This window comes from Thamnophis sirtalis, unplaced genomic scaffold (assembly GCF_051295495.1).
Source record: "Thamnophis sirtalis isolate CommonGarterSnake01/CBP01778 unplaced genomic scaffold, rThaSir2_p1.2 scaffold_5, whole genome shotgun sequence".
Classification (NCBI taxonomy): Eukaryota; Metazoa; Chordata; class Lepidosauria; order Squamata; family Natricidae; genus Thamnophis; species Thamnophis sirtalis.
In genome coordinates this window covers 73,771,168-74,042,974 of record NW_028261385.1, presented here as the reverse complement: position 1 = coordinate 74,042,974, position 271,807 = coordinate 73,771,168, and the positions used below count along the sequence as shown (strand labels likewise).

The following is a 271,807-nucleotide window of genomic DNA, read 5'->3' as shown; positions in this document are numbered from 1 at the left end:
TAAATAGAAAAAAATAAAAACTATTACAAAATGTAAAAAATATAAGAATGAAAAAAGAAAAAATAGTAACCATCCTTCAACATTACAAGTATAAACAATTTTGGTGACCTCACCATTTCATAATATACAAGTACTCTCTTCACCCCATATCTCATCTCTTAACTAAAAACAAAATCCAAAGAACACATCAATTGTCCCTTCTTAGCAGAAGTCCAGGAAGGGTTGCCAGATATAACTAATTATCTATTTTAACCTTGATTTTTTTTAAAAAGCCAACCTTGTATTTCTTCCCTATACTTTTAACTGTCTTGATTTTTAACATCTTCAAATAAAGTCCCAGAGGTTGAATTCTTTTCAGCTTTTTTTTTGTCCCCTCTCAAGGAATCTTCCGAAACTTTAACAGAGTCGATTTGTACAGGATATACAGGAAGAAAATGTTATGCAAATTGCTTTTTCTGATTACTTGTATATCTCCTTTAAACAATGAAACAACTGGTTTTGTTTGTACATTCAATACATTTTCAATACTTGTCACATTTAAAACTACATTCACTGAATTAACTTTGAACTCATCCAGTATAGCTTGTTCTTCTTCTGTAACTTCATTCACAGACTAGATATCTATTATATCAAATGATTTCAAAGACCATTGTTCAAAAATATCCATCAAAAATTCAATTGTGGGTGTATTTTGCTCCATTTTTAACTTTTAATTAAACCATTTATTATCTTCTACCTCCCTCTGGTGTCCAACCTTCAAAAGTCCTATATTATATTTTCTTATAAAGAAACCCAAACAATCACCTATTTGCCATAGAAGGATGCTTGTAATTAATTTAACACTGTAATTCCAAGTCTATCTGAAGCCTTAACTCATTGCTACTTTCTGAAATCAATATTGTAAGACCCCTTTTGCTATTTAATCCAAAGTGTGATCTTTTTTCAAAAATTTAAAATCATATTTAAACATATTTCTCCAAGGCAACTCATCCACTGAATATAACTTTCCATTCTGAAGGGTCTTAATATTTCAAAGGTAATAAAATGTATCCAAAGTGATTAAGAAATGATGCTTGGTTGAGCTTTATGTCCTTAAAAAGAGCTACTGTGTGTTCATGCCTGGGAATAAAGATGGCTCCTTCCTAACTCCATCAGCTCAACACATAAGCCGGCTGCAAAACCCTTTCTGTGGCCTACTCATAAGGAGTAACTGTAAGGATTGCATGTGGGATATTAAAGGATCTCCTCTTTCTCAGGGAGATTTTGACTATAAATTTAGACTATAAAGTTCAAAATAGCATATTTTGTGAAAATAACTGTAAAAAACTGGAACTTTTGATTGTGCATTTCTGAGCAAGTAAAATAATTTGTTAAATAAAATATATAAATATACAGACTGCAAGTCCACTTTGTTACAATATCAGAATGAAGTTCTAAAACATTTAATTGCTTGTGACAATTAAGGCCAATTCCCTAGTTTATATCCTCTTGGATGTTATTCTGGGTGTCTTTTTTTCCCCACACTTTCCAAACATAATAATAAACTCATTTAATGTTGCCCATGGTGAGTTCTAAGTGACAATTTCAAGTTTACATTCTCTGCATTCCAGCTCTAGTTGTAATGTATCTCCAACACCAAGTCAAAAACCTTTTAAATACATTCCTTATACTTTTTTGCCTTAAAAAGAGCTAGTTATTTACCTGTACTTTGATCTGTGAACTCAAGACACATGGACTATTCTCCTGCACTAAGCTCTATTCACAATGTTCTATACATTAAGGCTATTTGTGAAAACCCTGAAAGAAACTCTTCGTTTCCTTCAGCCAGATTTGAAGGAACAATGATTTTATCCTAGACCAAGAGAATAAGAAGATTCTCTCTGTAAAATTACTGATGATCATTTGAAGAATTGTAATTACTAATAAGTAATCATTTCTTTATTATAATCTAATACACACATGTAAGTGTGTAACAAGCTTTTATCTGGAAGGAGATACCGTATGAATGGCTTTCAAAGATTACAGTTCTTGGGCACAGGAATCTGGTCTATAATACTAGATGAAAGTACAGGTAATCTTTGACTTATGACCACAATTGGGACCAGAATTTTCATTGCTAAGCAAGGCAGCTGTAAAGTGCATCGTGCCTGATCTTACAAGCTTTTTGCCACTTTTGTTAAGCAAATCACTGGAGTTAAATGGAGTTAAATCACACAGTCATTAAGCACATCTGGCTTTTCTCATTGACTTTACCTGTAGGAAGCCCACTTGGAAGGCCACAAATGATGATCACATGACCCCAGGAGGCTGCAGTATAAATGCATGTTGATTGCCAAGCGCCTGAATTTTTATCACATTACTGTGTGGCTGCGGCAACAATCATAAGTTCAAAGACCAGTCGTCAGTCACTTTTTTCAGTTCCACTGTAACTGTTGCTTAACAAATGGTTATAAGTCGAGGACTATCTATAGAGGACTAAGCCTTCAGAGGTAGCTCTGGTAGGGAAATAGGTCAGCTGAAGCTATTGATCCAGTCTCTGAGTATCATTGATCAGTGGCGTGGAGTCCCCACATTGTATTTTATTGCTAATATATGGTTTTCAGATTAATAGTGGTTCTATCTCTCTCTCTCTCTCTACTCTTTTAATTATAAATCACCCAGCACCATTAAGGAATTAGGCAGCCTCAAAATTGAATTTAGTAACTAAAAAAAATACCTGGAGAGTAAATACTGATTAAAAAAAGTGCATGGTTGTTTGACAGCTCATAGCCAAATAAAGAAATTGTCTGGAGAAATGCTGAGAAGAAATACTAAACTTTTTAGATAGAAATAGATAGCTAGAAATGTCTAGCTATGTATAGAAAGAAATCTATCGTGGACATGCAAAGAATGCATACAAATTTAATAAACAAAAATAAAAAATGAGACAAATAGATGCATGAATACAGAACTACTTTGTCCCTATGAAGAGTGAGGAAAGAAGAATTACCTTTCAAGGCACACAGTTTTTTCAGATTGACAATCATAGCAATAAAAAGTCATGTATCTTGTAGGCAATGAGGTGAAATTGTGGGATAGGTCATGGTTTCAAAAGATTTTAACATAATGACAACAAGAGAAAGGCTCTAAACATGAAGCTGAAACAGAGATTATGAAGTTATCAGCATGACAGAGAAAAGAAATTTAACTTCAGGGCAAAGGAAAAATGAAGAGATGGCCAAAAATATTTTTTTTTAATTGGATAGAAAGTCAAACTGCTGTTTCAAATGCAGGAGAAAGACTAAAATGTGATGGATATTGCAAGGTATTGTTTTTATTTATTTATTCATAGCCGCCCAACTCAGCCAAGTAACTCTGGACAGCTTACAACTCTGAAATTATAAAACAATTTTAAAAACATTAAACCAATAAAAACATCCACAAAATAAATAAGTACAAACAACAGCAATGATGATTAATCAACTAATAGTAAAGCCAAGTAAAGGAGCCTTTAACACTTTTTGAACTCCAAGGCCAGGTACACAACTAAATTTTTAAAGCTTTGTGAAAAGCCAACAGGATTGGAGCCATTTTAATCTCTGAGGGAAGAATATTCTATAAGTCAGGGGCTATAGCAGAAATAATATGGGACGTGGTACCTCAGTGTGTAAGACGCTGAGGTTGTTGATCAGAAAGGTCGGCAGTTCAGTGATTCGAATCCCTAGTGCTGTGTAACAGAGTGAGCTCCCATTACTTGTCCCAGCTTCTGCCAACCTAGCAGTTCGAAAGCATATAAAAAATGCAAGTAGAAAAATAGGGACCACCTTGGTGGGAAGGTAACAGTGTTCCATGCGCCTTTGGCGTTTAGTCATGCCAGCCACACAACCACAGAGATGTCTTCAGACAGCGCTGGCTTTTCTGCTTTGAAAGGGAGATGAGCACCTGCCCTAGAGTCGGGAACAACTAGCACATATGTGCGAGGGGAACCTTTACTTTTACCTTTATAGCAGAAATAGTCGAGCTTTTTGGCTGAGAGTCTGCAGCATGATCAGACTGGTTACTTGAGGACACATACACTGCCTTGCTTTTATTAAAATGTTATTACATTTTATTTTTATTTATACTTATATTGTTTTATTATGTTGTAAACACCTGGAGTCACTTAGGTAATATGGGTGATGTAGAAATTCAATAAAGAAATAAAATTCAGTTCTTGGAAATCGTTATAGAAGCCAACATAGGCTGCTGTATTTCAACCCAAAGGGCCATGGAATAGAATTATCCATACACAAAGAATAGGAACCAAAGGCTGGATAAAGGTCTTGTCCCTGCTGATTGGAAAGTTAGTTGAGTCAGCTCTTAAGGTAGAGATACTAACACCAAACAAGTCAGAATATGCATAGTTGTACAGCACCCTTGGTATGTCCAACCAAGCAAAGCTGTAAGCTCTACAGCAACGTGACGCCGCAAGTTTGACACCTAGAAGATTCTGAACAAACCTCTGTGCAGATGTTAAAAGTATGCCAATGAATCACTGTGATTTTTAAAAAAATCTAATTACTAAGTAATTTCATCCTCCAGCATATATTTAGTCAATTTCTCTGCAAAGATTATGTCACACACACACACACACACACACACACAACTCCAAGTAATGTTCTCCTCATCCCAACGGAGTAGTAAAGAATATCAGTATTGTATCATCAACAAACAGAAATACCAAAAGAAGCCCATCTGCTAATTTCAGAGGGCAAATGTTCATAAAAATAAAGCTTTTAATCGTGTTAAAATGTATGTTAAGCAAACATAAAGATAAAATATATTATCAAGAGATTTAAATATACTACAAAAATAATTACATAGTTGAAAACACTGATTCGTAAACCTGGAAAAACTCCCAGTTATTTCAATTATTCACCCATTCAAAATCACTTCATCTTGTCTACTTGCACAGGCATTTTGTCACAAATGAAGGCAAATATGAATGACCCAGATTGGATACTGCATTTTGTCTTTAAGCTGATACAATTGGAAAATCTGAATGCCAATGCCCACTGGAGAAGATCTAGTAACATGTTAAAACAAGGCCCACCGAAGCTTGTAGAAATAAAAAGACTTAAGTTTGCATTGGATTTGATTTTCTTTCATCTGAAAAGGACTTAAGTGAAAAAGATATAAACTATTAGTTCAATATCCTCTATCTCCTGGAACTTAGTCAGTGCATATTTACTTACCCAACTACAAGAGAACATCTATTTACAGCTGAACATGACAGATTGACATGTCTTTGAAGAGAGAGGTTAACAATGAGGCAGAGGACTATGACTGGGCAATAAGACCAGGTCAGGGGAATTTCTCTGAAGAGAGCCTGAAGAAAACAACTATGTGCACGTTGGAAGGCAGTTCCTCACAAGGAAACCCCAGGGCATGAATAAAAGGAAATGGAAAGAAATGCCTATAAGGAATCAAAAATAATCTACAGCAAAAAAAAAAACTTGCTAAAAGTTTAGTATTTGAACATTTAAAATGGATAAGGGGTTTAATTGAATTTGGATGCTCCTTATTTTAAAGCATTTTCAAATTGGTTAAACAAATCAAATAAATAAATAGCACATGCCTCTGTGGGAAAGAGGATTGTTTGAATTTTCAAAGAGAAATGATTAATGTATTTTTACAAACTAAAAGACAAGGAATTGTTATTAAAGTCCATAAATTGTCAAATATGTTGAATAGAATTAAAAGTTAAGAATACAGGAGGGAGGGGGGAGTATCATTTATTTCATAAAGAGTCAGACACAAATGAATGGATCATATCATTTTTTCTTTCTATCTACCTACCTAATTTATTTGCTGCAAATCTCATGGTTCTGAACAGTTTTTACTCTCCCAACTGGCTATTATCAGGAAACCAGCAAAAGGGGATTACTTGCACAGCTAATACCAGGAAAATATTTGTAGTTGTAAAAGGTACATCAGTAATGTTACATCTTACAAAAGATGTTGAGGAATTTTGGAACATTATATAAAATCAGTGAAAACTTCAGTAATTGAATTTATTAAGAAAAACCTGGCTGAATGGATTTGCAAATGTGGAAGAGAAAATGAATTTAAAAGTTTGAAGTGTCTGCAATATAAATGATTGGAGAAACTAAATCAATGGAAAAAATATAGATCCCAGATTATAAAATGAAAACAATAATCAGACCAATTAATGAAGACCTGGAAATGGCATCTACTGGATCCAAAAGAGGAAGAAATGTATCTAAGTCTGAGAGTAAATTTGGAAAACCTAATCAATCATGGGGCTATTGAACCATTAAAGAAATTATGGAAGAGGAAGATGTGGGTACAGAAGGAAGTATAATATACAGAAGCAACACAAAATATATAAGGATAAAAAATTTCAAGAGATGTATCTTTGGAGTCTGTCTAGAAGATTTTCATTTGGTTAATTATTTGTATCCTTTTTTTTTTTTTTTAGAAATTACTCAAGGTGGCAAACATATCCAATGCAATTTTCTCCCCCTATTTTCACAACAACTAAACTGTGATGTGGATTGTGCTTAGAGTGACAAGCCCAAAGAGATCAAACGACACAAAATACTTCAATACTCAATTAATTCTGCACAAAGCAGCAGATTAGATACTGCCTATGAGAAAAAAATATAAAGTAGATTTTTTTTTACCAGCAGTAAAATATATATATTTTTTCATAGAAAAGATCAAAAACCCTTTATGGAATTTTTGATTCCATAATAATAATTTTGATTCCACTACAAAATTTAAAATGACCAGGGTTTGGGAGCTTTTGTTAATTAAAAAGTTTGAATGTGGAAGTGGAGAAATATGTATGAAATTTTAAAGTGGGAGGAGGAAAAATGAGTTTCTAACTGCTGTGAAGAAGATAGGGACTTCTTTTTCCTAATATTTTTTTCTTTTTTCTTTCCTGCACTTATTTCTTTCTTCATCTATTGAATAAAATTCTTCACTATTTTATAGTTTTTCATGTTTTCATATTTTTCATGGTTTTTCATCTTACCATAGTATAAATTTCCTTCTACAAAAAATAAAGAGGGCCTTTGAAGGTCTTTGTGATCTTATCCCTCAAATCAACAGGAAACAGGGCCCACTTCAACGTGGTTATAAATCTTCTTAACCACATCTGATAAAGAAAAAAAGCTTTGAATGGCCAAGGTTAAACTAAATTGGTATGAGAGAGGTTAGGTCCAGTGCCCTGATTTGAAGGATTTCTCAGGGCACATTTTCCTCTCTACAATTTAATATCTACTTGAGTCCCATTTGTTTAATGTCATGTATCATCCATATGCTGATCATATTAGTATACATCTTGTCCTTCAGCTGGCAAGTGAAGTCATCTCCCAGTATCTGAAGGTTGTGAAGGCTGTAGGGAGAAATAAGTTCAAACCCAACCCTCACATGATTCAGTAACTATGATGTTCAAATCTCCTGGTGCTGGGAATTTTCCATCTCTGGTTTTGAATAGAGTTGAATAGAGTTGCACTTCCATGTTCAGGTCTAGGTACAATCTGACTGCCATCATTGACTCACAGTTCCTGCTGGAAGCTTATCCCAGGATGTCATTCTCCTTGTGTGTCAGTTATGCTCTTCCTGGACTGGGAGATTTGTTTCAATAATCATTCATACCTTGCCGTGGTTTATTGCAATGTATTCCACTGTTAAGGTATACATAGTTCTTCTGTCCCCCACCTTCACGTCTTGAGAACAAACGGCAAGGACAAACTTAAAAGGAACTTTTCTTTATCAATTCACAGTTCAAACTGGCTTCGAGCCCAAAAAATAACATAAATGCAAGTCTTTGACCAGATAACGTAATGAAAACAAATCTTCCTTACGGCAACTCAATTTGAAGAAAACAAAAGCAAAACACTTCTTCCCAAAGTCTCTACGAATCAGGGTTACAGACAGACAGAGCACTTATCCAAGTGAATCTTACATAAACCACGACTGATGATTAAACAATGTTGTACAAACCAAGGCACGCACGAAGGAACGACGTTGACTCCAGCAACTGGGGCGTGGCAGCATCCGTCTTTTTATCTCCAAACCTGCCTCCCACAAGCGCCAGCTGCATACTGAATTTTGTATCCTGAAAAGACTCTCAGCAGAACTGCTGAGTCACAACACTATCCCCCACCGCAGGGCCCTTTCCCCGGGGTCCGATGGTCTGGATGACGTGTCCCCAAGATGATCCGCACCCATTTCCCTTGGTGCCTTTTTCATGAATCCCAAACCTCTGGAGGCATAGCCCCCTTGAATCGGAACTCTTTAGGTATCCAGTGGCCACCATGTTTCCTTCCGCCCTTCCCAGCGTCGACACCCCGTCAAGGGTCATCCACCCTCCACAAGGCCAACCCACCAACACCCCTACCGTCGGAGGTTGATGGCAGCTCTATCGACTGTGGCCGAGCCTTCACTCCCTGTCTTGGGTCCTCCACCCTCTGCAAGGCCGACCCACCAACCCCCTTTCCGTCAGAGGTTGACGGCAGCTCTACCGACTTCAGCCGAGCCTTAACACCCTGTTCAGGGTCCTCCACCTTCTGCAAGGCCGACCCACCAACCCCCTTTCCGTCGGAGGTTGACGGCAGCTCTACTGACTTCGGCCGAACCTTAACATCCTGTCCAGGGTCCTCCACCCTCTGCAAGGCCGATCCACCAGCCACCACGCAATCCCCTCCCGCAGAGCCCTTCCCCCGGTTTCGATGATCAGGGTGTGGCCCAGAAGGGTTGGTGACGGCCTCCCCGGAACACAGTCCAAGACCCTGGCACCCCATTGGGAACCTAGAGACAAAGTCCAGTGTTGCGGGGACCGGAGTCGACAAAGTCTGGAATCTCGGCGGAGTTCTTGTAGACCTGGCCCAATGACACTGAGCACATGACTTCATGCACCTCCGTATGTCATTTTTCAGATGGGGCCACCAAAATTGACAGGAGGCCAGGCGCAATGTCCGAACAAACCCCCAATGTCTTGCTGCAGACGCGCAATGAATTTGCGCGAGCACCCATTGACGGATGTGCCCTGCGGGAACATAGAGCCAGCCCCGACACTTCAAAAGATCCCCTTCCAAAGTCCATGGGGACACCGGCCTCACTTCCGCCTTTTGTCGCTCCACCCAGTCGTCACCCCGCTGTGCATCCTGTACCAGAGACTGCATGCTCCTGGGATGACAAACGGCAGCGCAGGTTGCAACGGGTAGAACAGTCCGAGGTGGAAGCGAGTTTGCAGGGTCGGAGTTCTTTACTTTACTCAGCAGGGCATCCGCCCTGGGACTCCACACACCCCGAACGCATACTATCATGTGCGAACGGGGTATCACGGCCACACCAACGTGCTGATTGTCCGACTTGATCGTGCGTTGCTGAAAGATGGCTGCAGTCCACGCAACCCTTCTGTTCTTCTTGGGGCAGCTCCCTGCCAAGTGTCCAAGATCCCCACAATAAAAACACAATCCCTCCGCACGTCGTCTGTCCATCTCTGTCCGTGACACTCGAGGTCTGACAGCACCCTACTCCATGGGCTCCTCCCAGTCCACTGCAGTCTCTTGCTGAACCGGCATGCTGGTGGTCTCCTGGAATCCACAGCGAGGCCTTCGCCTCTGCAGCTGGGCATCTATCCAGAGGCACAAGTGGACCAAGACGTCCAACGTCAGTGGCCTGTCCACCCTCGCCAGTTCATCCTGCAAGGCCTCAGACAATGGAACTTGTCCATTAGAGCTGGTTCATTCCATGTGGAATCCTGGCTATGTAGCCTGAATTCAGACACATATTCCTGCAATGACCCAGTCCCCTGCTGCAGTGATTTCAAACTTCTGGCTGCTGTTTCCCCTTTGATCGGATCTTCAAACATCAGTCTGAAATATTGGCAGAAGCCCTGGAAGTCATCCAACAAAGGGCTCTTCTGAACTAACAAGGGGGTAGCCCACCGGGCTGCTGTGCCTGAGAGCAAACTAATCATGAATCCCACCTTCGTCCGGTCAGTGGGAAAGTCCTCCGCTCTCAGGCTAATAAACAGCTGGCATTGTCCCAAGAATGCTGCAAACATGGCCAAACGCCCATCATATTTATCTGGCATTGCTATTGGGCACTTCCTCCTTGGCTGGGGGGTCCTTGCAGCTCTCTGCAACTGTTGAATTTGGTCCGATAGGACAGCCATTTGCTGCGCGAGTTGCGTCTGTGCAGCATGTAATTGCTCCATAGTAAATGAAATGGAGGCTTATCGGGCTGGAGTCAATCTGTTCTGTCCCCCACTTCACAGCTTGAGAACAAACAGCAAGGACAAACTTAAAAGGAACTTTTCTTTATCAGTTCACAGTTCAAACTGGCTTCGAGCCAAAAAAATAACATAAATGGTCTGGTCTTTGACCAGATAACATAATGAAAACAAATCTTCCTTACGGCAACTCAATTTGAAGAAAACAAAAGCAAAACACTTCTTCTCAAAGTCTCTACGAATCAGGGTTACAGACAGACAGAGCACTTATCCAAGTGAATCTTACATAAACCACGACTGATGATCAAACAATGTTGTACAAACCAAGGCATGCACAAAGGAACGACGTTGACTCCAGCAACTGGAGCATGGCAGCATCCGTCCTTTTATCTCCAAACCTGCCTCCCACAAGCCCCAGCTGCATACTGAATTTTGTATCCCGAAAAGACTCTCAGCAGAACACATAGTATAGAGCCTAGTTAGTATAGGGAGTATCATATTTTTTTTACTGTCCATTTTTTGCAACAATGTGCTTCCTCAATGGGGACAATGATTTGATTCATACACATCAGGAAACACAGATTGTTTTCATTAAAACAGCAAAAGAGTGAGAAAATGGATGGTATCTGACTGCAATGTCAAAGCATCTATCAAATAATATTTTCTTATGCTGTAATTGATATATAGAGAAGAAATACTAAATTGGACATTTAGTATTTTAGCAGTTTCCTGAATATGAAGGTGGTATATAAATCAAATGAATAAATAACATTTAGTAGAAGACATTATTCTAAATACTTACATTAAGGTGAATCATGTCTGTTAAAAATGTTTGTATATATGTTGCATTGTTACAAAATTTATAAATTCAAGACATGGAACAATATAACACCATCATCTGCATTTGTCACATATATATACCCTAAGGAAATAAGTCGGGCAAGAGATAACTTAATTTTCACAGATTATCTCTCTAATTATCCTTTGCACTTGTTCTGCAACCTTTTTTAGGTTTGTGAAGTACTGGAAGTTTCAATTCAAAATAACCACCAAGCAATTTACTTCTTACATCCACAATACATTTGGCAACCAGGGAGAGCAATTTAGGCTAATATCTGTTGCTCTGTGGATGCACCATGCAGCTTCTATCTTAGGAGGATACTGCTGATCTTCAGCTCTGATACCTCCTAATACAACTGATGGTGTTTAATTTAAAAGGCCTCCCTTCTTAGTTCAGACTGGGTGCATTCTGAAAACATGGAATCCCTATCTGAATTTACAGAATCACCAAGCAGTTTGGACAAAACTTTAACAGACTTCATCTTTAAATACAGATCTGCCATAATCATACCCCATAACCTCACTTACTAGCAGTCCAGTCCTTTCCTTTCATTTGAGTTCCAGTAACAAAAGTGAGGCTGATTTCTGAAATGAAGGAATAACTAGTTGGTCAGCTTTCATTCTGGCTTCATCCAACACTCCCCTTCCCAAAGCCTGTTTGCCTTACTAGCCCAGAGTCCCGGTTTTCAGAAGGAAAAGAAAGGAAAATAAATTATTTGCCTCTGTTTTTCCAAAGTACAAATTACTTAAATATATTGTCAGTTTCCCCCCAATATTCCTGTGCTACTATTTCGTATCTATGCCTTCCATTTTGCAGGGAGTATTTAGGGATATCCATCCTGTTCCTGTTCTGCAATGCCCTTTTTTTCACTTCCTCAAAAGCTTAACTATTTCTATATTCCAGTGGTATGGAGTATCCATTCTACCTTGTGTTTTTCACTAGGCTTCCTCCCTTGTATGAATAACTTTATAAAGAGTTGCTTTCTATGTCAACATTTGTCACAGCACCCCCTTTGTTTGAAAAGTGAAAATAATCCTCTTCCACTGATTTTCAAGCCACTATGTACTTGTGAGAATTGGTGCTACATTAATTTACAAACTGTGATGTATTAACTTTTCTTTACCACTCTAGTAATTAGTTACAGGTAGTCCTCAACTTACAATCATTAATTTAGTGACTGTACAAAATTACAAAGGCACTAGAAAGGGTGACTTATATCAATTTTTCATTCTTATGACCGTTGCATCACCCCCGCAGTCATGTAATCAAAATTCAGATACTTGGCAACTGACTCATATTTATGACAGTTGCAGTGCCCCAGTGTCATTTAATCATTTTTTGTGACATTTTGATAAGCAAAGTCAATGGGGAATCCAGATTCACTTTACCATTGTATTACTAACTTAATAACTAGTTATTCATTTAACAACTCTGGCAAGAAAAGGCTCATCAACTGTCTCACTTACCAACAAAAATGTTGGGTTTGATTGTGGTCATAATTGAGGAGTATCTGTAGCTATGTTTTGTTAACTTGTACTTAATTGCAGTTTAACAATTCTTGGAAACTTACAAAATATACACTGTATATACAGAGTATATAGAGTATATACTATAACCACAATCAATTAGGTAGGATTAAAGGAAATAACTCTAAAACAGAACGAAAACAGAAAAACAATGAAGAACAAAAAAAAAATAAGCACATTGCTTAAAAGAGTCCTTCTTAGATAATTCACTTTTAGTAATTAAATAAAAGCCCCACCATGTCTTAAGAGGTCAGATGCTTTCCAACCTAAAAACTGTCTTGAAATTTAATTCAAATTTCATCTTGTTTTGTAAGCTTTTTAATCCTACCAAAATATATTTTAAATCAGGTATGCCCAACCTGCGGCCCACAGGCCACGTGACCCTGGATGGCTAGTAATGCAGTCCTACAAGATTATAAACTTTTAACATTGTGATTTATATACATTTATATACATTACATTAGAAATATATATTCTATATTTCTCTTCACACAGTGCAGCCCCCACAAGCCAAAAAATTGTACACCCGTGCTTTAAATCATTCTATTACTCCTTTTCAGAGTCATTTTCATCCTAAATTCAGTATTGATCTGTATGCAAAAGCATCAAGGTACATTTAATCTGTATGCACATACATACACATTGCTAATTTGTGATTAAGTTGGTACATGATATTTTATGTTATGTGCATCTTTTACAATTAATTCTTTCCCTGTTTCCCTACTGAATAGTTTGTCTTATGTATAGCAACTAGGCAGGTCAACAAACTACTTATACTGAAAGTTTGCTGTTTATTGTGGCCTTACATAGATCCACCATTTTGCCTTCCTGAAAGTATGGGGTTTTTTTCAGAAGTCGTGCTTGTTGACCACTGCCTGTTAGCCTAAAATAGGCCTTGTCACTACAGTAGCTTTACAGAAAAAGTTCTATAAATAAGCTGACTGCTCTTTTTAGTAAGATTTCTCAACCTTTTAAAAAATAGATAGAAAGCTTCATTCTAAGAGTTTAAGCTGTATATTCTACAAGAAAAGTACAGAGAGAATTCTTTTGATTTCAACTGCCAGAAGTATATAATTGTTAAATCCTCATTTTCTACTTTGTTCCTCTTGATACCTGATCACATTCTTGTTTTCCATAGTCCTAACTCTTTCCTAAATTCAGATTTGATTTTTCTTCCATGCTACTTGTAGTCCCAATCCTAAAAGTTAATGTACAAGGAGCAACAATACTTTATCTTTTAAAAAGACTTGGGAAGAGAAGCCACATAAACTTATTCAAACTTTTTTTCCCCAGTAATATCAATTTTACAGTCAGACAAAAATGTCACTTGTGGCTCTAAAGATGAAAAAATACTATTCTGTATACTGAATAAAATAAATGATTTTAAATAATTTCCAATAAAATATTATGGAAACATAATTATATCTTTGAAAATAACTGGATGAGTTCTTTCTCTGACAAATGGCACAATCCTATTCTGAGAAAGGTAATAGGGTTCAGCAAAGTTTAAGGATTGCAGATTATGAGTTCTTGTAATATGTCTTAATTTATATTTATTCATTGAGTTATAATGGCTAAAATGTTAAATATTTGCTATTTATTTAGATTTAATACACTACTTAAAGTTGCACGCAATGCTAAGGGGCAAATATTCCAGTACTATAAACTATTGTATTAAAACCACATAAGTTATAACCAAATTGTTTTTCTAAATCTCAGCCAACTTTTAGATTTGCATGACTAGTGTCAGTCTTGCTAGTTAGTTCAGATAAGCATGCCCAAATGAAATTATTATATTTTAAGGTCACATTAACTAAATCTTGAAATTATAAAAATACATTTCTCCCTGTCTCTCACTGACATTCCCACATACTAGTAGTCATATACACGCACCTGATTGTCATCTTGTTGATTGAAATACCTGTAATTTCTCCTTCAAGGAAACTGAAAACTGAGAGGTTATTGTATGGTAGACAAAATCTACACTGCAGGATTGTAGGAACTAGAAATATGAATGAAATAATTTAAATATTAAATGAAATGTTATTACTTTTATTTTTATAATGCCATAAGAAAAATGAACTCAGAAAAAAACCTATAATTTGAATACTGAATTTCAAATAAACACATACTAAAATTAGGAAGGGAGGAGGGAACCCCGCCATTTAAAAAACTGTGAACAGGTTTTTAAATCACAATCTTCTCCAATAAAAATCTTCTTGCAATTAAAAAACTGGGGTAATTTTTAAATTAATAGTTTCTCAAATTAAAAGACTATAGTCTGGAAATTGTAAGTACAGTAACCATTTTTCCACTGCACACACAAACTACATAGCTCTATGTCACATCACTTAGAAAGCAAGAGGGCCTTGAATCTTTAAGAAAAATTTTCCAGAAGCTAAAGATTCAAATAAGAAGAGTTCTGTGATGGGGACATGGCTCCGGATCTGGCTTATTTCATTTGCACTGCATTTAATACTGCTTGCAAAAAAAGTATCATTACAAAATGTTTAATTGAAATGAGATCTCACTGAAAAGGGAGCAACCCGGTGCACAGTTCATACATATCTTAATGAAGGAGGCAAACCGTGCGGTTTATACACATGCCCCAAATATGTTTTTTTCAAGAGGCAACTGGACTTACTTGTTTTTCTTTGAAGATGTTCACTTCTCATCCAAGAAGCTTCATCAGCTCTTACTGGATGGTAGACTTTCTTGTTTTTCTTTGAAAATGTTTCGCTTCTCATCCAAGAAGCTTCTTCAGCTCTGACTGGGTGGTAGGAAAGAAGCTTCTTGGTTGAGAAGTGAAACGTCTTCAAAGAAAAACAAGAAAGTCCAGTTGCCTCTTGAAAAAAGCACCTTTGAGACAACCATTACCTAGATGACTGAGAATCTCCACAGACATTTATGCATATGCCAATCTTTACCTTCTGGGAGCTGTGGATATGAAGTCTGAAGCTATGATTTCGCTTACTAGTGAGTAAGAGAACTGGTGGTGAGTAACTTTGGAATAAAAAATATATCAGTCTTTAAAATCTATATAAGAGACACTGTCACAGGATTGTTCTTCCAAATTCTTATAGAAGTCTGAGGGGTCCTTTGTGCTCTCTGAGCTTGCTTGTTTTCTTGCAGACATTTCATTACCCAAACTAGGTAACATCATCAATGCCTGAACCAAGGGAACACCAGAGCCAGAATGGGTGAGCAGCCACCCACTATACACTGCAGAACACAGGATCCTACAAAAAGGACTCAACTATAATACAGGTAATGCCAATGACCTAGAATTTTTTTTGCAGCTCTAGAAGGGTTATTTAAAACCACTAAACTCGCCACAAGTCCAAGAAAACATTAGACAAAGTGTCATTCCAGACCAGCAAAACATCTGCAAGTAAACAAGAAAGCTCAGAGAGCACCAAGGACTTCCTCACATCAACCTTGAGCTATAAAAATTCTCCTTTATTTGTCTTAGAAGTCTATCTGTACTGATACCTGTATTAGGGCCTCAGTTGTCAAAAATACCCACCAAATTTCAAAAAGTAAGGAAATTAAAATGTAGTTCACTGTTCTGTGATTTAGAACTTTCTTTTTCCAACATGTCCAAAAATAGTAAAAAGAAAAGTATATATTTAAAATTTTATTGAAAATTTCTTCAGCAGCATCTAGGATTCGATATTATTTTCTTTCTTTCTTTTTATGAAAGAAGACTGCAAATTGAAATAGTATCTTGAAATCCTATATTGTTATGTAGCTTGAATTTCAAGACACTATTTCAACTTTACTAACTAGGTGCACTTGCTTAATAATTTTTGTATCTCCGTGCATTTCAAACAATAGTAACTGTTCAATAGTCTTCTTCAGAAATATCTTCATTTAAAGCTGTTCAATAAATTTCCAACCAGAGTTTTTCCATCATACAGTTTATATGACTACATTTAATTTTTTTCTCAGATATTTTTAGTGACAACCTGGTTACGTATGGAATTGCTTTTTGGGAGGGGGTTGGGGGGAAGAGATTAGATTTTTTTTCTCTCCTACTAGTAATTCTATTACTAGCAACCTAAAATACATTCCAGGGCGCTACATTTTATCAATGTAATGGCAGGAATGAGAATCTATTTTATTCATTTCTCACTGCTTCTTTTTCTCATCAATACCTATTCTACTGCTGCTGCTTGTTAAACTGGAATGGCAGGAAGAGAGTCAGTCCTTTTCACATAACAATTAATGTGTACTTTCAATCTTCTGTATTTTTCATTAAACAAAATACAATTTTATAGTATATACTTTAATTTTCTTTTAATTGGTATATACTCTTCCATAGCCAGCATATGGACAAGGTACATACATACACACACACACACGCACACGCACATGCACACACACACACACACATATTTCCAAAACACAGTTTTTACAAGAGATAGGGGAAAATGTTAATTGAGAATAAAAAAAGATGTATAAAAATACACAGTATAATCAATGGAAGTCAATTTTCAACAATGTTGTCAGTATGCCACAAAAATAATTTTAAAATCATCTTGACTTCTATCAAACACTATTAGCCCAGAGGAATTCACAGCAGCACTTTAACAGATGATCCTGCAGATGAATCTCTAATTCATATATGAATTTAATAAAATCTATTTTTCAAACAAATAAGTGGTAATAATGTTTTTTATTTATAGCATGATCATTTAAGCTAATCACTATGACTTGCTGAACTTGATAGACTTCTCCCACAGAAAATAATGTCATAAAGTTTCACTGTTCTATTAAGTGGCAGTAATGTTCACCTGAATGGTCATTTCATTGCCATCAGGTTTATATGTGATACTATCTGCTTATTTTATGCAATATCCTTATATTTTTAACACTGTATCCAATAGTAAACAAGTTGAGTAGCTACAAATACATGAGGTTACACTGCCCTCTGCTGATGAATAAGCAGAAACTAATAGTTTGCTTCAAATACCTCTCCAAATATTTCTTGGGGAAAATTCAGATATATATTGCTCTAATGTAACTTCACAGACAGCAAGCATTTACAAGGGATAATGACAAATGCAAAACTACAGAAAAGATTTGAAAAAAACCATGCAATTTTGGACTTCCCTATTAGTTAAAAATATATTAATAAAACTTAATTCTAAACTAACTTATATCTCTGCAGGAATCACTTTTAAACAGCAAAGCAGTGTTATTATAGCATGAATCTTTCTCCACAGGTACTGAAAATAACAGAACATGGTGTGAAAATATATTTCTTCAAAGGGAAGCTTGAAAAAAATACTAGGAAATTAAGACAAAAGATTTGGTTACTATATATTTGTTTAATTTCCAAGCCAAGTCATTTTTAAGAATTTCCAGCCTCTCTTCATTTGTACAACAGAATTGTACTAATGTTTAAATAAAACACAACCCTATTAATTTATATAAGGTCTTCTCAGTCACTTTGAATTTTGTGTTACAAATAAAAGTTTGATTCACATTTATAAGGCATCAACCACATATTTTGTTGTAAGGCAAAAAAAATATCATTATTGACCAAGATAAATTTTCTTCAACTTACACCAACTGTATACCAATTCATTATTTCACCAAGAGACACAGAATAGATACGGTAGCTAAAATACTTCCATTGTACATTTCCTTATTGAAAAGTTAGGTGAAGCTGAAATGTATGCCAACACATATCGGATATAGAATGCAATTCTGAAGAAATTATTATTCTCAAAGGGGGGGGGGGAACAAGCCCTAATACTTAACTGCTGGACCAAAGATTTTAATTGCTAAGGAATAAAATTGTAATACTTTTCAGAAATAGTGTGTGCCTAAAGAAAAAAAGCTGCACAGTAAGCACAATTGCATAATGGCTATCAATATAAATGAAGACTGACAATTATATTTTACATTAATATCATATTCTACAACTGTTAAGGCTTACTTGAGATTAAGTTCTTCAGATAATCAAGAAAAATATGTTTATATTACCTGGTATAGAATGATAAGTAAAAAAAATTTAAATGCATTTTCTCTATTTTGTTCCATATATTCTGATTATAATATTCTGATTATGCATATTCCTAAATATCTTATCTATGCAAATACTTTTCTTATATTTAGATTTTATTGCAATAAAAATAGCATTAAAATATTTCTCTTTTATGAACACTGTTCTGGCCAAATAAAACAATCAAAACTCCCATTAAGGATAAAATCCCATTAAAAAATTAACAATAAGTAACCCTTTTGAAAATGGTACAATTTACCATTTTCAAAAGGGTTACTTTTGAAAACTAATAGTAGAATACTACTATTATACATTTATATATAGATCTACTTGCGCAAGTGAAGAAAAAATTATAACTACAATTTTAAAGTTCATAGCATCACATTAATCCTCTTCTTGATTTAACAGTTTTCCATTATTACTTTGCTGGTATTAGCCACTATTCAAATCTATATATTTGGTTTCTATTTATGACATAAGCTACCATCAAAAAAATTAAGCCCAAAACTTGAATTTGGAATGAATAAAACAGCAACATAAATATGACTGCAATACTTCAAGATATAAACATCGTTATAAATTATTGCTAACATTTTGAATTGGAACTAGGAGCTATCAATAGTAACATAGCATAAGGCCATCTTTCTTATGATAAGTTTCAAAACTATAGCTAATTCAGTCCCATCTATATGTTACCAAAACTATCCTGTCTGCTTGTAAAGTTCAATTGGGTAAAACAGTGCATCATGAATACATGCAGACCTGGCATGTATTACTGAAACCTGGCTGGGCCCGGAGGGAGGAGTCCCCCTCGTAGAGATGGGTTTTCAGGTGCTTCATCAGCCGAGAGCCCAGGGAAGGGGTGGAGGTGTGGCTATTGTTATCCGAGAGTCTCTAGTACCTCGTAGGATCCCTGCTCCGGAGCTTGTCGGGTGTGAGTCCCTACTGGTGAAGTTGGACCTCAAGGGTCAAGTGGGTTTGCTGTTAACGTACCTGCCTCCCAACAGCGTTGCAGCAGCCCTCCCCTCACTCCTTGAGTCAGTAGCCGAGCTGGCAATTGAGTTCCCCAGGCTTATGGTTCTGGGGGATTTCAATTTGCCTTCGCTCAGTGAACACTCTGATGGAGCACAGGAGTTCATGGCTTCCATGACAGCCATGGGCTTGACCCAGGTAATTCGGGGCCCAACCCATTCAGCGGGTCACACGCTCGACCTCGTATTCCTCTCGGAGCAGTGGACTTGTGATCTTGGTCTGAGGGGTAATGAGATCATACCCCTGTCGTGGTCAGACCATTGCCTACTGAGGCTTGACTTTCGGAGGCCAAACCTCCGCTGTAGGGAGGAGGAACCGACCAGATGGTTCCGCCCCAGGCGACTTATGGATCCCTTGAGGTTCCAGACGGAGCTTGGGGCTATTCCTGATACTCTCGCCCACAGTCCGGTGGAGACCCTGGTTGCTGCCTGGAATTCGGCAGCGATGGGGTCCTTTGACCAGATTGCGCCACTACGGCCGCTCCGAGGCTGTGGATCCAGGAGGCCCCCTTGGTTTACTGAGGAGCTCCGGGAGAGGAAGCGCAGGAAGAGACGCCTAGAGCACTTGTGGAGATCCAACAAATCCGAATCGAGCTGAGCACTTTTAACATCGTGCACCAAGGATTACATCAGGGCAATTAGGACGGCAAAAAGATCTTATATTGCCACCTTGATTGCCTCCGCCGAGTCGTGCCCTGCCGCCCTGTTTAGGATAACCCGTTCCCTCCTAAATAGGAGGGATACGGGGGACCCCTTGCAGGGTAGGGCCGAAGAGTATGTCCAGTTCTTGGTGGACAAAGTTGCTCGGTTTCGGTCAGAGTTGGACTCCGATTCTGCAGATCCATCGCTGGGTTGAGTTTCAGGATGTTGCCCCTGGGGACGTGGACAAGGCCATGAGAGCTGTGAGTGCCTCCACATGTGTACTGGACCCGTGCCCCTCCTGGCTGGTTGTCAACAGCAGGGAGGTGACACGGGGCTGGATCCAGGCGGTTATTACCACCTCCCTTCGGGAGGGGGTCTTTCCCCCCGCACTTAAAGCGGCGGTGGTGAGACCCCTCCTGAAGAAACCATCTTTGGATCCAGCCGTTCTTAACAATTACCATCCAGTCTCCAACCTCCCCTTTGTGGGGAAGGTTGTTGAGAAGGTGGTGGCCTTTCAGCTCCAGCGGGCCTTGGAGGAAACCAGCTATCTTGACCCATTCCAGTCCGGCTTCAGACCTGGCTACAGCACAGAAACCGCTTTGGTCGCATTGACCGATGACCTCTGGAGAGCCAGGGATCGAGGCCATGCCTCCATCCTGGTTCTCCTTGACCTCTCAGCAGCTTTCGATACCATCGACCATGGTATCCTTCTGCGATGACTGCGAGAGGTGGGGGTGGGAGGCACTGTTTTACAGTGGTTCTCCTCTTACCTCTCGGACAGGTCGCAGTCAGTGTTAGTTGGGGGGCAGAGATCGAACCCTAGGCCCCTAACATATGGGGTGCCGCAGGGTTCGGTCCTGTCTCCCCTACTTTTCAACATCTACATGAAACCGCTGGGCGAGATCATTCGGCGGCACGGGATAAAATACCACCAGTATGCAGACGATACCCAGCTGTATCTGTCCGCCCCGTGCCAACTCAATGAAGCGGTGGATGTGATGAACCAGGGACTTGAAGCCGTTAGGGACTGGATGAGGGTTAACAAACTCGTGCTCAACCCGGATAAGACCGAGTGGCTGTTGTGTTTCCCTCCCACCAATTTGGCAAATATTCCATCTCTCAGGCTGGGGGGTCAAACATTATACCCCTCAGACAGGGTCCGCAACTTGGGAGTCCTCCTGGACCCACAGCTGACTTTCGAACACCATTTGTCAGCTGTGACCAGGGGGGCATTTGCCCAGGTTCGCCTGGTGCACCAGTTGCGCCCCTACCTGAACCGGGAGGCTCTCACAACAGTCACTCGTGCCCTTGTGACCTCTAGGCTGGAGTACTGCAATGTGCTCTACATGGGGCTGCCCTTGAGGAGTATTCGGCGACTTCAGCTAGTCCAGAATGCAGCTGCGCGAGCAATTGTAGGTGTACCTCGCTTCACCCACGTAACACCTATCCTCCGCGAGCTGCGCTGGCTACCTGTCGATCTCCGGATACGCTTCAAGGTGCTACTTGCCACCTATAAAGCCCTTCATGGTAGTGGATCTGGGTACTTGAGAGACCGCCTACTGCCGATCCCCTCCACACGACCCATTAGATCTCATCGTTTAGGCCTTCTCCGAGTTCCATCCCCTGGCCAATGCCGACTGGCCACCACGCGGAGGAGAGCCTTCTCGGTGGTTGCTCCGACCCAATGGAACGATCTCCCCGTGGAGCTTCGTACCCTCACCACCCTCCAGACCTTCCGCACAGCCCTTAGAATCTGGCTATCCCGTCAGGCCTGGGGCTAAAGATTGTAACCCGCCCGAATGGTATGAATGTTGTGCTTTAATCATGTACTGTCTATATGTAAAAGTCTGTTTCCCCCCTTCCTTTTGATTGTGAGCCGCCCTGAGTCCCCCCAGGGAAAAGGGCGGCATACAAATAAACACAAATTCAAATTCAAATTCAAAATTTGAATGAAGATATATCAAATACTCTAACTTAAAGAATGTATCCAAAATTAATAACTCATGTGGGATTGACAATTCAAGGATCTTCAGACCAGAGGTGGGTTCCTTCCAGTCCTGTCAGTATGCCAGAAAAGGTAGTGAAAATCTGGTGGACCAGACCGGATGTAATGGTGGCTTGGCCATGCCCCTGAACCTCTGTCAGAAGCTCCTTTTTTAGCCCTTTTTCCCTGCCAGTTCAGGCAAGGGAAACAGGTTTTAAAAACTAAAAGAGAGGGGGGGGAGAGGGGGGGGGAGAGAGAGGGAGGGAGGGAGGGAGGGAGGAAGGGAGAAAGAAAAAGAAATAAAAAGAAAGAAGGAATCTTACTTTTTAACTGGGGTTCAGCAAAGCAGAAAAATGCTGTTGCTTTAAATCGAAACTGAGCATGTCTGGCTGTGGAATTCTGGGAGTTGAAGTCCACAAGTCTTAAAGTTGCAAACTTTAAATTGAAACCTGCTTTAAATTGAAAATCTGAATTTAAATTGAAAAGCTCAAAAGGAAGTTTGCAAAGTCACATTCAGCAATTTATTTCTGGGTCAATTGAACTTGATAAAAGATAGGATCCTTATATGGTTCTATGTTTTTTAAGTTTGGGGGGTTGTGCAATATGGCCTTCGTGTTTCTAAAAGGGTTTGGATCATTCCCTGCTTGTGAATGGAGCCAAACTTTCTATAGGCTCATTATCTCATTATCTATGGGGGGGAGGGGGGAAGACTGACCAGTTGTATTGGCAAAGTTGTGGCCCTTCATGCTAAAGCACCACCAAAGGCAGCCGCAATCATGTTATTGTGAAACACTATTCACTCAGACTATCTGGGTATCATATTATCTGACTCGGATATAGTTTGCTGGCTTCATCCGATTTATTGTCTCAGCCAAGTGCTGACTAAGCACTTCTACTCTTACATGAAAATGATGAAAAACAGGGAATCTCAGGGAAGCCCAGCAATGATGCAAAACAATCCAGGTCTTAAGTTCAGTTTTTTATTGCTTACATCTGTGATCCTCAACCTTTCCAACTTTGCATACCCACAGTGACGGCAGCCGGGGGGGAAAGAGGGATGGTTGTGCACATGTTTGCCTCTCACACGTGGAGCTGTGAGCGCTCATACACTCGCCCATTGCTTGTGCAGCCTGGTTCTGAATGCCCTGCAGCCTGGAATCGGGTCACAGCCGGGGGGGGGGGGACTCCTGGCTTACATCATATAGACAAAACCTATCTTAAGATAAAAGACATAGCCTGGAAGATTCTAGGGAGTGACTATCCACTTCCCATGATCCACCTCTGGATTATGCTATATCTTGTCGCTCACCACCTTCCTCCTTGGAATGTGTTCCCGCCTAGGAACCTGCTGCATTAATGTAATCCATCATAGGGACAAAGAAAGTTGTCTATTATCAACAATGCACTAAATATAAGATTGAGTTTAGTTAATAGTTTTACTTAGATATTAATAGCTGACAAATATAATAGAATCTTGCAGAAGTGTTCAGAATAAAAACTCTACAACGAGCCATCAATCTAACTGAGTATAATCCTTTTAGAAGAGACTCTGGTGTGATTTGGCTTTTATTTGCAAGAAACACATTGTTTGTACCAGTCATTAATTTGGCTTAAGGCCAACTAATTAAAAAGAAAAATAGAGTGTTCACACCCCAAGAAAAGTTTTTATTAAGCTAAAGGGAAAGCAAAAACTTCAAGTTCCAGCACAAGGCCAGAACTATTAGACCCCATATGTTGGAGCCTTTCCATAGTCAAGGAAATGAATATTTTCATTTGTTCCTTATTATTGATAAATCACTATTTGCTTACATATCTTGGTATTTTGAGATCCACTAAAAACATTGTGAATTATAAACTGGTGTTACTAATAAATAAAATAAGTCTCTGTTTGCATCTCTGTTGAAAGAAATATGGACTTAGATCATAATCATGCAGCTACGTCTCTGCATTTCACTGGTTTTTATTCTGCCTAAAGAAGTCTGGTTTTATTTTGTGAATAAATGCTATATTTTAAGTAATGTGATTTTCCTTCTTCACATACATTTTCAGAAAAAGTCAGAAAGTTAAACAAAATAATTAGAGAGTAAATAAGTATTAAAAGGCCTTTTCTTCCATACCAGTAACAATATAAATGAAATAAACTCAGATTTAACTAAAACGTTCACATTAGATTGCTTTCAAATCTCATGACTCAAAATATTTTGTGACAATTTTCCACATAATGCATCACTGAAATGTATTCCTGTATTGCTTTAAGTGAATAGTGATATCTCAATCATATTATACAGAGATATTTAATTCTGCTGTGAAGAAATACATCTAGAATTTTGCATCACATATCACTTGTCTAATAGTTTTATTTCAATGAAAAATTCTGTATAACTTTAGTATCATTACCAAGATTTAGAGAATGTGATTTCAAAGAAATTTCTTAGCGTTACTTTAACTTTTTGTATTTTCAGACCCTTGCTTTTTTACTTCTGTACTTATTTTGGCTTTTATGATTTTTAATTGCAGTTTTATTGCAAGTTCCTGCGCCCTATGAAATCTCGAATTGGTTTTAGGTATGAACGCAGGGTCGAGGTATAACATCACCTGATCCGGGTGGAAGATGCAGAGATCTTGTCCGATGGACAGGGCAGCGAAATCAGAAATACTCCTGGCCGATGTTATGGCCACCAGGAAAGTAGTTTTAAGAGAGAGGAGTTGCAAGGACGTTGAACGTAGAGGCTCAAATGGTGCATCAGTAAGTCCCATGTTGGATATCTTTGGGTAAGTCCCATGTTGGATACCTGTGGATAACAGGAGGATGAAGGTTCGATGCGCCTCGAAGGAACCATCGAACAAGTGGTGATCGGAGAGATGACTGGTGGAACAGCAGAAGAGGACTGATGACAATGCCGCCACTTGTCAGTGCAACGTGTTGGGAGACAAGCCTTGCTCCAAACCCCGCTGTAAAAAGTTCAGAACCTGGGAAATAAAAGCTCACATAGGCTCGATAGGAATGGATCAACACCAACACTGCAATGCCTACCAGGTGACATCATAGATGCGGTTCGTGGAAGCTCTGTGGGAGGCCTGGATAGTAGCTATAACATTGGTGGTGATGTTATCCACTGTCAGGGCTTGCAATTCAATTGCCATGCGGCTAGTTGCATCCACTGGGGGTCTGGATGCTGGATCGACCCATGGTGAAGTGATATTTGTGATGGAGGGATGTGCCATGGGGGCGAGACCGAGAGCGTCACAAGATCGGTGAACCAAGGACGACACAGCCAGTGCGGTGCTAGGAGTAGAAGTTCTGCCGCCTGTTCCAAAAGTTTGCGAACCACCCATTGAATGAGTAGGAGCAGTGGAAATGCATACAGGAGGCCGCAAGGCCACTGGCATCTGAGAGCGTCTACGGCCTCCACTGTTGGATCTGCAAACCTTAAGAAGTACTTGGGGACTTGATTGTTGATAGAGGTTGCAAATATATCAATGACTGGGAGACAGTAGCGGAGGATCAGACAGTGAAAGAGGTCTGGATGGATGCTCGACTCTGCCTGGTCTGAGAGCGGCTGAGCCAATCTGCTTGGACATTCAGGACCTCCGAGATGTGTTCTGCTTTGAGAGATGCTAGATGAGATTCCGCCCAGAGACATAACAGATTGGCCTCCCTCATGAGAGGCCAGCATCGGGTGTCCCCCCCCCATGGCAGTTGATAAGAGCCATGCTGGTAGTGTTGTCGGTCAGGACTAGTATGTGGGCATCCCTGACCGAGTCCTGAAACTGCAATAGGGCTAATCAGACCATCCGCAATTCGAGCCAGTTTATGATGTTTTGGCACTCATTTGCAGACCACTGGCCCTGGGCTATAAGGTTCTGTAAGTGTGCCCCCCATCCTACCAGGCTGGCATTGATCATCAGGGTGAGGCGTGTCAGTTCACTGAACAGTATCCCTTGCGACATGGCAGGGGGTGTCCACCACTCGAGAGATCTTTTCACTTCCTGGGGAACTAGGACCCAGCAAGGGGAGCAGCTCCTGTTGGATTTCTGATGGGGGAGCAGGAACCACTGTAGTGGCCTGCTGTGGAGCTTCGCCCAAGGAATTATGCTGAAGCAGGAAACCATTTTTCCCAACAACTGGGACAGTAAGAGAAGAGGGGCTTTATGAAGCATCCGTACCTTCCCAGCTATTTCCCGCAGGCTCAGCAAACATTCTGGGAAAAGATAGACCCTGCCTTCCCTGATGCCTTCAGCACTACAAACAGGCAAGAATAATATCCCTGTCCCCTCTGGTCTGGGGGTACTGGTTGGATTGCCTGGTGCTGGATTGCCTATTCCATCAGTAACCATCATCAGGATATGGGGCATTGCATGAAGTGCTCCAGAGGATTGGAGAGGAATTCTACAAGGAGGCCGAATTTTATAGTTTTGAGTACCCAAGCATCCATTGTGGACTCCTCCCATTGGTGAGAAAACAGGGCTGTAAAAGAGGGAGTGCTTATTCTCCTGTCCCTTGTAAATGGACAAGAGGACCTTTCTTTTGTCCTTGGAGTTGGTTAGTAGGGGTCCAAGGGACCCACAAACAGATCATTACCCATGAAGGGGGAAGCAGGCAGGCACCATTTGGTTCTAATGTCTGCTTGCCATGGTTTCAACCATAAAAGTCACCGGGCTGTAACTGACAACGCCATTGACAGCATTTAAAGATGCATCCGAAGCATATTCTATGGCTGCCCTGATCTTGTTGAGATCTTGGGGTGACCGGGTATCATCTGCAGGAGCCCACTCCTGGAGCTGTTGGATCCAAACCAGGGCTACCCTGGAGAAAAATAAGGTAGCCGTGGCGATGCGCACCATCCAGGCACCTGCCTGATATCCCTTGACTAAGATTTGTTCTGACCTCTCATCCTTGGGCTTGAGGACCTCCTCTGTGGCTCCAGCAACAACAATTGGGGAAGAGAGAGCCGCAACTAGGGCATCAATAGTAGGAGGCTCTAGAAGCTTGGAAAAATCAGGCCCTATATTATACAACTGCTTGTCCAAGTTGGTGGGTAGAGGCCATGCCCCGGGAAGCCCACTGATGCTAGACAACATCCATAAACAATTTAGGAGATGGAATGACTTCCTTCTCAACGGTTGGCTCAGTGAAGTAGGAATTACATGAATTCCCTGTGGCTGATTCCGATGCCTGAGCCTGTGGAGGCTGGCTAGGTTCACTGCCTTTTTGGCTTTGAATAGCAAGCTCTTAAACTGGTCAGGTTTGAAGAGGCCAGCAAAGGCCAGAGTGCCCAGAGTTATGCCCTCATCATCAGATAAATCAGAGTCTCTAAGAGTCTTTTGTTCTCCAAAGGAGGCCTGGCTAGCTGAGGAAGATGGAAGCATCCCCTGAGTAACACTGGACGATCTATGTCTACATCTGCTAGAGGACCTGGATGAAGACTTTTGCTGCAGACCTTCAGCAATGCCCTGCTTAATTGCCTCAGAGATTATAGAAGACATATCGGGGGGGGGTGTGTGTGATAATGAGGCCTGTGGTAAATTTTGCCATGAATGAGATGGAGGCCAGCCTGTGTGGCCAGGATCCCCTTGTTCACTGTTCCGATTTAAGGGAACATCAAAACAATTTCTGTCAGCAGGTGGTTGTATGGGAGAAGAGGAAGCTGAGTGATCCTTATTCGAATCAGGGGATAACTCATTAATAGAAGTGCAGGTTTCCACCAGATTTTGAGGTGGAAGAGGAGGATCAGGGCTGGCTTGATCCACAGCAGTAGGAGGGGAACAGGGCCAGCCTTTGAGTCTTCTGGAACTCTTTGTCCAACTCTCTCACCCGATTGCTGAGCTCCTTGTAGCCTTCGGCAATGGTGTGCGCTCAAAATGGCCCCCACCATGCTTTTGCACCCTTAGAAAATGGCGGGTGCATCTCCAGCTCGCAATCTGCTCGAACTGGCCACCTGCGCTGTTGCACACCTTTGGTTGATGTCTGGCAACTTCTTGCGGCGCCGAAAAACAAACCAGTGTTTTAAACATACACAGCAATGTGAGAGCCAGTGGGTGAAGAGGCAGCCCTGATTGATGCCTCTGAGCTTCGCTCATGAGCCAGGAGAGAGGCTGGAAAACACTGCGCTTCCCTGTAGCCTCCTAGCCAAAGGCCTGGTCTGGCTGAGTGGTCCAGTACCACTGGGAAGTCCCCTGCTTGATCTGATGTTGGAGGAGAGCAGTCAGACTAGATTCCTAACCAATTTAAAGGAAAAAATATTTTTGAAAAATTCCAATTAAGAAGAGTTTTGGAAATAATTGAGGAGAAATCAATTCTCATATCTAGTCCTAATTAGACTGAGTCAAAAACTGGAAGGAGCCACCAGTGCATGATGAAATCACAGATTGTAGACTCAGTCCAATTGGATACTAGACAGTGTAAACCCAGTCTGGCTGCTATTTCCATCAACTGGGAGAATTTCCAAATGTATAACACCAGTAGTAACATAAAATGGTTAAAGTTCTAAAATACTTAAAAGAAAAAGAAAATGCTTGTTTTATTAAAATATCATATATAAATCTAACTATTGAATGCTTCCAGTTAAAAATTGTGCACATCTAGTTATTTACTACAACCCATGGTGCAAGGTAGTTTAATGGTACCTTTCTTTACTGCAATGCAATGATTATAGGATATATTAATAGAAATAAGAAGAAAATACTTAGATTTCTTCCTTTTAACAATGTAGCCAGGAGGAAAGTCTCAATATAGTAAACCAGTTTTGTTCATTTTTTATTCTTATTACCTTTCTTTCTGGTATCATTAAAAATGTATGAATGTGAAGGATCGAAGGAAATATGGAATGAAATCCATCTGCCTTTTGGAATACAAACCTCACAAAAATATTTATTTCATATTTTATTAGAGTCATATTCTATCTGCCACTTTGCACATCAAACAATTAAAAGTAGAGAGACAAACATTAAAGAATTTGACTGCTTTGCAAACTATCCTAATCAACAGGAATACATGAATGCAGTTACTGCCAATGAAATACCCCATGCCTATACTCACCAATGTCCTTTCAACCTGAACAATCCTACCAATACTCCTAATGATTATTACAATCATGCAACATATTTAATTTTTATTAAACATAAGAGCGAAGTCTGAGGTGATAAACGATTAAACGCTGTTCTGTTCTGACTAACATGTGCCATACGCTAAATAAATAAATAAATAAATTCATGTTTATGATTAGAATGTGTTAAGGACTGTAGTCATTTGGCAAGATGCTGATAAAATTGAATGCTGCTATCTGGACTGTGTATCAGCTAATAATCTACTTTCTTGGAAACAGCAAACAATTCCAGCAGACTTAAAATGTTTATTTAGGGAAGAAAATACCATCAATAAAAAGTCCAGTGAAATATTCTTAGAATCCTACATTACTGACAAAGGTATGATTTAGTTCTGATTCTCATGAGAACTCAAGAAACATTCACCATCTTTAAATGATATTTCCAGCACTTCCTCAGAAAATGGTAGCAGAATAGTCTATTCATCAGACAAAGATAAATGAAGAGCAAATATGTTTTACAGGGGTACAAAGAAACAGAACAGATCAGTCCAACTTCCAGAATGACAATATATTGATAACATTCAATTAACATACAAAATTCTTTATTTCTATTTGCTGTAATTAAAAGTAGCTATAAATGTGGGTTGATGATCACATTTCTTAAGAGAAGATAAAAATATGGGTTGAGCTATTTTTCCATGATTTAAAATAAAAGTGATAAACAAAACAACTTCAAAGCCTAACCTCAGAGAAGTACTAAATAATTATCAGGCATTTAATTTATTTGTAATATATATTACACTATATATTATGGATTGTAGATTTTATTTTGGTCATCAAAATTCATTTTAATGAATAGCCACTTCCTCTCTAAACTACTAAAGGAAGAAAAATGGTTGAATACACCAGTTGGAAGAATAGCAATTGAAGCCAAGATAACTGCCAATTCAAATACTATTAGTATATGCAATGAAAACAACTCAATTTTATTCAAAAACTGTCATGAAGATATGTTGATTATTATAAACTATTCATGAACTTCAAGTTTTAGAAACTTAATTCTTAAGTTATAAGCTTCTTCTAAAAGGCATTCATGCAAGTTTGCTAGTCTGCAGAAAATCTGTCTGTTCAGTATGTTTCTTATCTTAAGAAATGAAATGTTACAGTACTTTAAATTCAAATATGCCTTATAAAAGTAGGCCACATAATTTCTATTCACACATACACACACACGCATCAACAAAATCCAGAAGAAGGAGAAGGAGGAGGAGGAGGAGGAGGACGAGGAGGAGGAGGAGGACGAGGACGAGGAGGACGAGGAGGAGGAGGAGGAGGAGGAGGAGGAGGAGGAGGAGGAGGAGGAGGAGGAGAAGAAGAAGAAGAAGAAGAAGAGCAGGAGGAGGAGGAGGAGGAGGAGGAGGAGGAGGAGGAGGAGGAGGAGGAGGCATAATTAACCCTAAGGGATATAAGAGTAATCAACTCTTTAAGTGGCTTCATCCTTTTTTGTCAAAAGTTGAGTATCTGGCAAGTTGCATTCTACGTTGTAATACAGATTCCTATCTAGTCATACCATGCTGGATATTTGACAAGCTTTTGTTGAGTTCACTCCAGGGAGCCTTACAATTTTCCAATATTAGCCAGCAATTCCATCAGCTGTACCTTCAGAAAGCTGCTTGATTATCATACCTCCTATTAACATTTGGGCTCCATTATTATATTGTCCTTTTTACCATAAAGATAACCAATTGATGTGAAGGGTAACAGCCAGAACACCCACAATATTTCAGATTTAATTCAATTTATTTGAACAATTCATAGGTTCTCTATTCATTTCTAGAACCAATTTAACATGTCGATTTTAGCGTTTTAGAAATTAAATGCTTTCAGATAACATTATATGAAGGACTATCTATAGCTTTATAAGCTCACCAAAACTTTAACATTAATATCTATTGTCCAACTTTTAGGTACTCCAAGGAGTACAGGGCCATGATGGTGAACCTATGGCATGTGTGCCAGACGTGGCACACAGAGCCCTCTCTGTGGGCACAAGAGCCATCATTAGCCGTTTTTCTGGATTCCAGCGTGCGCATGACTGCTGGCCAGCTGATCTTCGCTCATGACAGAGTGGCAGAAACCTGAAGATGGTGACCAGTGCGCATGCGTATGCTGGCTACCCAGTCTTTGTGTTTCCGGTGCTCTGACACGTGCAAAGACCAACTGCTGCCCTGGAAACCCAAAGATCAGGTGGCCAGTGCGTGCATGTGCACCAGCCACCTGATCTTTGGGTTTTTGGCAGTCCAGCGTGTGCACATGTGTGTTCCACTTTGGGCACTCGGTGCCGAAAAGGTTTGCCATCACTGGGATAAGGATAGGGATAGGCAAGGACTACAGACAGCTTTGTTATAATGACTCTTAGGTAGAGAATTACATTCTTCTCCATATGTAAGACCACATGTGGAATATTGCATCCAGTTTTGGTCTCCATGATATGAGGTCAAAAAATTGGGCACAACTTATTTAACAACTGTCTTTCTTAGCAACTGATATTTTGGGTTCATTATAAAGTTAGGTGACCGTATAAATTTAATAAAATACCAACAAAACCCATAAATAGAATTTCAAATTTATAATACCACTGGTAACATAAAATGGTATTATATTTGTAAAATATTGAAAATTATATACACAAATATAATTCTTGCTTTCTTGAAATATCAGTTCTATAAATTTAGTTATTGAAATAAAAAAGAGTGCAGAGAAAAGCAAGAAAGATGATTAGGGAACTGAAGTCTAAAACATATGAAACGGTTGCAGAAATTGGTTATATCTAGCTAAGTGAAAAAAAGGATTAGGGGTGGTTATATAATAGTAGTGTTCCAATATCTAAAAGGCTGACCCAAAGAGGACAGGGACAACCTGAAGACAGAACAAAAAGCCATAAATGGAAACTAATCAAAGAGAGAACCAACCTAGAACTAAGGAGAAATTTCATGACAGAACAATTAATCAACGGAACAACTTGCCTCTAGAAGTTGTAGGTACTCCAACACTGGAGGGTTTTAAGAAGAGATTTGACAACTATTTGTATGAAATGGTATAGGGATTCCTGTGTGAACAGAAGGTTGGATTAGAAGACCTCCAAGGTCCCTTCCAACATTATTATTTTGTTTAGAAACATGTATGATCCCTTTTTGCAGGCCTATAAAACAATTTACCATTAATTTAATTTAATATTTTAAAATTCTTAGTTGTGCTTTGTTTTCTAAATATGTTAACTCCCTTGAATGCTTACAGAAATGTACAATATAAATCAAATAAATAAATAATACACTTCAGTGGTATCCACAGGCTCTCACTATTTTCTTCAGAATTAGAAAACCAGTTTTTCCCTTTACCACCTTCCCAGAGAATCCATGGATTTTATTTTCTTCTTTTGTTATTAATTATGGTTATAACAAAAAATAAAATAAAAAATCTTGAACACTTATTTTATTTTTAAAATTATCTAATCTACCTTGTGAGAATTTTATCACAGTTATCATATTATATATCTAACAAGCAAATCTGCGTATACAACAAGCAGATTGCAATATGTATGTCAAACACTGGCCAGAAAAAAGATAATTACCATATTTTTTGTACTATAAGAGTATAAGATGCACCTAGATTTTGAAGAGGAAAACAAGAAAAAAAATAGGTTTTGGCCTCCGTGCATCCGATTTTAGCCCTTCCTGGCCCCCAGGACACTGCGCATCCCATTTTCACCAAAAATGGGTCCATTTTTGTCCATCCGAACCTCCTACACATCCCATTTTGCACTCCCCAGTCCCGAGGAGCACTCTGCAGGCCTCCCAAACCCTCTATGCAGCCCATTTTCACAAAAATGTGCCTGTTTTTGCAAAAAACAGAGAAGAAGGATTGATTGGTGCTTAGGGTTTTTTTAAGTGTAAATGCACAGAATGTCAAAGCTGGGAACCTGGGAAAGCATTGGCTGCAAGGAAGGAGATGCATCCCATTGCTGAAATAAAAGTTGACTTGTGTTTTTGTATACCAAATCTAATGTATTTCTGTAAATTATTTATTTTATTTAAAAAATACTGTTTGTTGACTGGATTTTTTTCCACTGAAAAAGAGATATGCCTATTCATTTGTTATTTCAAACATAAACTATGCTATTACAAATATTAACTTTATTAACTCATCTATTCTTTAGAAAATACAGGCTAAACCTGATTATCTGCAGGGCAAGAAATTCTTTTTTTAAGTCAATGAAATCAACATAGTAACTAACGATACTTGGCTTTAGAAATAGTCGTAAGTACTTGAGGTTGCATAGCACCAACATAAAATATCTTCACAAATGTCTCCAAACAGTCAAGCTGAAAATCTAAGCCAAAGTTTCATTTAACAGCCTGTCAATTTTTTGATGTGAAGCTAATGAATGCAGTGGCAAACAAATCCATCAAACCTAACATCAAAACAACTGCACTTCATCCCACCAAAGGGGGAAAAATGAAATACAACCTGCAGGCCAGCACTTTGATCTAACATACCCACACAACAAAGGTCTCTTAAGCAGCTACTGCTACAGAATATGGATGAGTAATTATGGGCTTACATCTCACAAACAAGCTAATCATTTTTAGCTGCCATGATTTCAGAGTGTAACACTGGCTCCTTTTGGGAACTAGTCAGTTTAATAGCAGATCATAGGAGATAATCTCAGTGAGAATTTTGAGCTGTCCTAAAAGCTTATTATGTTCTTTAACACAAATGTTATATATTTCCTCTTGTGATATATTAAAGTAAGGCAAGAGGTAGTATATAAATTTGATATTTTAAATTTAATTTATAATTATAGGCAAAAATATATTCAAGACCTTCATCTGTGTTCATTATAGATTATATAAATACATTGAATTTTTATGCCACTTTTTTCTTTTAAACTTTATTGTAATGATTCAAATGATAAAAATGGAGGTGATATACACCAGTTTCTTCATTATTTCCTTTGAAAAACATTTGATTCACTTCGCTCACTGCTTGGGATTATTATCACCAAATTTTTGATTAATGCAGATTTATGATCGAAAAATCACCTTACATTAAAAAAAGAAATCAAATGCAATGAAACCTTAATATCATATTACAGAACTAGTAGGGTAACAGCATTATGCAATAATAACTGTAAAACCCTTAGCTGCTATATTATAGTTATTGCTTTATGGTATTTTGAAAATAAAAAATAAAGTATATCTCAATGTAAAAAAAATATTCTTCTAATCTCCTCTAATGTCTTGCTATGATTTTTCATTATGGTGGAGATGGTGCTCCTAAGGGGAATTAGTGAAGAATACTGGGGTATACGGCAAGGATGTATATTCCCAACAGGATCACTCATAGCAATAAGATCATCCCAGCTCTCAACTAAAGCAAGTAAAGTATATTGGGCAGAACAGTAGAAGGAGATGCTGGAAACAGATAATCATTTTAGTGGCAAAGGAATTATTTTCTAGTGCATGATTGAAGGTAATGATCAGCTATTCCTTTATTTTACCAAAAACTTCCATGGCTAGACAAGATCAAATGATTAACGATTATACTGCTAGATAATGGCTTCTCAAATCGAATGATATTCAACATGCTTCCTAAAAAAAAACTAACATGCATTACTATTACCATTGATATTAACTTGATAATTTAACAGACTACTCAATTAACTGGAGCCTTTATTAATGGAAATTTGGAGGGGAAAAAGGAGTTTGATTTTTTTCTTGGTATTTGGATTTTTTAAAAATATCTTGGAATAATAATCCCTAGAAAAATGTCTTTGTCCTCCATGTAAATATATTGAACTTTTACTTCAGATTAATATTAACAAAAATAGATGCTAAAAATCCAATAAGTTTACAATGTTGGATGAAAAAATATTACTTCAAAGACTGATATAGGTAATACATGTAATACTGCATCAATGCCTCCTTGCTTAGTGACTATTTAAAATTACAACTGTTGAAAAAACAGCTTTGGGACTAATCCTCACATTTACGGCCATCGCAACATCTTATAATCACATGATTGTCAGTTGGGCACTTCGCAACCACTGCACATTTACAATACTTCCAGTGTCTTGTGGTCATGTGATTGCCATTTGCAAATTTCACAGTCAGCTTCCAACAAGCAGAATTAGTAAAGAACTTGGAACTGAAATCTCAAGTCATGGTCATATGATGCCTCATCTAACACAAACAGTTATTCATGAACAACAAAAGCAGAAGTGATATTGTAAGACTGGCTTAGTCATGCTATTTTTTTCCCTTAGCGAAAACTTTGCACTTAGCAACACAGTTGCCAGTGCCAATAAGTAATGGTAAGTAAGGACTATAGATAGTCTGCCACCTCACTTCCTAGTTCTTAATTCTACTGTTTTTTTTTCATTTTCTTTCCATCATTATTGCATAGCTCCTCCTGTCCCTACACTTGATCCATATCCCTATAGGTTTTTTCTTTACATTTTCTTTATACCCCTCCACATCTCTGTGTCATTAGGTAGACTAAGGCAGTCATAGCATGGATTCCACTTGATAAAAAGCATCCCCCAAAGAGACCTAAAACAAGATGGAGAGGTGACATCAGGAAGTATTATGGACCCAATTGGAAAAGAAAGCTCAAGACCATATTGATTTGAAACATGCAAAAAAAGGCCATCCTGCAGTGGATAGAAAATGGCTAGAATGATGATGATGATGATATCTCTGAGTACCGATGTCTATTATCCTGTGTAATGACACAGTATGCTCCAGGCACAGAACAATTTTTTATTACATTCAACTGAGGAAGAAGTGTTTAATCAATGGATTGGTTAATGATATACTATATAAACTAAGTTTCAAAATAAACAAGAATGAGAGATTATTTGTCTGGTTTAATGGTGTGCAAACTGCTAAGGAAGATCCGGTACTACTTGTTTGGATCAAAGTATTTTTTGAAATTAAATTACTTCTAGGGAAACTTCAGATTTTTAAAAACAGGAAAGATAATCACAAAGTTTGCAAACATATATATTCAGCAGTTTAGAAGTCTGCATATAGCTCCAACTTCAGCATAAATATTGCATGCTAAGCACAAATTAAAGAAGGCCCTAGCACAATACATGAACTAATTGTCACTTTATCATCTATTTCACTGACATTTACAAAATGCACTCAAGTAGAATAAGCCAAAATGTCCCTAGAAAAATACATATCTAACCAACTAACATGAAGATAGACTTAAAAAATTTAGAAAGGTCTGAGAAAACATCCTGTCTGCCTTTCTTTAAAATCTTAATATCAGACTTTCTCTATATCTTCATTAGATATATCGTGCAGAGGAGGGAGATGACATTAATGAAAGAGAACAAATTTTACAGTCTACATGTGTTGCAGACCTATGCAGGCTGTAATTGGCAAACATGTGATATTAATGTAGAACAACTTACAACTGTAGAGAATAAACAAAGCACACTGCCTTTTTATTGTCTAGCTTTCAGCCCATCTTTCCCTGACCTGATTTCTCAGCACATGAGGAAACTTATGAGGTTCCAATTCTTTGCTGTTGGAGACAGCAATCGGTTCCTTTCATCTGTACTGTCTGCTCTAACTCCTCTTCTGTGGATCTGCATTGGGTCTTTACTTTGTTTATTAACTTAGGAATGCAGGTGGGAGCATACCCAGCATTACACTGTAGCTATACATTCTAGGAAAGTTTTGTAAGGTATTTTTTCAGTGAAGCTTATCTAGTGTTACTGACTTAACTGATCAATACAGAGTTCCACAGAACACAGTATGAAAGCTATTGAATTGGAAAAATAGAGAATCTCTACTCATTTGCTTACTGGACAAATGACTTCTCTTACCAGCCATCCTTCTATGTCTGTATTCATACAGTTTTGTAAAACACTTTAATCATAAATGTGTGCTTATTGTTAGCTTTTTAGGCATTAGGCTGGATTCACAGTAAAGATAGGCAGGTCAGGAGGTCCTATGACCCTGGAATGAGGAGCTGTGGCAAGTTGCTAAAATTGAGGAAGTGGTTGAAGGTCTAGACCCTCCCGAATGATGAATGTTGCTTCTATTTTTTAATTACGTATTGTTTTATATGTCATTGTGTGTACTCCCTCCCCTATACGTTGTAAGCCGCCCTGAGTCCCCTTAGGGAAAAGGGCGGCCTATAAATAAATTTATCTAAATCTAAATCTAAATCTAGACAGAATTGAGAGTTAATCTCTCTCAACTAATGAGGACAGGTAAGATCACAATTCTTCAATATGGACCGCAAAGCCTTGGAGATTGCCAATTGCCTGGCTGATACTAGATTTTGCAGCAAATAAAGGGGCTGTTAGTATGTCGAATGTTGAATTTTGGTCCAAGTCCCATGTTGAACCAAATCCTTTAACTGTTAAAGTCAATATATTCCATCTTGTTGACAGCTCTCATCCTCTCTCAATGATTCATTTAATACTGCTAGGCAAAGACACTCAAGAAGTCTCATCAATATTCTTCTTGTAAAAATAAGAATCCTAAAAGCCACAACTTTCAGAGATTATTTCTTTGGGAATCATGGGTTCCAGATTTTGTATGCATTCTGTAAGGCGTTTTGATTCAAAAATTGCTGCCCTATGATGCACCATTTTGTCCAGTTAAAAATCATGACAAGAGTTTTAGTAGTATATAGATACTGTTCCTACACATATATAACATATATTATCAAATCACACTTGGCTGAATTTTTAAGAATTTTCCTAAATAAGTCATTAATTACATGGAAATGAGAAATTTTCAGAGTTAGAAATCACATTCTATATATTTTCTGAGAAAAAAAACCTCATTGAAATTATTTCTGAGGAAACTTAATAAAAATTCTACCTTAGCAAGATAACTATTACAGTTGAAATAACAAGTTGAAATATTTTCAAATTCTGAAAATAATTAAGATGAAATAAGTTGGAATTAATATAAATATAAATCCCTAAAGACTGATATTGTTTTAAAGGTCACAATAACTTTAACTAGCCAATTCTAACAAAATGTGCACTGCCTTAATAGCCATATCTATTGTAGGAAATCTCTGAACTATCTGGTAATTATTACTTGTAATGATTAATAACATTATACAAAATATTTATTCAGCATAAATTACTTATGTTGAAATTATCACAAGTTACAGATTTTTTTCTAAATTCATGAATCCTTTTTAAACCCAATATTTTGAATAACTTGGTTATTAGTAATATCATCTAACTTACCAATTTAGCTACTTTTCCATAATCAATCCATCTAATTGTTGCAAAGTTTGTTGATTCTGCACAGTTGAAACCATGATTATATCCTGCATGGTATCCATATGGGAAAGTGATCATAAATTCTCCAGCCTCCTGTGTGATCTAAAAAAGAACACAAGGACAATAAATGAGAATCTTTTGAATATGGCTGTAGATTCCTTGCTTTCCTAGATGTTACCTCCCAGTTGTCCTTTTCTAGTCTCAGTATTTCTATGTGGACTATACAACAGATAGTTCAAGTGGGACATTTCATATGAGGAACAAATACAGAATCTTTTAAACCATATTTGATTTCAGCTGGCTTTGTGAATTCCTTTAACATAATAATAATAATAGATAAATGATTTCCTTTTTTTTCTTGTCATGTTTGTTCAGGTGTCCACTCTGGCCTACCCTCCTGTGTTTCCCACCTAAATACTAATGGAGTAAAATTCCATTTAACTTTTAAAGATCACCCAAGGTCAAATATGTGCTATCAACTCTTAAGACATCAAGATAAAATCTCTTCTGCATATTAGAAAACAGGAATTAAAACATATAATTTTATATAGCCAGGTTGCTATCTCCAACAACTTCATAATCACCCAATGCTAAAATAGATAACAAGATGTCAAGGATCCATTGTAAAAACAAAATCAATAGGCAAGCTTCAATAAACGTTCTACCCATTATTTTCATATGCCACCAAATCACAGTGCTTAAGAATAGTTAATTATCACTTCTCCTGGGTTGGCAAAACAGCTAAAGCATATTTAACTAAAAACAGAGAGTAGCAAATTTTGAATCTTGTATGGGAAAGATATTTAGACTATGGAGAAACTCATGACAAAGGTAGACTTCATTATGCTCCATGTCATAATAATAGTCTTAAAATATACACTTTAGAAACACTACTTTTTCTCCTTTGGCTTAAAACAATCAATTGTTCTTGCTAGAATTTCAAAAATAATTTAATGACAATACAATGCTTGGAAATTAACATGCAGAAGAATGGAAAACAGGAGGGACTGAAAAAAAAGTTCTATGTAAAAATGTGCACACATTATTCATAAGCATATATGTATCTGCGTATGAATCTCATCACAACCTCAAAACAGAAAATTTATACTTGGCAAAAAAAAAAAAAGAATGACAATGACAATGACTATCCCATCTTCCTGCTTAGAGAACCCTCAAACAAAACATAATAAAACATTTCTAATTCAAATAGCAAAAGCTAAGCTGAAAAGGAAATCATTGATTCCTTTTCTAAAAGCACAGCTGCTAATACAGTGTACTCCATGACTTAGAAACAACAGCAGAGAGATTTCTTTCAAGCAAACTTTCGGGGGGAAAACATGTTTAAGAAGGCATCTCCTGTTGATCTAACTATTCAGGTAAAAATATTTTAAAAGTGGTCCCTTGGATATTTAGATCTTAAGGGTTTTTTAAAATATAATTTTCAAGATAAAATGCAACACTTTATATTGTGCCTGGAAAACAACTGACTAATAGTGCCAATTTTCATTTGGGTCTGTTTTCTAATTTTTATAATGGTCAACAACCAACCTGCCACATTTTGCACTGGATACATTTTAAGACAGCTTTATACAGAACACATGTTACGGTAGGATATATGAAAGGTAACTACTAATTCCAGGTCAGGAAGACAGTTGATCTCTTGGTACAGGGCGGGGCATAACCTTTTCCTAGGGGGTCACAGCAACACTTGTAATAACAACACAAATAATTCATACACCATTCGAAAGCCCATCAAAAACTGAGTTTATTGACACGATTTAATAGTCAGTATGACCACCATTAGCCCTTCGAACAGCATTCAAACGAGGTGGATAAGAACACAACAAATCTTCAAACAGTTCCGTTCGATTTTCCAGATTTTTCAACACAGTTTCCAAATTCATTCTCAAAGTTTCAACCGAATATCGATTTTGACCTTGCTCCTGAATCATCAGAGCTTCCACTTCATCCTTAATTATGGCCCCAATGTTCTCTGCCGGATTGAGATCTGGCGAATTTCCCGGCCAGACGTCATTGCCCCAAAATTCGACATTGTTTTCCTTTAACAATTGCTGAGTCGCATTTGCACGCATGCAAGGAGCTTTGTCATGAAGAAAGACAGCCTCACCAACCACCAAGACATTGTCTGGATCACTGAGAAATGGAATGACATTCTCCAATAAAATTTTCTCACGGAAATAACTGCCATCCCAGGATTCCCCTTTATCCTTCAAAACCCAATGCAGTTTCTTGGCTGTGAAAATGACGAAAATCCCGATGCAAGTCGGATTGCGAACGATTTGTCGATATCGTTCATGTTTGGCGATGTCGTCGACGTCTTTAGCCCAAATTCGATCGTTCTGGAAATTCGGTTTTCGAATGGCATAAACGAAGAATTCGTCAGATGGCGCCAAATGAAGAAAATCTTCCTCGGTCCATTCAGACAACCAATCGCACAACCAAAGCCAATCTTGAACGTGTGTTTGAGTTTTCAATGGTTTGCAAATGACGTGGAATGGCTTCAAACCTTCTCATTCTCGATATCGGCCGATTGTCCTTTGATCAACTCGTTTTCCACGAATTTGAAGGATTTCTTGGGCCACTTTTCGGTTTCCTTTTCGTTGTTTGCGACTGCCAGTTGCAATGATGGCTTTGCTTTCTTGGGACAGTTGCAGAGGACGCCCTTCTCCAAATTTTGTGAAACATTCTTGGGCTGTTTTGTTCCAATTATCAGTAACCCAATCCGGATGACGTTTCAATTTGTTTGCAATCCATTTTTGATTGATAAACGTCGCTCCAGCATCGCGAGCCTCTTGAAAGGCAATGCATTTTATTCTGTCAATGATCCTTTGTTCTTCCGAATCGAATTTTCCAGCCATTCTTAAAGCAAATTTAACATTTAATAGCTCATTCAATTCAGTTTTTTATGGGCTTTAAAATGAGGTGTCGCGGAAGTTGTAAACTGCTGTCGATCTTGTTGTGACCCCCTAGGAAAAGGTTATGCCCCGCCCTGTATATCTGTACAAATGTGTTCCTTGCTACTATGCCATTAGAAAGCTGAGGTGAAGAAGCATCTACAGACTACAAGTAGTCCTGCATTTGGACTACTTGTGGATGGAACAGTTTGTTTAGTGACCATTCAAAGTTACAACGGCATTGAAAAATGTGACTTATGACCGTTTTTCACATTTTCAACCTTTGCAGCATCCCCATGATCATGTGATCAAAATTCAGATGCTTGGCAACTGGTTCGTATTTATGACTGCTGTGTGCAAGGGTCACATGATCACCTTTTGCAACCTTCTGACAAGCAACGTCAATGGGGAAGCCAGGTTCACTTAACAACTGAGTTACTAACATCAACTGCAGTGATTCATTTAACAACTGTGGCAAGAAAAGTCATAAAATGGGGCAAAACTCAGAACAAATGTCTCATCTCACTTAACAAAAAGAAATTGTGGGCTCAACTGTGATTGTAAGTTAAGGACTGCCTGTATAGGTCTCCTTTTTCAGGGGGGATGTAATCTTAGCAAGAGCAAGCTGAACTTCAGTGGCTGAGAATATTTCCCTACTAACCAACATAATCTTTATCTTATCAGAATCATTCAATTTTATCAGCATCTTGCCAAATGACTACAGTCCTTAACACATTCTAATCATAAACATGAATTTATTTATTTATTTAGCGTATGGCACATGTTAGTCAGAACAGAACAGTGTTTAATCGTTTATCACCTCAGACTTCACTCTTATGTTTAATAATAAGTCCATTAAAATTAACTTAAGGGAGTCTGCCTTAAAGTTAAATGGCAGGAAGTAGAGCTCAGTAATATCATTATACTGATAGCACCTTAAAACCCACCATGAGATCAGAGAAAATGGGAACACTATTTTAATTTCCAAAATAGTTTAATTATCAAGATAATTAAATAGTATGACTTTATATTCTGTTGAAGAGCCTAATTCAAGGGTGTCAAACTCACGGCGTCATAGCATCGTCACAGCAGCGTTACGTGATGCATTGGGACTTTTTTCCCCTTCACTTAACCAGGCATGGGTGTGGCCATTGCATGACACATCCAGTCCGTGGGCTGGGAGTATGACAGCCCTGGCCTAACTGAAATGAGTCCAGATAAAATATCATCCAGGTATCTTCCAGTTAAAACTACAGTAATTAAGAATATACTGAAAAAAATAATTTGATTTAGAGCAATTCTACGGTGCTAAGTAGTGGAGAATGTTTCCTTCTCTTTCTGGATAGAGAATTGTTCATTACTGTGCTGGGGTTTGGGGGTGTTGGGTTTTTTTTTGGGGGGGGTTCATTATGCACCATTGCCTTCACCAGAAAGCTGGGGAAATGGAACAGAGCAATCTTCATAGATAAAGTTATTCAGATATATCTTGAATTGATTTTTAGTAATGGCAACTACTTGTCATATTATTTTGGATACTTTTGAATGTGTAAACCTTTGATGGACAGGCAAAGTGCCTATATGGTTGCTTGGCTTTTGCATCTTAATATAGCCCTGCAATTAAAAGTAATTAATGCTCCCTTACAGGAGATATGTATCACTCTCTGCCTACAGAAGTTAGTGATGAGGCCAATGTTAAAGAAAACTTCCCTTGACTTGAAAGAGCTTAAAAATCAGGTGGTGTTAAATATGCCATTTCTGGCTGAGGTAATTGAGAAACTGTAGCATTTCCCTGAGATTTCCTCCATTCACAACTCCTAGCCCTTCTATTTTATCACCTTCAATTCCCTAGTAAAATAGACTTGAGTCTTCAAAAGGGAAGAGTGTTGCAAATAAGAGACAGCAAAATTCCAAGTTCATTGAGGGGAAAAATCCATCAGGTACCTAGGGTAATACACTTTAATTAGATCACAAGTAACTAGAGAAAGATTGGTCTGGTGATAAATTACACTGATTATCTGCAGTCTCATGTTACTGGTTCTACACAAACAGAGCATCAGATCTAGAATATGCCTTATATGCTTGAGGCCCAATACTAATTGGACCGGTGTACTATTTCAAGATGAGAAAAATGTGATGGATCAATTTACAAATAATGTATTGACCAGTGGTAAGGCTGGCAGAGAGATGTGGATACATGTATTCAGGGGCGTGCAGTCAGGAGAGGCAGGGGAGGCAGAGCCTCACCACTGTCATCATGAAAAGAAAAAAAAATGTAAAAGGAAAAAGGCAAGAGCTGAGGTCAGGCTGAGCTAGTTGCTGCCAGAGTCACCATGGATGACTCTGCTTAGTGCTTAACTGTTTAAAAAAGTCTCTAAAAAAGTGCCCTCTACAGGAGGCGGCAGGAGAACGACATGCCTCATCTAGTCTGGCATTTTTTACTCAAGCAGAGTTAAGCAAGGGTTAAAAGCCGAAAAATTCCTGACGTAGATGAGGCACATCGTTCTCTTGCCTCCTCCTGTAGAGGGTGCTTTTTAGAGGCTTTTTTAAACAGTTAAACACTAAGCAGTCATGGTGACTCTGGCAGCAACTAGCTCAGCCTGACCTCAGCTCTTGCCTTTTTCCTTTTACATTTTTTTTTCTTTTCATGATGGCAGGCAAGAGCAGAGTTGAAATCCTCTCTGAAACAGCTGGAAAAGGTACGTGTGGGTCGGAGGGAAGGGGAGGAATTCAAACTTCATCCTCCTGGTGCAACTGTGTGTGTGTGTGTGTGTTTGAGAGGGGGGAGGGAGCATATTGAGACAGTTCTTTAGTTTATTCACTATGTAACACTCTAATACTATGCCTTTGCGTCTTCTGAAATTTTAATTATACAATCATAAGCAAAAACAATGTTTTCAGTAGAATGAACTTCCACTTCTGCCAGCCAAAATGCTGCTAGTGGTATTGCTAACATGGGCTGAGGAGGAAAACCTAAATTTTCTGAATCCTGGTGCAACTTTGTGTATGTGTGTGTGTGTGTGTTTGAGAGGGGGGAGGGAGGAAGAGAGGGAGGAAGGAGGGGAAGGGAGAAGAAAAAGAAAGAAGGAAACTTATTTAGCAAAGGAGAAAAACAAATGCTGTCGCTTTAAATCGGAACTGAAAATGCCTGGCTGTGGAATTCTGGGAGCTTAAGTCCACAAGTCTAAAAAAATTGTTGTCTCACCAGCCATAAACCTCACTGCACATCACTGCATGTATTCCCCCCAAAATATAGGGAAGCAAGATAGAGCTGGCTACATTACAGCAGTTTTGAGTTTGTTTAAAATAAAACCAGGAACAAACAGCACACACCTTCAGGGAAATACCCAGAGAACAGTCAGCCAATCTGAGTCAAAGAGCAAAGGGAAAGCAAAGACATAAGAATGCTGATCCAAAGTTAGTGCGTTGTTTCCAAAAGAGACATTTTCACTGGTAGCTGTTTTAAAATGAGCCAGATGTAGATATGGTTCAATTACAAGCGTTAGTTCTTCTCTGCTTAGCTCTCTGAAGCTGCTAATGCGTTAGGAGTTGGGTGCTCTGCAGGGATGTGGCCCCTCATCACCTGACTCTTCTGACACCAGGTCCTGCAGATATTTTTTTCTGAATTAGAGTCAGATTGCTTCAGATAGATGCTGAGTCTTGGCAATCTGATGAACCAGGCTCTTCACCCTCTGATGCAGAGGAGTCACACTAGCTCATGACAAACAGGTCCATGATCTTATTTCATATAGGAGATTTCTGTGATACATTCTAGGCTTTTTTATTTTTTACTTTACCAACATACCACATTAGGCTAGAAGCAGATGATTGACTTTCTCTATGAATTCCCTAATTACACTGAAACCTGAAAGGAAGTGTGTCAGTTAGCATTAGAGCTCCCCTTTCCCTGTAGCAGATAGGTTGAAGTTTTCCCCTTTTTCCTGGGTGAACAAATTAACTTCTTCCACCCTTGGTAGCAATAATCTCACTGTTTATATCCTAATTATTTCTTGTTTTCTCATCTCCCAAGCTCAATTTACCACATCAAGCCCCAATAAAATCAGTCATATATTCCTTTTCCCAGTGGTGGGATTCAAATAATTTAACAACAGGTTCTCTGTCCTAATGATTTCTTACAACAACCGGTTCACCAAATTGCTCAGAAAGTTAACAACTGGTTCTGAATCACACCATTGCCTTTGCCCAATGAAATATGATTGTATGATCTTCATACAATCACCATAGTGGTATCATCTTTTACTGGTAGCCATGTTAGTTTAGGGCTAGAATTTTGTAGGCCCTATGTGTACAATAATCCAAAGGAGGCCAGATAGAATTCTGATAGAAGCTGATAAGTCAATGTCTTTGTAATAGATCATCACCAGTTTAGCACCAGCTTAGCTTACCCCAAAACAAATGACTGTAAAACTGTTTTATATAAATTCTTGTTTCCTTACACCCCCATTAAATATAGCAATTGCACACTATATCTAAGCATAAGCAATATAGATGGGATTATGCACAACAGCCATATGTTCATGCTGAGATTGTGATTGGACTGTTTTATTTTTAAGAATACGAAGTGAGTGCACAGAAGTATAAACATTTTCTGTGCCAGTAATTCCCAAATTTATCTTGTCACTCACCTTCACTGGTGACAGTTTAGCAGGTGTGCTGTGGCAATAACCAGCAGTTCAGCTGTCACCTGGTAGGTGTAGGCTGGCTTATCAGTGTTCAGCATGTTTCCAGTTCTATCACTCTAAGCCACAAGAGATCATAGCCTGACTCCCCCTATTCACATTCTCACAGAGGTATATTAATTAGAACTCCAGTTTAGTATAGACTGCTCCCTAGTGATACAACGTTATATAACTATTCAAAATACTTAAATGAGAAACTAGGGAGAATGCTAGGGAGATTCAGGTATCTTAAATTAAATTAAATAAAATTAACATGAAATAAAATAACATAAAATAAAATCATGTAAAATGACAAATTTTGCATACTCAATACCCTACAGCTTATGAAAAACAAATTTGGAAACATTAAAAGGAATCTCTTCGCCAGTATCCTTGACATTTCTATTATTTTTGCAACATTTCTTTTATTTCAGCTTGCAGAATACAAACAAAATATAAAAGAAAAGCCAGTATATGACATATGGGGAGAGAAATGAATATGGTATGTGTTTATATATGTAATTCAATAAAGGCCATTGGATATGTATAAATAAATCTTTGGAGGAATCTCTATTGCTAGAAAAGGTAAAAAGAAATAGAAGAGCATGACCAGCAGCAAGGTGGATGGATTCAGCTACAATCACAATCAGTACACCACTAGAAATCCTGAAAGACTAAGTTAGGGAGATTGTCATAGAGAAAATCTATGTGGTCACTAAGAGTTGACCCCAATTTGATGGCACATCATCAAACAGTACAGAAATACTGTTTCTGCTTAATGTTTTAACATATACTTACAATGAACAAAATTTGTTCGGATGTAAATCTTTAATTATTGATTTCACATATCTAAATAGCACAGTGGTATCCTGCATAAAAAAAGCTGAAGACATTCTGAATAGATGCTAAACAACTCGCTCTATGTTTTTTTTACAAAACATAATACCCTTTAGACCATTTTCCTCAATTCAGCAATTAATCCTTCTTTATAAACTTAAATGCATACTCAGGAGCAACAGACTTAGTCTGTTTTACTGTAGATAAAAGAAGCCCTAATAACAACAGCCACTGCAGATTTGAACCATCAATCTTTCTGTTTATAGCGGGCTGCAGTTCTAAATGTTACATTTCTTTTTCCCACCAATACATGGTAACAAACCTCTTGCAGCTCATTTCTTGTTCCTACATATGGAAGAAACCCACACTGTGTTTTGATAACATTCTTGGCTGGTTTGGGATTCCGTTTCTGTGTTTTCTGGCATACAACTATTGTGAGAAAACTGCAGCTGTTCTACAATTAGACTTAGTCCTTTTTTAAATGTTTTCCTCTCCAAGACTACAAACTATAAGGCAGAGTATGAAACAGAAACAATTATGTTTTGCAATGGTTTTATATTATTTTCAAACCTAAGGAAAGATTTAAATTTTCTTATTTGTTTTCATTCCTTTACATAGAGATTCCTCTCTGTTTTTAGAGGCTGCTTGAGTTTGCATTCAGCGGGACACCAATCTTACTTCTATACTGTATATTTATACATCTATATTGCATTTTCAAAAAAATAGATCAAATGTTTTAATATTTCATCTTTATCCTAGCATTCCTATAACAATTGTAAATACCTAAGTCCCTAAGAGAGCCAAGTATAATGTCTCTCAAACACCTAGGACTACAACTTCCGCATCTCCAATTTAAAATGGTCATTCATATTGGAGAAGATTGGAATAATCTATTTTGTCTGCCATGCCATTGTTCAGTTACTTAAAACATTCCTATCCCACCTAAGAATGCAAATGGCTTACAATACAATAAATATAAAACCAGAAAACAGCAGACAGAAATTACACTGTGCACTAGAAGCAATTTGATAAAAACAAAAATACATTTATACATTGATGGCACTTTTAAAAAGAAAGATCCACTGATTTCTCAAAATTTATGGAAAAGGAAATGAGATGGGGGTTTTCTGGAAATTTAAATTTCATTTCAATTCCTAGTCACAATACTGGAAAATCATAATTACAGACTGCTTACAATATAGAAACATGATCCGACAATGCTACCCACAGAGCAACTATTTCATATGGAAGAATGTTATACTTCAAATATTCTATTTCCAAATTATTTGGATCTTAAAAAAACACAAGCAAGTATAGGCAGAAACAAACTTGAAGATATGAAACTGTTTCAACAAAATAGTTATGTATTTTCCATACACAATTCCTATTAAAAACAAACTGTAGCATTCTGAACTAATTTTTGTTTTTAAAAAAGTCTCCAAAGAGAGCTCTATATAAAAGTGCACTGAAATACATGATATATCTAAAATCACAGAACTGGAAGAATTGGAAGGATCTATTTAAGTAATATGCATGCTTATTGCAGGAATCCAGATTAAGCATCCCACAGAGATGGCTGTTTAGCCTCAGTCTGAAAATCACTTGAATGGGTCAAAGTGCCAGGTTTGCATTCTCCAACAATCGCTATAATTGTCCACCAATCTCAGTTGCACAAAGTAATGCTTAGTCACTTGACAATTGGAATTCCAGGTTCACAACTGGATCCAGAATAATCTCTAAAGTGAGTTTTCAAAGGAAATGTTAGTTCATTAGAAGGTAATTCCTAAATCAGATCTATAAATGAAAAATACATCTGTATGATTAGAATTCATCTTCCATTTGCTAATTCCTATAGAGTCCCTTCTTCAAGGTCCCAAGAATTTCTTTATAATGAGATGGGAAGGATAGAGTTGGCTATTATTCATATGCTTGTGATACAGTATGTGAATAATACCAAACCTCTAAATTTCAGATGATTTCTTATAGAAAGAGAATGGAAAATAATAAAATAAGATGCCCAGAGTAGTCCCATGGTGAGATAGGTGGAAAATAATTTTAATATTAAATCAAATTAAATAATTAAATATCTCAGCACAATCTTTGGAGCACAATCTAACAGAAAGAATTAAAGTCCCGGTAAAACTATTCCTTTAAATTCCATTCCTAAAGATTATCAAGAGGTTTGCCATGCTTGGTGGTAATGAAAATATGCTAAAAATCCAGCAGAATCACTACCATCCAAAATGCCAAAGTAGATGATTCAATGAATTGATCGCAAAATAAACCATCCAATGAATTGATCACAACAAAGGACCAAAGTTGAATCTAATCTAATTTGGGACATATGTTATCCAGATGATCTAAGTACACATGTAGCTATGCCTATATTGCCAAGAATTCTATCCATGTTTACAGACTGCATAATTTGAAACACATATATAAGTTTAAATGGGCATGGGGGTACTAAAGATGTATCTACAAATATTGATCCAACAAATATTCAAATGAGTATTCAAATAAAAATAGATATGAGTGATTTGTCTGCAAAAAGCTTTCAAACCGATCACAGTGAACCAGCAAACCCTGTTAGCTTGCATCTGTCTGCGCAGGTGAAAGGCTGTCATTAAAAGCAAAATCCATTATGCTCTCATCAACCAATATCTACTTCCACCCTAAAGCAGTTTAAGATTTGAAGATTTCTATAACATGATTCCCAATTTTAAGACAATTAAGTTACCCATAACTGTCTTTGAAATATTGTTCCCATACAATTATGTTGTCAGGTCTATTCCTCCTTAAAGAACAGAACTATATACATTGCTTTGAATTCTTTGAAGAAATGTAAGATACAACCTGTATTGTACAACTTGTATTGTAATGCGGTCAGTGGCTAAGACACTGAGGTTGTTGATCAGAAAGGTCAGCACTTCTGTGGTTCAAATCCCTAGTGCCACTAACGGAGTGAGCTCCCGTTACTTGCCCCAGCTTCTACCAACCTAGCAGCTCGAAACATTTAAAAATGCAGGTAGAAAAATAGGGACCACCTTGGTGGGAAGGTAACAGCGTTCCACGAGCCTTCGGCAGTTAGTCATGCGAGCCACATGACTAAACGTCTTTGTACAACACTGGCTTTTCAGCTTTGAAACGGAGATAAGCACCTTCCCCTAGAGTCGGGAACGACTAGCACATTTGTGCAAGGGGAACCTTTACCTTTAAGATACAACTTAGGTTGGCATTTTCATTAAAAGACTGCAAATCTTAGGTCACCAATCTGATTGATTTAGGAAAAACTTTGTAGGATATAAATCCAGAGAAAGGAAGGGAGGGAATATGTATCTAGCAGTGACATGCGGTGAGCTTTATGGCTGGTGAGGCAGCTTTTTAGACTTGTGGACTTCAACTCCCAGAATTCCACACCAGGCATGCTCAGTTCCGATTTAAAGCGACAGCATTTTTCCCCCTTGCAAAATAAGTTTTCCCATTCTTTTTCTTCTCCCTCCCCCTCCTTCCTCCCTCTCTCCCTCCCTCCCTCCTCTCTCAAACAGACACACACACAGAGAGAAGTTGGATCCCTCTCTCACTCACTCACTCTCAAACAAACACAAACACAGAAGTTGGATTGGATATATTTTCCAAAGGCTTGAAAGCAGCTCCTCTGCCATACCCCCCCCCAATTCCCCTGCTGCCTTCCGATCGGAGCCTTTGATTGCAGGTGAATCACGTTGCCTTTTCAGTGAAGCTGGGCTTATATACTTTTATCCAGCTGTGTGTGTGTGTGTTTGAAAAGGCAACGTGGTTCTGCATGCAATCAAACTTTTTGAATTCCTCCCCCCTCCCCACACACGCACCTTTTCCAGCTGTTTCAGAGATGATTTCAACTCTGCCCTCATGAAAGTCCAGAGTTCTGAGTCAGACTGAGCTAGTTGCTCCCAGAGAACTCTAAAAAGCCTCTAAAAATGCCCTCTATGGGAGGCGAGAGAACACGTGCCTCCTTTGCATATGAAATTTTTTGCTTTTTAACCCTTGCTTAACTCTTAAAAGGCGAAAAATTGCTTATGCACAGGAGGCTCCTAGTTCTCTGCCCTCCTCCTATAGTTAACACTAAGCACTCTTCCAAGTCACTGTGACTTGGAATCTGGCAGCAACTACCTTGGCTTTAATTGTTTTTTTTTTTTAATTAAAATTCTTTCCTTTTCCTCATGACTGGTGAGGCCACGCCTCCCCTGCCTCTAGTGACTGCACGTCCCTGGTATCTAGGTATTATGTGTTTTCAATAAATAAAGTTTTATTTCATGTCTTCCTCACCCTTACCAAGTATATGCACATCATAATTTGTTCATCAAGATATGTTTGTTTAAAATTGAATTTGTGTAAATATAAATGTGATTTCATAGGCATTATTTGATCTAATGGCTAAGGGCCAAACATAATAAATAACTCACTTTATTAAAAGGAATTCCATATTTTTTCAATATTGAGGGAGATATTAATGTCATCTTATGGCGTAGAAAAGCATCACATCCTTGAGAACTGCTTGGGAAAAATCCTAGTAAAACAAAAATAAATGAAGAACTGCATTAGACATAGTTAATAAACAGTGTACGGTGAATAGATTATTTGAATTTATCTATAATAAAACATAAATATAACAATAACTCCTCTCAAAAACAGCATTCTGCCTGAGAAAGAAAAGAGAACACATATAATCAACAATAATTGGTGCTTTTCAACTAAATCCTTCATTCAAAGAGTCCCCCCAGCAATTACATTAACATACATACCAATCTCACAGGAATTATTTTATGGTATCAATTACTGTTGCATAATTTATTATCATGGTTGTTGACATATAAAACTGATAGCTTTCCAGATAATTTGAGAATACTATAATTGCATTGTTGGGCAATTCAAATTCCTTTTCTACAGAACTGCAATTCTTATACCTAATTTTCAAGAAATCAAACTCATAGAATTTGTCACACAGATTGTGACATATGATGGCAACTCCTTCCACAAAAACAGTGGATTCTCTTAAATCTTTACTAAAAAGGAACTTACAAATTGTGTTGAACAATTTCATCTGTTGAAAGTAATAAAATGGGAATAACACAATTATTTAAACTCAAAAACATTGACAAGCCTCAATACATTACTGAAAAATGTATGCAACTAATAACACGTTAAATTGCCCAACTTATTTTAATGGGAACCTTCCTCAGGGAAATAAGACATTTGTGATATCGTTGCCTTACTAGAATAAGTGAAGAGTGGACATTTTACTTCTGAAAAAAAGCTTGCATTAAAACCCATGAAACAGTTTCTTACTTCACAAAAATTCCTATACTTTCCAAAAACATTTTTCTTGCCTTTTTCCATCAATTTTCTTTATAGAATTTTCAAGAACCAATAACCTCAGAATAACGACAAAACTGGATAATATTTTCCAAACAAAAAGGTAAGAAAAAGTGCTTAAACTCCTGATAAAGAATGTTGTGCTTTAGAGAACAGCATTTGTTCTACCTTCTTTGGTCTCCACATTTCCCAGAAGTTACAAAATACTTCAGCAAAGAATGTTACGGCAAATGTGGGTTTGCTAGCAAGAAGAGAATCTGTGACTCTATGCACTGCTAGGAACTTACTTCTATTTTACCAAACTCTATATTAGCAAGATTTGAGATTATATGGAACCTTTCAAATGTTCAACCACAAACACAAAAACCTCCCCACTGGAGACAGCTGCATTTTGTCCATAGATATTTCTATTTTACCTCATGCCACAATGTAATAAATCAAAAACTGAGGCTTTTTATAGATCCCCACATGATGTATTCTGATCCATGAGTGGGACTTATAATACTTATAGTTCTGATACACAAAAAGAGGTGGGATTTGTCAAAATATCAGTATTTAATAAAGCTAAGTAATAATTGTAAAAAATTCATAGGAAGTGCATCAAATCTTATTTCATTGCCTAGTAAATACCAATCTATATAGTGCAGTGTTTTAGGAAAGTTGGTATTGAAGACTGATAAATTTAAGAGCAGGGATAAGAAAACCTATCTGCTAGCCGTAAACTTGAAATGAACTCATCATCACACTTTTAAAATCTAGAGGTTTGTGCTGCATTAAATAAATTAAATTTTAAATTAAAATCAATGAAGAAAGAAGAGACTATTTAAATCACCTTCTTTATGGATTTGTAATCAGGGCCTGAACAAATGTGGTGACTGGTCATAAGTTAATTTAAATTGGAAAACCACTGGAGTAAGGTAATGCACAGTATATTAAGCCCAGCACATCAGTTTAGAATGTATATTTACAATGACCCTGGAAAATTATATCCTATATCATCCCAGCAAGAAGGGAAATACAATACAAGATACATGCTTTGAAAGCCAATCTTCTGTGAATATTTTAAATTGGTTACACTTGTAACACCAATATCATTTTTTTGCACAAATGCCATAATCTCCAACATAATACATATGAAAATACAATATGCTTGATATGTCTTAGTAGGTGGGCAGTATTTTATAGTTTTCATTCTGTGAACAACTATGATCAGAACTACTCACAGAAGACACAAGAGACAGAAATCATTTTTCTGTCTTTGGTCTCAGGAATACAGCCAATTAGAGACTATGCAAAATCTCAATTTTAGAGCCTACATTTTAGATCTTAAGATTCAAGGCTTGATTATAATAAGCGATCATGAATATAATTAGATCTTAGTATATGCATGGAATGTTATAACTAAATGTCAAGAAAATATACAAGAAAATTGAAGACTTTTTGCCATTCTTGCAATACTAATCATTAGCTGAGCAATATATGTAATTAGTTATATGAGGTGCAAATTATTTATTGCAATGCAAAGTACAATTAAATGAGGTGAAATTAGGCATATTTATAACTTGGATTTTTACTCCAAGTTCTCCATTAATGGATACTCTTTATTACAGTAGCTGACCAGCAAATTAAACTTCCTAAATGTCTTAAAAGAATAGAGCACAAGAAGTCATCGCATTGAAAGGGAAAACAATTATCTGGCGGGGAAGGGGGACAGCAAAACACCTAAAACCTAGAATGTTTCTAAAACATAGATAAAATTCATGTAACAATTTACCACAATAAAGTGAATACAGAAATAGAGCCCAAATAACAGAAACAAATAGTAGATTTTAGCAAGGCATTAGACAAAGTAGAGCACAACCTACTTCTTGGTAAATTAGGAAAGTGGGATATACGAATCACCACCAGATAGATTTGTAACTGGCTGACAAACTATACTCCTTAATGATACAACATCTACATGGATGGAATTAAGCAGTGGGGTTCTACAAGGTTCCATCTTAGGCCCAGTACTCTTCAATATTTTCATAAATGACTTAAATGGAGGACTAGAAGGGGAACTCATCAAATTTGCAGATTGCACTAAACTTGCAGGATTAGCCAACACCCTGGAAGACAAGCTCATGATCCAAAAAGATCTTGAAAGACTTGAACAATGGGCTTATCTAAGAAATTGAAATTCAATGTGGAGAAAAGCAAGGTTTTACATCTAGGCAGGAAAAACCAAAGGTATAAGTGCAGATTAGGTGACACCTGGCTCAATAGTAACTATGAGAGGGACCTTGGGGGTCCTAGTGGATGATCACTTAAACATGAGCCAGCAGTGTGTGACAGCAGCCAAAAAAGCTAACATAATCCTTGTATAAACAGAGGCACAGAATCAAAATCAAGTATTAGTACTGCTTTATAAAGCCTTAGTAAGACCACACTTGGAATACTGTATCCAGTTTTGGTCACAACATTAAAAAAAGATGTTGAGACTTTGGAAAAAATGCAAAGAAGAGCAACTAAGATAATTAGGGGCCTACGGACAAAAACATATGCAGAACTGTTACAGGAATTGGATGTGACAAGTCTAGAGCTGGGGTCAGCAACTCGCAGCTCTGGAGCCGCATGTGGCTCTTTCATCCCTCTGCTGCGTCTTAGTAGAGCCGAGATGGCGCAGTGGTTAGGGTGCAGTACTGCAGGCCACTTCAGCTGACTGTTATCTGCAGTTCAGCGGTTCTAATCTCACCGGCTCAAGGTTGACTCAGCCTTCCATCCTTCCGAGGTGGGTGAAATGAGGACCCAGACTGTGAGGGCGATATGCTGACTCTGTAAACCGCTTAGAGAGGGCTGAAAGCCCTATGAAGCGGTATATAAGTCTAACTGCTATTGCTATTGCTAGTAAAAATAGTACTAGTAAAATACTTTAAGCACAGGGTACTAACTATGAAATATTGAGCAATTGGGTAGCTATATTATTACATGCGTTACATGTGAATGTAAGTATATAGTTAAAATCAATCCTGGGTCAGTGACAAATAAAATATAATAGGAAACATAAACCCTAGATAAAAAAAGAGGCAAAATAACAAAATATACATTAGTACAGAAAATAGTGAGATTAGTGTCCTGCTAATAGTATTGTGTAGCATTTATTTTCTTTTGTTACTGAGTAGACATTTTTGCTATGCAGCTTATAATGTTATGGAAAGTCTTTTGGCATTTTTTATTTAAAAAACAATTGAGCAGTCTAATTGTCATCTTCTCCCTATTTTTTTTTCTTTTAGCAGCCCTCTAATCCCTTTCTTCAGGGTGGAGTCAGGACGACTGGATGGAGCTGAGCTTTTCTTAATGTAGTGACAAAACATATTAACTTTCAGGCTTCTTGGAAACAAAATATTAAATTACAAGATGCTAGGATGGATCTAGATTGATCCAAAAGTTTTCTCAGCTTTTCTGCAAAAATGGGACTTCAAAATGTTCAAACGAATGTGAAACTATTTATGACATGTTTCATGTCCAGGACCACCAAATCCTTGACTGATGTTTGCACCATCCACAAGGATGCAGAGACTTTTTCACATAGTGATCTGGATAGCTATATCCAGTTTAAGCAATATAATATGCGCAAACAAGAGCAAAAACAAACAAAACTAATTTTACGGCATTGTGATTTCAATGACACCCATAAATGAAAATAAAAGAATGGACATAAAGAGCTACCTGAGTAACTGGAAAATGAATTCATATTTTTGTTCCTTTTTTTAAGAGCACAACAAATTCTAGCCCAAATAATGTAACCTGGATTTAACTCTGAAAGTTTGCCTTAACATGATGTGCAAATCAATCCAATTTAGTTTATTCAACAAAATACAGATGACTATACCGTGGCATAGTACAATGTACAATCCAGCCATCATTTCTGTAATTTGTGCTATTGATTTATTTTACAGGATTATTTTTCGTAGTTTTGAGATACAGCAGTTTGTATATGGTCATGCAAATTTTTAAAAAGGCAAATTTTAACTAGAGACATTATCTCCTGTGCCAGTGCATCTATTAAAAAACCATTATTAAGAAAAATTACAGATGATACCTGAATATTTAAAACAAGCCACACACATGTTAAAACAAGCCCTTTAGGGTTCTGCATGCTATACAACTGGCTTGCGTGTAGCTTAGCATGCCATGTGAAAAAATATGTTTTAATATTGCATAATTGTAAGAATTCAATACAATATGTGCAGGATACATTGGTCACTATACAATGCTAAATATTATTTGATGTTTAATAAAATATTACTAGTTAAGTAGTATTAAATGCTTTGTGTTTATGCTTAAAAGAATTTGAGTAATACAAAGCTGTTCGTTCCGCATAAATGATTTGTAGTTAGATCGAGAAACGATAAATTAAGATTAAAAAAAGAGATGTCACAGCACAGTCAATGAAGTTTGATCCAATTCTCTGGTGTCTTTGAATGTTAATTACTATGTCAAATTTTATTAAAATTGAAGAATAATTAATTTTCATTTACTACCTCAATTTTTGGATCTTTTCCAATTTTTCTTTTATATTGCACCACTTTTTACAGATCCATTGATAAATAATTTAGATAAATAACCATAGACCTCAGAACATATACTTCATTTCTCCCAGTGTAATCATTTAAACATAATAAAAATCATATTATGATTTATCAGATTCCTATTTTCCTTACAACATACAATACCAAGAAATCTTTTACACTGAATAAAACACTGCTAAAAGAAGACAACAGAAGAGACAGAAATAAATTAGTGGTAGTAACAAACTGAAATCTCTTTAAGAAAAAAATCAAAACAAAAAAGGAAAATTAAGAAATTGAATAATAGATTTTAAAAAAACATTTCTAAAATGAGTTGGCTCCATATTTAGTCATATCCTTTAATAAAGTCAGAACATTTCAATGTACATATTCAATGTATATAATGGAAAGCAATGGGCAACACCTCTATATATTCTAAAGTATGGAAATTGCAGTGTGAAAATGTTGAAAAATTATTCTGACGATTCCTCAGGGAGTGAATCAAATAAAGAAATATATGGTTCTGTTCCAGAATAGCAAACAATAGTCCTACTAAAGCCTCATTTAAAAAAAAAATACCATAACAACCACAACAATCCAGTGCAGATTTAGGCACATTTATGGTCATTGATTTCAGTGGCCATAAATCTATGTTGCGGTAACTTGGCAACATAGCATATTATGTAGCCTCATTATTATTTAATACAATAAAACCTAGGTTTAGCCCCAAATTTTATATTATCAGTAGAGCAAAATAGGCTAGGAAAGTATACCAAATGAAACAGCTTCTAGCTATTGTGAAATCCTCAAAAGTAGCTCACAATACATACTTAGGTCTCAAAAAACATGCCAGATATAAATTAATAAGTATGTACAGTAAAATATTTCTCCTTTCTCAAGATATATTACAGATGTGCTAAACTTGCCTTATCAATGAAATTTCACATCATTGTAACAGTATTTTCTTTAAGAATTACCATATTTTTCAGAGTATAAGACGCACCCTTTTCCCTCAAAAAAGAGGCTGAAAATCTGAGTGCGTGTTATACACTGAATACAGCATTTTTTGCCTCCCAAAACTCTGCCCCTTCACCAAAATGGCCATGCATAGCCTTTAGGCTTTCAGAGTGCTCCTGGGGGCTGGGGAGGGCAGAAATGAGCAAAAAAGGGCCATCTTTTGCTCAATTTTGCCCCCTGCCCAGCCCCCAGGATCACTCTATAAGATTCCTAAAGGCTATCCATGCCTTTTTTTTAAAAAATGGGCCCGTTTTTGGGAGGTCTACAGAGTGCAAAAACTTTTTTTTTAATTTGCCTCTTCAAAATCTTGCTGTGTTTTATACTCAGGTGCGTCTTATACTCTGAAAAATACAAAATACTGTTCTTAAAACTAGGATAGGAGTTTTCAAAATCTGAAATTTCATCAGCGCCTGACATGATAAATAAGTTTATACATTTTCTGCCCTCCGAATGAATAAAGTAATGATTTCATTGACATTAGGGTTGGGGAAGAAATAGTAATATTTGCTTTTAATAATTCTTACTCTGTCTATCAAGTATAACCAACCATGCTAGAAACTGACATGACTATAAAATAAAATTGGTTATTATAGTTTTATTGTTCATTGACAATAATAAAAAAATAAAAATGCTATTTTAATTAGAACAATGAACTTATTTCTGCATTATAATCAAAATACAAAGTGTTCCTGCAGACACTACCATATTTTCATATTTTTAAAAAATATCACCACTGAAATACCTTTATTATTAAATATTGAGAGAGAAGTCACATAAAGGCAATGACTGACTCAGTGTTGATTTCTGAATAGAGTGGATGGCAAATCTGATTGATTTTATTATTTCCTCTCCTCTCATTCTCCTTTAGTGACGGCAATTACTTTTACTCATCAAATTTTAAAAAATAGGAATGGTTCTCTTAAACTATTAAAATGTTGCAGCTTGCAAAACATTGGCAAGCTGTGAATTGTCTGTCACACACACCCATATAGTATTTTCCTTGATACTGCTACCTGTAAATCTCTCCTTTACTGTCTTAGCCTTACAACTCCCTCCTCCTCCTTCCATTCCATAGTAATTTCCTCTGGAGAAGGAAAATCAAGTCAGGTGGTCGGAATATTTTAAATAAATAAATGTTTGCAAAAGAATCTTGTGTCATCAAAGGATAATTATTCCTTCTCTGAAAGACATGTTTAATATACAATATAATAGCCCCCCTCCACTGAAAAAAATATTTAGATGTCATAATCTACAACAGTCATAGTAAACCTTTTGGACTTGGCGTGTCAACAAATTAGAAAATGCCTAACTCTGCTGGTATATCACCTTCCCCTTGAACAAAAGAGAAACAATCCTTTATGTCTCCCCCTCCCACCCATCTAAATCACCCTGACAGGGGACTCTACACAGGGCCACATGATCTTGGACAATGGTGAAGCTGCTCCCCAGATCTTCCACATGACATTTATCTTCAGGTGGTGTTCTCTTTCGGTTGAGAGCTCCTGCAGCCTACCCAAAGCTGCTCTGGATCACATGAAGCCTTTTTCTTGTTGCAGCTTCAGAGAATGTTCTACCGCAGCCTCTTCAGCCTCCAAACATCATGTGAAAATACTCCCCATTCTCATGCAACTTCCAGATACTGTGCGAGGCCACACCCATTCTTGTGCAGCCTCTGCAGCTCCAAAAACCACAAGGGAATGAGGTGTGCTTTCAAAAATAGTTGTTCAGTATTGATGAACACTGCCATGTCACTCAAAATAAATGTGGTGTGTCACTTTTGACACACATAGCTTCAATGTCACTGGTCTAGAAACATCTCACAGTTTTGTGTTCTGCATAGTTTTATACCAAAAGGTAAGCCTGCTTCAGAGCTGATGTATTCAAGGCACTCCCTTATAACTTCCATTGTCTTATGTCCCCCTAAATATTGTGGCCCACTTTTGATCCATATTTTGACAAGATACTATCCTAAGCTACAATATTTACAATAATGTATAGGGAAATTGTGTGTATTTATTTTTATTTCCAATATATAGTTTGAATTCAAACAAAGAAACTTGTGAAAACTTAATTCAAAGACAAATGATCTGCATAAAGAACTATATTCAAATATATCTAAAAACAGTAAAGTTTGTCAACCATTTTCCCTGACCATACACAACATTATAGATTGTGTCTGTTAACATAAAAGAAAATTTTAAAACAGAAATGTCTTCTAAAATGCGCTTTGTGATATGGCTTCATAATATTTGTCATTGCCATTTAGAATTGTCATCAAAAATAGAATCTGTTCTATTTAATCTTGCATTTTACAACTATGCAAGCTACTGTCAATATCTTAAGTATTCAGCAGTATTACAAAGAAACGTCTAGTTTCAAAATTGCAGTAACAGCTCACTTGAGATTTTATTACATTTGTTGCTATACAAAAAAGAAAGAACTACATAAATGAAAAATAATCTAAAGAGCAAAATCAGGCTTCTGCATTTATTAGATGTAAGTCTAATGTCTTTCAGATAAAATATTTGTAGGTGCCATAGTCAATCAAGTATTCATGAATTCCAAAGATGAAAGCATTCATGCATAAAAGGCAATGTGATAATTATGATCGGCAGACAAGATAATGGGAAAAAAATCCCAGGCTTCCTTTAATTTTATGTATCAAGTACTGGCTTGACCTAGATAACCTGCAATGCTTCACCACATTTACTGCATTATTTTAGCATTTTAATTATTTAGGAAAATTCAATTAATTCAGCAGGCATCTGTTAAGCAGGTCCAACTTTGTTGCACCTCACAGCTTTTTTTCTAAGTTGCTGCAATTCTGGGCTACATTTTTAATATAAATATGTAATTAAGCTTAAAATCTATTCACTCTGCAAGTTTATTAACCTTTGCTGATTATGCAAATTGTAGCTGCGAGGCTGTTATGACATTTTCATAATTTTAGAAAGCTTGTTTTTAATTTTTTATTGTAATCTTTGTGGTTGGAGACCCAGGATGAAAATCATGTATGTATCTCTTTTGTAAATTCTATTAGTAACAAAATAGAATTATCAAAAGAATAAAAATGAAAGATAAAGAAGCAATATGAATTAAAAACTATAAACCTTCAATTGAAACAACAGCTTGCTAAAATCTTAACTTATTCAAAATGAGAACTATTCCAATATGTTGAACTAAAAATCCCATCCTCTACCCAAAAATTACACATGAATGTTTGTAGGGAAAGATGAAAAAACAGCAGTCACAAGGCCTTGCCTCGCCTTTTAAATACAGTATGAAATATTTATTTAAAACCAAACAGATCTACCTTGAGCAAGTCGTTCAAGTCGCTTTCCATGCTCTGGAGGAATAGCATACCTAAAATATATTTAAACAGAAAATGCAGATTAATTTAGAGATACACTTAACTTTTTAAAATTTTCTTAGAATACTCTACAGACTATATATGACAGGTAACACAAAAATATTTAGTTTAATATTTTTGTGACATTCCTCTTTCTAAAATAATTCAGATGCTAACTGCAAGAAAAAAAGTATTTATATTAGTTATAAAATAATGAAATAAAACCAAAAACTAATATAAAAGCAACTGCCAAGTAAATAAAATACACTTTATCAGCTTCCATCATAAAAATGCTAAAAATAGGTAATAATGCAGTGGCAGAACAAACATCAAGAAGTTTCCTAACCTAAGCACCATTTCCAAAAAGCCCTTGCTGTTCTTACTCTTCTAACACTGATAAAGAACTGCAACTGGTGTCCAGAATGGATATTCCTCAAATACCCAAACTGTTAGGAGCTCATATGTAAGCCAATAAAATGTACAGACAGAATATAATATATGTATGAGAGTAGTTTCCTTTAAATTAAAGTAATTGAACTATGTGTAATATTGGTTTATTATTATGAAGCTTTTAGAAAATCCTACAAACCGGATGCTAAATATTTTATGCAATTCTTACGTGAATTTTTTTTGGACCAAATACGTATGTGCTTGTAACCATGCTGCACTTTTGCAAATTTCCAATTTGTTTCTCATCTTGCATAAGATTATGCTATATCTGAGTGTGTATTTATAGACATTTTCATTTTTACTTTCAAAAAAGTATTTTTAATTAATTAAAAATGTGTATTCCTTCAGACGTAGAAATTAGTATAGATAGGTTACAGAATAAATGATAGGGGAAAACTCAAGTTAATATTTGATATTCATACTTTTTATTATTGAAAAATAGTTTAGCAATAAGTAAAAATTACATATATGTACAAGTGCACATGTACAAACACTTGCACCGATTTTTTTTAAAAAAACTGCATTGTATTATGTGTGTGCCTTCAAGTTAGTTTTGACTCCTGGCTACTGACATATTCATATTTGTTGACAGGATTTCTGAATTGTTTGCCACTTCCTAGGATTGAGAGTTTGTGACTGGCCTATGATTACCCAGTTGGTTTTATGCCTAAAGCAAAACTAGAATTCATAGTCTTCTGGTTTCTAGCCTGATGCCTTTAAGAGTTCTCCCTTGTATTCTATTTCATTTACTATCGAGATGATAAGGGGGTGAAATGCCATTGGTATGCTAACAATCTCTCTCTTTCATCCCCTATAAGAATCAGATAAAGATATACAGAAGCGGAATCAGGAATACCCTGAAGCAACAATTGTATGAGAGTTAATGAACTGAAGTTTAAGTCCAACAAAACAGAAATGCTATGAATGATTTCAGGGGGGGAAAACCAGAATGCTATTTCTAGCACTACTTCACTACTAGTTCACCTCCTAACAGTAATTCATGTTCTTATAACTTCCTAGTTGAAATATTGCAAGGCATTCCAAGGTCCTTGGAAATGCTGGGAAATTGCAGCTTATGTATAACTTAAACAAAAGAAATTGAATTAGTTGATTGTAAGAGACTAAATAATGTCTATTTATCTTTCAACCCAATTCTAGATGTTAATTAAAATGCTAAAAGGCTTATGACACACTTATCTAAAAGGAACTTCTCATCTTGGACTGTCATTTCCTGTTTTGAAGTTAGAAAACCCCTGTTGTTAAAGCTTGCTGGAAGTTAGACTGGCAGTAATATTATCTCTTCTGCCTTTTAAATCAATTAATGGTAAATATTTCTCCTGTCCAGTCATAGCTATCTCTAGGGGATGGTGTTCATCTCCATTTCTTAGCTGAGGAAGCCATGTTGTCTGAAGATATTTCCATGGTCATGTGGCCAGCATGACTATATGGCAGGGGACATGGAACGCTGTTACCTTCCAACCGAAGTGCTATCTATTTATCCACTCGCATTTGCATGTTTTCGAACTATTGGGTGAGCAGGACCTGGAGCAAGTAATGGGACCTCACTCTGTCACATGGTATCCGGGTCTCAAACCTGGACTGACAGCTTTTCAGCTGACAATCTCACGGTCTGTTTAAACAGTGGCCTATTTAAACCAATTATGGGACTATATATCCAGGAGAAAGACTTACAGGTAGTCCTCAAGTTACAATGTTTTATTCAGCAACCATTCAAGGTTATAATAGTGCTGAATGATGAGATTTACAGTGTTTTCAAAGTTCTGACGATTGTAGTAGTTCTACAGTCATGTAAACAAAATTTGAATGCTTGGCAACCAGCTTGCAGTTAGTACTGGTTGCAACCGCCTGTGATCACATAATTTGCAGTGTTTTGTGCTAGCTTCCTACAAGCAAAGTCAATAAAGGAGCAAGAGGGAAGGCTGCAAGTTGCCCAGGTAAGTCTGTCTCACACCTGGCCTATCATTGCTCACTTGCACCACACCCTCCTTTTCCCCTTCACTCACATAGACCCCATGCCCTCCTTCCTTGGCCTCTGTGCACTTGCATGCATCCCATACTCTCTTTCCATAGTCTTCCATTGTCCACACGCTTAGCAATGAAAATTCTGGCCCAAATTACAGTTATTATTCAAGAACTACCTGCACTATAAAACCGCAGTGCACCCAAGATGACATTGGGTATTATCAGATGACAAGCCTTTCCAGTGTTGTCCAGAGAAGAATAAAAGAACTCTGTTCCAATATTAGCAGCTCACTACTAATATTGCACTAGTCGTGGAGGAAGATGATTCTTTCTCTACCAGTCCTATAGTTTTGTACAGTGGATGCCCTTTTGGCATGGTAAGTGTGTTTACTAATATATATACATCAATATACTCTGATAAACAAATTAACCAAGATGAGACAGTATGGACTATCAAGACCAGTCCCACTTGCTCTAGACCTAGAAAAAACCCTGATAGAACTAAAGCAGAGAGTATGGGACTTAGACATTCAGGCCAACAGTGCCAAAGTTTCATACCTCTCCTAGAGAAAAACTGTTCTTTCCACCCGGACAATGCCAATTCTGAATGTTCCCCATAGAAGGGTTTACACTCTAACCTGAACAGATGTTCTTCCCAATAGGGTGACAACTGATCAACATGCTAATCTTCCACCTGAAGATAAACTACAGGTAGTCCTCGACTTATGACACAATTGAGCCCAGAATTTATGTGGCTAAGTGAGACATTTGTTAAGTGAGTTTTGCCCCATTTTACAACTTTTCTTGCCACATTTGCTAATTGAATCATTGCAGTTGTTAAATTAGTAATACAGTTATGTGAATCTGGCTTCCCCATTAAACTTTGCTTGTCAGAAGGTCTCAAAAGATGATCACATTACCCTGGGACACTGCAACTGTCATAAATAGGAACCAGTTGTCAATCATTTGAATGTTAATCATATGACTAAGGGGATGCTGCAAATGTGAAAAATGGTCATAAGTCACTTTTTTCAGTGCAATTGTAACTTTGAATGGTCACTAAATGAACTATTGTAAATCTGCTACTGTTTGGTCCCTTTAATGAAACATTAACTTTATTAGGTTTATTTATTTTATATATATGTATAAAATAAAATAAAACATTTATATCATATGACCAGGTCTGGGGGGGGGGGTGTCCCCTAAAACAAAGACTCAACTACATAGTTCCATTGTTGAGGGGCCTATTTCTTATCCTTCACTTTAATTGTATTTGGGTTTCTTTTAAGATATTTGTTACTAGGTATTACTACATATTATTGTTTTTGCTGTTTTTAGATATTTTTTATCTATTCTGTGCACCTTCCAGTCACCTTGATATGATGGCCAATTATACAAATGTGATTAATTAATAAACAAATGTACCATACATATTACTTATGCATTTTAATCATGTGCTGTATTTTTTAATTGGATTGTAATTAAATGAATAAATAGACATGACTGAAACCATAGAATATTCAGTAGATTGGTGCATCTTCTTTCTATGACTAAATCAGGAGCCTAACTGATTGGTACCACTTACCAGCTATCCTGAGTTCATATCTAATACATGATTTACTACATATACACTGTTTTTAAAAAAAATATGAAAGGAGGGAGATGGCAGTGACTGAATCGACATCACAAATTCATGATTCCAAGGATCAAAACAGTCCTGAAAGCATTTGGTAAACATCAAGGGGAAAACAAATAATAATGATGGTAGTATGGGTGTGCATTATAGACCATTAATCCACAGAGAAGACAGAGATGAAATCTTCACAAGATCAAAAGAGATGGAAGAAAAAGCTGAACAATTTCTATGAAAATACAAAATTGTAACTGGGTGGAAGCAGATAAACAAGAAGCTTTCAAAGTTAATCAAAATAAAAATGATAAAATAATTTGAGATGAAATTAGAGAGAGAGACAGTTTGGTTCATGGTTAAGGCACCAGTATAGAATCTGTGAATTCTTTTTTTTTAAGTATTTTTTTATTTTTTCATTTTCATAACATATAATCACATGTATACTATTACATAGCCAGCATCGTTTTGTATTATTAAATGTTTACATCAATTTAACTTAGCTCTTCTGCTCTTCATACACCATATCTGTCCTTACCCATCACTTTCTTCCACCTCTCTCCTCCCCCTCCCTACCTCCTTTCTTCCCTCTATTATCCTTCCCTATTCTACTTCCCCTTCCTCTCTCCTTTTCCTCTCCCCCTTTCCACTCCTCATTTCTCTCCTCCTCTTCCCCCCTCCTTGCCCTCTCTCCTATTTGCTCTCTTCTTCCCTTATCTCTCTCCTTTTCTTCCCACTCTTCATCTCATTTACTTGGTGTATTTCAGCTTCTGAGCAAGCTCCATTTTATGTTGATGGTATTTATACATATTTAATTTTAACATATATTCTGAGACTGTGAATTCTTGTCCCACTTTAGGTAAGAAAACCAGCTGGACTAAGCTTGTAGGTGTGATGGAAGCATTGATGATTTTGCAAAGACAGGATGGTGTAGATTGGTATTATGAATGATTTGTGTAATTAGATTTTGATATGATTTATCTTTTTTCATGCCTTGATACCTTTGACTTACTATTTCTTACTCCTTTTCTGCATTTTGCATAACATTACTTCACTTCTATTTTCCTTTCTCCATTTTTTCCCCATAAATCTTTGAAGCACTATAGAATAAAGATTTTCAAACAAATAATATGTCTTGGCTCTGAAAATAACATATTCCTTATATTGCAGCCTTCCAGCCTTCCAAGGTCGGTAAAACGAGGAGCCAGATTGTTGGGGGCAATATACTGACTCTGTAAACCACTTAGAGAGGGCTATAAAGCACTGTAAAGCGGTACATAAGTCTAAGTGCTATTGCTATTGCAACATTTTTCTTAGTATATTCAATAACTCTATTATGTATACTATGGTTATTATCTTTCTTAAAGATGCTAGAGACAACATTGGAAACTTTATTCATGCAGTATAAAAATTTTAAATGATATTTTAAAGTTAAGTATACTTCTTTGCTCACAAATCTGAGACTTCAGTTGAATTACAAATTGCTGACAAGATGTTTCCATATCTGCTTTTAGCCATATACTTAACATTGCAGCTCTTCATATTTTTTAATCTTTCAAAACTAAGAAACATTGTGCACTCTCCTTCTCTTTCCCCCCGCCCCACATACACCCACTCATAAAAGAATTAACTTACCAGGATTTTGGTTCTCCAAAATGGAGATAATTAATACTGTAGAGATCCATATCTTCAGTGTGCCATGCAAATGTTGTTTTCCACATTCCAAAATACAAATATGGAGTGTTGACTCCCTCAATTGAGATTCCACAATCTTCTTCTACAATATCCAATATGGTATTGAGATGAGCGATATTCCATTCCTTTACACCCTGAAAAGCAGATATGTACAATAAATAAAATATAAAACAAGCACAAAATAATCATATCCATGTACACTTTGGAGATCTACTCTCCCTTTGGAAAAAGGTAGCTGCATCTAAATTGTCCATTGATTTTCTTAGGATATAAACCTGAATGGTGATTTCTAGGCTAGGAGCAAAAGGTGAATTGAAATTAATTTTTAAAATAATATATCCCCTAAACAACTGTAATTATTATTTAAAGTATTAATAAGAATTATTTTATTAAAAGCAGAGTTCCTAGGCCACGTAAACTGTTCGCTCAAAATAGTTCATTGTTTTGACTAGGGCACTATGAAAAAGATATTGAAATATTAAAAGCATCGTAAACCAAGGAAGATTGGGAACATTTGCACTAAATCATTGCTCAATACATTAAATTCAGTTAAGAGGCCAAGTGAATCAAATGCCTATGGGAACAATTCAAAACATGGCAAAAATAGTTTTGTAAATAATGAATCTAATGACAATTATAAGAAAACCATGCCAGGTCACTAATATCCCAAACTATTTGATAACCATATATATATGGAAGAAATATTCCCAAACCACAATAATTCCAAGATTTGAAACAGTAAAATACCAATATTATTAAAAGGCATCAAAATGGATTCAAAATTAACAGGAAGTCATAATGTGTTTTATACTAAATCACAGTTCCTTATCATAGGGGATAAAACTTCCCCAAAAATATATCTCTGGTTAGCAAGGCCATTGATCTGATCAAATAGAGAAATGAAGACAAAAATCAAGGTTAAGCAGAAGAAATTGAATATTTCAAGTTAATCTGAAAACACTACATGGAAGGATTGGATAGAAATATATATTTGTCATTGCTGCCATCTAGTGGTGACCCAGAATTGTGTAGCCCATAGCTCGTAGCTCATTCTTTGAGCCATGTGAAGACATCCAAGCACATAAGATATAATGGCTGGACAACTTGTGCCTGACTTGAAAGTAATTACTAGCTTTTAGATAAAGATTTCATGGAACCTAATAGTTTCTGAGCAAATCCTCAGTAGTGAAAACAATTCTTGATGAGTTAATTAGTTGCTAAAGATAAATGTTGTATATAATGCCACTTGTCCTCTTCTGATTTGGATGGTTCTAGTCTTTTCCAATTAGAACACACAATAAACCAAAAATAATCTTTGAGCTAAATAATCTTTGGTCAATGATATAAAATGCACATTAATGGAAAACCAACATGTCACAGCGACTCCATAAAAAAAACATATAATTCTGATAACATAGTCAAGATTGGTTTTTTTTTACTTTTTTGCCCTAACAATATATTTCATAATACTTTACGTGTTTGTTTATCATTCATCAAAATACTCAAAGTGGTTTCCATACCAAAATTGGAAAGTTTATTTGCAGCAGAGGGGGAGCAAGAAAGCAAAATGTCATCCCTATTAAAAGACAAACAATTCTGTCTGAAATGTTTCCATTTCAGCTTTTCATTATAAGCATTTTCTTTGAATAATTAATATATTAATTATTTTTCTGACCTTTTTCTTTTCTGTGTTAAACTACTGACAGTGTAAACCAGCACATCGGAACGTATTACTATGTTAGTTTTCATATGTAAACCAATCAATAATTATTTTTGACTGAAGAGTGCATAAAAATGCTTTTAATAAAAACTGTGAAAATATATATAATTCCAAAGTGATATCACTTGTTACTTAAGAAAGGCCTCATTTAAACTGTATGATATACTAAGAGTAGCAATAGTTCTTATATAAATTATTGACACTCCTTTTATAGCCAAAATATTCATATTTTCTACAAGCAATTGCTAATCTATGACTACCTAGTAATGAGTACTGCACAAGATTAGTTATAGCATAATCAAGTGTAGTGGGCATTATATACTATTGCAATTATAGGAAAGTAAAAGGAAGATAAAATACATGTGTTTTATTCTTTGCATTTATGATTAGGTCTTATGCCATAAGCCTCTAATAAAATGCTACCCTTGCTTTAGAAATTGGAGGTCATTCAGGCTGTTTAATGTACTTTTTGAAGGGATCTCCTAAATACATACGTAACTGAAAAAACTAGGCAAGCATACCAGTGGTGGGTTCCTCTCCCCGCCACTGATACGCTGCTCACAGGGCTGGGCATCCTGTTCATGCGCACGCGCTGCATACACATGTGCACTCCACCACCCCTGCAACACCCAGCTGCTTGTCAGAGGTCGCACAGGCACTGCACGCTGTCCGTGCTTGCACAATTGGACGGTTGTTTTAAAAACAGGTATAGAACACTGGCAGGTGGGTGGGCCAAATGAACCACCGTATCGGTACGCTGTTAGCTGCTCCTGGTTCCTACAGGTATGGCCGTACCGGCCCGTACCAGCCAGAAACCACCACTGAAGCTCACAAGCCTTAAAACAAAAATGTTTGTATGGTGTCAATATCCATACAATTTTGTAAATGTTTATTGGAAATCAGGGGCAAAGAAAGAGCAGCAGAGATTAGTCACTTACACTGTCAATTTTTTCCCCCAATGAAAAAATATTTATATTAGACCCAGCTGGGTCTAAACATAAAGCTGAGTCTGCAGATATTAACAACATACCGCAGCAAGGAAAAAACAAACAAACCCTGGGGCATTAATGATGCCAAAACTAAAGCTTGGGGTTATTCCTGATACCCTCGCCCACAGTTCGGCGGAGACTCTGGCTGCTGCCTGGTACTCGGCGGCATCGGAGTCTCTCGACCGGATTGCGCCACTACGGCCCCTCCGGGTCAGCGGATCCCGGAGACCCCCTTGGTTCACCGAGGAACTCCGGGAGATGAAGCGCCGGAGGAGATGCCTAGAGCACCGATGGAGGTCCGATAAGTCCGAATCGAACCGAGCAATGGTAACCACCTGCACCAAGGAATACACCAGGGCACTTAGGGCAGCAAAAAGATCTCATATAGCCACCTTGGTTGCGTCCGCTGAGTCCCGCCCAGCCGCCCTGTTTAAGATAACCCGCTCCCTATTAAATAAAAGGGAAGCGGGGGAACCCTTGCAGGGCAGAGCTGAGGATTATGCCCAATTCTTAGCGGACAAAATTGCTCGGTTTCGGTCGGACTTGGACTCCATCCCCGCAGTTCCAGCCGAGGCACAAGAGGATCAGGTGGAACATCTCTGGGTTGAGTTTCAGGATGTTACCCCCGGGGATGTGGACAAGGCCATGAGGGCTGTAAGTGCCTCCACCTGCGTACTGGACCCGTGTCCCTCATGGCTGGTTACTAACAGTAGTGAGGTGACACGAGGCTGGATCCAGGCGGCTGTGACCGCCTCTCTTCGGGAGGGGAACTTCCCCGCCGCACTGAAAGCGGCGGTGGTGAGACCCCTCCTAAAGAAGCCATCTTTGGATCCAGCTGTTCTTAATAACTATCGCCCAGTCTCCAACCTTCCCTTCCTTGGGAAGGTTGTTGAGAAGGTGGTGGCCTTTCAGCTCCAACGGTCCTTGGATGAAGCAAACTATCTTGACCCCTTCCAGTCAGGCTTCAGACCCGGTTACAGCACAGAAACCGCTTTGGTCGCATTGACCGATGATCTCTGGAGAGCCAGAGATGGAGGACATTCCTCCATCCTGGTCCTCCTTGACCTCTCAGCGGCTTTCGATACCATCGACCATGGTATCCTTCTGCGACGACTGCGGGAGGTGGGAGTGGGAGGCACCGTGTTGCGGTGGTTCTCTTCCTACCTCTCGGACAGGTCGCAGTCGGTGTTAGTGGGGGGGCAGAGATCGTCCCCTAGGCCCCTAACATATGGGGTGCCTCAGGGCTCGGTCTTATCCCCCCTACTATTCAACATCTACATGAAACCGCTGGGAGAGATCATCCGTAGGCACGGGATCAGATACCATCAATATGCGGACGATACCCAGTTGTATCTGTCCGCCCCGTGCCAACTCAATGAAGCGGCAGACGTGATGAACCGAGGCCTTGAGGCCGTTATGGACTGGATGAGGGTTAACAAGCTTGTGCTCAACCCAGAAAAGACCGAGTGGCTGTTGTGTTTCCCTCCCAAAGATTCGACCAATATTCCATCACTCAGGCTGGGGGGTCAAATTTTATGCCCCTCAGAGAGGGTTCGCAACTTGGGAGTCCTCCTAGATCCACAGCTATCGTTTGACCACCACCTGACGGCTGTGACTAGGGGGGCATTCGCCCAGGTTCGCCTGGTGCGCCAGTTGCGACCCTACCTGAATCGGGAGGCACTCACAACAGTCACTCGGGCCCTTGTGACCTCTAGGCTGGAATACTGCAATGTGCTCTACATGGGGCTGCCCTTGAAGAGCATCCGGCGACTTCAGCTGGTACAGAACGCGGCCGCGCGAGTGATTGTGGGTGCACCGCGGTTCACCCACATAACACCTATCCTCCGCGAGCTGCGCTGGCTACCTGTCGATCTCCGGGTGCGCTTCAAGGTGCTATTAGTCACTCATAAAGCCCTGCATGGTAGTGGATCTGGATACTTGAGAGACCGCCTCCTGCCAATCACCTCCCTGCAACTAATTAGATCACACAGATTGGGCCTCCTCCGTATTCCATCGGCCAGCCAGTGCCGGCTGGCAACTACAAGGAGGAGGGCCTTCTCTGTAGTAGCCCCGACCCTTTGGAACGAACTCCCCGTGGAGATTCGTACCCTCACCACCGTCCAGGCCTTCCGCACAGCCCTCAAGAACTGGCTAGCCCGTCAGGCCTGGGGACGAGGATAGTTGCCCCTCCCGAATGATGAATGTATGTTGCTTATTACTTTTTATTATATGTGTCTATGTCACTGTCTGTACTTCCCCTCCCTGATTTTATGTGAGCCGCCCTGAGTCCCCTCAGGGAAAAGGGCGGCCTACAAATGTTAATAAAATCAAATCAAAATCAAGCTGTCAGGTTTACTAAAATATGCAGTAATTGAAAGCATAATTGGAAGCAAACAATATCAGTCCTGAATAAATACACATTTCTTCAATTATTTAGGAGCCATTTTGTAATCTCCCCTAATATGGAAGAACCAAATCAAAGATGTCCAATGATACAGTCCTATTTGCTAGATGCAGCAATAACTTCAGCAATAAAATTATTTAAACCCAAGTCTTATATGGCATACAGCCTTGTATGTAGGTGTGTCTTCAGAAGCAATCCAGAATAAATTTGTAAGAGCCATCTTTTATGTCTCCAGTTGTATATCAAATGCTCTCTTGTGTCTAGTAGGTGGTCTTTCTTTTATATGGACACATTTGAAAATCTGTCAGCTAACATACTGGTTACCATTAAACTGTGCGGAAGTCTCTCTTGAATCTGTTTTACTGGCAAGATTGTTTTATGTTAGAAGAAAAGCACAACCAAGTTGAAAAGATTATAAAGGTTCTCATGACAAATCAAACCACTGACTGATCTACTCAGTTCTACTGAACCCAATTAGAGATGTCATAGATTGAAATGATTTTTTTGCATAAAATGTATATGATAAATCTCTGAGCTACAGTCCTTTCCAATTTTTCAATGTCTATTGCACAAAAATGTAATTGTTTATGTTTAAATAACTTTTTGAACCATGACCATTTTAATTACCACGAGTTTATTAATTTCAGAGGTTTCCATTTGCCCTACATATTCAATGCCTTCTTCAAAACACTAAATGCCAAAATACATATATTGTAGCCTCATTTTTTAATTGAAGCTTCATAAAGTAACAGTGTTGATTTATTATAGAAAATAAGTAGCTTCCATTTAGATACCTGAATTACTTTTATTCTTAATAAAACAATTCACATATGGTTTCTTGTGAGTTGTAGGAACACCATGAACTGTTTTATTCCCTATTCTTTGCTTCCATTGCCTCATTTCTAAGCTTGTATTTCATCCATCATTGTTGAATATATGAAAATCCCTAATGTGAATAAATATGGGAGATCATGATTCTAAATTTAGAAGAGATTTCCGTTAACAGCAGATAATACTAATGATATCTATTCTTGTGCAAGGTTACCATCTGGTGGATGATAAAGAAATAACCAAAGTGCTTTTCAGATTAGAATATCTGGAAAGCCACAGGTGTCAGAACATACTTCATTACTCTGAGACAGAACTGGCTATTTATCCTTCAATCTGCTCTTTTTCAGTTTCCATGTGGCTACATTTACCTGAGAAGTGTCAAATTTCTGATGAGACATGTATAAAGACATGCTAATAACCTAGTATCTCCTACATGCTTTCCATTATTCTTTTTTTTATTACTTTCTTCTGTCAATCTTTTAACCCAATTTCCCATAATTATGCCATCTATCAAAATTGCAGGGAGTTGTCCATAAAGTCACCAGGAATCATGACTGACTTGAAGGCACAAGGAAAATATTTTACAGACATCTGCCACTTACACAATATGTAAATGATTATTGATATGACATCATAAGGATGTGATTATTAGCTTATTCCTTTCAAAGAAAACACAATAATGCATGACCCAATTAAAGACTTAATTTTTACTATAAATTTGTGCTTATCTATTTTATATTTAAAACATCCAAATGAATACAGGCTATAAGCTCATTTCATAAAATATACCTGCACTCAAAAGAAATGGACCATAGCTATATTCAATTTATGTTTCTTATTTGTAGTGAAAATAATATAATATTAGACAGCTTAGGAGGATACAAATAATGTGCTTACTTCGTTATATATGCTTCCATTAATATCTGCTCCATAGATTGGTGCCACAAAAGTTAAATTTTTCCAGTATTTACGTTCTAAGTCTTCAAAATCTAAATGTCTTGGAGTACAATATCTGTAAAAGAAAAAGTGAAAAAGACAATGGTTTCAAAGAATTAGTGTGTGTATATGTGTGTGTGTGTGTGTGTGTGTGTGTGTGTGTGTATGTATGTATGTGTATGTATATGTGTATATATATATATATATATATATATATATATATATATATATATGTTATATTTATGCTGATAAATAAATAAAGGGAGACTAGTATAGATCTATTTCAAGCTATTTAGCTCTCATCAGCTAGCCACACCCTTACTGGGAATCGAACCTGTGCTCTATTGCCTCTAAGGCAGATGTGTTAACCATTGAGCTACAGGGCTCGACTCCTTATCAGCGAGGCCAGGGTGAAAGGTATATATTTAAAGTCACAACCCCTAGTATGCCCAAATATACTTTATATATATATATAAAGTTTGTTTGGTTATACAAGGAACAAATATATATTTTTGTTCCTTGTATAACCAAACAAACTTTTAAATAAACCTTAGATTAACAAAGAATGCTGTGTTTATGTATTTTATCTACGTGCATACATATATGTGTCTGTCTATTAATCTTCTTGAAAAATTGAAACATTTTGTAATCTTATTGTACTGGTTACTATCAACTTTACACAAGTAGTAGTTCAATCGTCCAGCTAATAAAATTTATTTATTTTAATATTTCACATCTTGTTCTAAATGCATCTTATTATTGTTGCATATAAAATTAAAACAAAATCCTTTTTCAAAAATTGCATAAACTATTATAAATCATATTATAAGTCATGCCAGCCACATGACCACAGAGATGTCTTCGGACAGTGCTGGCTCTTCGGCTTTGAAATGGAGATGAGCACTGCCCCATAAAGTCAGGAACGACTAGCAAATATGTGTGAGGGGAACTTTTACCTTTACCTTTTAAAGAAAAAAATGAAATGAAAATCCAACACATGTGTGTAGCTTTTTCATTCTTAAGGACACTAATTGAAACATTAGGTGCTGCACCAGAATCCTAGATATCGTTGATGGAAGGAAATGAGTTTTTTCCCCTTTTGGTAATCTTTTTTTTCCCAGCAAAATTTACTTAGATCCCTTGAGAGGACAATAAATATTCACTGTTTTCTGCCAGTGAACTTGGTTCAGTTTCCTGAGTTCTAGCTGACAATTGGAAATGGATATTTAGCAATCTTTTCCCTAGGCTGCCAAAAGATCTACTACTATCATGAAGAGCTTTCCAGCGCAAGAATACTTCCCATAAAGCACCAATCAATGGAGCACTGAAACTGTGACAAAGGAAAGCCATATCTACTGCAAGTCACACAGACAATTTTAAAAGATCTCATGTGACTCATAGACTGGCACCTCAGTTTCCTATGTAAAACTGTTTTCAGGCAGATAATTCTTCATTCCCCATTGCTCTTTGTCTAATTGTCAACTACCACTCTCTTCATACCACTTTCCAAGTTCTCTTAGTGTGCTGTACCATCTTCCTTATACAGAAATATTTAGTTGATTACTTATTTTATTTAGGAGAATGCAAGTAAATTAACACTATTAAGAGACTTTATTAGGACTTATTTAGTGGCGATAAGGGCGGCAAAATGTGCATATTTTTCCGCTCTTATTGCGTCCGCAGAATCACACCCAGCCGCCCTGTTTAGGATAACCCATTCCCTCCTGAAAGGCGAGGACACAGGGGATGCCTTACAGGGACGGGCTGAGGAATTTGCTCAGTTTCTGTCAGACAAAATCACTCAGATTCGGACAGACCTTGACTCCATTTGGACAGAACCAGTGGAGATGCCAAGGGAGGGTCTTGCTCTGATTTCTTGGAATGAGTTCCAGCTTGTCACCCCTGAGGAAGTGGACAAAGCAATGGGAGCGATGAGTGCCTCCACCTGTTTACTGGATCCGTGTCCCTCCTGGCTGGTTTCGACCAGCAGGGAGGTAACACGAGGCTGGCTCCAGAGAATTACAAACGTGTCTTTGCGGGAGAGATCTTTTCCACAACCTCTGAAGGAGGCGGTGGTAAGACCCTCCTCAAGAAGCCTTCTCTGGACCCAGCTATTCTTAAAAACTATCGTCCAGTCTCCAACCTCCCTTTTTTAGGGAAGGTTGTTAAGAAGGTGGTGGCCCTTCAACTCCGACAGTCCTTGGATGAAGCAGATTACCTAGACCCTTTTCAGTCTGGTTTCAGACCTGGTTACTGCATGGAAACCGGTTTGGTCGCACTGATCGATGATCTCTGGCAGGCCAGGGATAGAGGACATTCCTCTATCCTAGTGCTCCTTGACCTCTCAGCGGCCTTCGATACCATCAACCATGGTATCCTTCTGCGATAGCTGGAGGAGGTGGGAGTGGGAGGCACCATTCTACGGTGGTTCTCCTCTTACCGCTCTGACAGGTCGTAGTCGGTGTTGGTTGGAAGGCAGAGGTCGACCCCTAGGCCCCTTAATTATGGGGTGCCGCAGGGGTCGGTCTTGTCCCCCCTCCTATTTAATATCTACATGAAGCCACTGGGTGAGATCATTTGCCGGCACGGGATTAAATACCACCAGTACGCGGACGACACTCAGTTGTATCTGTCCACCCCGTGCCAACTCAGCGTAGTGGTGGAAGTGATGTGCCAGTGCCTGGAAGCTGTTAGGGTCTGGATGGGAGTGAACAAACTCGCACTCAATCCTGACAAGACCGAGTGGCTGTGGATGTTCCCCCCTAAGGACAGCCCAACTAGTCTATCCCTAAGTCTGGGAGGAGAAAATTTACTCCCCTCAGAGAGGGTCCGCAACTTGGGGGTCCTCCTGGATCCACAGCTGACGTTAGAACATCACCTGTCAGCTGTGACCAGGGGGGCCTTTGCCCAGGTTCGCCTGGTGCACCAGTTGCAGCCCTATTTGGACCGGGGGGCACTGCAAACAGTCACTCACGCCATCGTCACAAGACTGGATTACTGTAATGCACTCTGCATGGGGCTGCCCCTGAAAAGTGTTCGGAGACTACAATTAGTCCAGAATGCAGCTGCACGAGCGATATTGGGTGTACACTACACCTATCCTCCGCAAGCTGCACTGGCTCCCTATTGGTCTCCGAGCACAATTCAAGGTGCTGGTTATTACCTTTAAAGCCCTACATGGCTCAGGAACCGGATATCTATGAGACCGTCTTCTGCCGCACACCTCCCTAAGACCGATAAGATCACACAGGGTGGGCCTTCTCCAGGTGCCATCAGCTAGACAATGCCGGCTGTCGGTGCCTCGGAGGAGGGCCTTCTCTGTTGCCGCTCCGGCCCTATGAAATGAACTACCCCCAGAGATTCGGACCCTACCCACTCTCATGGCCTTCCAAAAAGCTATTAAAACCTAGCTATTCCGGCAGGCCTGGGACTGTTGACCTCTTGACTGAGGTCCAGCCCAGCTTAGACTGGGTGCATGATGTGTGTGGTTTTTTTTTAATCAGTTCTCTTCTGTTTGTCTTTTTAACCTTTTTCTTAAAATTTTATTTCTGTAAGCCACCCGGAGTCCTTCGGGATTGGGCGGCCTATAAATTTAATAAATAGAATAGAATAGAATAGAATAGAATAGAACAGAACAGAACAGAACAGAACAGAACAGAACAGAATAGAACATCTATTATCACAGCTAGGTACATTTCTAACATACAATGCTACAAATGCCCACCCTCAGTTCCAATCAGTCTTGTTAGTTACAGATCAAGAGGGCAAAGAATTGGTTTATAGCTGAAAGAACCTTGTCCACATGCTCAGACTATCACAAATTTCCTGGAAATGCACATATGGTGCACTGGACATCAGTAAAGAGGAGGTTGATTTTAGCTTTAAAGTACTGTGACCAGAATTGTCATGGGCAACTGGGGATTTACATACGTCAATCATCAAATCACATAAACTCCACCTAAATATGTTCAGTTGCCATCATGCCAAATCCTCCAAATTTATTTTCTAGTCAGGATCCTGCCCATTTCACTACTAAAATTTCTTTAAATAAAGGAATATACTTACTCTTAATTATCTAATAGTAGTAACAATTATTTTCAAAGAATGAAATCATTGGTATTTCAGGCAACTGAAGTAGTTTTACTTCTCTTGAAAACTTATTATAGAACTTAGAGCTTCAAAATCATTAGAAAGCTGTCTAAAATTCTTACTGGTAGGGATTCTCAAACTGGGGATCATAACTTACTGGAGACGGGCAAATTTGAGAGTGAGTCAAACTCACTCCCATTTTGCTCGAATTTAGGTACTGTAACATTCAGCCAAGTAATACTACTGGACTGGTTAAGCATTGAATGCAAGTGCTATTGTTTTCCTTTGATGACATTTGTGCAAACATTTCAAACCATTCAGAGAGTCAGAGAGCCATCCAAAGTGACTTGTCCATGATCAAGATGTTCTTGTCTAGTCTCATATTCTATCTATTCAGAGATTAGCCACATACTTGGTATGTGGTATCCTTCTGCGACGACTGTGGGAGGTGGGAGTGGGAGGCACTGTCTTGCAGTGGTTCTCCTCCTACCTCTCGGACAGGTCGCAGTCGGTGTTGGTGGGGGGGCAGAGATCGTCCCCGAGGCCCCTAACTTATGGGGTGCCGCAGGGCTCGGTCTTATCCCCCCTACTATTCAACATATACATGAAACCGCTGGGTGAGATCATTCGGAGGCACGGGATAAAATACCATCAATATGCGGACGATACACAGTTGTATCTGTCCGCCCCGTGCCAACTCAATGAAGCGGTGGACGTGATGAACCAGGGTCTTGAGGCCGTTAAGGACTGGATGAGAGCTAACAAACTGGTACTCAACCCGGACAAGACCGAGTGGCTGTTGTGCTTCCCTCCTAACAATTTGGCCAATATTCCATCACTCAGGCTGGGGGGTCAAAATTTATACCCCTCAGACAGGGTCCGCAACTTGGGAGTCCTCCTGGACCCACAGCTGACTTTCGACCACCATTTGTCAGCTGTGACCAGGGGGGCATTTGCCCAGGTTCGCCTGGTACGCCAGTTGCGGCCCTACCTGAATCGGGAGGCCCTCACAACAGTCACTCGAGCCCTTGTGATCTCTAGGCTGGAATACTGCAATGTGCTCTACATGGGGCTGCCCTTGAAGAGCATCCGGCGACTTCAGCTAGTCCAGAATGCGGCCGCGCGAGTGATCGTGGGCGCACCACGGTTCGCCCACATAACACCGATCCTCCATGAGCTGCGCTGGCTACCTGTTGATCTCCGGGTGCGCTTCAAGGTGCTACTCACCATTCACAAAGCCCTCCATGGTAGTGGATCTGACTTTCTGAGAGACCGCCTTCTGCCAATTGCCTCCCTCCGTCCCATCAGATCGCATAGAGTAGGCCTCCTCCGAATTCCATCCACTAGTCAGTGCCGACTGGCGACTACGCGGAGGAGAGCCTTCTCAGTTGCAGCTCCGACGCTTTGGAACGATCTCCCCGTGGAGATTCGTACCCTCACCACTGTCCAGACCTTCCGCACAGCCCTCAAGATCTGGCTATCCCGTCAGGCCTGGGGATAAGATCCGAACCTTGCCCCACCCGAATGCTGAATGAATGTTGTGTTTTATCGGTTTAGTTTTTTTTATTATTCACATTTTTTTTCTTTTTTGTGTTGTCTTACACTCCCTTCCCATTGATTGTAAGCCGCCCTGAGTCCCCTCAGGGAAAAGGGCGGCCTATAAATGTCAAGAAACTATCAAACTATCAAACTATCAAACTTTTCTTGGAATAGGCTGAGCTAGGCTGTAACAGGCTAAACTGTACCAATAATGGACTCTCAATAGAGCATATGGAATGCTGGACCAGCAGACCTCCAGGTACGGAAACTTTCTACTTTAAAAAAGAAGATGGTTGCAAAAGTCTATCAGATTAGAACTTCTAGATAAGGCCCCTTCCTCAACAATTCATTGGAAAAAAGAGGCCACTTGTGGGCAAGTGGCCTCTCTTTTCCAATTTATTGCTTAAAGGAAAACAGACTTCCAAGAAATGGACAATGAACAGTGCAATCTTATTGCTAGGTTGACAGCAAACTCTCTCAAAAGGAAATCAATATAATCATTTGATACTTTATTAGAGTTAATAAAATTGTCCCTAGGATTCTGGCCTGAGTGAAGTGGGACACAAGTAAAGAAGCTTACTTCGGACTATGAAAGTTAAAAAATATAGACAAAATCAGAAAGAGTACTTCCAGCTGACAAGCCCAGTGCTGAGCCATCATGCCGGCCCAAGAACAAAATATCTTCTAAAATTAACATTTTGGAAATCAACAATACTGTCTTGAGAAAATAGCTTTAAGCTACAGGAATAAAATGCAAAAAGAAAAAATAGTGAAGTAATACAAGGGAATCTATTTATTAATATAAACTGGATGGAAAGATAAATGAATAAAACTATCTCACTTCCTTCTTATCACAGTGTCATTCCTAGTAAATGTTCTCTTACTGTGAATAAGTTACTTAGATATCTAAGCAGTAAACCTCTATTCATTTATTTTTCCTAATCAAGAAACTTACCAAAAATCATAAAGAATAATAAATAAATCATTTATTCTGAATTTCAAGGATAAAAAGTCTGAATGCACCAAAGAACAGTTATACAAGTCCCAAACAGAATATTTTTCCCAGTAAGTGCCCTATTATGACTTTATGGAGGGGTTGCCCACCATAAAATAAATTAGGCCAGGTATCAGAAAAATATCAACTGAATTTAAATATAATTAACAACAGATGCGGTTAATTAAATGTAATTTAAATTGAGCACCTTTATGAAACGAAGTATGGAATGAATATACCTACTTGTCACTATTAGCAAGTTGCCTAAATTCTTTCACAGTCATTGGCTTTTTTTGAATATTGTATTGAGTGAAGAGACCTGATTGACCAGTTACCATCTGCTGAATAGGAGCTGGAATCATCAGATCATCAATATCATCATAACTTTTTCTTGGCTTCCATTCCTTAGGAGGAATCACCTAGAAATTTAGAAGGACTGAAATTTAATTTTAAACAATGAAGAGAAAAACATTACATTGAGACAATATGTATAAGTAAACCTAGGAAGATCACTTCAAAGTTGTTAATATAGCAATATTTGTGAACAGTTTATTATGCACTAACTTAAAGGTGCATAATGTTTAGACACTTACTATTTCTTTTTTTGAGACTGTATTCTCTGTTGTTTAATTTTAAAATAAACAAATGTTGTCTGAAAGACTGCTTGTTGGTAAATCTAAATGGCTCCTTGGGAGTCAATTCAGGAGAATAATGCTGAATAAAAGTGGCATCCTTCCATTAAGTTCCCTATAGATATTAAAATATATAATGAATCCATTACATTATGCCACTGCATTATGCATGTATTTCCATAATTTGTAGCAGTACCACATTCTATGGACCAAGAGTAAAACTTGTATGTTACAAAGAATCAAGAATAAACTCAATATGAGAATATTGCTTCTTAAAAAAGCATCATTTATCTGTTTATAGGTATGTCTATGTATAACTGTAAGATTTGATTTGGGTTTAAATCTAGTGACTCAAAAAACAGCAAACAACAAATGTTTTTGATGATATTAACCAGGCAAATGCTAACATTGCCTAGAGGCTGTCATATATGAATGAATAAAAAGAGTTTTTAACTAAATCCCTCTGACAGGGAGCGGTTTTGGTTTGTGGCCTGAATTACTCCAAGGACTTTTCTTCTTTCACTTTGAAGAGAGTTGTATATGTTTGCACAATTTGGAAGCTTTTCAAAATTCACAGCTCCTCCTTGTGGAACAAGTGGCATCTGTGGCTAGAAAGGCTTTTGAACAGCTAGATTTTATTTGCTAATTGTGACTTTTCTTCAATCAAGATGCCCTGCTCATAGTCACTCATGATCCACTTGTCTCCTCTTTCAATGGTTAATATAATGTACATGTTCATCTGCCTGACCAATGGTTCAAATTCATGGCACTATGATCTGATGGGTGTTCTTAAATGACTGCCCCCACTAGAGAATGTTTGCTTAAATGTAGTGGCAGGCTTTGGTACATGAAACACCAATATCTCATAGGAGCTTGATATAGTGTCCCCTAAGCACTCTTACCTCATGTTGGAATACATACAAGCATCCAAAATGTTATGATTTGATGTTAATGTCTTATTTTACTGCAACAGAGTGTGTCGGAAGTTAATGCTTCTTTTTCTTTCTTTTTTTATCCTTCCTCACTTCTTTTTCCCCGTTTCCACCACACTGCTTTTCTATTTAGTTTTGTATTTTGTATTTTACAATATCTTATAACTCAATAAAATGTTAAACTGGAATACACATAGCATCATGATATGCTATGTAGCTGCAGGCATTGTAGCAAAAGAGAAGAAGGCATACTGTAGATCCAGGAGAAACTCAAGCATAATAGAGGCATCATCATTAAGACCTATGCTATAGTAATGATAGAATACAGCAGGATATGGACTACATCCAAGGAGCTTTTTAGGGTTGTTGGATACATTTAATAGTTCTAACAAAAGTCAGATTCCATTTGTACACTATCATGAGAAAATTTGAGTATTATTCAAATTATCTGGATTCATACTGATTTTGTGATTACCGTACTGTAACTAGCACTATGCTATGGGTGTCCACTATACCAGCATTCCCCAACCTTTCTGGGTTGGCAGCCCATTGGGGGGGGGGAGGGAATAAGTCTGTGTGAGGGGCAGGTGCTCAGGTGACTGGGGCTGCAGGCGCCAGCACCAATCACTCACACAAGTGGTGCTGCATGTCCATATGCGGGCCCATCACACACACAACGCAGTTGCAAATAGGCCACATCCCAGTAGTGGGCCGTGGCCCACAGGTTGGGGAACCCATGCACTACACTATCTAATAATACTTGTTTCACTCATTTTTATAGTCTGTCCCTTGAAGAAGCCAATAAGATTCTTACATAAGTTTATGCCATTACAAGTAAGACTCCATCTCCCAAATGTTGAGACAAATAATATTTCCATCTTGCAGGCTATTTCTCAACCCTAACCCTTAAATGAGGCATTGACGAGATCTTGATTTCAGAAATAAGCTTTGACCATGCTTACATATCTAACATTTCATTGGTCAAGCTGATGAAAGATGATAAGAAGCGCTTATATGAAATGGCTTGGCTTGTTCCTTTCCAGTCGGATTTAGATTAATATAGGATATGAAGACTGTCATGGTCACTCAGGTAGATTATATATATTTGGAGAGAAATGGGATAATGTAAATTTTTGACACTTTTGAATCTCATTGTATCTTGTTAGAGAGTTTGGAAAAGTTGGAAAAGTCTCCATTTTGGAATGATTCTATTCATACTACTCCAAGAAATAACAGAAAATAGTACCAAGAAATTTCTGGTTGATCCCGAGAGAATTATCTGAGTGTTCTGATCATTCTTATATCTCTATTCAGCTTCTAAGAAAAAGCTATCAGATACACTTCTTTCTTGTGATTTTGGGATTACATCGCAGCACAACCTATGAGTGTTTCCACACTGTATTTTGGTAATGGGTTATTGTGCTAAAATAATACTGCTAAGTAAGTATAGTATTATATAAACATTTAGTAGAAGCTTTTAAGATGTGAATATAGACAGTCCTCGATTTTCGACAATTGAGCCCAAAATTTCTGTTGCTAAAGAAGACAGTTGTTAAGTGAGTTTTGCTCCATTTTACAACCCTTCCTGTCACGGTTGTTAAGTGAATTGCTGCAGTTGTTAAGTTAGTAACATGGTGATTAAGTGAATATGGCTTCCTCATTGACTTTATTTGTCAGAAGGTTGCAAAAGATGATCACATGACTTTAGGACATTGCAACCATCATAGCAAGAGCATTTAGACATATACTGCTTCATAATGCTTTACAGCACTTTCTAAATTGTTTACAGAGTCAGCAAAATGGAAGACTAAGTCAACCTTGAGCTGGTCAGGATTAAACTCTTGGCAGTAGGCAGAGTTAGCCTGCAATACTGCATTCTAACCACTGTACCACCAGAGTCAAATGCCAAGCATCCAAATTTTTATCATATGACCATGGGGATGCTGCAATGGTCATAAGTGTGAAAAACAGTCATAAGTCACTTTTTTCAGTGCTGCTGTAATTTCAAGTGGTGACTAAACAAATTGTTACAAGTCAAGGACTATCTGTAATGTAGTAACATTCATTGTTCCTCCATCTAGAATTTTTTTTTAAAAAAAAAGTACCTTTGCTAAACCAGCACGGTGAGCACCTTTTGATTCCATATACGCCAAGTATTTGTTAAAATCCTTGAATTCATCCATTGTTGGTTGAAATGTCATAATTTTACAGCTTGGATTGGGAGGGGAGTCCAATGATTGAGCAGCCATGGCTGCTCAACGTTAAGACCTGCTGATAAGGAAATACATATTGATTATTATGAACTCTATTTGAACAACATATTATAAATGGGTTTTATCTAAATTTAAACTTGCATTCTTAAAGTTCTATTTTTACAATGATTTTATACAATACCTTCAAGATAATATGAAGAGGTCATTAAAACCAAAACAGACTGAAAGAAAATAGTAGTTAATACCCAGAAAGTCTAAAAACTTAATCACCATAACTTTACATCTAAGCCTTCAGTATAATTCTATTCTACATGCAATTATATTTATCTAGATTCAGTCTCTAAACACATTTCCAAAAATTCACAGGTCATTTCTGTGGGCCTTGGTACTTAATTCCTATGTGTGCAGTAATCACTTTGGGACATAAATACAGAGATTCAGTAAGACAGTCTAAAGAAGAAAGTTAGATCACTTCTAGGTTAACCCAGTCTTTGATGTAGAATTTTTACATTTCAGATACGGCAATTTAACTGAACCACACACAAGTTTTCTATTCTCTGTAATAGCTGAAAGATACTTTTTATGTTTGGAGGTTGGCAGATGATATGAAAAAATAATTTCTGAAAATTTTTTCACAATGGCCATTGCAGCTACAAATTTGCCTTTGAACCTATCTGAACGTATTATATATAGAATATTTTTAAAAGCTTTCACAAATGAAATGCCAGTCTTGCCATACTTTGAAAGGGATTAATAGACCCATGAAGTAAAAAAGCAAATACAAAATAATTTTTATAATTCCTATGGTTAAAAATTCAAAACTATTTTAAAAATCTATATACCTGGTGAGGAAGATGATAGAGGAGTTATAATTTTTACCTGCCAATTCTGTATTTTCGTCTATTTCAACTCAGTTTTCTTCTGCCTATGGATTAGAAAGAGATGAAAGAAAAAAGAGAAATAAAACATTTATATTACTGCATAAGTAATAAAACAATAGATTTTTCAATATATAAAATTTGTTTAATTTAAAATGAGTTCATAAAATTGTCCTAAAATTTTTTTAAAAAATCTAAAAGCACTCAGCAGGTGAAACAAGCACTCAGAAAAACCAGCTAACAGGAAAAAGTACAGTAAGAGACAATTGAAATTTTGTAATGTCAAAATCATTAACTGATTTGTCAGAAATAATGTATAGGTAGTCCTCAACTTACCACCATTAATTTAGTGACTGTTTGATATTACAACGGCACTGAAAAAAAGACTTATGATTGATTCTCAACTGTTGCACCACCTGCCAAGCTGGCTTCTGACCCACAAAGTTAAGGGCGGAAGCCAGATTTGCTACCTTGGCTGTGTGATTTACTTACCAATTGCAATGATTTGCTCAAAAACTATGACAAAGAAGATTACAAATCAGGCATGACTCACTTAACAACTGCCTTGCTTAGCAATAGAAACTCTGACTGTAAGATGAGGATTACCTAAAATTGATGCCCAACAAATTTATAAAATTATTCCAATATCTATCAGATTTGATTAATACACTTGCTAAAATGTTGACATCTTACACATATGTACCAAAGTTACTCAATTTTGATTTCTTCAATATTCTATCATAGCTGTGACAAAAAATCATGTATTTAAATGCCAAAGATGTTTTGATAAACTGCTAAGATATGAGAACTGAAAAAACAAGAATAGGTAGGTTTATTATAGATATCTCATATATTTGTATCTCCGCTTAAGCCAAGCAAAATTATTTCTTGGTATATTTCTATTTTCTAAGCACATTTATTTAACTTTAAAAGGTTATCAAACAAAAAGAAAAGAAAAATCTATTTAAAATATTATATCAAAAACTCTAAAGATATATGTCTTATTTAATCCTAGTAGTTTCGGTTCCCATTAACATGAAAGTCATAGTGATTCTCCCACAGACTCTCTTAAACAAGACATAACAGGCCCCAGATACTATACAGCTCCATACTGAGTAGTTTGATGCAGCACAAATCAACTCAAGCATAGAAACAGCAGTCTAGTTTCAAAACTATTGCCCACGAAAACCTCTTCCTTGCTTATGTGCTGATAAAATGACAGGAAAACCCAGACACTGTGCTCATTCTCAATTTCTTTTGATGGCCTCTGGTATCCCATTCATTTATTTACTTGTGGTTTCAATCAGCTAGAATGCTAGGCAATAGAGAGCATCCAAACATTGATAAATACAATGCAATATAACAATAAATGATAATATTATACAGTTTATTCTTCCACATAAAACTTGAGGTTTGGGGATGAAGGTTATTTCTATTCCTAACAGTTTGTTTACATAGTCCCTATGCTCTGTCACAGAAATAGCCTACTCACATATTTTAACACCAGAGCCTCCACTTTAGCCCAGGTTACTCCAAATATTTTCCTGTGGAAACCTTCCTCTGTGCCAAGATTCTGATTCACATGAACAAAAGGCTTGGGGAGATGAGTGACCTGCAGGGCTGCAACCTGCTTACTGCTAGACTGCTCCTCTCATCTGGCCTCATGTAGCTCCTTGGGCATTTCTTCTTTGGCTGTGAGAGAAGAGCAACATTTCTTCCTTATTAATACTGACTTCCACAGCCTCCATCTACCCTTTGCTCTATGCTTACTGTCAGAGGAGCTAGAAACAAGAAAGGGATTCTTTTCCCTCTTTGCTCTCTCTTCAATGCTCCCCACCCCATTGCAGATCCTTCGCCATCTACCACCATGGTGGATTCCTTCCCTTATCTCCAATCTTTCTGGAATTACTGCTATCATTCCCGATAATAGCAGCAGATGCTTTCCTGCTCTTAACTGAGGGCAGCACTTTTGCTAGTCTCATATTTGAGGCATGGCAAAAAGACAGCTGATAAAGCAATGTCCTCCCACTGTCCCTCCCTCATAACAAAGAATATAGGAAAGAACCCTAGAGTTCATTGGTGGGTTGTCAATTTTTTTACTATCAGTTCGGGCATGCGCATGAGAGTCCGGGGGGCGGAGTCTCCCACCGCCGCTAATATCGGTTCGCCCAATCTGGGCCAAACCGGGAGCAACCCCCCTCTGCTAGAGTTGCTGTTTTGTGGAAAAGATAAAGACTGTTTGTTCTTTTACTACAAACTAAATGTTACAATCCTTTTACAAAAATCCATACATGCTAACTTCAGCAACAGTTAAAACAAGAGATCATTTTGCTACATCTTTATTGAAACAATTGGGAGCATATCAGTCTTTTCAAAACCATCTAATGATTTGCCAATAGATCCAGTTCTTCTTTCTACCCTTCTGTGATCAATAGCATGGAATCAATTATACAAAGAGTCTTTTTCTAATTATCCATGTTTTGGTCAGTTCCAGATGATACAACAGCATTGTGTTTTTCAAGAGGGTGCTTTTTAAGATAGTAACTTCTATTTCAACTAGTATAGAATTCGGTCATACCTAGCTGTTGCAGACAGAAATACTGTATATCTCATAGGATATCAAGAACTCTATTTAGTTTATAATTCAACCGATGGAATTCTGGCTTAGGAATCCAGGTAGCTGAAAAATGTTTGTTTTCACTGAAAGTCGTATAATAGTAGTAATAGTTTACTTGTTTTAGGAGCTCTCTAAAAATACTGCCAACAGAAAACAGAAGAAAAATTGAAAAATGCAAAGCGAATAAAAAATATATTTACAAGCTGCCTAGTTTGATCTAATGGTAAAGGCACCAAGGTAAAAAGCAGGAGAGCTTGAGTTCAAATTCCGCCTTAGCCATGAAAGCCAGCTGTGTGGTTTTGAACCAATCATCAGCCCAATCTACTTCACAGGTTTGTTGTTGTGGAGAAAATAGGAGGAAGAAGTAGTTATTTGTAAAAATAATATAAAGTTGGGATAAACAAATAAAATTAGAATTTCACAGTTAGATCAGTACTATATAATAAAGTTTCTTCTATTAATCCAAAATTTCAAATCATTATTAAAAACAATTCAATACTGATTAACTAAAATGGCCAGTACAATCTGAATCATAAATCACAATGAACTAACAAATTTTCTGTCAAGTCTAAATATTCTATCCTTATTTAACAATTAAAGCAGAAGTTAATATATTAAAACCTCATGTTAAGACTTCCAAACTTTGGATATGATAAAGTCAATGCATAGAATTATAATCGCGAAATGGTTACCAACTTTGTTAAACTTTTTTTCAGATATGAAGTTATTTTTGACATGAATGCATGCTTTACTGAATACTTCTTCTAAAGACGAAATTATGGATTATTTCCAATAATAGATATAAAATATATATCATTGTCATATACAGAGCTAACCTGGTATACCTTATATGGATATAAAGTTTAGTAATACTTAACAGAAAAATAGCTAACAGGAAAGAGAATTTAACCTTTAAAATGTGTTTTATTCCAAAATAAATTATCTCTCAGAAGTATTAGTCTTTACACCATGGTCACCAAATATAAAAGAATAATCCTTCTGATTATTGCATTTCTGATAGATCTTAAAAATGAGGTTTCTATTTTAGTAATTAGCACTGGGGTAATACACCAACAGTAAAACATCTTGTATCATTCTTTTCTAAGTGCTTTTGTAAATCCATTTGAACTGCATTGTTTATTTAAAGATTCTTACCATTCCAAAAAACAAAAAAATCTCAAACATATTTTTAATTCTCTTAAAATATAAATAATTATCTCTTCACTAATATTTTTGTACATTCATCTTCATGAATTAATACATATTTAAGCAAGGAGCGGATAGACACAGAACAATAATGCTGCAATGCAATGCAATTGCAGATGCTTCTTCTGTGTTTATCCTATATTTTTAATATGCTACTTATTGAGTAATTTCATATGGGTTGTGCATTTCTATGTGTATCAAGTCAAATATATTTATGCAAACTTCTGGAAGCCTTGCTCCTTTAGCAGAAATAAGGAAATATAATTCAGTATGTGATCCACATTAGACCCCTCTCAGTATTCCTTGGTTCAGTCCATAGTTTCTAGAGATACTACAAATAAGTATTACACAAAATCTGCAGTAATGTTAATTGTTTGCTCCTAATTATCTACTTTGCATTGTCAATGAATTTATGAACATTTTTCAAGAAACATCATTTGTTGAGAATGCAGTAAGTGTATTAACTTTTTTTCTCATTCAACCCTAAAGAAAATGCTCTAATAAACACTAAAATGCTCTAATAAACACTAGAATCTCAAAATCTTCCCCCAAGGATCTAAAAAATTAGAAAAATATAATACCCACAACTGAGAAACTGATTGACCAATAATAATAATAATAATAATAATAATAATAATAATAATAATAATAATAATACCTGGGCAATACCAGTTATTATAATAATAATAATAATAATAATAATAATAATAATAATAATAATAATACCTGGGCAATACCAGTTATAATAATTCCAGTGGTAATTGGCACACTGGGTGCTATTCCAAAAGCACTGGAATTACATTTAAAACAGTTAAAAATTGACAAAATCACCATCAGTCAAATGCAAAAAGCCGCACTGCTTGGATCTGCACGCATATTACGAAAATACGTTACGACGTCCTAGGCCCCTGGGTGGGGCCCGACTAGTAACCAATGCCAAATCCGGCGAAACAACTGGCCGCTGTGATACAATTGAATAATAATAATAATAATAATAACAACAACAACAACAACAACAACAACTCCGCCGTTGCCGGTCCCAAGCCTGTGCCATAATGGCCTGTTACTACAACTCAGAGCCAGAAAAAAGAGGTTATTTAAAGCGAATGTATGAATTATGGAAACAACAATATCTAGATTCAAATGTTAGTGAACAACGACTAGCAGAACAAAGACGATTTATTATACGGAATAAAGTGTTTAGTGAAGTTGAGCTTGAGGAAATTCAGGCAAATTGCAAAACCAAAAAAGCAATATCACAAGCGGAAATAACTGATATTCAAGACACAACTAAAGACATTATAGTAGAACTCCCAGAAGATGCTCTCAGGCAGGAAATAACACCACCACCACTAGAACCAGCTATCACTGAACCAACTGATGAACTAACTCAAAAACAAAAAGAATTGAAGGATAAGATCATGGAGCATTTTCTGCTCAATGAGGAAAGGCAACGTTTACCATCACTAAAAACTGTGCCTAAGAAAATTTTGGCCCCTATCATGAAAATGGCTAATGCAGTGTTTTCCACAATTGAATTGAATCGGGATCCATCTTGGAAACGAACCAGTTAATGTACAGCGCAGCTGTAATAGTCACTAATGAACTAGGCATTAAAATCAAAGTACTTAGTCACACAACAGAAAAAGCATCAAAGCCAAAGTGGAAAATCCAATTAGAACAAAAAGTCAAAAAATTAAGGGCAGATGCTAGTAACTTAAAGAACATGCATGAGCAACGGCTTAAAAACAACAAAATCATAGATCGGCTAATCAGAAGATATAGATTGGATACAAGAAACATCAATGAAGCTGTAGAGATTGTAAAACATCAGATAACAGCAACAGCTAGAAAAATTATATGAGGCACGAATCATCCAATATAAACAAAATCAGCAATTTCGATCAGACCAACGGCATTTTTATCAAAGTCTTAATGTAAATGGTGACACCAAAAGTGAAAAACCAGAAAAGCAAGCCACAGTTGAATTCTGGAAAGAATTGTGGGAAAATGCAAAGGACTACAATAAGGAAGCAAAGTGGATACATGACTTTGAGAAAAGCATTGGCAACAAACAAATGCAAGTATTAGAAATAACAACTGAGATGGTCAAAAATCGAGTAAAAAAGGTAAAGAATTGGACATCACCTGGAAAGGACCAATTACATGGTTTCTGGCTCAAATATCTGACCAGTTTACATGCAATATTGGCCAGGCAACTGAATGAATTTTTACAAAAGGGCCAAATTGATGAATGGTTGACAACTGGAAAAACATACTTGATTCAGAAAGATGCAACTAAAGAAACAACACCTGAAAACTACAGACCAATAACATGCTTGCCAACAACCTTCAAATTACTCACAGGCATTATTGCAGATAACATGATGGATTATTTGGAAACAAACAACATCTTGCCAGTAGAGCAAAAAGGCAACAAAAGAAGGAGCACGGATGCTGGCCAGCTGAGTTCAACCTTTTTTAAAGACATTTTTCGCCCTCTCCAGGCTCCAGAGGCTTTATAGGAGCTGGGGGGTGAAAAGAGGTCCTCCAGAGGCTTCAGGAGCTTCCCTGAAGTCTCCAAAATGCAAAAAAATGGCCCTATGGGCAAACTGGAAGTTTGGGAATGGACTTCTGGTTTGCTCAGAGGGTCCTTTTTAGTCCTCTGGAGGCTCCGGGGAAGCCTCCTGAAGGTCCCTGAAGCCTCTGGAGGGATTAAACCGAGGCTACGAACAAACTGGAAGTGACTTCCACTTTGCTTGTATGGTCGTTTTTTACCCTTCGGAGACTTAAAGGAAGCCTTCTGAAGGTCCTTGAGCCTCCAGAGGGCCTCTTTGGTGGCAGGGGAGGCTGTTTTTGCCCCCCCCCCCGGCTCCTTTATAGCCCCTGAAGCCTGGGGAGGGCAAAAAAAGCATGGAAAAATGGGGGGAGCACCTTTCATGTGTGCATGTGCACTGGGGGTCACACATTGCATTATGGGTTGTGGCATACCTGCACACGAACCCCCTGTGCTCCCCCCTTATGGCACGTGAACCAAAAAAGGGTCGCCATCGCTGATCTAGACCAGTGTTTTTCAACCTTTTTTGTGCAAAAGCACACTTTTTTCATGAAAAAAATCATGAGGCACACCACCATTAGAAAATGTTAAAAAAATTTAACTCTGTGCCTATATTGACTATAGATAAAGTAATTTTCCCACGGCACACCTTACACTATGTCACGGCACACTAGTGTGGCGCGGCACCGTGGTTGAAAAACACTGATCTAGACTATCCAATATCTAGTCTACTTCAAACAGCTGACACTAGTTCTATGTTGGAAGAGAGGTTATTTCAGCATATCTCTTAAGCTGCTCCTCTACATGGGGCAGCCTTTGAAGAGTATTCGGAGACTTCAACTCGTCCAGAATGCAGCCGCGCGAGCGATTGTGGGTGCACCTCGGTACACCCACGTTACACCTATCCTCCGCGAGCTGCACTGGCTACCGATCGGTCTCCGGATACGCTTCAAAGTGCTAGTCGTAACTTATAATGCCCTTCATGGTATTGGACCTGGGTACTTGAGAGACCGCCTGCTGCCAATTACCTCCCAAAGACCCGTCAGATCTCACAGGGTCGGCCTCCTCTGGGTTCTGTCCACCAGCCAATGCCATCTGGCTACTACCCGGGGAAGGGCCTTCTCTGTGGCAGCTCTGGCCCTTTGGAATGAACTCCCCGTGGAGATCCGGACCCTCACCTCTCTCCAGGCCTTCCGGAAAGCCGTCAAAATCTGGCTGTGCCGGCAGGCCTGGGGTTGATGAGTTCGCCTCCCCTCTCGACTGGTATGGCTGTATGATTTTTGTGTATTTTAATTATGTGTACTGTTGTTTATGTTCCCTTTCCCCTTTGAGTTGTTCACCGCCCTGAGTCCCTCCTGGAGAAGGGCGGCATACAAATAAACCAAAACTAAACTAAACAAAAAGATGACATCGTCTCAGAGAAAGGACTCTGTCAGAGCAAGTGATGGGTGGGTACCATTGGCAAAAGGTAATAAGTAACCTGGTCCTATGCCATGAAGAGCTTTATAGGTAATAATCAGTTTGAATTTCACTTGGAAATCTACAAGAAACCAGTTCAGCTCACAGAATGAAGACTTCATTTAAGAAGTCTGAGAAACACTCACTATTATCCACACCAGGCCTGAGGAGAGAGTGATGTAGCCAGTACATTGTTCCAGGGCCCAAGGAGCTCCAAAGAGGATTTTTTTAAAAAATGTTTAAAAAACTAATTTTTTTAAAAAAAACAATATTGTCTATATACGTCATACTCTACTTTGTGTGTATACCAAAACTGCCTTGCAGCCTTGTTTGATATAACCTTTATAAATTTGAAACTCAGTGAACAGTTATTTATGCAATTTATTGAATTTTGTAGTTGTTGTAGTTGTAGTTGAGTTTATTTATAGGCCGCCCTTTTCCCTGAGGGGACTCAGGGCAGCTAACAACTTGTATGGGAGAGGGGAAACATACTATGACATATAAACACAATGTATAATTAAAATCGCGCAACATTCATTCAACATTCGGGTGGGGGCGGATTATACTCTTTACCCCCAGGCCTGACGGGATAGCCAGATCTTGAGGGCTGTGCGGAAGGTCTGAAGGGTGGTGAGGGTACGAATCTCCACGGGGAGATCGTTCCAGAGGGTCGGAGCTGCTACTGAAATTTTAATTACTTATTTAAGTTAAGTTTAGTTTCATTTCATTTATGAATGTATTTTATATTTCATTTCAGTTTATGAATGGTTATGAAATGTCATCTCAAAAATCTGGAGCTCAAAAACACAAGAAAAAACAGAAACATGATGAGATTAATAAAAAGGGGTGACAAATGATTTTTGAATTTTGCATTAAATGCAAAACAAGCGAAACTAACCAAAGTGTCTTCTTTTTAATATATTTGCAAGTATGTTTGAATGTAATTAATACATGTGCAATTATCACATTATTGATTTATGTGTCCACGTGTAGCAGGGGTGGTATTCACTTACCTTTCCTACCGTTTTGCAAATGTAAGTGTGTGCACATGTACTTTGGATAAGCAGGTGGGCAGGGCCACCCACAATTTCCACTACATGGTTTGGGCGAACCGGTCTGAACCAGCAGAATACCATCTCTGATGCGTAGGAGTGGGGGCCCCTATTAGTCTTATTCCAGCACTTAATCATCCTTTTGGTGGCCTTGATTCACATCACTTCTTCTGGACTGAATTGTAGCTTTTAAACTCCCCCATCCACTCAAGCCAAGTTTACCTATTCCCCTCAAAATAAATAAATAACTATTTGGGTCATCCTCTTATGTTCATGCTTGCTTTATTAAACAAAAATCTGAAAAGAGATCTGAAAAAAATACTTGGTTTCTTTGCTTTTCCTTCAAGTACTCTCCTCTCTTGCTATGACAAATGTAAGCTACAATAGAGTACAATAGATCTCAAGATTATCATAACATGGGAATAGGTTTTAGCTAAATGTAAAAAGAAACACAATATAAGCAATTTCAATTTCAAGCGTTTTCTGGCTACAGTGATAACATCTCACATTTGTATTTTTCTTTGAAAACTAATACAGACTAATCTAGTTCTTTGGTATATAGAATATTTAGAAATATGAATTATTTCTAATGCAATGTTCTTGAAGTTAGGTCATGACATTATGAAGATTTTTTTTTATTTTTGAAACCTTTGCCATATCTATTGCATATAGTTTACCAGAGTTTTCAATCTGAGTCATTCTTGTTTCAGATACTCACAGAACTTTATTACAAATAATAAAGTCAGTTATCCTGATTCTTTCTTCTGCTGTTGGAAAAAAAGTTTAAGTCCTTTGAACTCTAAAGATTATTCAGAATTTGTTTATAATACATTGTTTAGAATACATTTTATTAAATGATAGATTTGGGACTAATAAAATTGCACTTATGTAGTTTGTTAGAAATTGATTTTTTTTAAAAAATCTATTAAGTAATATTTCTGGAAACGGGTTATAAATGTTACAATAAGTAATATTTCAATATAGTATAAAGTGAGATTAGATCAGTTTAATGCTACGTTTATACAACATGGCTTAATAAAGCAAAGTATTTGGTTATGTTCTTCTTTTTAAAAAAAAATCATACATCATAATAACCTATCAATATATAACTAAAATAGTCTAAGGTTTTAATGATCTAACACAGTGTTTCTCAACCTTGGCAACTTGAAGATGTCTGGACTTCAACTCCCAGAATTCCCCAGCCAGCATCAAGTTGCCAAGGTTGAGAAACACTGATCTAACATATGTGAATCTAAATAGGATCAAAATATGCTTTTATACAACTTTTCAATCTGAAACCCTGAAATTTCATAAAAAAGAAAGTTCAAAACTCCAAGTCTTCTTTTATGATCAGTCATTTCCAGCTCATATTCCTTTAATATATAGGTGATGTTTGCATTATGCCCATGCGTGAAAACTTTTTATTATTATTTTAAAGCTCATTTGCCATGTTTGGAGCATTCTGCTTAGATCTGTTTAAGCTCTCTCTTTGATTAGTTTCTACATTACTTATATCCTGCCCAATTCTACAGTTTGCTAGCCATTACAGTATCCGCTTAGATTTTATGCTCTATCTTTTGTTTCAGGAAATATATTGTGCTCTCTTGGAGTTAATCCCTTTAAGGTTTGAAAAACAGAGTGCAGACAGCACATTACATAACATAACCTTCTCCCACACCTCACCTTTAAAATCCTCTTTTTAGATAATTATTCAAACTGCACTTACAATCCTAGTCTTTAAAGTAAACTTGTTCATGTGCATAATTGTGTTTTCATTTCACTCAATATTACTTCAGGCTTTTGAGTGATTTTATTGATTCCTAAAGAAGCATACCTCTTACTCTTTTCCTGATGAAAAGCCTAACACTCTGAATAGAGTCGATCCATAGGAACCTTTCCAGAGCAAACAGGTGTGCCTGAAGTCTACTCTGATGTTAGTCTCTTGCTCCAGGAGAGACTGAAAAGGAAGCAGTGGAAAAAGATAAGTCTTCATGGAATACCCAACTCCTACAGCACTTTTATAGAAACAGACGCAGAGTTGGAAATACAATACAGTACTTCATTTTGGCCAAGTATGATTAGACACATAAGGAATTTGTCTCCGGTGCAGAAGCTTTCAATTGTATGTGCAAAGCAACAAAATAATAATCATAATATGGTATCAATAATAGGAGGTAGTAAAGATAATAATAATAATAATAATAATAATAATAATAATAATAATAATGTACAGCGCAGCTGTAATAGTCACTAATGAACTAGGCATTAAAATTAAAGTACCTAGTCACACAACAGAAAAAGCACCAAAGCCAAAGTGGAAAATCCGTTTAGAACAAAAAATCAAAAAATTAAGGGCAGATGCTAGTAACTTAAAGAACATGCATGAGCAACGACTTAAAAACAACAAAATCATAGATCGGCTAATCAGAAGATATAGATTGGATACAAGAAACATCAATGAAGCTGTAGAGATTGTAAAACAGCAGATAACAGCAACAACTAGAAAAATTGAAAGATATGAGGCACGAATCATCCAATATAAACAAAATCAGCAATTTCGATCAGACCAACGGCGTTTTTATCAAAGTCTTAATGTGAATGGTGACACCAAAAGTGAAAAACCAGAAAAGGAGGCCACAGTTGAATTCTGGAAAGAATTGTGGGAAAATGCAAAGGACTACAACAAGGAAGCAAAGTGGATACATGACTTTGAGAAAATCATTGGCAACAAACAAATGCAAGTATTAGAAATAACAACTGAGATGGTCAAAAATCGAGTTAAAAAGGTAAAGAATTGGACATCACCTGGAAAGGACCAATTACATGGTTTCTGGCTCAAATATCTGACCAGTTTACATGCAATATTGGCCAGGCAACTGAATGAAATTTTACAAAAGGGCCAAATTGATGAATGGTTGACAACTGGAAAAACATACTTGATTCAGAAAGATCCAACTAAAGGAACAACACCTGAAAACTATAGACCAATAACATGCTTGCCAACAACCTTCAAATTACTCACAGGCATTATTGCAGATAACATGATGGATTATTTGGAAACAAACAACATCTTGCCAGTAGATCAAAAAGGCAACAAAAGAAGGAGCAGGGGCACAAAAGATCAGCTTCTAATTGATAAAATGATATTAGAAAATTGTAAGAACAGAAAAACGAACTTGAATATGGTCTGGATTGATTACAAAAAGGCATTTGACTCACTGCCACATAGTTGGATCATAAAATGCTTAGAAACAACTGGCATTAGCAAAAATATTACATCCTTTACTGAAAAGGCGATGAAACAATGGAGAACTGAGTTGGCAGTAGGGAATGAGAGCTACGGAATGGTTAATATCAAGCGAGGAATTTTCCAGGGTGATTCACTTTTACCTCTTCTCTTCATCATCGCAATGATCCCACTATCAGTAATCTTAAAAAAAATGAAATTAGGCTACCAAACAGCCAAAAAAGCTGAAAAAATTTCGCATTTACTATATATGGATGATTTGAAACTCTATGGAAAGTCAGAAATAGAAATCCAATCATTGACAAATACAGTCCGAGTAATCAGCACCGATATTTCAATGCAGTTTGGCATGGAAAAATGCGCCACTGTATCCATAAAAAGGGGCAAAATCACTGCATCTGAGGGAGTTGAAATGCCCAATGGCCAACTAATTAAATGCAAAGAAAATGAAGCCTACAAATACTTAGGCATTCTGCAGTTGGATAACATCAAGCATGGAGAAGTAAAAACTATTGTCAGACGAGAGTACACCAACAGAGTTAGGAAAATTTTGAAATCTAAATTGAATGGTGGAAATACAATCAAAGCCATAAATACCTGGGCAATACCAGTTATAAGATACACAGCTGGCATAGTTAACTGGACACAAGCTGATTTGGACCTTTTGGACCGAAAAACCAGGAAGCTAATGACAATGCACTACAGTTTACATCCACGTGGTGATACTGATAGACTATATCTGCCCCGAAAATCAGGTGGCAGAGGATTATTACAAGTGAAGCAAACAGTTGAAGAAGAAAAACATGCACTGGCTGATTATTTAAAAGAAAGTCAAGAAGATCTATTAATCGAAGTAAAGAACAAAAATGTACTGAAGGCCCAACAGACAAAACAAGAATACAGAAAAGATGTGATAAAATCAAGAATGGAGAGTTGGCAGAACAAAGCACTGCATGGTCAATTTCTGGAAAAAATAAAAGATAAAGTGGACAGTGAACAAACTTGGTTATGGTTAACAACAGGTACATTAAAGAAAGAAACAGAGTCACTAATCCTGGCTGCGCAAGAACAAGCTATCCGCACAAATGCCATTAAGGCCAAAATCAAAAAATCCTCTGATGATGCCAAATGCAGACTTGGCAAAGAAGCTGTTGAAACTGTTGATCACATACTCAACTGCTGTAAAAAAATTGTGCAGACTTATTATAAATTGCGGCACAATTCAGTAGCACAAATGATCCATTGGAATTTGTGCAAAAATTATAATATTAAAACAGCAACAAACTGGTGGGAACATCAGCCTGAAAAAGTCACCGAAAATCAGATGGTCAAGATCTTGTGGGATTTCCGTATACAAACGGACAAAATACTGGCGCATAATACACCAGACATCACACTGGTTGAGAAAAATAAGGTCACAATCATAGACATCGCAATACCAGGTGATAGCAGGGTTGCCGAGAAGGAACATGAAAAAATCGCAAAATACCAGGACTTAAAAATCAAAATTCAACGGCACAAACCAGCAGTGGTAATTCCAGTGGTAATTGGCACACTGGGTGCTATTCCAAAAGCACTGGAATTACATTTAAAACAGTTAAAAATTGACAAAATCACCATCAGTCAAATGCAAAAAGCCGCACTGCTTGGATCTGCATGCATAGTACGAAAATACGTTACGACGTCCTAGGCCCCTGGGTGGGGCCCGACTAGTAACCAATGCCAAATCCGGCGAAACAACTGGCCGCTGTGATACAATTGTATAATAATAACAATTTTTAAAATTATTAATAATTGAACTTTACAGTTTGATGGATGGTTACAATTTAATTATTATATAATTTTGTATTTAGACTTTCCAATTTGCAGCCCAAATCTTAGAGAAATTATACAAAGACAGTAAGCGAACTGTGAACAAAATGTTTTTCAGTATATATGTCTGTCTACAATAGAAATAACCACCTAACCTAAGAGAACATAAACCACACAGTATACATATTCTATGTTTAATTAAATCTCTTAGTTTGAATTAAGGCTAAGCAGGATATAATGTTACACTGCTACTCTCTTATAACAAAGACTACAGATTCAGCCCACAGTTAACAACTCTCACGTGTCCAAATTATAATATACCAGCTGTGACTTTTTTCCAAACAAGAGGAGCCAAGAGGATCATCTATTCTCAGTACAAAATATTTGCAGCAGTCAAATCTGTCAAACGAAGTATTGCACATAGTGTTCATTTTCCAAATATTCAGATATGGATTATTAACTTAAATCTACAGATTTGATAATAAAACAAGTTACTGGAAGATATACAGTTCTTATTTAACATACCGTAATATGGCATCTACTGGTGAATTGAAATAAATAATGTGACTGTGAAATCTCTGACTATCCAGTTTCACTAAAATGTACTGTCCCTGAAAAAAATCAAAATATTGGGAAACAAAAGACAATTAACTGTAGCCTAACATAATATTCAACACACAAAAGGAAGCATTGATTGAACCAATCTTGTCTATCAAAAATTAAGTACACTTTGATTAACACAGTTCACAAACCTAACACTTGTGTTTTCAGCAAGAAGCAAAAGCTGCTTATAAAATGCGACAATACTATTAATTCCAAATAACCTAAACTGTATAAAAAATGGGGTGGGGATGAGGAGAAGGATAAAATATATCCAGAGCACATGGCACTGATAATAAGCTTTAAACTTTTACCTGCCTGTACAAGCACAGATTAAGTTTCCAATTACTCCTCAATTGAGATCATTCTACACAGCACATTGACAGCAGAACTATCACAGCTTACATTCAAGGTACTCTGAAAGCCTAAATGTGTTCAATATTTTAAAACCTATTGTACTACCAACACGTGTGCTGATGCAATGTAGTGCTACTCTTGAGCAATTTTAAATATTAGCTGTGGGATATAGACATTCTGTGTATTTTATATGTAATATTCAAAGTTAATATTTTATATTATATATTTTATATTAACTTGCCTATACAATATATAGAGAGATTTAATATATAAATGTGTTAAATATTAAAGACTAAATCATTATAGTTGCCTTTGAGTTATGGACTAGACTGCAATTTTCTTGGCAAGATTTTGGAAGTGATTTGACATTGCCTCCTTCCTAGGGCTAAGACTAAGTGAGTGGCCCAAGGCAGGGGTGTCAAACTCGATTTCATTGAGAGCCGCATCAGGGTTCTATTTCACCTTGGGGGGCCGGAGTGGGCATGGCCTAGCTCAATAAATTCTAACATGTAAAAATTCAAATATATTTAGCGAGAGAAACAGAATATATAATATAGTAGCAGACTGATTTTGAACACTGAACTCTGTAGGATAGATTGTTTTTAACAAAAGTGCATTATAGCACACCTCTAGCAATCACAGGATTAAAAGCATAATCCCAGAGAATTATCTGGATTTGAATTGACATCATGGAGTCCAAATAAATGATAGAAGAACTTCAACCTATTCATTATCTGAGGGAGAGGAGGAGAAAAATTTTTTAAAAGGTAAGAAGATTTAGAAAAAAGCCAGTTAAGGGTATCTTTGTCGAATAATCCTAAATTTAGCAAGGAAAGATCAATTTTTACGTCTGTCCAGGTTGGACTGAGTCTAGAACTGGGAGGAGCCACCAGTGCATGATGACATCACAGATTGTAGACCCAGTCCAATTGGTTACTGAACAGAGCAAACCCAGTCTGGCTGCTGTCTCCACTAACATAGGAGAAGTTTTCAATTGCCATAACCTCAGAATTTCCAGAAAACCAAAAAGCAAATACAGTGCAAGTAAGTGAATCAGAAAGATACTCCTGGTTATCAGAAAGTTACATAGCGGAGCTTGGATAAATGTCTGGCTAGAAATGCATTCAGGTTCCATATGTGTTTGTTGAGTTCATGACACTGATAATATGTACATGCTCTTATTGATGCATACTGGCATCTCTTCACAACAGTGTTTTCAATCAGGAGCAAAGCCGTATCATCCTAGTCAGAGATGGGTTTCAAATCCCGGTGCTACCAGTTTGCCCGTGCTCACGTGTGCACAATGCTTCTGCGCATGCACAGAAGCATCCAGGTGAGTGAGCGGAGCCTCCTGCCACTGCCACTCCTTACAAAAAACATTTTCAGTGGCACTCATAATTACAAGTTTACAGATGATGCAACACTGTGGGGCTTCTCTAATTTTGTGCATGAAACAATCTTTTTTTAAAGAGAATTTAATACTACTCATCAATATATCTGCCCTTAAAAATGTAAACTACACACTCTAGTATGTTATTCTTTGTAGCAATTTAGTTTACTATAGATAAAGTATAGTTGCCTTATAAAAACTAGGGATTGCTGTTGATAAACAGCTCATGAAGTGTTTTATTAAGAAATGCTATGGGAATTAATTGTTTGAAATTGTTTGAAAAAAACAGTTCAAAGGTGGAAAAATACAAAGCAGCTTTGCAAAAAAATCAAAGGGGGCAGTGGATGAAAAACTAAGGAATTTGGGATATTTAAGAAATAATAAATTTATAAATTTATAATATAATAAATAAATAACACTATTTATTTGTATATATCCAGAATCTTACAGTTGTAAAGATAATTTAGGTACAAGCATAAGTAGTTTGACATCATTTTGAAAGCATATAAATAGAACTTCATGAAAGTGAAATTATTTTATAACTATGCACGTTTTGAAAAATCAGTGACATACAATTTGGAAAAGAAGATAATCCAATCTTATCTCATGTTATCTGTCCATGATTATCTGACTGAATATAACTTTTTAGTTTAATGGGTTTCCAGGGGAGGTCATCCTTTTTTTGAATTTGCCTCAGATAGGCTAGCAGAAAACAATATTTGGTACATTAGGATATTCATTTAGAATCCTGATCTCATGCTAATATATTGAGCTAATCCCTTGATATATATAATGATATATGGATACCATTGTGTTCTAATCTGTAAAATATTTATGTTTTTAGTAACCAGAAAGAAAGTCATTCACTGCCTCAGAGGATGACTTAAAGATAAATTACTGTGCATCTGAAACCCCAAGAGACATATATCCCAGGAAATCTGACATAGGTTTAAATGCACCTGTAACTACTAAGCCTGTGATGGCGAACCTATGGCACTTTTTGCGAGCACACGAGCCATCGCCCAGCTCAGATCCACAGCACATGCCCGTAAGCCTCCTGCCAGCCAGATGATTTTTGGCTCTCTAGTGCTGGCAGGAGAAGCCTGTGAATGCGTGGAGAGTAAGCGGAGGTCACACATGCATGCGCGAGGGTAGGGGGGAGCGGAGGGGAATGTGCATGCAGCAGGGTGAGGGGTGTGCCATGGCTCCCCCATACCCCATTTCTAGTGCTCACCCCGCCCCACCCGCACATGCATGTGCGACCCCTATTTTGGTGCTAGCAGGCCTCCTTGAAGCCTCCTGGTACCAAAATCAGGGATGGTTTTGGCTCTGTCCTAATGGGAGAAGTTCAGCACTCAACTGTGACTTGAAGTGAGAAGCTGCTCCAGATTCACCAAATGAGTTTGCCTCAGTCAATGGGGGGGGGAGGCCAAAAAGAGAGTGCCAAAGCCACCCCCAAGCTATTAAGATGAAATATTGCAAATGCTATGAATCATACACCTCTCTTCAGCTACTTGAGAAAGAGCTTGGGAGTTCTCCCTCCCATTATATTGCAGGAGAGGTGGCCAGACGGGCGGGCTCTCTCAGCCACTACCAGATGAGCATAACTCCCTAAAAAGCCTGCTTGCCTCTTCTTCCCACCCCCGAGTGGGAATCACTGAGAAAGAGACCAGGAAAGTGGTGGTGCTTGGCTGCAGCGCATTTGCAAGCTGCCTAAAGTTGCGCCGTCTGTCTGGTGACGCAGGTCCAGAGAAGAGGAAGAAGGAGGGGGGGCTGTTTACTGGAAAGTTGTGTATCCTGTGCACTATTACTGCCGAGCTCAAGTAACTGCATTCATGCATGAGCCCACACACATGTAGACATCCACATTGCCCTTTAAGGCAGAGGAAACGGGTGAGAAAAGCTGATCGTCGCCCGTCTTAATTTCCAAAAGCACTCAAAAGTTCTTGCCTGTTGTCATTTTTCAATCCAAAGGCCCTTAAGAAGCACATGCACACCCAGAAATGGAAAAGGTCAGATGGAGAAAGGCGTGAAGGAGCGATGGCCATTGTCCCCATCCCCCCTTTCCAGAAAACAGCCCCCCTTCCTTCTTGCTCTTGTCTGGGCCTGCTTTGTCAGATAGGCGGCTCAACTTCAGACAGCTTGCAAACATGCCACAGCCAAGTGCTGCCACCTTCCTGACCCCTTTCTCAGCGATTCCCACTCAGGGGTGGGAAAAAAGAGGCAAGCGGGCTTTTTAGGGAGTTATCCTCATCTGTCTGGCCACATCTCCTGCAATGAAATGGGAGGGAGAACTCCCAATTTCTTTCCCAAGTAGCAAAGGGAATGTGTGATTCATAGCGCTTGCAATATTTCAGCTTAGTAGCTTGGGGTGTGCTCTCTTTTTGGCCTCCCTCCCCCACCCCACTGAGTGAGGCAAACTCATTTGATGAATGAGGATCCAGAGCAGCTCCTCACTTCAAGTCAAGGTTGAGTGCTGAACTTCTCCCATTAGGAGAGAGCCAAAGCCATCCCCGTTTTTGGTACCAGGAGGCTTCAAGAAGGCCTCCTAGCACCAAAATGGGGGGCGAGGGAGGCAATCCAGGCCCCATTTTAAGTGCCAGAAGGCTTCAGGGAGGCCTGCTAGCACCAAAACAGGGGTCACGTGCGCATCCACAGGGGTTGTTGTGGGGTGAGCGGGTGAGTGCGTGCATGTGTGCAGGGGGTGTGAAGCCTGCACTGAGGCATTGGATTATGGGTGTTGGCACACACACATGCACTATCGCTTTTGGCACCCAAGGGAAAAAAGATTTGCCATCACTGTCCTAAGCTAATGTCATAGCTAAATGGGAGACACATCAAAAGAATTGTTAACATAAAACAATAGTTCACATTCTGAATAAGAACAAAAAATCCCTATGGCTCCCTGTGCAGTATAGTGTCCCAAACCTCCCTGTAAATATTGTTTATTTATATTTGCATCTTTATGATATCTATTGTGCAGGAAACAGTCTTTCACTTAACTTTTTTAATAGTTGTTAGCTTGGTTCACTATTTACCAAAATTTGGGTTAACCAATAAGCCAAAGACTATAAAATTATCATTAATACCTACACAATATTTTGAGCACAAACATGGGTCATCCTAGTTGATTTATTTAATTAAATATTTCTAATTAAGTAATTTCTTTCCTTTCTAAATCTCTCCTTATGCTGCCTTTTTCTCCCTCATAATATAATGAGAAATGCTCTTTGAAATGCCCTTTAAAATCAGTACAGAATAGCAGCCTCAAACACAAATTCTTATGAATTCTACATGAAGACCTGTTCATTAGTCCGAGGTCTTTTCATAGATAACACAGAAGTTTCAAGTGGCTCAAAAAGGAAGTACTATATGTCATTAAACGTAAATTTATTTTACTGAAAACGAGAATAAAGCTTTATTATTTTATCTTTTGCCATTTAAGTCACAGGGGTAGTACAAGACACACCTTTTACTCATCCTAAAAGAGGGTGAAAATTTGGGTGCGTCTTATACACTGAATGTAGCCCCGCCCACCCACTGGCCCCCATCCTTTGGCCTTTGTCTCCCAGCAATTTATCTCCTTACAGCAAACTAAGAAAATGGAGCTTGCAGAGGTGACAATTGGCTATGACAATCTCTGCAGTGCTGAAATTGAAAGTGAAACTTTCTGTTTGTTGCAAATTGCTGGGAGGCAGATGCAGGTTTCGTTTTCTTCTAATCAGGCTAAACTGAAACAGGCTGTTTGCTATAAGGAAGTACCATAAGTCAATAACTATAAATGCCTATAGAATGTTCAAATTATTAGACTTATTTTTTTAAAAACTGCTTTATTATTGTTCTAGACAACTTAACAAAAGGAAGAAGCTTTTTAAAATAAATGCTTGATCTGAAGAAGGTCACTGCTATTGTATCTTCTTTTAAATAGCAGAGAATAACGTATACTTCCAGAAACCACATTAATTTTAACAGCATCTGTACAAGTATAGTCTGAAATGTAACACCACAAACAGTGTATATCTTCTGTACTGTTTGCTGTTTGGTGCAAGGAAGAAAATTGCTGGGAGACAGAGGCAGATTTTTTTCCCTTTTCTTCCTCAAAAGCTAGGTGCGTCTTATACTTCGGAGCATCTTATACTCCGAAAAATACAGTAGCTTTTCTGCAACTTTTAACAAAATAGTACATCATTTTCATCTTTCAAGACAAAGATCCTATTTTACAGAGATTAGAGTTAGAATGCCACAAGGCCCATCATTAAGTAAAGTGAAGTTATCTGTTCAAGCTGCAGATAATATGAGCACAGCAATTGCAGACTCTTAAACTGTTCTCCCAGTCCTCTACCTGATCTTCCCATCATATCTTTTGGATAGTAGACTTGAAATTACCTTGCAGCTTATCTTGTATCCACTAGATAAAGGGTCTCCAAACTTGGCAACTTTAAGAGTTGTGGATTTCAACTCTCAGAATTCTCCAGCCAGCATGGCTAGCTGAGAAATTCTGGAAGTTGAACTCCACAAGTCTTAAGAGTTGCAAAGTTTGGAGACCCCTGCTCTAGATTAATATATTCCCCTCAATATAGTGAAATATTTTTTTTCTGACATCAATTTTGATATATATAAAATTGATAATATTCAATAAACAATCCAGCAGGCTTCTGTTTGTGGAACCAGGGAAAGACACCACACCATTCCTTACCTCGGGAAGTAAAACAAGCAGGATTGCCATATTTTTGAGGGTACACACTTTCTTAAAGATTAAAGCTGAATTTCTTCAGGGTTCAATAACTTGGTATTCAAATCACAGTAAGCAAAGTATACATCATGTACAATTTAATTTATATTCTGTGGTACAATTCTACTTTTCATAGAAGCTAGTCACATAAATTACAGTTATGTGTGATTTATGCTTCCTTAATACTACCCAAAATGAGCCGAAAGGTATGTCTTTTAAAGGTAAGAATATTTCTATAGGTTATTCTTGACATTTGTTTCACCTTCAGTCACATAATATGTTGCAATAAAGATCGTTCTTTACTCCCAATTTTCTTTTTAAAATCTAAGATTAGCAGGAAATGATCAATCTATTAAAAGATTCGAGGAGGGGGGCTAAAATTTTTATAAAAAGGAAAATTGGTATTGATCTGTAGATTACATTAAAATGTACAACAGTCTACATATGAGACTTTTATGCAGAATTTTATGAGTATTATACAACTTAATTAGATATTTCTATAATTTTAACCCATTGTTAAAAATAACCTCCAATTTTAATGTCAAAAATTATATAGTTAAAAAGTTCAATAAATGTAATAATGTATTTAAAATTATAAGAAGTTAAGAACTAAGGTATAGAATGACAACTATGAACCAAATCAGAAAACCTAGTTAACCAAATGCTTGAGCTATCAGATAGGTCTTCAACTAGCCACACTTAATGTAAATCCCACCTGAAGAGAGAGAGAAATGCACAAACAGTTCTGTCTCAAATTGCCATGTCCTACATTTGAAATTTTAGAAACTACCTCAAGAATAGTCCTAAATACACCAAACTCATAATCTAGCCTTCAGGCTAACAGTGTATGTATATACTATGTATAAACATACTATGTATCTGTGTCCAGGAGGAACCAGAACTGATAAATTGGTCAGAAAAATGAAATCTTTGCTACAAAGTTTTTACTGATCATGACGAAACTAGAGGTGTATCTCCCGATTACCAAATACTCATTTAGAGAAAGGGCACCATATCAAAATCAGTAACATTTCTAACATCCAGAGAAAAAAACGGATACAGAGTCTGCCTATCATGCTGAGACTCAGACTCAGCTGTCCTTCAGGCAACCTATCACCAATCTTAGGGCATATTCAATTTCTGAAACATTTTTCTAGGTATAAGCCACATTGTGCATGAGAGGAAATTTAAATTTGAGAATTTATAAAATATTTATACATCAGAATTCATTGTAAATAACATGGAATACGATTTGCATATATTTCATTAAAAAGACAACCTAAGATGCCCAAACAAATTTTAAACAAATAAATACATTAAGTACTCAAATTTGATCAATTCTAGCACACAATTACTTTATCAGATGCAGTTTTAATAGGTAAATCTATGGCATCCAAATGCATAAATGAGTGAGCATTTTGATACAGCTAAGCTTGAAAAAATAGATTGAATTATTCTAAACTATTGCCTCAAAAGCTAACAAATGATAAAACTGGTTTTAAACTGATTTGGGAAAAACTGTATTCAGATCTGGGATATAACATATGTTTATTCCTATAAATATAGAAGTTTCAGGATTCTTCAGTGAAAGTAAACCAAATCAAATTCAATGAATTTTTGAATTGAATATAAAAAATGAATATTAAATACTTTTAAGAAGGAAACAATCTGTCAGTATTAGAAGTCTTCATGTCAAGTTATGGGAACTGAAAATAATAAATGGTGCTAAGTAGAACATAGTAAATTTATCAGAAACCTATTGGGGCAAAACCTGAATATAAAATATAAAATCTTGAAAGGGACATTGCAGTAACATTTAAGATGTAGACTAAATAAATTCCACTAAAGCAATGGAAGATAATTTAAACCAACATATTTTGGGTAGAAATAGATTTGGTGATGAACTAAAACCTATACAGACAAAACAAATATAAGATAATTTTGCATCATTTTCCATTAATGGAATGAGGGGGAGAAGTTATTTTTCTTTGCATTTTAAAATAAATTAAGCCAGTTTTAGAACACTGTACATTTAATTTTTGTAATTTGCACATATTTACAACTTTCACAACTATTTTTTAAGCAAGTGTTCTGCCAAATTTCAGTAGTCTGGTCAGAGAAAGAGCCCTGGGGAATTAACAAAAATGGCCAGTTGTGGTTGCGTATTTACTACCCTATTAACTGATCTAAAACACTAATTCTTTATATAGCTAAGACACTCCTTCTTTATACAGATAAAGAAATAAATCATACAAGCAAATCTTATAATAACTCCAAGTAAACTAACACTCATTGGATAAAACTAATTTCCAGGTCACAAAAAGAGGCAGACTTAGAATATCTGTGAACGAAAAGGATTTGTATATAAATGCTGATGCCATCATCTGTCTGTTTAATCTTTGTGGTGTCAGTTTCCAATATAATTACACATTAGATGCTTTGGTTTTAATTCAATGTACTTTCAAAAGCAGGAATAGAGAGGAAGTCCAAGTTTTCATTTTTCAGAATGTTCCAAATACACACAAATTTAATGTTTAAAAAAACCTCTGGCAGCCCAATTTTTTTTTAATGCACCTGATACCTAGCTATTGAAATCCCTAAAATTACTCTGAAGCATGACTAAACCTTATAAAAGAATTTAAAAAAACCTGACTGCAAAAAACATTTAAACATAGCTGCTTAGGGGACCCAGCTTCCTCACTTGCGAACTCTGGGGGCAAAACACCTGAAAGAAACCTAGTTATTTGGTCTTACTCAACGATACTTCTCTCTGCCTTTGCCAATTCCACAAAAGGCGGGGGGGGCACCCAACAGCCTCTTGGATGCGACCACAGCTGGTCTCAACCCCGAAGGCCACCAGTTGCCTGGGATTTCTCTCCCAGCCAAGGCCGGCACTAGGCTTCCCCCTCCGACCGGCCCTTCTGATTTCTTCTCCCTCTCGCCCAGCCTACTCATCTGCCTCCTCCCTCATCAGTAAAGCTTTTACTCCCCGATAAAACAGAGCTTCCATATCCCCTCTCCTCCCCTCGGTTATTTTGCTTTCCCCACGTCGCCCTCCGGGACTACTCCCCCACGTTTCTCATGAGGCCAAAACCCCACCAAAAAGGTCTTCCTCCTCCTCCATCCCCAGAGGGCCAACCCCGACACCGCGTCCTTCTCTTCTACTCCTTTTCCCCACCTCAGCCCGCCCGGGGCAGGGCTCGCAAGCAGCCTTTCCCGTCGACTACGGGGCATCCCCGGCCCATCTATCTCCCTCAGGCTCTTTCTCGCCGTGGGGGGAGAGGGGGGGAGGAGAAGCCGCCTCCGCCAGACAAGCAGGTCAAGTCAGTCCTCCTCCATCACCTTTGCCCATTTTACCTGGCCGCCAGAGGATGTTTCAAAACGACGCTGCCTCGAGGCAGGACTGGAGAACGCAGGTTGTCAAAAGTCGCCGGACTTCCTTGAAGCTTCCAACTACGATTGTAACTATCACCCCGCTCCCTCCCTCCCTCTTTAACACACACACATATACACACACACCCCTCGCTGGGACTTGTTGTTCCGCACACCGATGACAGCTACGAGCTGCGCAGGCGCAGTCCGTTCGGGGAAGGGAAAGGAGGAGGAGAAAAAGAACTTCCCACTCACCCAGCCAAGCCCCGCTCCCTTCGCTCGCCGCGAGAGCTTTTTGAGGAAGGCCACCCCTGTGACGTGAAACGCGGCGGCTTCCTTTCCGCGGCCACGTGACCTAAGTGGTTGCACACGCGACCTGTGCGGTTCCGCCGCTAAGCTGTAGTGCCATTGAGTTGGAGCGTTCCGAAGAGGCGCGAGGCTGAGGAAAACAAATCCATCGTGTTGGGTCACGTGGGCCCTGCACGTGGGATCCTGGCTGCTGGGCTTCTCTCCCTCTCTCTCTCTCTTTTTTTAAAGACTTCGGGGAAGCTGTCTTAAAAAAAAATCTCATCAGAGATTGAAATCATCAAGAGAGGAAGAGGAAGGGAGGAAGAAAACAGTTGTGGTGGGGCGGGGAAACGCCTCCACCCCGCCTTGAGTTACGGTAGCAACCTGGCAGGCAGCCTATTCCCACAGGCAACGGGGAAGTGGCTGGAAATCCAGATTGTTATCCTCAACCTAACTTTTAAAAGTGTGATGGGTGAAAAGGAGCTTTCTTTGGATTACTGGGACTAGGTTAGCCTGTGAATCGGAATCCTAGTTGCTACTCTGCCATCTTTTTAAAATGTCTTGTGAAAGAGATAGGGCTTATCCCTATTTCAACCAATTTCACTCATAAATTGGAAACTGAATTGTTGGAAAAGCTACCTATCCTTGAGTTCAGAAAACAGAATGGGATGGTTTGTAGGCTGAAGTGCTGGGGATAGAAAATCAGCTATTTTGCATTACTGTGTTGTGTAAGATGTTACAAAGGTGATGCAATTTTCAGATAGCAGCAACAGGTAGAAGTATCTTTGGTGGAACTCAAAAGCAGTATGCAAATAACTCTTACTTCAATTTCCCTGTTGTGTCTGCCATGACTTGGTTTGCTGGATAGTCAATCAGTTAGATTGCTTTATAAATGTAATAAATAAATGTGTACATACATAGTTGTAGGTTGTACGGTTTGCTTCTTACTAAGTAGTTCCGTGAAATTTTAACAAATAATGACCTGTGTAAAATGCAGAGTTGAAGAGTAAATCCCAAGATTGGCAAGAGTTGTTATGAATCAACAACTTGAGTCCCACACCTTCCAACTCAATAATTATCCAACATAATTTCCAGAACTATATTTTTGTAAATATTGCTCTGCCTTTCTAAGGGATGCTAGGGGATAATCAGTGTGAATGATACTTTCTGTCCACCAATAATAACAAAAAATGGACATCAGAAAGTTGTTCACTAAACAGAAAACCAATTAGAAGGACACAACTCAAGTGAGACCAATGTATGAGAATGGAGACACCAGCATATTCTTCTCTTCTGATGAGGCTCCAAGGCCCTTGGAGAAAACACATGACATAAGGATGATGAAAGCTGCAGTGCCAGTGCTACCATCATCTCTTTCAGTGTGATGACATTTTGAATCTTCATTTGTTCACCCAAAGAATATAGGACTGTGTGTTAACATGCAGCAATCCAAACATTTTTCTAACAGCTATCTTTTGTTTGTTCCATCTTAATTACTAGGTGCAATGAAGCCTATCCACCAACATCATAGCTTGGCATGGGCTGTTGTCCTGTAGTGAATTCACAGGCCTATCACTACCTTCCTATGCAATGCATACTTTTTCCATGAGGAAAACTAGAAGCCTTTCTAGAACTAGGATGTCCAGTTGTCTGAAATAAAACCTGGATTGCCCAACATGGGTCACAAATAGGAGCTGTGATGATGGGGAAGCAAGAAAAAGGAGAAGAGGAGGCCCTCATCCTTATTACAAGTCTCCCTCAAAATAGAGTTCTCGGGGCACAACTGTCACTCAGTTTGCCCTGTTCAGAGTTTCATTAGTCTCTGGGCTATAGCTTTCGGTTATCAGTTCTGGAAAGTTTGGATCATCCAAATTTCAGCAGCCAGAATTAAATTTGCCAATCAGAAATAGCCATGATTTTTTTTAGTTAACTCCAGATTTATGCTATTTAACTTAAAATGCTGTTTAAATTTTTAGAGCAGAAATCAGGAACCTTAAATAATTAAGAGTTAGCCAATAAATTTAATAAACAAACAAACCTTAAACTAATAGGCTTAATGCAATCTACCAGACAAGTCAAACTGTTGTGGTCAACCAGCCCCTTTTCTCCAGCAATACTAGCCATTATGCCTTCTCATTTATTCGTACACACATAAATCGAGTCTATACCACTCTCTAAAGTAAGGTACCTTTTAACAGAGAGCCAGTTAATGAAATACATAATCCCAAAACAAAAAAATTGGATTACCTCTTTGAGTAATTTAATGCAGATGTTAAACTGGGGAGCAGAGAGAGAAAAAGAGGCAAAGTTGAGCCCTATGACCATATCGGAATAAATCCTCCCTTATGATCCTCCTCCATAATCTCCAGTTTGAATGCCTACTTTAGGAATGAATATCACCACTTTCAATCTCCAATTCGCCCTACTAATCACTGGCCTGGTTGATAGTATAAGATACTACTGAAGGGTCTAGCAGGGTCCAGACAGGTATAAATGCGCCCTTTAAGGTTCCAAAAAAGATTATCCAGCACAGACTCATTGTGCTTAGTCCATGTCCTGATTGAACAAACATCTACATCCTCTACTATTCTCTGTAGGAGAAACCCTGGGCCTTCTCCAAAACATTCTCCCCAAATAGGATACTAAACATGTTGCATCATACAGCAGAATTTGTAGGTGTTCTTACTATTAATACTACCAATGGCAACATACAAGCAATATTGATCATTTAACACAAAAAATGATTTAAAGTAAAACTTCCAACTTTTTTCAAATCTTCTATATAATAGGTTTTCAATATTAAGATCAATAGATTATCACCAAAGCATTGATTCCAAGTAATAAAAAGAATCAAAATGTAATTTTTAGAAAGTTTACCGCAATATTCAAACTAATATAGTTGCAGGATCCATTTTGGGTCGGTCACTGGCATCAGAGGTTTTGTCTTCCAAGCTTTTGGATTCATGCTGGAACCCATCTTCAGGGATCTGCTGGATTGATTCCTGCAACATTATTCTGGGACATATATATCTGCCTTTATTCTTGACATTATAGTGATAGGATCTATATTAAATCTACTAAAACCTGAATCTCAAACTGTTCCACTAACTAAAGCTGTCATGTATAAATGGACCAAAAGAGTGCAGAAAAATAATTTATACTGAGTATATCACATGGACTAAAGAATTCCTAAATAGATACCCTGTTTTCCCAAAAATAAGACCTCCCAATCAGGCTTTTGAGCGCATGCACTAAAATAAGCCTTCCCCCCAAAATAAGCTCTCTCCCTCAAAAATAAGCCCTCCCCGAAAATATTGCAACACAGCAGCAGCCATGAGGTGACCATGCTCGCTGCCTCTTGTACCTCAAAAATAATAAAACTCTTGAAATAAGGCCAAACGGGAAAACACGGTAATGAATTTAGTACTTATGAAAATGATAATTAGTTGTTGATAGTTTCTTATTGGTATCAGTTCCAATTTCAGCCAAATAACAGAGCATTCCACAATTTGCCTAAATACATTAGAGTCAGAATTGAAATAACAAGTGCACAAATAATAAATACTATCATGTCCCACTAATTTAAATACCAATGAACTGTGCAAAAAAAGGGGTACTATATTGTTTCACTTTGGCCCTAAATTGGCAGTAGTTTTTTTGTTAACCAGGTACCCAATATTTGGATTTATTACTAGGGTTTTGTGTAATATTTTCCCAATGATATATAATCTGATAAATTCTGCTTTTGTTTTCTTTTCTACCCTTGTTAAGAACAGGTTTGATTATTCAGCTGTTCAGTGGTTCTTTGGCCTTTGCTGCAATCAAAGTTTGCCACACCTCCCCTGGAAATCTCAATTATGTAATATCTTAACCAAAATCCATAGTCTCATTTTTCATAGACATTGCAAAGTCTTATTTAAAAAAAAACATGTTAAAAGGATTAAAATATTTTTAAGCCAATTCTACATCTGACTTTTGAATAATATACCAGGAACCACACTTCAAAAAGTAGATAATCCTTGGGAAAACTGCCCTTGGTTCTCAGATTGGAGCATACAAAAAAGTAAGACAGTATTACTAATCATAAATTATTCTCCTATTAACCAATCTACTGTGAAATATCTTGAATGCAAAATAAAAGGTGCTCATATCATCGTGTGGACAGTAGGTGGCAGCCTTTGCTTTTTATTTGTATCAAATTATTTCTCCCACATTTTGGAAATAAAATATTCTTGACAGGAAGAAAACTGGCTGTACAACTAATCTGTTTTTGAAACTGAAAATTCTAATGAGGATTAGAGAGAAGAACATATGCAGATGTCAAATTGATAATAACTAGATGTATTTTGGCTTTATTATAAATGCTGCCTACCCACTCTAGAATGCTATTTAAAACCGGCCTTATGAATATTGTTCAACTTGAAGCTGGAAAGAAAGTTTGTAGCTCCTTTAGCAGAATGTTCACTCCAAAGATGATGTCATTTTAGAAATGACAGAAGCATTGGTCTCTTGCAACAGTTTGTTAGAAAACAATTTATAGAAGTGATTGTCTTGAGACTCAATTTAAAATTCATCAATCTCCTTCCTCTCAGATAAAGGAATGGTGTTATAGGGAAAACCTGGGACTCTGCTCTTAGTAATTGAAAGACCTGGATTGTGATCAACTTACAACTACAACAGAATTTTTGGTCATAAGTCATTGGGGTCATATTGAGATATCATTTGATCAGACTCAATTTTATGACCATTTTTATGATGGTCGTGAAGCAAATGACTGTGGTTGTAAAGTGAGTCACATGGTCATTAAGCAAATCCATTCTTCCAACCAAAAAGAATGACAAAAATGTCACAAATCGCAGTCACACAACGGTAGGATGCTGTAAAAGTAAAGGTTTCCCTCGCAAAAGTGCTAGTTGTTCCCAACTCTAGGTGATGGTGCTCATCTCCGTTTCAAAGCCGAAGCGCCAATGCTCTCCGAAGACATCTAGTGGTCATGTAGTCGTCATGACTAAATGCCAAAGGTGCACGGAACGTTGTTTACCTTCTCACCAAAAGTGGTTCCTATTTTTCTACTTGCATTTTTACAAGGCTGGCAGAAGCTGGGACAAGTAACCAGATGCTGTAATTGGTTATAAATGAAAGCCAGATGCCAAGTAACAAAAAATGTGATCATATGTCTGGAGGAGAGGGCACCAGTTGTAAGTGTGAGGACAAGTCTTAAGTAACTTTTTAAAAAATCTATTGCAACTTTGAATATTCGTTAAGCAACCAGTCGTATATTGAGAACTATATGTACTTAATCTGCTACCCAATATTTGTAGATGCAAGGAGTGAGATTTCACTATTAACTAGTAGTTGAAAGAGGTCAAGCTCATCTCTGCAATATAATTCTGGGGTTATATTGGAGAATTTGGTCTTAGGGAGAGACAGCTGCCACCTCCCGCCCTGCTCTCTAGGAGCAAGGTTCTACCCAAAGTGATTCTTTTTTGTATAGTTGTGTCATTTGGCATGGATAAATTAGTTACTCGGCAATTTTGATAAACTAACTGCTGAGTCACCCTTTGCATATTGCTGGAAAGCAACTTTAGATTATTTTACTCCAGTTTCTGGGCCATTATCCTTATTCTTGGCGGGGGGCTTAACAAAAACAAAAGGGGATCTGTCTGGGTGGGTCATTTGATGAATCTTGAAAGAGAATACTATTTTTCAGTAAGATCATGGCAATCTGTGTAAAAGGACTTGTCACAGAGAATTTCTAATACTAGGTTTCCATCTGAATTCAGTAAATATGTATAACTCAGACAGACACTAATTACAAAAAACTAAGATGAAAGGAAGCCAGCAATGCAGGCCAAGAATCATGAATAATAGATAAGAACTCCATAGTTTCTCCAAATTCATCTAAAGTGACTGATGTTTACTTACTAACATAATTTACAGTAAGAAATAGTTAAGACATTGAAGTTGTTGGAACAAACAGTATCTGCTGTCCATGTAACACTCGATACTTGATATGTTAACTGATAACGGTTGAAGTAACCTGCTTCCCTCAACTGGAAGTATGGAATTCTGATAAGAAATTGAGGGATGATGCTCGAACAGTAGAAATGGAATAGCAATGTTTGGGCTATTGCTTTTGCTAATTACTTAACAAGAATTGTTAATCATAATATGAGCAAGACTGGGTTAGCCTGCTGAAAGTAGGTGATACAAAGATAGCCTTTTAACATGCACCCTAGGTGTGGCTAGGAATAAGCTTGACTAATAGCAGGCAATACTGACAATTTGGAAAATATTAACTGGAATGAGGAAAGTCATGCCCTTGGATTACAGTTTTTCATTTTAGGGTATGGTATGCTGATGTAGGATAATATTTGTGAATGCCGGGTTTTAGTTCTACACACTAGAAAGCAGCTTTGATGAAAGATTTGCCTTTGCTTTCAGATCTCCCTATAGAAACAGGTGGTATATAATAAAGTAAGGTAAAGGGATATGGTAAAGGTGAAACAAGTGAATTGCAGCAAAGTATGGTAAAGTACAGTACAGTACTTTAGAATAACGGTCTCCAATGTTTCTGGCTCAGCGGACCAGCAGAAGTGGTTGGGGGGGAGGGGAGAAGCGATGTACATCCGTGTGCGACTTTCACAAATTCAGCTTTTCGATCATGTCTATAAAGGCCACAGACTGGGGCTTGGGGGGGGGGCTGCTTTAGAAGACAAAAATAAAGGGTCCAATAGCTAAGGGAAAAGAATAGCATATATTTGAATAATCCCAGGCATATCCCAGAAATCCTGAAAGCTAATCCTAATGAAGCTTTCAGCATAAATATAATAGTCAGATCATATTCTCCTAAGGTTCACAAAATAGACAGGAATAATCTTTACTGGCTAAAGACACTTCAATTATTAATATTCTATGATGAAACAGGTTGGAAGACACATGTAAGGATGAAGATTTTGTTGGGTAAATTTTGTTGCCAAGATATAGCATATGGACTTTTTCCTGCAATGTGGAGCAGGCAAATGGCATATTTGGTATGCTATAAGTGGTATAGGATAAGCTGTGCACAAATATCATGTTCACTGATGGACTTTCAGTTTTGATCATAAAACTAGATAATTTCCATGGAACTGTATTCACAACATGGTTGATGTCGTCCATTTTTTCCATTATTACACAATTTCTGTCATTTTTAATGAGCCAGAGGGCTTGTAAACCTCCAACACTGATCGTTATAATCCAAGTCACCTATAACAGGGGTTCCCAACCCCTGGTCTGTGAACCGGCAATGGTCTACAGCATGCCAGAAACAAGACTGCACAAACAAGCAAAGCCCCATCCGTGGGATGCAGGCAGCATACGAAACCATACCTAAAGTGACCAGATTTTCAGATTGGTAAAGAGGGACACCTTTGACTGGGGGAGTGGGGGGGGGGCTTGATTAGAAATTTTATACGGAGCAACAAAATTTTTCATACAACGCAAAAATAGTATTGTAATATTTTTTTATTTCAACATAACTACAATTTACAAATATAAATTGTAACTGTTGCCAAAAATCAAAATTTTGATCACATGACCATGAGGATGCTACAATGGTCGCTAAGTGTGAAAATGGTTGCTAAATGTGAAAAATGGTCATCAGTCACTTTTTTCAATGCAATTGTAACTTTGGTCACTAAACCCATTATACCACCTTTCTTGCCACAGTTCTTAAGTGAATAACTGCAGCTGATAAGTTAGTAATATAAGTGAATCTGGTTTCCCCATTTGACTTTGTCAAAAGGTCACACAAGGCAATTACATGACCCCACAACACTGAAACCATCATAAATACGAATCTGTTGCCAAACATCAAAATTTTGATCATGTGACCATGAGTATGTTGCAATGGTCGCTAAGTGTGAAAATGGTTGCTAAGTGTGAAAAATGGTCATCAGTCACTTTTTTCAATGTCATTGTAACTTTGGTCACTTTTTTAAAATGGTTTATTTCAATTTATTTTGGATAGAATCTTTTTTTAAATAGTCTAAGACAATTTTAAAAAGGAATCCACACAGAATAAATTGAAGTAAAACATTTCAAACTATTCCACACAGAATAAATTGAAGTAAAACTATTTTTTAAAATTCTATGGATAATACATTTCAAAGTATTGTGCATAGAATTTTAAAAAATAGTTTTACTTCAATTTATTTTAGATAGAATCTTTTTTTAGTCTAAGACAATTTTAAAAAAGAATCCACACAGAATAAAACTATTTTAAAAAATCCTATGCACAATAAATAAAATATTATTTTAAAATACATTAAAAAAATAAAAGAAAAAAACCCGGCTCACTCTCCAGCAGGCAGACACTCCAAGTCAATCAAGAATGATGTAGATGTTAATACAAAGAACTGAGCAAATTAAAATGGTGAAATTAGTCCCAGAGAAATATTTTTCAAAGAAACTTTGCCACCATTTTTTCCACACGAGCCGACCTCCAACCTCCGTGCCCCTCCTCTCCAGGAAATCCAGGAAGGAACACTTGCTACTTCTCTAGCCAAAGTATTTCTTGGAGCTCTATGGTACTGGGTCATCTTTTCTTATAAAAGGAAGTAAAAGGGGCGGGGGAGTTCCGTTTTCTTGCTTTAACGTTTTAATATCTTCAATGAAAGTACTGAGACATAGAGAGGGGTTAGAGTAGACAGAGTGTCTTTTGTCTTGCCCCAGTTAGGATTTCTTAAGCAAATCCACTGCGCTTTCAACATGAAGCCAAAATCGGGAGTTTTTTATAACGCTGTGGGACACGGGACAAATTGTTAGGAATCGTGACTGTCCTGCCAAAATTGGGACGTCTGGTTACCTTAACCATACCCCCTCCAATCTGTGGAAAAATCTCTCTCCATGGAACCAGTTCCTGGTGCCCAAAAGTTGATCTATATGAAAAATCAGAGACTCTTGTTAAGAGTCCCCACTCAATGAAGTTTGATATATGAAAGCTTACACTAGAGAGTAAGGAAGATAACTTTGAAAAAGATATGTTCGAAGACTGAAACTTCTTTAAGTTCAGAGCAATGAAATACCGTAATTAAAAGAGGCAATTTAGGCAGATGCTTCTCTGATTCACTGGGATATAAAGAGCAGAGACGTACATTTGCAAGATTATATTATTATAACCAGACTCAACAAAAATACAGATAGTCCTTGTTAATGACCATAATTCGGACTGGCAACTCAGTTGGATGACACAGTCACTAAGTGGAACATTACATTACAATCGCATTACAATTTTACTTCAGTTTTCCTTTTTTTCCCCATTTCCCAAGCATTTGGAATGCTCATCCTTGTATAAGGATAATTAGCAAGAAGGCAAATGATATTTGCATTAATATCCATTGGAGAGGAAGGGATTACAAATGAGTAAGCAGCACACAATGGGGAATACATCTCAAAAGGAATGCACTGGGGCTGTTTACCAAGCACAATTGCAGCCGAGCCCCTTGTCAGTAGGAAGCAAACAAAAACTGGAGGTATGAAAATGATTAAAATCTTGTCAACAAACAGGCAGCAACTGCAGCCAGCTAATTAAGGTCACAGCTGAACTTATTAATTTGCAGTTAGCACCTTTTGGGGAAACACTGCCCTAATGAAAACCGTAGCTCAATTAGGGAGAGATTGCTTCTTTAGACAATCTCACCCCTTTGCAAGAAGTAAAAAATAAAATAAAAAATGGGGCAGGCATAGAACATCACATATTGACTGTAATTGGCAAACATATGACTGAGAGGCACTGCTAAGGTCAAAAATGTGGGCACTGATTGCAAAGTTACTTTTTCACCCCCATTGTAGGTTTGAGCAAATACGAGATTTATGTTATTATGGACTTGCTTTTCTATCTAGTAGAGCTGACAGAGGGGGGGGTTATCCCCAGCTCAGGGACAAGCTATTCCAGGGAAGCAGAACTCCTACTAGACTTACAGGTAGGAGGGCTTTGGGGGACATTCTTGATTTTAGATGGGATAAGATGACTCATAGCTTATTCAGACCCTGAGTTACAGTATAGAGAAGTCTACAGCAATAACCAGCACCTTGATTTGTATATAGAAACAAAGCAACAGTCAATGCAGTTATGAGATTGTCCCATTAGGTTATTGATGATAACCATTACTATAGTTGATGTTTGTTTGCTTTCCGAAGGACAGTCCCAAGTAAATCAAATTATAATAATTCCATGTAGAAAATAGGAAAGGGTGACACAGTGGGACTGTGTGTCCAAGAGGATCCCCCAATTTGCAAAGACTTTGAATTATGAGGAACCCAACACTATTATTTTAAATGTGACAGTAACAAGCAGCACTTTAAAAACATATTAATGGTAGACAAATGTCTTTAATCTACTATGCTTAAGTTTTTAAACAATATACACTATACAATATACAAGTTCCTACAAAACTGCAGAACTGCACATTTTTAAAGGATATCCCTGCCTTCTGCTACACAGAGCTTGGAATGATTAAATCTGGCCACATGCCTCATTTAATTACTCAATAAGTCAAGATTTAGCAAGCAAAGTCCTTGTACTTATTGCGTACTTACCCACTAGCGATAACAAAATTGATAGCAGGTACTGTAATAGGCAATCTTTTTTATCAATTGTTAATATTCTTAGTTAAGTGAATCCTTTATTACTGGATGTTAAGAGACAATAACTCTTTAGGAGGGAAAGGAAAAATTAATAAGCAAATGATGCTGATTTAGGACAAATTGAGCTAGAGTGCAGCATGTTAAAAAGCTAAATTTTAAAATTATTAAAATACTGAATTTCTGAAATACTAAAAGAGAAGGCTACTAAATATTGAACTGCTAAAATACTACCCTATCAAGAATATTCCTTTCTTTATCCTGTCCTATCTTCTCTTCTACATTCCTTACCCAGGAGATTGTCAAATGAAGTTTCATATAATATTGGGCTCACAAACCTCAAGATTTTGTCAAAAAAAATCAGAATTTATACATACTTGTAAACTTTGCATATGAATATCTCTGGGAATATCTTCCACTGCTTTGAGCTTCTGATTAAAAATTGTGATATAAATTTTATAAATGAATCCAATAAATTGTGTGAGAATAAATCTGATTCTGTTCAAGGAAATTTTTCCATGATCCATCTAAACTTTAGCTGTTGTCTTTGTATAGTCTTTGCTTTTTTGTACCATATTACTGACAGGTGAAAGTTTTGTACCATATTTCTCAGTGGAGAAAATTCACACTGCTATTTTCCTTTCCTGTTGCTTGACTCCAGGTATTCCCAGCCACATTTAATAGTAAGAGGAAAATCCTTCTTTATTTAATATAATTAAACAAAGTATCAGTCTATAAACACTAAGATTTTGGAAGGCTGATTCATTCCACTAGGTATATTTGTAAAAACTGTGCAGTGATGTGATACTGATGGGAGTTGCTCCTCTTTTCCCTTTCTAATCCCCTGTCCTCCCCTTCCCCCTCCTCCTGCTTCTCCTCCTGCTGCTGCTTTTCTTTCTCCTCCTCCTCTTCCTGCTTCACCTTTCCCTCTTCCTTCTTCTCCTTTTTCTTCTTTTCCTTCTCCTGCTTATTTTTTCCTTCTTTTTCTCCTCCTCTTCTTCCTTCTCCTCCTCCTTTTTCTAATTAAAATTATTCAGACATCTGTATGTTGAACAATGTGGTTTTTTTAAAAAAAAATACAGATTTCATTGCCGATGAAACAAATCCTATCTTGTCAACCTGAGAGTACAGGTTGAAGTCACAGAGAGTACAATCCAATAATTTAACAAACTATTGTTTGCATAAAGACAAACTCTATCTATACTTGAATCCACAAAGATAAATGTCAACTCCCACATCTTCTCTGACATAAAATGTAAATATGTCAGAATGCCTGACAAAATTGTCAGAGCTTATGTCATTATGTGATGCAATTCTATTACTTTATTGCCAAGCTACTTTGGTTCAGAGATCCTCTGTTAAATTTATAGATCTAAAGGCTACTACCTATTTAAATATATACAAAATATTTCTCAGTATGAAATCTATATGTATATTTTCTTACTTCCCACAACAATTGTGATCCCATATCAGAGAGTCAATATTGTGAGACATTTATCCAGTTATTCCATCAGCAATGTCTGCTGAGATTTTAACTTGTTTTCTTCTCTTCCTTCAGTGTTCAATCCTCTAAAAGTCTGCTATAAATTAATTTGCATTTTTGGAAAGTCACTGTCATATTTTATGTGACAACCATTTGGATTGCTATTTAAAAATATGTGAAATGAAGAAAATATGAGCATGTCAAATAATTATTCAAATTAACATCATATAATCACATTGGCGGTTAAGCAAATCCTTACACTAGTTTAGCAAAACATCACATGGCCAGCATACAACTTACATCTCAACAGATCCTAGTGTGGGAAGTGCACCCCAAAAGGACAGTGCCAGAAACTACACAGCACCAGAAGCCTCAGAAAACAGTGCCAAAAGACTCAAACCAGCCCTTCCCCCTTTAAGAAAACCAAGAAGCACCAGCTCAGAGGAAAAACGGCTGTTACAAAAGAAATACTTAAGTAGAGCCATTAAGATAAGAGGAATCAGGCTAAAAATAAACTCTCCAAGGTAAACCAAAACTCCCTTTTCCTGCCCCTTCCTTTGACAAGATTAACCCCCAGGATAGGAAGGCAAAGGTCCTGGGACAGGATTAACTGATTAAAATAGGAAGACAAAATCCAGGGCAATCACTTTAACTAAAGGCATCAAACTGCAGAAGCTTCAAATGTGAATTAAGCATAAAAGGCTCAGAGTCACACCCAAATCTGCTTGATTCACTTTTACTTGCACTGTGTTTTTGTTTGTTTGTTTGTTTGTTTTCTGGAAATTCTGAAGTTAGGGGAATTGAAAACTTTTCTAATGTTTCAGATAATGAATAGATTGAAGTTCTTCTATCATTCATTTAGGCCTTATGATGTTAGTTCAAATCCAGACGATTCTCTGGGATTATGCTTTTAATCGTGTGATTGCTGGAGGTGCATTATAATGTACTTTTGTTAAAAACTATCAGTGTTCAGTGCTTGAATTCAGTCTGTTACTATATTATATTCTGTTTCTCTCCTCACTAAATATATTTAAATTTTTAGCTGTTAGCATTTATTTTAATATCTGAAAGAAACACTGCATCACAGAGGAAAGAAGCTTAGCATGGCTCTCAGTTTCTTAGTTTTAACTGTGCTTAAAATATTATAAAATGATATAGAGGATTTATCTGGCCAAAAATAGCATTCTGTCCTCTCAAACACCCATTTTTGTTAACATGATAGCGATTATGGATTGGATATTAAAGAGAAATGCTGAAGCAGAAGTGCTATTTTTTAATGGAATTTATTTTATCCTTGACAGCATTTAGTAAAAAGAAAATATAGACACAGTACAAAGCTATGAAACTTCCCAGTGAACAGTTATACAACTCTACTCTTCCAGAAACAATTCTGCATTCATGAACTAGATAGTTACAGAAACTGAACATATTCACAGTAAAGGTAGTTTTTTTTCGATTTGAGCCCAAAATTTCTGGTAAAGGCAGATGTAAAGTGAGTTTTCTCCCATTTTATGGCCTTTTTTTACCACGGTTGTTAAGTGAATTGCTACAGTTGTTAAGTGAATCAAGTAGTTATTAAATGAATCTATCTTCCGCCATTGACTTTGCTTGTCCAAAGCCAGCTTGAAAGGTTACAAATGGTGATCACATGACAGTGTAACTCACATAAATACGTTCAGGTTGCCAAATGCTCAATTTGTATCACATGGCTTTGTGGGCATGCTGCAACAGTCATAAGTGTAAAATCTGGTCATAAGTTACTTTTTTCAGTGCCGTATTAACTTCAAACGGTCATTAAACTACCTGTCCAGCAGGATAAGTTGCTTTTGCTGACAAGAAAAAAATTATACACTTCTCTTATTTGTTTCTTTTTTATTGGTTAATCACAATTATATAGCTGCTTCTCTGTGTTGTACATACGATAGAATCTGTATCACATCTTCCTCTTTTATACAGAAAATCATGGAGATAGTCTATAAATTCTGCATGTTTTTTATATCAATGCTCACTCGAGGATTGTGAATGCAATATTATCTGAGCAGTGGCAAAACTTTGTTTGGCAGTCTGATGGCTAAGGTGATCTGCAGAACCAAGATCGGATACTGTAACAAAGAGCATATTCTAAAGTAATGTTTTGGCACTTTCGTGTTTTAGTATTTTAGCAAATCCATTTTTAATTCATTGGTAATGTAAAATTTCAAGGCTTTTTGTGAAAAGCCAACAGGATTGGGACCACTCTGATCTCCACGGGATGATGTCAACAGGGTGGAAGCCACTGACTAGACCCAGAGCATGTCCCTCCTGCTAAACCTGATGGGATGGATAGATGTAATTGGAGAGAGATTATCTTTCAGATAACTTTGTTCCATACCATGAAGGGCTTTATAGCTCACATCTGCACCTTAAATTGTACCCAGAAGCAAACTGGCAGCCAATGCAGCTCACAATGCAGAGGTACATCATATGCTGATTGAGGGGTGCAGATTGCCCACAGAGCCTCAAATGCTACCAGCTGAAGCTTATGATGTTTTATGAATATTCTCAGCCTGAATTAATCTACTACAGAACTACTTTCTACTTTACTTCTGCCTGTTTCTTTAAAGCACTACCTTTCTGCCAAGATTAAAATTTGAGGTAGTGAATTTGGGATAGCAGTAGGTATTTATAGACAAGAAAGGTGACTGGGCTGTGAATTCAAAATGTTCCTTAATGGCAAAGTTATATTATTATGGGATCATGCTTGTCATATTTGACATTTTATGAGCAGCTTCTCCCTGTACTTTGACACTGCATGTTCCCAATATACTCTACAGTACATGACATATGTGAAAATGTTTCCTGACTCTAAACCAACTGGAGCTTGATACAATATAACTGCATAATTATCTCTTAAGCAATCAAAATTTCTGATGTCCTGTATAATAATTAATCTATAACAATATAGATTAAATAGCTGCTATTTTTATTTCATGTAAATATATTTCTGAATTACTGCTCTGTAGATCTCTCCATAATATGACTAAAATTGGAGGAGGGAACAGCTCCCAGTCACAATGCATGCATGACCAAATTAGGTCTGCTAAAGTACCAACTCAGCCCTCAATTACTTAGTGCTGGTTATGAGATCAATGTGTCTCCCTCTGGGTGAACAACAACAGCCCTGTGTCCCATGTCAGTAGGCAACATGATATGTACTTGCTTTTGCAAATGTTGTACAACATCATACAAATAACAAAGTGAGGTACTGCCTTGATATGGTTTCTTGGGCTTGTGTGTTCTGAGGAAGGTGAGAGCTATACTAGAGTATCAACCGTACTGGAAAAATCTGACCAGAGGAGTCAGATGAAGAGTGTTTCTCTCATAAAAATATGGTGAGATACAATTTACAGAAACACATACCAGCTTGGTCATCACCCAAGTCAATCAGGATCATGTTAGGTGTTGGAGTTCCTGGACATCTAGTGAAAATGGGCTACAGGACAAGACTGTTGGTTGACCAACCATGGCCAGCAGCTGTAGAACTCCTGGAAGGAAAGATGTTTTATCCATCACAAATATACAGAGATTGACTCAGAACAGCTTACAATCTTTAACACCATCAAACATCAACATCTGACTATCCCAGGTTCTTGTGAAGTATTCAGTCAGTAAATAAAAATACCAAATCCAGTCTGAACGCCTGGTTGACTCTATGACGAACCATAATAATAATGTGAAAAAAACAGTGGATCACTTAGTTGAAAGGCATGGAGCTCACTAATCTTGTCAGATCAAACCAACTTGGCAGCTGTTATGGGAGTCAGGCAATTCCTCAACTAATCAGGCCATGCATCATGATGAAGATTGTGATGATGATGATGATGATGATGATGATGATGATGATGATGATGACGACGACACACATACTTTTTATCATCATGCCTTCAATGGCCTGAATGTTTTCTCTATCTCATTCCTACAAGTGGCTGTATGCTGCTTCACATAAGCCTGCCACCAAGCGAATGCCTTCATAAATCATTAACATAATGGCAGTTAGATGTAGGAGCAGTGTGACGTCTTGAATGTTGCAAAACATTCACAAAATTTGGCTACAGTGGTCCCTGAGAATCATCATTTCACTGACATGATGTCCATGCACCTAGTAGTGTAAGTTCTTATTTGATGGACGTTGTGTGCATTCAAGGTCCTTTTAGAGAATCCATAAAATAAACTCACTGCATTGGTGAATTGTGAATTGTTGTATGGGGAGTTATTAAGGTAGCTACATTTTTATTAATTTCTTTGCCTAATATTCTGTCTTCTTTAATTTTTTAATGTTTTAATAATTATTATAATATTTATTAATTTTATGTTTTTAGCTCCGTTGTATACTAGCCTCAATGACACACGTGGAATGGGTAATTATATAAACTTGATAGATAAACAGAAACATTCTGCTTTTTATCATAGGCATGCTTTTGCACATCCTGTGGACAAAACTATTCCTTCCTGGCAGCCATGTGTCTGATTTGGCTGCACATCAATTAGTTTCTTTTCTTTTGCTTTCTAGCACAGTGTACCCAAACAAACATGAAATGTCTTGCAGAGGAGTAGAACAGCGGGAGGACCTAATCCGCCTACACGCATGTACTCATAACTATTTGGCACAGCAGCATCTGCAAGGGAGAATTTAAAAGAAAAACCAAGGTGGTAGAGGCAGCATAGCAAGCTGGACCTCTCCATTTTGTGTGTACATTAACCATACAAGTACCAAAGATAAACAAATAGAAGAAAATGGAGCTTATCAATGACAAGGATGGTGCCAGGAGGATGCAGGTGGCCTGGCATTAATTGATGGCCTACATGCAGGCAAGTGGATTTTACCCATGGTGCCAAAATAGGAAGATGGGTGCATGGGGCTCTGACCTTTGTCCGAGCTTTATTGACCAGAATTGGCTATTCTACAAATAGCAATGAACAAGCTTCTAAACAAGGAGAGAACCATTAGACCAAAGAACTGCCATTTGTATATTCTTTAGCAAGGAACACTTACAGTTTCTGGCTTTTTTGGCTTCAGCATAGGTCCTGCTTTCCATCTTAGGTCTACTTGTGGTTCTTGGCTGTGGAATTCTGCTGAGGTTTCCTAACTCCCAGAGGCAGCAAATATTTGCAAGGCATGCTCAGTTACATCAGTTATATGCTGGTCTTGTTTAACATCCTTTCACATTGAATCACACAGATGTGACAAGTCCCTAGTGTCTCTGAAGCACTTGCTACATTGCGGCAAGTTCTGGATCAGCTGCATTGCATCTCTGCTGCTGCAGCAGAGGACCTGGATCTGCTCCTTTGTGACAATCCTGTTGTGTGTTTCCTCTCAGAACTCTAGTATAAAGTTGCCATTGCTTCTCTGTCTACCATTATTCTTCCCAGGAACTCTCAGTTATGTTCCAGTCGATGAATGAGGAACCCCACCTACTTTTGATGCATGACTGGTGCCTCTTTTGTGTTGGAAGAATGATGCAGTAACATACTGCAACTCTTTGGAGGTCATAAGAAGGAAACTGAATGAATGAGATCTAAGTATTGATTGCTTTCCTTTCCTCAGGCCTAGCAGTTGTCGAGCATGCTGTGGACCAGAGAGTGTAGTGTCAATTATCATGCCTTCTACTTGTCCAAATGTTGCAATTGTCCCTATATCTTCTATCTGGAATCTCAACCAACATATAAAGCAAAAACCCAATGCGTATTACTGGCATACCCCTACACAGAGAACAGCAAGTGCAGAACAACTGACCAACTGAAGTAGCATCTGAAAGATCAAAAGGGATAGATTCAGGCTTGTAAGCTCAGAAGAGAGGTACATATAACAAACATGGTGTCATCATCAGTGCAATAACATGGAAAGTTGATTTCATTGTATCCCCAAGGTAGAGCAGCAGATGTTGCCGTGTTACACTGAGATCAAGGGGGATGCATCACCTTGCATCTGGCCATTCAGTAAAGGCTATGATGTATGTGCTATGGGCCTTGTAGAATGTCCTCAAGAGGTCTCATAACCCTGCAGGTGAAGCTGGTAGTTCTTTGCGTTCCCTTGGTGAATCTCAAAGACTTGCCTTGCTTCTGACTGAGAATACTACAGACTTTGGAGCTACTGCAACACAAAAACTGTGTGATAGTAGAAGGGGCAGGAAGTGATTTAACATTGTGGATTGTCTTCTTCCCTTTTATGTGAAATATTCATTGCATCTTTCTTTTTCTTGTTGTTGTTGGGGAAACAACATATGATGTACACATAAACACCCAAAAGGGGAAACAGACACAGGAGGAGGAAGTCAAGAGAAGAGGGTAGAAATGGGCAGAGAGCAGGGATATGACAGTCATGAGGACCCAACCAAATGCCATGATTCATAACATTCATTGCGCTCTCTGTCATTTTCAGCTTACTGAGTTGGAAGATCAAGACAAACATTGCTGAACATTTCACTCCTTCCAGTAGCAGAACTGTGGCTGGTGGCCAAGAGAGACTTGTGGAGACATCTGGCCATACCTTCCAAAACTCCTTGTTGGGTTATCCTTATACCAGCTATGGAGATTTGCCTTTGGCAGAATGAGTTACTAAGGAGTATTTCTTCAGCAACAAGTGATCCTTGTGTGGAAAGTATTGAAACAAAAATTAGGGTAGGAGGAAAAATGAGTGAAAATAAAAAATAAAAGGAGAAAAAAAGATCATTTCAACACTCTCCGTCATCATCTTTATTTTCAACCTGGAGAAACAACTACGATAACGCCTGACTGCGAGGAACTGGCTGACAGCCAGTTTCGCGTCGATTGTTCTGTCCTGTCCTGTCCAATCCAGCCTTGGGAGGAGCGCGCATTGGCTGGCGAGGGGGCAGCCTCTCGGCAGGTGGCTTCGGCGGGGAGATCAGAGGCAGGGCGGGGCCAAAAGGCCCTCCCTTCGGCTGACGATCGGCTTGGGGGCTATAATAGGGTCGGGGGGCCTGGGAGGAAAGAGTTGCCGGCTGCCGTCTTCGAGGCGCAAACTAACTTTGCCCGGGCGAATTGGGGACCGTCGGCTTCTAGGCATCATGCAGTCTTGCGTCCAGTGGTGGGGGAGGCTGGTGGGTCGGGGGGGCAATCTGCACGGGCACCATGGCAGCGTCTGGGGAGGCAAGAAGCCGCCAGGCCGATGGGGACGCAGGGAGCAGCTGAGACTGGCTTGTGTGAGAAGAAGCAGTAGCAACCCTGGAGCGAGAGCGGCCACCGCTGTCGCCACCGCCTCTTCCAGGCACATCGAGAAACTCCTGGGCAGCCACGATGACTTTTCCGAGCGACACATCGGTCCAGGGGACAAAGAGAAGCAAGAGATGCTGCAAACCATCGGTTTGTCGGTGAGGAAGCTCCACCTGAGTTTTCTTTCTTTCTGTCTGTCTGTCTTTCTTTCTTTCTTTCTTTCTCCCTCTTTCTTCCTTCCTCCCACCCCCCCTAGTTTCTTTAACATTCCCCTTTTAGCAGCACCCGATTTGCTTTGTCTTTGTATCCCTCTCCCTCCGACTCACATCATCGTATCCTAAATCATTTTCCACCATGTCACATCAACTGATCTCCATTCAAAAGGATGGAGGAAGAATGTGAATTGAATTTCACAAAATCTCTTTTTGTTATTGAGAAGTTTAATGAACATTTCTTAAACCTCTTTTATGGTGCCTCCCTTTAGCCTCTTTGACTATGAATCTTACAAGAAGTAGAGGTCTAAATTTGATTCTTATGATGCTTTGATATATCCCTTGTATTTTTAGACGATTGATGAGTTGATCAATAGAACAATTCCTGCTAATATCCGCTTGCAACGACCTCTGAAGATGGATGACCATATATGTAAGTGTCCTTTTCACACAATTGTTATTATGATTATGTGCCATCAAATTGGTGTTGACTCTTAGCAACCATAAGGGTGCTGTAAAAACCCAAATTAAAATATCCTCCCCTCCCCTTTGCATGTAATATATAGTAATTAATCACTAAAGTTTAGAGGAAAATTACATTTTCTCATCTATACTAGGTGCAGTTTTATGTTCATAGCAAGATCTGATTATGATTTCAGATCTTCCAATATAAATATACACAGGCGCTATGTTAGTCTTCAGTGTTCTTATAATTATATCTAAATACAATATCATGGAAATATTTATTGCTTCTAACCTATTGTTACAGAAACTGTTATTTAGGAAAGCAGAGGAAGAGGCTTTTCAAAGTAAAAGGAGAGCTTTTAAAACAGATTTAAAAGGAACTACCAAAGAACTATAATGTAGCCATGTGTGGATTAAGAATTGCAGAAGTATATTTCTGAAATGTATTAATATTCTTTGTACAGTACTGTTATTTGAATCACTTTTGAGCTCTAGGTATAGGTTCATTGTTATATGCATTCAAGATTGCCAGGTAGAAGGATAATATTTTTATTATATGTTGTTTAAATCGCTGCACAAAAGACACCCCTGTGTTAGGAGTTTGGATTTGAATACCTTAATCCAAATTATATGTTCTGGTGTATCTATTTCTGGTGTTATTGCAAATGTGATATGCTAGCAACATTTAACCACAAAAGCTACCTATATCCTATCCAATTAATACTTGGATAAGAACATAGCCAGGAAATCTCAAAACTGTAATTTAGTCTGGGAAATGAGAAAAAGGATGTTGCAAACCCTTTCTATATAGTTACAAACTCCTTTTAGAAAGTTAGAGAGAAAACTATGTTTTACTAGAGCCACTAAAAGTTAAATTGAGCTTGAGGAAATCTTTATCTTTTGGCTGTCAACAAACAATTCCAAAAATATCATTTAAGTTATATTTCAGAACATCTGCCTTCACTAAGTACAGAACACTTTCTCAAAACAATTAGAATACTCTTGATTGGAACGGAATTCATTTATACATAAAGTAATTTCTATGGGTGGAGGAAGAGAAAAAACTGGAAAACAACATTAACTCTTATTTGTAAAGCGACCCCTATGCATAATGTGAAAATGCTCTCTTAACAAAGATTTCTTCCTGGCACTTATGGCATAGGTTGATAAATTGAAGTTGTAGACTATAAATACAATTGTATTGTGGCTTTTAGATACTACTGTATTTCATGCAGCATAACTTGCTGGGTGTTTATTTTTGCTAATATTTTGGTATGTTCAGTACCCTATAAGGGATTTTCAGCCTCTTGTTCTACTTTTGATGTGGCTCATCAGCAATTTGAGGATAAACTTTAGGCCCTGCGGCTTTGTCAAGTTCCTGGCTAGTTCAATCTGGTTCCTTTTGATGACATCACAGAACAGAAGCTGCAGCCAGAATGAAAGAGCCAGAGAGGTGATACAATCAAAAGGGAAACACAAAGGAAAGAATCCATGTGTGATGAAAAATTACTGTATTTCCTAGTTTATTTGCATCTTTATGCCAATGTAACTTTTAATTTTTTTAATAAGCTACCTTTATTTATTTTTTGACTGAATAATCAGTAATCTCTGTCTGAAAGAATATTTGGAATCTTCAAAATCAGGAAAATCAGAATGTTAATATTTAAAGAAATATAGCTAAATGATTTTCAAGAGAAACATAATTTAATTAACTCAGATAAAATACCTGCAATGTTATGTCTTCCATATCAAGGTTGCAGAAATCCAAACATTTACTAGATGGTAGCAAAGAGGTACAAATAATAAAATAAAAATAAACTTAAAATGTTATTGCCAGTTAGTGATCAAATGGATTTATGCTGACCAGATACAGTAGCATAGGAATAACATGTCTCAGCCAAACTATATAATATTGAGGTATTTAGATACATCTTCCTGGCATAAAATATAGCCATTTCTATCAAATGTCTAGTAAGCGATGGAGCAAGTAGAAATTCCCAGATTTTATGTTACTTTAAAAATAATAATGTGAAGAAATAATATAGCTTGCTTTGCTTCTGCTACTAACTAAAGAAGTCAAGGAGGAATATAATGGTTTGTGGTAAGTAATATATGGCTTAATATAATTTGATGGGTGTGGCCAACAAGAAGATGAGATATATTTTTTATATTTGTAATATTTGAAAACCATCTTTAAAGCCACATTTCTTTCAGTCCTAAATTAGATTTTCATATTATTAGCCAACAATCTTTGATCTTTTGAGAAAACATTGATATCTGCTAAATTAACCTTGTTAAACTGTTATCTAAACTATTTTGCAAAACATTCTATATAACCATAATTCACTTAAATTTTAGATATTATCACTTTATAATAATTTTACATGTTGTTGCATTTAATATAAATTTAATGTTTACATTATAATGTAATGTAGGCTGAATCGTGGACCTCACTTATAAATGTTTGGTTGTTTCATGACTGCATTTTAACTTTGTCTTCAGCCTTATTTTGTTTATCATCTACTAAATTAGATTAGTGAATAATAATTAGTGAATAAGTTATGGCAATCCCTGTTGCTGTCATTAAGTGAGGACAATGTGGTTGGAAAGAGACTGGCTAAGGCAGTGGGAGGAGTCAAGTGGGAATTAGCCTGGAACCTCTACGTTGGCATAAGATGGCATAATCTGACATACACACACACACACACACACGTTATTGAACCTATCAAATCTAGCCTCGGTGCAAACTGCTACTCTGAGAAGATTCCCAGGTTTGAGCAATAAAATGGCTAATTAAAGTTTTCATGTGTGGATCTGGTTGTTCATGCCTGACACATGCAGGCTATTAAATGAGGACTTCACATGACTGTGACTTCCAACATCCTGCTAACTCCCCCGTTTACTTTATTTATGGGAAGCCAGCAAAGTGTGTCAGAAATCACAATCACATCAGGGATTGTGATAGTCAGAACTCAGAGGACTCATTGTAAGTACCCCTTGTTCAACACAGTTGGAAATTCAATGGTCCCTAAACAGATGGATGTAAGCCAAGGACTACTGTACAATACATTTTTACTATGAATTGTTATGAAATATCTCCAACGTATATGAACATATGGTTAAAAAAAATTGTCAACATTTAACAATTTTATTCTTTTAAAGAAAAGTTATTATCTGCTAATGCTTGGTTATTATATTTAGAAACTGACTGGAATTGGTAATGTGTTTTTAAAACTATATAGACTCTTGGGATATGTAGACATTTCTTCAGGTAAAAGTAACATCTTATTTCTGAAGATGCCTGAAAGTTAACATTAGCCTGAATGTGTAGTACAGGTAGTCCTCGACTTACAACCATTCAATTAATGACTGCTCAAAACTACAACAGCACTGAAAAAGTGAATCATGACTATTTTTCACAGTTACAACCATTGCAGCATATTCAGGTCACGTGATCAAAATTTGGACAACTGTCTCATATTGATGATGGTTGCAATGTCCCGTTGCCATGTGATCCTATTTGGTGAACTTTTGATAAGCAAAGTCAATTGGGAAACCAGATTCCCTTAACAACTGTGTTACTAAATTACTGCAGTGATTCATTTAACAACTATGGCAAGAAAAATAGGGGCAAATTCATTTAATAACTATCTTGCTTAGCAACAGGAATTTTGGGCTCAATTGTGATCGTAAGTTGAGGACTACCTGTATTCCATTTTCTCTCTCTCTCTCATTTTCAATTCTGATAGAGCAGTGCCAAAGATCAATGACCAAAGTTAACTCATGTTATGCAATTCCTTCAGCTCATAATAATCAAGGTCAAAACAGGCGTTTATTAATCCAAATGAATTCTTAGCTGAAGTTGCTGAATAAATACTTAACTATTTCCAGAATAGTCGTTTTACTATATAGTACATTTTGTCTTCACTGCAGGAAGAAATGGGCTGAGTCAGGTGGCTAATTGCCAAGTATTTCATAATAAGTGTTTACACTCCTTTGGATTCAGCACATTGTTTACAGCTTTCTGTAAGTGGAGGCATAAAGGCCAATGTCTGTTCTATGATATGATAAATAACACCAACAAAGATATCTTAAAACTTCACTTGAAGTTCCTATTAAATCAATCCAAAATATTATCTGGAACTGGTTTCGTTAAATCAATATTATACTGCAGCAAGCCAGAGTCATTTAAACTTTTTCTTTTGAAGCAAAATGTTAAAATATAGTAAACCAAAAAGAATTACATCTCTTGAATGGGCAAGATAGTGCACTCCAGGAGTTTGGGTTCATAAATTACAAATCCTATGCTATCGATTGTATTGTCCAAAGTGCCCTAAAATTGGGAGGTTTGGTATTAGGAGCAGAGTATTCACATAATCCATATAGCAGGTCCTGTCTTGTCATCTATTTCTATCAAACAGTCTTTTAGCATTGGCTGAGATATCACCAGCATTTCTTAAGTTATTTTTCTTAGGTGTTAGATACTTAAGTTGCCTTGCAAATTCTTAGATTGATTTAATATTTAAAGAGTTCTAAAGGATGCACATTCCAGACTATAAATGCAAAGCACTCATTTCTTGTTAAAATGTTTTAAGTTGTGAAAATCTTTTCACTTTGCAGTTTTTCTTCTGTTTATTTTTCTTCTGTTCAAGATGTGCCCTTCCTGTTTCTCCATCTGAAATGTATAGTTTTAGAAGGTGAACTCTATCTCAATATGTCCCAAGGAGAACTTTTGCCCTTTGTGTCTCAGCATTATTTTGTTCCCAGCTTGATATTTATTGCCTTATTATTTGATAAGGCTTAATATAAATGGAGTGGACCAACCAGTATTTTAACCTCTGTGGGCTAATGCTTGCTTGTGTATGTGTGAGAAAGAGCACACATGTACCTCTGAGTCTACCTTGATTCATTGCCAAAAAAAACTGATCCTGCAATTTTTTTGGCAAGATTTTTCAAAACTGGTTTGCCATTGTCCATTTCTTATTGCTGACATAGAAAAATTTACCCAGTCACCTAGCTGCTTTTGTGCTTAAGGCAAGACTAGAATGCAGAGCCTCCTGGTATATAACCTAGTGCCTTTTACTGCTGCATTGAAATGACTCTTAGAAGTAACTAATCTTGGATCAAATTAATAGCACTAAACATTACCTACACCAGTTTCCTTCACGTAATATATAATGAAGCTAATGTTCAGGTTATCCATTAGGGATCATTAGACATTTGTTGCTTCATTCATTTATTTCTAACTTTCAAGAGTTCATTCATTTCAACTGTGTCAGTTGGTCAGCAGTATGAAAATCGTATTCTGTATGTAATTGGAGGTGGTCTCATTAGAGATTCTTTGGTATCTTGAAGGAGATAGTTGGGAGTTTTTCTAGGCAATTCCCTAATGAAGCAGTGGAGTCTAAATTGTGTTATAGAAATTGTATGTCTTTGATAATATATTTTCAAGGATGGAGTACACTTTAGCATCTAAAATATATAAACCAGAATTTTCCAGTATTCCAAAACATGAAAGGGGACATAATTGCAAAGAAGATTATATGGTCTGCTATTTAATTTGTCTTTCAGCATAGAGGTTTACTATTATGAATATAAATAAGTTACTATATTTACACATTTACAAAACAGTACATCCATCTTGTGGATTATGTTACTGAACATGTAGTACATCCAGATATCTCTGGGTCAGACTGATGAAAATTATGTATTTTAAAATGGTTGAGAGAGAGACCACATTTTAAAAAGTGCTGGTATATTAATGGACTCATGTTTCTTTATGTTTATTACACCAAGAGTTGTAGATTCAGAACATTCACTTCTGTTGAATGCTTATGCAAGGTTAGCAAAGCTAATCAGCAGATTCCAGCTTTCTTTTCAGATTGCATGGCAACCGTGCCTAATGCTTGATTGGGCTGGACTGTCGTCCGTATTACTTGCTTTCATGGATTGAATGGAAGTTTTCATGTCTATAATACTTTATTCATCTGAGCTGTATTCTAGGATCCAAAGGGAGAAATTCTATAGGTAGTCCTTGACCTACGACCATTCATTAAGCAACTGTTTAAAATTACAAGAGTGTTGAACAAATGGTAATTACAACCAGTCCTTAAGAGTTCTGGCTGTCCCAGAACCTCACCAGTTATATGATTGCAACATGGACACTTAGCAATTGTTTCACACTTATGACCAGTTGCAGCACCCCGTGATCGCATAATTGCCATTTGCAACCTTCCCTTTCACAGACTGTGAATAAGGATGCTGGCAGGGAAGATAGCAAATTGCTGGGGTGAGTCTCCTCTACCACATACCTTCCCTAAACCCCTCTACACCTGCACTGCATTAGTCACTTCTGCATCCCTACTCAACTTCCCAGCCCCTCACTGCGTCTTTTGCTCACTCTCTGAATCCCTTACCAACTTACATTTGCACCCTCACTTACCCTCCCTATCTGAACCATGCCCCTTGCATATCCTCACATATCATTCATGACCCATGTCATGCCTCTCAAACACCTTCCCCAACCACTACAATGCACCCCATCGGTCTCTTCCCCACCTAGCAGCAGCCACTTACCTGGCTGTCTGCCTGCAACTTCCTTCCACTTTCTTTACTGACTTTGATTCTGGGAAGCCAGGAGGAAGTTGCCTTGCCTAATGATTGGGGGATTTGGTTAACAATGGCAACTGGCACTGCAGGGGATTGCCATCATTAAGTGAAGCAGTCACACTTTACAAATGCATCATTTAGCGACAGAACTTCCTATCCCAATTACCATTGAAAGTCAAGGAACACTTGTAACCCAGTGTTAATTTAGTCTTTTCCATGAAGTTATTAGAAATATTTCCAATATGTATGGGAGATATGGTAAAATATTTTTGTTAATATTTAACAATTCTACCAGTGTAAAAAAAGTAATTATTGGTTGCTGACACATGGATATAAAATATAGAAAATGAATGGTAATTATAATGTGTTTAAAAACTACTTAAGCTCTTATGAGAAATGGAGGGCATTTTTCCAGGGAAAAGTAACACCTTGTTTCTGGAGGTGCTTGAAAGTTAACATTGGACTGAATGTGCAGTATTCTTTTTTTTTCTAATTCCAATAAGCAGTACCAAAAGATCAATGAACTTTGATCTTGAACACTAAGATTATTGCCTATGATCATGTTATGCAATTCCTTCTACTGGGAAAAATAAGCAAGGTCAGGACAGGCATGTATTTAGCAAAAGGAATTGCCAGCTGAAGTTCCTGAATGATTAGCTAACTATTTCCAGCAAAGTGAACTTGCTGTAGTATGTTTTGTGGTAACTGCTGCCCTAGAAAATTAGGAGAAGGAGGCTGAGTCAGGTGGCTTATTGCCAAAGCCTTCTTAAAAGTGTTTACTGCCTTCTTGGATTTCAAGTTCACGGTTCATTGAGTACACTGTTTACAGATTCCTTCAAATTGATGCATAATCAAAGGCCAATATCTGTTCTATGATATGAAAAATATTGCCTACAAAGGGATTTCAAATATTTTGTACTTTAGCCAAGGCTATCTTTTTTGTGGCAAATATGTATGAGCTATCAGATTTAGTGTAGTCATAGGATACAAAGTGTGTGTGTGTGTGTGTGCACACACACATACATACATACATACATACATACATACATACATACATACATACATCTTAAACATTGTTTAATAGTCATTTGGAGTTCAAGTGCAACCCAAAAATTATCTGGAACTACATCAGTGTTATACTGCTGTGCCTCAGGATTCAATGAACCTTTTTATTTTGAAACAAAAAGATAAAATATAATAACACACACAGATCTCCCACAAAAAGAGAATCTTAACTTTTGGGTATAAGAAAGTATGCTCCATTTTCAACCACAAATGACACGTTGTCTGCTATTGGTTGAGCTGACTAAAGCTGATGAGTCATAAGGCACAAAACTCTGGAGGCATAAAATTATACTAACTTAGCTCAAAAGTAGAAGGAACTGATTAGTTGTGTAATCGTTATCTTAAGATATAAATCATTAGGCAACAGCTGTGTTGTAACACTGGTATGTAATTAATTATTATTAATGTGAGTCCAGTAGTGCAAAAAGTTACAGCAGAGTCCAAAAGGACTACCACAAGAAAACACTTAGGATAAAGATTCTAAATGCAAGCATATCAAAATACTTATAAATCATCTTCCAGAATAGATTTAATGATGCATTGGTGATTTACTAGTTTGTTCAATATATCGAACTAAATTATTTGCATAGTTCCCATTATGCAGCCTATTTCACATCTCCGTGCAGCTATTCTTGTCTGTATCACTTTGAAAATATGTATTTGTGAAATCTGGCCTCCATCATAATTTCAAATCAATTTTCTGCTCACTTTTTTTTAGTCTATTATCTGCCACATCTGTCACAAAACAGATAGTCTTTGAACTATAGATTTCTTCTTGTAGTTTAATCTTTGAAATTTGTGTTGGTGGCAGGCTATTTATTGATAAGCTGGATAGAAATTCAAGAAAAATAAATCCTGTCATGTTTGCTAAAATGACCACCTGGGTTATTTACTGCCTGTATAAGGAGGATCTCACTTCCAAGAATTTAAAGTTTTTAGTGTTTCCATTAATTATTTTTTTTCTCCCCTGTGCTACCTGTTCCTTCCACATCCCCCATCACAGGTTGATAGGATTCCCTTTGAACTACAAAAGAAGGGTCTGTCTTTAAATAAGGATTTCTCATTTCCTCAGTGTTATATTAATATATTTATTTCCATTGTTAACTAGTGCAAGTTTCCTATGCAAAATTTGTGACATTTGGGCAATATAAACACGCCTACTTACCTCTAAACATGTGTATTGGAATAGTCAAGGGTACCCACAGGGCCTAATGAAAAAAATAAAGATGGCACCAGATGGCATTTTGACAGGGCAATCAGAATCCTGGTAGTTTTTCATGTTCATCACACAAGTGTGCCCATGCATTTAAAAACAGGAGGAACTTTGATCATAACATCATAGTCACCATCTTAACTTTCTTTGCCACACTCTGCAGATTTCCTGGCAAATAATAATTTTAAGGCTTAAAATAAAGACCACACCATTACTAGCCATGATTCATAACAAGATTCATATCTCATAAGATCTTCTCATTTGTACTGCTTATATACATTTAAGTATTGTGGCATGATTTTTTTTCCTGGATTCTGGTTATGTTTGTATAGGACAGTTCCCCTAACAATCAGGCATTAGAAGGCCAGGGATACTGCTGCTGTGGTCAGTGACCTGGTTCACGGAGAAAAAGAATGATGTCTTAGAAAGGCTCATAGGGGAAATTGGCAACCAGCTTAGATAGAAATACAAATCAAATAACTTAGATTGCTCAAGATGGTCTGCTCCAAAGATGATAATTGTGAAGCCATTAGTCACCAATCCCAACAAAAACCCAAGAATGGAGACAAAAGAATAAACAGCTTAAATCAAGGGTCAAATAGTTTATAAATGACCAGTCATTCATATTTTTTTTAAAAAGATGTAGCAAGAAAGCCATGGATAGTGTTGCAAAGTCTGTTTGAACATGAATGTTTAAACAGCAAGCCGTACCTCTTCTGTGAGTAATTTAAATGAGGGTCAAGAAAAAACAGGAAAGGCATGAGAGTTTGAATTCTTTGAATGGTATATGATCTAACCCTAACTCTTTGGAAAAGACCAGAGACGGATCTGACATTAAAATATATCAAAAGCTGATCAAGAGCAGGGATGGGAGAATATCAATAGGAGGATTTTGTGCCAGAATCAACTCCCATCTTCTTTCATCCCAGAACGTTGGCTGCAGGTAAGGATTCAGTCTCTTAACTGCAACTCATCTGTGATGCATTTGAAACCACAGTAAAAATGGTCCAAATACTGGGCTATTTTGGAAAAGACAAAGCAGTGATAGCCAAACTAATAGCAAATCAACTGGAAAGTTCCCAATAATCAATAGAGATAGTTCGGCCCATCTATAAATTGGCATGGTGACCAGATCAGACAATGCATAGCTAGTATTGTGCAGAAGAAACTAACAGCTGCTACTGATATTTCACTTCAGCTATTATTTAAAAAGTTGTAAATTAACATTTCCTATAATTCTTTCAGAAGCAGTATTATCCGAAATATCCTCCTTTATTTCTGTACAGCAGTTTTATTATCCAAGAATCAGGATTTTTTTTTATCATTTACTATAAAGGTAGAAAAAGGATTTGGTATTGATGTTCACATTCCTTTGTAAAATAGACACTGATTAACTTGCAAGCAATTCCAGAATATGCATTTGGGATATTAATTCTGCAGTAGTATCCTGTCATCATAGGGTTTTTTAAATTTTCATTTGCTAACTTGCAGCTGTTCATGAATTCAACCATGTGTTGAGGGATTTCTTCTGTGCATTCAGCGTAGATCTGTATAATTTTATATTCCTTTCACTTTAAGCAGTATAAGGATATTATTGGAATTATGGTAAAGCCTAATTTGATTAGGAATTAGGCTTCAAAGAGATTTGATCCTCATTGGAAAGGCTACCAATATGACTGATTTCTCAGATGATTGATTTTTTTTCTCAGTATATTTTCAAGGGCAGAATCCATGGGAAATCTAACCTTCCCAGCAAAATATATGGAATTGTTCTCAGGCTGATAGCAGCACATTGCATTTTAATGCATATAACTTTTTCTGTGTAGTATAACAAAAGTTGGCCTGCAGACTCCACTCATTGGTTCAGCATGATGCTGTTGTAATGTGATTGAATCGCTTTTAGCTCATGAGATGTCCAAATCCACACAAAGAAAGACTTAATGATAGAATCCATAGTGAATGCGGCCATGTATTAAGTTTAACTATGGATGAGTATAAATTTTATTTATTGATTTATTAGGTGTAAATCCTACCTTTGATTCAGAAGCTTGAGACCACATGTATAGTATCCTAGAATTTGACTTTCCTTGAGTTTCATCCATTCCTTAATGACTGCATCACATGAAAACAAGGAAATAAAATCAATTTACCAATTATGGAAAATTTAATCAATAAAACATTTTTCTCCAAATCACACTTTTTGTAAATGTGGGGTGTTAGATCAGGAGGTACAAAAGGCTTCAGTAAACAACAGCTCTTTATTGCGAGTCAAGTAAACATCTGGCTGGAGAATGATCAGGCAGCATCCCCTTTTAAAAAGATCTGTCAGACCTCTTGACCAATGAGATTCAACCTCTGTACCCGCTGGAACAAAGGACCTTGGTGGAAACCTCTTTCAGTCTGTCAGGAGGGAAAAAATATCTAATATGGGGGATGTGCTGAAAGACTTGTTAAGTTTTTGACATAATAAGCTGTGTTATTGGTGGCAGTTAAATTCTAGTTCAACCAGCACAGTTTACAAGGTGACTTTGTACTCTCACCCTAATGTGCCACCCAGGATTCCTGCTGTGAGGGAAAATAGGAGGAAAGGGCGTTACACAGTCTCATAATTTATGTCAAATAGACATAAAGAAGCAGTGTGAAATGAAAGAACTTGCTTAAATATCTCAAGTGAGATAAAATAGTTGGTTTCCTTTTTATTGATGCAAGGAAACTATGTGATTTATGTGAGAATGCAGATAAAATAAATATAGCTCCTTTAAAAATGTAATTAAATATTTAAGTGTATTTTTGACCTCAAAAAGCTCTTGAAAACCATGTTGTTACACTACTACTCATAAAGAATAAATGTAACTGAAAAGTTCTGTGTAATAATTGTTAATAATCAGCCATTTCTATAAATTTCAAAATGACAAACGGGCAAAATATGCAGACAGTTGCAAATGAAGTAACAGGGAGTCAACTCATGTTGCTGACCATTATAATGTATATTCTCATGAAAATAGGTTAACATTAGGTTGCATTAGGTGTGAAAAGCTTGATTAACCTTTATTGAAATGTTCACACAATATTTTCTTCACATTTCTTTCTAGGTGAAAATGAAATTCTTGAAACTTTATACAGTATTGCCAGCAAGAATAAAATCTGGAGATCTTATATTGGCATGGGTTATTACAACTGCTCGGTCCCTCCAGCCATTGCAAGGAATTTGTTGGAGAACGCTGGATGGTAATGTACCATTTTTATAGTTAGACACAGACACAGACACACTGCATTTTCCAAGTCAACATGCTGGAGAACGTTTGAACGCCAAAGTTCTAATTTATAGTGGTTCAATTAAAACTATCTTTATATTTGCTATTTTCCTAGCTATAATGTAAAATCAGAAGTTACATGCAATCCTTTTAATGCATTGATTCATTTATATTAAAAAATATACATTGTATAAGAATCTTGCTATTGCCTCTCAGAGTATTTCTGTGTGAATGGCAGTGTTGGAAGTGCCCATAGCACATAAAGATCTTTTCCTTAGTATGTGCAGAGTATAAAAATTACAAATACTGAGATATAAAAATGCTTGATGTACCTCTTCCTCTGGAGTCTTGTGTGAGGGCTAGACATCACTAAGACTGCAATGAAAAGTAGAGTGCAGGCAGTGCTTGACTTACAACAGTTCATTTAGTAACCATTCAAATTTACAATGGCACTGAAAAAAGTGATTTATGACCATTTTCACACTTATAACCATTGCAGCTTCCCCATGGTCATGTGATCAAAATTCAGATGCTTGCCAACCAGAGTTGGGTTGCTGCTGTTTTGGCCCAGATCGGGTGACCCGGTAGTAGTGGCGGCGGGAGACTCCGCCCACCCACCCGGACACTTCTGTGCATGCACATGGGAATGCGCCCAAACAGGTAGTAAAAAAAATTGGCAACCCACCACTGTTGCCAACTGACCCATATTAATGGCACTTGCAGTGTCCTGGGATTGTGTGATTAGCCTTTTGCACCTTCTGACAAACAAAGACAATGGGGAAACCAGATTCACTTAACAATTGTGTTACTAACTTAACAACTGCAGTGATTCACTTAGCAACCATGGCAAGCAATGTTGTAAAATAGGGCAAAACTCAATAACTGTCTCACTTAATAACTGTCTCACTTAGCAACATAAATTTTGGGCTCAATTATAGTCGTAACTCAAGGACTATCTGTGCATTCCCAAACCAGAAGGGTGATCTGCCTGTGCCCTACCTGTAATCTGCCTGGGAAGAAAGCCTGTTGGCATATGTTCTGTAGTTCTTTCCAGCCCCAAAAAAGCAGCCATCACAGTTACTGAGGAAGCTCACCCCACCTCTTGTCTCCCTCTCTCCTTCTTGAAAACAAGGCGCCATTTCCCTGATGGATTCAAGGAATGGTTTTGCCCCTCGGCCACATTTTTTTTCTTGCTGCAAAACAAAAGCAGCAAGGCCTGTAAAGGGGGTGGGGGCAGACTGGAATGTCAGTGTTTGCATGCTCCAATTAGTCAGCTGGCAGGAACTGTGGCAATATTGAGCTTCTTGGGAGAAGGTGCAAATGTGATTCTGAAAGTTTGGTATATAAAAACATTGACAGTGTGGAAGTTCCTGTACAATGCTATTAAGTGACAAAGGTGCCTTTGTGCCCAGTTCGGGAGCTCATGGACGATTTCAGAGAAACAAAGGTACAGCTCTTCCACGCAATCATCCTCCTTTTTGCCCAGGATAATAGGGAGAGAGAGGAACTGTCAGCCAGTTAGAGATTTTTATCAGCTTTTGATGAATGATTCCTTTATTTCAATTGTACAGATCTGATTGTAAAGGTCATGGTGTTAAGAAAGCTAAGCTTATTTTTTTTTTGAGAAAATATACAGAAGAGTTACATCAGATTTGTAGGCACATTCTGTTCTCCGTTATTAGCTTTATTCTGGTAATTGCTTCTCAAATTGGGATTACTTCAAATATTAGGATCTACAAAGCATTTTTAATTTTCATTAGGATTGGCCCTGAGGTCAGATGCCTGTACAATTTTTGAAACAAGTTAATTCAGCTTTTTTTTTACTAAAGGTGTTTGTTGGCACATCATAGGTCAGTGATGGCGAACCCATCACTCCCCCCCCCCAGAGGCCCTTAGAGCCTGAAAACATCCTCCCAGAGCCTCCGCACGAGCCTTGCACTTACCTGGCATTGCGTGGAGACTCCTGGGAAGATAAGGGCAGTGTGGACACACCAGCTGAATATCGGCTGGCAAGCACACGCCAGCACGTTGGAGTGAGCTAGGGCAACGGCTTGTGTGCCATAGGTTCACTATCATGGACATAGGTTATATATTCATAGTAAAAAGCAAGAAGTTACAACAGTTGGCACCCTAAGTCACAAAATAGGCCCACCAGTCTCTCTGCCAGCTTGAATGCATACAAGAGAATGAATCTGACCTATTTCTTACAAGGTACTCCCATTTTAAGACAATCGTCTCATTTTAAATCTTTGCCTTTACCTGTACTGGAGGCCCAGTTAACACAAGCAGTAGTACTTTTGGTGTATGTCCTGTTTTGATTGTTGATCAATGAAATTCACATAAAACTCAGCAGAGCAAAAGAATTATAGGTAACAGAGAATAAAGGACAGCCATTGGCTGTTCATGGTGTTGTTTTTCTTAATGAGAATAGATTTCCTCTCATAATACCGCATTATTACAGATGTGTTGATTTAAAAAAATGAAAGGTTATATGTGTTCTTTAAGTTATTCCGAGCTGTTGTTTTTATTTATATACAGTGAAAAGCACAGGAAAAGCTTATTCTACAAACAAAAATAGCTTGGCTCAATAACCTACAATCAATTGTTAATGGCATAATGTTATGGGGCTGTGTTAGACTGAGCAACCTAGTTGTGCCTGGGTTTCTGAATGACTTCAGACTGTGTTGCCCTAGAAACTGAGTTAATTTAGTAAGTGATGTGACATGAACATAAATGAATGGGCAGAGAATTGAAAATATGCTTGGCTTCTTGAGGGACTCCAGTCTCAGTCTAGACTTAACCCTAAAAATCCAGTTTATCCTCAGTCTTTATTGCTTGTGCAGTATTTATTTTTCATGTGCTATATTTAATTTACTTACACTGCACAATTTTTTTATTAGTTCTGCAATAAACAATAGTGGTCTGTGCAGTAGTAATATTTCATGGGAAATTTGTTAAGACATAGTTTCACATATTTAAATTGAGATGTCATTATGAGGGTTAACTTTTACTCTCAGATCTTGGATAGTTAGTTTAAGTCCTTCTTAACTAAGGCAGTGAAGAGATTCAGGTTCCAAGAGAAACATGTGAGTTGATCTATATACTTCCTATGATGAATACCTTAAATCAGCAGTGTCCATCCCTGGTCCTTCACAGCTGATGTACTATCTCATGTGGTTTACAGTGTTCCTAACAGATACAGTACTACACACAACCGTATTGCCTACTGTGTTTTATGCACAGTGCTTCTCTATAATGCTTTCCATGTTTTTTTAATGTAATATGCTTTAACATGAAACCACTATAATCTCAGTGACAATAAAGATGCTGAATTAGTACTCCAGTAGTACCCAAATATAACCAATGCCATCTGTGTTTTGTGTGTATATGTGCTTTCAAGGGAAATAAAAAATAAAAAGACTTGAATAAATAAATAAATCAGGATCTTTTACTTCTCTTCTACTGTTGTAGTAAGGGATAGTAAATCAATCAATAGTAATTTAAGCTATAATATATTGGTTTGTCATATGCAAAATTAATATCTTTAATTTTATGTATCTTTCTTCCTTAGGGCCTTTAATTTATCCTCACAATAATAATCCTGTGTTCTTGGGCTAATAGAGAATGCTTGGCCCTTAAATTCAGAGGGTGTCTTCCGTTTAGGAACATAATTATTAGAATTAAACTTCATGCGTAACTTCTGTTGGCATTTCTTTGACATTATATTTGTAACAACTAGTTTTGTCAAGTGATGTTAATTTTGCTTAACGTTCACTTTGCTTGTCAGAAAATTGCAAAGTGGGATCGTATGACTTTGCAACTTTCTGACAAGCAAAGTCAACAGGAAAATTAGATTCACTTAACAACTAAGTTACTAACTTGGTAACTGCAGTCCGTCACTTAACAACAGTGGCAAGAAAAGATGTAATATGGGGCAAAACTCACTCACAAGATTATCTGTAAGGTTCTGTAGTATTCTTTGAGTGGGGAAAAGCTTAATGGGGAAAATGTGTTGTTTTTAATAGGGTGACTCAGTATACCCCTTATCAGCCAGAAGTCTCCCAGGGCAGGCTGGAGAGCTTGTTGAACTACCAGACGATGGTGTGTGATCTCACCAGGATGGATGTGGCTAATGCCTCCTTGCTGGATGAAGGAACAGCAGCAGCAGAAGCCATGCAGTTGTGTCACAGGTAACAACCTCAGATCATAAGACTGCTTTTGGAGGATGTAAAGTTCCTCAGAACTTTAGTGTTGAGGGGGCAAGACTGTCCACAAGGCACAATGTTGTCAAAACACAAAAGTCAAGATGCACATAAAAACAGTCCCAGCATCATTTAGCATCTTGAGTTTTTCCTCACAACCTGCAGACACCCTCAAATATTTTATTATATGGAAGAGACTGAAAACAGCCCATAGGCCTATATATTCTAAATCAGGTATGTCCATCCTTGTCCACCTTAAGATCCGTGACTTCAACTCCCATGCATTCCCCATGCTGGGAAACACCCATTACATTTATGTAATCAACTCAGAATTCATAACAAAATCATGACTTACTTCGTACTCATTTCCCTTTTGTGGACTTTGGTAGATTGTGGACTTGTTATCTTTTCCAAAGTTCCTGGGAATAGAAACTTGAATTTTAGATCAGGAGATGTCAAAGCCAATTAAAAACAAGGTTTTTGTCTGTATAATAACAAGCAGTGGAAACCTACCAGTTTAGAGTGAACTTTTTATGACCCATTCTGAAGTAATTTTATTGTTTTCTCCTTCCAACAGGCATAATAAGCGAAATAAGTTTTATGTCGACATCAGATGCCATCCTCAGACGATAGCTGTGGTGCAGACCAGAGCAAAGTAAAGATTGATTTACATCTTTTAAAAAAATTAAATGAGCAATCTGTTTGAAATTCTTTTGTAATGTAGTCTGCCTTAATAAAATTGACTATTGCTTTACTTGAAACAATTTCTATTGAAGGCGATCAAGCTGACCTTTAACTCTGCATTTAATATTCTTGCTTAAGTTTCTTTTTTCTTTTTTAAAAAATCATATTCACTACTCGGAAATGACTTTGTCTTAGTATGTCATTATTGCTTTCCAGATACACTGGCATAAATGTAGAGTTGAAGCTACCTCATGAAATGGATTTCAGCGGTAAAGATGTCAGCGGTGTCTTGTTCCAGTACCCAGACACTGAGGGGAAGGTAGAAGACTTTACAAGCTTGGTTGATCAAGCCCATCAGAACGGGGTAATTGAAGCAATAAGAATATTTCCAACTTCCATGGTTATGTCTGGTAGTGTACATGTCCTTTAGGTCAATGTCAGCTTTTCCAATCTAGTAAGTTATTGGATTCATAGCATTTCTGTACCCCCACAAAACTCCCAATCTCCATTTGATCACAATAGAGGCAGGAGTGAGTTGCTGCTGGCATTACTGCCGGTTCAGCATGCAGCGTGGGTACGCTTCAAGGTGCTAGTCGTCACCTATAAAGCCCTCCATGGTATTGGACCTGGGTACTTGAGAGACCGCCTACTGCCAATTACCTCCACTAGACCAATTAGATCCCACAGACTAGGCCTCCTCCGAATTCCATCAGCCGGCCAGTGTCGACTGGCGACTACCCGAAAGAGAGCCTTCTCTGTGGCTGCTCCGACCCTCTGGAACGAACTCCCCGTGGAGATTCGTACCCTCACCACCCTCCAGGCCTTCCGCATAGCCCTTAAAACCTGGCTGTTCCGACAGGCCTGGGGCTAATGACTCGCTGCCCCATTCCGAATGGTACGATTGTTGTGTTTTTAACTATGTATGGTTTTTGTGTTTCTGTTACTTTGTTTGTATTTTCCCCTCCCTTTTTGAGTTGTGAGCCGCCCTGAGTCCCTTCAGGGAAAAGGGCGGCATAAAATTAAACCAAACCAAACCAAACCACCTAAAAAGGTCTGTGCATGTACACAATGTAAGAAAAGGGGGAAAAATTACATCTTCGTAAAGAAGATTGATCTGCGCATGCGCAGAAACAAAAATCAAGATGGTGCCGCCACCAATAAATTGGTTCGGGGGCGTGGCAGGCTGAGTTACTACCTATTCGGCCGAACCAGTTTGAACCGGTAGAAACCCACCTCTGAATAGAGGTAACTTATCTGTGTAGGTAGTCCTCACTTAACAACTACCTTGTGTAGAAATCATTTGAAGTTACGACGGTGCTGAAAAATAACATTATGGATTTATGGCAGTCATGTGATCGCCATTACAATCAATACACATTGTTCTGGGAACAACTCCCATGGTTATCTGCATCAGCAGTTCCCTAACCTTTCCAGCTTTGCAGACTGGTGATGTGGGAGAGAGAGCTGCACGCAGGTGCGCCTGCTCACCCGCCACTTCCATGGCTCGGTTCCAGTGAGCCGTGGTCCAGGGGTTGAGGGCCCCTTATCTACATTGCCTTTTGGAAAGCCTGGACCCCTGATGGGGGCGCCTCACTTCGAAGGTGGATAGTAGACTATTACAAGATCTCACTTCCATTCCATCTGCATTGGTTTTTATCCATTTTCATCTTAATTTTTTTTTTGCTTTTACTGTCGAATGTTTTAATCCTGTAATTGTTTTATTCTCTTATTTATAATAATTTAAGCTGCCTGAAGTCACTCAATAGCGAGATGGGTGGCATACAAAATGTAATAAGCAAACAAACATATTGGCTTCTCTTGTACCAGAGTCTGGCCTGCTGTGCCACCGATCTCCTTGCCCTCTGCATCTTGCGACCTCCAGGGGAGTTTGGAGTTGATGTTGCTCTAGGCAATTCCCAGAGGTTTGGGGTGCCTCTTGGGTACGGAGGACCACATGCTGCCTTTTTTGCGGTCAAAGAGAATCTGGTGCGAATGATGCCCGGAAGGATGGTGGGAGTTACAAGGTAGGGTCACTTTCTGTTGAAAATCTGAATCCACGTATAATCCATGAAGGGATTATACATGGACTGTGAAAAATTCTACTCTTCTTATGTATTTTCCTCTTTCCAGAAAGCATGGAGTGGTTGTTTTTTTTCTTTATATCTTTGGCTGATTTTAGATCATACAAGTAGTCCTCGATTTACAATGGTTCATTTAGTGACCTTTCAAATGGTACTGAAAAAAAGTGATTTATGACCATTTTTCACACTTACAATTATTGCGGCATGGTCACATGATCTAAACTCAAATGCTTGGCAATGGACCCATATTTATGACGGTCGCATTGTCCTGGGCTCATGTGATCACCTTTTGTGACTTTTATGAGGAGCAAAGTCAATGGGGAAGCCAGATTCGCTTTATGACCATGTTACTAACTTCATAACTGCCTTGATTCACTTAAAGATGGTGGCAAGCAAGGTCGTAAAATAGGACAAAACTCACTAAACAACTGTCTCGCTTAGCAACAGAAATTTGGGCTCAATTGTGGTCGCAAGTCGAGGACTTCCAATTGTGGTCGTAAATCGAGGACTTCTTTTAGTTCTAGAAGATTAATTCCCCTATAACTACTCTTCCAGAACTAAATCCATGCTACTGAAACACATGCCTACTATCAAGTTTACTTCCATCCATACCCACCCCTCACAAAATTTATACTTAAATATACTTACCTGCATCCTGAAAATGTCAGGGAATTGCGCAGCAGCTGTCCAGATGAAGTTGGAGACACTAACACAAACTTGTAGTCAGATAGATAGATAGATAGATAGATAGATAGATAGATAGATAGATAGATAGATAGATAGATAGATAGATAGATAGATAGATAGATAGATAGATAGATAGATAGATAGATAGATGAGAGAGAGAGAGAGAGAGATAAATAGAGATAGATAGATAGATAGATAGATAGAGATAGATAGATAGATAGATAGATAGATAGATAGATAGATAGATAGATAGATAGATAGATAGATAGAGATAGACAGACAGAGACATACATACATACAGACAGAAATAGCTATAGATATATAGTTAAATAGATATATAGATATATAGACATTTAACATTCAGATTTACAGCAGTCTTTGTCATCAGCCAGAAAGAAGAAGAAAAACACAAGATAGTCAGGAATACAGGAACATCATGAGGTAAATTAAACAGTATACAGGACACATACAAAAAAAAGGGAGGGAGAAAAAGGGAAACTCCGCCTTTATACTTACGGCAACCAATCATAGCGTAGATTGCCTCACGCATGAGTCAGTGCTCTCTAACTAATCCACTCCAACTGTGTGTTTTGGCCTACTGTACACTTTACTGTTCCTAAAGCGACTAAATTCAATATCCTAACGGAAAATGAACCTGTCCTGAACGAATAATGGAAGAGGTGCCCTTAAAAAAATAATGTTGCTGTATATCCAGCACAAAGAATTCAAGGACCTATAATAAAATAGTCTCAGGAGTCTCTTTGGTTTGAGGTTAAAAATAAAAACATTGTGTCCCACCCACCCCCATAATTAAGGCAGATATAGAAAAACATTTGCAGAGAAAAAATAGTGAGCAGGAGCCCAGAAATGTCCAATTCAGGGTTCCTTTGCACACAGAAAGTCTTTGGTGTCTTCTCAAGATTCCTCATTCATTTCTCTGCATGTGTCTCTTCCTGCACACTGATAATTCCTTTCTTTTCAACATGCGGGTTGATGAAAAAGGACAATTGTAGAGGACATCACTGTCCTGTCCAGCTTTATTAGTTTCCCAAGTGTGTCCAGTTAGTGAATGTGTAACATTTGGGTTAGACAGATCTAAACCAAGGGTCTTGTGTTCTTAATGGGAGCTCTATATTCACAGTATTGTAGATTTCCAGAACTCTAGGTAAGGTATGTATTTATCACAGATAGAATGCTCCATCTCCTTTTCTAAAGGATTTTTATAGTAGATCCTCAGACTCCAGCATGTTGCCTCAAGGCAACTGTGTGTGTGTGTGTGTCTGTGTGTCTGTGTGTGTGTGTGTGTACATGTCCGTTGGTTCACCATGCATTCTGACTTTCCTAATTTTAACTTTCTTTAAGCTCTCTTCAATTGAAAACCTGAACGAGATACTAAATTGATAGAAAGCAAAGCACCAGCTTCAAGCATAATCCAGGTTTCCAACAAGGCCTTTGAACCCCAACTAAATTCTAAAGCGATTAATACAATGGACACTAGTCCCAAGTTGTTTTAGCCTTTTGATATAGGTGATATTTTTGTGACTGGCAACTGATGTTTGTCCATGGCGTGTTCTCCAAAATATAAAAAAGAAAAGAAAAAGGACTACTAGAATTGGGATGCAGGAATTCTGAACACCACTTGATGGCAGCAACAAGTCGTGATTTTCTGTATTTCTTCACTGCCATCTAGCGGCAATTCTATGTAAATCTATGTATCCCGGATCTGGTACTTGTACTAAAAGAAGTTAGGAATTCTTAGTTTGAATTGAGGATTACATTGTCCATGATGGCATAGCTGAGTAGCCTCTTTGCAGTGCCTTGTTTCATAAACATGCAATTTGTCAAACCATAGTATTGCATCAGGTGATAACAAAAGAAAACTGCCTTGATTCAGGAATAATTTAGAGAGTTTCATATTCCAAATTATTCATTTTACTATATGTTTTATTTTACCAAAATATTATTAATCATTTAAAATACAATACAATACAATACAATAGCAGAGTTGGAAGGGACCTTGGAGATCTTCTAGTCCAACCCCCTGCCCAGGTAGGAAACCCTATACCGTTTCAGACAAATGGCTATCCAACATCTTCTTAAAGACTTCCAGTGTTGGGGTATTCACAACTTCTGGAGGCAAGCTATTCCACTGATTAATTGTTCTATAGAACAGCTTGCCTCCAGAAGTTATGAATGCCCCAACACTGGAAGTATTTTTTTGTTAACAAAATCAAATAGACTTTGTCTATTTAAATTGAAAAAAGTCATATATTTTTTCCTTTGTGCATGTTTCAAGAGATGCTAATGGAAAAGAAGTATACCGGCTTGCGCTGCAAACCAGAGAACAGCACATCAGGAGAGATAAAGCTACCAGCAATATCTGTACGGCGCAGGTGGGTTTTTCTTCAATCCTTGATTATACATCTGAACTAGAATCATGTTTATGTAGTATATATTTGAGGTGGTGATCCTTTGAGAGTTGTATGCAATGAAATTTCATTTTAATGTATGTGATTAGTGTACATTTAAAGTGGCAATAAAGTTATTCCAAGTCTACATGATGTAGTATCTCAGTTGCCTCATGTTTATACACATAAATTTATTTAATCCCAATTCCTGCTTCTTAGGCCCTTCTGGCTAACATGGCTGCCATGTTTGGAGTTTATCATGGTGCAAATGGATTAAAGTACATTGCCAAGAGAGTCCACAATGCTACTCTAATCTTGGCAGAAGGTGAGTGACCCTTCAAACATAGCAATACCCTGTCCAAAAGGAACAACTTTAATGTTGAGGAATTTGAATAAACTCCCAAGGCTACACTGTAAATAGCAATACCAATGGCACTTAGAATTATATACCACTCTGAGGTGCTTAAAACACTCTCTGAGCAATTTACAATGTCAACATATTGTCCCCAACAATCTGGGTCCTCATTTCACCAACCTCAGAAGGGTGGAAGGCTGAGTCAACCTCGAGTTGGTCAGAATAGACTGCAATACTGCATTCTAACCACTGTGCCACCACAGTTTCTTTTCTTGACATTGTAAAGTGTAATGATTCCTAAAATAGATTTGTAAAACAACTTAGAATAATTTGATCCAAGTCTAGTAATATGAAGAGTCAGTCACCAATAGTGCCAACATAGTTGCCAATAGCAGCCATATTTATTTGTTTACATACCACCTTTTATTATCTTTATAAATATCAAGGCCGTGAACATGCCAAATATTCCTTCCTTTCTTAATTTCTCAACGACAACCCTGTGAGATGAGTTAAGCTGAGAGAGAGAAAGAGACTGGTCCAACATCACCCAGCTGGCTTTTATGCATAAGGCAGGACTAGGACTCAGCTTCAAATTATAAAAAACGAAAGACATATTGAACACAATTGTGTATAACATCTGAATGGGTTTGTGTTTGTTAGGTCTGAAGAGAGCAGGTCATCAACTCCAACATGACCTATATTTTGATACCTTGAAAATCCAGTGTGGGTGTGACATCGAAGAGGTCTTGCAAAGGGCAGCCCAGAGACAGATAAACTTTCGGATTTACTCTGACGGCACGGTAAGTGGCAGCTTGAGGATACTCAGAAGTGGTTCTAATGCGTTTATCCATTATCATTTTCTCTTTAAAGAGAATAAAATTTTTTAAAAAAATCTAAGAAACTCTGAGGCCTTTAGTGCTCTCTGAGGATGGTGGTTTTCTTGTAGACATTTCATTACTATTCTAGGTAACATCATCAGTGCTCTAAAAAACTCAATCGTTGTTTCATAAGGGAAGCTCAGTAAACAGCCACTGAATGTGTGTTAGAAGAAAGAACATTCCAGAAACAACATTTTTAAATTGTTGATGTTCATAGTAATTATTAGAACACTATACATAGGGGGTATTAATAAATGTCATTCAGATTATGTCATTCAGATTATATATTCTGATATTCTTTCAGTGTAGCTCATTGATAGAACATATTGAAACGCTTGCATTGATGAACTTAGAAGTTGTGTCCTTTCTTTCTTTCAACTGTCAATAGCTTGGAGTTTCTCTTGATGAAACTGTAAATGAAAAAGACCTAGATGATCTACTGTGGATTTTTGGTTGTGAATCTTCAGCTGTAAGTATATCACTGATTAGAAAACTAAATAACATACCAACATAGAACATCACTCAGTCCATAATGTCAATAGTAATGCCTGGATTCTCATCCATTCACCAATATCACAGAAGGTACTGGGAAAATATTTTAAACTTTCAGCAATGTGAAGGGAAGTTCAATAATGCAACTTGCATCATTCCCAAATTTTAACACTATCCATAACTTCACAATTTTGAGCCTTCACAATCTCTGTGAAATTTTACCCTTTTGAAATCAAAAAGTTATAAATAATATCCTCAAATATCTCATTGTGTGCAACAGTTTCCAGTTGCACTTCAGACTAAGATAACAACTAAGAAGGTATACTTGCAGATTGAAACTCAATTTCTTTTGAAAGTAAATAATCCTGTTTCTGAACTGAGCATATTTTACTTCATAATAGATTATACAAAGATAAATGCAATCTCAGCCAAACCACTGAAGGGACAGTTCCCCCCACTCCAAAAAAATAGTTACTATCCAAGAATGAAAACCAAATTAATTCTGAGAGGAGAAAAGAGATTGACTGTTTCTTTTATGTTTGAAAGGAATTAGTTGCAGAGAATATGGATGAAGAAACAAAAGGCATTTTTGCTACTCAGTTTAAGAGAACATCAACATTCCTAACACACCAAGTATTTAACAGGTTTGTAAAACTTTTTGGAATTTTTTTGGTCTCTTGTTGGTTGATAAAGTAATACAAAGATGAAAATGAGGTATGTGATATTCCAGAAAAGCAATGCTGGCAAGTTAAAATATTAAGCTACTAAGTTTGCATTTTAGGAATCTTGTTGTACTAAGTTTTTGAAGGGAAATTGTCTAATTTGACCAATTAATAACAACACACAACTAAAGCAAAATGCTTTATGATTGTACTAGGGTATACCTTTTATCTGTATGTTAATTTAAATACAAATGTTTCATCAACATATATAGTCAGCCTGGAAAAATGAGCAAATATTGACTATTACTAAGAGGAAGAATTTATTATTGATCTAACAGATGACTTGGAGGCATAAATAGAGTTCAGCTATTATTATTACCTTGGTTGTTCATGTATTTTTTTTTGTCTCTGCAGCTATCACTCTGAAACAAACATTGTCCGATATATGAAAAGATTAGAAAACAAAGATATTTCTCTTGTTCACAGCATGATTCCTTTGGTAAGTATAAATTGAAAAGGAGAAAAAATATAGCTGTTAGTTTTCTTGAATAAAATTCTGATGGTGTGTTTTCTTTCTTTAGGGATCCTGTACAATGAAGCTGAATAGCTCATCAGAACTTATGGTAAGTTGTTTAAATTAATGTATTATTTTTATTGAATACATTTCAGATAACTACTCAATCATTTTTGTGAACATTAAATAAACTCAAAAGATTTTGGGGTCGATTGCAATCTGTTTCTCTAAAAAAGAACAATATAGAATTACATTTTGGTGAAGTCAAGGAAGTTTTGATCTTGTGAACAGGCTCAGTTAGTTTAGGTGGATATTAATAATTGAATTTGGCTTGCTCATAGGATCATTGTACAGAACAATCAGATGAGCAAGATTCTGTTATTATAACCAATCTCAATAAAAGTAGTTTTAATCTTCTTTAGCAAAGTTGATTACCTGGTTTGGTCTATGCAGTGGAGTTGACATCAGTTTTGCAAGTCTCTTTATGCCATACCATCTCCCTCTTCTTACACTGAATTAGGGAGACATCTACCTGAATCTCTTCCAAATATTATCTGTTGTGAACTGAGGGCATTGCTGTGGTAATGGAGCTTGTATCTCCATCAAGGTCATTTTCCTTGCTCTCTACATCCACCAAGGAATTATTACACACTATGACTTTTGCTATTGCAGGTCAGATGAGGAGGATAAAATATTTCATGGTTAAACTAAACTAAATGCCTGAAGATATAATTCTTCTAGTTACTTTAGAAAATGTATACTGATTTCATTTTCTGAGCTGTAGCAAATATGTCTATTCCTTGTATAAAGAAACAAAGTACTATAGAAGTAGTCCACTCCAGTTGACAATCACATTTAAAAAGTGTTATATCAGATTTTCCAATGAATAGCCACACTTTATGTCAGCTTAGAGTTGCATTTCATGTGCTTCCTATAATTTATTTACATATATTTTTAACACAGATATGTTTGATTTTTTCCTTTTTCCTTTTCTTTCTCTGGGCTCATCTATGTATCTATGTCTGTTTTGAAGCCTATCACATGGAAGGAATTTGCCAATATACATCCTTTTGTTCCCCTGGATCAAAGTCAAGGATACCAGCAACTTTTTAAGGAACTTGAGAAGGATCTGTGTGAAATCACAGGCTACGACAAGATTTCGTTCCAGCCTAACAGGTAGAAGCAATTTTGTTTGACCCACTGCAGTTTGTACAGATTTGAAACTTCATTTTGTTTTTTCATGTAGTAATTTCCTTTCTCAGTTATCTGTGGAATAAGAACTCCTGGTGCAGCTGCATTATTTATATATGATAAATGGAACATAACTCTTGGGCCATGTGTACACATAGTGAAATAGACATTTTTAACATTGAAGATATGTATCAGGTTACAGTGAAGTACAGATTGGTTTGGGTTTAGATAATGGAAATGGAAATAAAATATTTTATCTTAAATGCTTAGGACTTCAGTAGCAGCAACCTGATTTCTGAATGAATATATGCTTGGAAAATGTCTGAGCTGCTTTTCTTCATTGCAGTATTCAAGATTCAAATACATACTCAACCAGACTTTTGTGCCTTGTTTATCATTTTCTTATATTTCTCAGTTCCAATCACTTGTCTACCAGTCCAATAGATGCTTTGGGCTTGTGTTATCCAGCTGTCCAGGGTCTAGCTAATTTCATAATCATTGCAGGAAGTGCCTCCTTCTTCTCTGGGGCTATTTCTGCCCTGCCATATATTTCTTTATTTTTACATTATTTTAACTTGGGAGCCAGCCAGAAGAGGTTGTGAAGGGAAGACATGCAAACTAGTCAAAAGACAAAGGCAAAATTCATGCTCTGATTAGTTTTCTGGTTATGGTGCTGTCCCCTTTCAGTGTGTCATCACCCCACATCTTCCAGACCATTTGTTTATAAATGTATAACACATCCACAAATCAGAACACCTCCCTTTGGCAGTGATACAGAACAGATGCCATAGAGATAGGCTGTGCTCAGCCAGTGGGAACCACACATTAGTGATTTGTGCTGTGTCAAAGATGGGCAGATACACCTTTAATTCAGTAGTGGCGAAGACTTAGGGAAAAAATGTTAATCTGCTTTAGCAACTTAGGTTTGCAACATGAATTTAAAAGTGTTGGTATTTGGTATCATTTAATCCTCCTTCTCTGCATGGAATGATGTATTCCAGTATTTTTTATTTTGGAGATGATTAAACCTGTTTAACAGAATTTTAAATCGGGATGTTGATTGACACTAAAACACTAAACACTAAAAAGTGTTGTAATAAGCTTTGTTTCTTTGCAGTGGAGCTCAAGGTGAATATGCTGGGCTAGCTGCAATCAAGGCTTATTTAAATGCAAAAGGAGAATGGCAGCGAAGTGTAAGTAAAAAGTGTACTTTTATCTAACTTTTGATTTCCTGTCTCCTATGTAGCTAATTATGTTTGGAATGGCAGCTTGTTTTTCAGTAGAAACAGACTTAATTAGCCTGGCTGTGTCCAATGTAAGCTCTATGGGTTGTTTGTCATTCGCACAGTTTGCTGGTTGCTAGGTGAGATAATCTGCCTCCTTTCGCTAGCCTTTATACACTTGCACTATTTTCTATATGCTTCTAAATGCCTTTTCCTCCTTTAGTTACACTAATCATTCTGCAAAAATTCCACAGAATGTACACTGTGTTTTTTGTTTTGGTTTTTGTCAGACTGAACAAACACGATTATCTTTTCCATTTCCTCCTGAAATAAATGGAGGAGGGGACCAGGAGACACAATATTTTATATTCTGCTCATGCAAGGGTTTATATTAATATTTGTGCCTAAGGCAGAACTAGAACTTATTGTTTCCCAGTTTCTAGCCTGTTGCTTTAACCACTGCATCAAACTGGCTCATTGCTGCTAACAAAGATGCTCTTAAAAAGATACTTCCTCCTGTATCAAGTAAACAGTCTTGTATTCACTAGCTGATTAGCAACCTTAAAGCAAAAGTTAGGTTAAAATCAAAGTCAAGCCATTGATGCTCAGATGGGCAATCTAAAGAGTTTTCTATTGTGATTGTTTTTAATCACTGAGGGAGGGAATCATGTCAAGAGCCAAGGTGGCGCAGTGGTTAAATGCAGCACTGCAGGCTACTGCTAGATCAGCAGTTCAGCGGTTCAAATCTCACCGGCTCAGGGTTGACTCAGCCTTCCATCCTTCCGAGGTGGGTAAAATGAGGACCCAGATTGTTGGGGGCAATATGCTGACTCTCTGTAAACCGCTTAGAGAGGGCTGAAAGCCCTATGAAGCGGTATATAAGTCTACTGCTATTGCTATTGCTATTGATTTTGTATCTGATAATAGCTTTGCTCCCAAGTTGGAGAGTTTAATATAAATTACTTCCTTGTGAAGAAATACTAGTCATAAGATACGTATTATACAATAAAATAGCAGAGTTGGAAGGGACCTTGGAGGTCTTCTAGTCCAACCCCCTCCCCAGGGAGGAAACCCTATACCGTTCCAGACAAATGGCTATCCAATATCTTCTTAAAGACTTCCAGTGTTGGGGCATTCACAACTTCTGGAGGCAAGCTGTTCCACTGATTAACCGTTCTAACTGTCAGGAAATTTCTCCTCAGTTCTAAGTTGCTTCTCTCCTTGATTAGTTTCATAGTTTGACTCCTTCTTTGTGGCAACCCCTGAGATATTGGAACACTGCTAACATGTCTCCCCTAGTCCTTCTTTTCATTAAACTAGACATACCCAGTTTCTGCAACCGTTCTTCAGATGTTTTAATCTCCAGTTTCCTAATCATCTTTGCTGCTCTTCTCAGTACTCTTTCTAGAATCTCCACATCTTTTCTATATCGTGGCGACCAAAACTGAATGCAGTATTCCAATGCAGTAAGATGTATAATAGCTTCAACATCACAGTCCTTTCTTACATTCTTGACTATCTTAAGAATATGCCTCTTGTCTCTGCTGACAGTACCACCTGGCAGACACTTGACCTCTTTTAAAACCTCCATATCCTTTCCTAAATTTACATCCCTTATGATTGAATCACCAACCAGAAGGTGACTTCTCTTTTTGCATACCTTGCTCTTCTTGTATGACACGTGTGATACCATTTCGCCTTTCTGAAGCAAGTTCTTCATTTTGGACCACGATCCCCTGCTTATTTGAGTCATCATTATCACAACTATCTTGACCTGTCTCTTTAGTGTCCCCATTAAGGTCAGTAAGTGCACTATATCTGTTATGCTGGGTCACATCAAAAGCTTTGTGTTTATGGTTCACAGCTCTCACTCTGCCAGATCCCACGGTTGGGTATTGTTTGTAGTCTTTTTGTCTGTCTTTCATTATACTTGTTATTTGATTGACAATTAATGCAAAGCTATAAGCATAATTTACCTCTCCCAGCGGCCATGTTCTCATTCATACTTGGCCTAAAGGGAAATATATTACTGCTTAGATCAATATTTTCAATGTGTTTAGCCTATAATATAATCAAGCTGGAATTAATCAGGCAGCTTCAAGATTTAACAATGTTACACCCTGTAATTACATCTCATGCATTCAGTTCATGACAATCTATTAATTTTACATGTTTTCTTCCTAAAGGTCTGCCTTATTCCTAAATCAGCTCATGGTACCAACCCAGCAAGTGCTCAAATGGCAGGGATGAAGATCCAGCCAATAGAAGTAGATAAAAATGGAAGCATTGATGTGAGCCATCTGAAAGCAATGGTTAGTTTGTTGCTCCCTCTCCTAATACATTCCTCTATTATAAATTATGAATGTTTAGAAAAAACAAAAGAGAAAATTTGTCTTTTTAAATGTTTTTATGACACCTACTTTTTGACTATTTTTGAAATATTTTTTGTTTGAGAAACAATACTGCGGATGTGTCTGGTTTTGTGGCCTATTTCCTATTCCCCTCTTTTTATTAACACAAAACTGAATATAAGTGAAAATAGCAATAGCATTTATACAGTGGAACCTGGGATCACAAACACTTCTGACCACGATCAAATCGAGTGCCAACCAAAAAAATTTCCTAAATGTTTCACTCTGTTCATCCTCAGGTGGCAACCAATTACATCCACGATTTTCCCTACCGCAGTAATTTCCCCTTCCATGCCTTTTTTGTGTGTGCACGCATGCACAGTCAGTCTTGCTTCCAGTCATGACCAAATCGGGTGCTGACCGAAGTCCTGGAACAGATTATGGTCATGACCGGATGTTCCACTGTATACTGCTTCACAGAGTTTTACAGCTCTCTCTAAGCAGTTTACAGAGTCAGCATATTGCCCCAAACAATCTGGGTCCTCATTTTACCCACCACGGAAGGATGGAAGGCTGAGTCAACTTTGAGCCTGGTGAGATTTGAACTGCCATATTGCAGGCAGCAGGCAGGCAGCAGAAGTAGCCTGCAATACTGCACTCTAACCATTGTGCCACCGTGGCTCTAGCATAAAAGAGTAAATAGTTATGAAAAATTTCAGGTACCAGATAGAATTATTTACTCTGTGGGTAGAAGTATGATCATCTTCAGTGTGGTTTCCCAACCTTGGCAACTTTAAGATGAATGGACTTCAACTGCCAGAATTCCACAGCCAGGGATGCTGCCTGGGGGAATTCTGGGAGTTGCAGTTTGCTCATCTTAAAGTTGCCAAGGTTGAGAAATGTTGAGTTACAGGAAAAGGTGGAAATCTTTTCTGAGAACTGCTGCTTGATGAAGTTGCTGAGACCAAATGAAATGACCAAATCTGACTCAATAGGCCTTTTATGCTTTTAATGCCAAACCAATAAGAGACAGATTTTATTTGTCTTAAAATTTTGTAATGCTCCATGTGAGGAGAAGGAAGAATCTTGTTTTTATCACTCAGATATGTCACACTATTGATCTTTTTTCCCTTTCTTTTTGTAGGTAGATAAGCACAAAGAAAATCTAGCGGCTATCATGATCACATATCCTTCCACTAATGGTGTCTTTGAAGAGCAGATCAGTGATGTATGTGATCTGATTCACAAACATGGAGGGCAAGTTTATTTAGATGGAGCAAATATGAATGCTCAGGTGAGAAAAAACAAAGGCAAATCCTTTTAGTTCATGTATTCAATAATATTTTTTTAAAAATCCTAGGAAATGGTTGAGACATGTCCAAATGTTTGACTTAGAAATGGTCAACATAATGAGACTCTTGATGCATGGGATTTTGGCAGTGGGAGCATCGAAATTCACGGATATGACTGATTTCTCATATTCAGTAACTCTGTAGTCCTGGATACCTGTTCCTGACTGAAATCTTGGATCACTTTCACACTAGTTATTCATAATTTTGACATGAAAAATTTTATAGAACGGCATCCATATGGGAAAAGAGTAATATTTGGATCTTTATAGTTTCAAAAAAGGATGAGTGAAGAAATACATAATGAGACATTGTGGTGTGGAGAAAGCAATAGACCGCTCCCTATGTTTAATCGTTCAGTTCCACTGAAAAACAAGATAACAAGCTAACATGTGATGGAAACACATAAAAATATTTCACAATGTATATCAGTTGGCTACCAGACTGGGAGAGAAACCACATTCCAAAATCAGAGCAGCCCACGAAGTAAAATTACTTTACTTCATAAAGTTAAAAAAAAAGAAGATGCTTGTGAGATTAGCCAGAGAAGAAGAGTAGGCTCACAGCATTTGACAAGCCAGCAGGACTAACTGAAGGGTATTATCAAAAACGTCAAAATGGAAATCACTATGGTATGAGCAATGTTGCATCCATTTTTATGTTTGTCAGAAAGAAAACAAAATCCATATGGCAGCCACCAATGGTGCAAATTTTGGTATCTTGCAGATATTTAATTACCATCTAAGTATCATTGTCAGTGCTAGAGCCTCACTCTCTTCTAGCCCTGATGATACTAGCTAGTTGGGTAATGAAACATCTGCAAGAAAACAACCAAACTCAGTGAACACCAAGGACCCCGGAATTCAACTTGAGCTACAAATATTCTCTTCTATTGGTGCAATCAAATTTCTCCACATTTTCAAAACGGGGAGTATTACCATCATAGTTGCTGTCTTGACTTTTTTGGCTCACAACCAGCAGATGCCTATGCAAGCCAGATTATGTAGTGTCCCCCATCCCTGTCTCCCCCATTCTCTAAATCTTTTAACATCTAGATTTTGGATTGGGAACATTTTTCTTTCCTTTCTCTGACAGGTTGGCCTGTGCCGCCCTGGAGACTATGGGTCAGATGTTTCTCACTTAAATCTTCACAAAACATTTTGCATTCCTCATGGTGGAGGAGGACCTGGCATGGGACCAATTGGAGTGTTAGTGTCTACTTCTTGTGATAAGAGCATGTATTTTTATTTTTAAAAATTTCATATAGACCTTAAAGCCGAAATTTTAAGAACGCTCGTTAGGGAATAAGATACATACCTAGAATTACCATATAACTAAAATAGCATTATTGGGAAGAAAAATCTAAATTGAGATAGATGTCATTGCCCCTACATGTATTCATCAAAAATGTCTGTATTAAAATAAGTATTGGTATCCAGTGAGTAAAATATATGCACTCCTCCCCTTATCTGATAAGTGAGGCTCTCTTGTTTTCTAGGAACCAATCATATTGGCCATTGAAATTGGCTAATGATTCTTATATATAAATCAGTGTTTCTCAACCTTGGCAAGTTTAAGATGGATAGACTACAACTCCCAGCAATCCTCAGCCAGCAGTCCTCAACCAAGAAATCCATTCATCTTTAAATGGGTTGACAAACATTAGTATAGATAGAAATGCAGAAAGCTGGATGCTATTCAAGAGGATTTTTTTTCTTCCTGCCTTGATTTAGAGGATCAGGATGAAATGTATTTAAGCAGACCTTCGGTTCTAGCTAATTAAAACATTGTGCTATGTCTGTTGTTGCTACGGTAGGAAGGAAGCTGGATTCAAGTTCTTTTCTTGCTTTTAGGAAGATGCACCTGGCTCCTTTCCTGCCCAGCCATCCTGTCGTTGTCTCACCACACGATGCACATTCAAGCTCATTGGGCACCATCAGTGCTGCCCCTTGGGGATCCAGTTCCATCTTGCCTATTTCCTGGGTTTATATCAAGGTACGGCCATAATTTCTGTTCCTTGTTTCTTCTGTACTAGTACTGTAGATTCTTACACTGACGATAACAGATCTCTGCTGGAAGGTATCTGCAGGGCTGTATGAGAAGAGATTGTATAAATTGCATTCAGAAGTAATTATCCAATCTATTTGCACAAGGGGGCTTGCAAACCCTCCTTCCCATTGCAGCCCCCCACATATAATTCAAAAAAAGCATCAGAGGTGCTACAATGATTTGAAGCACACATCTTTGTGGAAGCTCACAGCGACATACATAGTCCTCCTATTTTCCCCAATAACAATAAACCCATGAGATAAGTTGAGCTGGCCCAAAGTCATCCAGTGAGTTTCCAAGCTGGAGAGTTGATTTGAACCTTGTTCTCCTATTCCAAGACCAACTCTTTAACCATCATACTACAATTGCAGATGGTTTTAAGTCCCATCATAGACAACCCCAGTTAAAGGGATTAAATAAATGCTGAAAGAGTAAACAGTATTCTACCAGGTGCAGCAGTGAGATGTTGCTACAAGAAACTTCCCCATTCTTTCAAAATAGATAGAAAGGACAATAAATAATAACTGCAATAACGGGGGCAAATCAGATTTGGCAAGATGATTTATACCTTTCAAAAAGTTATTATGGATAAAAACAGCCTCACTTTAAAAAATTTCAACTTAAACAAATTAATTTCTTGGATGAGATCTCCAAAAAAGTATTAATTTATATGCTGTCCACTCCTGAATGGTTCTGGTTGATTTATTGAGTTTGTATAAGCCACCAAAACCATTCACACACTGATGGCATCTCAGCTTATAAACAAAATACTGAATAAATATCAATAGAATGCATTCATTTAGTATGTGCATAGTAATAATTCCACAATTAATATGTAACGTTTAATCATCTATGTCAGGAATATGGCTTTGTTTCCCCCCAGTTTTCATTCATGTTTCCTTTTCTTTAGATGATGGGAGGCAAAGGTCTAAAACATGCTTCTGAGATTGCGATATTGAATGCTAACTACATGGCAAAGCGACTAGAGAACCACTACAAAATCCTCTTTAGAGGCTCCAAAGGCAAGTATCATCACTGGAAATACTTTCTGCCCAGCAAAGTTAGCCATTGTACCGGCATGTTGACATATAGTAAAAGTGAAAGAAACAAACTGAATGAGGGAAGCTTAGTTTGAACAACTTTTATGGAAAGCCTGAATAGCCACCCCTATCCTCTCAAATAGGAAACCTCATTCAATCTCCAGCAGTTGCTTCACTGCTCAGCAAGACAACCTCTCTAGAGCCCACTAAAATGGGGGAACTGCTCTCTTCCTGGTCCTCTGTCTTATACTCCGATTTTATTCTAAGAGATTCATGTGTTTAAATCTTTACTTCAAAACAGGTTATGTAGCTCATGAATTTATTTTGGATACTCGGCCGTTTAAGAAAACTGCAAATATTGAAGCTGTGGATGTTGCTAAGCGGCTTCAGGATTATGGTGAGATTTTTCTTCTTCTTCCTTTCTTTTTTGAATGGTCCATATTTCACAACCAGCAGAGATGTGATTTTTTTAATGCTGCTGCAGGGTGACTACAGAAGGAGAAAGCTACTCCTGGCTGCTGCTGGTTTTCTTTGCATCAAGAGGAAAGTAGAGAATATACAAATGGCTTTAAGCAAAATCCAGAAATGCATATATTTATTTTATTTTGTATTGTCTTTATAAAGCAGATTAGATCAGAGATTGATTTAGAAGGGGGAGATGGTTGGGATGTTTCATGACTGTTGAGGTTCATTATTTTAAACATCGGGTGAACAATTAGAATTCATATTTCCTAGGATTCCACGCTCCAACAATGTCCTGGCCAGTAGCAGGGACCCTCATGATAGAACCAACCGAGTCTGAAGACAAAGCAGAACTAGACAGATTTTGTGATGCCATGATCAGTATTCGACAAGAAGTAGCTGATATAGAAGAAGGAAGGATGGATGCTAGAGTTAACCCCTTAAAGGTAAGTTCAGGAGGGTTTTAATTGTGTGAGACTTCTACCAGATGCTCCTTGTTCACAATTGAAATATTTGACAGAAAATATGTGTGGGGGCTTTTTCTTTGTTTTTCTAAACTATATTTCTTTAACTTAGTTGGCCCCACACACCTTGGCCTGCCTGGCTGCACCCAACTGGGATCGTCCATATTCTAGGGAAGTGGCTGCTTTTCCACTAGTAAGTAATGAGTTACTATTTTACAAATATAATTTGAGCAATTATTTTATTAGAAATGTTCTGGTCAGTTTTTAAAAGCCAACAATGTTCCATCAGATGTGCCAAAAAAACACACACACACCCTCTAGTGGGTATTTATAAACCAGACAAGCCATGTTTACCTTACTGCATTCAAAGTATTTTATTTGGGACTGCCATAGAGAAAGAGAATGACTTTTCTTCTGTCTTGAAAGATGTCCATCATGATCCAAGTTTAGCACTACATGCACTAGAAGTTACCTGCATGAAAAAAATGCAGACACCTTTCTTGCATTGAATATAGCAGATGGTCTGTATATGGGGGAAGTTTCTAGGCCAGAAAAAACCCAGTAGAACATAGTACAAATTTAACAAAAAAAGGATAGCATAGCTTATATTTTGTTTGAGTCTGATCTACGGTGGCTCAGACTGCTGACATCCCTGTTTTGAAGCAATGTTCCTATACATACTGGAAAAATGAAATATTTACTCAAGTATTCTTGAGTGTGCTTAAAGAAAAACCAAAGCAATTCTGTAAATTTTCATCAGTCTCAGGTTTTTTTCCCCTCAAAACAACTTTTGAGAAATTACTTTTCACTAACTGCTTTGGAAACTGGCAAGTTCAAAAGCAGTATGTGTTGCATTGAAGGGAGGAGGTATTGGATGAAAAGGACTTCGTTTCCACCACAAGAAGTGAAATCAAGTAAAGAAGTAAACTGTTTTGTTTTGAACTAGCTTTGATTTATTCACATTTCAGTTCCTAAAAGAATGTGATAAAACCTTTGTACCAACAAGAAAATTATATCCAAAGCAAAACAAGGAACATCTATGGAGATTCTGTCATCCAGGTCATGGTTATCTCAAAAGTGCTTTTCAAAAGGCAACTGATCTTCCTTTGTTTTTTCCTTGAATATGTTTCGCTTCTCATCCAAGAAGCTTCTTCAATTCTGCTGAAATTCAGAATTGAAGAAGCTTCTTGGACATGAAGCAAAATTATCTCCAAGGAAAAAACAAAGAAAGTCCAATTGCCTTTTGAAAAGCACCTTTGGGACAAAACAAGGAACATTTAACAAGGAACAGTGGTTGTCCTGACTAAGAGGAGAGCCATAGTAATTAAAGTGGAAGGCCAGTGACGTTACAAAAAGATATAGAGACATAGCTAATTGTGGTGGGGAGATGGGGAATTGGAAGGTGTTAAGTGGGAAACTGCAAGTGGTTCATCAGCCCCATCCCTTCCACCCTCCAAGACTTCTGAAGAAGCCCAGTGTGAAATTCAACAGCTAAATGGTTGTTTCACTAGTGCAACTTGGGATCATTTATGGTGGGGTATAAAGGTTCAAAATGGAAGTTTACCTGCAGAGATTTCCCACTTTCATTTCCATCCTTATTTTGGAGGACCAACAAAAAAAAGTCCTGCCGAATTTCACTAGCAGAATGTTTGGGTGCTGGGGTGAAGCACAGAATGCAGGGTAACCTAATCTGTCTATAAAATGAGTAGAACAACTTCAAATTTCTCAAGCTCCTGGCTTGGTCAGTGAATGACTTCCAAAAAGTTGCTTTGGAGAAAAGAAAAAGAATTCAGCTAGCATCTTTCCAAATCATGTAGGGCCATGATGGCGAACCTATGGGAGGCATGATACAGGTGGCACATGGAGCCATATTTGCCAGCACGCAAGCTGTCAGCTCCAGCACGCAGCTAGCTGATTTTAGGTCTTCTGCAGGGCCAGGGGAGGCCATTTTCACCCTCTCCAGACTTCAAGAAAGCTTGCAGAGCCTGGTGTGAAAACTCCCCCCTGCATGGGTGTGTGTGTGTATGTGTGTTGCACACATGGTGGGTGGGGCACATTGAATTGTGGGTGTGGGCACACATATGCGTGTGATAGCACATGCACACAAATTTTTGGCATGCCTTTACAAAAAGGTTCGCCATCAAGGGCTTACAATCAAAACCTTGCCTTGAAAGCTTTCCTTGATGCACTTTACCACCTATCTTTTTTTAAATGTACATAAGCATATTGTAATTACCATTTTTTGTAGTTTAGATGTTGTACCATATAGCTTTTCTAAATACTCCTTCTTCTTCTTTAGCCATTTGTGAAACCTGAAAGTAAGTTTTGGCCTACAATTGCCAGAATTGATGACATCTATGGGGACCAGCATCTGATCTGTACCTGCCCACCAATGGAGGCCTATGAGTCTCCTTTTGCCGAGCAGAAGAGAGCATCATCTTAGGACCAGCTTCTTTCTACCCTTTGAATTACCTTTCAGATCACTGGGCTTAATTTTTCTTGCTGTATTTGTAGCACTCTGTGAAGACAGGTGAAATCTTCAGCCCGGTTAGCATATTTTATATACAGTGTATATTTTTGAAAACTCCATGCTGTTAATTACATTTCTATGCAGCTATTTGTAAATACTTTTATTAAGCGGCAATTGATTTGATACAGTTTCCATGTCAATCCATGCTGAAGTGCCCTTGATTAAGCCCCTCTTTTCTATCAGGGCTGCTTTTCTGTGATTTAATAATAAGCATTGGACTGTATGAACAAAAGCAATACAGTACACTTTTTAAACAGTGTCATGACTATGCACCTGCTCGCCCAAATGCTCTGTGATACAGGATTAACCCCAATTTTTTTAGGACATAGTTTTATAAGGTATTTCCTTTGTATTTGGGCTAAGGTAAAATGGAGTTACTATTCATTTTGTATGAAATGAAGTCATGGACAACCATTAACAGAGTTTGATATGGTCGAATGCAGGTGGCTTTTTTTAAAAAAATGTACCACACTCTAGTTAGATTATGGCAATGCATCTTTGTTGTTTATAATTATATGTCCTAGAACTGATATTTTTAAAATTTCCTCTTGTTAATGTTCCAATTAAAAACTAGCTGACTTTGAAGTTTGATTTCAATCTGTTTGGCAAAAAACAGATCACTTTCTTCACAATACGGACTATAATGCTAGCCAAGTAGCACGGGACACTTGCTCGGCAGCATTTGTGATCTCATCTACCCCACCATAAATGAGGCACTTTGAGAGATTTTGCTAGGGCTTAAATGATTACACTTATGAGAACCAAAGGTTGCCCGCAGGATTGCTAGCATTAAGCTTTCTAATACATTTTGTTCTAATACAGGTATTTAAAGGGCACATTGTTTGGCAAATGAGAAAGCTCTGTTCTCTTTTAGGCTAATCATTGCTGAATATTTCTTAATCAGTCAGCCTTTTCTGTAAAACTGACTTAACGCATTCAGTGCAAGACTTAATTCCGAGTCACAGTTGTCACAGTTCTGTACACTGGCTTAAGGCATAACCAATGAAAGACAAACACACAGACACACGCAGGTCAGACACTTCTCAGAATATGACTTCCTATAAATCTTGGCTTAATGTGGCCTGATATGGGACAGTGCTATCACAGTAGTTATGAGTTCAATCAATTACAATATGCTACAGCAATTAAATGCAAGTGCAACAATCTGAATTTATTATTTGAAATTAAAGGATGAGAGTACATCCTTTACAGCACACATCAAAAGCACATAACTTTTAAAAGCTATCTCACATTGAACAAAGAGATGCCCACAATTGTCAAAAGAGAATTCCAATTTGAAGACATTGATGGCAAGCTGACCACTATGAAAATTGCCTCAAGAACTGCTTAAAAAGAACTACAAAACACCCCATTTAGTGTGGTGCTTATCACCTCTGGTTTCAGAAAAGCTTGCAGGGATAGGAAATGAAATGATAAAGTGCCTCCTACATATGATAACGCTAGCAACGAAGTATTTATGAAGGGAAAGTCTCCTTTTAACGCTTCAGTAGACCTGGAGGTTGTAATTTTACAGCAAATGAACTTGGAATAAATTATGTTACTCTGTAACAGAGCAAACTGTACTAATGTATCAGAAAAATGATCAACATTTTATTAGTGGTTAACTAATTAGCACTATTTGGTTATTCTTTTGGCTAACTTTAGCACAGGATAGCTAATTTAGGAAAGATATACCTGTATATATTTTTTAATATTCCACCTTTATTATTTTTTAAAATAACTCAAAGTGGTAAATATACCTAATACTCTTTTCTCCTCTTTATTTTCGCCACAACAATCCTGTGAGATGAGTTGGGCTGAGAGAGACTGGCCCAAAATCATCCAACCAGCTTTCATGCTTAAAGTGGGCCTCAAACCAGTTTCTAGTCTGGCGCCTTGACTAGACCAAAGTAGCTCTGTACATTGAAACAGACATAGTAAGGTCTTGCACAAGCCAAAAAGAAGTTGTGCTTTGTTTATGCTTAGTGTGATGCAGAAAGCTGGTTGTTGTGCCTCCTAGGCCATGACTTATGTCAGCAGAAAAAGGCTACTGCCCTCCTCCCAAAATTATTTCATTTCAGAAAAAGTTCTGAAATCTTGCATGAAAATCCCAACACTTAATTCATCCAAAAGTTCACAAATTTCCAGCCACCTCAAAGGAAGTTATTTAAATTCCAGAAAATTTGACATTTTAAATTTTGTGATAAGAGACAGCAGAATTGTGCGAGATTGTTGATTCATTGTTTACAGTTTAGGTGAACCAGAATATTATAGCTTGTTCATTATTTAATATATTAGAAATTGGCCACTGAATATTTCCATATCCCATTAAAATTAACTGGTTTGGTTTAAACACAATGCTAACTTACAGTTTTAATATTTGTGCAAACGGCATAACCTCATGTGTGTTTACCGGTATGTCCATAATACATGACTTGGGTTTCAATCAGTTTGTGATTAACTATCTTTACAAAATAAGCAAGGATTCTTAATCAGCATGAAACTGGTTTTCTAGATAAAAGTTGTAAAATTGACTCTCCCAATATTATTCCTCATCACGGAGGTTCAATTGGTAAGACATATGGGGCTCAGAATCCAGTATAGGCAGGCTACAGGTTTCCAGGGCATAATATTGTTAACCCTTTATCTGGGCTGAAGATATACTCACTAGTCATGACTGAAGCCCCAAAGCTTTTAATCACCTCACAGCTGTCTCATCACTCAGGAGACTGTTATTGCTGGGAGAAAAGCTAAAACCATTTATGAAACTTTGCTTTCTTATCCTACTTTAGCTGCAAATTTACAAACTCTTATGACTAAAAAAGCCATTGGCTGACATAGCAAAGTCAATATTTGTGTATCCGAGAGAGAAACAGGAAAGCTTTCATTTCAATTTTTATCTAACTAGACACTTATTACTATCACAGCTGAAAAATTCTGGTTCATTTAATCTGTGAATAATTCAAATAAGTCATGTTTATAGTTTTGTTATCCTGGCTGATTGACTTAAGTATAATATAAACCAACCTGAGTTTTGATATTGGTCCAGTTCATCCATAATGATTTCTGTTTTACTTAGTATTACATGTAAAGTAGGTCACTATGGCTTTAACCTGTTAAGTTAAACATTCTGACAGTGTTACATGTGAATTCAACACTCATTTTTTAAACTATCCTATTTTAATTCTACTTTCTTTCTGCTAAAGGAAAAAGACTGGAATGTAAAGTAAAACTAGTTAAATAATGTGAATCCAATGTTCAGTACCATATCTAAAACAGAGTTGAAATCAAAAAGCTTCAGTCTCAATTTGTAATAAAGGGATAATACCAGCTTCCCCACTCAAACAATGCACAAACAACTATGTATATGTTAAAATAGTATGTAAGTACTCAAACATATTTGTTCTGATATCAATAATTATAGTTATCTATAATCAAAAGTTGATATGAAAATGTAATCTCCTCAGAATGAAAGTCTTATAAAAATGTATTTTAAAATATATAACTCTGCAAGGCAAATGCCCAAAGGACTAATGTAAACTTCAGGTTTACTAAGCCCATTTATCAAAATTTCAAATGGAATTTTATGTAATATATACAAACACTATTTCAGGAAATTACTTGCTATCATGTTATGGGTGTAAAATGCAAACAATCAACACTTTATGAATCATAAAATATTTAATAAGTATATTCAGGGGTGGGGAATATACTGTATATAAAATTTCAGATCACAATATGAAGCAATTTGAGCCCTCTCCAAGCTAGCACTGCTTTCAATGCTGTATAAGATGTATTGCCACTAATACAAGACCTACTAAAAGCAAACAATTTTACCTAATACAAAAGTGGCTTGTTTTATATGAAATAGTTTTTACACAATTAAGAGTGTCTTGAAAACCCTCTAAGTGCAAAAAACACAAATCACTTTACATCAACAGCAACAATGCATTCATATTATTCTCAGTCCTTAGTAGTCAACTTGCAGAAGATACGAGAGCACAATAACGCTCACAAAAATAGACTAAAAGCTTGTTGTTGCAAAAAGAGTAAGAAAGACAGCAGGAGGGGAAACACAATAAAGAATTATGCACACCACAGCATTTGATGTTCTGTGATAAAACTGGCTTTTTATGTACTGTTTTCTTGTTGCAAAATCAAATTGCATGGACCAGGCAAAACTAATGCTCAGGAGGCAGTGTGTAGCTAAACTTCATTAGATGTGTTGTTAAACTTTCCCCCAAATTTGTTTTATCCATTTGAGGTAGTTATAAAAACAACTGAAGACCTGCTACTACCATGTCCAGAGCCAAGAAAAGCCTTTATTCCTGCATACAAACTAATGGCCATCTGTTCAAAACTACCTTTGTGAAAAGGAAGTTGGGAATTTGAAATTGTTACTACACAACAGATTGCTAAATGGGAAAGAGGGTTGAATTAGCGGCTTCACAATGTGATAGTAAATATGAATTCCCTTAAGCTGGCTGGTCCACTGTTTTCCTAGATGGTTTCTTTTTTTTGTTTATTCAGTCATTTGGAGAATAAGGTTACAAATACATATCATCGTCCTTTGCTATAACCAGGGAAGAACTGATCAAGTAGTGTCTGCAGTATCTTGTTGGGAACCATGGTGTATCCCTTCCCAAGGTCATGTCGGCAAGCAGGACAGGTGAAGACTTCAGCTCTGAAAGAGCGCTGTAAACAGCTCTAAAGTCATGGGAAACATACATATATTAAAATCCAGGTCACAAGACAGATACATTACTTAGAGACTACAGCAATATTCAGATGCAGAATATTCTATGTTTGAAACAATTCTGAGCAGGCTATGGTTAAGATACAGAATGTGGGTTTGGTGAGCTCATCTTCACATCTCTCAGCCTGCCTGTGGCCTGAGTGGTAAAAATCACCTGCTTTCCCCACCCCCTTCAAAATTTTGCTTCCATCTGATGCCAGTGCCACCATGCGAAGATGAACCTCCCATGGCCAGCGGTCCGCTCCATCCCACCATCTCTTGGCTTGCCTTTCGACCGCATGGCACATTGGGATCACTTGCCTCCCTCCCTGTGCCTCTGCCTTTGTCTGCTGTCGGTGTCACCATGCAAATGGCCTCCTGTGGCTGCCTCCTCCAGCCCACCAACTGTTGGCTTTCCTGCGGCGCATCCTGATTCTGTGCCCCCCCCCCCCCCAGTGTCTGTCTGCTGCTTGGACAGGTAATCAATTCATCTGCGCTGCATGGGCTGCAGCTGTTGACGAACACCATTGACCTCTGCAGCCTTGCAGCCTCTGGTGCTGGCAATGCCCACCCACCCAAGTAGGTGACAACCTTAATGGGGGCTTATTTTTTGGATAGGGTTTATATTATGAGCCCATTAAAAAAAATCAGGCTAGGGCTTTTTTGTTGTTGTTGTTGCTTAGGTTTTATTTTTGGGGAAATATGGTATCAGATAAATATAACTAATCTTCATCTAGGATTTGGAAGCATTTAACTTATTCAACTGAACACTGTCTACAAACGTATGTAGAAAGTATATATTGTTTTCATTAAAACAGTCAAAAGATGATTTCATAAATGTAATTATAATTTAAAATCATGCCTGAATTATTTTCTATTTTGGAAACTATATAAAAACACTGAAGACTTACAAAAAATTATTTTTAACAATAATGAATTAAGTAATTTTAAGTGGTATTTTTAACACTTAAAATTACTCAATTTATTATAGCATAAGGTCTGATCAAATTGTCTTGTCCAAAAGAATCTTACATTGTAGTACAATATTGGATTGTACCATTCCACAAGAGTCTTCATTGTTTCATTTGCTGTAATAGGCTACCACAACTACACTATGAAACATATTGCTATAAACAAGATCATGGATATATCTGATCCATATAATCTTACTGTTTGAACTAAATAATAATATTCATTGACTTATTGCATATGCTTAACTTAACAGCAGCACAGAATTTTTCTTTCTCCTTTAAAACATTAGTTTATTTTCTTTTACAAATTTCAGTAAGGCAATGTGAAAATGATCCATGAGACACTTACTTTACAGACATTGTGCAGGCACTCTGTGGTCACTGGCTGATAAACCAGCTCCTGGCAGCAAACACACATAAAGGATTGTTCCAGTTTCTTCAAAAAATTCTAGGATAGGATAAGGGAAAAACAATTAAGTCAAATACTGAAGCGCTGTCAATCTCTTCATAAAATAGTATTATTTCTATATTAACCCAGACTTCTTTTCAGGCCTGGAATATAGCATTTGAAATACGTTTTCTATTTTAATAAGTACACTACATATTAGCCAAATTGTGTTTTCACTTTCTACAGCTCCTCATGCACTCTGGATGATGGGGGGTACTTTCCAGAAAAGTTGCAGATATAACAAAGTTCTTGTTGTTGAAAATCCAGTGGCATGACATTAAAAGGAAACCATGCAGAACACTAGTTAAATAAAAACATACTGGTCCTTCTTTAAGAGATTTAAGAACTTCATCCCAAAGTTTCTGGTTTGGAGAGTCTTCCTGTATCAACCATTGTTGTTCCTGCGTTAGCTGAAAAGCTTCTCCCTTCCCTCCATCACTCAGCTTCATCGTTTTGGCTGTGTTTGTAGGTTGCTTTATATTGTCTGGAAAAAATGTTATCAAACTACAATCATAAATTTACACTGGCTCCTTCAACTACAGGTACAGGCTTATTGATTAGATTTAACAAGAAAATGTAAAATAACACCAAGACAAACTTAAATCAAAAACTTCCTCCAAAAATGAGCCGAGGTGGCGCAGTGGTTAGGGTACAGTACTGCAGGCCACTTTAGCTGACTGTGATCCGCAGTTCAGCGGTTCAAATCTCACCGGCTCAAGGTCGACTCAGCCTTCCATCCTTCCGAGGTGGGTGAAATGAGGACCCGGACTGTGGGGGCAAGTTGCTGACTCAATTTGCTAAAAAAATTTGTAAACCGCTTAGAGGGCTGAAAGCCCTATGAAGCGGTATATAAGTCTAATAATTAAATAATTAAACAAACAAACAAACAAACAAACAAACATCCTCATATATACACCAAATATATATGAGCAACAATGGTGAATCTATACCTACTGGAAATAGTAATACCAAGTTGGAAAGATATTATGGGTGCATTTTAGAATATAAATATGTTAAGATTCTCAACACTGTACATTAAGTACAAGAATCATTTTGGAATGTGATCAATTCTCTATAAAGAGAGGCTTCATAAACTGGCTTCCTTCCCTGTTATTCTTCTTGTTATTGACCTCCCTACTGTCTTGTCAATGTCCTCCAAAACTTTCAAATGCCAAATATCAATCCCAGATTTTCATTTTTCCGCCTTGCATCGTCCCTTCCTTTTCTGTGTTTCTAATATATCATAGAAAAATCTTAAGTTTCCTCTTCCTTGGTTAATCTACATGCTAATGGCCAATAGTTATCTATAACCAACAGCTTTTTTAAAAATCCCCCAAATTGCATTGTCAAATTTTGTCAGAGAATGCAGAAAACTAAAGGATAATTTCTCCCCATTCTTGGTAGTAAACAATGACAAACATTTTGAAATGACCTAAACAATGGCCCTGTGGCAAGAATGAGAGTTTTGCAGCAATTCTTCTCAACCCCAAGGAGCTTGAGAAATCTCTGTCTGTCTCTCTTTCTTTCTCTTTCTCTCTCTCTCTCTCTATCTACCTATCTCTCTTTATCTATCTTCTGGAGGGAGAGGTGAAAAAAACGGACTGTTTTCGCCTGTTTTTTTGTCTCCTGGGGTGTCTGTGCACCCCGTTTTCCACACCCATCTCCAGAAGCATTCTGCAGGCCAAAACCAGCTTGTTACAATCCCAAACACACACAAACATTCAAGAGCCCTCACTTAGTTGACAATGGTTATACAAATCCTAGTGCTATGGTGCTTGAATGATATGGAGTGTCATTTCTTTGATAAAGTGACTGCAACTTAATTATAAGAGTAAGTAAGATATATGGATGAGAGTGCATATCTAGCATGACTGATACTTCTGTCAATGCCCTGTCCAGTGGTTGACATAAAGATTCCTAAATTGCTTCTCTCTGAAGGTACTCATTCAGCCCTGCAGTTCACCAGCTAGTTGGGAATGAAGAAGTGATGGAACAGTAGATAAAATCTAGGTGGAAGATGACTCAGAAGATATCCAATTGAATACAAGGAAGAATCAATATGAAAATTGTTAATTTCTCAAAACTGACAGGCATGTTAGATGTTTGATGGAACCCAGAGAAATTATGATTCAATATGGGTTGAAATACCTTCTCTATCTGATAACTGATGGATTTAAGTTACTAAACATACCATCATTAATAGGTCTTTTCTGATTTCCATTGCTCTGTTCCACTGATTCCTGTTTCACAGGCTGCTTTTTTACTTTATCTTTCTTTTCTTTATTCGCCATAGCTTCCCAATAGCCTTCTGGGTACTACAAAAGAAGAACATCACATCTGAGAAATATTTACAGCAATGCTTGCATCAAAACAAGAACATCTGGAGTAGCAGTATGTTCATAAGATCCATTATTTCAAAGACAACTCCAGAGCTTGAAGGGGAGCAAAAAAAAAGTATAATCCGAGTTAACTAATTCAAAAGTGTCATTATTCCCTTGAGGCTTCCAAGATGAATCCTGAGTTTCTAATTGAATTTCTAACTATAACAAATAGATTGGTTAAAATTACCAGGTTTGCCTCTTTGGTAAGAAATCAAGGGGCTGTTTCCAGTTTTCTATATTTTAACAATTGATATAGGAATCCAAATGTTAACAAATGAAGTAAGTACTAGGTTAATCTACTTCAACACATTTTACATTGGGAGTGATTCGTGTTTGAAGGATAGTAAGTCACCTCTCAGTCTCCAAATTTTCTGAAGAACTAAGAATGAATAATCAACAGTTTCGAAGCCATTTATTGTCTGGGATGGCAGATAGGATAAAGATTTATATACTTTATTTACAGTTAAGAAGCAGGAATTTCCTGATATAAACTGTTTGTTCCCATCTATAAACCATCTCAAAATTTGAAAAAGTGTCCTCAACTATACTGTCAAAATTCAGCCATTTGGTTACTGAATTTCAATCATTATTTAAAAATTATGGGGCCAGAACACAAATGTAGTCCATGTGTAGCCTATACGTTGTCACCTTCTCATCATCATGAAATCAAGAATGGACTTCTGAACATTATATAGAAAATATAATCCAAGCCATCTGATATCTTTAAAACAAATCTGAAGGAAATCTTCCAAGAGAGCTTCTGCTGAGTATTGACTAACTTGTCTGTTTTAGTAAAACATAAAAATGATGGCAACTTTAAGTTCTAACCTGTAAACTCAGGCCCAATTTCTTTGACCGTTCAATTCCCTCTGTAGTCCAAGGTGCAGGTTCAGCATCATCTCTTCTCAGAAGATAGCGCCAAACTAAAAATCCACATTTTCCAATTTCTGGCCAATATTTCACCACCTAAATTATAAAGTAGAATTGGCTGATTAGATCAACTTTAAGAAACTATTCAAACATTTGTAACTAAAATGTTTAATCTAACAAGGTTATCATAAAGAATTTCCTAAAGTTGACAGTACAAAGATTTTTTGAAAAATCCAATACATTAAGTAAAATAGTCAAGGAAGGACGAAACAAAAAAGAGTAGAAATAAGATTATTTAGACTACCACATTACAGCATAAATGAATTTATTGATCTGTGATTTTCTTCTTTGCTTAGTTGTGTTTTCAAAGTGGGTAACAAAATTAAAATGCAGGATACAAAATACAAAATTAAAGTATGAAATAATCAAATATTAAAAACCTGGAATTGCATCTTGAATGCTCTTGTAATATACAGAAAGAAAGGGCCAAAAAGAGTACATTCCATAATATGAATGTGATACAGAAGAGCTTCTGAGTCAGGGGACACCCACAAAAAGGCTTCTTCTGCAGATCATAAAGTTCCTACAGACTTGTTAGAGAAAAGGAAACTGTTCAGATAGTCAGGTCCTAAGCTGTGCATTATTGTTTTATTATTTTCTATTTTTTATTAAATGTATAAGCCCACCCACTCTAAAATTTAATGGCAGCACTGTATCTTTCCTATCATTCCCATATATTTTATTAGTTAACAGCCCAAATGCCACATTTTGTGGCAACTAAAATTTCCAGGTGCTTTTTAAGGATAAATCATAATAACCGAAAAGTAGCTAACAATGATTAGCAATCATCCAGATATCCTGAAAGTGCAAGTGTAGTGGGCTCTTTATCACAGCTGCAACCTTAATCAATGGGATCTTCTATTTCTGTGGAAAAGGGAGGGATGTAATATATCCACAACAAGCTAAATTTCAACATCCAAGTACCCAAGACTCAACTAACATAAGCCTGGATTTTATTTGTTTGTTCATCTGAGTTTAGCTCATTATCAAACTTCATTATTTGTCTTCAAGTACTATTTCCTTGAGGGCAAGCAGTAATCAAACTGGTGTTATCAACACATTGATAGCATCCTACTCCAAAGTTCCAGCTGTTTCAAGTAGATGCTGAAGAACATGAGGAACAAGATGGAGTCTCATGGGATGCCACAGTGTGAAACAGAAGTGCCTCAGCAAAAGATCTGAAATTACTGTAAAACAGCTTAAAGAAATTAGGAGAGTCACGAGTCCTATACATTTTCCAGCATAGATAATCCACCAAGCCAGTTTTAGTCCTGTATTTAAACCAAAAGTTAAAATTAAGATATCTGGAAGAGTAATAAAGTATTTGCCTGGAACCAATGTTCAATGTCAGAAAAACTCTCTAGAAAGAAATAATGAACAGCTGTAGATTAAAGATCCCAGAAAAGTAAATGGGATATATTTTCCTAATCTCCTTCCTAGCAGAGATCATAGGAAGTGCTAGGCAGTTGACATGTTAAACCAGATCTAAATCTCAACTTGAAGTGGATTTTGGATCTTTTACATCCAAGCATATCTAGATATAACAATTTCTCTCTACATATACATTAGTTCTAGGAAAGAAACTTATGCTATCTGAAAAGCAACTTACATACAAAGGCAAGTTGAGGTATTGATCTCAATTTATCTATCTTGCTTCTGATCATCTCCACTGTGTTGTAGTGGACTTCCTAAGCAATGGTATTGTAAAGAAAGAACTTAATATTGACTTCCACAATAAGTAACCTTTGATAACCAGACCGTTTCTCTAAAAAGTATATATCCCACATTTTCTAAGAATCAAAAGACATTTTTTACTGGTAGTGGCAGATTTATTTTTTTGCAAATCAAGATAAATAATAGAAAAAGTTAGCTGAAGACGTTTACATAAATCATCAAAAAGATGCCAACAGCTGAAAACTCTGTTTCCTATGCTATAAATAGAAACCATTTTTTAAAAAAATGCACATATTATTGAATTACTAAATATATATTCAATTATCAATTCCTTCTCTCCCTCCATCAACTCAGATACATTGTGCAAAAGCTGAAATAATAGATAACCAATACAACAGTATAATAAATTGATTACTGATGTTAACTGGGCATACTTTCTAGAATGTGTTGAATCCAAAACTGCATGAAGAGAAAGCTGTGCACACAAAGGGCTTTCTTTAAACCCACTATGACAGATCAGAAGGTTACTGAATGCTCAAAATGTGCCATTAGTAACATTCAGAAATCACAAAAAATCACACAATGTGCCTTTTAAATCAATATGTTTTACAGTTAAAAAAAGGACTTCATTATCAATATTTTCCAAGACAAACAGAAGAACAATACTTACCTTGTATATGCCATCATATCTGTTGCCTTCCTCTGGTGCGTATTTGCTGATCCTTCGACCTTTTGAACTGCGAACAACTCTAACTGGTTTCCCAGCTCTCCAATTTTTAGACTCAGCTCCATTTTTGTCATCTAATGAAGCATCACAATTTAGAGCTAGGGCCCTGAAAAAAACAATTTTTTAAAAGTCTTTCAATACAACAGAATATTTCTTAAAGTATTAGACCATCAGTGAGGATTATCATGACATGCCAAACCATTGCAATTTAATACTCTATAGTCAGCAGAGCATACAGTAGGCTAGCTAAGCATAGAATCACTATGAGTCAACTGCAGTTTGTTCCTATGGAAACAGTATGCCCATCTCAAGTCTAAATGTATCCTCCTTTTTCTTCCTTCACAAAAACATAAGAGTGCTGCATTCAGGCACACAAAGCTTCAGCCGCCAGATGCAGGTGTTCCACAATTTGAAGGGCTCCTAACTTTATTCAGCTATTAAAACTAAACATTAAAGGTTTTCCCCCTCTGTAACCTGTTCCACTTTATCCTTCCATCAACAAGATAGCGATAAGCAGAAATATTGTTTTCCCTCTACAGGAAAAGCTGCAATCCACTTTTGCCTAGCATCTTGATTTATCACAGCACTTTAATTTTCCAAGGTACCTCTAAGATGCTTTAGCAACCTATAAGACGCAACAGACTTAGGATGATTACCTGTTTGAAAGTGCACAGTTTCTCCTTAAAAATGAATGCTTGCTCCTTAAAAAACAAATAGGAAATATTTTTAAAAGCACCTGTTCATGTGTGTTAAAGTTTGATCAAATGAATGTTCCCCAATTCTTTTATTGCCAGAAAGATCTCTTCCACCACTCCCAGTGTAAGTAAATTCATCACCTCGGTCCTAGATAGGAAGATAAATTATCCTTTAAAATGTGAAATTATGATCGAGGATAGTCTGAAACATACAAGTAGAAGATGAAAATGAGAATGAGTCTCATTCAATAACAGCTGTGATATATAACTATGCCAACACTCTGGTGCGCATGCGCGGGTTTGGAATGGCGACCGGGCTTTTTCGCTCCACATTAATTCTGGCGAAAAAGCACCGAGAAGCCTCCAAACGGACCGCAAAAACAGCTGAAAACAGTTCCTGGGAGAGCTCAAGAGCTCCGGAATCCATAGGACTTGCTGAAATCCGGAGGCTCGCATTTTTACTATAGCGGCAGCCCGGGCTACCCAGCTGTGCGAGGACTGCGGCGACGGCGGCGCGCGGCGGTGAGAGCGGCGCGTGGGCGTTCGGAGCCTCCTCTACCACCTTACCATCTCTGGTCTTTTTCGGAAGCCCCTGGTGCTGCTGGTGAGCCCCCCTGGCCGATTACCCGCTGGCCCCTGGCCCTATCAGTCATCCAGAGCAGCGGAACAGCGGCTGCTGAGCTTAGAAGAAAAACGTGGAGGAAAGCATGGAGGAAATGGCGGAGCTAAACAGCTGACTCACAGCATTACATTCTTACATCTTACATCCTCCTTTCCGGCCAGCTTGCTGACTATGCTGGAGCTGAGTGGTGGTGACTGTGTCTGTGAGTCTTGGTGACTAGTGAGTGACTAGTGAGCTAAGAGGGGTGAACTTTTTAACTTAGTCTACTTTAAAGAAGGGGGCTGTCGGAAGCTGTTGGAGGCTGCACTGAATCTACAGATTGAATGGTCGTGCTGGCTACTACCCTAGACGCCCCCCCCCCCTCGGATCTACCTCTGCTCACTTTACTATCTGTTACCTAATTTATTATTTATCATCTGCTGTTTTGCTATTTATTATCGTTGTAGCCCCTTCCGGACCTTGCTCCCTGCTCACTTAATTATTAAGAGGAGTAGGACTGTGGCCAACTGGCAAGGAGCAATAGAGGATGGCGACAGCAGGGACAAGGACTGAGCCCCGAAAATACCAGCAACTTTCCTTCCATTTACAAGAGCGGTGCAAGTTAGCCTCGAACTCTGGCCTCCTACATTGGGGCCCTTATATATCTTTGAGAAAGAGACTTTCGAATATACAGCCCGCTAACCTCCACCAGCGGGGCAAGACTATATGGGAACCGTCTACGAACTCTGGAGCTTTATACTCAATTTTGTTTGTCTACACCCACCTTATATACTATCTACTTTTGACTTGGTGGCTAAGGACATCTCCCCAGGACATAAGAAGGGAGAGGAGCAGACCATCGCTTCCTCCACTGTTTCCGTATCATCATAGATTATAACTGCGCAATTTTAAATAGAATGTTGAGAGCATGGGAGTTGCTTGGAATTGAATGAATGGCCCACTTTTAGTAATTGTTACCTTGTATTTTATATGTTTTAAATTCTTACGTGGGATTTGTTAGAGTGGATAAATGAGAATGCTTGACTCGGAGGACCTGCTGGGGAAGGCGGGAGGAACCGGGGTGGTTGGGGGGGCCATGGACATGGGAGTGGGTCGGAGCATAGCGGTCGTGACAGGGAGAGGCAGATACGGCGGGGACCTTAGGGCTGGCCATTACCGGGGAAGGAGGGTTCGCTACATTACAGAGATCCCTCCTTCCGGCCCTAGGAGTCCCACTCCAAGACCAGATGGCGCGAGTAGTCAGGACCCTGGTCTCAGGCTGTTGTCGCTAAATGCCAGGTCTGTTGTCCACAAAGCTCCCCTCGTCCGGGACTTAATTGTTGACGAGAGGGCAGACCTGGCATGTATTACTGAAACCTGGCTGGGCACAGAAGGAGGAGTCCCCCTTGTAGAGATGTGCCCAGAGGGATTTCAGGTGCTTCATCAGCCGAGAGCCCAGGGAAGGGGTGGCGGTGTGGCTATTGTAATCCGGGAGTCTCTGTTACCTCGTAGGGTCCCTGCTCCGGAGCTTGTCGGGTGTGAGTCTCTGCTGATAAAGTTGGACCTCAAGGGTCAAGTGGGTTTGCTGCTAACGTACCTGCCTCCCAACTGCGTTGCAGCATCCCTCCCCTCACTCCTCGAGTCAGTAGCCGAGCTGGCAGTTGAGTTCCCCAGGCTTATAGTTCTGGGGGATTTCAACTTGCCATCGCTCGGTGAACGCTCTGATGGGGCGCAGGAGTTCATGGCTTCCATGACAGCCATGGGCTTGACCCAAGTAATTCGGGGCCCAACCCATGCAGCGGGTCACATGCTCGACCTCGTATTTCTCTCGGAGCAGTGGATGTGTGATCTTGGTCTGAGGGGTAATGAGATCATACCCCTGTCGTGGTCAGACCATTACCTACTGAGGCTTGACTTCCGGAGGCCAAACCCCCACAGTAGGGAGGAGGAACCGACCAGGTGGTTCCGCCCCAGGCGACTTATGGACCCTTTGAGGTTCCAGACGGAGCTTGGGGTTATTCCTGATACCCTCGCCCACAGTTCGGCGGAGACTCTGGCTGCCGCCTGGCATTCGGCGGCGTCGGAGTCTCTCGACCGGATTGCGCCACTACGGCCCCTCCGGGTCAGTGGATCCCGGAGAGCTCCCTGGTTTACCGAGGAACTCCGGGAGAAGAAACGCCGGAGGAGATGCCTAGAGCACCAGTGGAGGTCCGATAGGTCCGAGGCAAACCGAGCACTCTTAACTACCTGCACCAAGGACTATGTCCGAGCATTAAGAACTGCAAAAAGATCATATATTTCTTCCTTGGTTGCGTCCGCCGAGTCACGCCCAGCCGCCCTGTTCAGGATAACCCGCTCCCTCCTTAATAGGAGGGATGCGGGAGACCCCTTGCAGGGTAGGGCTGAGGATTATGCTCAATTCTTGGCGGACAAAGTAGCTCGGTTTCGATCGGACTTGGACTCCACCACAGTAGATCCAGCTGAGACACAGGAGGATCATTTGCCACATCAGTTCTGGGTTGAGTTCCAGGAAGTTGCCTCTGGGGATGTGGACAAGGCCATCCGAGCTGTAAGTGCCTCCACTTGTATTCTGGACCCGTGTCCCTCCTGGCTGGTGGCTAACAGCAGGGAGGTGACACATGGCTGGATCCAGGCGGTTGTCACCGCCTCCCTTCGGGAGGGGCACTTCCCCGCCGTACTCAAAACGGCGGTGGTGAGACCCCTCCTAAAGAAACCATCGTTAGATCCAGCCATCTTAAACAACTTTTGTCCTGTCTCCAACCTTCCCTTTATCGGGAAGGTTGTTGAGAAGGTGGTGGCCTTTCAGCTTCGACGGGCCTTGGAGGAAGCTAGCTATCTTGACCCCTTCCAGTCCGGCTTCAGACCCGGTTACAGCACAGAAACCGCTTTGGTCGCATTGACCGATGATCTCTGGAGGGCCAGAGATGGAGGCTATGCGTCCATCCTGGTTCTCCTTGACCTCTCAGCGGCTTTCGATACCATCGACCATGGTATCCTTCTGCGACGACTGCGGGAGGTGGGAGTGGGAGGCACTGTTTTGCGGTGGTTCTCCTCCTACCTCTCGGACAGGTCGCAGTCGGTGTTAGTGGGGGGGCAGAGATCGTCCCTGAGGCCCCTAACATGTGGAGTACCTCAGGGTTCGGTCCTATCCCCCCTACTATTTAACATATACATGAAACCGCTGGGCGAGATCATTCGGAGGCACGGGATAAAATACCATCAATATGCGGACGATACACAATTGTATCTGTCCGCCCCGTGCCAACTCAATGAAGCGGTGGACGTGATGAACCGGGGTCTGGAGGCCGTTAAGGACTGGATGAGTGCTAACAAACTGGTGCTCAACCCGGATAAGACCGAGTGGCTGTTGTGTTTCCCCCCCAATAATTTGGCTAATACACCAACGCTTAGGCTGGGGGGTCAAATTCTACACCCCTCAGATAGGGTCCGCAACTTAGGAGTCCTCCTGGATCCACAGCTGACTTTTGATCACCAGCTGTCAGCTGTGACCAGGGGGGCATTTGCCCAGGTTCGCCTGGTCCGCCAGTTGCGGCCCTACCTAGATCGGGGGGCCCTCACAACAGTCACTCGAGCCCTTGTGATCTCTAGACTGGAATACTGCAATGGGCTCTACATGGGGTTGCCCCTGAAGTGCATCCGGCGACTACAGCTAGTCCAAAATGCAGCCGCGCGAGTGATAGTGGGCGCACCTCGGTTCGCCCACGTTACACCTGTCCTCCGCGAGCTGCACTGGCTGCCTGTTGGTCTCCGGGTGCGCTTCAGGATAATGATGACCATCTTTAAAGCACTCCATGGTAGTGGATCTGGGTACTTGAGAGACCGCCTTCTGCCGATTACCTCCCTAAATCGACCAATCAGATCGCACAGACTGGGCCTCCTCCGAATTCCATCTGCCAGTCAATGTCGACTGGCGACCACACGGAGGAGAGCCTTTTCTGTTGCTGCCCCGACCCTATGGAACGAGCTCCCCATGGAGATCCGCACCCTCACCACGATCCAGACCTTCCGCGCAGCCCTCAAGATCTGGCTCTCCCAGCAGGCCTGGGGATAGGCTTCCAATTACCCGCCCGAGTGTTTGATTGCTGAATGAAAGTTGTGTTTTATTATTTTTCTTTTGTTCACAAAGTGTTTGTTTTGACCTTGCACTTCCCCTCCCCTGTGGTTGTAAGCCGCCCTGAGTCCCCTCAGGGAAAAGGGCGGCATATAAATCCCAATAAACCTGAAACCTGAAACCTGAAACCATGTGGTGTGGTCACAGATATTTGGGGAGGTGTTTGTGTGCGGTTATGTTCATATGTGTTTGCATACAAATGCATCTATCTAAAAACACAAAAAAGCATTAACTTCAGTAGGCAGTGTCTTAGAAGGACCAATGTACATGTGGTGCAAGAGGGGAACAGAATACTGATGACATTCTCATTCTGAGTATAAATTGAAGGATTTTTCAACCCCAATCTTCACATTCCATACTCTTCCATTATATCTGTTCTATATCCAGGATAGATGTGAATATAGCAAATTTGACTTAGTGGCAAAGAGCTGGATCTAATAACAGCTTTCTACAAGATTTATGGAATGTCAAGTATATTATCCTCAAATTTCAGGATTAAAAGACTTGCAAAAACTTTCCAAGAATTTCATTAGCTGGGGGACATCAACACATATCAATGCACCTTTTCCATCTATACTGTAAAAATAGTGAATACAAGTATAAACTGCCTAAATATTTTATTGTGTTTGTTATTCTAAAAAAGGTCAACTACTGTATATTTTGGCATATTGACATTTTTTTTTTTTTACATTCAATATTTTCTAGCAGTTTGCCTTAACAATGTCAACTATTCTGGTTTTTGTGCATCTGTAGGTATATGACTGGCTTTTTGTTTCATCACAATTCTTGAAGTTGTACTGTATTATATACACAGTATATATGGATGTAATTACTTTTATTAATATCTTAGTCTACTACTGTGTTTCCCCAAAATAAGACCCAGTCTTATTTCCTTTGGGACACTAAAAGCACCAGGTCTTATTTTCAGGGACTGTCTTACCCGTTTACCTTAGGACCACTGCAGTCATGCCTCCCACACCCCAACACCTGCCGCGCTGGGTGCCCGACTTCTTCTGTGGCTGCTTGCAGCCAGATACCACATGGCTCGTCACGCAGCCTGTGCAAGCTGTTTCCAAGCTGTTTTTCAGCTGATTAAAAGAGTTTTAACTTCTGGAGTGGGGGGGGGGGGGGAAATAATATTTTAAAAAGTTATCATCAGCTATCCGTTTCCTTTGGGCTAAACTCCTTTACCCCAACCATTTCTACTTGACTACACTTTCTTTCATTTTTGCTTCCCTTCTGAGAAGGAAGAAAAGAATGTGAGCAGGGTGGATAAAAATCAATGGTTTTTTTTTTTTTTTAATGGATTTTTAAAAATTTAAATCAGATTTTTAAAAAATTAAATTTATTTTAATAAAATGCTTTTGGAGTAAAAATCTGTCTAAAGTTAAGTTTTCTATTTAAGACACATTAATAATTTAGCTTACTCAGCATGAAAGGGAGCTTAGTTACGTAGCATGAGGCTGCATATTCTGCAATATTGGGACTGTCAGTAAGTCAACAGTGGGTCAGAGGAGGAGCTGCTACAGGACAGAGATGACAGTTGCTTTTTAAAAATTATGATTTAAATCGAGTTGATTTCATTCAAATCCACCCTGGAGCCAAGTATGCATATCTCATGTTCCCACATGCAGCAGGCTGCCGTGTGGAATGTCATGCTGATGTCAGTGCTTGTGTGAGCAGTGGCACAACATGCCACACAGCCTCCTGCCATGAGTGGAGGCATACCATATGCATACTTGGCTCGCATTCTTTTTTGCCTTCTCAGAAGGGAAGCAAGAGTGAAATGAAGTGCAGTCAAGTGGAAATGGTCGGAATGCATTTAGAGTTTAGCCAAAAGGAAATGGATAGCTGATGATAGCTTTTTAAATTATTTCCTGGGGGGAAAAATGCTCCAGAAGATAAAACTGTTTTAATCAGCTTTATAGCTCGGAGACACTTGCATGGGCTGCGCGATGAGCCATATGGCAGAAGTTGGGCAGCAGCACAACAGGTATAGGGATATGAGAGGCGTGGCCACGGCAGTCCTAATGTAAGTAGGCGCGGGGCTCATGGGGCAGCTCCACCCCCACCCTGATTTTTACGCATGCACCTCACCTCATACAACCAGATGGTGGGAGGGGCTTAACTAGGGCTTATTTTGGGGGTAGGGTTTATATTAGGTGCATGCATAAAAATTGGGCTAGGTCTTGTTTTTGGGGTAAGTTGTATTTTCAGGAAAACACGGTATTAGCAAAGGGTGAGTTTGAACAATTTTAAATACAGTTTAATGGCTTTGAGTGAATTCGGACCTCACAGATATGATAAATTACTGATCTTTCTCTCCCTGGCTATATCCATTCCACATGATGTAAACTATACTCCCCTCCAAAATAATTTAATAAAGCACTTAGCAAGACTTAAACGTTTAACTGGTTCAAGCGTGGGAGCATGAATTAAATCTGTTTGAGAGCTGCTATTCTTCTATGGTTGTTTGGGGAAATAAAGAGAAATGTTTGAAGGCTTATGCACCTTTTCCTTTGAAGTATTCTGATTTTTAGCATCAACTATTCAGTAAAATGCGTCATCTCAGTAAAAACTAATTAGCATTTAATGGCAAATGTTACCAATAAACTAAAAGGAATCTATAACAACATTATTAGTACACTGTCTGTATTAATCACAAAATTGTAGGCCTGAGGAATTAGGACAAAACACACAAGTACATTATATCTTGAGGTACTTTGTATTCAAACATGAACCATGGATAATAAATAAAAAGAAACATTAATTAAATATCAAAGCATGCCAGTTAGCACCAATTCAATACTATCAGATGTACCTGACTAAATCAACCAAACATTGTAGCAGTTGATAAGCTGGATTTACACAATAAAAAATGTTAATAAATTATCTAGTAAATTGAAATGTTTTATAAATTTCATAAGCAACTTATGAAAGCCAAAATTCTAGTAAATATTCTAATAAAATTATATGAATGTATGTTTGGTTGCACTGCTGAAATACCTTTTTTTTCATTTGCTAGATACATTTCCCATCTTTATTTTGTGCAGCTTAATCTTCAACCCTGATAACTTTAGGACCTGTGGACGTCAGCTCTCAGAATTCCTCAGCCAGCCAGGCAAGTCCACAGGTCTTAAAGTTACCAAGATTAGAGACCCCTGCTAATAAAATATTCCCTCCTCCAGAGGTGGGTTCCTACCGGTTCAGCCGAACCGGTAGTAACTTGGCAGCCTGGGTCACTGGAATTGGCAGCGACCCAAGCCTGCCACGCCCCTGAACCAGTTCTCCCGGCAGTGCCATAGGGGCCACCATGTTGTTTTTGGCTTCTGCACATGCGCAGAAGCATTTTCTAGTACTGTGCATGTGCGTACAGCGCGCATCACAAACAAACTGGCAGTAGCTGCTGCCAGAACCCACCATGCCCTCCTTCCATTTTCTTCACAATAGCACTGCAAAGTACATTGGACTTATGATTGGCCCAAAATCACCCAACAGCCTTTCTTTTAAAATGTTTTCCCTCTATTGTTACAATTATTGTATAAGCCCTGTACAAAGGTCAGAAATAAAAAATAGAATATCTTATTTAATAGAGCAGTGGTTCTCAGCCTGTGGGTCGGGACCCCTTTGGGGGTTGAATGACCCTTTCACAGAGGTTGCCTAAGACCATCGGAAAACACATATTTTCAAAAAAATATGGAAAACATAAAATAATTTTATGGTTGGAGGTCACCACAACATGAGGAACTGTATTAAAGGGTCGCGGCATTAGGAAGTTTAAGACCCACTGTAATAGAGAGTACATTGTAAAAAGAAGTATTCTGTACAGTAGTGCCCTTTCCTGCTTCCTTTAATTTATCTTCCAACATTAACTACTACCTAGATAATCAAACTTTGCTTTACATTTTATTGTTCTTTCTTTCTAGTCGGACAACATAACTACAGCTTCATTCTAAGTCTCCAATACAAATCTCTTTTGCCAAAAACAACTCCTAGCAACAGAAAGAAATATCATGTCCTGCCTCTGGCTAAATATCAATTCTGATTTAGCTAGTTAAGGTGAATCATTCGAGCTGTCAGATTAATAAACATCTATAATTTTTCTCTCCTTCTCCAGTTAGAATCTCAGTATAACTGAATGCTAGGACCCACTGACATTTTGCTAACACAAAAATATATGCATTTTAAATATTAAAAAACATTTTACCAGCATGTTTATATCTTTACATAGGATGACATAAAACAATCCAATAGAGCATTAATACATAAACTAATCAGAATATAGAACTTACAACTTCATCTTCAAATCCTCCAGCCAACACAAGGGAGTACGCTCCATCGTTACTACGTCCATGGATTCCACCAACATGAGGTCTATGAACACCTGCTTCACTCACCTTTAAAATAAACAAGTTTAAAATATGTTCCTATTTTTAATAGCATAAGTGAAATATCAGTGCATCTATTTTAAATACTTTTATCTTATTTTCCTGAAAAAATGTACTCAAAAGCTATTGAATTGTACTCAAAACACTTCCCAGTTTCAAAAATATTTTGTCATATATTACAATGCTGACATTTTTTAAACGGTAACTTTAAAACCTGAGTCCATAGAGCAGTAAATTTATGTTTGGCAATTATTCAAGACAAAAGATTTATCTTACAATAAAGATATTAACCCAGCATCATAAAAGGTTAACTTATACTGATATACTGATAAGATTCTGTCAATAAATCTGCATGACAATGGGAAAAATTCAAAAGCAGCTACTAGTACAACATAAAAACTAATTGGCTTCAAATATGACATTAAAAACTCAAGTAATGATTTATGCACTCATGCAAATGACACAATGCTGAAACAAGAGTAGAAACCAGTATATAGAAAATATATCTACATACCTGCACTCTAAATTTCCATGTTGCTCCAACAGGAACACCAGGTATAGGTCCATAATGGTTAGAAGGAACAATAGTGCATTCCTTAGTACGGCCAACACAGGCCATGCCCTACCATCATCAGAAGAACAAGCAAGCAATTAATCATAGTAATTGTGAAAGTTTATTAACAAATATGTGTTTTAGCAATGTTTTAGTTCACAGTTATTGAGATAAGTGTATTCAAGCGCTGTTTTGAAACCAGACTGGTGAGCAATAAAAAAATGGTCGCAGTTGGCTTTGCTAATTTTTTTTTGAGAACAGCTACTATGAATTATACATAAAACCAGCAAACTTCCCTATTAGCAGCACATAAAAGATAGCATAAGAATTAAATTGTTTACCAGAGTTGCTGTCGTTATTCAGCATGGTCACAAGACTTTATGCCTTATTATCACTGAATGAGGGTGGTCCTGGCCCAATCATTATGGATAAATGTGGACTACTATATTTAAATATTTCCTAACATACATTTTAATGAATATTTTCAGAATTCTCCATCCAGAATAGGTAGAACAAAATATTTCATTGGAACCAGTCAACCGTCTAAATTAAATTCCATTATTAATCCTCATCTCAATATTTTTTTAAAAAACAGACAGGTTCATAGTGATATAGGGAACATTTTTAGATGCCATAGTACAAGCTAACTAAATCTTCATACGTTTATTAAATTGCGCCCAAAAACTGATTAGAACCCAGTTAAGACTTTAATTCAAATATTATCCATCTTCACTGATGTATTTTCAACTAACTGAATATCTGAAATATTCTTTTTCAAAATCATTCACATACAAAGCACTGAAATATTCATGTTTGAGAAATAAAATAAATAATACAATAGTAATATGCTAAAAAAACCAAAACATCTATTTTCATGTAATTGGTACCGTAAATGTCATAGTAATCTAAAATAATGCAAAAGATATTGCAAACAATTAATTTGGGGTTCTGTGGCATAAATTAATTAATTAAATAAATAAATAAATAAATAGCAATAGCACTTAGACTTATATACCACTTTATAGTGCTTTACAGCCCTCTAAGCAATTTACAGAGTCAGTATATTGCCGTCAACAATCTGGGTCCTCATTTTACCCACCTCAGAAGGATGGAAGGCTTAGTCTGGTGAGATTTGAACTGCCAAATTGCAGGCAGTTGGCAGTCACCAGAAGTAGCCTGCAGTACAGCACACTAACCACTGCACCACCCAAGCAACCAGATTTTTTAAATGACTGTAGTTACTTTTAAAAACTACTCTAAAATAACAAACTTCATTTGACTTTGCTAGCAAAACGGAAGGGAAAAAAAGCACACTCTAAAATAATTTCAATTCCTAATCATGATTTAATTCCATACTATGTTTACAAAAAATCATACTTAAGTATGATGTTTAAACTGAATCAAAAATGCTTTGTTTCAGACAGGGGAAATAGCAGCTAATAGTGATTTTGAATAACTTGTCTGAGTTTTTGTTTCTGGGGTTTATTTTATGTGGGAATTACATTTCATACTTGGGATTATGAAGCTATGGAGGATATTAGTAAACAATTATTTTTTTAAACTTTTTTTAGATTCTTGAAACTGCTTGAAGTTTATAAGTGAGGAAATAAATAAATGTTTAGAGATAATACATACAAAGGTATCTAAATGTTATTTACCTTGCCCCAATCACGTTGGCTGTCAGTGTAGGCAGAGGGCATCTTTGCTTTCTTTTTACTTTGTTTGAGCTTTTCTCCAGCTTTTACAACCTCGTTAGAATCATTTTTACAGGAAGGACAATACCTAAAATATTAATTATTTTAAAATCTGTTAAGCTATAAATAAAATACAAATAATACCAATATATGAATTTTATACAATATGCATCTGAAACACAACTCCTTGTGGTTTTATATTTTGTATTTACATTTCTTGAAACCCCTTTCTTCTTTTAATCATAGGGATATTGTTTATTTATTGTATTTTTTGTTCAAGTAGCTATAATTTTATCACCATAGTATCGTGTAACAGACATTAGATTTACAAATTGATTCAAAATCATCAAGCAAACTCCATGACTGATTAAATCTCCAAAGTCTCAGTTCAAGACCTACACTAGATAATTTGGCTTATAACAGTTGGGACTGGAATTTCTACCACTAATTGATAAAGCATAAACAGATCACTTAATGATGGCAATCTCTCGAGTGTCTGTTGCCTTCATTAACTGAAGCCTATGGTTGTTACATGAGACAACTTCCTGCTGGCCTCCATAACCAAAGTCAGTGGGGAAGCCAGAGCCAGAAATTGCAAGTCCTAGACTGGCAGCCGGGTAAGGCTAATAGCAATAGCACTTTGACTTATATACCGCTTCACAGTTATTTTACAGCCCTCTCTAAGTAGTTTACAGAGTCAGCATATTGCCCCCAACAATCTGGGTCCTCATTTTACTGACCTTGCAAGGATAGAAGGCTGAGTCAACGTTGAGCCACTCAGAATTGAACTCCTGAACTGAACAGTGAGTTAGCCCTACAGTACTGCATTCTAATCACTGCGCCACCACAGCTCTTTAATGCTAATGCTGGGTGGGGAAGGGAGTGCAGGGAAGGATGAAAAGAGGCATGCAGTAATGGCTGGCACGAGCACAGAAGGACTGGGGGGGGGGGGGGAAGTATACAGGTGGGGCAGACTTATCCCAGTGACTTGCGACCTTCCTGACAGATTCCCCATTGACTTTCTTGGGAAGCTGCTAGGGTAAGTGGCAGATGACAACAATGTGATCATGGGGCACTACAACCTGTCATTCATGCAAACTGGTTGTCAAGCACCTAGACTGCAATGATGTGATCATAGAGGAACATTTCGTCCAATATATTAGGTGGGGTATCTAACCATACCATATATTTCTCCCAAAATATTGTATGAGGGGTTTGATCTTGAAATAAACAGGGCAAAATTAGGCATAATTTGCTGCTTCTTTCTTGGCTTTAAGTTTGGATTTGACACTGTGTTCTATAAAATGCAAAATTAAACCATGATCCCATGTTATAATCATTACAGCATAGAAGAAACAAAAACACACTAGGACAAATCTGATACATTTCTCCAATGTAGGAGTTATATGAGGGAAGCTGTGATCATCACTATCTCCTGCAGCTGCAGGTTTAGGATATCACATTTGGTAACAGCTGGCTAAGCGAACAATATAACAATTACACTGTCCAAGATAATTAAGCCTTGATTTGAGCAAGAACTGTTAAATGATAGTTACCCTAATTAGACAGGTTTTATGCTCAACAACTCCTGGATATTCTCTATGATAAGCAGAACAAAAAAACTTACTATCTCAGCAAATACTTGAAAAATTCTTCATTCTACAAAAACTGTATGACATTCCAAATTTAGCTTCTAAATAATGTTAATTCCTAAAAGACTGCAATTATTTTGAAATTCTGAACACTTGGAAGGAACTGCAAACAATCTCCTGGTAAACACAGCTTCTATTTGGTTCCTGTCAGAAATAGCTAAGTAAATCACAGAGCTGAAGGTTATGAACAAACCAACTCTTTCAATTCTGAGTACAACAGGGTAAAGCGAATATTTGAATTTCCACACCTATAAATTACAGAAGGAATTGATCTTTCTTTAGAAACTCACTGGTAAAAGGAACAGGAGCAATCAACTTACTATACAATAAGCCTATGCTTACTGTTGTGGCCCAGTAGGAGCCATTGGAGCTGCCACCAGACTCCGACAGCGAGGGGCCCTATGAGTCCGCTCTGGAGGACCCTGGAGAGGGTTCCGACTCCGAGCAGGGCTCAGAGAGGCAGGTTGGCCACCAGGAGGTGCCTGAGCCTTGGACCAGTGGGGAGGAGACAAGGGAGAGTGAGCCGGACGCCAGCAGTGAGTTGTTCCTGGGTGCTCGGCACTGAAGAGCTAATAGGCGTAAGGAACAGTTGCGCAGTTACAGGAGGTAATTGCACTCAGCTGGTGGTCATTAGGCTCCTCTCCAGACTATAAAAAGACTGCTTGTGCACATGCCCCTCTTGCAGAAGTCGATGCAGGAATTAATGTCGGAGAACATTATTGTGAGCTTGGTAGGCTGGATTGCTACCAAGCCTTCTCTGTGCTGGATTGCTGCCCAAGCTTGTCTGTGCCGATTTGCTGCCAAGGATCTGTCTGTCTGTTAATTAAATGCCGTAACTTATCTTTGGCTTGGAGTGTGTGTTGGTGTGGGACGAGGGGGGTCAGAACAGGTTACTATACATGGTTTCAATATCTAATACCACATATAAGATGAACTCCAAGAATTTCTAAAACTACACATACATACATACACACTGTATTTTATATATATATATATATATATATATATATATATATATATATATATATATATATATATATATATATATATATATATATATATATATATATATATGTGTGTGTGTGTGTGTGTTTTTATTTGTGCTGATAAATAAATAAAGGAAGACTAGTATAGATCTATTTCAAGCTATTCAAGCTCCCTTTATTTATTTATCATATATATATATATATATATATATATATATATATGTATGTATGTATGTATGTATGTATGTATGTATGTATGCATGCATGCATGTATGTATATGTATATATGTATATATGTATATATGTATATATGTATATATGTATATATGTATATATGTATATATGTATATATGTATATATGTATATATGTATATATGTATATATGTATATATGTATATATGTATATATATGTATATGTATGGTTAACACATCTGCCTAAGAGGCAATAGAGCACAGGTTCAATTCCCAACAAGGGTGTGGCTAGCTGATGAGAGCTAAATAGCTTGAAATAGATCTATACTAGTCTCCCTTTATTTATTTATCAGCATAAATATAACAAATGTAACAAAAAGGCAACAGTAAAAAATATTGGGTTTCTGTCTGGATGGTCTCTTGTGACGAGCCGAAGACAGAGAGTGGAAGTGTGACCTTCCTCCCATATTTGGGCATACCAGGGGTTGTGACTTTAAATATATACCTCTCACCCTGGCTGGCTGATAAGGAGTCGAGCTCTGTAGCTCAATGGTTAACACATCTGCCTAAGAGGCAATAGAGCACAGGTTCGATTCCCAACAAGGGTGTGGCTAGCTGATGAGAGCTAAATAGCTTGAAATAGATCTATACTAGTCTCCCTTTATTTATTTATCAGCATAAATATAACATACATACATACATACATACATACATACATACATATATATGGCTTTCTGCCTGGATGGCTCCCAGAGTGAGCCGATAAGACAGAAAAGGGAAGCAGTATGCTCCCGCCCATATTTGGGCATAACAGGGGTTGTGACACAATACATATCTATTTCCCTGGCTTAGCTGATAAAGGAGGAGAGCCTGTGGCTTAGTGGCTAATATAACTGCCTAATATGTAATACAGCCCAGGTTGGATTCTCAGTAAGGGTATGGCTAGCTGATGAGAGCTAAATAGCTTGAAATAGATCTATACTAGTCTCCCTTTATTTATTTATCAGCACAAATGCAACACACATGCACGCACACACACACACATATACATACATACATACATACATACCCAATGTAAGTAAGTAAGTAAGTAAGTAAGTAAGTAAGTAAGTAAGTATGTATGTATGTATGTATGTATGTATGTATGTGCTGCCAGATTCCCAATAACTCTGGGTACCTCACTACTATCAAAACAAGAAAATTTCAATAAAACCAATTAAAAGAAAAAAGTGTGTGTGTGTGTATGTGTGTGTTTCTTACCAGTCCTCATCTTCTGGTATTTTGCTTAGTGGTGGGTTCAGGCAATATATGTGGTAAGCCATATTACACTCATCACAGAGAAGTTGCATGTGTGCATCCTGTTTTCCACCACATAAATAACAAGAACAAAATCGGCATTCTTTATCTGGGTCAGCTCTGCAATGTTTACATTCAGGACCACTCTTCCCTGCAAAGAAGAAAAGAAAGAAAGAGAAAGTAAGAGAAATAAAGTGATTAAAAGGGTCTTGAACACCAGCTGCACAGAAAAATAATTATATAAACAACAATATTGAAAATATTAATAAGCAGGTATTAATGCCTAGATTGTTAAAACCTTTTTTTTTTTTTTTGCTTCTGAAAAAGCAAATACAATGATAATCAAGATTCCCTAGCTTGGCTTCCTGTGGTGACAGCCATCAGGAAAACAAATTGAAATGCAAGTGATTGCAAGCTACCAGACAGTCATTCATTCAAGATCATGAACTATGAAGTGTTTACTATTTGTTACTGGACAGAATATATTTGCGGAGAGAGCTGCATCACACATTTTTTATGTCTTGATGCACATAAATACAAAGTCAGAGGAAACATTATCATATTATTAAAAATGCATATTGTCTTACTGATTTCCCAAAATGCATGTAGAAAAGTTTTAATCTACAGGAACACATAGTCCAATATATATAAACAAAGAAAAGCACCCCGGCATCTGGGGAGATAGAAAATTAATATTGGAAGACTAGATGAAGTTTGCCTTCCAGTAAGGGATCTTGATAACTTATGTCACTTGGATCCCCTGTAAACATGGCAGAGAAGAGTTAGTCTCTAGACTGTTGCTGGTGCATTAGCTGCTCCTTTAGGTGGCAATTCAATTCAGCCTTCTGAATTCCTTGCATTTGTGGTTTTATATTGGGGAAGAAAGAGTATCTTCCTCTTGATTTCAACCAGTATCTGGTCTAAGGAGACACCAAAAGGCCTCTTTCCTTGAGGTAACTGGAGGATAATACTGACTTAAGAGGCACCAAGATAGAAACCAGGAGAATGTTAAGTTCTAATCCTGAAAGCCGGCTAGGTAACTTTGGCTCACTCTCTCTGCTCAGTCTAACTCACCTCACAAGATTATTGTGGGGAAAATAGGAGAAGAATATTAGATATTTATTATTATTATTATTTTTTATAAATAACTTGAGGCAACCAATATACCTAATACCCCTTACTCCTTATTTTTCCCACAACAAGTGTGTGAAGTGGGTTGGGTTGAGACAGAATGACTGGCCCAAAATCACCCAGCCACCTTTTATGCCTAAAGTGGGACTAGAAATCACAGCCTCTTGTTTATTTGCCTGGTGCTTTAACCATTAGGCCAAACGGATTCATTTGAAACTGTTGCCTGGAATGTCAAATCACACTGGAAAAAAATACTTGCACTGAGTCCCTGGTAGGCAGTTTTTCATCTATCTAAAAACTCTTTCCTTCCTCACTAAGGACCTGGGGAAAAGATAGTTCTTTGGGCAAGTGGAAGAGAGCTACTTGGGCTGTTGATTATGTCTCCTAGAGAAACACCTGTTGAAGAAAGCCTGCCCAAGCCATCTGAGCATTCTTTCAATATGTCCTCTTCCTCCTATAATTTCTTTTCTTTCCTATAAATTCAATCAAGCAGTAATTTACTATAGTAGTCGGGACTGAAGAAAGGCCGTAGGATTACTCTCTAGTGCCACCTTGGGCCTATAAAAGACAATAATTAACAAAGGAGGTTGGCTGAATAAGCAACATTTAAATATATGGCAGTGAAAGCATAAATGTGCAAATCATTGTATTCTGATTTTCTTTACATATATCTTTCTCTACAAATATCTAAATCACATTGTAATATAAAATTATCTCTATGAATTGTATATGTATTGAAGAATATATTAATCAAATATATTTCTTTTAATAATATGTTTAAAATACTATTCAAAAATGGGAAACCTTTCATGGGCAGACTAAATACCTACTTTTGAACTCTCCATCTGCAAATGTCAATGGATATGCTCCTGGTTTTTCAATCTTGTATATTTCTTCTATAAAACATAGTTTGCAATCATTTATTACATCTTCTGGGCTCCTGAAAATGAAAAAACAAAATATTCAACTCAATTTATCTCAGTCTTTTGTTAATGCTATTCAATGGGACACAACATAAAATTACTGTGCAGTATACATTATATGCTTGAAGAAGATTCACGGACTGAACTAAAAAGTAAATAGAAGCATGCTTCAAACTCAATTCTGAAATAGCAATATTATAATATTAATCCAGAAAATAAAGCACTTTCAAATAAACTCATATGATGCCAATAGAAATGGAACCAAGTAAATAAGGAAACTAATATGCTTGAGGGCATATATTTTTAAAGAGCCAAGAATATAACATATTTAGAAATCAGGTGAAATCAAAGAAAAAAATTAAAGAAACAAGATATTAGCATAGCTGACATCTAAATTAGAACTGTGAAATTAAAAGATGAAGACTTTTGATTTTAGATCTGATTTATACTGGACAAGCAAAATATGTTTATTTATTTCTGTGTAATTAAATGTACAAGCATATTCAACTCTAGCAGGAAATACTCTTTATATTTTCAGAGTATAATACTGGATAGTAGTTTAATTAATGAAATACATTTTCTAGTTAGCCTTCCTGTCACTATATAATATTGCAAAAGTTCCATACAGAGAAACATAAGCTTACCAATCTAACTTGCTTAATTTTTCATCTTCAAAACATCTTCAACAAATGTTTTGTTGAAAACAAAGCAAAGCAAAACAAAACAAAACAAAACAAAAAACAGGATAAACTTGCATAAACCACATCCCTTCACATAAATCCATTAATATCTTATGCTGCTTTATGGGCAAAGCTACATATTCAAATCTAGTTTTTATCATGAATTGCCACACATTACTTAAACAAATTGCCAGCAATAAAGTTTGCCTAAATTTGAAATATAATTCATTCTTTTCCTTATGAAATACCTGTAATTGCTTCTTTATTTAGGGCTTTTTAATAATTGAAATAGTAACTTAAATAATTAAAAAAGTAATTTACTCGTTCATTTATTTCATATGGCTACTAACTTGCTAATTGTAGCATCAATTAAGTGGGCAACAATGATAAGTGAATACATCAGGATTTATAATATAACTTAAATGTAAATTGCTTTTACATTTTCTTCAGCATTACCAATCATTAGCTTTATACATTTCCAGGCACAAAGGACTGTAGTTATTTCCATGAATAAAACTTACGAAGAACTTATCTTTTCTAATGTATTCAGGGAGATATTCAAGAGTCTTCTGATGTAAGAGAAAATAAATTATTTAAGGTTTAACTATGCTACTTTCTGCTATTATCCTTTTTTTTTTTTTGCAGATGCGTTCATTATATTTATTATTCTTTCTGATTTTACAAAAGGGCTGTTCTCTTTCAGGATATTGGCAGTCCTCTGCTACCACAATGAATATCAATACATAGCCAAGATATTTCATTCCGCAGGATTATGAGAATGCTGAAATAAGCATAATCTGAGGGAAAGAAAACTAATGAGTTGGTGACTTGTTTCAGCTCTCTCAAAAGCTTGTTGCAAAGTGGAAAAAACATTTAAGCTGAGGAGAAAGGGGAAGAGCACATACATCCACCTCCTGCTCTTGCCTCTTGTCCAAACATAACACTGCTCTGCTAATTCAGCCATTTTTTCGGTGCTGAGTAATTTCTCTTTTCTTGCCAAGTTCAATTCTGAGACCTAAGTCTACTTCACATTTGAGAACACTGATTAACTAGAGAGAGAATTCTTCCTTCTGGAAGGCAAAAATTACCACAGTGAAGTATTCCATTTGCATACTCTTTATTTCCAAAAAGCCAAAATGATCTGGCAAATCAGAAGGATAACATGGTTGAAATGTTGCTTCTTGCTATGTTCCTGAAACATAGAAATCACTACAATACTGTCATATTTCTGGTGTATCATTTCCTTTGTAATTTCATGGTATTTCTAAAAACCAAAATCTAAGCATCTTAATTTCTATATAAGTTGAATTAATCTGTCCCTGAAGCTAAAAAACCAGACCTATCATTATGAAAAAAATAGGCTGTGATTTACGTTCAGTTATCAAAAGTAAGCCTATAATGAACAGAATTTTCTGCTGAGCCGATTTCTCCAGAATTGTAGTTTACGTATTTCAAATAATAGCTGGAAAGAGAACAACATGAGTTAAAGCATGATATAGTAGTTAAGGTGTTGACCCAGAGGCAGAATGGGCGTTGGCCTTATCTGATACGCCCATTCTCTGGGAGGTGGAGATAGCAGCCAGGAATGAAAGGGGTTTACTTCATCTGTCATCCAATCGGATGTGACAACATGCCTCCTCTCGTAGCTTCTCCAGCTTTTTGACAAAGGTGTTGCTGCAGACTGACGTGTGGCGGTGAAGAAATGTCTCCTATCAGGTCCAGGACCGAACACCTATCTGGGTGGGGCTGGATGATATCTCCATCTCCCAGAGAATGGGCATATCAGGTAAGACCAACACCCATTCTCCATAGTGATGGAGATAGCATCCAGGAATGGAACATACCAAAGCCTGGCTTGTCCTTATGGGTGGGCCACAGTCCAGTCCAAAGTCCCATGAACTGTGTACTCTCTGCAGAACCTGCTTACCAAAGACCTCCTCTGCAGAGGCAAAGATGTCCAACTTGTAATGGTTGATGAAAGGCGATGGAGAGGCCCAGGTGGTGGCTCGACAGATTTCTTCTATCGAGGCCTGTGTTGCTCATGCTGCAGTCATTGCCGCACACCTGGTAGAGTTGGTGGTAATATTTCTTGGAGGTGGTAAAGCTGTAACTCATAGGCCTTTGCAATGTAAGCCCTGATATGTCTCAAAGAAGATGGGGTAACCTTGTTGCCCATCGTGGACGGCTGAAAGGAGACGAGCAAAGACTCTGCCTCTCAAAGAAGAGGTCCTTCTGATGTAAATGCGGAGAGCCCTCCGTACATTTAGCATGTGCTACTTCCGCTCCAGATGATGAACAGGTTCAAAGCAGAGGTTTGGCAGCACAAGCTCTGGGCTCAGGGAAACCAAGACAAAGGATGGGTCCAGCCACAACACCACCTTGTCCAAGTAAAACACACAGAGATCTTGTCTAACAGACAAGGCTGCCAGCTCCAAAACCCGCCTGGTTGATGTGATGGCCATCAAGAACGCCACCTTAAAGGTAAGGTAACACAGGCAGGTAGTCAGTCCTCAACGATTCAAAGGGCCCCCCGGTGAGGGAGTTCAGTATCTTGGTGAAGTCCCACTGGGATATCTGAACAACCGGGGTTTGAGGTTGGTAGCACCCCTTAAGAACTGTCAGATCAAAAGATGGTGGGCCAGAGATTCCAATGATCCGTATGTCAAAACTAAAGATAGGGCTGCTACCTGTCTTCTGAGAGTATTGGGGGATAGTCCACTATCAAGTCCTTCCTGAAGGAAATCCAGGACCCAAGGAATGGAGACCTCTGGTGAAGATGAGATCCTTACTTGAGCACCAGCAGCAAAAGGCTCTCCAGGTGGCATCGTATATACAATTAGTCAAAGACCGTAGTGATGCCTGCAACGTCTTGATGACCCTGGTGGACAGATTGTCCTTGCTCAGGACCCTCCTTTCAATCGCCAGGTGGTCAACTGGAGCAACTGAGGGTCCAGGTGGACCACAGACCCCTGACTGAGTGAGCTCTTAGTTGGAGGGATCCTCCAGGGTGGAGTCATGGAAAGGTTCACCAAGTCTGTGAACCAAGGCCTTCTGGGCTAGTGGGGCACCAGGAGCAGTACCTCCTCCTCCAGCATCTTCCTGATGACTCTCTGGGTGAATGGAAGAGGATGGAAGGCATACAGTAGCTCTGAAGGCCAGACAGCAGAGAGCAGCTTCCCCCTCTGTCCTGGGGCTATGTATCTGGCATAGTACCTGGGCAGCTGGCTGTTGTCTGGGGTGGAAAAGAGATCGACTACTGGAAGACCAAATCGTCTGTCAGTTCCCAGAAAAGGTTTGGGTAGAGGCACCACTCTGCATGGTCGACTGGAGCTCAGCTGAGCCAGTCCACATGTACATTTGCCACCCCCAACATATGTTCTACCCTAATGGACAGAAGGTGTATTTCCGCTCAGAGGCCCAGCTGTTTGGCCTTGAGCATGAGGGACCAGGAGCAAGTTCCGCCCTGGCGGTTGATATGTACCTTTGCGATCGTGTTGTCTGTGAAGACCAGAATGTGCTTGTTCGCCACATTGTCCTGGAAATCAATGAGGGTCAGATGGATTGCCCGCAGTTTGAGTCAATTTATGTTGTGACTCAAATCCTCCTGAGACCACTGACCTTGTGTTATCAGCAATTGTAATTGAGCTCCCCATCCAAAGAGGCTGGCATCGGTTGTCAACGTCAGTGGTCTGGATCTCTGAACTGGAAATATCCAGGGACAACTACCACTCCAGTGACCTGATTACCCCTGGCAACATCTGCACCTTGTCCAACGAGCAGCTCCTACCAACCCTTTGATGTGGTAGGAGAAACCACTGAAGGCATCTGCTGTGGAGCCGAGCCCGACTGAAAAACAGGGCACCATCTTTTCCAGCAATTGGGAGAGCTGGAGCAGCGGTACCTGACACTCCCTCCATAGGTGGCCTGCCAAAACCTGTAGACTGGACTGGCAATCTTGGGAGATTTAGACCATGCACTCTGTGTTATCTATGATTGCTCCCAGGTGCACCAGATGAGTTGTTGGGGTGAAGTGGCTCTTGCCTAGGTTTATGGAAAACCCATGGTCCTGGAGAACCTGAAGTGTGAGCTCCAGGTCTTTCTCCACCTGTCCTTCCAATCTGCACTGAAGAAGGATATCGTCCAGGTAGCACTGGATCCTGACTGGCATGGGTTGGAGCTGCCCCGCTAGGGCTGCGAGCAGCTTGGTGAACACTCTGGAGCCGATAAAAAGCCAAAGGACAGGGCTCTTTATTGATAATGCTTCCCCCATAGAAGAAGCGGAGACACTGCCTGTGGGCAGGGAGGATGGGCACATGCAAGTATGCCTCTGTGAGATCTACCAATGTGAGGAAATCGCCATCCAGAATGGTCTGGAGTGAGTGAGTGATCTTGAACTCTCATAGATAATGTGATGGTTCAGATGCTTGAGGTCTAGAACTGCTCTCCAGCTCCCTGAGGCTTTTGGGACTATGAACAGGAGGGAGTAGAACCCCTGACTCTGTTGATCCTCTGGAACTGGCTAGATCGCCTGAATTTCCAGAAGCCCTTTCCGTTGGAACAGGAGGCTGCTCGACCTGCTCTTAAAGAGAACCAGCCTCCGAATCAAACCCTTGTTTGTTGTTTTCATTTTTGCAGGAGTTGAGAAATATCCAGAAATGGAGAATTTAAACACACGTCTTGTCCTAAGAAAAACTGAGGCTAAAAGCTGGGAGGAGCTACCAGACGAGACGTGTTGTCACAGTAAACCCCTTTCATTCCTGGATGCTATCTCCACCAGTATGGAGAAAGATCCAGATTTTAGTCCACTCCCAGCCATAGAAGTGCATTAGATGACTTTAGACATGTCACTCTCTCTTTATCCAACCTATCTCACAAGTTATTGTTCTAGAGAAAAAATGGGAGGATAGAGGACTATGTATGCTGTCTTGAGTTCCAAAATGAAAGTAGGGATATAAATCTAATATTAGAAAGACAGAGCAGTATTGCGTTTAACTTCTTGCTATAAAAAAAATACCATTGAAAGAAATTACAGGTTTTGTGCTATATGAGAAGGTTTTATTTACTGAAATAATGTAAAAAATTTAGATAGATTGCAGTATCAATCAATAAAATCTTACCCCAGCATAATTTTGGCATAAGCCTCTTTGTTAGTCCTTGAAATTTCCCTCAAAGAGGTAATTTCTGCATCAAACCAGAATCCTCTTTCTTCTGGACTCTCTACGTTGTAATTAACCATCACCATATCACCTACATGTAATTCATTCCATTTCAAAATAGTTCTTGCTCGAGGCCGCAGATTATGGACAGTCATTTCCACAATGCCACTTTCTGGGTATCTTGAAGAAAGAATGAAAACAAAAGTTGTAATAACCTCAATATCATAATGCAAATTCTTAATAATCTATATAATACAACAGTGTACCACCCTTAAAAATCAAGCCCATAATGGATGGGAATCTGCTTTTGAAACACAGCAGGATTTTACTGTCAATGTGAGGAGTGTTCCCCAAAGACCATTAATGCACATGAAGGATTGTAAAGATGCTTAAAGAATTTCTCAGTGGTGGTTTTATATTTAAAAATTATGAGACACACTGATGGGACTGAACTAGCTTTTAACTGTAACACATAAAATAAAAATCACTGGGACATCAATATAATTCATTGACAGAAAAATGCTTTTATTTTCTCAATGTGACTATAAAGAAGTGAGCATAAATCTGAATAACTATCTTATTTTGAGATATATAGAAGAACAGTAGATTCACTCCAGTTCTAAAAATGTATTTGTAAATAAGCCCTAGTAATTTCAGTAAAACATAAGTTTTAGAATTTCAATGTTATTTCAGTTTCCATAAATAATGATAACAAAAGATCTGAAGAGGGATCTAAGGCTGTAATTAATGTTTCAACAATAGTGGCCTCTGAAGTTCCCTGAAGCCTCCGGAGGGCAAAAAACGGCCCAATATGCAAACCAGAAGTTTGAAAATGGACTGTTTCCGGCCTTCAGACAGCCTCCGAGGAACGGGGGAGGCAGTTTTCGCCCTCCCCAGGCTCCTAGAAAGCTGTGTGTGCATGCGCAGGCACTAAGTTATGGGGTGGGCACAATAGCATGCATGCTTGTGTTTGGCACCTGAGGTGAAAAAGGTTCGCAATCACTGGTCTAGGCTAATATTGAAAGACTTTAGATAGACATTTTTACATGTAAAAACAATTACAAGTTTCAAACTTCAAATATATATATCTATATCACATCATTAATAGTTATCAAAATGATTACAGCTTTAATAGATTTCTGTTCTAAGAGATAGAAAGCCAAGATCATTTGACTGCATGAATTTAATTGTACAATTACTTATAAAAACAGATTGAATATATTTTTGAAAACTTATCTCTGAATCAGTAAAACAAACAAACAAAATAAGATCTATTTATATAGAAAGGGAACAACTGCTTCTCCACGTTCTATGTTGCAGATTAACACTCATGATTATGTCATACAATCACATTTATCTCTGCTTATATCAATTATCAAAAAAGGCTTTTATAAAAAGATGAAATACAACATCACTGGAATTAAATATCTAACCACTGAATTCTTTTCTAGAATTCTACTTCAGTAAACACCTTTTATAATGATGCATTTATATAAAATAAACATGGGGATCTTTTAGTCCATTGGCCACTGTATTCTCCATCTATCCATCCCCTCTACTCAAGATCTTCCTTCCTATAGTTCATATTTAGAAGATGAGCTACTTTCATACCAACAGCATGAAAAAATAAGGAAATTGCTTATGGAAGAAAAACTCTTCTTGCAACAAGGACAGCTCCAATTCCTTTCTCTACTGTATAATACAGAAACTTGTTTCTCATCTTTTCCGTTTGTATTAAACAGAAAATCAGTAAAGCATACACAGCAGAATGGATTGTGATTCTGCCTTCGGGAAAACAGATCCTGTGTCCCACAATCAAAGTAGGCCTTGAATGTAAAAACCATACAAAATGTAACTCATATATTGTTTTAAAGCAATTCATCAATAGGCAGAAACTAATCTAGATTCTTTATTTCTGCATGCCAAGTAGCAATGTAAAAAGGCCACAATGGGGGTAAAAATCCAAATAAAGTACACATAGCTCATACTAATGACTTTGAAATCTTGTGATACTAAGGAATTTTTAATATAGGCGAAAGATAAAAATGTGGAATCTAATGAAAACTGTATTTATTCAGATGAATTACATATTTTCTCAAATGTTTTGGGGCAGCGTACACATAGAACAATAAACAAAATATATTTATCATAAAATATAACATTAATGCAAACATTCCAAGCTATCTTATCAAAGAGGTAATCACATTGGACAGGAACTCAAGTCCCCATGTCTGGGGAGAGAAGAGATGCCAGGTCTTTAGAAAAGATAGTTTTGGGTTGGGTTACCCAAATCTGAGGGTAATGCTGTTCCATAGGACATACACAATGACAGAACAGCATTTTTAAGAGATGAAAGATATGCCAACTGTTGGATCTTATCATCAAATAGGCAGAGTTACAAATAAAACCCTTGTGTATGAAGGGTTTTAATGGTGAATAACCAGCACTCTGAATTCCACCCAGAAGCCCACTAGCAATCAATGGCTCACACAGTTAAGGTGCATAACTCCTCATGTAGCTACATTCTGAACTAGTTGCAGCCTTCGAGAGCAGCCTTGGAATGTATGTTGCTATAATCCAAATAAGAGGTAACTAACACATGAATTACAGTGAGTAGGGCCTCTCAATCCAGGAAAGGGCACAAATAATGCACAATATAAAATGAGTAGAGGACAGAATGAAAGGCCTTGAAGGATAGAGGAAAAACTGCTTCCAAGGCGATGGTCACATCTTGACTCTGGAACAAAAATACAGCTTAACTTGAATAAATGTTTCCAACAAGTTATAGAGGTGCAGATTACAGACTCAATAATTCCTCTGTAGAACTATCAGCAGCTCCTTGGGAGTTTGAGCTCCTGACTTGGTGCAAAAAGAACATTCTTTGTTGTGGTTTTTTGATGATGTTTTTGATATTAGATATCCATAAGAGAAAGAAGTACCGAGGTACCTTACAAATCAAGAGTCAAGGGTTCGATCTCTCCCTATCTCCAACACTAACTGGAACTGATCCTGGAAGAAAAATTACCACAAAACCATATCTTCCTTTCCAACCCCCTGAGCTGGTCCAGAAGCATACCATGATTGGTGGAAATGAAGGCACTGAAAAATCAAAGAAAACTAGGATAGATGCACCATTCTCATTCCAGTCCTACCAGAGATCATCCAGAAGTATGATCAATGTCATCTGATACTATATCCAAGCCTATAGGATTTAATTGCCTATATCTGGAGACTGAAAGGTCTCCAGATAAACTGCATCCATATAATCTATTGACAGACCACCTTCTCAATAATCTTGTTGCAAAACACAAGCTTAAATATAGGCCAGAAATTATCTAACACTATTAGATACAGAGATCTAAAGAAGGGGCAGACCACTAACTCCTTAAGAAAAGATGAAACTGCCTCTTTGCTCAAGGATGAATTTCCCACTACCACCATTATATCCAATCATACATCATCTCCTAGGAGGCCTTGACAGCCAAGACAGGTGGTTATACTCTACGCTCCAAGGACCATGTCCACTTCCTTAGGACCAATGGATTCCAATAACCACATAAGACTGTGCTTCAGTCAACTTAAAGGACATGCACAGCTGGAGTCCAACTCAAGATAAAGTGATGATTCAAAGTTATTTTATCTAATAGATGTCTTGAAAAATCTTCACAGTAGTTGTTCAGGTGATCTTCTGACCCATCCTCCCAAGGAGATAAACAGGGCTGCAAAACATCAAGCAGTAGATGTAGTAAGAGTGGGGAAAAGACCATTGGTCTTACCTGAATGGTAGTTCTCTGTGCGCTGCAGGAAACTCCATGCATGGGTTATAATTTCTGCCTATTAGCCCAGAGACTGAGTTTGAAATGTTTGGACATGCCTCCTTGGCTTGACTGATGTCTTAATGGAGGCTGGAAGGACACAAATAGGCCTCAGTTTGCCAGAAGTCCGCTGTTCTCTTGTATCGATGAACTGCTTGCCTGACATCTAGTTTATGCCATCTCTTTTCCGCAGGGTGAACAGCTCTGGGGCAAAAATCCAGCAGGATATCTTCTGTGCCCTGTGAAATCACATATTAGCTTTTGGAAGAAAGGATGGGTCAAGCCTGAGGATGATTCTGTCTGGTTGGATGAGGCACATACCGATAGTGCTGCCATCTCTTGAGATTCTCCTCGCCAATGTTATGGCCACAAGAAAGGTTATTTTGATGGTCAGGAGCCTGAGACTTGTAGAGCTCAATGGCTCGAAAGGAGGAGATGTGAGAGGTTGCAGAACAAGAGAGATTCCAGGACGGGTATTATGTATTACAGGTGGCTGGAGATTGAGAGCTCCCCTGAGAAAACTCCGTACCAGAGGGTGTTGCGAAAGTAAACTGGAGCCCTCAACCGATAGGATGGTAGCTATAGTGGCCACCTGCCTCTGGAGAGTGCTAGACAATAGGCCTTTACTTAGTCCTTGCTGTAAAAAGTCCAGAACATGAGGTACAGTGGCTGACAGAGCGTCGATGCGAGCTCTCATACACCAGCTGCTGAACGCTCTCCAGCATGCTTCGTAGATCCGGGAGGTGGATGCCTGGATGGTGGAGATGATGCCCCCAGAAAGGTTGCAGCACGCTAAGAGATCCCTCTCAAATGACAGGCGGTTAGCTGGAGCCACTGAGGATCTGGATGCTTCATCTCCCCCTGACTGAGACTCTGTCCTCCGGTATCCTCCATGGGTGGGACATGGACAGGCTGAGCAAGTCCCCGAACCACAGTTATCTTGGCCAATGTGGAGCGATCAGTATGAGCTCCGCCCCCTCTATGATCACTTTCCCGATGACTTTCAAGATGAGAGGTAGGGGTGGGAAAGCATATAGAAGGCCTGGTGGCCAACGGCTGTGAAGAGCGTCTGTGCCCTCTGCTCCTGGGCTCTGGAACTGTGAGAAAAACCTTGGCAGGTGAGTGTTTTCCAGGGTGGCGAATACGTCCACCATTGGCTGACCGAACCTCCAGGAGATGTTGTGGAAGAGATCTGGGTGCAGGCACCACTCCGTGTAGTTGATCATGGCCCTGCTCAGCCAGTCTGTTTGGATGTTGGCTGTGTGTGATATATGTTCCACCTGCAGGGAGAGGAGGTAGGTCTCTACCCAGAGACTCAGACACTCAGCTTCATGCATCAATGCCATGGACTGAGTGCCGCCCTGGTGATTCACATGTGCCTTGGTGATAATGTCTACATCAGCAAGAGGACATGGCATCTGAATATGTGCCTCTGGAACCAATGGAGAGCCAGATGGGCAGCCCTGAGTTCCAGTCAATTGATGCTGGTATCCAGCTTGTCTTGTGACCAATGACCCTGGGCCAACTGAATTTGGAGATGGGCACCCCAGCTGAACAGGTTGGCATCTGAGGTGACAGTGACCTGATTGGCTTCCCTGAACAAGGTTTCCTTTTGCACAGCCTGGAAGGTCCACCATTGCAGGGATCGGACGACTTTATGTGGCACATGGATCTTCACCACAGACATGGAGGTGCTGACTCTGGTGCGAAAGAAGGAGCCATTACAACAGTCGGGTGTGAAGGCATGTCCACGGAACAAGGTTGATGCATGATATTAATTTCCCCAGGCGGTGAGAGCTGACAGTGTCCATAAGGACTAGTATGCTTTTGTGGAGCTCCTGGGAAAGGAAGACCATGGATACTCAGTGTCGATCACTACCCCTAGATAGAGAAGGTGGGTGCTGGGAATCAGGTGGCTCTTCTCTGTATTCATGGAGAATCTGTGATTCACCAGGGAGCGGAGTGTAATTCGAAGGTCTCAATATGCCTGGCATCGGGAAGACAACTGGATCAGATGTCATGAAGATAGCATTGTAGACATATCGGAACTGACTTGAGTTGGGCTGTAACAGCTGCTAGCAGCTTGGTAAATGTCCTGGTGGCCAATGAAAGGCCGAAAGAAAGGGTCCTATATTGGAAATGATGATTGGCATAACAATCTCAGGAATCTCCTGTGGGAAAGTCGGATGGGCACATGTAGATACGCCTCCTTGAGGTTGATAGACGTCAGAAGGGCTCCCTTTTGAATGCAGGCAAGGGTGGACCACAGAGATTGCATCTTGAAGCGCCTGTATGGTATATGTCTGTTGAGGTTCTTTAAATCCAGAATGGCTCTCCATCTTCCCGAGCCCTTGGGAACCAGGAAGAGGATGGAATAGAACCCAGTTCCTTCGTGGCCTGCTAGAACAGGCTCTATGGCTTTGACGTCCCTCAAGTGACAAATCTCTGCCTCCAAAAGCCCTTTCTTCAGGGAGTTCTTTGGAGTGGGACACCAAATAAAGTGAGGAGGGGGAGGGGAGACAAATTCCAGGGTGAGACCTAGATGGACAGTCTGCAGAACCCACATGTCCATGGTGGTTGCCTCCCACTAAGTTATGAAGAACTGCAGACGACCACCAATGGGAGTGTCTAGGAAGTCACTTGGACTTCCTAAAAGAACTATTACTGGATCCTCTAAAGGATTTCCTGAAATATGACTGTTGTTGTTACTGCCTGCCCTTGTCTCTGAAGGACAGTCTATCATGGTAGCGATCAACTCCCTGGAGTAGCTTCGCTGATACCAATGGGCCAGGAACCCAATGTCAGCTGCACGAAATGGCTGCTGATGAGGGTAGGGAAACATCCTGCAGTCAGACCTCTTGATGCTAGAGGGCAAGACTTTCTTTTTGTCCTTTGTTTCTACAAGGACCAGATCTAGTGCCTCTCCGAATAAGTTACCTCCCTTAAAGGGAGCTTACGCCAACCTCCATTTAGATCTCATTTCAGCTTGCCAGTGTCTTAACCAAGCCATCCAACAGGAGGGTGACATTAGCGACCAATGCCCGAGAGAGTGAACTTGGCCCTGTTCAAAGTGGTGTTGGCCAAGAACTCAGCAGCTTGTTAAGATCCTGACGTAGCCTAGTGTCCTCAGGTGGAATTATGGCCAGAATTTGACACATCAAGGATGCCTTATTAAAGAAAGAGGCAGTAGTAGTCGCCCTGATTGCCCAAGCTGAAACTAGATGGGCTTTGCGAAAAGGTTTCCACCTTTTTGTCCTCCACAATATCGGAGGGAATGAGAGCCGAGGACGTAAGGGCAGCTACTGGGCATCTATCTTTGGCCATTGGAGGAGAACCTCCAATTCTGGAGCCACAGTGTAAAAACGCCTATCCGTGCTGCTGGGAGTAGCAGAGGAACTAGGCTGAGCCGATTGACACTGAATAATGTCAATGAACAATTTTGGGGAAGGAATGGATTCTTGTGTGGCTGCAGGTTCAGTGAATAGCCATTCCTGTGTCCTGTGGTTCCTTGCAGGACTTAGTGGAATCCCCCATTCCCCCCAAATTAGTGATGGTCCCAGCTTTGAATAGGAGAGACTTAAAGAGGGTCGGAGTAAACAAGCCCATGAACCAGGCTTTGTCAGGCGCCAAACCTTCAGCTTACGACTGCTCTTGGTCATCGACCTCTCCTTCCACTAAGATGGAATCATCGCTGTGGTCAAACTGTTGGGCAACAGAACAATCATGCAAGTCCAAAGTATCCACCACCGGTGGTTCCTGTCTATTGGCAAGCATGATAGTAGAAAAAGTAATGCGTTGTGACCTACAGTGAAATGCAGCTTCGACGCCCTGGAGAATGGCCTCAGCGATGTAATCTCGCATTTCCTGTGTGATAGAAGAACCAATGTGCCCAGAAGGCTGGACCACTGGGGCAGAAGTGGATGTAGAAGGAGCTGGCTGTTAAAGGGATCCTGCAGACGTCCCCTCCTTGGAGGGAAAACAATAAAAGGGCACAAAGGAATTCTCAAAGCAAGCCGATTGCGCAGATTGAAGAATGTGCACATCAGGTGAGCGGTCACAATGTTGTCTACCTGCCACTGGTGAAGAAGCCTGCACGGTCATAGATTTGCTGGCCTGCAACGCAGCCACCTTTTGAGCTTTAGCAAACTGTTTTTCAAGTGCTTTTTGATGTCTGGAAGAAAGTTTATCTACAATGGATGACGACTTAGGTGCTGACAAATGTCTTGTGGATTGTAGATGCCATGGCACAGTAAAGAAGATAGCCCCTAAATGGTGGAAAAGGTGCTCTGGCAGATCGGCAGCCTCCCAAGATGGCGACTGGCAAGGAAACAGCCCCCAAACAGCGGGAACGGCTGTCCGGAAGATTGGGAACCCAAAGAGCTCCCTCTGCCTCATTACGGCAGGCAACTGAGTAAAACCGCCACTTGCGATCGAATTGTGAGCAGCGTGGCTAGGAAGGCAATTACTTATCTCAGCTGCCGCCGGCGTGTGGTTTGAATGGCTACCTGGCCTCCAGCTATCTGGCAACCATTCAGGAGCGCTGATGGTGTCCCTGGGAGTCTTGATGAATTTAGTTGATGCTGTAGATATTTTCCTGTCTGTTGAAGACTTCAGCGTAGTGTTATTTCAAAACTCTGACTGTTAACCTAGAGAGTGATTGAAGATGCGTCTCTTTGGGCTAGACTGAGTTAAGAAACTGACATCAGTAAAGCCAAGGAGGCGTGACCAAACATTTCAAACTCAGTCTCTGGGCTAACAGGCAGAAGTTATAACCCATGCATGGAGTCTCCAAGCAGCGCACAGGAGAATAGCTGATTGCCATTCTACAAACATTCTTACCCATGTTTGGTTAGACTACTTGTTGCCTTACTCCAGTAAAGTACAAGGCATCTCTTCTGTTATTTCATTTTTTGGAGTTACTGTAAAACCAAAGGATCTTTTGTGATCCGTGTATATAGAAAGATCATGCAGGTACAATATAATCCAAAACTTCAACCACTGTATCATTCCAAGAGAAAACTAAACTTCAGTTGAATTATGCACTGATGTTTGGGAGCTTTCCTGTGTTGGCTCTGAAACCTATAGGATTTATCCAATGGGCCAATCTAATGGATCTTTCCTCTCTGCCACAGGGAGCTGATATAAGAAATTCTAAAGCAATTAAAAAGTTTTCTGTCGATGACAACACCCAACTTCTGATCAATTCCCCACTACCCCGAGACAAAAACAGATCTAACATGTGACCGCATGTTACCTGAATTGAGCAGTAGGCCCTCAATTATTTGGATCATGTTCATGATTGAAATATGCAATTTCAGCCCTGAAGTTTTTAGTGTTGAGAAAATAAAAGGCCTGAACTAATCGCCCCTGAGTCATTATCATCCAACCTGGAAAGCCTCAAGCAAAACATCTTCTAGTCTCTGAAATTCCATCCTTCAAAATGCAAGTCACCAATGTCTTTATAAAATAAGACACAGGAATCATTATTTTTTTCCATGCATGAAGCAGAAACGTATTCTCTCCCTATCTCTCTCAGCAGGGAAATAAGCCTGTTGTTATTTATATAAAAAAATGTTCCAATTTTCTAGTGTTCATGTATTATTCAGTGGAAGTTCTTTCTCTGGCAAGGCTTCACGCATTTGATAGCACTGGATGGGGAGAAGTGCAATGTAGTCCCAGTGAGGAGAGATAAGTTTCCTCACTCTGCTGTTTGGAATAATGGTGTACAAAATATGAACTGGACAAAAGGAATTGTTTCATATTACAATCTAGGTACCTGTAGAAATTCAAGTCAAGTATGAAAATTAAAAACAAGGGTTTCATTTCTTTCTTGATTTTTTCTTGTTATTTTTTAAAAACTTAAACATCTAATTTGCTGCACAAGAACATGTTTAAAACATTCACATGCATAATCAAAAGAAAAGAAATATATAGTTAATAGTACTAGCTAAGAAAGAAGCATAATATTCTTCATATAATCATAATATTTATTCACTATTTAGTACAGTAACATGTATAGTAACAATCTCAGGCCCTCATCATATATGAGCAATGTATATCACCTGAACTGAGCTCTAAGCTGTTCACCAAAGTGAAAGAGTCTGCAACAGGGCATTTCAATAAGTTAGAGCAGTGGTCCCCAACCCCCGGTCCGTGGACCGGTGCCGGGCCGTGGAGTACCTGGCACCGGGCCGCGCAGCGGCCGGGGGCCATGATCGCTCTTTTAAATCCGCTCCTCTTAAATGCATTTCTCTCCCCCCACCTTTGGTCCCACCCTCGGCTCTCTCTCCCTCCCTCCCTCGCCGTCTCCTCCCTTCTCTCTCCCCCCCTCCCGCACCGATCCATCACCAGGGAAAGAGAGAGTGAGAGAGTGAGAGAGGAGAGAGAGAGGGAGAGAGGGAGGGAGTCAAGAAAACTGTTCCGGCCGCCTCTGAAATGACTCAGTAACTTTTGCGCTTGGATCTGCTTTTTCAAACCTCCCCCAATCATCATCGCCTTCCTTCCCGCCCTGCCGCGCTTGGTCTGGCTCTTTTCTTTTTTTGCTCTCTCCTCGGCTTTTCCTGCTTTCTCCCTGCAATTTTGTCACCCAGATGCATGCTGTGGTTCGAGAGTGCGGCTCGGTTTTATGTGTCCGCTTCTCTCCCTTTCTCTCCACACACCCCCCACCTCCATTTAATTATTTTTTTTAAAAGAAAGAAAACCGTAGTTCTGCCAATTGCAAAAAAAAAAAAAAGTGTGTGTGCGTGCATATCTGCCGGCGGGTGTGTGTTTGTGTGGTGTGTGTGTGTTTGTGTGGTGTGTGTGTGTGTGTGTATGCACGCGCGGAGAGAGACTGGTTGGAAAGGAAGGACAGGACTGGCGGTGTGTGTTTCTGCAGCCCCTCCGGTGGAGGCTGCACTAGCCGTCAGATCTGGTGTTTTTTTTTTCCCCTCTCCTTTTTCCGGCAGGTCGTTTTAATCCTTGCTAATTACTTTCTGTTCTTCGCTTGCCAGCTTCCTTCCCACCCTCCTTCCTCCTCCTCCCCCCCCCAGCCGGGTGCGCCTCCCCGCTTTTACTCCCAAACAGTTATATATTTATATATATATTTATTTTCTCTCTCTCCACGGCATTCGCGTGCGCGCGCTCTGTTCTTTGCCCGCCGAATGTGGTGGGGAGGGGGAGGGCGGGCAGAAAGGTTGGTCCGGGTTGAGGGTTCAGGATGGTCTTTGAGGAACATAAGTCTGTCCGGGTGGGGGGGGCATATTAAAGCACTTTATATTTATGTAATTGTATTTTATTTTGTAAGGCATGTTTAAATACAATAAAATAAAAGTTGTTTAATCAAAACAATCTGATATATAAACAATCAATGTGTCGTCGCGAACAACGCCCTCCCACCCCTGCGCGCGCTCAGCGGGCCACGGTAAAATTATCAAAGGCTGACTGGTCCGCGGCGATAAAAAGGTTGGGGACCACTGAGTTAGAGGACATAATAAACACCAACTCAAATTTCAGACCACTAATAAAATTATTTATCTATCTTCCAACTTCCATTTGCTTGTATTATATATTGTTCTAAAGAATCAAATAGCAGAGTTATCTGGAAGACTATAAAGGCAATTTACAGAAGATAAACACAAAGCTGTGAGAAAACATACTGTATTTGTACTAGGATTACATATCAGCTAGCCAAAATTCAGCATCTAAAATCTGTAAGAAAGATAATTGTAATATGTTTTATAGTGGAAGAAAACATATTTATTTTCACTCATGCTAAATTAAGGAAATTATCATGGGAGAAAATGCTATAAAAACCAAGCTATGTTAAAACTAGTGGATTGGAAGGGATAGCTGAGCATAATGTTCCTTTCATTTAAACCACAGATTGAAAAATGAAAAAATGCCTTTCTTCCCATGTAAAAATGTATCTTATTAAGAAACATTTTTAAGTTTAAGTAAATGATTGTTTACCCCCACATCCAAACAAACTTTCATGAACTCCCAAGCCAAAAGGGAAAAGACAAAACAGCTATTAAGGACAGCCATAAGTCGTCAAAGGAAACAGGGTTTGAAGATCATGGGGATGGACATAAGGAGGTACAGAGAATAAATGTGAATATATTCAATGTTTAAAAGTCCAGCAAATTCAATATAGATGGATGTCTTTCCGAAAGCAACCCTACCAAGCCTGTTTCTAATTTTAAATATTAATGTTAACATAGCAGAACCCTCGTGTGTGCTTCCATCTCTATGGAAACCTTTCTTAGCAATTGGTTACCCATTAAGAAAAGACCATCAGCTTTCTTTGACCACAGACTGCATTTTATAAGGCGATGCAAGCAAAAAATGTTAAACCTGTAATTTAAAAAAAAACCACATACACCTTTTCCGAAGCAAAATATTAAAATCTCTCTTCATCCTTTTCTTACCTGTTCTTTAGTTAAAGATAAAGACATTACATTACATTCACCACTTGAATCCACAACAAAACCCTAATCTCCATCTATCTATAAATTATTTGGAAATTTAATATATGTGTTAATCTTATTTTCTTTAAATGTACACCAATTATTTATGCCAGATCTAAATCTTAAACATAGTTTTCAGCTAACATAATTTAATGTTGAAGAGATTTGTTTTTAAAAAATGAGTTCACAAGAACAGTCTCTCCCATCAACCTATATAACATAAAACATTAATGCAAGAGAGCTATGTATTAACTAGGGTGAAAAAGATTGGCACATTAGGTCTAACAATCAGGACCATCTGCCAAAACAGGGAAAACCAAGTCAAAGCGAATTTCATTTTATCCCAAAAAGCTAATCAGGAATGCCTATGCTGAAAAGCACATCATTTTTCAGTAAGGGATACTTTTGTGCAGGGAGATTATTGGAGCACAGTTGTTCTATAAAATATGTACCTAACACAATCATTGTAAAGGCATAAATGCAAAATTTATGCATTTATATTTTCAGAATTTCATATTTACAGTATTTTGCTTTTCTTATGTTGAATGTCTTACACAAATGCTCCAAAATAATCCTCATAAAGATGAACTACATAAATGCAAATAACATGACAGAATATGAACAGTACTTTTCTCCTAGTATTCATAAATGTACAGGTGAAACTTAAAAAATTAGAATATTGTGCAAAAGTTCATTTATTTCAGTAATGCAACTTAAAAGTGAAACTAATATGAGATAGACCCATTACATGCAAAGCAAGTCGTGATTTGTCATAATTGTGATTATTATGGCTTACCGCTCATGAAAACCCCAAATCCACAATCACAGAAAATTAGAATATTGTAAAAAGGTGCAATATTCTAGGTTCAAAGTGTCCCACTCTAATCAGCAAATTAAGCCATAATACCTACAAAGGGTTCCTGAGCCTTTAAATTGTCTCTCAGTCTGGTTCAGTAGGAATCACAATCATGGGAAAGACTGCTGACCTGACAGTTGTGCAGAAAACCATCACTGACACCTCCATAAGGAGGGAAAGCCTCAAAAGGTAATTGCAAAAGAAAGACCGTTGGCTTACCTGAACGGTCGTTCTCGGGGCACTGCGAAGAGAGCCCAAATGCCGGGGTTAACACAGCCTATCTGCCCTTGGACTGAGTGATGATTTTCTTGACCACGCCTCCCTTTGCCTGCACATGCTCAATTCGAAAACGAAGGAACCGTCCTGTAATCAATTACAGTCAATACAGCCACATCGTTCAAATACAAACACCCGGGTGGGTTTGGGCTCTCTTCGCAGTGCCCCGAGAACGACCGTTCAGGTAAGCCAACGGTCTTTCTCCAGTGCACTGCTCAGAGAGCCCAAATGCTGGGACATGCCCAAGCTATTGAGTCCCAGGGTGGGGAAGCGCCGAAGCCTCTGGCATTTCAGCCACTCTTTGTAATACTCTTCTGCCAAAGGAGGCTTCGGCTGAGGCAAAGGTGTCAATCTTATAGTTTCTAATAAAGGCCGTGGGGGAAGCCCAGGTGGCCGCTCTACAAATGTCTAGGATAGAGGCCTGGGTTGCCCAGGCTGCAGACGTTGCAGCGCTCCTGGTGGAGTGAGCGGTGATTCTTCTCGGAGCCGTCTTGCCCTGGTGCTCATATGCCAGTTTGATGCAAGCACGTAGCCAACGTCCCACAGTGTGAGAGGAGACCTTGCGGCCCAGGGACGCAGGGAGGAAGGAGACAAAGAAAGCCTCTGACCAGCGGTAGTCCTTTGTTCTCTTTACATACGTGCGCACGGCCCGTCTCACGTCCAGCTTGTGCCACTCACGCTCCTTAGGGTGAGAAGGATGGGGACAGAAGTTGGGCAAAATAAGTTCTTGAGTCCTGTGAAACAGGGAGTTAATTTTCGGAGCAAATGACGGATCAAGTCTCAATATTACTCTGTCCGGGTGAACTACGCACAAATCCTCCCTGACAGAGAGCGCAGCAAGCTCGGCTACCCTGCGAGCGGATGTAATGGCCACCAGGAAAGCGGTTTTGATGGTGAGGTAGCGCAGACTGGTCTTTTTCAAAGGCTCAAATGGGGCTTTGGTCAGGGCCTTAAGCACAAATGGAAGATCCCACGACGGATACCGGTGAACAGTTGGAGGGCTGATGTTCGCTGCTCCCTTGAGAAAGCTCTTGATCTGGGGAAGCTGACTCAGCGAGCGAGAGGAGCCCTTTGCCAGGATGGTAGACAACGCTGCAACCTGGCGTCTGAGGGTGCTGACTGCAAGGCCCTTATCCAGACCCTCTTGCAAAAAGTCTAGGGTCTGGGGGATCGAGGCTGAGGAGGCCTCTATGTTCCTAGTCTTGCACCACCGTGAGAAGGCGGCCCAGGTGGCATCGTAGATTCTAGTCGTAGAGGGCTTCCTGGACGCTTGGATTGTTCGAATGACCTGGTCAGAGAATTTTTGCTTCCTCAGGAGCTCCCCTTCAAGTGCCAAACGGCTAGCTGCAGCCACTGGGGCTCCGGATGGGTGATGGCCCCCTGGCTGAGGGCAATCTTGTCCCGGGGGATTCTCCAAGGTCTTTGAACTGAGAGGCTGACCAGGTCTGCGTACCAGGGCCTTCTGGGCCAGAAGGGAGCCACCAGAATGAGGTCTGCCTTTTCGGTCAGGAGCTTGTTCACCACTTGAGGGATGAGCGGAAGTGGAGGGAAGGCATACAGAAGTCCCTGAGGCCACGCTGACCTCAGAGCATTTGTTCCCTCCGCCTGGGGCGAGTGGTAGCGACTGAAGAAGCGTGGGAGCTGTGTGTTGTTGTGTGTGGCAAACAGGTCTACCTGTGGCTTGCCGAACCTCCTCACGATCTGCTGGAACAGGTCCGGGTGCAGGCGCCACTCCGAGTGGTCGATGCGTTGGCGGCTCAGCCAGTCTGCTTCCCGGTTGCTTACGCCGGAGATGTGATCTGCACTGAGAGAAGCCAGATGACGTTCTGCCCACCTGCCCAGCGCTTCTGCCTCGAGCATGAGGGCCTTTGATCGAGTGCCCCCTTGCCGGTTTATGTGCGCTTTTGTCGCCACATTGTCTGTCATCAACAGTACATGAGCCCCTCTTACTAGAGATGCGAACTTTCTCAGCGCTAGGCGAGCTGCCCTCAGTTCCAGCCAATTGATGCTGTGGGCGGCCTCCCTCTGAGTCCATCGGCCTTGGGCTAGGTGGCCCTGACAGTGGGCGCCCCACCCCAGGAGGCTGGCATCCGTGGTGACAACTAGTCTCTCCGGCTCCTTGAACAGGCAGCCCTTCCTGACTGCCTTGGACCTCCACCATGCCAGAGACCGGATCACTTTTCGTGGGAGCCGAACCCGCCTGAGTGAGTTGCTGTTCCTGGCCCTCTGCACTGGCAGCAGAAACCACTGCAGCTCCCTGGCGTGAAGGCGAGCCCAGGGAACCACCCCCAGGCACGAGATCATTATCCCTAGGAGCTGGGACAGCTGAATGATGGGTACCGACCTGGCAAGGCTGCAGTGCTTCACTCTGCGTCTCAGGTTCGACAGCCGGTCTGGCGAAAGAAATACCTGGCAGGAGGTGGAGTTGATGACCGCACCCAGGTGCTGTATACAGGTGGATGGTCGGAACTGGCTCTTCTCCATGTTGACAGAGAAGCCATGGTACTGCAGGGTCTGCACAGTTAGAGAAACATCGCGGTGTGCCTGCTTGGTGGTGAGAGAGTGAATGATTATGTCGTCTAAATAACATTCCAGACGAACCGGATGGTTGCGGAGATGAGCCGCTAGCACTGCCAGAATTTTGGTGAATGTTCTGGGCGCAGATGATAGCCCGAAGGGAAGAGCCCTGTACTGGAATGCTTCCCTTCCGCGTAGAACCTCAGGAACCGCCTGTGGGCCACATGGATGGGGACATGCAGGTAGGCCTCTTTGAGATCTATTGATGTCAATAGGTCCCCCTCCCTCACACAGCCCAGGATGGAGTGGAGTGACTGCATCTTGAACCTCTTGTAAGCCAGATGCTGATTTAGGCTCTTGAGGTCCAAGATGGCCCTCCACCCCCCTGAACTTTTGGGCACTAGGAAGAGGATCGAATAGAAGCCCCTCCCCTGCTGATCCCTGGGGACTGGCTCTATCGCCTCTATCTCTAGGAGATGGCAGATTTCTGCCCTCATGCGTTCCCTCTTTTCTGGGTTCCTGGGGGTAGGACAGCGAATAAACTTTCTTTGGGGAAAGGATAGGAAGTCCAGGAGAAGGCCCTTGCGAATGGTGTTGAGGACCCACTTGTCCGATGTTATCTCCTCCCACCTGTCGGCATACAGCCGTAGCCGACCCCCGATGGGGGGATCCCTGTGACCGTCACTTTCCCTTACGAAAGGGCCGGGATCCACCACTGTTGTTTCCTCCTCCTCGGAATGGTCTCCGAAAGGAAGACTGGGATTGGTTGGCACGAGCCCCGAAGGATCTGTCTTGGTGCCTATCCCCCCCTGCCTGAAAGGGCCTCTGATAGGAGGAAGGGTGAGAAGATTGCCCTGTTTCCTGGCTCCTGTAGGGTCTCTTACGAAAGGACCCCGCCCCTTTCCGGTCACCCCTTTTAAAGGTTGCCGGAAGGATCTTGCGTTTGTCCTTGGTTTCGGTGACAAACTTGTCCAGGGCCTCTCCAAACAGAAAGCCCCCTTTAAATGGGGCCGATGCCAGCTTCCATTTAGCCTTCATTTCGGCCTGCCAGTGCCTGAGCCATAGGAGGCGGCGGGAGGTGATATTGGAAGCTAGAGCTCTGGAAGAGAATTTTGCTGCTGTCAAGGTGGCATCCGCCGAATACTCGACAGCGGTAATAATCTTGGTTAGCTCATGGCGCCACCTAGATCTCCTGGGCGGGGGTCTGGACCTGAGTTGGCGCAGCCAGAATAGGGTGGCCCTAATAAAAAAGGAGGCAGAGGTGGATGCCTTGATGGCCCAGGCAGACGCCATGTGTGTTTTCTGACATGCCTTTTCTGACCTCTTATCTTCTGCCTTAAGTCCCTCTAGGAGCTCAGCTGGCAGGTTGGAATTGGAAGTTAGAGACACGACTGGGGCATCTACTTCTGGGAATTTGAGGATTTCCTCCATTTTATCTTCTACTGCATATAGAGTTCTATCCCCCCCACTGGGGTTGGTCAGGGTGCCTGGCTGTAGCCACTGGCGCTGTACCGCGTCCATAAATAGGTCTGGCACAGGAATAACCTCGGGGGTTTCTACTGTCTCTTTGAACAACCCATGCTTAAGATCCTTGGAAGTGGAAGCCTGAGAGGCCTCAGGTCTGGAAGTGGGGCCTAACTCTGTGGCCGTCATGGCTTTGTGCAAGATAGACTTGAATAATGACGGTTGAAACAGGCCAGAGAATTTTGGCTTGTCAGGGGTGGGGTTTTCGTCTTCAGAAAGGGCGAAAATCTCCCCTTCTTCCTGCTCAGAACTTGATAACCCAGAGTGAGAGGGGCTTGAAGATGGGGAGGAGGATACAGGCTCCTTAGAGGTGGAGGCCCTAGGTTTGCGTTTCTCCTTTGGGGCCTTGCCCTTGCTAGAGCCCTTGCGCTTAATGCCTTCAGCTATCCCTTGGGAGATGGCTAAGGCAATTACCTCCCTCATTTCATCCGAGAGAGCAGAACTTTTCCCCCTTTTTTTCTTTTGCTTACTGGGCCTGCGCTGGCTAGGCCTGCCTGAGCTGGATCCACCCTTCCCAAGGGGGGAATTCTGGACAGAATCTCGTTCCTCTCCGATGGAGGAGCTAGGGGAGTCGGGGTACCCCCAAGATGCTTCAGGAGATGGATCCCTGGATGCATAGTTATCCCCAGACAAGAATTCACTGTCCCCGGGGGATTGGGCCTCACGATCAGGGGAAGCTGACTCCCTGCTGCGACGGTCTGGGCTAGGTTCTGGCTGAAGGGGCCTTGAAACCTCCCTGGGATCCACTGTGGCTCTTGGAGAAGACCTTTCAAGTGAGCCTTTGTGCCCTTTGCCTTTATTTACAGAGGGATCCAGCTTGCAGCGCTTGCTGGAGGGCCCCACCTGATCCCCTAAGGCCTCCCTGCATTCCTCAGCCATTTCAGGTCCCCACGAGGCCTGGGAGATAGCTGGAGCTGGGATGGGCACGCGCTGGCCTTTGCAGTCCAAAAGCGCTGGCAGAATCTCCAGGAGGGAAGGGCCGCCTTGGGGTCGGATTTCCTTCCTCCCACCGCCCTCGGTTCCCCGAGACTTAGCTTATTTTCCGGAGGGAGAGGCTAGCTGGCTTCCCAGGCTAGTCTCCAGCCTCCCCGCGGCGTTCTGCAGTCGTTGAGGGCTCGCTGAAGCTCCGTTGGCTGGCTGGGCTCTTCTTGCTGCCTTGTTCCTCGCACGCTCTGAGCTCTGCCGCTCTGCCCGGTGAGTCGGAGCGATCCAAAATGGCGGGGGGTGCGCACGCAGCCGCTTCCCGCTCTTTCCAGCCCTGAAGGTGTGCGAAGGCTCCAGCCGTCGCTGCTGTTGCCGGACAAAATGGAGCAGGCGAGGGAATCCTAGCAATCCGGCTCACCTGCTTTAGAGCCTTCTCAGAGCCTTGCTGGATTTTTCCTCCCCCTGGGACGCCCCTGTTCCAACAGGGAACTTGGTTTATCCCACTAACTGCTCCCTTGCTAGCCAGCCCCCGCTGTGCAAGCCTTTTCAACCCCCTGCAGTGCTTGCAATTAGCAACAGCAGGGAAAAACCGGCAGCCCTTCTCTTAAAGCGACGGAAGCCTCACTGGAGGCAAATAGACAGACCTGATGTAGAAGCGTGATTTCCTCTATCTGAGAATTTAAACGTGGTCCAAATTGGGAAACTTTTTCCAGCCTTTCTGCTCTTAGACTGGAGCTCTCCCAAAACAGCCCTAACTCGGGCGGACTGAGTTTTCGAATTGAGCATGTGCAGGCAAAGGGAGGCGTGGTCAAGAAAATCATCACTCAGTCCAAGGGCAGATAGGCTGTGTTAACCCCGGCATTTGGGCTCTCTGAGCAGTGCACTGGAGAAGTTGGATGTTCCCAAAGTGCTGTATCAAAGCACATTAATAGAAAGTTATATGGAAGGGGAAAGTGTGAAAGAAAAAGGTGCACAAGCAGCAGGGATGACCGCAGCCTGGAGAGGATTGTCAGGAAAGGGCCATTCAAAAGTGTTGGGGACTTTCACAAGGAGTGGACTGAGGCTGGAGTCAGTGCATCAAGAGCCACCACACACAGATGGATCCTGGACATGAGCTTCAAATGTCGTATTCCTCTTGTCAAGCCACTCCTGAACAACACACCATGTCAGAAGCATCTTACCTGGACTAAAGAAAATCAGATGTGGTCTGTTGCTCAGTGGTCCAAAATTTTCTTTTTCATCTCATTTGGAAACCAAGGCCCAGAGTATGGATGAAAAATGGAGAGACACACACTGCAAGATGCTTGAAGTCCAGTGTGAAGTTTCCACAGTCTGTATTGATTTGGGGAGCCATGTCATCTGCTGGTGTTGGTCCACTGTGCTTCATTAAGTCTACTTAATGAAGCACAGCCATCTACCAGGAGATTTTGGAGCACTTCATGCTTCCTTCCACAGATGAGCTTTATGGGGATGCTGACTTCATTTTCCAGCAGGACTTGGCACCTGCCCACACTGCCAAAAGCACCAAAACCTGGTTCAATGACCGTGGGATTACTGTGCTTGATTGGCCAGCAAACTCGCCTGACCTGAACCCAATAGAGAATCTATAGGGCATTGCCAAGATAAAGATGAGACACCGAACAATGCAGAAGAGTTGAAGGCCGCTATTGAAGCATCCTGGTCTTCCATAATACCTCAGCAGTGCCACAGGCTGATAGCTTCCATGCCACACCGCATTGAGGCAGTAATTGCTGCAAAAGGGGCCCAAACCAAATACTGAGTACATATGCATGCTTATACTTTTCAGAGGTCCGATATTGTTCTATGTACAATCCTTGTTTTATTGATTGCATATAATATTTTAATTTTCTGAGATTGTGGATTTGGGGTTTTCATGAGCTGTAAGCCATAATCATCACAATTATGACAAATCATGGCTTGAACTATCTTGCTTTGCATGTAATGAGTCTATCTCATATATTAGTTTCACCTTTTAAGTTGCATTACTGAAATAAATAAACTTTTCCACGATATTCCATTTTTTTGAATTTTACCTGTAGTATAGTTATGGTTGCTATGTATGTTTTCTATAGGGGAAAAATTGTCCAACTAGGTATAATAGAAAGATAACAGTATTGAGAAGAAATTGATTCCTCTTGCAAACTAAAAAAGCTTCAGTGAGAACAGTAAAAAGGTAAGCATAATATTTTGGGATGAAAATTACTGTAGAAAAGGAGAAAAAATGCAAAGGATATAATCCAGATTTTCTTTCTTCTAATGAATAAGTTAGTACTGCAAGCTAATGATCTGTTGTTCGGTAATATAAATTAGCAATGATTAAAAATTTTAATCTTCTGAGATGCCATATTTTCTCACTAACATCTGCTTTCTCAAAGTAGAATATGAACACAGACTTCTGGGTGATGTTATGAGTAAAGTATTTAATAAGGAAACAAAATTAAAAAATGCAACATGATTTTGCATAGATTCTTGAATTATAATAACCAGTAATCCTGGATTTTATTTAAATGAAGCATTTCTGCTTCAGAAGAATTATCAGTCTAAAGAAAGCTCACAAGAATCCAGAATGATATATTTTATTAGTACAATTCCAAGATACTAACAATGCACAAAACAATGTCAAAGACAAACATTCAGTTGACTGCACTTTCTGGATGCACCAAGATAGAGCAGAACTAAATATGAAAGGTGATGCAATAGTTAGAGTGCAGTACTGCAGGCTACTTCTGCTGATCACCAGCCAGCAGTTTGGCAGTTCAAATCTTATCAAGCTCAAGGTTAACTCAGCCTTCCATCCTTCCGAGGTGGGTAAAATGAGAACCCAGATTGTTGGGGGCAACATGGTGACTCTGTAAACCACTTAGAGAGGGCTGTAAAGCACTGTGAAGTATGTAAGTCTAAGTGCTATTGCTATGTTGGCACAGAGCAACAGAAAGCACATCCTTTAAAGCAGTCTGGTGGCATACAATGGCATTTTTTGTTTTCTAAGTAAAAACTTCAGCTTTAAATATAAACCTGTTATTAACCTCTTATTTGAAAAATAAATTATGTGGTGTCACTAATAGAAGCAGATATACCAGTAATACATAGATATATAGCATATCTCAAAACACGATATAGCTAAATACACTAAATACTCCCAAAATTTGTTGTTGCTTACAATTAAGAAATATGTCAACAAAATAATTACATACAAAGATGCATTTTATACCAAAAAGATTCAAAAGTTACCGACTGATGACCACTATTTTAGATCTATACAACTTCTCCTATGAATTATTTCAAAACAGGTTTTTAAAAAACACTGAATTTTGCCCAACCACAAGGACCTACTTCAAGAGTGGAATTAGCAGCAAAGATTATACATAAGCAGTTCAGCAAACTATTCCATATTCTAATGAATACCAGATAGAACTACACAGCCTTCACTAAAAAGTGTTGAATGCTATATTTGATATTTAAAGAGTATCCAGCTACCATCCAGGTAAAGACTCTCACTATCAATATATAAAAAATAGTTTGACAAAGTAATCCAATTTTACCAAAACATTTTTAGCAAATCTGGAAGAGATAGTCCAAAGATTGTACTAGCATTGGGGAGAAATAAAGTTCAGTGATAAATACATTATTTTTTTCCAATTACACTGAAAACCTGAAAAAAATAATACAATTAAATGTCATCAGCAATTAATCAGGTTTGAAAATGAACCTGAAGATACAAGACATGTTCAACAACTACTTCCAACTTTTGCCAATAAAATTGGAAAATCATGAACTGGAACAGATCAATAGTTCTGGCCATATCAAAGGATTACCATGAAGGAGATACTATAAGAGACATTTTGAAACTAGGTTGAAGAGATTTGGACAATCTCATGCTGTATTCAAAGGCAAATGCTTAACACCATGACAAGAATAAATTCATACTGATATGTATGTGACCTAAAAAAATGGGTAGTCTCATAGAAATTGCAAATGAGCCAGCCATATTGCATGATGAATAGATCAACAGTGGACAACAGCAATCCTTGAATGGATACTGACTGACATTTAAAAAATATATATAGTACTCAATTTAAAAGTGCGGTAGACAATATAGAGGATGGCCTTGATGAATAAAGGGAAGATCTGTTGCTAAGGCAACAATCATATAAAATTAAAGCCTGAGAGATTTATGAAAAAGCTTCTAACAGCACCCTCCCCATTCAGTTAAAGGTAAAAGAGGAAGGACGGAAGTACCTTCAGAACATATAAGATTCTACTACAGAAGTAGAGTTTAAGGAATGGTATTTTAGGTTCTGTTCTTACTCCTTTGCTTATCTCAATATAATAATTCACAGGATTGTTTTCCATCAATTTGAGGCAAATGTAGTGAGCAGATCGAGAGAGACAATCCAGAAATTTTTAGACATTTGGGTAAATAAATGTGATCAAGATGAACCAAGTATAAAGGTTATTGAACAAATATGTATGAGAAAGGCATCCTCTCAGTTAATTCTTGCACAAATTACAATTTCTTGTAATTTGTGCCATATAGCAAAATATGTAAAGCTATTTGTAAAAAAGTATGGGAACAAGTTGTTAAAAACTTTCATTGGCACTGTAAGAGCCTTGAGACATATTCAAAGAATCCACTTAAAGCACCAAACTGAAGCCAGTTAGTTAATTCCATTTTAATTACCTATTCACATCATGGTTTCACCAGAGCATCAGATTGAGATAAACATTGGCTATGAAAATAATCATTAACATTGGCTTCAAAATTCAGCTCTTCTTTGGACTTAACATTATTTGACTACTGAAATCCTAGCAAGTACTATAATACTGTGTTTCCCTGAAAATAAGACAGGGTCTTATTTTCTTTTGACCCCTGAAATAAGTGCTTGGCCTTATTTTCGGGGAGGTCTTATTATTTTTGAAGTGCAGGAGGCGGTGAGTGTGGTCACCTCATGGCTACTATTGTGTTGCAATATTTTCAGAGAGGGCTTATTTTAGCACATGCGCTCAAAAGCCAGATTGGGCTTATTATCCAGGGAGGTCTTATTTTTCAGGGAAATAGGGTTCCTATTTATTTACTTTTAATACCTATTTGTAATGCTATAAGGTATGGAAAACATTAAGCTGCAAAATACAGATTTAATTCATTTATCAACGAAAACAATTATCTAATATTGAGAGACAATCCCAGTTAAAACTAGTATGTGTTTATAGAATAAACACTGTCTCTGCAATATTATTTATTTTGGATCAATTCCACATTTTGTGGAATCACTTTTTAAAACTTTCACAGAATGGAAAAAATATGTAATTTTGACCTTTTTTTCAAGCATTTTACTATTTAGTCTTTTCATTCATCTGTTATTGGTGTTCTTGAAAAGAGGAATGCACCTTTTTTTGCAGGAAGATGATGATTTTTTTTTAATATAGCCTCTGAAATAATGATGTAGGTTCGCATTAACTAGTGGAATGTTGCTTTAAATAATGTAAAATAAGCTAAACATAACCTTAAAATAAGGTTAACCTAACAAAAAATATTTTCTGTATAATGGACAGAAAATAGGCAACAAAAAGTGTAGGATGTTTGTGTGTGTATATAAGTTGTAATGTAATGTAATGTAATGCAATGTAATAATGTAAAATATTCTGGTTGTAGACATAGGATTTTTATAGTTGCTTTAGTTTATAAGTAAATCCAGTAAATTTCTTCCATCTCCCTTTTGGTATTACTCATGGTAAAGTATGTATATGGATCTTATCTGCTTCCTTGAATAAAAGGAAATAATATTTTCAAGATTTTCACTCAGCTCAAACATACACTATAAAAATTAATAAACACTGGCAAAATGAGTTTCCTGTAAGAATCCCAAATCTTAAAGAGTATCTCAATTTGTCTTTGGTATCTTTCAATATTTTAAATAAGTGTTGATTTCACTACATTAATAACTTCCCCAAGAAACATGTTCATCCTAATTCTAATTACAGTACTGAATATGGCTGTATTATGTCTCACACAGCCAACTGAACTTTTAAAAGGAAAAAAACTCAAAGTAAATGCTATATCCAAACTTTCCCCAAATCATGTCACTCATATATATATATATATCAAACACGTTTCACAACTTTTAAAATACGATTTCCTTTGAACTCAAAATGTGATCCTGTTTTAAGGATCCCATTTTCTTATTTTATATCAACCACAAACTAAATGGCATCCTCATAATAATATCAGCAGCACTTACTCATCATACTTGATACGATAAATAATATCTTCAGTATCCATATAATCTGTATAAGATGTGGAAGGTGTATTGTCCAAATTATTTGTATTTTCTCTAGAATGATCTTGGCTCAAGTTTCCATTAGTCCTTTTGTAATTACTGCCACTCTTTCCTTGAGCTTTTCCATTTTTATGTCCTTTTGTTGCTCGAGTTACATTTTCTATATGAGCTTCGAACCAGGATCCAATAGTGACATCTCGGGCATCCACCAATTCATTTATCTAAAAATAAATTTGACATTTAGTGAATGTTATGCTTTTATAACAAATGTGATGATGTTGAGCTTCTGTGCTAACTATATTTACACTTATACTAACTTAATTCTACTTTGGCATTTTTGTCTCTACGCTCTTATACTGCCTACATTGAAAGTTGTAAAAACAGATTTCATAAAATAGGATAGTCCTTTGTTCTGCCCTATTGGAATTCCTCCAACATATGAAGCAGATCTGGAGTTGTGCAAAAAATGTGTGAGAATAAAGAAATGTCGGTGGATGCCATTTTAGCAGCAAACTATTGCCATTGGGTATAAACCTGATTGTCAGAAAACTGTTTTCAAATAGAAGTTGTACAAAAACTATATATTTAATGAAAATAGAATATTGGGCTATATATAATATTCTTCCTTCATAATATTATTAACACCAATGATTTAATGTATCTGCAATTTTTTAATACATGTATGGCCAACCTGTGGGCCACATGAAGCCCTGGATAGCTAGTAATGCGGCCCCACAAGATTATAAACTTTTAACAGTATGCAATTTTTATAACTAACAATATTAGTTATATATTATAGGCAGCCCAAGACGTAATACCTCTTCATTTCATGTGGTTCAGGCAAGCCAGACAGTTGGACACCCATGTTTTATTTGTTGCCTCTATTTTAACTGGATGTTTCTAACTATGTACTGTTTTCCTAATAATCATATTTTCTGTAGAATTAATCCTTCATCACACAATAATTAAATAATTGAATCAAGAATACTTTATTTCCCTCTTGCTATGTACCATATTATAATGCAAGATACACTTAACATTTCACATATAATATAAATATTTAAGACTTATTAATCTTGATAAAGTATACTCTTTTAAATAACAAAGATTGTGTAAAACAACACAGCCTTGCTGTGCACCCAAAACCATGAACTCACCACTGCACCAGACTTTAACAACAAATTCCCTTTATGTAGTAAATTTTCACTTTTTTTTATTTTAGTCTCCTACATTTTGCTGAAAAATGCATTTTATATCTTTCAAAAATATGCTCCTAAACCTATACTAATTAAAGTCACATTATAAATTAATGTCATGCAAGCAGATTGCCATGAAAATAGTCAGATTAACTTCCTTAGCTTTCTCCATACCCCATATTACCCAACCTCTGCAGATATCTAGGAAAGCTACAGAATCAGAAAGAAATTGATTCTTAGTAATACATTCCACAGATACATTAACATAGTTGTACACAGGTCTGTTTATATAGACACCCAATGACATCCATAGACAATGTATTTTAAAATAGATAAAATACACTTTAAAATATAGTATCATAAACCAACAATCTAAAGCACAGGTTTCCAAGATAAATTTTCAGGTACAATGAAAGCAATCAACTAATATACACTATTTATCTGTACTTAAAATCTGTCTCAACATAATAAGTAACTTGAAAACAGAATAGAGACCAAACACGTTTATATTAGTATAATAAATTCTTTCATAACAAAGTCATGCAATTTAATGTTTTCTCTAAATCTTTCCAGGGGCTAAAATTGTGTTGTTATTTTTATGTGCAACAATTCAAGAGGGTGGTACAATAAAGACAGTTTTTCCTCTGTTGCAGCCCCCAGGCATGCTCCTAAAGATGTTCCTAGCAATTTAGCATCCTGATTAATTTTACGTATGGCGACTAAGAATATGTAATCCCACTAGACATTCACTATTTAGATCAGATGGGTACAAATTATCGAGAGCAAAGGCAACATTGATAAATTAAAATTTCTTGTACGACATAAATAAGTATTTGGAATCCTGATCAGCTATTTTGTAGCTAGCCGTGATGAAACCATGGGAGGTGATGACAGCAGTAAGATCTGGGGATATTCAGAAGCATGTCTTTCGTGACAATGGCTATAAATGTACTACTTTTTATAAAAGATTGGTGAACCTCATGCAACAATGTAGCTATGTAGTGACTTCAATTTCAGAAAGATATCTTTAATGCTAGCCAAGATAAAATATAGTCTTGTAAATTTCCAGGCAGATGTGCAGTGCATAAATAAAGTCACAGTATCCTTGAAATAACTCCTTCAGAACCCTCACCCCACCAGATCTGGCCTGTGTTGCTTCTTCTCAAATAAACTGAAATCCTACTCCCCTACCACCTTCCCAGGTTCATTCACATTTATTGTACATAGCAAGAGATGTGTTGCAATTTGAAGTGAAAGGCACTGAGAAACTGTCATAGGACTGTATTTCAGTCTCTGGCATGGGTGAAATTCAGCAGGTTCTGACAGGTTCTGAAGAACCGGTAGTGGAAATTTTGAGTAGTTTGGAGAATCAACAAATACCACCTCTTGCTGGCCCGAGTAGAGTGGGAATGGAGATTTTGCAGTATCCTTCCCCTGCCACGCCCACCAAGCCACCCCAAAGAACCGGTAGTAAAAAAAATTGAATTTCACCACTGCCTCTTCACTAATGTACATAATACCACATACAGATTCAATTACCATTATTTATGTATACACACACACACATATATGCTGGTCTTGTTGTATTCGGATCTTTTCCCATGTAAGATTGAGAGAGTCTTGGCAACGTTTCGGCGAGATCCCATTCGCCATTTTCAGGCGGGTGCCTTCGGCTTCAGGCCTGTGCGAGCAAAGCGTGATTGGAGTTGCCGTCTTTCTATAAATATTGGTGGGGGTGTGTGGAGTGCTGGCTTTGTTGCTGTAAGCGGATTGGTTGGCTGTGTTGTAACATGTTGATTAGTTGATGGAGTTGATGTTTGCAGATTAGTCGGCTGTTTCGTAACATCCTGTGTGACTGAGGTACTGACTATGTGCCTATTGTTCTTTTGTGTTGTAACAACCTGGGTAATAGGTGGTGTGATGACATCCTGAGCTCTATTGTAGTGATATCCTGAGTCCTGTGCTGCAACCTCCTGGGGGGGTTGGCTGCATTGTAACATCCTGAGCCTTTGTGTTATAACCTCCTGAGTTCGGTGATGTAATGTCCTGAGCAGATGGCTGTGGTGTAACATCTGAAGATGGCAAGTGGGACCTCATTGAAATGTTGCCAAGATACTCTCAATCTTATGTATGTATGTATGTATGTATGTATGTATGTATGTATGTATGTATATGTGTGTGTATGTATGTATGTATGTAATGTATATATACATATGTATGTGTGTGTATGTATGTATGTGTGTGTATATATATATAAGATTTTTACAACCCCCGGTATACCCAAATATGGGAGGAAGATCACTACTTCCATTCTCTGTCCTTCGGCTCGTCACAAGAGACCATCCAGGCAGAAACTCAATCTTTTTACTGTTGCCTTTTTGTTACATTTTGTTGTATTTGTGCTGATAAATAAATAAAGGGAGACTAGTATAGATCTATTTCAAGCTATTTAGCTCTCATCAGCTAGCCATACCCTTACTGGGATTTGAACCTGGGCTATATTACATACTAGGCAGACATCTTAGCCATTAGGCCACAGGCTCTTATCCGTTATCAGCGAAGCCAGGGTGAAAGGTATCTATTAGATTTTTACAACTCCCGGTATGCCCAAATACACACACACACACACACACACACACATGTTGCCAAGACAATCTCAATCTTACACAGGATATATGCTGGTCTTGTTGTATTCGGGTCTTTTCCCATGTAAGATTGAGATTATATTGGCAACGTTTCGGCGAGGTCTCACTCGCCATCTTCAGGCTGGCTTTTGGGCTTAAAGCATGGGCGGAGCTGCCGTCTTTCTATAAATCTTGGTGGGTGGGTGTGGAGTGCTGGCTTTGTTTCAGTAAGTGGAATGATTGGTTGTGTGGATGTATCATGATTGGTAGATTGGTGCTGATTGGTGCTGGCTGTGTGTCCGTTGTTGTTCCATGTTGTAACGGCCTGGGTGGTGGGTGGGGCTCATTTGTTGACTAGGGCTGGTTTCCAGATGTCTGGTAGGCGGGAGATATCGTAATTTATTCATGTTGTGGGGGTGTTTCTCTATTCCGATAGCTTCCATAATTATTCTCTTGTTGAAGTGTTCAGTTTTGGAGATTAACCTGGTTCCTTCAAAATTAATTTCATGTCCTGTAGCTTTAAAAGGGAAAGGGAGGAAGTTTTTTCTTTTTTCCTTACTGCGTTCTTGTGTTCTGCAATGTGTGCATTTATTCTCCTGTTTGTTTGTCCTATGTATGTTGCAGGGTAGATTTTGCATGGTATTTCATAGACTCCGTGGTTTTCTAGCTGGATTTTGTCTTTGGGGTTTCTTAAGATGTTGGCTGTTTTTTGGTCAGTGTTGAAGGCTGTCTTGATATTGTGTTTGTGGAGAATTTTGCTGATTTTATCTGTGGTGCCTTTGATGTAAGGGAGGAGGGCGATGCCGTTGTCCGGTTCTGTGTCTCGGTTTTTGGGGGGAATCTCCCTTTGGATTAGGTTGGTAATTGTTTTTCTTTGGAATCTGTTGGAGATTAATATGTTTGTGAGAGTGTGTAATTCAGTTTTCAGGTGGTCTTTGTCAGCTAAGCATTTGGTTCTGGAGATAAGGGTCTTGGCTACAGAGTTGATCTGTGCAGGGTGGTGATGGGATTGTGCGTTTAAGTAGCAGTTGGTGTGTTTTTTTCCCCGGTAGATGGTGTGTCCTAGGGAGCCATTGGGTTTTTTGTAGATTAGGACATCCAGAAAGGGAAATTGGTTGTTTGCTTCTGAATTGTATTTTGGCATGTAGGCTGTTGAGATGTGTGAGGAAGTTGTCCAGTTTTTCTTTCCCGTGTGGCCAAATCAGGAAAGTGTCATCAACATATCTAAGCTAGTTTGGGTTTGTGTTCAGATTTATCTAAGGCGTTAGTTTCAAAATGTTCCATTATAAGTTTGCGATGACGGGTGAGAGCGCTGATCCCATGGGTGCTCCTTCTATCTGTTTGTATCTTTATCAATTATGGATGAAGTATGTGTTGGTTAGGCAGTGGTTGGTAAGGTCCAGGGTGTGTTTAGGGTTAGGATTGTGTTTAGGGTTAGGGTATTTGTTTCTCTGAAAATAAGACTTATTTTCTTTTTACCCACAAAATATGGCTTGGACCTTATTATGAGGGAGGGTTTATTGCTTTGGGGTTGCCGGGCAGCTGCTCTCTTGCAAGCGGGCTCCCAAAGAGCCAGGCATAGTCTCATGGGCGAATGGCTGTGTTGCGCTGTCGCAGCAGCGCAACACAACAGCCATGAAGCCACCAGGCTCACAAGCAGCCACCCGGCAAACCCCTTTCCAGCCGGGCACAGCGCCATTCACTGACCTAGGGGTATTGCCAAGCTGCTTGAGTGCCTGTTTGCTGCCGCCCTGCTCCCGCGGCTTGGCGCCTTCAAAATGCCAGTGAATGGCGCTCTGCATGGCTGGAGAGGGGGGTTGTGCAAGCAGCTGTTCCACTCCTGCTTGTGCACCTCCCAGCCTCACGATGCCCTGGCCCAGCTCTCCACGCAGAGCCATAGCACCTCCACTGCTGCTGCCACTGCCACCATCCCAGAATGGCTTTTTCGGCGGCTTCCAAACCAAGTCTACCGGCAGTGGCCGCTCTGGGCATACACTCTATGGTTGTGGGCCAGCTGCTGACAGAGCATACAACCATAGAGTGTACGCCCAGAGTGGCCACTGCCAAAGTGAGAGCGGAACAGCCACTCGTGCAACTCCCTTCTCCAGCCGTGCAGAGCACCATTCACTGACATTTCGAAGGCAGGGAGGGCTTATATTTTTGCTCACCAGAAAAATGTGGCATGGCCTTATTATCCAGACATGTCATATTTTCGGGGAAACACGGTATAGTGTGTGTGTGTGTGTGTGTGTGTGTGTGTGTGTTTGTGTGTTTGTGTACACATATATACATACATATTTTCCAAGAGGAGTAAGAAAAGTTCTTTCTTTCTACTTGAAATGAGCTTAAAATCATTGTCCCTCTGCTGTCAACTGAAAAAAAAAGAATTTAATGAATTTGGTAGGAAAAAAGGAAAAGGCAAGGGAAAAATGCTTAAATCTACTGTATTTCATCTAACAAGAATATAGTGATTTTAAGTCTCTGTAGGGGGAAAGGGGGAAGTGATACAAATAGTCCCTGTAGATTAACTAAAAAGTAAACTGGAACTATTTGAAAGTGATGATCACAAGGTTTGAAGCAATAGGCCACTTACATAGATTCCATGGTCACATTTTTGCGCATGTGCGAGCTGCGGTATGGTCAGTAGCTTTTCTTGCTCCGGCTGGATAGGCAGAAGGAATGCTGGAAACATCACCGGTTTTAGCTGCGAGTCTTCCGGAAAGGAGCTCTAATGGTAGAGTATGATCCAGGGGACCCGGGCAGGCGACTAGCTGGGGAGTCGCCGTTCTCGGCTGGCTCCCAGCCTACGCGGTTGTTTTGCCGGTTCTTCCTATCGAGCAGCGAAGATTGCGGTTTCATGCTGGCAATGCCGCTCCCGGCAATTTTAACGACGCCGGGACCCTGTGACTCTATTTTCTGGTTTCAGGAGACCCAAGAGAGCCTTGGACTACTCTGGACTGTACAGGAGACCATCGTGCCAGGGAAGGGGCGGCTGGCCCAGATGGCGCCAAAAGGGATCGAGTGGCAGGCTTCGTTGACGCCACCACGGCCCTTCCAGGCGCCCCCCCTCCCGTATCACCTCAACAGCTTGCGGCGGTCTTGCCGGTCTTGTTCCTGCTTTCTACGAATAGGAAGGAGCCCTCGGATTTGCACCAATGTATTGTCAGCTTTTGGGGAGTGGGTTGGCAGATTCGCGCGGTGCTGGATGGAAGGGGCGGCGGACTTTGCTTGGCGTCTTTGCTGCCCCCTCAGCACCCCCCCCCGGCTCCACTCGATCAGGGCCTCTTTGCAGTGCATCCTCTCCCCGCCTTCCTTTACGATTGCAGAGCCTCCTTCCCTTTTTTACCATCTTCACCATCTGGCTCTCTTTGTTTACGAACTTGGACTCTCAGATTTCCAGATCTACGTCCCTGCTCCTTTGTTGCGACTACTGCCGCCCACCGCTAGCCCAAGAACATTATTCCAACCATCGGGGACACCATTCCATCTGCCCTCCATTTACAATCGCCTCACCCAACACGGATTTTTGGACCTTTGGCTTTGGGTGTCTTTTAGGACTTGAGGAAGGGAGAGGGGCAGAGCAGCTCTCCCTCCTCCTTCCGCACCATTGACTATCTCAAACTACACTAACGCAGTGCTCCGCAAATCTTATGAATGTGGTGTGGATGGTGTGCCTGTTTGATGTCTGTACCCACTTTTTAAAATTCATTATTGTTGTATTTTCTGTGTTTTAACTGATTTATGTGGGGACTGTATGGGTGAGTGGCTGTGTATGTATGAGAGGACTGGGAGTGCAGCCTGGTACCTCCTCCACTGAGTGCTATTGCAGAAGTGGTAGGGGGGCCCAGGCCTATCTCCCATCCTAGAATGACTGATATAAATTGCCTGCCAGAAGGAACGGAGGCTGTGAGGGGGGAAATAGGCCTATGATTGCGGGGGTGGACTGGAGCATTACGGTCATTATGGGGAGCGGCAGGTATGATGGGAACTTCAGGGCTAGCCATTACCAGGGAAGGAGGGTTCGCTATGTCGCAGCTATCCCCCCTTCCGGCCCTATTAGTTCTACTCCAGGGACAGATGGCGGGAGTTGTCAGGACGCTGGTCTCAGGCTGTTGCTGCTAAATGCCAGGTCTGTGGTTCACAAAGCTCCCCTCGTCCGGGACCTAATATTAGATGAGGAGGCAGACCTGGCATGTATTATTGAAACCTGGCTGGGCCCGGAGGGAGGAGTCCCCCTCACTGAAATGTGCCCAGAAGGTTTTCAGGTGCTTCATCAGCAGCGACCTCAGGAAAGGGGTGGGGGAGTGGCTGTCATCGTCCAAAGGCCTTTAGTTCCTCGTAGGATCCCTGCTCCAGAGCCTGTCGGGTGTGAGTCCCTGTTGGTGAAGTTGGACCTTGGGGGTCAAGTGGGCTTGTTGTTAACGTACCTACCTCCCAACAGCGTTGCAACAGCCCTCCCCTTGCTCCTCGAGTCAGTAGCCAAGCTGGCGGTAGAGTTCCCCAGGCTTATGGTGCTGGGGGATTTCAACCTGCCCACGCTCGGTGAACGCTCTGACAGGGCGCAGGAGTTCATGGCTTCCATGACAACCATGGACTTGACCCAAGTAATTCGGGGTTTGACTCATTCAGCGGGTCACACACTTGACCTTGTACTCCTCTCGGAGCAGTGGAGACGTGATCTAGAGTTGAGGGGCATTAAGATCTTGCCCTGTCATGGTCTGATCACTTCCTACTGAGGCTTGACTTTCGGAAATCAATCCCCCACTGTAGGGAGGAGGAACCGATTAGGTGGTTCCGCCCCAGACGCCTGATGGACCCTATGGGATTTCAGACGGCGCTTGGAGAAATACCTAACACTCTCGTCCACAGTCCGGTGGAGTCCTTAGTTGCTGCCTGGAATACAGCAGCGGCGGGGGCTCTAAACCGGATTGCGCCTTTGCGACCTCTCCGAGGTAGTGGATCCAGGAGAGCTCCTTGGTTTACCGAGGAACTCCGGCAGATGAAGTGCCAAAAGAGACGCCTAGAGCGCCGCTGGAGGGCCAGTAACACTGAGTCAGACCGAGCACTGATGAGAGCCTTTATCAGAGCCTATCTTGTGGCAATACGGGCGGCGAAATGTGCGCATTTTGCCGCTCTTATTGCATCCGCTGAATCGCGCCGAGCCGCCTTGTTTAGAATAACCCGCTCGCTCTTGTAAGGGAGGGATACGGATGACCCTTTACAAGGTAGAGCTGAGGAATTTGTTCAGTTTCTAACGGATAAAGTCACTCAGATTCGGACGGAGCTGGACTCCAATTGCATAGTACCAGCCGAGGTACTGGGGGAAGGTCTTGAGCGGAGTTTATGGAGCGAGTTTCAACTTGTCTCTCCTGAGGAAGTGGACAAGGCCATGGGAGCGGTGAGTGCCTCCACCTGTATACTGGATCCGTGCCCCTCCTGGCTGGTCTCGACCAGCAGGGAGGTGACACGTGGCTGGATCCAGACGATAGTTAACACCTCTCTCTGGGAGGGAATTTTCCCGCTCCTCCTAAAGGATGCGGTGGTGAGACCCCTCCTGAAGAAGCCTTCTCTGGACCCAGCCATTTTGAGCAACTATTGTCCAGTCTCCAACCTGCCCTTTGTAGGGAAGGTTGTTGAGAAAGTGGTGGCCTTTCAACTCCGACGGTCCTTGGATGAAACTGATTATCTGGATTCCTTTCAGTCTGGCTTCAGCCTGGTTACAGCACGGAAACTGCTTTGGTCGCGCTGATCGATGATCTCTGGCGAGCCAGGGATAGGGGTCACCCCTCTATCCTTGTGCTCCTTGACCTCTCAGCGGCCTTCGATACCATCAACATGGTATCCTTCTGCGACGGTTACGGGAGGTGGGAGTGGGAGGCACCATCCTTTGGTGGTTCTCCTCCTACCTCTCGGACAGGTCGCAGTCGGTGTTGGTCGGAGGGAAGAGGTCAACCCGTAGGCCCCTCAATTATGTGGTGCCGCAGGGTTCGGTCCTGTCCCCCCACCTATTTAACATCTACATGAAGCCGCTGGGTGAGATCATACGCCAGCACGGGATTAAATACCATCAATATGAAAACAATACGCAATTGTATCTGTCCGCCCCGTGCCAACTCAGTGAAGCGGTAGAAGTGATGTGCCAGTGCCTGGAGGCTGTCAGGGTCTGGATGGGAATGAACAAGCTTGCACTCAATCCCGACAAGACCGAGTGGCTATTGATGTTCCCTCCCAAAAATTGGCTAACTATTCCATCTCTCAGTCTGGGGGGTGAAATTATACGCCCTTCAGAGAGGGTTCGCAATTTGGGAGTCCTCCTGGATCTACAGCTGACTTTAGAACATCATTTGTCGGCTGTGACCAGGGGGAACTTTGCCCAGGTTCGCCTGGTGCACCAATTGCGACCCTACTTGGACCGGGAGGCCCTTCAGATAGTCACTCATGCCCTCGTGACCTCAAGACTGGATTACTGTAACGCGCTCTACATGGGGCTGCCCTTGAAGAATGTTCGAAGACTTCAGTTAGTCCAGAACGCAGCCGTGCGAGCGATTGTGGGTGCACCTAGGTACACCCACGTTACACCTATCCTCCGCGAGCTGCATTGGCTACCCATTGGTCTCCGGACACGCTTCAAGGTGTTAGTCGTTACTTATAAAGCCCTACATGGCATCGGACCTGGGTACCTGAGAGACCGCCTCCTGCCAATTACCTCCCAAAGACCGATTCAATCGCACAGACTAGGCCTTCTCTGGATTCCATCTGCCAGCCAATGTCGGCTGGCGACCCCCCAGGGGAGAGCCTTCTCTGTTGCAGCTCCGGCCCTCTGGAACGAGCTCCCCGTGGAGATCCGGACCCTTACTACCCTTCCGGCCTTCCGTAAAGCCACTAAGTCCTGGCTGCTCCGTCAGGCCGGGGGCTGTTGAAGTATCCAGCCCCACGGTAACTATGAATGTTGTTGTATTTTAAATTGTAGTTTTGTCTTATTTATCCCCTTCCCCTTTTTATTGTAAGCCGCCCGGAGTCCTCCGGGAGTGGGCGGCATACAAGACCAATAAACTCAACTCATTTTAAAAGGTGAACGCAGAAAAGATCTTCAAGTGCTGCTACCTTCTGAGATGACATTTCTATATAGAGATAAAGTTTTGCCTTGAAACAAGCATGGAAACAAGGAGGGGCGGTTTCGTATATATGTTATAATTATAATTTTAAAAAGCAAAGACACTTACAATCTTAAATGGGAAATTCAGGATTTGACAACAGATATCCCAGAAGTAAAATCTACATGCACACGCACCTATACAAACCCAGAGTTCTCACATCTATAAAATTTTCATTTCACAAAGCTGTTCTTTGTTAAAAAAAAAAAATATTTGCACATATTTATATGTAATGTAAAATTTGTCTCTTTAATTTATAAATAACCTCTAAGCTAGATGTTACTATATGCCACTGTTCAAAACTTGGATTATTTTAATGGCTTTGAACTACAAAGTAATTCATAAGCACTGACAGAAAAGATCGCTTTCAGAATCTGACCAATCATTATATTTGCAATTGTTAAAGGATTAATTACTATAAGATATTTTCCTTCCCCCTGCACAGCCTTGTTTACAGATTTAAAAGAGTTTTCCTACGCTGCAGAGGCACTTCTAATTTCAAGCAAAATATTATTTAGGGAGAAGGAGAGGAAAATTGTTTGGATAGGTCATAAAAGTAAACAGGACCAAATGAACTTGAACTTTTCTTTCCCAGTAAATGAAATCTAGTACAATCATAAACCAATAGTTATAAATAAGGATATAAATAAGGACTAATATTCTCATTACACATAAACTCAATGTTACATTTCTAAAGGCAAACATAATTCTATACAAATGTCATGAAAGTAGACAGATAGCATCCATTTTTATGATCCTCTACTACAGTGAAAATCACTTTCAGAACTACTTAAAGGCAAAATAAGATCTGATAGTCCTCTATATGAGGAAAGAGATATGAGGCAGAAAGTTGATGAAAGGAACGAATGGATTTTAAAAAAAATCACTCATGCACAAGGACAAGCATATAATTGAAAGAAAGGGAATAGCCAGCTATAAACCTATAGGATCCAAAGAACAATGACACAAGGATGGGTGTGGGTGTGAATGAATTTATATAGATTCCAAAATACATTCAGACAACTAGTAGGAGCTGAATTTATATATGAACTTAAACCTAACAAAAATACCAAGCCACATATAGTACTATTTTATAAAAATGATGGGCCTTCTTGTTCCAGCCATTTTATATGCTCTTCTACTACTTTGTCCATCTGAATGTGGACACTGTGTCTTATTTGCTTTATCCTCTATACAGAGAAATGAAGGAATGAATGTAACAAGAGAATGAACTGGATGAAACTATCTTAAAGACTGAATCTAGTCATAATCCATTGACTGTAACCACAAGATCATAAACCTCACAAAAGAAATAGCACTTTTCTGGCATAAAAAGAATGAGAGTTATGACCATACTTCAGTTATAGCACTGAAGATAGAAGCATAGGTAAATGGCTTCTAAGAACTGAACTATTAACAATGCTTGAATTCTAGCTGCAGCAGTATGTATTTCAACAAATTTCTATGGGAACTGAATATTAAACAAGGCAAATAAAAAGGCTTTTACATTTTCAGCCACATCAAGCAGGACATGGCTTCACATCAGTGGTGGGTTCTGGATCCCGTTCCAACCGGTATGGTTGGAATGGGCCCGGTATTGTCGACATGTACACGCGCAGCACGTGCATGCATCTTACCTTCCAGCAACACCTTTGCGATGCTCCAGATGCTTAGCGGAGCATCGCGCAGGTGTTGTATGCGTCGTGCACGTGCACGGAAGCACAAAATAGTTTAAAGACAGGTTAGGAGCGCGGGCAGGCCCTCCAGAGCACCGGAACGGAACAGTACCCGGTGCTCCAGGCAGGCTCCGGTACACCCATATCGGGGCATACCTCCTGCAACCCACCACTGTGGTTCACATGGAATACCACTTATAAAAAGCATGTCAGAAACCAGAAAAATATCGTTTAAAAAAAATTGCAGTCTCAATAAAAAACACCAAATTACAGTACTGTAATAAAAGAAAATTCTAAATGTCATACTCTCAATCTATTAATTTTCAGAGATTCCATAACCACTATTGAAGTTTTCCAATAGAAATCAGGAACCAAAAGAATAAATCAAGAAATAAACTGTCACATTCATAGTTCATATTTTCCTGAGCCCTTGTAGTTACAATTCAACCCAAGGAAAAACCACAGCTCCTTAAGAACTACTGACAGGTACCTCAAGGAAGGCAACATCAGAATTGAAGTTTATTTACCTGATTTAGAATCCCAATACTGCACACATCAAGCATTACACCATATAATTTAGTCAACAGATATTTAAACTTTAACTAGACAATCTGTGACTCATTGGGTAATTATTTCAGAGAACAATAATGACCACAAGAGGCAATAAAGCTGTGAGAGTAGAAACCATTTCCAATTTCCTGCTGGTTTCACCACTGACTTTCCTTGTAGGAAACTGGAAGGGAGCTTTAGAAATTACGTTTATGTGATTGTGGTAGACAGCAGAGGAATGTCAGCACTGGAGCAACCACAACTTTGCCAAATTTCAATCCCACGGGTCTGGAATTTTGGATGCATTCTTTAAGTTAGCCCATCTGAGGTACTGTTGCCGTGTGATGCATCGTTTCTACCAATTGGAGGTTACAAACAGATAACCAGCAGGCATATGTGCAGATAATACATGGCATGATTTCTGCTTAACTGTTTTACTATTGCTTATGGCACAACAATAATAATTTTGAATTTTCTCTGATTTGGTCTTGCCTTCATATTTTTTAATCAAAAAATATCATTTGTTCTCTTTAATAGAAGAAAAAGTTAACAATATTATACTAAATTGGAAATTATACCTAATCAGTTACATATCCTGAAGAAAGCATTTTCACAACAAGCAATGTAACAAAAACACTTTTCTGTAACACATTCAGTTTTAGGATTAGTAGAGACTCTATAAAGCTGTGTTTAATCAATGGATTATAAATCAACAGTTGTGTTTGAAAGTTTGACTGTCTCATGACCGTAGCTGTGATTATTATTTAGGAAGGAACACAATCTAAAATTATAAGCTAAATTTAAGCTAATGAAATGTCATTTTAATGTATGCCAATTAGTGTACATTCAAGTGACAATAATGTTATTCCAAGATTCAAATCTTTTTGAAGCCTAGTTCGGGGGGGGGAGGGGAGTTAAGTTTTGCAAAGCAAACATTTTGCTGTTTCTTGATGTCCTGTTGATACCTTAAATTATTTCTTGATAAACTACCATAACAAAGAGACTTCTTGATAAAAAGTTTAATCTCGGTAAGCAGAATGGTTGGAAGGAACCCTGAAGGTCTTCTAGTCCTGCTCAAGTAAGAAACCCCATACCACTTCAGACAAATGGCTGTCCAATCTCTTCTTAAAAACCTTTAGTGTTGGAGCACCAACAACTTCTGGAGGCAAGCCAATTAATTGTTCTGTCAGGAAATTTCTCATTTCTAGGTTGGTTCTCTCTATGATTAGTTTTCATCCATTGTTTGTTGTCCTGCCCTCAGGACAAGAATAGGTCAACCATGTCTTTGTGGCAGGCCCTTAGATATTAGAATACTGCTAGTCCTTCATTAAACTAAACATATCCAATTCTTGCATCTGTTCTTTGTATGTTTTAGCCTCCAGTCCCCTAATCATCTTTCTTGCTCTTGTCTGCAATCTTTCCAGAGTTTCAACATCTTTTTTATATTGTGGCAACCAAAACTGGATGCAATGTTTTAAGTGTGGTCTTACCAGGGCATTATAAAATGGTAGTAACACTTCATGTGATCTTGATTCTATCCCCCTTTTAAAGCAGCCCAGAACTGTGTTGGCTTTTTTAGCAGCTGAGACACTGCTGGCTCATATTTAAGTGATTTTCATTTGGAAGTAAAGGAATCCTTAGTTATAAATTTGATATAAATTTTCCATCACTTCCCTTTTTTTAATAACTCATGCTTTCTCACTGTCAATCCAGCTTAGAAGAAAGATCTTTGTTTTTTGTTTGGTCAATGAAGTGGTTAGGGTTACAGTTAGGGTTAGGGTTAGGACCAGGTACTGTATAATGTTAAAGGTGAAAAGTAAATATTGCTATTGTCTTGTTTCTTGTAAAAAAAAAACTTTTCTGGACAAAGCAATAACAATTGTCTACTAAGCTATATTAGCATACACACTATGTACATGATAATACATTAACTAAAATATTAATCCAGTTTAAGGATTCAGAAACAATATTGGTTACAGTTCAAACAAAAGTTCCATAAGCAAATGATTGTTTCAAATCAACTAACATTATGTTGCATAGGGCAGATTTTAGTACTAAATACAAAGGCAACTATTGTTATTCATAATTTAAAACTTATTAAAACATTTGGAAAGACATAAAAATATGAACTGCAGAGGGGCGGAGAAAGAAAACCCTGTTATTTCACCTTAACAAAAGAATTTTTTAAAATTGTTTTGTTTATTTAACAAAAATAAAGCCTATATCAGTGTTGGAGAACCAGTGCCAAAACGGGGCCTCACGCATGCACATGCCAGAAACTGGAAGTGCAGCTGCCCAATGAGCATGCATATGCCAGGAAGATGATCTTCTTGTTTCCGGTGTGCACATGCACCGGCCACCTGGTCTTCGTTTCTGGAACGCACGAAGACCAGCTGGCCGGTGCGCATGCCGGAAAGCAGAAAAGCAGTCGCCCAGTGTGCATGTGTGCACTTGAAAGAGGATCTTCCAGTTTCCAGTGCGCATGCCAGTTGGTCTTCACATGTACATGCATGCTAGAAACCGGAAGTTCAGGTGGCGGGTATGCATGTGCTTGCTGGAAACCGGAAGATGTATGTGTACTGGGCGGTGCTCTTCCAATTTCCAGTGCTCCCGTGTGTGTGAAGACCAGCTGGCCGGCGCACCAGAACCCGGAAGAGCAATGGGGGACAGCCTGAGCACCCAGAGAGATGGCTCTGCATACCACTTCCAGCATGCATGCCATAGGTTCGCCATCATGGGCCTATATGAATAGCCTACAGCAGTAATGGCTAAACTTTTTCGGATCGTGTGCCAAAAGCAGGGGGAGCGCAGGGGGGTCGCACAGGGGCATGCCATCCCCCATAATGCTATGTGTGCGACCTGAAGCCTCCAGAGGGCAAAAAAAGCAGATTTTAATTCTGAAATCATGGAACCTTTGGTCCAATATAGAGTATATAAAAGTAGACAGTTTAGAAAAGACTGCATAAAACGATCGGCCAATTAATATTTCTGATTATAGAAATTGGCTCCGATATCTTCTCTTTTGTTATACTTGCCTAGCACAACCAGCCACTTCATTCTAGAGCAGGGGTCCCTAACTCCTCCCCGCCCGTCTGTGGACTGGTACCAGCCCGTGGTATGCCAGCAATCGGGCCACGTAAACAAGCAAAGCCCCATCCATGGGATGCAGGTAGCATGCAAAACCACACCCCTTCCACTCCATGGAAAAAGCTTTCTCCACAGATCTGGTCGCTGGTACCCAAAAGGTTGGGGGGTGCACTGTTCTAGAGAGCCCCCAAGCTTTGAAAAAATATGAAACTAGAGGCTGCTGTTGAGAGGAGGGGATGGTTAAGTTGCTATTCCACTAGCACTTCTTTGTTCTAGCTAACTGATTTAAACTAGATGAAATCATTATAGAATATTTCCTGTTTCAGAAGAGGTGTTCAATACATAGTCTTGATTTTTTTAAAAATGAATTCACAATCAGCTTAAAAATGTAAGAAGACACAGTCAAGTTTAAAAAAATAAAACAAGTACCTTGTATTCACCAATGCCAGGATCTATAAGAAATGAACGAGCTGATGTAGATGGCAAACTTGATGATCCACTGTTCACTCCTTGTTTGGCTTTATTCTTACAGTTGGTAACCGCACAGGGACCAGGCTTTCCATCTTTTTTATTCAAAATTGTAGAAGGAACATCAGACTCTGAGCGTATCAAAAGCTGAACTATATCATTCAGTCCAACATTATAATCAAATAAGGTATGGCCATCTTCAAGCTATTAAAAATGCAAAAAGAAATCCATCAGAAAAATATATATTAAAAGAAATCAATATAGTATAAAAACCTCAACATGAAAAACAGAAAAAGCTTGCATGAAAATAAAATATATGATTAATAGCTGGTATTAATGACATATCTTTGTTTTTTAGGGGATTTAGAACTCTCAATGAAAAGGTGGAAAAGGTTCATTGAACAAAATGCCATAATATATTTATTTAGTATATTTATATTTATATTTTACAACTAAATAAACATAAAATAAAAATGATCCTTCCCTTTCCACACCATTTCAGAGAGTTATTCGATATCAAAAATAGTTTTTCAGGATCTATGGAAGGAAATAGTAAAAATTGTCTACCACTATTTTCTCCAACAGAAGAAACAGCGAAGTATTCTTCAAGAGAAGCCTGGAGCCCAATATCAGTTTAGTATTGGATTTAACTACTTCTTAGTTAAAGAAAGATACTAGGATTTAGTCATGTGATTTAATTTCTGGAAAACTACTAAAAAGTCATCCTGTATCAGAAACTATTTATAAGCAGAGGTTTGTTCTCCAAGCTTGCTGTTTGGCTCCCAGATGTTTTGTTACCAAACTAGATTAATATCTTCAACCCTGCTGAAGATGTTACCTAGTTTGGTAATGAAATGTCCAGGAGACAAGCAGCAAGCTTGGAGGACGAACATGTCTAAATCTACAACCCAAGCTATGAATATTCTCTACAATTTCTGTTTATGCTAATAATCCAATAAGTAAGAATAGGACAAGTGGTAGAACTCCAAATAAAATGTGATGTTAATTCACTACTTCCTTCCTTTTAGAAGGAAAATACAGGAACAAAGAGATGGAGTTACAGTAATCCCATATACAAAGATGCTGTTAAACTTTCTAAATAAGTACACTTGTTTCAATTTTAGTCAATCTCAGAATTACCTAGTAACACAAACTGGAGTCTTTAATTTCATATATCAATAAATACCTGATGTATCTAACATATGAAAGAAAGGGGATTATCAAATAGCATCCAAAATTAAATCAGAGTGCAAGGCAAAGTATTGCTCAAAGTTCCAATTTATTAAGAGAGCCATGTTGGCACATCTGGGAAAACTCAAATCTGAAAGCTTCCAGGTTTTTCCCACCTAGTTGAAAGTTCAAGATCTTGCCCCAAACCCACAAGTCCATCACATGGTCCAATCTCCCATTGCCATTCTGGCAGTTCCACCCATCCAGTTCTGGTCAAGTGCAGAGACAAAGGATGACCTTGGCTTTCTAGAAAGAATTTTGTTTTGGCTACACAGTAAGTAACTCCGTACAATCCCCCCTCCCCTTTTCCCACAATAGAAAAAGGCATAGTAGAATAAGAGAAAGGCAGGCCAAAGATTCAAAAGAAAGCTGCAGGCCTGATAGGTGGCTTTTCCTCCGAAGAAAAGTGTATCCTGAAAAGAGAATAATGTGGGGGTTAACATAAGCATAACTAACCAGCTTTGGCTTATCAGGAAATTTATCATGGAATTGTTTCACTAACCTATCAGCTTTTACATTCCAACTTTTCACCCAAGTAGCTTCAGATAAAGGGTACCGCTTCCAATGCACTAAATATTGCAAACGACCTCTATACAATATACAGTCTAAAATTTTCTTCACTTCGTTGTGAGTTTCTCCTTCTATCACTACTGAAGAAGTTGGAGGCTGGATCAATGGTCTTTGGTTGGACCTAATCACTGGCTTCAGTAAGCTGCAATAAAACACTGGTTGAATTTTCCCTAGAATTCTGGGCAGACTGAGCTGAACCGTAACTGGGTTAATTATTTTCACTATTGGGAAGGGACCTAAAAATTTTGGCCCTAATTTCTTGCTAGACATCCTTAACTTTATATATTTGGTAGTCAAAAAAACTTTGTCCCCCACTCAGAAGGAGGGTTGGAGCGAGCGGTGCTTATCCACTTGTTTCTTGTATTCTTCTGCTGCCTCTGCCAAAGCTTTTTTTTGTATTCTCCCACCCTTTTTTAAGAGTGTCCATCCATTCAGTCAGAAACATAGAGGAGGGGGGCTCTCTGGACAGTTCAGACATGGGAACAAATTCCATGCCACTGGTAACTTGAAAAGGAGTTAATCCAGTGCTGCTGTGGACAGCATTGTGATACGCGACTTCGGCAAAAGGTAGCAAGTCCAACCAGTTTCCTGCTAGTAATCAACATAATGGAGGTATTGTTCCACCATTGCATTCGCATGTTCCGCTGCTCTATTCGTGTTTGGATGGAAAGCCAAGCTAAGTCCTTGCGTGGACCCATTAGCCCGCAGGAACTCCCTTTAAAACTTGGCAGTGAATTGAACTCCGCGGTCTGAGATGATTCTCTTGGGTACTCTGTGTAGGCAGTAAATGTGTTTGACAAACTTCTTCACTAGTTTTTTTAGTGGATTGTAATACTGAGCAAGCGATGAAGTGGACTTGCTTGGAATAATAAGTCGATGACTGTCCAGATCACTTTATTTCCGCTGCTGTCTGGAAGCTCTACAATGAAATCTATTGCGATCTCCTCCCTTGGTCAGCTAGGACTAGCCACCGGTTGCAGTAACCCAGGGGGCTTGCCTGGCCATATTTTCATGGTTGCACAGCTTTTCACATAGTCTTCCACTTCTGCTTTCATTTTCGGCTACCAAAATTGACGTCTGACGAGGTGAAGTGTTTTTAGGAATCCAAAGTGACCTCCCAATTTTGCATTGTGGCTTCGCTGTACTAATTCCAGCCTCAAGTTCAAAGGGACGTATAGTTTGGATCCCTTCCAAGCTAAGCCATCTCTCATTGTCAGGATGTCTTTGTTGTCGTTGAGCCAGGGATCGGTTGGCAGCGCCAATTTCATTGCTGCAGTCAGCTTGTCCTGGCCAAGAATAGGCTACTGCCTGGTCTGGCCTTTGATGACTTGAGCCGCCTTTTGGTTGGGGGGGGGGGATGATGGGGTGAATCACTTATTCCCTCCTATTGTCATACTGCGGTTTCCTCGATAAGGTATCTGCCAGCAAGTTCTTTCTGGAGGGATGTGCTTCAGTTCAAATTTAAACCTTCTGAAGTATTGTGCCCAACGAACTTGCTTGGGAGACAGTTTCCACAGGCTTTTTAGGGCTTCGAGGTTTTTATAGTCAGTCCAGACTTCGAATGGCATGTCACCCCACTCTAGGAAATGTCTCCAGGTGAGCAGTGCCCATTGGACTGCATAGGCTTCTTTCTCTCAAATGGTACACCTTCTTTCCGTGGTGGTGAGTTTTTCAAGACACATGTGCACGGCAAGAATTGTCCCTCTTTGTTCTTCTGCAACAGCACTGCTGCTAAAGCCACATCACTGGCATCTGACTGGATTATGAATTGCCGTTCTGGATCGGGATGTTGCAGAATGGGCTCTTTGGCAAAGAGCTGTTTTAATTTTTCAAATACTTTTTGATGGTCTATTGTCCACCCAATAGATTGGTTTGGCTTTGGCTTTGTCGGGGATGGCCTGTTTTTAACAGTTCAGTCAAGGGCAGAGCAACTTCTGCAAAAGCCGGAATGAATTGCCGATACAAGTTAGCAAATCCCAGGAAACTTTGTAGCTGTTTGCGTGTACATGGGGGTTGCCAGTCTAGCACCGCTTTCACTTTCCCTGGGTCCATTTCTTTCCCTTCACTGGAAATACGATAGCCAAGGTAATCCAGTGAGGTCTTGTGGAATTCACTTTGATAGTTTAGGATAGAGTTTGGCGGTTAGAAGTTTTTCCAGGACCTGCCGCACCAGCTTTACGTGTTCTTCTAGGGTCTCAGAAAAGACAAGGATGTTATCAAGGTAAACGAGCACCCCTTTGATAGGTGCTCATGCAGCACCTCATTAATGAATTGCATGATGACTGCAGGGGCATGACTTTGAATTGGAAACCACCAAGGGGGCAGTTAAAGGCGGTCTTCCATTATCTCCCTCCCTGATGCATATACGGTTATACACCTCTGTCAAGTCCAGTTTGTGGAACACTGCCTTTAGTTAAGTGGTTCAACGTGTCCTTCATGAGGGGAAGGGATACTGTATTTTTCAGAGTATAAGACACACCTTTTTCCCTCAAAAAAGAGGCTGAAAATCTGGGTGCATCTTATACACTGAATACAGCATTTTTAGCCTCATGTAACCCCACCCCCTTTGCAAAAATGGCCATGCATAGCCTTTAGGAGGCTTCCAGAGTGCTCATGGGGGTTGAGGAGGGCAAACATTAGCAAACAATGGGCCGTTTTCCCCCCCCCCGCCCCCATGAGCACTCTATAAGCCTCCTAAAAGCTATGCATGTTCTTTTTTTGACAAGATCTGCAGAGGTTGTTTTTGGGGAGGTCTGCAGAGTTCAAAAACTTTTTTTTTAATTTGCCTCTTCAAAATATTGGTGTGTCTTATACTCCCAAAAATATGGTAGGTTTTTTTTACACAAACGGCATTGATCCCTCGGAAGTCAACACAGAGCCTAACCCACCCCACCCCACCCCGTCTTTCTTCTCTTTGAAGAGCACGGGGGCTGCTATTTCTGAATTGGCTGGCTGGATAAAGCCCCGCTTCAAATTGGCAATCCTTAATTCCGCTATGTCTTTAGGAGCCATTGAGTATTCCGCTATGTCTTTAGGAGCCAACTACTACAAAATATGTCAAAAAAATCCAATCTGGTGGTGTGATGCCTTGACCTATGACAACAACGACTTACCATCATAATTCAAAGTTTAATAATGATAGTAAGTTAAGGACTGCCTGTATCTTCCACTTAAGGAACTCAAATAGCCATTTACCGATATAGGTTAAAGCAAATTGTACCAAATGTATTAGAGACACAAATTCAAATCCCATTCTCTACTTTAGCCCTCTAAGACCATGTGCCACTCATATGTGTTGCGAGTTCAAGTCAATGTTTTTAAAATTACAGTATGATGTTGGTATAATTACAGGAAGCCAGTTTGGAAATGGTATTTTTTCCTCATCTTATTTGGGAATCCAGTCTGGGGTCCAGACTGTATTAATCTATTATCACACAATAATTTAAGTTCCATTCAGACTTTCAAAATCTTATCAATACAACTAGGGAAAGAAAAAAACAAAAATGTAGCTGTTTTGTCAATGCCCTCTTTATATTCTTTTTTTTTCTCTTCCAGTGCTTTATAGCCCACTCTAACCAGTTTACAGAATCAGCAAATTGCCCCCAACAAACTGGGTTCTCCTAGCGAGACTCGAACTGCCAGCAGAGCAGAATTAGCCTGCAATACTGCATTCTAACCACTGCATCACCATGGCCAATGTTGCCACAACTATTTTCAATAGTTACAAATAAAAATACATACTTATTGATTAAAGAGGATACATTTGGCCATTATCTAAAAGTATTATTAAGTATGTGAATTCTTTTATCTTCATTGTAACAGTATGTAATACCAGCATTAAATAAGAATAAAAAAACCTTTTTATGCTTTTTATTTGTTTTTCAGTCATAAAAAAGCAGCTTTTAAAACTTAAAATAAAAATACAGTCAATTTTGTGTTACCATTACTTCATAATCCAAATCTCACTGTTTTTTTCTTCCCAGAAATCAGCTAGTCCATTCTTAGAACAAGAAACGTTATAACATAATCAAGTAACTCAGCAAGTCTTTAGTTCAGTTATATTTATGCTTAGGGTACCTCCCAAATAGCACAGATTCAAACTACTCCTGCAGACTTTGGTTTAAGGTTGCCGTACTATAAAACAAATGTGACACAATGTTTTCTTCCAGTTGGAACAAGACAGAATGGAAACAAATATGACTGGATCATATGAAAATCTCAAAAAACAAAATTAAGACTAAAGCCAAAGGTGGGCAACTTTTACAGAAGGATTCTCTAGACATAATTAACCAAAAGCAAGGATGGCCATGCTTTGAAAATATACTTATTGTAAAAAATAATATATGCAATACTGTAATCACAATTACCGTGTTTCCCCAAAAATAAGACAGGGTCTTATTTTCTTTTAATTCCCTCCCCCCAAAAAATTTGCTTGGGCCTTATTATCGGGGGGGTTATTGGTTTGGGGTTGCCGGGTGGCTGCTCTCTTGCAAGCGGGCACCCGAAAAGCCAGGCACAGCCTCAGGGGCAAACGGCTGTATTGCGCTGTCGCAGTAGCGCAACAAAGCCGCCATGAGGTGACCACACTCATGAGCAGCCGCCCGGCAATGCCCCTTTCCAGCTGGGCAGAGCGCCACTCACCAGCCCAGTAATATCCCAAAGCCCCCATGAGGTGACCACACTCATGAGCAGCCAACGGGTAATGCCCCTTTCCAGCTGGGCAGAGCGCCACTCACCAGCCCAGTAATATCCCAAAGACGCTAAGCCGCCTGGCGCTCTGCCAGGCTGGAGAGGTTGCTCAAGCACTTGTTCTGCCTCCAGCCCGCGTACCTCCCTGCCTCACCATACACAACTCTCCCTGCAGGGCTGGGCCAGGGTGCCGCTAACGTGGCCACACTACCGTCGCCATGCTCCGAGCATAACTGGCTTCCAAACTCCGGAGATCCGATGCAGAGTCTTCCGGCGGGAAGACTCTCCAACAGCCAGCCCACAACCATAGAGCGTAGTCCCAGAGCGGCCGCTATCGGAAGACTCAGCAGTGGATCTCCGGAGTTTGGAAGCCGGTTATGGTCGAAGCATGGCAGCAGCGGCGGCGCCCTGGCCTAGCCCTGCAGGGAGAGTTGGGCATGGTGAGGCAGAGAGGCAGAACAAGTGCTCGCGCAAACTCTCTTTCCAACTGGGCAGAGTGCCACACGGCTTAGCGCCTTTGGGATATTACTGGGTCGGTGAGTGGCGCTCTGCCCGGCTGGAAAGGGGCATTGCCAAGCGGCTGCTCATGAGAGCGCCCCTGGCTCCTGCGGCTTTGCGCCTTTGGGATATCGCTAGGTTGGTGAGTGGCGCTCTGCCCGGCTGGAAAGGGGCATTGCCAAGCGGCTGCTCATGAGAGCGCCCCTGGCTCCTGCGGCTTTGCGCCTTTGGGATATCGCTAGGTTGGTGAGTGGCGCTCTGCCTGGCTGGAGGAGGGGTTGTCCAGGGGGCTTATTATTGGGGGAGGGCGTATATTTTTGCCCACATGAAAAATATAGCATGGTCTTATTATCAGGACATTTTGGGAAAACACGGTACATTTCTAGCCACAATCACAGTATTGTAGTATAAACTTTTGCTTTACTCATACTTGCAGAGAAATTAAACTATCTGAGCCTTCTGAATATCTGAAGCACAACTTGATATGGCTTTATACAGAAAAGAATCATGTATCCTATGAAGAACATGGTATGTGAACCCTATAAAGATGTAACTTCTTTCACTATCCATCTGGCATGCTGATACTACAAAAGAATCTGTTGCAAATTCATTACAAGCTGAGAAATTAAATAACAAGTTTTTCTTCTTGTCATCAAGAAGGATAAGGTAGCAGAGAATGTCAGAGAATAATCCTAAATATTGATTCAATAAGAAAAATCATGCGTGCTAAGAATCATAGAATAGTAGGCATTTCTATTTAGTAACTATTCAAAGGAAGAACACAGTGTTTTCCTTTATGGGAGAAATATGGGCAGCAAGACAGATAATAATTTCAATTTAAAAACAATATCTTCTTCCTCACTAATGCAATACAGATAAGTCCTTGACTTACAATTCATTTAGTGACTGTTCAAAGTTATAACAGCACTGAAAAAACTGATTTACAACTGTTTTTCAGTTACCACCTTTGAAGCTTCGTCATGATGTGATCAAACTTCAAATGCTTGACAACTGGTTCATACTTATGATTGTTGCTGTGACCCAAGTCATGTGACACCCTTTTGCAACCTTCTGACAAGCAAAGTCAATGAGGAACCTATATTCACTTAACAACCAGGTTACTAACTTATCAACTAAAAATAGAATAAACCTATTCTATTCAATTCAACTGCAGTGATTCATTTAACAACTGTAACAAGAAAGGTCATAAAGTGGGGCAAAACAAATGTCTCACTTAACAACAAAAATATTGGGCTCAATTATGGTTGTAAGTCGAGGACTACCTGTAGTGGAAAAAGAAAACATGCAAAGAGACAATTACTGGATTTATGTTTGCAAATTACTATTTTGTGATGTTTGCTTTATGCTTTATATAAACCTAGCTATTTTAATGTAAGAAATAAGCAATACTTAAAACAAGGCATGATTTAACATTAAATCTGCATTAATACCATCAGTGAGAATAGAACAACAATCAGTGTCTCTTTTTACTTTTCCCATTAGACGAACCCCAGAAAACATATCTTTTCCTATGCTCACAAACAGAGATGAGATAGTCAGCCAGCACTTGAACCCAAAAGAGATTTGCCAACATTTCCATATCTCTCTGTCAGTTGTGAAACAGAGCTGAAGCAGTATAACTACACATACAGTATCCATTACAGATTCTTCTTCTGTGTCCCTTGTCTTGCATTATAACTGCCCTTGGCTTTTGATTCCTTACTTCCCGTATCAGTAAACTTCATATTAAAGTCTATAGTGCAGTAATATTGTAACTTATATACAACCATGTTACTATAATTATAGCTACACTATTTTGACACAACACATACATGTACTTTAAATAGGCAATATGTTGCAGTGGTTAACATGCTGAACTAAGATCAGTGATTCAGGTTCAAGTTCACTTTTAACCTTGAAAATTCACTACTGGCTTAAAGCCAGTTACTTTCTCCTAGTCCAAATCTATCTTTCATGGTCATTATTATGGGAATTTAAACAGAGATTCCCTATGAAAAATAGTATTTAAAATCTACCAGATTATAGCAGTTAAAAACAGACTATCACCAAAGCACCCACATCTAATATCCTTTGGGTATGTTGGACTATTATCTACAGCAGCATGGCCATTTACAAAGCACCAAAAATATTGATGTGCTGTTTACTCGTAAGCAAAAACAAAAATATATAAATATATATTTCACTGATTTATATAAATCAGTGAAAATATTGATGTTATAATTTAATGCATTTTGCTGCCACAATCACTAAAGGAAATCTAGATGGTATAGATTTATTGTAAACTATATTTACAATGAGACTTTATTCCATTAATAAATCTGACAGCTTTTAAGGTACCACAATGTACTTTAATTTAGTACACTTGCATCATACCTTTGTTCTGAGAGCTTAAAGTACTGTGCATGTTGTTTCCCATCATTTTAACCTAAAATAATGTAATATCAACCATTGTAAGTAATAGTCATGGTTTTTGTTGTAATAAAATAACAAAGCCATGATTTTGATTGCACAAAGTATTACTATATTATTTAACTCTGGATTAAAGAAAACAAATAATTTTACCTATTTATCCTTCTCCAATTGTATTAATAACAGGCAGTCTCCTTATACTTTTAGTCTGTCATCACAATAAAATATAAGGGGAATTACCTATGATACCATACAACTTAAAAACAAGTTGTAACAGAGCACAATCCTAACATAGCACAATAAAATAAACTGACATTTGCCTGCCCAAGGTTAATAACCCAAACTGTCACAGCATTTATTATACATATATTTTGGGAGGCAACATCTTGAATTAATATATCCAAGTGTAAACAAAAAGTTCCAGCTCAGCACTCACAAAAGGTGTGCAGAACAGGAGATGACAGATTAGTTGCCATGGAGCCAATGCCAATTTTTAGTGATTGCAGGCATATACTTCAGGATGGAACAGGAGATCACACTCCAGTTAAAAACCTAGTGCAGATAGTCCTCAACTTAAACTGAACCCAAAATTTCTACTGCTAAGCAAGACAGTTATTAAGTGAGCTCTGTCCCATTATACAACCTTCCTTCTCGCAGTTCTTAAGTGATTTCCTGCGCTTGCTAGTTAAATAGTTGTTAAGTGAATCTGGCTTCCCTATTGACTTTGCTTATGAGACGATGGCAAAGCAAAAACAAGACCACAGGACACTGCAATCTTCATAAAAATGAGTCGTTACCAAGCAGCTGAATTTTGATCATGTGACCATTGGGATGCAGCAACGGTCATGTGTCAAAAACCATTATTTTTCCATGCCACTTGTCACTTCCAACGGTCACTAAACAAATGGGTGTAAGTCGAGGATTATATGTACAGTGGCTGGAAGAAAAAGCATCAGCAGAGTTGGCTAGCAGTTTTCCCGCCAGGACGATGGGGGAGAAAGGGGGAAAAAACCCACATGAGGGCAGAGGGAGATGAGGAGGACAACGATATGAACTTCCTCGGGGCAGCTGCCCCTTCCCTCAAGAGGCAGCTGAGGGTGCTAAGGAGACCGTTGAAGCACCGGAAGTAGCGCGAGGCACACGAGAGGCGACTCGCGCCACCGGCCTCTTCTCTTTCCCCTCCTGAGGGAAGCAGAGCGCTCCGCTTTTCTCGGGAATCCCGCGTAGGAATCCCCATCACCCGGCCTTGCGGGAAACCCGCTAGCGGATGAGAAGATGCCTCGCGTATAACGGGAAGAGGGAGGAGGAGGAGGAGGCGGGAAACGAAGCCGCCGCCGCCGCCGCCGCCGCGATCCCTTCCCTCAGCACACAATGGCATCTCGGGCTGCTTCCTTCCCCTCAGACGGCGGTAAAGAAAACCCCTCGACCGCGGTGAAGCGGCAGTTGAAGCTGCAGGCAGCGCAAGCTGAGAGGCTGGGGGATAAGGGGAGAGGGAGTGTATGTCGCGCCTGCCTCACCTGTTTGCCCCGGTAGAAAAGGCGCTGCAGTTCAGGGCTTACGCGGAAGCTTTCCTGGATCTTTTCGCGGAGACTTTCAATCTTGGTCAGCCGGCTGAGGTCGTCGATAGTTTGGGTCTGGGCACCATCGATGGTCCGCACCTGGATCCACATGGCGCGCTCCCGAAGGAGAGGGGGGGGGAAGGCAGAAAGACCGGGAGGTTCCTGCCTCCGGATTTTTCCACTTGGCGAAGCGGGGGTGGCGATGAGGAGCTGCTGCCTGAATCTCGAGGACCGCCGCGGCGCGAGCCGCTTCTGTTACCGACCGGCCTTCCTTCCTTCCTTTCTCTTCCCCGACCCGCCACCGGTCTCCACTCTTCCTAGGCTCGCCCACCGATCCCACCCGCCTCACTCGCGACCCACGGGCGGCAACAGTTTTCTCGAGCCACCCCCCGGAATGGCGGCAAACCCTGTCAGACCTTGAGTTGGGAGCTGCCGGCTGGGCTAAGCTTAACGGGCGCCGGCGGGAGCCATGTCCTCACCCCGAGGACTGTTTACCAAAGCGCCGCTCCTCTCACATGGAGGTCACGGCGCCAACGCTGATCTCGCGAGACGAGCCCAGACCACCACAAACCGCCGCCATCCACGAGCGCCCCCACCCCTCGCCACGACCTTAAAGAGACAATAACGGCGGGCGGGGAAGGGAGGCGCGGAGGCGGCGTTTCACGTGCTCAAATCCCTCTTCGCGCCTCTCCCAGCACTCCCGGCCTAGCGCCAAGCCCCTTTGCGCGCGACACCGCGAGGCGCCAGATCTGAGGTCCGTTGACTGATGTTCGTGGCAAATTGGGAGGTTGCGCAACTCCGCTGCCTGGCCTTAAGGCTTGCCTGCACCGGCCGTGGGTTACTACACAATCGCGGTTGCAAACTAGTAAACATCCTTACCTCTAAATAAGCATTACTCGGGGGCGGGGGGCGGTACTGAATTCAGTGAGACGCTCTTCATCCCTTGTTTATTATCTTTCTTGGAATGGCGATGCGTTGAACTCACGCGTATACACACAAACACAGATCCCGTCGGTGTATCCACTCGTGTATCAGATCGGTTTACGGGGACAGCACAAAAGGCTACAATTAACATTTACTGTTCGTGGCATAAAAACCTTGATCATCCGGATTTTGCCCTGAATGGCACCAGAACCTGCGTTATGTTAACAGATGATGTTCGTGGTCCACAGATCCGCACTTCACAGCACAGGATGTACCTGAGACGCCTGTTAATTTTGTATTAATTTTACTTTATATATTTTGCACACTCGAATCTGTGGGTCTCTAGTGTTTGCAATATTTAATGACTAGGTTCCACACGAATCTCTTGCAATTTGCATTTGAATCTTCTCTTATTGACAGCGCTGCAAAAAATGGCCTCCACAGGCAGCCCCTTATAAAATGTGTTATACAAAATACCATTTTTGTACAAATTCCGGTTTTTTAAAAACACCCATCACTTCCTAGAATTGAATATAACAATATTTGGAATTCAGTGTAAAAGGAACAGATCTCAAGTGCCTACAGACACTTTAAAAGCCATAGATTAGGTTTTCTTTTGTTATTATTCCTCTTTCTTCTCATGATTCAGTGCTGAGATCCTGTCATTATTAACACAAAAAAAATCCAAAACCCCTCCCTCCCAAACTCAACATGACTCAAACTAAAAACTGCTTTGAACACTCTGACCACTCTTCCAGGACTCTTCTCAAACTGACCAGAGCTAGGATTTCCTATATAAATTACCTTGATCGGCTACTGCCAGTTGACACCGAATAAAAGTACACAGTGAAAGAAAGAGTGAGGTGTCCATCAATTCACAACATTGATAGTGTGCTTTTGACAACTGCATTTACCATTTTTTCACCTTGGACTGATTATTTTGGAGCTTTCTGAATTTTTTTTTAAAAACTTATCACTGAATAATTTGCTGATGTCAGAAATCTTTGCCATCTCATTGCTCACAACAATTTCAAGGTACCTGAAATCTGCTAACTTAAAGTATGTGTAAAAATCTGAGACCCATTACTTCGGTACTCCTGAAGCTCCATGGTATTCAGACCAGTTTTATTTGTAAAGTTATGACCATTGCAGTGTCTTTGAAGTCATATGATCATAATTTCCAGTGTTCCTGCCAACTTCCCAAAGCAAAGTCAATGGAAGTTGATTCCGGCTCCCATTGCTTTTTGCTGACCCTACTGTCATTCTGTTTCTCTGTTTAGGTAAGGAAATATTGACTTATTTAAATTCATTTGCCCCTATAGTTGTTTTCCTATTTACGTATATGCTGTATTCTTAGATAATCATAGAACCATCCAACATTGGCTGTGTGGCGGGGAAATGGGCCAGTCTTAAATTTAATAGACATTCTGCATTTCCTTTCTCTCAAAGGATGCTTCAACAGGTTACAGGGTTGGGTTTGCATTCATAAAGCTAAAAAGAGGTGATCCTAATACACATCCTTGGGAAAGCCTATTTAGCATAATTTTTTATTTGTTCCTGCAGCCCTCTGTTTCCAATGCATTAATCGGTTGCAAATCCATATGAATCCAGAGACTGATCATTGAGATCAGAAAGATTATCTGCTACATCACATTTCAATAGTATTTATTGTTAATTAGTAAAAACTTAGGATGATGTATTTGATTATCTATAGTTGTTTGATTTCTTTCAATTTCCCCCCTGAAAAAAACTGTTTAATTATGGGGATTTGCCTTACCTCCTCTACAATGAATTTATGCAGATTTCATCTTGAAATAACCTAAACTAAAATCAGACTCACCACTGTCCTTGACAGTCTTACACAGATTGCTAATAAATGTATGCAGGATAATTTTTCTCTTTCAGGAGTATCAAGGATTAGAAATAGAACTAAGTGTTTTGAATTAAATCTGTCATTATTTTTCTTTGAACATTTCAGACAAATCCTAAATTAAGTTGAAGGCGATAGCAATCTTCCATTATTTTCAGTTGAGTATTACTATTTCATCTATGTCAAGATTAGGTAGAAAACTTCATTTAAAAGCAGTAGAGCATTTCCAAAGCCTCCAACTTATAAACAAAAAATCCTTCAAAAGCAATGAAGCATTTCTCTTGAATCTTCACTTCTAACAAAATCTATAGTTTATCTTTTACTTCTACAGAAACCTTTTACTGCAGTCATTTTACTCATTTTAATACATCAGCTGGTTTTAGGAAATAACTTTTTTCTTTTAACTCTTTCAGGATTTATATTGGATGTGTTCAGCTGTTATATTATTGTCTAGTTCTAGTTTAATAAGTTGTCAGCAAGCAGAAATATTCAGTAGTGAGCTTCAAGCTCTGTCATTGTGTTTAATTTGTTCTCTCCTGTATCTGATGGTTGTATTGTGACTGCTTTTTTAATGATTGCTTTTATATACTTGTTGTTTTATTTGTTATATGTTACTTAGAGTTGCTTTGTGTGAGATAGGCAGCTATATAAACTAATTTATCCTCTTTCTCTATTCCTACTACATACCCAGAAAAGGGAATTCATACTTAGCTTCATAATTAATTTGAATCAAGTCATCTTTAAATCCTAAAACCAGAGATCTCTACTGAATATATTTGCAGAAGAGGTAGTCCAAGTTCACAACTGGCTTAAATGACAAAAGCTCAAAAATTGCCTTTTAAGTTCACCTGATCTCAGTAAATATATTATTGGCTGTCCATAGTTGCTTTAGAGTTGGGCACCTAAACTAAATAAATAATGATCAATGTTTTAAAAATGATTATTCTTTATTCTTCCATTGCTCACACTCACTCATGCCCTTGTCTCTCCAATGGGGGGCTGCCCTTGAAGGCCATCCAGAAGCTGCAACTGATCCAGACTGCAGGGTTACGTGCAATTTTGCATAACCCACAGTTGATCTGAGTTATACCACTGCTACGTGACCTGCACTGCCTCCCAATTGCTTCCTGAGTCAACTTTAAAGCCCTACATAACACAAAGTCAGGTTGCTTGTGGGACAGCCTTTCTCTAAGGGTATCAGACAGGGGTGGGTTCCGGCCAGCTTTACTGCCAGTTTGCTTGTGCGCACTCTTTGCAGGCACATGCTGGATGCGCAGTAGATGCGCATGGACAGTTCAATTAAAATTGTTCTGCATGTGCACAGAACTCCAAAACAAGATAGCGACAACTGGGAAACCAGTTTGGGGGCGCTGCTGGTTCCACTGACCCAGGCTGCCATACCACTACCGGCTTGGCTGAACTGGTAGGTACCCATCACTGGTAGCAAGCCATCCCACTAGTTTAAATAAGATAAGTCTACTCCAGCTCCACTTCCTTAAATTTTCCCATGTGATGGGACCTCAGAAATGTGTTCTTGGGAGCTGCCCCAGTATTTTGGAATAGCCTACCATATGAGATTTGAGGGATCCCTAACTTCTTAGCCTTACTGAAGATTGTGATGACTTGGCTCTTCTTCTAAGCACTGGTTATGCTAGTTTTGAGCAAGCATGTGTGTGTGCGTGTGTGTGTGTAAGGGGAGGGGGTTAAAGACTTTTTGGCACTGCAGAAACAGCGGGAAGCGGTGTGTGTGTGTTGTGTGAAGGGGAGGTAGAACGAAAGAGCCAAGCTTCAATAGCTTGCCCGAAGGAACATCTCTGTTGGCTTTGAGGGACAAGCAGAGGGGACATGGACTGTTCACCGGTGTAGAGGCAATGGGGAGGGGTGTGCATAGGGGAAAATGGGAGGCACCCTGCCTGCAGAGGCTTCGCGTGGAAGGCGAGGGTGCAATGGCAGGGGAGGCTGGCCATCCCACAGCACAGGGCTCTCTTCCCTTACCACTTGCTACTGCCACCCCTGCGGGATGGAACATTAACACCCCCTCCCCAGCTGCAGCCCGGGCCTTGCCTGCCCTGTTTAGGTGGGCAGCTAGCTGGGAAAGCGGCGAGGGGGCGAGCAGCAGTGAGCGGTAAGTGAAGCAAGCACCTGGCCAGCATCTTTGCCTCCTTCCTTCGAGAGTCACGACAGCAGGGAAACTGAGGCTTCTTTGCCAGCCTCCCAGCTGGCAAAACAAATTGTCGTGGTTCTGTGGGTGTGGCTAGGTGGGGGGCATGTGACTAAATGTGCATGAGTGACGTGAAGTAGACCACGCCCACTCAGTCACATGCCCCCCACCTAGCCACATCCACAGAACTGGTAGTAAAAAAATTGAAACCCACCCCTGGTTCAGAAATTTGAAAATTACTTTAAGTGAAAGAAATAAGCACCAGAGAATCTTGCAAATCTTGCAATTAAAGATAGTTTTATTGAAATCTGTCTTCCATTTTTATCTATATTAATCATTCTACTTACAGACATCCTTGTGAGAAGTACTGAATATGGATGTTAAAAATGTTACATTTTCCATTTTTGTTTAGGTTGAAATTCTTAATAATCTAAATTGTCTTTTTAAATGACACATTTAATCTAATTCCTACTCATTGCGCCTGTATCTGTATTACACATTTTTTGCATTTTGGATGTTGCTATGACTTTTCAGAGATCTTTATCTTGGAAACTATATGAGTGTTTGTGCAAAATCACTTTCAGATTTATTAGAGTAAGAGGATGAGTGAACAGTTTACACCCAAGAGGATTATTGCTTTAATTATAACCATAACCTAATACAGCAGTCTACCATATAAACTTTTCAACTTGTATTTATCTAGAATATATCTAAATATACATTATGAATATATGAAATTTTGTATCTGTTATAAAATTAAACAAGTCTGACAAAATTATGCAATAATGTGCCTTTAGTAAAATGCTAGAGGCATTTTAACATTAATGATGATAAAGTAATGTAAAGCGAGGATAAAGAGAGTTACTGTAGATACCAATGATGTCTATCCTGTGCCTTTTATCCATTGGCTGTACTACTTTCTATAAATAGGACCAGATTATTTAAAGCACCATCTTACCCCAATGGGCCTGGCTTGCCCCACTTACACTGATGAAAGGGCCTCTTTGGATCCCATCAGTGAAGAAATTTTGCCTTGCGAGGGTCAAGGAGAAGAGTTTTTTCTGCCATGGGTTCTGTCCCCTGGAGCATTTTACATCCTGAACTGAGATTTGCCACCACCCTTTTAGCCTTCTAGAAGAGCCTCAAGACCTGATCTGCTGATTGGCATGGGGCTCTAATGGGAGGCACAGTATGTTAGAGAGGATTGATAAAGTGAGAGAGAAAGTTCACTCCTGTACCATCCATACTCTTGATTTTAACCTGTTAATTAATTGTTGCTAACCTTAATTTTAATACTTTTAATGTTTTACATTAAAGCTGCCTTGCTGAGATAGGCAGCATATAAATTAAACAAAGTCAGTTCCAGAAGAATTAGCCTCTTCTGTTTCATGAAGCCTTTACAAATTATATTTCAGAGTGTGTGTAATATAACAATATTCTGAATTCATGTGCAAAACTTTTACTGTAGTTAGACACTTGCCATTTCTTCATTAGTAAACTGCTTAACTGGTTTTTTTTACTGTTTTTTTACTGTTCATATGAGCCAACATGAAAGAATAAGCATTGGGTATGAGGAAACCAGGGCTCAGTGGCTCAATGGCTAAGACACTGAGCTTGTCAATCAGAAAGGTCAGCAGTTTGGTGTTTTGAATCCCTTGCACCGCCTAACAGAGTTACTTGTCCCAGCTTCTGCCAACCTAGCAGTTCAAAAGCATATAAAAATGCAAGTAGAAAAATAGGAACCACATTTGATGGGAAAGTAACAGCGTTCTGTGCATTCTTGATGTTTAGTCCTGCCGGCCATGGAGATGTCTTTGGAAAGCGCTGGCTCTTTGGCTTTGAAATGGAGATGAGCGCTGCCCCCTAGAGTCGGCAACGATTAGCACATATGTGTGAACCTCTACCTTTATCTTTATGAGAAGTGGGATTCTACCACTGCAGCACTGAACAGGATAAGTAGGTTGTATTGCTGTAGCATTCCTCTACTGGGTAGGGAAGAAGTTTGAATATAGCCCCGCAGCAGTACTGGTGGTTGTCTAAGGAGTCACAAAATGAATGTACAGAATCTCTCCAGGTAGTGGGGATCCAGCTTGTTTCAGGTCTTTCAATGACATGCTTGAACCAGCTGTGGGTAGAATGATAACACAGGTCTGCGACTAAAAAGCTGTTTGATTATTTTCATCTAATTTCCATGTATTTTGGTGTGCTGAAAACCAATAAAATATTGAAAAAACTTCTAGATGTCATGATTTGCCACAACATGCAAAATTGTCTTCAAATTTATCATTTTTTTTAATTTTTGGTATTTTTTTATATTATGAGTTTTTAACCAAATTTAAAGTCCAAATTACTATTAATTAATTCACATAAGTGCATTTAAGATATAAAATGCCAAAAAAACCTTAAAGGTTTGTCCGAGTTATGTAAAAAAAATTAGGACTGTAAATCTGATGGTCAGCAATATATACATAAGCTAAGCAAGTTTTAAGTCTGTGCTTCTAATGGCAAAAGGGGTTAATCTTTCCTGAAGAATCCAGTGGGAGGGAGAGACATGGCAGATAGTAGCATCTCAGGTCAGTGCAGGGGGCATGGCCAGCACTGTGATGTCTCATGTACAGACACAGAGCTGCTCTCTCCTGCTTGCCACACTTGTGCACGAATCATCATCACTTTTTCATCGCAGTTCATGTTAGCTCATCATTCCTCAACCATTATGTTATGGCTCCGCGAAAGTGTATTAATTCACCAGTTTGTGTTTCATCTGTGGTGAATATACAGTGTTGAAGCAACAGCAGAATATTACAGACTTTGTGAAAAAAGTGTACTTTGCATACTTTGGACTAAAAATTGGAGATCAAGATAAAGTTTGGGTGCCTCATAAAGTGTGCAAATTGTGTGTTGAGGACCTCCAAAACTGGTTTAAGGGTAAGAAATTTTTTTTCTGTTATGGGATTCCTATGGTATGGTGAGAGCAAAAGACCATAGTGATGACTGTTACTTTTGTTCATGCGATGTGAAAGGGTTTACTTCCAAATGGAAGCATTCCATTTCATATCCCAATCTTCACTCAGTAATTCTTCCCATCCCCCATGGCACAGATATACCAGTACCCAAGCCCCCTGCTACGTTGGAAGAGATACCTAGCTCCGATGAAGGTGAAGTCATACCTGAACCAGATGATGAATCAAGTTCTGACTTTGAAGATGATACAAGACCAAAATTGTTTTGTCAGGAGGAGATGAATGATTTGGTAAGAGACTTGAATCTTCCCAAAGATGCCGCTGAGTTACTCGGATCAAGGCTGAAAAGCAGGAATTTATTGTTGCCAGGAGTGTCATCTTCATGGTTCAGACATTGTGAAAAGGAGTTCGTTCCTTACTTCACCCAGGAAGACAAGTTGGTTTATTGCATCGATGTCGATGGTCCGATGGGTCAATTTAAAATCCAATATGATTCAGAGTAATGGCGTCTTTTTATAGATTCTTCAAAAAGAAGTCTCAAAGCAGTTTTACTCCACAATGGTTTTTACTCTTCCATACCTGTAAGTCATTCCGTACACTTGAAGGAAACCTATGAGAACTTGGAATTGGTTCTTCGTAAACTTAAATATGAAGACCATGGTTGGCAAGTGTGTGGGGACTTGCATGCTGCTTGGGCAACAAGCTGGGTATACCGAACACCTTTGTTTTCTGTGTCTTTGGAACAGTCGAGACCAATAAAATCACTGGACCAAGAAGAGTTGGCAGCCGAAGGTGCTAACAGTCAGTGAAAAAAAATGTCATCCAAGAAACTTTGTTACCTTCCCATAAAGTTCTTCTACCACCTCTCCACATAAAATTGGGATTGATGAAGCAATTCGTAAAATCACTTCCAAGAGATGGAGAATGCTTCAAATACTTGGTCACCAAGTTTCCATGCCTGTCGGAGGCAAAATTGAAGGAAGGTGTGTTCGTCTGACCAGACATTAGAAGGCTTATAGTTGTTCAAGAGATTGTCAATACCATGACAGATCCTCAAAAACCAGGGTGGATTGCATTTAAAGAAGTCATACAGAAATTTTTAGGCAATAACAAAGGTCCTCACTACAAAAAGATTGTCGGAAGAATGCTGAAAGCATTTCAAGCTTTAGGTTGCCTGATGAGTTTGAAAGTGCATTTCCTCCAGTCCCACCTTGACTACTTTCCTGAAAGTTTGGGAGTTGTGAGTGAGGAACAAGGTGAACGATTCCACCAAGACATTAAAGAGATGGAAAGGAGATATCAGGGAAAATGGAGCATTACAATGATGGCAGACTACTGTTGGATGCTTCAGAGAGACATTCCAGATGCTACTCACAAGCATAAATGCACCAAGCGGAACCTCACAAGGAAGAAGAATTGAGGTTAGTGTGTGTAGGTGAGCTCATTTCAGTTCAAAAAAGGATTTTCATGAAAATATTGTAATAAAACTTTAATTTTATAAGTCTATTTCCATTTATTTTGAAGTATTGCCTTATTTAACATAGTTACCTAAATTGTCAGGAAACGTGACGTCCTATGACAAAATGGAGGTCATTTTCGGATTCAGCACAGACACAAAAAATAAAGATTATGTGGAATAACCAAAACAGCTCTTGAAAAAAATTTTTTTGCAGACCTGTGATATGCTGGGGACAATTTTTCCTGAATTGCCCTAGCTTTTCTTCATTAAAATGTTTTAGAACCATGTACATTATGCTTTAGAGTCCATTCCATATCTCCATATTGCCTGCTATCTCAGGTGTAATGCATTGTTCCTAAATAGAAGCATAGAAGACCTTCAATGGCTCGGCTTCTGTTCACCTCATGGCTGGACTACTACAATGTGCTCTACATGGGGCTGCTATGGGAGATCACTTGGAATCCTCAACTGGTCCAAAATATAGTAATGCAGACAGTGATGGACATGCCTTAGTAATGTTCATGTTACAACTCTCTTCATGAGCTGCACTGGTTATCAGTTATGATTGAAGATGCCGGTCTTTACTATAAACTCCTATGTGGCATAGAGCCTAGTTCAGGCTCTATGCAATGCACCCCACCCTGCTGTGCATGCATGCATCACCACTCTGTACCCCCCCACACACACATACATCCTCTCAATCACCACCCTGCGCAAGTATGCAAACCCCCTATGCCCCGTTTTGGGCCTAGCAGGCCTCCCTGAAGTCTACTGAAACCAAAAATGAGACATTGGGGGGGGGGGCGTACTGCACCCCTGCATGTGCACATGACCCCACCTCACCCCGTGTATGTGCACATGACCCTGTCACACACACTCTGAAGCTGAGCTGGGCGACAGCTTGCATGCCCGCAGAGCGGCTCCACGTGTCATAGTTTCGCCATTACTGGCCTAGTTACTTGGATGACCACACATCTCCCATAGTATCTGCCCAATGTTCTAAACTGGCAGCCAAGAAAATAAGGATTTGATCATGCTTACCTAAGGCAAATAAAAAAAGGAAGGGGAAAGATTAAGATGGCAACTAGTCCATGGAAAGAAGGGTGAAAGTCACAATTCTATATTTTCCTTTTTTCTCATCTTTCCTTTAACATTTTAAATACTTTTAATACTTATATTGTGTTTTAAATTTCTAATAATAAATAATCATGCTTATCAAAGGCCCTGGCAAAAAGTCAGGACTTGAGGGCCCTTCTCATTTGAGGACAAACTAATTCCAGGGGGCAGGCATTGCTACAGAGAAGGTGCACTTCCATGATCTCAACAGATGCCATTGTTTAATTGAAGGAACTTTGAGTAAGGCTATTTATGTAGAGATAAGGGGGAAAGTATGTTAAATTGTTGCCACTATTGTTTTCTACAACTATTTTAAAAATATATCCAGGATTTTTTAAAAAATCTTCCCTTACACTTCAATTCTGTAGGTAAGACAGGAACTGTCAGTGTAATCTATAACCCACCTACTGATGTGCCTTAGACAAAAAAACAAGGGAGCAAGTGGCTTATTCTGCATTTTCAGAATTCTTTAGAGTACAACACTTGAAACATTCTGAGTGAGCTTTGAATGATATACAGAAAAAGGATGTTGGTACTTACCTGATATGCCTCTTCTCATAGTGGGGGGAAGAGGCTAGTCAGCCTCCTGCCCCCTTTTTTCTCTTAATTAAAGGAGAGAGTTCTTAAGGGGGAAGCAAGAATTAGCCACCAAAAAACACAGCTTTGCCGCTGACAGCTGCTGGCCATTAACTGTGTCTCCTTCTGAGGACCTTCTCACCCCCCTCTCTCCTACTTAAAGGAGAGTGTTCTCCTGTTACTTGGCAGTCAGAAAAGGGACAGAGATGGGGAGGGTCTTCCTGCAAGCCTTGTGGCAGCTGCCTCTGTGATTCATCAAGGAGGTAGGCTTGGGGGGATTGATCAATCGCCTGCCTCTTTAACCTCCTTGATAAGCCTCCTTTTGGCCCTTTGCTGCCTCCCCCGCCCTTGGCTAATGCCTCTGCGATGGTCTCTCACCTTTTTAAGGGCTCCTCAGCGCCTCCGGTGGTGGTGTTGCTGGAGGGCTGAGAGCTGGGCTCCTGCCGGCCTCCTGAGCTGCTGGGGGCCGCCATCTTGGACCACGTGGTTTCAAGATGGCCCCCGGCTCCAAATTCAAAAGGCTCCTCTTTGCTGGAGCACATGGAAATGGCTTTTGCCTTTGCAGGCTTGCCATGTGGCTGCTGCTGCCACTTCCGCCTCCCCCTGCCTCCTGCAGCTCTTTCTGAGCCTTTCCGGCTCTCACCTTGTCCACAGGTGATAGCTGCCAGCGCAGGTTTTCCAGGGCATTTTAACAACCCTCGTGGCTCAACCCCTGAGGGGAGCGGAGGAGCGCTTCTGCTCCTGAGAGGCCTCTGCGGCAAAGGGCTGCCCCTAGGAAGCATGTGCCCAGTCCTCCTGCTTGCCCGGCAAGGGTCCTCACTGAGTGACTCTGTCTCACTCAGTGGCCAGGGCAGCGTGCTGCCCCAGGGGGCTTGTGGCAGTCCAGTCCTTGCAGGAGGAGGTTGTGTGCGATGTAGGGAGGCAGGATTCGCCGGGTCCAAGTTTATTTTCCTTAATCCTTTGTAAATTACTGTAGGTCCAGAGTGGTGCATCCTTTCCATTGAATGGGATGAGTCAAAAATGGGAAGTCCTGCTGGCCAGGGGCGTTGCCCAAAGAGCTTATCTGACTCATCCAATCATGAGAAGACAAGGTCAACCCATTCTGGATACTCCTCCCCCCTCACTATGGAGAATTTGAGGCATTTTCAGTTTGTTCCCACAGAACCCAACCAGCTCAGAACAATTTGCACAAGTCTGTGCTCCAAGTTTAAAACCAAATTTTAATATCTTGCACATTCCCACTTCTCTCCGTTTATAAAATAAAAGTAAAATAAAACACATCAGTTTAAAATGCTCATGTATTTACAAAATAGATAAAATTACAAATTACCAACTATACAATCTATAAATTTTCTTCAAATTAATGTGATGGCCGGCAGCATTCAGAATCCAGTCCTTCAGAGGCATCAAAATTGCTTAGTTTGTTTTATTACCAATATTAATAGTAATATAGCATTTCAAAAGAATTTCCCTATAGCAGTGTACCTTTTCAGGAACTACACTATACATCAGTGATTGCTAACCTTTTTGGCGACAAGTGCCGAAAGTGCATGCAATCACCCCCCCATGCATCCCAAACCCCTGCGCATACACGTGACTCCCATGTGACTGCCCCCACTCCATGTGTATGCCCCATCCCATGTGCATGTGTCTCCTGCATGTGCTCCACCCCTCCCCCCATGCATGCGGGGCAGAGACCCAAAAACCAGCTGGCTGGCAGGTGTGCGCACATTCATGGCAGAGCTGAGAAGACGGCTTGCTTGCCCTCAGAGAGAGCTGTGTGCCACTTGTGGCTCACGTGCTATAGATTCACTATCTCAGCTATATATGATGTTATATTTCTGTTGGGTTGTAATTAATTTCCTAAGTTTTGAAACCACATCACATTATTAAGCATTGACTTGCTTTTATTTGGATTTTGAAGGAGCAACATAAGAGACTATTGATACTTTTGAACTTTCGTGTTGAAGATGCCTGGGAATATCAGGGACATCCTAAACAGGGATAGGGTTAGAGCTAGAATTACGATTAGAAATAAATTTAGGACCTAACTTCTAACCTTAAACCTAGTGGATTTCCATCCCAAACCCTAACCCCAAATGTATTTCTATCTCTAATCCTAACTCTAATTATACCAGGAATAGGATTTTCCAGTATATTTTGCAAATATAATCTGAACAGAATACTGTCACACTCCCACTTCTTACAGAGGCTAGGTGCATCTAACCCTTCACTTGATTAGGGAAGCCTAACCGAAACTAATGTTAGCTTCAATTTTAAATCATAGTAGGATTTTCCCATGTATTTTATTGTAGTCCAAAACTAAGTCTCAATGGAAAGCAATCACTCTCAACTTTCCTTAAAGAGAGTCTGTGAATTGATTTCTGAGTTGCTTTTCAGATGTGAGTTGGAAGATTTTTAACCCTAACCCTAACTCCAATTTTAACTGCGAATAGGATTTTCCCATGGAATGTTACTGTGATCTGTACTGCAGAAGGTATGGAAAGATGTCAGACTACCTTTCTTTAGAGATGGCCTTTGAATCTAATCCTGAAATTGATTTTCTGCCCTGATTTCAAAAAGCCTAATCCTAATGCTAACCCTAACCCTAGTTCCAAATTTCACCATGAATAAGAGCTTCCCTTGCATTTTACTGTGATCCCACACTAAGTCTAAATGGAAAGCTTCCATTTGCAGACCTAAGAAAACCCTCACTTTTCTTAGGTCTGAAAATAGAAGCTCTTGCAATAGTAATAGTCACTGGTTTTGTAGCTGTGCTTCTGCAATGCCCTTTACATGGGGCTGCCCTTAACACATAAATTGTAACTATTTCAAAATGCAGCTGCTGGTCTATTACAGGAGGAGGCAGGAAGTTGCTGTATCTGTTAGAAATAGGACCCCAGGCCAAATTCAAAATGTTAATTTTAACTTTAAAAGCTCTACATGGCTTAGAAAAAGTATATCTGCAGAACTGTCTCTCTTGATCAGAATTAGCACTCTGAGAGATGCTGCTGTAGATACTCATCCCACGAGGTTAAGATACTTTGTTTGGGGTTTTGCCACTCAAGACTACAGTTCAGAAATGACTGGATTACTTATACAAATCTAACTGACGTTAAAGAGGTTTGACTAACAGGGAAGCATAGTATCATTCCATAATTCCACTCTGAGCTATGTATATTCCCCTATATTAGGGGTGTCAAACTCAGATCATCACAGCGGCACCACATGATGTATCATGACTTTTTCCCCCTTCGCTAAACCGGGCGTGGGTGTGGCCAGCGCATGATGCATCCAGCCCACGGGCCACAATTTTGACAGCCCTGCACTATATGTTTGTGTGTATATATCTATATATCTCTAGTAACAATCTAATAACATTATCCACTCCTCTCTGTGTAGATATTTGCAACTGAATTTACTGAATAATAGATAGTCCTTGGGTTAAGACAGCAATTGGGGCTGTCTTGGTAATCAGGATTACCATAGTGATCCCAAGATGTGCAAGTCACTAAGTGGAAAGTGGCAGGAATCCCAGGCAAAAACACAGGGAGATGGGGGAAGCCCAGGGAGAATTGATGTAGGCCTCACATGAGTTGAGGACAGAAGTGTTATGGTGTGTCAGTCAAGGAAGGACAGTGCAGGTGTATGTGAGCACAGGAAGGCCAAGGGAAGGAGAATGCAGCACAATGTGAGGAGATCAAGGGAAGGAGGGTGAGGGCAAGCACAGGGAAGCCAAGGAAAGAAAGGCATGGTTTGATGTGCAGGCCGGCAGAGAAGATTACCAGAGCAACTTGTGAACTTCCCTGCTGGCTTCCCCATTGTTCAGTACTATTTCAGCTTTGAATGGTCACTGAACTAGTGGTTAGTTAGTGAGAACTACCTGCAATAGTGTCTATTCCTTCTTGGTAAATTCCTGGACTATAGTTTCAGAATGAATTGCAGATATTCTGCCTTCTCTGTTTCTCAACATTTCAAATCTTATTCTAGAACATCAGAACATTATTTACTTCCAATTTAAGACATTTATATACCACTTTTTACAGCAATGACCCCATAGTAGGTTACAATGTAAATTAAAATAGTAAAGTGTTTATTTGTTAGGCTTACATCGTACTATCCTAACTTATTTCGTGCCCAGGACAGTGAATAAGAAATATAGTACTGTACACATGAAATATGAATCCATATTAAACACACATACATTTTAAATAAAAAGCTTTCGACTGCAGCAACTTATCAGTCTTTCATTCCAAATGCATTCAATTTCATTCTTAGATTATGAACGCAGAAACATGAGCCATGTAGTATTTATATGGCACCGACAGCTCCCTGGAGTAGAGAGCAAATGAACCGTTGCTGTTGATATAACGGCGGCAGTCACAGACCCTAAACAACCCTGATGAGAAGCTAATTTTTTTTAAAACTCTCAACGTTTTTATTTTTCTTTCTCCCTTTCCAAAGAATTAATTTCCGTGTTTACGATTTAAGAAAAAGCTACTTGAAGGTTCAGATCGATAGAGTCCTATAACCAGGGTCTTCCATTCCTTGGCTGTTTTCAAAGCCGCGCCGGAATCAAAAACGGTGGACCATCCAGGCTGCAGTTGGTGGCGGAGAAGATTCACAAAATGCAGGTAGAAGAACAGCGCAACTCCGAACTTTTCTAACGTTTCCAATGAGTCTTAACACCAGCATTA

General features: G+C 39.1%; 4 protein-coding genes across 15 annotated transcripts in view; 1 reads left to right on the top strand and 3 right to left on the bottom strand.

The window, feature by feature from the left end:
- The window catches only part of KDM4C (lysine demethylase 4C), a 226,842-nt gene extending 117,060 nt beyond the window's left edge, over window positions 1-109,782 (bottom strand). For 2 of the 12 annotated variants that reach the window (XM_087716045.1, XM_087716056.1), the window contains exons 1-10: window positions 109,630-109,781; window positions 86,737-86,936; window positions 85,246-85,291; window positions 84,259-84,424; window positions 80,833-81,008; window positions 73,929-74,043; window positions 67,028-67,221; window positions 61,297-61,346; window positions 51,507-51,610; window positions 38,601-38,738 (exon numbers count right to left, since the gene is read on the bottom strand). In XM_087716045.1, coding sequence (XP_087572171.1) covers window positions 38,601-38,738; window positions 51,507-51,610; window positions 61,297-61,346; window positions 67,028-67,221; window positions 73,929-74,043; window positions 80,833-81,008; window positions 84,259-84,402 — 921 coding nt within the window. In that variant the 5' untranslated portion in view covers window positions 84,403-84,424; window positions 85,246-85,291; window positions 86,737-86,936; window positions 109,630-109,781. Of the gene's footprint in view, window positions 1-38,600; window positions 38,739-51,506; window positions 51,611-61,296; window positions 61,347-67,027; window positions 67,222-73,928; window positions 74,044-80,832; window positions 81,009-84,258; window positions 84,425-85,208; window positions 85,292-86,736; window positions 86,937-99,718; window positions 99,805-100,107; window positions 100,189-109,629 lie in introns of those variants that run through there. The other 10 variants (XM_087716047.1, XM_087716046.1, XM_087716057.1 and 7 more) reach the window with 10 other exon arrangements.
- Window positions 109,783-129,018: 19,236 nt separating this feature from the next.
- On the top strand, window positions 129,019-168,275 carry GLDC (glycine decarboxylase). The gene is made up of 25 exons (XM_087716058.1): window positions 129,019-129,408; window positions 129,817-129,895; window positions 141,907-142,042; window positions 146,094-146,258; window positions 146,848-146,925; window positions 147,171-147,318; window positions 148,782-148,978; window positions 152,019-152,115; window positions 152,350-152,455; window positions 153,146-153,285; window positions 153,752-153,832; window positions 154,402-154,499; window positions 154,932-155,016; window positions 155,099-155,140; window positions 156,065-156,207; window positions 157,340-157,415; window positions 159,632-159,757; window positions 160,941-161,090; window positions 162,241-162,353; window positions 162,999-163,140; window positions 164,105-164,216; window positions 164,536-164,631; window positions 164,970-165,142; window positions 165,273-165,353; window positions 167,460-168,275. Exons 1-25 carry the CDS (start codon window positions 129,106-129,108, stop codon window positions 167,601-167,603), a joined length of 3,111 nt encoding a protein of 1,036 aa, XP_087572184.1. The 5' UTR covers window positions 129,019-129,105; the 3' UTR covers window positions 167,604-168,275.
- Window positions 168,276-168,837: 562 nt separating this feature from the next.
- On the bottom strand, window positions 168,838-256,546 carry UHRF2 (ubiquitin like with PHD and ring finger domains 2). The gene is made up of 16 exons (XM_087716059.1): window positions 256,003-256,546; window positions 245,030-245,272; window positions 228,276-228,535; window positions 203,618-203,836; window positions 197,728-197,837; window positions 195,731-195,917; window positions 191,605-191,728; window positions 189,908-190,015; window positions 189,298-189,402; window positions 180,293-180,399; window positions 179,500-179,662; window positions 177,054-177,191; window positions 176,036-176,159; window positions 174,165-174,328; window positions 173,746-173,844; window positions 168,838-172,397 (listed from the first exon to the last, which is right to left on the bottom strand). The coding sequence occupies exons 1-16, from the start codon at window positions 256,153-256,155 to the stop codon at window positions 172,251-172,253; spliced, it is 2,451 nt and encodes an 816-aa protein (XP_087572185.1). The 5' UTR covers window positions 256,156-256,546; the 3' UTR covers window positions 168,838-172,250.
- Window positions 208,407-219,736, bottom strand: LOC148045428 (uncharacterized). Its single transcript, XM_087715194.1, has 3 exons — window positions 219,395-219,736; window positions 217,960-218,849; window positions 208,407-208,864 (listed from the first exon to the last, which is right to left on the bottom strand). The coding sequence occupies exons 1-3, from the start codon at window positions 219,532-219,534 to the stop codon at window positions 208,407-208,409; spliced, it is 1,488 nt and encodes a 495-aa protein (XP_087571320.1). The 5' UTR covers window positions 219,535-219,736.
- Window positions 256,547-271,807: the final 15,261 nt, after the last annotated feature.

Bases quoted from the DNA above. Each gene is read 5' to 3' on its own strand.
- GLDC (XM_087716058.1), top strand. From the start codon at position 129,106: ATGCAGTCTTGCGTCCAGTGGTGGGGGAGGCTGGTGGGTCGGGGGGGC. The intron at 148,979-152,018 runs GTAGGGTCACTT...GCATGTTTCAAG, and splicing joins AGGATGGTGGGAGTTACAAG to AGATGCTAATGGAAAAGAAG. The intron at 164,217-164,535 runs GCAAGTATCATC...ACTTCAAAACAG, and splicing joins CCTCTTTAGAGGCTCCAAAG to GTTATGTAGCTCATGAATTT.
- LOC148045428 (XM_087715194.1), bottom strand. From the start codon at position 219,534: ATGGAGAAGAGCCAGTTCCGACCATCCACCTGTATACAGCACCTGGGT. The intron at 218,850-219,394 runs GTCGGTACCCAT...CTCTCAGTGCAG, and splicing joins AAGCACTGCAGCCTTGCCAG to ATCACATCTCCGGCGTAAGC. The intron at 208,865-217,959 runs GTCTGCGCTACC...TTGCTGATGTAG, and splicing joins TGAGCCTTTGAAAAAGACCA to ACATTATCACCAAGGCACAT.
- UHRF2 (XM_087716059.1), bottom strand. From the start codon at position 256,155: ATGTGGATCCAGGTGCGGACCATCGATGGTGCCCAGACCCAAACTATC. The intron at 180,400-189,297 runs GTAAGTTCTATA...CTTCCTATCTAG, and splicing joins GAGGATTTGAAGATGAAGTT to GACCGAGGTGATGAATTTAC. The intron at 172,398-173,745 runs GTAAGTGTCTCA...CCATGACTTTAG, and splicing joins GCCTGCACAATGTCTGTAAA to AGCTGTTTACAGCGCTCTTT.